A 288,358-nucleotide genomic window follows, 5' to 3' on the forward strand; every position below is an offset into this window, starting at 1 on the left:
CAAATATGAAGTTGTTTAGTGTTGTATAAGTAGGAAACAATTCATCAACATTTATTTGTTATGATGATGTACACAATGAATAGGCAGAGGCTATTTTCACTAAGTGTAGAAAGCAACAAAAAGCATCTTCTTTGTACTAAGTGCAAATAGCATTAGATGCTATTTGCACTCTAGTGCAAATAGTGGCAGATACTCTTACACCCCTGTTTAAATACTAACATACAGTATAGTGACACTGCAGCATTTTTATTGTGTTTATTTGGAGTCCCACAGACACCCTACACCAAACCTTACCCCTAACCCTACCTTACAAAAATTATCCATGGTTTTACTACAGTAACCGTAGTATCACCATGGTATTTTTCTAATAAAATCATAATAACCACAAAATAAAACATGGTTAATATTAACTACTATTAACAACATGTTACTGTAGTAACACCATGGTTAGTACATCAAAACTATATAGTTATCCAGATCAAATCCTTCTCTCAACCCCCCGACCTTCACTGTGATCAAATCACTGCGAGGAATCTCTTTTATTTATTACTATAAGTGGCATTATGGGAAATATTAAGAGTAGAGACATGGGAAAAAGTATGTCAAGGGGTGGGATTCTAACCCAGATCTCCAGCGTGACAACACATACACATACCGTCCTAACGATGGTATGTAACTACTACAGCTGCACATGGGGGAGCAGTTTGTTGTAAAATTCTGTTTCCACCAGACTATTAGAGCACAAATTTTCACTTCGTTATACAATCTCTTAATCCACTAAATGTCTAACCCGTTAACCAGTTTAATTTCTTTGCCCCATCACGAAAAATTCAAATATGCCCGCCTTCATTTGATCAGCAGTTAACCCCAAATAAATCTGTCGTGTGTCTTGAGTTTGGTCTGAGCAGTAGTGGGCGGAGTTAGTGTAAATAGCCTCTGCCAACAAGATGGGCTATTTGCACTTAGTGTAAATAGACACTCCGTAATGAATATTTTTTTTCACATAGTTTCACAACAAGGTATTTTTTTGGTTCGTTTTTTTTTTTTTTTTTTTTTACATTTGAAGCAATATATTTTAAATTAGTAACCATTTTAGCAGAATGTCCTCCATTGTTGGCCAAAAAGGATGATGTAATTTATTTAAAAATATTAAAATAAAATACTTTAAAAAGGAACAATTAAGTGATAGTTAAGATATTTGCACATCCCCGCATCAACATACTTAAACCAAAAGGACAACATTCTTCTTCAAAAAAAAAATGTAAAAAAAAAAATGTAATCATCTGTGGCATTTATAACAATTTATCCAACACATTATGTTATGGTTTTGCGATTTTCATAATCCAATTATGTCATTATGACATTTAATATATTCCATGGCAGCGTGATTGCAATGCACTGTCATTCTGCGAATGCACCTTAACAAAAAATGGTTGTACATTGACTAGATAGCATCTTTTTAATGGGATACTTCAGCTGTGTATGTCTCTGAATTGCGTGTTTTTTGTTTTGTTTTTTGAGTAGAACTCCTTTCTATAACTGCCCAAAGAAAATATGGGTCTTGCTTCACATACAAAACCCTTTTTATTCTTATGTCCAGACTACATGCATTAGAATCATTCTCTTAAGAACACATGCCAAATTTTTTATATGTAACACTGTACTTTTTTAAGAATTATGCTGCAGTTTTAATTGTATTCAATTTAATAAATATGTTTTTCTAAATCTGATTTCAAGTCAATTTTGGCATATGCTGTAAATTTCAACAGATACTGTATTTTGTCTAAATTTCGCTATCTGATACCGGTAGTGTGTATATATATGTGTATATATATATATATATATATATATATATATATATATATATATACACTGTATATTTATATTTTGGTACCTTTTATGAATAAGGCAATAAAATAGAATATTATTTTATTTTATATACAGTATCTCACAGAAGTGAGTACACCCCTCACATTTTAGTAAATATTTTATTATATCTTTCATGTGACAACACTGAAGAAATGACACTTTGCTACAATGTAAAGTAGTGAGTGTACAGCTTGTATAACAGTGTAAATTTGCTGTCCCCTCAAAATAACTCAATACACAGCCATTAATGTCTAAACCGCTGGCAACAAATGTGAGTACACCCCTAAGTGAAAATGTCCAAATTGGGCCCAAAGTGTCAATATTTTGTGTGGCCACCATTATTTTCCAGCACTACCTTAACCCTCTTGGGCATGGAGTTCACCAGAGCTTCACAGGTTGCCACTGGAGTCCTCTTCCACTCCTCCATGACGACATCACGGAGCTGGTGGATGTTAGAGACCTTGCGCTCCTCCACCTTCCATTTGAGGATGCCCCACATATGCTCAATAGGGTTTAGGTCTGGAGACATGCTTGGCCAGTCCATCACCTTTACCCTCAGCTTCTTTAGCAAGGCAGTTGTCGTCTTGGAGGTGCGTTTGAGGACGTTATCATGTTGGAATACTGCCCTGCGGCCCAGTCTCTGAAGGGAGGGGATCATGCTCTGCTTCAGTATGTCACAGTACATGTTGGCATTCATGGTTCCCTTAATGAACTGTAGCTCCCCAGTGCCAGCAGCACTCATGCAGCCTCAGACCATGACACTCCCACCACCATGCTTGACTGTAGGCAAGACACACTTGTCTTTGTGCTCCTTACCTGGTTGCCGCCACACACGCTTGACACCATCTGAACCAAATAAGTTTATCTTGGTCTCATCAGACCATAGGACATGGTTCCAGTAATCCATGTCCTTAGTCTGCTTGTCTTCAGCAAACTGTTTGCGGGCTTTCTTGTGCATCATCTTTAGAAGAGGCTTCCTTCTGGGACGACAGCCATGCAGACCAATTTGATGCAGTGTGTGGCGTATGGTCTGAGCACTGACAGGCTGATCCCCCACCCCTTCAACCTCTGCAGCAATGCTGGCAGCACTCATACATCTATTTCCCAAAGACAACCTTTGGATATGACGCTGAGCACGTGCACTCAACTTCTTTGGTCGACCATGGCGAGGCCTGTTCTGAGTGGAACCTGTCCTGTTAAACCGCTGTATGGTCTTGGCCACCGTGCTGCAGCTCAGTTTCAGGGTCTTGGCAATCTTCTTATAGCCTAGGCCATCTTTATGTAGAGCAACAATTCTTTTTTTCAGATCCTCAGAGAGTTCTTTGCCATGAGGTGCCATGTTGAACTTCCAGTGACCAGTATGAGAGAGTGAGAGCGATAACACCAAATTTAACACACCTGCTCCCCATTCACACCTGAGACTTTGTAACACTAACGAATCACATGACACCAGGGAGGGAAAATGGCTAATTGTGCCCAATTTGGACATTTTCACTTAGGGGTGTACTCACTTTTGTTGCCAGTGGTTTAGACATTAATGGCTGTGTGTTGAGTTATTTTGAGGGGACAGCAAATTTACACTGTTATACAAGCTGTACACTCACTAATTTACATTGTAGCAAAGTGTCATTTCTTCAGTGTTGTCACATGAAAAGATATAATAAAATATTTACTAAAATGTGAGGGGTGTACTCACTTCTGTGAGATACTGTATATTGTATTTTTAGTTACTCTTTAAGTACTTACAAAAAGCTAGTAAAAATATGAATCCTCTTAAAGTCTAGCCCTTGCTTTCTACTATAATTCTGGCATCTGGGTTTAACTACTTTTAAATCGCTTTGTCAACTAAACCTTTATGGCTATCTTCCCACACCATACCTAAACTCTCAAAAGATGATTCATGCCTTTTATGAACGGCTGTGCATTGTGAAACACTTTAATACAGCATAAGCTATGGCATTTCTGAGAGAAAGAAAAAGCGTCTACTATTTCTGCTTGAATGCGTTGTGACTACAGTAGATACAGTACAGGATGTCACATCTCTCCAAATTGTAAATTCCTTTTACGCCATTCATCGCCACCATTTTTACATAAGCCATACAGTGTGCACAAAAAGAGTCACCTGCAGTTATAACCTTTTCTTAAAAAATGCACGAATGAGAGCAAAAGACACAGATACGCATCAGTGAAGCTAAGATCGCCCAAGACGAAAAAAAAAAAAAAAACGTGTTTTAGTTTTCCATTATTAGTAACTTGGTGTTTAAAACACATAAAACCACCTGCATAAGATACAACACTTGTTTTGTAATTTGAAAAAGCTTTAAGAAAAACACAGTTTTGGCCAGTGAGACAACCCGCTGTTTGTTCAGCGTGGTTTTTACGTCAAGGACAGGTTGCGATTTACCCTCAGGTGCTGCATCTTGCTGAGGCTGGCAGGTGAGGTTGTGGATTATGGGTCTGGTTAGCCGTTCAGCCGAGCTCTGAGGTGTGTTAGGACTGCTGGATGAGTAATTTCAAAGTGGGCAACAATTATTTTTGGTGGTATGCACCCTGAAAGGGACATAATCATACAGCATCGAATTAACATATTGCTTTCATTATAAGGACAAGTTTTTGAGCTTGAATAATACAGTGGCCCCAAAAAGATTTTGGACACTTAAGTCACCTTGCCCTATTAATACTCTTAAAATGTAAACATAAAAATTAAATGAGCATTTCTCCGACAATTGATAAATCCAGTCTATGTGGCATGTGGAAACATGTAACAAAATAAAACTCTAAAATACCCTCGTAAATTTCTGTGTCTGCTCAACATCAGAAATTAATCCAGTTCAGCAAATGGTTTCTAGATGACACTGGTTCTGTAAGAAATTTTGAAAAGGAAAAGAAAATACACTTTAGGTAAGACAACAAAGACAATCCAAATTAATTAAGGCTTACTGTTCATACTTTGAGGACTGTAACCAGACGTGAAGGTAATATCCACAAGTCCCAATTTTATAGCAAATGTGTTAGGAGCAAAGTTTAGGCACATAGAAAACTATATAGAGAAACCGAGCTTGCCTTTACCGTGTCATTCCACTGACGTGGAAGGTCTTCTGGCTCTGGAGGGTATGACATCCAAGAGGGACTGCGGTAGGAGGATGGTGGAGACAGGACAAAGTAGTCAGAGTAGCCAGGGCGGTTGGCAGATATGGCATATACTGCTGTCATTGGGTTTCCTGCAAACCGTTGGAAAGTAAATAAAATGATTTTTCGATTTGTTCGCTTCACTTGATTTTTTTATTTATATAAGTGTGTATGTGTGTGTGTGTGTATATATATTTACACACACACACTTTTTACCATGGTTGGCTACCTTCACAGTACTTTTTTGAAAGTGTATAAATAAATCTTGTAAGAGTACAGTAAATTCTGTTATAACATGATGATGACCCATTTTGTTATTAGTTTTTGCCTTTTTGGTAACTACTATACATTTAATGTTTTGTACTTCAAAACTGATCTCCACATTCTGCACAAACTCTTTACTGAAAACATTGCAGACCCTAACCTGAGTAGCTTGTCATAGACTCGTCGACAGTAACAGCGGGGAAGGGAGCTCGATTGATTGGCAGATAGGGGGTGCCATTGTGCTGACTCATCTCAGAGGCATCAGAGACAGGAGGCTTCAGACTCATGTCTGGCGTCGACCTACAACAATAGATGAAGAATTTAATCACAAGTCTTGTTATACTTGATTTATGATCACACCACCAGAGGGCAACATTGGCCAACATCACTCCAGAACTGCATAACACACCTCAATGCAGTCAACAGGACTGACAGCCATGCAAAGCACCTTTTCATGCTAGCTACAGCTATTTCAGAGGACAAAGCATATATAAAAATAAGCATATATAAAAATATATGAGTATATCAGCTAATCTCAATACTGCTGGCACTGTAATGATTTAATGCTGGAAGATATGCATATAGGCAGATTTTGAAGGTAAAGAGATATCAATACAGTAACAGTAATACAATAAAAAGTACCACTAAACCACAACAAATAAAATATATAATTCCAAATGTGTACTGTTAAGGTTTCTCTCACCGTCTTAGTGAAGTTCCAGGTGGGGCTCCTCCTCTTGGAGGAATAAGGGGGGGTGGGGACCCCAAACCCATATCAGGCAGCTGGGTAAACCTGAATCCCTGCAGAGCCAATCACATCAACCCTTTCACCATAATGACCAATCAACTGTCTCCATAACTACAGCACGCTGATATATTTATATAATAATATGTTTGCATCAGGGCACTATGATTACTTTCTTTCGAGGACCAGATTATCCAAAATGAAACTTCGAGGGGGGCCAATATTTTTCAGAGTAACTTTCAGATCTTCGAACATTCATTTGCAGTCAAACATGTTAACATGGAAAACCAAACACCCATAATATTGTGTGCCTACTAACATTAATATAGTATTTTAAAATTTTAGGGCCACCATTTTCAAATGAGAAAACTAAGAAAGAATATTTAGCCTACAATATCTCCTAAAGCCCATGTGTTCGACAATATCAACCCACATAAGAAAATAAATGACCACGCTGTCATTTTATGATAATAATACATTAAAATCTGCACAAATCTCAAATCTCACAAAACCTCTTTCCCCTTTAGAACTCATAGTCAATGACTTTCTCAATAATTTTTTGAATGCTTGTTTAAGGTAAGCACGAAACTCACTGGTTTGGGGAGGCTACACTGGTGCATATCTGGCCCAAAGGAGGAGCCACGCTGAAGAGCTCCGTTGGGGTGGTTCATAGTGCCAGGTGCGCTGGTAACTCCATCCAAGTAGGGGCTACTATGGCTGGGGTTGTAAGGACTATGAGGGTGGTGGTGATGGTGGTGGTGGTTGGTTTGTGTAGGCTCAGCAGAGGCCAGGCCAAAGGCGTTGTCCAAGAGTAGGTGCATCTGCTGCCTCACTTCATCAATGGATGGTTGGGAACTTAAGGTGGATGAGTCAGAATGACCTTTGACCTGAGGGTCACCACCAAAACCAAGGGAACTCAGAAGGCGGTCCACATCGGTCTCTTCAAACGGCTCTGGCTCACCCTGGTGTGCATACATAAACATGCATAAGGCTTATGCTACATAATGCACAGTTTTAATATAAGTAAAGTTCCTTTAAATCAAGTCAGTTCACTCAGTGGCCATCTTGGTTATGCACACCAAGAAGCTATTTTCTATTTAGGCATTATGCGTACAAGTAAAGCTCCTATCAACTTTAATGGGAGAAGACCAAAATCTCCAAAACTGTTTGTCAAGATTATGTTTCAAGAACATATTGCACTGGTGTCTTAAATTGTCCTTCTTTAGCTCAAATTATGCTAAAACTGGTCCAGTTAATGGCATTGGACATTCTAGATTAAACACACACAAAAATGCGATTGGGTCTTAACTGAAAGATGGGATATTTTAATTTCTAAAGCTGCCAAATTGAACATTTTGATTTCTCCCAAGTGGTTAATCTCCTTATACTGTCTGTGATAATACACAATAATATTACATAACACTCAAACCAGAGCAGACATCGAAATATATTCACAGAGCTGCCATACTCCCATTCATTTGTCTGCAAGTTGTCTGCTTCCTCGTCCTCATGCGGCCACTGAATGTAAGTATCCAGAAAATAGCATATGTGATAATAAATTCAATATATGTCTAGCAACGTAAGTGTTATCAGAAGTATCTGCACTGAAACTCCTTGATCTGAAAGCTAAAAGCTCGACACCTTTAAAGCTCGGCACATTCACGGTTATTATCCGGTCTCGGATTTCCAATCTAAATCACTGAACAGGCCAAAATTATATTCTCATTCAATGAGATCCTTTTCTGCTCTGTGATGAGGTGAACAAAAAGTCAGTGTTAAAGAACCAGCTACCTCCAGCTCAATTTATCTAACCCATAAGCTGAACTTGAAGTTAAAGCTAAAGGTAATCATCTTCATTTAAGCCTCAGAGCAAACCTGAGCTGATAGTCTTTACAAAGCAAAGAGAGAAATCTGCCAGCACTTTGATCTGTGATTGACATGCACTGCACACCAAGTCTACAGCAGAAGACTTCATAAAAAGTAAGTATTTGGCATCTGGGATTTGGGGTCCCATGATGCAGGGTTGGCAGCACTCACATCGTAGCCGCTGTTGCGGATTCCCCTTCTAGATCTCTCCCTCATGACCAGCATGTCCATCTCTGTCTCCACTGGACTAGGGGTGTTCAGAGACTGCCTGCTCCAATATGTAGGTTCCCTATGGGAGTCACTAAGAAGAGAATGTTATACAATTGGTCAGTAAGTAAAATTTGTCAGTATCATGATCACTGCATCATTAAGAACCAACATAGTGCATTTAACATTGTGATTTGCAGATTGTCATTTTATTCATCAGTATTTTTGAAATTTTCTCTTTATATCCTTAAAACAAGATCAATTTACAAAATTGCTAAATTGTGTAAGAAAATATTACTTTTTTTAAGGAATCAATTTAGTTTTTTACCCAATTGCATTTTTTTTTTCTTGTTTTAAGCATAAACCTTGCTAAAATTTGTAATATTCTTGCATAAAGAAAAAGAAATCCTGTTATTATTATACATTAAAATTAATATATATTTTTTTATTTCTGGAAACCAATAAAAATTATTAAGAAATGTACTCGCAGCATTTTCATTAAAACAGGCTAAAATATTAATGTCCAAATATTACATGCCTGAAGCAGTTACATTTTAGCCTATGTAAAGAGATTTTAAATCATGGCAAAATTTAAGTGCATATTTAACAGTACAAAAATCTAGTTGCTATCCAGTCACCACTTTAACCCTCAATGGGCCCCATGCAATTTTTAAATGACATAAAAACAGGCAGTTTTCTAACCATTTGCTTTTCACTTTCATAAAGTCATAAGGGCTCTGTTTTATTCAATTCTAGCTTTTCTGCAACAGAATTATTTGGTTACCAAGGCAACAACAAGCAACCCTAGCATTTGTTGGAGATCAACATGGTAAGCATATTACTGAAATATTGATAACACTTAACAATAAAGTTCCATTTGTTAACATTATTTAACAACATTAGTAAACATGAACTAACAATGAACAATACTGTACCTTTTACAGCATTTACTAATCTTGGTTAATGTTAATTTCAGTATATACCAATACATTTTTAAAATAAATATGTTAACATTAGTTAATGCACTATGAACTAACATGAACTAACAATGAACAATTGTATTTTTATTAATTAACATAAACAAAGATTAATCAATGCTGTAAAAATATGTTGTTCATTGTTTGCTCATGATACCTAATGCATTAGCTAGGCATTAGATTCTTTAGGCTCCTTAAGGTAAATACAAATATTAAATATGTAATAATATTAGCTTACAGATGTTTTAAAAATGGGCCATCACGGAATACATGCTGTATGTAGTACACAGCATAGTCAAGGATACATTCAACAGTGTTGATATCATTGTTTATTGATATATTGATATCTGTTTTTTCTCAGGTAGAAATGGTTAAAAAGTAGAGTTTGGTCCAAAGACGTTTTTTCTTTTATTCTTTTTTTCTTTTTCTTTTTTATGAATGATGAACTTTTTATTGCAGACTGACCTTATGAATTAATACAATGTGATGAAGGACTGAAAACATACTAAATGAAAAAAGTGAAAAAAGGTTTACGGTCTATTTTGTACACTTGCACAGAAATATTCCTTTAAAAAAAATCATGTTGTCATGAAATATGTTATCAATAATAGTCTGTTGTGATGTATAAATGAAGATTTCCTAGAGGTCAAATGTCAGATCTCCAAAAAACGAATTTGGGTATATAGTTAAACTTAAGGACTAAACATACAGTATCAGTTATTTTATTTTTTTTCTTCATAATGTGGTCCATGGAGGGTTAAAAACATTCCAGTATGTTGGAAATTGCAATTGATTTTCTTTTTGCTGAATATTTTGTGATGACTAATAGCTGTCAGGGTTTTAATCTCCGCCTACCTCCTGCGGTACTTTACGTAAGTGGAGGGTTTTCTGTCCTCCTTTGGTCCCCGCAAATCTTCTAAGTCCAGGGATGCATTCTCTCGCCTTAGCCTGTCTCGATGGCTGTACATGTGGCCGCTGCCACTTCCACTACTGCTAGATACAGGACCATCACTGTAACCTTTCCTTTTAGCCTTTAACCTCAACTTGTTCCGATAATGCTCAATGTCTGACTTCTGCTTCAGCCCCATGTTTACCTGTGGGAGAGAATAGTGTTATTTAATAATCCAAACAAAGCAGTGTAATGGGCCTCAAATTTCAACCTAATCCAATTGCCCATATGTCCTAACCAGACAACAGTAGCTAAATTTCCATCCAAGTAGGAATTTCATTTATGCAAAAAAAAACATAATATCGCGAAAACAATGTGCGAATAAAGGCGCGTTTCCATCCAGTGTGTTCAAAAGAACAAAATCGTCACTTCCGGATAAACTGTAGCCACTGTGCCTCTTTTTTTAATCAAATACTCGTAGTTTAGAGCACAAAGACAAAACACTGTAAAGAACTTTGTCTCATTTTGGGGAGCGACAGTGCATCACACAGTTCTGGGTGTGCGTTCATCCATCCTTATGACTTTACCGTGCTGTTCTATAAAATATTTTTCAAAAATGTCAGCAAACCTGCTCTTCGGCACATTAAGTTTTTTTTCAACTTATTTGCTCTGCAAACTCTGTGCAGGCTTTGGATTTTAAGAACACCATTATTTCAGGATGATCAGAGCAACATTTCAGATGCAGTGATTGGTCCGCTGGTTAGTCCAGTTATGAACAAATTATTCAGTCATATGACTTTAATGCACATCTTGTATTCCTGAGTTTATTTTGTAAATGTGTTTCCATCATAGTTTATGTGCATTTCTTCTTTTCGAATAAAAAAATTATCCACCTCGTGCGAGCATATGCATTTTTTATGGAGATTTTATTCGCATCTTGGTGTTTCCATCAAGCAGTTTTCATACGATAACCAAAAATGTGCATAAAAATACATGGATGGAATCCCAGTAATTGAGACTAAATGGTGAGCTGATGTAGACTTTTGCTTAAGTCTCCTGCTTCTCAGATGGTTCTCTTTTTTTTTTTTATCCCCTTTTTTCTCCCCAATTTGGAATGCCCAATTCCCAATGCGCTCTAGGTCCTCGTGGTGGCATAGTGGCTCGCCTCAATCCGGGTGGCGGAGGACGAATCTCAGCTACCGCCGCGTCCGAGACCGTCAATCCGCGCATCTTATCAGGTGGCTTGTTGAGCGCGTTACCTCGGAGACCTAGCACGCGTGGAGGCTTCACGCTATTCTCCGCGGCATCCACGCACAACTCACCACATGCCCCACAGAGAGCAAGAACCACATTATGGCGACCATGAGGAGGTTAACCCAATGTGACTCTACCCACCCTAGCAACCGGGCCAATTGGTTGCTTAGGAAGCCTGACTGGAGTCACTCAGATGGTTCTTTTGAAAAGTAATCTCCCTATATTTTCAAATGTGTCTCCTTAAGAGTTTCAGAAGAGATCTCAATGTCTCAAACTGTGGTCATATGTTCTCAGACACCAATCCAAAGTCAGAGATTTCAATATGAACTCAAACATTTCTCATCAAATTCTTCCAAGACAAAATTATCTGAACTATTCTATCAACATTAAGTTTATAGTTTTATAATCTAATTTTATGTCAACAATTCTGTGTCTATTTTATTGCTCCTAAGAAATTTTAGGAGAAACGTCTTAGATAAAGTTGATTCTTAAATAAAACTCAACTGAGAAATCAACAACTGTAAGTAAACTGAGAACCTCTAAAGAGCAACCTCTTAGCAATAGAATGTATCAGCTTTCACCAAAAAATCTTGGTTTCAAATCCTGCTTCAAGTAACTGTATATTAAAAATCAAATATGTTCGGATTGGCTGTTTTTGTGCCTCATCACGCAGCATTTACACTTTCACAGTGGACAGGCAAATTGCTTGTTGCTGGAAACGTATAGCCTCACACCTAGTTACCAATGCAAGACAAGGCCCAAAACTCGGTTTGTTTCTGTTGACAAGCAATCAACACAGGTATAAATAAATCAGCAATTAAAGCCTCCCTAATGAGGTGGTCCCATCTCCATGGTGATAGTAAACTTACCTCTCCATTCAGGATAACAGAGTCTTGGCTGTGATTGGACGAGTCAGGATAGGAATAATTGAGTGGAGCAGCCATAGGCTTGATGGTGATGAGGCGTAGAGAGCCAGTTAGAGAGTCATAATGGTCTGCAATAAGACACAGGAGACCAATGCAATCATATAAAACTACAGTACAAGCGTAAAAAGGGGTTGTATATGTTCAGAAAGCATCAGGCTCCTACCCAAAAACAGAGTCTGATAATAGCTACTGCTGCAAAATGTACTGAATAAATCCTGGAATAATCACTTATTTATAGGTTTCAGGGTTTAACAGTATAAACAAATATCTTGGATATTCCTGGATGCTTATCTTGGCAATTCTCCTTATTGGACTGCACTGTATCTTGCTGTTAGTAAAGTTGTATATGAGAATATTGTTTTTGTATTAAAAAGTCTGAGACCACTAAAGCAAATGCTTCTAATTCCAGTTGTTCTAATTTAATAAAAAAAAATTCATTACTAATTATATTATTAGCATAACAACTTGAGTGAAAATTTGAGTACAAATTTTAATTTACATGCATTTTAGCATTTTTTAGTATTTGGTGTATCCATTTTTTGCTACAATGAAAGCAAATACTTGAGCTGGCATGGATCAACAGGTTTTGCAAAACCTAAACCATTTTTAACACAATATGATTTGAGAATGTTCCAAAAATCATCTTGTGTGATTTAATGGAGGCAATGGAATCTAACAATTTGTATAAATGTGTTAAAGGTGCTGTAAGCAATTTTTTTCATGGAAAAGTATGCAAAAAATGTTCCTACTCCCTTAAAGATATTAATTAAATAAGTGTCCTGAGATATCTCACCGATCACTGTGACAACTGTAGACTTTGTAAACAGCAAACAAAAAATGAGTCATTGACACTTTTCACATGTCAATCATTTTGCTCTTTCTCATAAGTGTTGTATTTGAGGCAGATCACTGAGGCTATGATTAATAATTTTATAATAATGTTTGTCAACTGAAGGCACTATTGTGCCACTGTTAAATTTGACAGCCACGGGAACAAATATTGCTGCTCTTTTGCTCGGTTTTGGTCTCAAAATTATCTTTGGAGGGCGGGGTTTTGGAATGAGTGGGCTTGGCTAATTCAACAGCTCAGTCACGTGAAAGCTTCAGAATGCTAAAATCGCTTACAGCACCTTTAATGTCATTTATGTTTGCTTTTGCTTATTTGAATTGTGACCAAGAAATAGTGCAGAATCTCCAATATTTCTTCAATACTTATTAACTTTAAATATTTATTCATTTAATGCCATAAAATTTCTTGTTTTAAACTTAAAAATCCTAAAATCTGTTTATTTACAGGCTTAAATATGATTTTGAATCCCAGATTTTCAATGTGCATTCAGACTTTTGCACCCCACTGTATATTTTACAGACCTGCAAAACCATAATAAAACATGTATATTTATACAGTTAACACTTGTTTCAGCCAGTTACAGAAATTACATTTATTGGCATTTTGTTATGCTATTGTTTTCTATTACCTTCAACTCCTGATAATTATAACGAGATAATTATTATGGGTGTCATAAACAGGTTACAATCCTTATAGTAAAGTAATGGGAATCTCCTGTTCCCACTTTTATTTCTTTCTCACCATTTCTTGTGTGTTGCTCTTCTTTGGGCACTTTCTGTGCCGTACTTCTTCGAGCTGTGGTGCTCCTGCCTGTGTTCAGCTTCCCAGAATCGTTGCTCGAAACAGAGCCTTCCTCACTTGGCAAACTGCTGCGGGTAGCCATGGCAACAGAGGCAATGATAAGTTTGCTGCATGCAGTGTTATACAGGGTTCACAGTTGCCTTGCAAGGCCCTCTGGCCTCTGTTAACCTGTGTTAAACTGCGCTGGTGTCATTAAACAGACAGCACTGTTGGGTGGGCATACAGTCATTATGTTTTGACAAATTGTGCTTTGGAATAACAAGACAATGGATTTTGAACCACATTTTAGAATGTACATCATGTGCCAATGAGAGTTGTAATAGTTACATCATTACTACTGAGGATGCTGTTCTTGGCTACTTTCATGCCACAGTTTGATGTGGCCCAAATTTCATAATTTTTCCGCATCTGTTTTTTTGGATCTGGTCAATATGAACAGCTTTTGACATAACAATAAAATGAATTCCAACCTGCCTGTTTACACCGAAGCCACACTTACATTTAGAATTTCAATCTGAGCCACTTTCATATGTGGATATGTAAGGTTTCTTTTTTTTTTTTGTTTTTTTGTTTTTTTTTTGGCAATGTAACTTTAGTGTGAACAAAACAAATTAATTTGCATATTTACATCAATCTAACTCAACATTCATTATAAATGTGTGTTTGATTTAGCATAGGCATGAATCATAAAATAAGCAGTAAATTGCATTATATGAAGGGTTACACAGAAAGATGCAAAAAATATATTGTTTAAAAACATATATTGATGTACACTGGGCCTCAAATGTTGTGATACTTGCTTTTTTTTTATACAATGACAATATAAGCTAAAATGCACATATTTAAGACTAGCACAAGGTTAACAGCCTCAGTCCCAAGAGCAGGGCCGTAGCAAGATAATCTGGGCCCCCTGACTGTATATTGCTCTGGGCCTCTTTCCTATAAATAAAATACAGTTTAGAATTTGTTGTGGGGCCCCCTGGACCTTTGGGCCCCTAGACTCGTTACCACCTTTCACCCCACTAGCTACGACCCTGCCCAAGAGATCCACATTGGTTGTCTAAAATCTCTTTACCACACCCATAACATGAATGACTTAAAAAGTAGTGTGGAGGATGTTTCCTTGCTTTTTATATTTCTTTGCAAGGTGTTTTATTTTTAGGACACATTTAACATTCAAAAAATAATTTTCAGGTGAAAACAGGACAAAGCTGCTGGTGCTCCATATTCTAATCAACATTTTCCTGAGATATTTACAAGAAAACAAAGTACTTGACGTCTAAAAAAATGTATAAAAAATAAGTGGATGATGAAATAATACGTCATGGCAGCTTATGCAACAAATAATATTCAAAACCACTACAAAGCAACCTCCTAGAATACATTATGCCAACATACAGTAATAAAATCAGAAAAAGACTGTATAGTTTCAAATAAATCAGTATTGGTAACACTACAACAATAAGGTTCTATTTGTTAACATTAGTTAATGCATACAGTATTTTTAACTAACAATGAATAATGATTTTCCCCCCAGCATTTTTTAATCTTGGTTAATGTTAATTTATCAAAATACAATTGTTCATTGTTCATGTTAGTTTGTAGTATATTAACTAATGTTAATTTATACCACTTTTAAAAACAAACAGAAAGTGTTAGCATATGTTGAAATTAGCATTAAGATTCATAAATGTTGCAAAAGACTTGTTCATTGTTTGTTCATGTTGACTATTGTGTCAACCAATGTTAATTAATACACCCCTAAAATATCACCAAATACACAAGACAGAAGCACTATACAAAAAGGTTGGTTAATATTAGTTGACACAATAGTTAACATGAACTAACAATGAACAATAAATTATATTTGTTAACATTAGTTAATGCATTAGGTATCATTAATTAACAATGATTTTTTCCACAATTAATTTTGATTAATGTTAATTTATCAATACAATTGTTCATTGTTGTTTATATTAGTGCATAAAGCATTAACTAATGTTAATGTATACTGTATATATTTTAATGTAAAATGTATTAGCATATGCAGAAGTTAACATGAACCAATATTTAATAAATGCTGCAAAAGAATTGTTCATTGTTAAATAAATGCAGCAAAAGTATTGTTCTTTGTTAGTTCATGTTATCTTTTGTTAATCATTGTTAATAAATACAATGTTATTGTAAAGTGTTACCAAATAAATAAAGGGTAACACTTTACAATAAGTTTGTTTACGTTAATTGTGGGGGCGAGGGTGTGGCCGAGTATTCGTCTGGGGAGAGAGGAAGCGGTAAGTGTTTTCACCTGAGATGAATTGCTTCTAATTGTGATTTCTATGTTCACAGTGAGAGGCGGGGAGATAAAAGGCTGCCCAAAACCCCAGAGAGGGAGAGAGAGCTTCACACACCCCAAGAGAGTGCTGTTTGAATGAACATTGTGTTAGAGTGTGCCACTGGAAAGCGTACTTAAGTGTTTACCGCTGGAAAGCATAGTTTGAGTTTTTTTAAAATAAAATACCTTTTTGAATTGGATCCGTCGCCTCCCGCTTCCTCCTTTCCCTCCTCCACGAACGAAACATATTACATTAATATTAGTTGACTAAATAGTTAACATGAACTGACAATGAACAATAGTATACAGTTGAAGTCAGAAGTTTACATACATTTAGGTTTAAGTCATTAAAACTCATTTTTTAACCACTCTATAGATTTAATATTAGCTAACTATAGTTTTGGCAAGTCGTTTAGGACATCTACTTTGCGCATGACACAAGTACATTTTCCAACAATTGTTTACAGATGGATTGTTTCACTTTTAATTGACTATAATCACAATTCCAGTGGGTCAGAAGTTTACATACACTAAGTTAACTGTGCCTTTAAACAGCTTAGAAAATTCCAGAAAATGATGTCAAGCCTTTAAACAATTAACCAATTAGCTTCTGATTGGAGGTGTGCCTGTGGATGTATTTTAAGGCCTACCTTCAAACTCTGTGCCTCTTTGCTTGACATCATGGGAAAATCAAAAGAAATTAGCAAAGACCTCAGAAAAATAATTGTGGACCTCCACAAGTCTGGTTCATCCTTGGGAGCAATTTCCAAATGCCTGAAGGTACCATGTTCATCTGTACAAATAATAGTACGCAAGTATAAACACCATGCGACCACGCAGCCATCACACCGCTCAGGAAGGGGATGCATTCTGTCACCTAGAGATGAACGTAGTTTGGTGAGAAAAGTGCAAATCTGTCCCAGAACAACAGCAAAGGACCTTGTGAAGATGCTGAAGGAAACAGGTAGACAAGTATCTATATCCACAGTAAAACAAGTCCTATATCGACATAACCTGAAAGGCAGCTCAGCAAGGAAGAAGCCAATGCTCCAAAACCGCCATAAAAAAAGCCAGACTACAATTTACAAGTGCATATGGGGACAAAGATCTTACTTTTTGGATAAATTTCCTCTGGTCTGATGAAACAAAAATGGAATTTTTTGGCCATAATGACCATCGTTATGTTTGGAGGAAAAACGGTGAGGCTTGCAAGCCGAAGAACACCATCCCAACCGTGAAGCATGGGGGTGACAGCATCATGTTGTGGGGGTGCTTTGCTGCAGGAGGGACTGGTGCACTTCACAAAAAAGATGATATCAGGAGGAAGGAAAATTATGTGGATATATTGAAGCAGCATCTCAAGACATCAGCCATGAAGTTAAAGCTCGGTTGCAAATAAGTCTTCCAAATGGACAACGACCCCAAGCATACCTCCAAAGTTGTGGCAAAATGGTGCAAGGACAACAAAGTCAAGGTATTGGAGTGGCCATCACAAAGCCCTGACCTCATTCTGATGGGCAGAACTGAAAAGCATGTGCAAGCAAGGAGGCCTACAAACCTGACTCAGTTACACCAGTTCTGTCTGGAGGAATGGGCCAAAATTCCAGCAACTTATTGTAAGAAGCTTGTGGAAGACTACTCAAAACGTTTGACCCAAGTTAAATATTTAAAGGCAATGCTATCAAATGCTAACAAATTGTATGTAAACTTCTGATCCACTGGGAATGTGATGAAAGAATAAAAGCTGAAATAAATAATTCTCTCTACTATTATTCTGACATTTCACATTCTTAAAATAAAGTAGTGATCCTAACTGACCTAAAACAGGGAATGTTTTCTACGATTAAATGTCAGGAATTGTGTAAAAACTAAGTTTAAATGTATTTGGCTAAGGTGTATGTAAACTTCTGACTTCAACTGTATTTATATATTAACATAAATCAGGATTAATGTTACATGCTGTAAAAATTTAGTTTGTTGTTTGGTCATGATACCTAATTCATATATGTAAAATAATCTAATTACAAGCCATTATCCTTAATCTTTGAAATAAGGAAGCTTCATTTTCATATCAAAATAATCAGAAATAAATGCAAAATCAATCCAAAGTCTTTGTCTCCGAGAAGAGGGTAATAAAGCGCAGTCAAAAAAATATGCATATAACAGTAAATCTGCTAATCTACCAGACATCAGTGCCAACAATCTGCCATGCACATCACACCCAGCCATGCAGGACTCGCAACCACACAAAAACAAGCACACACACACACTTTCTAAGTCTAACGCAGGCAGGCAGGGGAGAGAGTGGAAGCATCACCCAAGAAGCCTACAGGCACACTGAATCATACATGATTCTGTAGCTGTGAGCATATTTTGCTTCCCAGCACGCATCTCTTCCAAGCAGTATCTGTCGCTCACTCTATCTGCCAGGTTTTCTGTCAGTAAATGCACGAAACCCTGTTCACATATTTGCTGCATTTGGTTTTCCAAATAATTATTCTTCCCAGCCTTGTTCTCTGCAGGCTCATTTGCCGTTAATCGAGCCACTCAGGGGAGGTAACAAAAGGTAGAATACATTTGTATTCTGGGTAATAAGCACGGAGGGCAACAGGGAAAGAGTGAGAGATGGATAAAGAGAGAGAGAGAAAAGAGGAGATAGACTAAGCCACACTGCAACGATTTCAAGGATCAGTGCTTTTTGCTGGAGAGCAACTCGCTGTCGCATTGTCCCACGTGCGACGTAAAGACATATTTACGATTGCATAGCCCAGCGAGAGTGGTTAAGTAACCCAGAGATGTTGGAGATGCGGGTTGGTGGGTTTTAATGACCTTGAAAGGCTGCATTTGCGACAAGACTATCGTGCAAGCTTAACACTGATACATTTCCTACCACCTTTCATTTGCATTTTTATTCAGGATGAGAAAAGGACCTTGGGAGGATTCTTCCTTTGTGTAATAAGGAAGAAAATATTCTGTAGCATCGGACAAAGAATAACATAGGCCAACTAAAAATTTTATCTGAAGAATTAAATGATTTGGGCCAGGTGCACACTGTGATCCTTTACAATTGTTCCTTGTGAGTTTGTACAATATGACCCTGGTGAGAATTTTTTATTTTTTATGTTAGACTGTACAATAAACATCTAAGAACTTTGGTTTTGATTGACAGTATTGATTGGGTGATCCTTCAAGTTACCCTCTGACATTCTCACGAACACACAAAATTCAAATGGTAGTGCACAAATCCAAGCCAGCCCTTGCGCTAACATCAGCCATATTTTTCTGGAAGATAACACAAATACAAGTCCTATTGTTGTCTGAAGTCTATCGTGGCTGGATAAAAGATGGAAATTTATGTGCTGCTCATTCTTCAGAGCAAACTCGAAGTAATTTTGATACAATCATAATGTGTGTGGAATTCTGAAAAACAAAATTTCAGAATTTCTGGCGGAACTTCGTCTTTGGCTAATATTCATCGCTAGCTAAGGCAATTAATCGGCAAGATAGTATGGAGAGTATGTCACACTAAGCAATCAATCACAGCCGATTTTGCCCAGTGAAAATATAAATCATTTAAGTTTCCCAAAAAATGCCTCAGCAAAATCGTGGCTAAAAGTGTATCGTGTGCACCAAGCTTTATGCTTAAATTTAACGCAAAAGTAATTAATCAGCTGTAGGTGAACAACACACTAAGCCATCAAAGACTGACAATTTTTGCCCTACGATGAAATAAATCTTTTATGATTCCCAAAATGTTTTTCAGCAAAATCCTACCGGGTGCACTGGGCTTTAGCATAAGATTCAAATTCAAATTCTGCTTACGACAAAATACTTTTTTAGGATTTCCAAAATAAGCAGCAACGTGCTATGTCTCCGTGGCAACTCGCTCAACAAGCCACATGATAAGATGCGCGGGTTGACGATCTCAGATGCGGAGGCAACTGGGATTTGTTCTCCGCCACCCAGACGGAGGCAAATCACTACACAACCACGAGGACTTAAAAGCAAATTGGAAAAAAAAAAAATTAATCAACCATCGGTGAAGTAACATTTAGCGATCAAAGATGATTTTTGCGCTACAACAGAAGAAATCTTATACTATTCCTGAAAATTGTCTCAGCAAAAACATGGCCAAAATTGCACAGTGTGCACTAGGCTTTAGGCTAGGCTTTAGGCTAGGCAATTAAATGGCCATCGGTGAACGACACATTAAGCGATAAAAGACTTTTGCCTCACTACAAAATACATCTTTTGTGATTCTCGGAATTTGTGTCAAGCAACAAAATCGTGGCCAAAATCGTAGAGTGTGCACCAGGCAAGAGGTCTGCACGGAACTGTTTTTTTCCATCCCGCTCCTGCCCGCTCCCGCAGGTTTCTGTCCTGCACCCAATTGCTCCCGCTGAATTTTACTCCATGTTCACCCGCTCTCTGCCTGCAGTGATTATCTTCCCGATCCCTCCCATTCCCACAAACCCGCATTTGTTTTCCACATAGAGCAAAAGCCATACAAACAGACAACATGTGTATACAAAGAATGTTTTATTTTTCTGTTATTGCTATTTTCAGATGACGTGTGAAAAAGACGCCAATTTGACTTGCCTGAAATAGTTTTCTTAACACTAAATTTACCATATTCTAGTCTGAGTTCCACATCCCCCATTGAATACCTGCCTGCTCTAAATATTGGATAATTTAATGCACAAGCTGTGTGCACATTTATTTTACGTTATAAAAAAATAACAATTATCGTTTTTTTTTTCTTGCATTCATTAATTAATAAAATAAAAAAGAGATCCACATAGGATTTTTCAGGCTATTCTCTGACCACCTGCTCCAGTCCACATCTCATGGAAGTACCATCCGCTCCCTCCTTCAACTCAGGAATTTAATTTAATCCCATGCCGCAAGAAATCTAATCGGGTCCCGCGGGTATTTTGGAAGTTCTGCAGGAATGCAGACCTCTACACCAGGCTTTAGGCTTAGATTCAATGCAAAGGCAATTAACTAACCACTAAGCAATCAAATACTGACAATTTTTGCCCTATGATGAAAAAAATATTTTACGATTCCCAAAATTTGTCTCAGACAGCGAAATCATGACCAAAAGTCATCCAGTGTGCACCAGACATTACCTCTTATAACTTTACTTAAATAATTAAATGCTTTAGATGTTGCAGGCACTGTATTTGTGTGCCATGACTACCTTTCTTGATTTGGATTCTATAAAAATGTACAGGGAACAATTTTTTGTTCCTAAGCACACAGTGTACACTTTGTTCTTTCCTCCACATGTGTTAACTCTTTGCAGCGTCTTAATGTCAAGAGCTCAATCCACTCAATGGTAAATATACATCATACTTGAGGTGTCGTTGACTTTTCAGAGAAAAGAGATAAGAAATACAACTGAAATAGAACTCGCTGGTCATATCGGGTAGGTTTTAAAACATTTATGACATACAGGCTTTGAAGGCTCTATTGTTCTATAGAGACATGAGCGATATACCATGATATTAGATTATTCCATTTGGTATGTCTAAAAATATAACACACATAGTTCTTGGGCGCTATTTGTTCCATAATAAAAGTACTCACGTGAGATGCATCTCTGTCAACTGAGGTCTTTTTGAGGCCGTCCCATCTTGTAATGCCGCCGCCACCCTGTCCTGTGTGAGTGGGGCATCCCGTACGGGGAGGGACAGGACAAGTGTTTCCTTGGTGACAGTGAGAGCCTCCTCACCTGGCTGGCCCATGTGCTGCTTGGCATAGTCGAAACCCTGCACAGGCTAGATACATTATAAAGGCAAATGATGTGCCGTGATTGAACAATACAGAAGAAAGCAGAGGGCTAGTTATACACAGGATCCAAAATTAACATTTTGATGCACCTACCAATGCTGTTTTTCCCTTATAAGGAAAATTAGGAATAGAAGGAAAAATTGTTGGCAAACAGGGTAGGACAATTTTGTCACTTAAAAGTCATTTTTGCGTCCGTCTGCTTTGTTTTTAAATAGTTTTTCAAAGCAATTATACGCTAGATGGACTTTTTCACCATTGCGCTGCGTCTCAACTTTTTTTAGCATCTCGCGCAGGTCAGCCTTATTTTTAAGATGCTGTGTCAAATTAAAAAAAACGCCAGCCGTTAAAAAACTTGTCTCGAGACACCTGCGTTCTGTTCCATTCTTTGTGCGATACCTTATTTTCAAGTTCAGTGTGAACGACCCCTAAGAATGTAAATTTCCTCTAAGGAATTGTTAGAAGACATGCGAGTCATGAAAGATGTTTTCTTTAGACGGTTTGTATGTCTTTGATTTGACTCACTCATGTCAGATAGGGTCAGATTGAATTTTTACTTGCATTTGGTTTTTTGCAAGTGTTTATTTTGGACCCTGGTTACACAATGCCCTGTGAAAGGTATATTCGGTGCATAGCACCTGGCATTTTATTTCAATCAGGAATGGAATGCTGTGCACCCTAATTTATTGATTCACTGAAGGTTCTTCCAGTTGAACTATATTTCAAGAAGCCTGCATTTGATGCTTCAAGTTGCCATGGGATATTTAATATGGAAGAGCTATAAAGTCCCTCATTTAATGAATTATGGATCAATCTCTTGCAGAGAGGTAGAGTGCCTCTTGGATCTTGGAAAAAGGTGTACAAATATGCCACAGGGCATCACTAATGTGAAGTAAATGTGAAAAATATCAATACTCAGATGTGATTAATAATTCAAGGGGTTAGCACTTTGCACGTGCTGTTGTCACATTTACAAGTGTCGCGGTTGGCATTGGAAATCAGCACACATCAGCACATTGACTGTGTGTGTGATACCTGTGGTTAAGATCAAGATGAGATGATGTGTTTGGACAGCTTTCTTTATTAAAAACCCCATGAAATAGCTTGATGAGTGCAGGATTTTTTCATGCTGATGTATTTCCTATTGAAGCAGGAAGTTTGGATGAGGCATATTGAAGGCACCCCCCTCCCCCCACACACATTTTTTGCCAATTGTCTTCAGTTACATCACAGCCATGAACCATGATTTGAAGTTTGTATTCTATTTGTCTTTTTGCTAAACAAATTCGCATGTCAGAGTTCTCAAAACTTGAACTTTCCAGGAGACAACACTTCTTCGCCTCATAAATGTACTTTTCCACTCTACCGTGTAAATATATAAATGAAAGTATATAAATGAAAGTGAATGGAGCACAGTTTAGTATGACCACACTGTTAGAGAAGAGCACCACATTTTTTAGATGCCGTATCAAGTTAAAGTACTTGTGTCAAGGGACACCTCTATTCTGTTCCATTTGATTTGCTTTTTTGACGCAAGAATGCATTCAGTCTTAACTGCCCCTAAGAATGTTCTTCCAGTTGCAGCATGGGTTCTATATTGGACGTTGACCTTGAATTATGTCAAGCCCCATCCAAATATAATTCACATGTGCTCAGCTGAACTATTATTCATTTGTGCTCCCTCCAATTGTATTTCATGAGAGAATCCGGAGCCTTTCATTGCCTGATTGGGTCGTGACAGTCCATGAACCCTTTATATAAATCTTAATTTAATCCAAGCTCAATATGATTTAAGCGTAGAGTCCCGTTTGTAAATCTTGCACAGGATGTGAACTGATCTTCCTTATACATACATGTTTCATTGTGCAAACAAGCTGGGAAAAACACATAAGGACTGTACAAATACGTCGACAGGTCGAAGAAAAATACACACAAGCAGACATACATGCAATTGATCCTAGATGTCAGGCTGTCTGAGGATGACCAATCATCAGGGAAGTGCTGGTATCTGCAGTTTCTTTTTCCTTTTCCGACTGATATCTTACTCTCATTCAGTTCTCATTCTCATTGGTTGTACAAACATAAAGTCCTGCCCAAAACTCACACCATTGGTTGAGCCAGTCTTGCTGTCGGGCTGGATAGGCAGTTCAAAAAATGGAATGTGTAATGCGAGAACCAAACCACATCGCCTGTTTCACCACATAGGTTTGCAATGGAATCCAGGTCCCACCATGGGACTAGGGAAATGAAAAAGGTAATTCTGACTTTGTATTTTATAATTTACTTTAACAATTCAGCAACTGTATTTCTTGTAATGGCGAGAAATAAAATTGCAAATACGACATATAAAGTCGCAATTGCAAGTAAAATGAAGTTGCAATAGATAGCAACAGTGCCCGCCCCCCTTTTCTACAATCCCATGATGCTCTTCGAGTGACACAATCTAATTAAAAACGATGGAAATACATAAAACTATTGATTGTTGATTATAAGTGTAGAATCAATATATTTAAAGTTTATTGCAAAATGTTCAGATATACTGTATTTAAAAAGATTTCGTCATGGGAGTGGGCGGTCGCTACTTGGCTTGTTTGGCGGGCTTTGTTGGAAGCAATTCCCTGATTGGTGAATTTTTCTCTGGTAGATCATGGGTTTTTCACCAGGAATTATGCTATTAATTACTATAAAGTTATGAAAAAGCACTGACTGATGGCTTCAACAGAAGCATTAACCAAGCTGTCTTTAAAGGATTAAAAAAATGATTGGTAAAAATGTATTCACCAATGGGAAAAAAAATTATTTTTACTTCCAGAACCTGACTGTTGCACTCGATTGTGAAAATAAAGTCACTATTGCAAGTTTATACTGTATTTCGCAATTACTACTTTATATCTCGCAACTTTATATAAACTTGAAATTGAGAAAAAAAGTTGTATCTGCAAAAATTAAAGTAAAGTTTGTGAGTTTTAAAGTCAGAATTGTTTTTTTCATTGCGGGATCGAGGCACCATAGTTTGCATCCTAGATAAACTTGTATTAGTAAGTTTTCCTTTGAGGTACAAGATGTTTTATTTAGTAGACATTTTGCACTGTATGTCTCAGATAATCGCACATGTCACCTACATCCGTGAGGGTCAGACTATAGCTCTTATTATTCGAAAATTAAACTACAGTATGTAATGTTGATGTTCCAAATTAAATTACCATCCAGCCAGCAAGTAACGTTTTGTTTACTTACAATAGTCTCTTTCTTTTATCTTTGCATTTGATGCTTGTCAAGTGTTAATTTTGGACTCTGCATACACTTCCTCTAATTCCCTAACAAGGGTAGCCCTTCCGTGAAACCGGAACGCTTAACACACTGGTCTGCAAATTAACGTTCAGAAGCAGAATCATGTTCCTGAAAGGACATCTTAATAGGGAATGTTTTCAGATCAGAGAACACGGCAAAGAGGGAGTACGATCAAAGAGAAGATTATCATAATTACAATTGATTTGCATATTCTATTATTCCATTAGCTTTAACAACACAGTTACATTAAAGGTCAGTCTGAGATCGGGAAGTAATATACGAAATGCTTAAGCTTTGCTATAAATACATCCACCTACATAAGCACATGAACGCACACAGTAAATCCTGTACCACCATCCTGCAGGGTAGTTTAATGTATCCCATTTAGATTAAAGGCCTTGGTAATCTATTTCAACTTCACCTAATTATGCATATATGTAACCTTGGCATATCACTCAGCTTGGGGTGACCTAATTTCTTAACCTGCATTTGGGCTGTATCCACTGTATGTGAAAGCCTCGTAATCCAATCACAACAAAGAAATCATAATTACAGTAATACACCAGTAATACTTAAAATCCTCCCGATTTTGATTTCTCACAAGCACAATCAACAAGAAGGATGTCCACACTACAGACATGCAGTCAAGCACCATACACAAGCTATAGCCAGAAATACCTGGTGGTGGTAACTTCCATCTCTTCGATATGAAGCCTGGATAGGAAAAGTAGTGGACACAATTGGAGGGATTTTTTGGGGACATGATAGTGAAATGTGTCATTCAATGGTTTTAACATATAGTGACGTTCTTGTGTGGTGACATCACAAAGTGATTAAGGAGCAGTGCACCATTTCAAAAGTTTATGACCAGCATCAGATTCAGATATAAATGAAATAATATAAGATTCCACATACTGTATATACAGTATATAGCCAATAAAGTTATGTTTTTAAAGGAATAGTTCACACAATAATGAAAATTCTCTCATCATTTACCCACACTCACATGTCTTTCAAAGCCTGTATGAATTTCTGTCTTCCGTGGAACAAAAAAATAGTTATTTTTAGCAGAATGTCCAAACTGCTCTTTCCCATTCAATGAAAGTGAAAGATGACCATGACTGTGAAGCAAGATTTTCAAGGCAAGATTTTCAGTGAATAACAAGGTAAATTTCAGTTTGTTAATCACACAAAGAAATCATATGGCTTTAGAAGACTTGGAATACAGTGCATAAATCATATTAACTACATTTATTACGCTTTTATAATGCTTATTTGTCCTTTTTGGAGTTTGACATTCCCTGGTCAACATCCACTTTGATCGTTTGGAAGAGAGCAGCATGAACATTCTTCAAAACTTCTTTCACGATAAAAGAGGTCATATGGGATTGGAACGACGCAAAGGACGTTTAAATGATGACAGAATTTTCCTTTGTGGGTGAAGTTTTTAATGCATTTATTGATATGACGCTGACATAAATGGTTTTGTTGTGACAAGACAGTGATGTATTGCTTTGAAGAGTCATACCTTGGTGCGAGGATGGAAATTGCGAAATGCACTGGTCTTGAAGACAGTTCGGTTTCTTCTGCATATGATAGCTACCGCTATGATTACCACAGCCATCACTAGCGATACGGGTATCAGGACTGCCAGTATCCAGAGGTTACTAGGCAGGCTCTTTACCACCGCTGTACACACACACACACACACACACACACACAAACAAACATCTGAAATCAATAAACCCATTCACAATGTTTGCACATGATTTCCGCCACTTGCATCTCCACACAGTTACAGTAATCCAAGCTCCCTCTGTCTCTTACTGTCTGTGGTGAGCTCCTAATGAGCTGAATCTGTCTTTCAGCTCTAACTCTTGTCTGGGAGATTAAACCCCTATTGCTGCCTCTGACTGTGTTTTATTCATACAAAACTGGGGCTTTGCTCTTCACCACCAGACAAACTGGGCTCAGCGCCCTAGTCGAGAGCTCAGTAAACTTGTGAAAACTCTCTACACTCAAACCCTTTGAGGTTTTTATTAGATTGGTATGGGATAGACTTCATTTTGAAAAATTAATCAGCATTATCATGTTGTATCAGCCACTCGTTTTTTCCCTAACAAGTCATAGTAGAATTTTCGTTCATTACAGAGTAAGAGGGAGGGAGAGTTTCAAAGATAATGTATAACATTTCTGATGGTTTTTCTTGCACAATGTAAGTGTTAATTAAAAAGTGTTTTCCTATCTATCTATCTCTTAATTAACATTTAATCAACAACTAAGCTTAACTTGTATTGAACTCAGGATATTCCTTTAAAGGGATAGTTCACCTAAAAATTAAAATTCTCTTATATTTTACTCACCCTCATGCCATCCCAGATGTGTATGACTTTCTTTCTTCTGCAGAACACAAACGAAGATTTTTAGAAGAATATCTCAGCTCTGTAGGTCCATACAATGCAAGTGAATTGTGGCAAAGTCTTTGAAGCTCCATAAAGGAGATAAAGTCAGTGGACTCCAGTGGTTAAATCAATGTCTCTTGAAGTCTAGTTGGTTTTGGGTGGGCACAAACCAAAACAGAACTCCTTTTTCACTGTACATCTTGCCATTGCAGTCTCTAGGCACAGCCATGATTTCAAGCTCGACTGCACTTCCTAGTGCTTGACAAACATTCAGAGCGCTAGAGGGCGCTATAGGAAGTGTAATCAAGCTTGAAATCATGATCGCCAAGTAGAATGCTGTCAAGATGTACAGTGAAAAAGGAGTTACATTTTGGTCTGTTCTCACATAAAACCAACTGGATCACTTCAGAAGACATTGATTTAACCACTGGAGTATGATGGATTATGTTTATGCTGACTGGATCTGCATATTGGACCTTCTGAGTTCTGGCCACCATTCACTTGCATTGTCTGGACCTACAGAGCTGAAATATTCTTCTAAAAAACTTAGTTTGTGTTCTGCAGAAGAAAGAAAGTCAAGCACATCTGGAATGGCATGAGGGTGAGTAAATGATGAGAGAATGATCATTTTGGAGTGAACTATCTCTTTAAGGTGTTGTGGGTGGTTGTCAGAGTGTTGCTATATGGTTGTTAGGGTGTTCTGAGTGGTTACTACGTGCATTTCTATTATGTGTTGGGTGGTTGCTAGGTGATTGCTTACTGTCCCAAGTCTATAAGATATTCTTGTCCCTAGATATGGCTTGGGTCACTCTTTAGGCCTATTTTATTATCTGCTATGAGTAAATTGTAAGACAGAATAATTGTAAAAGTAATAACACACCTCTCCTCAATAAACCATATGATTTGAGGTATAATTTATGTCCATTGAACAATGGTACAGGACAAAGTGTATCCTAAAAGAAACTGGGTTCAACATTTATCAAATTAAATTAAATGTATACATACCTTCTGCCTGAATTTGGACAAAGTAGCCCAGAGTGAGAGCCATGGTTTGAGAGTCCACCATATTGAGGGTTTTAGCCGCAGAGGTGCCAGTAATAGGAGAACCATCTATCTGTACATAGTAGGTCATTTCAGCTGGGTTCTTGGGCCCAGGCAGTCGCCGTATACTGACCATCTGTATGAAGAAGTCAGTGAATAAAATTTTCCATCAAGAATGTCTCTACAATTCCATTTTCCATGTCTACTCCCAAAAGACTATGTTTGATGTTTTTCCAAGATTCCAGCACTAATTATAGAGACACAGTGTTTCTTCCACTGTGCATTTAAGACTAAATATAAATGACTTCTGTTATGATTGACTAGCATCTTTATGGAGAAATGTGTAGCAACATCCTTGCCAAGTTGTTGAATACTAAATAGGCTTTGATAGGCAAACATATATGTGGATAAACGGGTGAATAGATGGATAGATCTAGCAAATTTTAGAACTAATTGTTAAAGAATTATTTTGGAGATGAGAGTTCCCAAATCACATACCTGGACAGTGTATTCGTTTACAGTTGTGGCTCTCCTGAAGCGAAGACCGTGACGACTGGCGACCAGAAAGAGCTCAACCAGCCGCTGCTCCATTAGACTAGCAAAGCTCTGATAACTCCCCTCAAGAGAAGAGCTGTCAACGTCCTGAATTACTGGAGACAGAGAGAGCAAGAGAGAAAGATGAGCAAGGTGACAAAGATAACTTACCTTTCTCATGCTTAAAATCTAAAACTGCAATTACTGCAGAATTGACTTTGCTGTAGAGGATTCTTACTCCTGACAGTGATAAAATGGGGAGAATGGAAAAAAGTAAGGAAAGGGAGGGGGGTGCACTAGCTAAGGCAATGGAGAGAACATTAAGTGCAAGAACTCTAGAATATAAGCTAGAAATAGCTTTTTTTTCCTCAATGTTCTAATCTAATGTGATCTTTCCAAATAAGTTAATGGGGGCAGCTAAAAAATACATCAATATTTCTCCTCAAGGAAAAAGGCTCTTTGTGTTTAAAAGAAGGGAAAACAAATCACATTGCACATGCTGGTAAATATCTGTCTAGGTGCTGTTTAGCAGCTGAACTGTTAAAGTAATTACCTGTGATTACCCAGTAATCTCTGGTTGCTACTGAAGTGTTGAGATTGTGGTACTCTAGAGCTGTGAAAAAAGAATGGTGAAGATAGAGAGGATGTTTACTAGAAGACAGAAATGATGGACTTTTTTGGCTATTTTTTATAAAATAAATAAAATAAGTCAACAAGAGCTGAATGATTGACACATAACATTTTTTAATCAACATCAAGACCTAAGGTAAAAGGTGAAAGTAGTGAAGTTGAATGTATAAGTAGGCATATTTAATGATTCTGGTTCTGAGTACATAAACGATTCTTTCAGTACTTTTGTGAAAAAATACATCAGATGCTATTTGCTCCCTAGTGCAAATAATGGTATATGCTATTTACACCACAGTACAAATAGTGTCAGATACTAATTGCACCCTAGTGCAAATAGTGTCAGTTACTATTTGCACCCATATTTAAATACTAACATACAGTATGGGCATCACTGCAGTGTGTTATTGTGTTTATTTAGAGTCCCACAGACACACTACATTAACCCCTACCCCTAAACCTAACCATAACCTTAACTAAAAAAAAATAACCTTGGTTTTACTACAGTAACCAGGGTTTTACCATGGTATTTTGTTGTAAATTTACTGTAACCACAAAAGTAACCATGGTTACGATATTACCATCATATTACTGTACTAACACCATGGTTAAATGCATTAAAACTATGGTTTCTTCCAAAAAACAAGGTTAGTACAATATTAGTAATACAGTGATGCAACCTACACACAAGCGATTCTGAGCCACAGGAACGAGTGCGATCGACAGACCCCGCCTCCAGATCAAATCCTTCTCTGCACTCCCTGACATTCACCGTGACCAAATCACTTTTTATATTTTAAATTCTACAACTGTATATAAATGAAACTACTTTATAAATGTGAAAAACCCAAGTAATGTACTTCTAAGTAATTAAGTTTGACTCAAAAGTAATTAGATTCAATAACAGTGACCACATTAACATGCACTTAAGAAAATGGTTTATTCCAGGGTTTTTGCAGAATGTGGCATTCTGAAACATCATGTAAACTAGTTTCCTTGTAACATGTAACATGTTTCCTTATGCCATGTATTTTTATTCTGTAGCTTTTGAATAGGTCCTTGAATAGGCTGAAATAGGTAAATACATGATGCTGTTTTTAAAGGTATTTTTTGTTTTTTTATTATGTTTTATATATATACACATCGCTGTTTACACCTGGTCACTTAAATGCGTCTCCAGTGACCACTTGTGATTGGATTTCGAGGTGAGGGTCTCTAAATTTCATGACGAAATACATCAGTCACTATGTCAGTTACCTCAGTACCTCAATTAATATGATCTGAATACTGTATGCATAATAATTACAAAAGAATTTGCAAAGTGCTGTTTAAAATAGCTTTAGATGGAGAATAGCTTGACACATTGCTAGACATTTTGACTTTCCAAAGGCCTGAAGGTCTAAGCCTCAAGGCAAACATAAACTCAAGGATTCAAACAGAATTAAACATGAACTAACATGAGCTAGCAAGTAAATTCAACATCAAGCAGTAAACACAAGCTGGAACTTACGCTCTGCAATGATCAGAGGGGGGAAGAATAGAAAGTAGCCCACCAGCTCGGCAGTTAACTGGTTAAGCAGACCACTGGACACTGTACCGTTCAAAGGAGTGCTACCATTCCACACTATATACACCAGAGTCACTGCCAAAGAATTTCCTGTTTGATATGTGTTCAGGATCTGTCCAAAAACACAAACAAATGATAAATCCAAATAAAAAAATAAAAAAAACAAGTTCTCAAAGGGATGTGTTTTCAGTCCTCTGAAGGTAAGTAATTTATCAAACTTTGACAAAACAATTGAAAAAACTACCTCAACTGAAAGAGCCCCATAAGAGTCCTCAATTTTTTCCAGTGCCTCAGTAAACACATTTTCCAACCGTTGCTCCATCATTTGGATGAAACCACAAGACTTGATGTCATCTGTTGGCCCGACAAACCTAAGAACTATGTAGGAACAAAGACAACTGTTAATCAAAAACAGATTTCACACATCATGTTCTAGCAGAGTAAGATGCAATTAAACAAACAAAGTGTTTTAGTACTTAATTGATTAAGACTGGCTAAGTTGACATGTTAACGTTATGTGAAAAATGGTAATCAGATTTAACTTGCTGTCTGTTATACAAAGGCAATAGCATAAAAGTAGATACAAGCTCAACTTGAGAGAATTAATCTGTTTAGAATTTTACTAATTCAATACCGTTTTTACAATACAAATTATATTCCCATTTGAGCGAAAAGTTGAGAATGAAAAATTTTACATTAACTTTATTATTTGGAATGGCCCAAATATGGTATGCTTTAATGATATCATGCATGCACTCGAGCTGGCAATGGACTCCACAGGTTTGTGCACAACCTGATGATCCATGTTATCCTGCACGATTTGAGAAAGTTACAAAGAGCATCTTGTGTGATTAGGTGGAAAGACGAAAACTTGACCTTTGTTACAAAGGAGTTAACATGGTCAATGGCACAAATTAGCTTCTTTGATTAGTGACAGTGCAGAATCTTCAATATTTCTTATTCTTTTTACATCATTATGCTTCATTGTTTTACGTTTTAAAAAAACATTCCGTTTAAAAAAGTCTAAAACTTTCTGGGTTCTTTTGCAGGTTTAAATTCAATTTTGAAACGCAGACTTTCAATATGGACTTTTGAGCCCCAATGTATCAATGTAAATATGAAAAGAAAATAGGGAGATTGTAAGAAGTGAGGTAATATACTCAATATATAGAATGCAACATTTATATACTCTAAGGTTTGTGACTGGCAGGATTATATAAACACACTTTCCTAAGGATCCCCATTTTGCATATTAAAAATGATCAAATGAGTAACATTTCCAGACAGATATTAGACCAACTTCCCAATCTATACCAACAATTAGATGGAAAAATTCACCTGTTTTGAGTTGCAGGTGGATGCCGAGGCTGGGTAGCCAATGGGCCACTGGACAGGGGACGGCCAATATGGCAGGCACATACACTCTGATGTCATCCAATAGCTTTTCAAACCCATAGGACGTTATGGTGTCCATCACAACAGAAGCTACAATAATGGTCTTCCCTCTCATGACATAATACCCCAGGGTCACATTTGAAGGGGCGCAGATATCTCTTTCCAACTAGAGAGATCACAGTTGTAGGACATGTAAAGTGAAATGAATGTAATGAATTTTAAAAACACAAACAAACTATAAATCCTAATCAAAATATGAGTTCTCAGAGGAACAGTGTTATCAGTCCTCTGAAGGAAAGCCATTTATCAAACGTGAGGTTAAGTTCAGTTGGGGGTGAAACAAATAGTTGACGTAAAAATAGGAACCATACCAACCTGGTCTCATAGAATGAACGTTACTCTATATACATTTTTGCAAACTGACTTGTACGTGCCGCTTTCTATGTTTCGCTGCAGTTTCCTGGTAATATGAACATTAGAGGCGCTATGACAACTGTGTGGTTTAATCATTGTCACACAAATCACTAGTACAATTGCTGATTTTGATTTTATAAAAAAATATATATATATATTTTTTGCTCCATTACTGATATCAAAACACTTTAACACATGATTTGAAAAACGAAATGTTTTAACACTTGTATACCGACCCACCTACATATACACATTTATTCCTATATCATTAGCTTACTTAGTAGCTCACCTGAAAGAGCATTGGACTTTAGGCTTGACAGCCATGGTTCAAATCCAGCCAAAGATGCACAAATGTGAAAGTTGCATAGAAGTGACACAAAATGATGTGGTTGCTTCAGTTAATGTGTGTTTTCTATTTCCTTCCGAATTTGCATTTTAAAAATACTATCGTTTAGGGTTCAGTGTTGGTTAAAGGTAAGGATGTCTATTTTGTTAAACTCTCATTTATCTTTTCGGACACTATTAGTTAGATTTAGGGTAAAGTTTTAGGTTAGGGATGTACAAAACCTCCATCTAAAATTCACCTTAAAAAACCTTGTCTGATTACAACCTCATTTCGCTCGGCAATTATAGGGACAAGCTAGCCCAGCCGAGGCCTCTTTCCCTCACTTTTCTCCCCAAAAGAGTGGAATTTGTTAACTGAGTGGGAGCCATAAGTGTCTGTGTCGGGGGGTGTCCCTCCCAAGGAAAAGACACTGCGGAGACCACACCCAAAAAGAGGGGGGGTAAGACCGGTCTTACCGGTCTTGTTGGAAGTATGTCATGTGGAGAGGTCCCAAGGTAGGTCCTACCCGAAGGGGGAGGAGTTTCTACAGAGCATGGCGAACGGGAAGATGCAGTTTGCCAACAGGGAAACGATTTTGTGGAAGATATCACATGGGGTTGCCTTCGGGGAACCAGCACATGTGGAGCACCAGGCCAGCTGTCCCAATACACGGGACGAGACCGGCTCAACCCGGAGATTGTAGAACCTTGCAAAGGTGTTGGGTGTTGCCCAGCCCACTGCTCTGCAGATGTCTGCCAAAGAGGCGCCACTGGCCAGGGTCCCTGGGACACACTCCTGGTAGAGTGGGCTCGTAACCCCACAGGGGGTGGCACGTCCTGAGCCTGATATGCCATCGCGATGGTGTCAATGACCCAGTGGGCGATCCTCTGTTTGGAGACAGCGCTTCCTTTCCGCTGTCCACCAAAGCAGACAAAGAGCTGCTCTGAGCTTCTAAGGCTCTGCGTGCAATCCAAATAGATGCGTAAAGCATGCACTGGACACAGCAATGCCAAGGCTGGGTCTGCCTCCTCCTGGGGCAGCGCTTGCAGGTTCACCACCTGATCCCTAAAAGGAGTCGTGGGAACCTTGGGCACATAGCCCGGTCGGGGTCTCAGGATCACATGAGAGTAACCCAGACTGAAATCCAGGCACGATTCGCTGACAGAGAACGCCTGTAGGTCCCCTACCCTTTTGATGGAAGTGAGCGCAGTCAGGAGGGCAGTCTTCAAAGAGAGTGCCTTAAGCTCAGCTGACTCCAAGGGCTCAAAGGGAGCTCCCTGTAGACCCCAAAGGACTACAGAGAAGTCCCACGAGGGGACGAGGCATGGTCTGGAAGAATTTAACCTCCTAGCACCTCTCAGGAACCTGATGATCAAGTTGTGCTTCCCCAAGTACTCACCATCTACTGCATCGTGATGAGTCGATATAGTGGCTACATACACTTTCAAGGTGGAGGGGGACAGCCGCCCCTCCAGCCTCTCCTGCAGGAAGGAAAGCACCAATCTGACTGCGCATCTCTGGGGGTCTTCGCGTCGGGAAGAACACCACTTAGCGAACAGACGTCACTTCAAGGCATAGAGGCGCCTCGTAGAGGGAGCCCTAGCCTGAGTGATCATGTCTACCACCGCGGGTGGTAGGCCACTTAGGTTTTCCACGTCCCGTCCAGGGGCCAGACGTGGAGATTCCAGAGGTCTGGTCGTGGGTGCCAGATGGTGCCCTGTCCCTGAGAAAGAAGGTCCTTCCTCAGGGGAATTCTTCACGAGGAGCGTGAGATCCGAGAACCACATCTGGGTGGGCCAGTAGGTTGCTACTAGGACGACCTGCTCCTCGTCCTCCCTGACCTTGCACAGTGTCTGTGCAAGTAGGTTCACAGGTGGAAACACATATTTGCATAGTCCAGGGGACCAGCTGTGGGCCAGTGCATCTATACCGAGGAGTGCCTCGGTCAGGGCGTACCAAAGCGGGCAGTGGGAGGATTCCCGGGAAGCAAACAGGTCTACCTGTGCTCGACCGAACTGACTCCAAATCAGCTGGACCACCTGAGGGTGGAGTCTCCACTCTCCCCTGAGGGTACCTGACGTGACAGCGCATCCGCTACAATGGGTGCAGAGGGGGAGAAGCCGCTGAAATGTGCCATAAATCCAGCAGTTTTGAGGTGCGTCATTGGAGAATTGAATTCAATGCACTGAATACAACCGCTCGGCTCCGAAGAGAAAATCTGAATGAGTGGTTGCATACCAGCTCCTTTTATACCCATATGTCCGGGGGAGTGGCATGCAAATTCTACTCACCAATTCTCATTGGCCTTTTTTCAAAAAGGCGAAGGTGTCTGGGGCTCCCAGGAGTGGCCCCTTGTGTCACTACATCGACACAACGTCGAGTGAGTGACAGATAGGGAACTATTTTTAGCTGTAAATGATGTAATACAGTCAACAGAAATGCACATTTTATTAACTCTACCACCTAACCCAAACCCTAAACCTAATTGTCAGTGGAGTAAAATTGTAATTTTAGAGCAAAAATCAATCTTTGAATTGTGCTCACCATTGAATATGTGAACGTGATTACTTCCTGGTTCCCATGGGGCCAGAACCCGAATTTTGGAGGTTCATAGTGGTACAGGGAAATGTGAACATGTTTGAAATTATGTAAAAATGTCTGATGGGGGATGCTGCTTGTAAGTAATTCGACAGAAATGTATCTGTTTTTCATACGAATAATTGTTATAATAAATGTGGACATTTCACAAAGTGTGGTGCATTTTGCATTTAGAATATAGCTTAATGGTTTTAAAAGTGCGGCGAAAGGGTCCCACTGAAAAATTATTATTGGCAATCAGATTGATATAGCCCAGTCACAGTGTTAAAATATTGTTTATCATCTCAAATTTCCAGTGGAGTAAAAAGTTAAATTTTAGAGCGAAAATGCAACCTCCGAGTTACACTCACCATCAATAGCGATGTACTAAGTATTTACATAAGCAAACAGAAACCGTGACTGTTACACACTTTCTTCTAAGCAAAATGTTGGGTTTAACTAAAGTACACTCAGTAATGGTGTAAACAGGTCTATATACTTTGTGGGCTTTTTTATATGCCTCTCTGAATTCGAATGAAGTGTTCGTTTTATTACTGATTCCTGTGCTGATTTCAAATTGCTATATTTGCACAAATACTCTTACAGACTTTGATTTTTGTTAAGCGCTTGAGGTGCACTTTAATACAAATCCCACACTAATAAATTTCATCATATTGAGACAAGCTGGTTGTCAATCTCTCTCTCTCTCTCTATGTATCTTTCTCTACTCCCTCCCTTTGCTTCCACATAACCACACTGTAAAAAAAAAAGTCCAGTTGTTTTATAAAAAATAAAATATTTAAAAATACAGTAAAAATGTAAACAACTTTACAAAAAAATCTGCTTTTCACTTTATAATGTATTGTTAATCACCGTAGTAAATACAGAAGGGCACATGATGACATGAAGTTCCTCAATAGTGGCCCTTCCAGGAGCAATGACCAATAAACATGTAGAGACAGTGCTCAGTGTCACTCACACAAACACTAAACACCATCAAGGTAACACATGTGAAATTAAAATTATGCAATAAATATTAACTAAATTACATCAAATATAACACAGAACACCCCAAAGTACATAACTGATATTAAAAATAAGAAGAAACATAACTATTCCCATAAAATATAATTAAATGTAATGGGTCATGCAGGGAATTCTGGGAATGCCCTATTACTATTTTTTACCATCATTTTAACAAACATTTTCCATTAAAACACGTTCACATCAACCGTCAGAATGGGGAAAAAAATTGATCTCAGTGATTTAGAGCGTGGCATGATTGTTGGTGGGCTGGTTTGAGTATTTCTGTAACTGCTGAACTCCTGGGATTTTCACACACAACAGTCTCTAGAATTTACTCCGAATAGTGCCAAATACAAAAACATCCAGTGAACGGCAGTTCTGCTGATGGAAACGCCTTGTTGATGAGAGAGGTCAACAGAGAATTACCAGACTGCTTCGAACTGACAAAGTCTACAGTAACTCAGATAACCGCTCTGTATAATTGTGGTGGAAGAATATCATCTCAGAATGCTGTTCTGTGATGCAGGTTGGCTCTGTTTTGGTGGCACGAGGGGGACCTACACAATATTAGGCAGGTGGTTTTAATGTTGTGGTAAGTCTAAAGGCTGACTAATAACTCGGACAAGTGACAAAATGTAGCATATACCATATTTTTTATGTAGATTCATCCCCAGAATTTATTTTATTTTATTTTAACCTTATCCCATTCTTTTATTCCCCATTTAATTTCTTATATTTCTTTAATTACCTCACCCTATTTATTTTCTGTACAAGGATTCCCAAATTCTTTGGCCAGTGAATTTTCATGCCTTTTCCATGATATGTCCAGTGTTTTGTGATTGTAAAATTAATTTTATTTTTTTTAAATAGTACACTATTTTAAGCTCTTTAGGCTTTTTTTTTTTTTTACACTTACAAAGAGCAATTTCTGTGCAATACGCACAATTCATTAGATACAACTAAAAATATTAATATTCACCACATACATTTATAATGTCATTATTTATAAATTATTTCATAATTTCCATGACTTTTCCAGTGCTGGAAATCAAAATTTTAAAATGTTACATTTTAATTCCCTGATATTTCCATGACCGTGAGAACCGCATGGACAATTTCGATACTGTAAGTACTGCATATGCTTTGGCAATGTGGCAATCAATGCCAATCATGCCAATAAAGCTTTGTTTATGACCTTCAGTATAATATATAATTGACACAGATGATTCTCTTCAAATGATAATAATAACCTTTTACCAGTGTAAATCACAATTAAATAGCCCTTTTATCATTCTTTTATCTTCACAGTCGAGAGAGCTCCCCTCCATGCATTGGCTCTGCTGTTGTTACCCTGAAATTGATTCCTTATTTGCAGTATATGAGACTCCGGGCACCAGTGCAGTGCTATTTATGGACAAGCTTTTCTGATGGACTGGCCAGCAAATGCTCCCTGGGCTTCAAACCGAGTGTTTCATAACACAAACCATTCTTAAATGCTTAATAGAGGAAAATATTCTGCACAATCTTACCAATAAGCTGCATACTAAACATATACAGGAAACTCTTCCCACTCAACCACCCACTATATTGTCCTTTGTAAAACTACAATTCCCCTGATGCATTTATGATGAGATCTCTATTCCCTGAGGACAGTGTTCAAAGCATCTCTTTGCTACAAAAGAGGTTACAGTATTTAAGTAGACAGGCTAAACAAGCAAAAACTGTGTTCTCTGTGATTGAAGACATATTTTACTGTGTTTCCAATGGCAACAAACTAGTCTTATTTCTTCTGATTATTTTCCACTCTTCATTTTAGTGGTTGTACTTAAAGTGGAAGAGAAAGACAAGGGCTATGTTCCAAATACCATACTGCCATTACTATTGATGCAGCATATTGTATGTATACTGTGTGCAAAGTATACACATTTTTTGGTATGCATATGGATTACCTACTGCCAAAATGAGCAGAATACTCTATCCCACAAAATAATGTGTTTGGTTTGACCTGCCAAACATTTTTACACAAAATTAGATTGAAAATACAAAATAAACGTTTTTAGTGCCAAGATTAAACGGTTAATTTGATGCCACGCACTCATCAAATTAAACATGCAATGTGATGATGTCATGTGATAAACATAGTGAAGACATGTGATGAGAATGTAGCATACCACTGTTTGAAATATTTATTGTGGAACAATGCATACATCTTCACTTACTATTTTTAATTTTTTTTAATCATAGGCAGAATACAGTGTATACTGCACTGAATGCTGTAAGCAATAAGGTAGTATGCTATTCCAAATAGAGCCGAGGTGTTGTCATTAACATGCATGTGAAAAAATTTTGGTTCATTACACAAAGAAACAAACCTGAACACGGATGCTGCTGTCATTGAACGCTCTCTGCAGGGCCTGGGTGAAACCTTTTGACAGGTTCTGTCTCATTCCAGCCTCTAGTCGATTCCGTCGCATCTGCATGGACAATACTGTTGAAAGAACGATAAAACACATTTGTGAAAATCATGATTTTCAAGCTTCTCAAAGCAGTCCAGATCCAATGGGAGAAGGCTGTGCCTGCAAACATGCCTGTTTATAGTGCGCATACTGTATGTTGGTTTCACTGCAGAGCATATGATGTCATTGCAGGATTCCAGAGAGCAAGAGGAAATGACTGCAATTTGCTTAGTAAAGCCTTCTGCAACTTCAAGCCCAAGATATATGCATTAGTACCTTGGTTTTGTCATTCTGCTCTATTCAGATCAGCTAAGCATACATTAAATGTTCAAAAATGGCTTTATTGTACATGCAAATAAAAGAGACTGTAGGAAAGGTTTTCTCCACTCTTTGATGTCAAAACACACAAGACATGTGCTCGCCGAATAAGCTGCCAGAAAGACAATAACTGTGTTTACTTGCAATGCAAAATCTGGGAAACGGGCAAAAATGTAGGCTTAAACCATTTGTGACCTTTCTTCAAAAAAGGAACACCATTTTACATGACCTTAAAGCCTTAAGCCCCAAGTATACTTCGGTCAGATGCGGACGTTAGGCGTAGACGTACAGGACGCGGTTTTTCTAACCGCGTGTACTCTGAATGCGCAGAATGAGCATGCGCCTGGAATTATTTGCATTAATTAGTGGGTCGACAAGGTGGCAACACTCACCGTTAAGATGTTGCTGTCATTAAGATGCAATCGTAATCGCCGCTAATCAACATGAGACAAAGGTTGAAACAACAACAGTGGATGTGCACGTCAAGAGCCAATATGTGAGGAGGTCAGGAGATACCTGCAATAGTATAACTCGAGTCTGAGGGAACATAAAGACATCTTTATGGGTCTAAATTCCTGAAAAGAAATCGTAGTGTGTATGTGCCAACTTTCTGTGTATGTATGCACAGTCAAGTGAAGTTTACTTTGAAAGGCTAGCATTCAACTGTATGCACATGCTAAGCGTTCATGTAAAAACCGAAGTACACTTTGGGCTTTACATAACCTGTGTAAAACTGTGAATGTGATTCAATGCTGTCCAGCTATCAGAGAATATTTTGCAAACTACAGCCTGTAAACCAACCCACTGAATAAACAGAGGCCTTACCTGTTTTCAGCCATAACCGTTCGGTCACATTGCAGGACAAAGTACTATCAGTGGGTGGGGTGCTCAGTTCAGTCGTGGTGCTTCCAGAGGTAGATACAGCGGTGGTTTGAAGAGGGGCTGATGTTGTGGTGGTCGCTAAAGTGGTTGTTGGTGTTATTGTGGTTGTTGATGCTACTTTTGTGGTGGTGGTAGTTGTTGTCATTGTGGTTGTGGTGGTCATAGTCATTGTCGTTGGCAGTTCTGTCTTGGTTGTGGTGGTTTCGGCAACTGTTGTGGGCACCAGCGTGGTCTCTACCTCTTTTGCCACAGCGGCTATAGTAGGCAGAGTCACAGTCATGGATGTCAGAGTTAAGGGCGTGACAGTTGTGGTGGTCACTGTGGTAAGTTGGAGACTGTCGCTGGTCATGTTGTGGGAGTTGTTGTGTGTCGAAGTGACGGATGAAGCGTTTTCAGGCCTTTCAGGGGAGGTGGCAATAAACGGGAAAGTGGAAATGGAGACTGGACTTGTCAAATTGTCAGTGATGGAGGCGTCCGTGTCTACCAGAGTCATGAAAGAGGAACCTGGGGCCGTGGGCAGATCAGGGTTCCTGGGGAATTCACTGATTGTTTCGTCTGAAAGTAGAGAAGATTTGAGTAAGGCCACCACATAAGCAGGGAGTGAGATAATGCAAAGAGATCACAGTGAGATTGTAGCCACACATGAATGCTTGCTGATGGTGAAGAATGAGATATAGGACATGTGGGAAAGGGAGATAGTGGCCCTCTGGGATTATTCGGAGGCATGGCTTAAAGTCAACATGAAATCAAAACTGACCCTATTTACATTCTTAATGCTTAATGTTCCTAGTCATATCAAACACAATTCATAAGTGCACATCATTCCAAGAAAATAAAATGTTTGTCTTCATAATATTTCATCAAAATGTAATTATTTGCTCCACCTCTGAAACAATATTCCTTTTCGGCTGACATCACTAATGCTACATTCCATTCAACTCGGAAATTCTACTTGGAAAAGATGTATGTATGTAATAACTCAAAATGTAATTGTAACAATTCAAGGTCAGGCAAGGAGGCGGCGGGAACCGGCTGAACAGTAAACACAGTCTTGTCAAACTTAACTTAAAACAAACATAAACAAACACAGACACACATGCAATGCAGCCGCGTGTGTCTCTCTCCCTCAACTGGCGCCTCCGGCTCCCCTTTATCTCGCTCTCCCGCTGATCAGCTGATTCAGTGCCGGCCATGCACCATCACGGCCCGGCCACACCCTCCTCCTCGTCACAGTAATAACATGTTCCACCTCTGAAACAACTTTCCTTTTTGGCTGACATCAATAATGCTGTGTTCCATTCAGTTTGGAAAGTCAGAATTTCAAACTTCCTACTTGAAAAAGTGAAGTATACCATAGGTCTCTGCAGAACAATAATGGGTGTTTCTCAATCTGTGGCTCTTATCAAACCTAGAGGGGCATTTTTCAACTATCCATTGAAAGTAGGGAATCTCAATGTAGTAGGCAAATCGTGTAAAACGGTTGAAAAACGCCCAGCCCGGTTTGAAAACGCCCACTGATTGGAAAATGCCCATTTTTGTTCTGTAGAGACACAAGCCTCAAAGAAGTAGTACTTTCTACATTGTGCTCCATCTCTGACATAACTTTCCTTTTCGGCTGATGTCACTAATGCTTCATTCCATTCAAGTGTGTAAAATAAGGTGCATTATACTCTTTTTTTGATAATCGGAAACTGCTAAAACTTCATAGAATCATTTAGCTTCTGCAATTTGGTCGTTGCAGTTATGTTTCCTTATATGTCATCTTTAAAGCTTTAGGCAATGGAATGCCTTTATGTTTGGAGATCGGAGACAGCATAAGGCCACGTAGGTAGGATAAATAATGCTAAATAATATCACATTCTAACATTTAGTGATTTAATCAATCCTGATGATTTCCTGTTTCACATAGAAATACATCACATAACATAAGTAAAAATGATTGTGAATGCTGTTTCATGTTGACTTTAAAAGAATAATTTAATAAAGACCAACACAATTAAGATGGTAGCAACATACATGAAAATGACCTTGAAAATGACGATGACGATGATGATGAAGAAATGGTGAGGAAGGGATCACGACAAAATCAAGCCAGCAAAGTCCCTAAAAAGAAAAAGCCATCCCTTCAAATATATCACTTCTTGTTTTTTTTCAAGGCATGTGTACACAACATTTATTCCACACAATATAGCCTAGTGGTACCTGAGCTAGTGGTCAAGACACCACTTTTATGTGCCGGGGACACTGGCTTTGGCACTCTGACAGCCAGCTCCCCAGGAGACTTTTGATTGGTGCGATTGTCACTGTTGCTGGGTGGGGAGGACAGAGAATGCACCAACTCCTCAGGCAGTTTCTCTGCAACCTTCAGGGTTTGTACTGAGGCAAACACAGGCTCTTCCCTTGTGCTCTCTGCCCCTGCTGGTAAGGAGTGTAACTGCGAATCAAAATATTCCTCTTCCAGCAGTGAAGAAGAGACTGTGGTGTTTGGGGCTCCAGTTGGATCCTGGGAAGGATTGGGGGTTTGTACTGATGCCTCAAGTCTTCCTTCATCTGAAGGCGAAAAAGAGAAGTGTCATAGTGCATTTTTTTTTTTCATTGTGTCATTTTTTTAATGTTAAAATTCTTGCTCATATCCCAGCTTAATATGCAGAGTAAACTAAGTTAGCCATGGGTAAATTATTCCCCCAAAAATTCCCCCGAAAATTCCCCCGTAAACAAGGTGGTGATATTAAAACATTGCTATGTGTGTTCGAAAATCGCAACCAGCCTACATAGCAACACTAGCTCAACCAACGGAGTGGGGCGGGACTATCTGTTTATCCAACCAATGGCAGAGGGGTAGAGAGGGTTCGGAAAACCTGTTTGGAAACAATAATTATTGTTTGTTTGAGCACTGCGAACAGTCCGACACAGCAACACTGCCTCAACCAGTGCCGTGAGTCTGTGGCACTTCATGTTTACGCAGGGACTAATAACGATTAAAGGAACAAAAACCAAAAACGAACTAAACTTTTTACAGAACTTAACCGAAAACGAGAACAAAGATATTTTCAATTGTTCTGGAGTGAAAATGTTATTTTAAATGCTGGTAACTGGTTATAACCGGTTAATTTCATTCTGATAATTTTTTCATGAAGCTAAAGACCACAGTACATTACTGGAAACTACACCACTTCATGTTGCCTGAAAAAATGAAACATGTGCTTTGATCCTGAAGGAAACTGCTGCATCAAACATTTCTTTGCCCAACTGCCCATCATGATGAGGCATTCTGTGAATGAAAACCTTTTAAAAAAATAAGAATAATTACTACATATACAGCACATGCACGGCTAATCCAGATACAAGGAAAAAAAATTTTTCAGTTGTTTCCAAGTCTTTACTGAATTATAGTTAGATATGATGCATTTATACATATTTGATGCTGCCGGGTTTGGCCAGAGAAGATCTGTAATTAAAATTATACTTAACTGTTAATTAACTGTATGCTTGTTATGATTTCTATGCTGATAAATACACCACACAGAAAAAAAAAAAAAAAAAATAATATTTCCACTTATTTTGGTGAGGCAAGTGGCTTTTTTTGGAATGGTTTTTCCAGACCAGGTTGCTTGTTTCTTTTGTGAGATCTGGCAACACTGCAATTGGTATTTCACCCACCCCTTAGCGCAGAGTACTGTCATTTTTAAAAGAAAGTTATTAACCTTTTTTTATTTTGTTCTAACTGGTTACCATTTGGAAAGAAGGCTGTGGAACTTCTGAACCGGAATGAAAAAATACTGTTTTTGCTCAGAACAAACCGAAATGAAAAACATTTAGTTTTTAGTCCCTGTGTTTAAATATGTTTTAGATTCTAAACACCTGACACACTAGAGACAGCTATATTTTTATGCATGAAACTTGGAAACTAATGTCACACACTGTTATTTACATCAGTTTTAATGATATTACATTGTTCTAAATTGCTCTCAAGGTATTTGAGAGAAAAAGGGAGGGATAATAATGGGAAAGGGAATAGAGAAAGGGAAAAAGGCAGAGTGAAATATGAACGAGAGTGCTAGCACCACCCTTGCACATTTCTAATTTGGTCCTCTGGCTAAAGGATTTATGATTAATGTCCACAAGTCACTATATTGTATGACTCCGTCCATGTTATGTTCCCCAAGATAAAAATAAAGTAAAGGGCTGTAAATGTCAATTAATCATAATATTAATCATCTCAGAATGGCTCGCTAACAGTCATGGATGGCAATCGAGAGAACGGTGACTGTGATTTTCTTAACGAAACGTTAAGCAAGCTAACTAATTCAAAGTCATCGATAAAATTAATTTTATTATAGTGTGACTAAGCTAAATTCTTTACTTAGCATTAAAGGGATAGAGAACTATAAAAATTAAAATTGTAATAATTTACTCATTCTCATATTGATCCAAACCCGTTTGACTTTCTTTCTTCTGTGGAACACAAAGAGAAATGTTGGCAGAATGTTAGCCTCAGCCACCATTCACTTTCATTATTTCATTTTATGAATTAAATGGTGACTGAGGATGTAATTTTTTCTGGAACACATCTTCTTTTGTCTTTCATGGAAGAAAGAAAGTCATACGTGTTTGGAACAACATAAGGGTGACAGAATTTTCATTATTTTTTTGGTGAACTATCCCTTTACCATACTTGTTAGTGTGTGCACAGATTCTGTAACCGGTCACGTTGAATTCCTATCCTCCAACAGATAGCCACCTGCTCAGACAGTTAGAACATATGGGATTGTCCTGATTAACAGTCAGCAAGAGAGAAGATGAGATTTCGTGTGAAAGGGCTCTGGATGAAGATCCAACCCAGCATCCTAATGATTGCACTTCCTCTGTACAAGATGGCAATGAGCTTTGAAATATCTAGACACTTAAGTATGCTCACTGCCAGGCCGAGAATATTTATGTACCACATAATGCTTTCAGATACAGTCATGTGACTTGAGTCAGTGAGCTGAGCCAATCAAACTACTGCTAGGCAGAGCAGAGAGAATTGATTGGAAGACATATCCTAGATGCCAAGACAGCTTCATCAATCATGGTCCCAAAGTACATGGCCTGGTCTCAAATGGGTCCCATTGCCACTGAATATTGTTCTATTTATGGGAGCTTTCTAATAAGTGATGTACAGTACTTAACATCAAGGACATTTTCTGTGGCCAAGGCCTTGCCCTCCGTTAATATAACAAGATCAGTGGGCTAGAAAGACATGGACTTTCTCCATTATGACGACAGGTGGTGAGGGGGGCTGATGGGTAACAGGCCAAAGCCATTGAAGCCCATGAGGGAGTATGGGTAACTGAAGCATGGAGTCACACCATTCCAGCAGGACAGATCTGCGTATGTGGTCTATTCATAGGTTCCATCTGCTTTTGTTGCATCTTGTTGTTGCATTGGAAAATGAAAGCATTACATCTGTTTGTCATGAAGTAAAGAAGCTTTAAAAAGTGAGGCACAGTGTTTATCATTATGGAAAATTAAAACGGTAACTAAGATAATAATAATAATAATAAAAATCTATACAAAAAATGTTTTCATAACTCCAATACTAACTAAAATAACAATGGCCACAAATTATTGTAGTTTTTGATACACAGTATAATATACAGTATTATATTGTAAAGGAGGAGGCGAGAAGCAGCTTTCCTTGTTTAGGTAAGGATTTATTTTCGCTGTTTGTAGCACAATTTACAGTCTCACGTTATGCACTAAGTTAATCCACTATCACACACCGCTTCAGAAAATAAACTCTCATTATTTGTAATAAAAAACCACCACCTGCGAGAGTACGGCCCCCAGCCCCCTGTCTGAAGCATCTGTCTGTAAAACAAAAGGGAGAGAGAAGTCAGGTGAATGTAAAAGTGGCCCCCCGCAAAGTGCAGCTTTAACTTGTGTGAATGCCCGCTGACACTGCTCCGTCCACTGGACCGGATCTGGAGCTCCCTTTTTAGTGAGATCAGTCAGCGGGCTGGTGACGTCCGAATAATTAGGCACGAACCTTCTATAATAGCCAGCCAGCCCCAGGAACTGTCTCACCCCCTTTTTGGTCTTGGGTCTCAGGCAGGTCACAATCGCCGCTGTCTTATCAATTTGGGGACGCACCTGCCCGTGGCCCAAGTGGAACCCCAGATACCGTACCTCCACCCGCCCAATCGCGCACTTCTTCGGGTTCGCTGTGAGTTCCGCTCGGCGCAGCGATCTCAGAACTGCCCTCAGATGTTGCATGTGCCGCTGCCAATCATTGCTGTAAATGATGATATCATCTAAATAGGCAGCGGCGTAGGCTGAATGCGGTCTGAGGATTCGGTCCATGAGACGCTGAAACGTAGCCGGGGCCCCAAACAAACCCAACGGAAGTGTCACAAATTGGTGTAATCCAAACGGTGTGGAGAAGGCGGTTTTCTCACGGGAAATTGGTGTCAAGGGGATCTGCCAATAACCCTTCGTCAAATCCAAATGTCGAGTAAAATCGAGCAGTGCCCAACCAATCGAGCAACTCATCAATGCGAGGCATTGGATACGCATTAAATTTAGACACCGCGTTGACTTTCCTATAATCCACACAGAATCGTACAGACCGCTGTGGGATTCTTCTATTACCCCCATATTGAGCATCGCATCCAATTCTTCCCAAACGATTTTCTTCTTGTGTTCGGGTAATCGATAGGGGCGGCTACGTACCATGACCCCCGGCTCGGTCTCGATGTGGTGATAGATGAGGTTTGTATGCCCCGGTAGAGGGGAGAACACATCCGCAAACTCCTGTTGCAACTTAGCAACCTCCGTGAGTTGACTCGGTGAGAGGTGGTCTCCGCAAATGACCGGGGTGAACGGTGTATGTTTTGAACTCACCTCCGGTCCGAGCTCCGCCTTCTCGGGAACTACCGTAGCCAGCGTCACGGGAACCGCCTCCCTCCACAATTTCAGGAGATTGAGGTGGTATATTTGATGTGTGCCCCCTCTATCGGTTCATTTAACCTCATAATCGAGATCTCCCACTCGTCGTGTGACCTCAAAGGGTCCTTGCCACTTGGCGAGTAATTTAGAGCTCAATGTGGGAAGCAATACAAGCACTTTATCTCCCGGAGCAAATTCCCTTAGCTGAGTTCCCCTGTCATACAGTCGGCGCTGTCGTTCTTGAGCTTGGAGCAAATTCTCCTGTGTTAGCTGCCCCAAAGTGTGGAGTTTTGCTCGAAGATCAAGAACGTACTGAATTTCATTTTTACTGTTTGAAGGTCCCTCCTCCCAGGCCTCTCGCAATACATCAAGCACACCGCGTGGGCATCGCCCATACAGCAGCTCGAATGGGGAGAAGCCAGTGGAGGCTTGCGGGACCTCTCGTACTGCAAATAACAGGGGGTCGAGCCATTTATCCCAATTTCTAGCATCATCGCGCACGAACTTACGAATCATGTTTCTGAGGATTTTATTAAATAGTTCCACCAGGCCATCCGTTTGAGGATGGTACACGCTGGTGCGAATCGATTTAATATTTAACAACTCGTACAGTTTGCGTAGTGTCCGTGACATAAACGTTGTGCCCTGATCAGTGAGGATTTCTTTCGGAATCCCCACCCGGGAGATTATTTTGAAGAGTGCCTCCGCAACACTGCGTGCTGAGATGTTGCGAAGAGGCACTGCTTCCGGATATCGCGTTGCATAGTCCACTAGGACCAATACAAAGCGATGTCCGCGTGCTGACCGTTCTAATGGTCCGACGAGGTCCATTCCAATTCTCTCAAAGGGGACCTTGATCAGAGGGAGAGGGCGCAATGGCGCTTTTGGGGTGGCCGGTGGGTTAACCAGCTGGCATTCGCGGCATGCCGCACACCACCTGCGGACATCGCCGCCAATGCCCGGCCAATAGAAATGGGCTATTAGACGGTTCAGTGTCTTCCTTTCTCCTAAGTGACCCGCCATGGGATTATAATGAGCCGCCTGGAATACCATTTCTCGACGGCTCCTTGGAATCAAAAGTTGGGTTGTATCCTCTTTGGTCCGAGTGTCCTGTGTCACTCTATACAACCGCTCATTTATTATTGCAAAATAGGGGTATGAAAGGGCGATGTCAGGCTGGAATCGTTGACCATCGATGACTCTCACTTGGTCAAAGGCGTGTTTGAGGGTTTTGTCTCGCGACTGCTCCAAAGGGAAATCTCCGTTAGGGAATTCCCTGAGAAGGGGAGGGGCTGCAGCCTCTCCCCCTCTCTCGTCATTATGACGTGGAGCTGTCGAGGACGGCCCCGGCTCCGCCTCCCCTGCCAGAGCATCGCACATCACACATCTCCCTATTTTCGTACAGGACCCATCCGCACAAATTCCCTTTAATAAAACTCTAAAATCAGGCCAATCAGTCCCCCAAAATCAGGCGGGAACTAACCGCGGCCTCCACTCTATGCTTTTTCCCCCGGAATTTAATCGTCAGGGTCACCACCGGATACTTGTGAATATCCCCATGTACACATTTCACCTTCACCGTTTTAGTTGTGACCAATGCCTCGGGTTGATCCACCATTGGTGGATAGTGGTTTAATTACAACCGGTGTCCACCAACGCTTGGTGAGTACCCCCCTTGACACTTACCAGTATCCGGTACGCTCCGGCCCAGTCGGGGGCAGTCTGTGGGAGGTCAGAGACCCGCACCACCGTCCCCAGCTCCATCAGAGGGCACTGATCTCAGAAGTGGCTCGGGTCTCCGCACCTCCTGCAGGCTGGCCCAGGCGCTATGCCCGCACTTGCATCGGCGGGCGCCCCCCCCCCCTGAGGGGGAGAGTGGCGGGGCATTGGAGTAGGAAAAGGTGTCTCCTCCCACACCCGGGGAACTGGTCTCAGGGGCTGAAGTCCTCCTCGTCTGCGTGGGGCAGGAACGGGACCTGGAGAGAGAGCAGAACGAGAGGAGAGAGGGGAGGGGGAAGAAACAGAGGGAGGAGAGAAGATGTAGGAGGGCTCTTCTGCCCTCGGGATCGCCGCCATGTGGTCCTCCTCAAGTCGGACAGCTTCCTCCAACGACGCCGGGCGGTGGCACTGGACCCATTCCGCCGTCCCTTTTGGCAGTCGATCTGTGAATTGTTCCAGTACCACCTGGTCGATAACTCCATCGATGTCGCGGTCCCCCGCTAGCAGCCATCTTCGGCAGGCGTCACGGAGCCGCTGGGCGAAGGCAAACGGGCAGCCGGAGCTCTCCAACTTCAAGCTCCGGAAAAGTTGACGACTTTCCTCCGGAGTGCGACCAACCCGTTGCAAGATGGCTCTTTTTAAATCTCCGTAGGCCAGGAGGCTCGTCGCTGGCAGTTGTTGAGCCGCGAGCTGGGCTTCCCCGGACAATAGTGGGATCAGTCGGGCCGCCCATTGGCCGAGCAGCCAGCCCCAGATCTCGGTGGTCCGCTCAAACAAATCCAGGAAGGCCTCAGGGTCGTCCGCCACCCCCATTTTCTGTAATGCTGGCGGGGTAACGGCGTGGGAGTGTCCGGGGTCGCGGCTGAGGACGCCTCCTGGCTGAGGAGGCTCCGGATCGCCTGCCGGTCCTCGGCTTGAGCATGCAGGAGCTCGACAAACCGGTGGTCTTGATCTTGTCGGAGCTCAAGCAGTGTCTGTTGGTGGCTCTGATGTAGGCTGGCGAGGGCTTGGAGGATCTCCGCCAACTGGGAGGACTCTATGGGACGACTTCCATCCATCTTCGACCCAAACTTCAATCCCGGGTTTCGGCACCAGTGTAAAGGAGGAGGTGAGAAGCAGCTTTCCTTGTTTAGGTAAGGATTTATTTTCTCTGTTTGTAGCACAATTTACAGTCTCACGTTATGCACTAAGTTAATCCACTATCACACACCGCTTCACAAAATAAACTCTCATTATTTGCAATAAAAAATCTTTGCTTCTGGTTCGGGTCTGTCGTGCCCAGGCTCTCTCTCCCTCTTCTATTTGCGGTGTGTCTATTTATGCCGCTCTCCCCGTGCTCACTGAAATTAGAGACAGGTGTTAGACATAATTTAGCTCAGGTGTATGCACCCTTACTGCTTTCTCTCTCTCCGGAGAGATGCTTGACCACGCCCCCGCTGCCACATATATAATTTGAAATATCAAAACGGCATTACAACATGTTGACTGCTTTCACATGTACATCAATACCCTGATAACTACCAAAAATCTATTTATTGAAAAAACCAGACAATGCAAGAAAACTGTTTACATGACATTTTAAATCATCAGATTATTCTCTGCTTCTAACTAGGGCTAGGCATTGATACAGATTTCCTGATTTGATTCAATTTCGATTCGATTTATGTGGGCATATTTTATTTATAATTTTCATATTGCTTACATGTGAAAGAAATTCTCCCCCAGGTAATGCTGTTAATTATACAGGGGACCTTCCAACTTGGCACATTTAAAAAAATATAAATTTTACACATTTTATTTTATCATTAGTTTTTCATCATTTTTGTCACATTTCAGCTTTTTAAAAATGTACAAATCCATGTATTCCATCAATAAATTTGTTCCCTTGAAAATGCATAGGCATATTGCATAGACCTACATTACATTACTTGTAAATATTTACAAATAATTTAATATATGCAATTTCAATTAAACATACAAGTATTTATATTGACCTGTAGAACACGTGCTAAAATGGTACTGTCTCTTTAAGAATACTGGCAGTTCAGCGAGCGTCAAAGAAGTGTTTCAGTTAAGCGCACATTCATGAGAGCTTTCTTACTACATCCGTGCTCTGTGAATGATTTACTCGCATTGTAGAGGGTTAATCATTTATTACCTTAACTCAATAAAGGAAAGCTGTTTAAGCCATTTACATGCCCACACACATTGTCGGCTTAAGCATAATCAGTGAAAGATAAACAAGTGCAAGTAAACCCTGAGAAATGTAACACAGTTAAGTATATTTTAATGATGTCACTTAACAACTCATTTAAAATGTAGCAGCCTTAAAATACTAAAAATACATTTAAGAAGCCTTTATTTTGTCACACATTATACATTTTTGCATATATACAGTGAAATTCTTTTTTTATTTTATTTTATTTTTTTTTTTTGCATATTCCAACTAAGCTGGGGTCCGAGCGCAGGGTCAACCATGATATGGGGCCCCTGGAGCAGATAGGGTCAAGGGCCTTGCTCAAGGGCACAACAGTGGCTTGAACCCCTGACCTTCTGGTCAGTAACCCAAAGCCTTAACTGCTGAGCCACTACAGTCATAAAGTAAACACTAATGATAACAAAACTAAATTGAAAGAGCAAATTAAAAAAAAAAATAATAAAGAATTAAAAACTAAATTAAAAATCAAAACTACTGTATAATAACCCTGGTGCACTCAAATATGAATATTGTCTTGATAGAATTAAAAAAATAGTTGAACCTGTGCCATATTTCATATTCCAAACATCATAAAATTATACAGCAAAGCAGATTAGGGCCTCTATGTGCTATAAAGCAGATTAAATGCTTTGGCGTAGCATGGGATGTCATCCAAACAAACACCCATCAACCCTCAGGAGAGAGCACTTTGACCCATTGTGTATAAAAATTATCACACATGGATCTCACACAAGTCACTAATCTTTTCATTGTGTAAAAAATTCTATTAGTGTAATGTATGTATATGAATTCACAATATGATGCTATGGCTCAAAAAAGCTTGACAATTTTTGCTTTACAATTAAAACAATTAAGTGTAGGAAAATAGACCAAATTAGCTGACGACGGCTTGTATCAGGCTTCAAAACCACTGGCTGCTGATTTTCAGCGACATAACTCGTAAAATGTGGACATTATTTTCAAAGCAGACCCTAACAATAATACTGTGGAGGTACCATGGTACAATAATGGGAATAAACTGTTATACCTTGGTACTTTCATATATACTATGGTACACAATGATTACCATATTTATGTACCATTATATTTACATACTGTAGTATACCACAGTACTTCAAAGAATACAATGGTACTCCAAAGTACATGTCCAAAAACAAAAACAAACAAAAAAAAAAAAACATTATATTAACATGGTTCCATGGTACTCTCTGGTACTTTATTTTTTTTGTAAGTGGAGATGAACGGCTGTTTGTATCAAGAGGCTTTTTTCTCAGACATCGTACCACCATGGCAATTAATCATTTGATTTCCAAAACACCAAAATTACAGACTTTCCACATGCTCTATTAAGGGTCAATCTGTATAATTGATTATATACAAGACATGGTTCACGCTGTACCTTTTTTTAAGATACAAAAAAATTAAGAATAATGATAGTGGCTCAAGGATACTATAGCTCAGGGGTGGATTTAGGCATGGGCAACATGGGCAGCTGCCCGGGGCAGCATCTTGCCGGGGGCGGAACGAGGCTCCCACAGAAACAAGTGGGCACCCTGAAGTCCACCATCCATCTCATCTCCAACCAGGGGGGGTTGTGTGTGTTGAAGTGAGTTTTGCCCAGGGCAGCATACAAGCTAGAATTGGATTGCTTATTCTTGTTTAGATTCAAATTCTATACCAGGAAATTCTTGTTCAGAGACTTGAACGTGTCTCAGTTCAGACTTAGATATTTGTGTATATCACAAAAATAAAAATGTATTTATTCACAATATTCCAAACGCATATTAAAAAAAAAAATTCTTCTGTGGAAAAACAAAAGTAGATGTTACGCACAATGTTAAGGAGGGACTGAGTCACCATTCATTTTCATTGGATCTTTTTTCCATAAAATGAAAGTGAATGGTGACTAAGACTGTGATTCTGCCAAACATCTCCTTTTATTGTTCCATGTAAGAAAGTTATTATGGTTTCGCAAAACAACACGAGGGTGCATAAATGAACACAGAATTTTCATTTTTGGGTGAACTAACCCTTTAGAGCAAAGTAGATCCATTCTATCCTACTTCTTTCTTATGGCAAAGGAAGTGGATGCAACATAATATATGAACAGCTGGTTATAAAACAACACCTTAGGGCCTTCCTTAGACTAATCAACAACCCACATCCTTGAGTGTATTTAAAACGCTGTGAGCAAGAAAATTAGGGGCATGGCGGACACACACATCCCACACACACCATGACTGTTTTTAGATGAGGCAGGGGATAAATCTGAGAGACAGGGAACAGTGTGCTCTTGGCGGGGTGCTGTGGTAACAGCAGTGGCAAGCAGATTTGAGATTTGAGCTGTATTAAAGTTTATCCTTCAGCTGATGCCTATCTGTGTTTTTAGAGTTGGCATACCGAGGCACACCTGCTGAGAACATTGGGATGGATAAGCACAGCAGAGCAGAGCACACACCATCTTTCTATATGAATAATTGAATTGCTGGTTAAGCAACTGAGCCCACTAAAAGCAACATGACAAGGCTGAAGTGTACACTGACATGTCACTCACTGTTAATATTCATTACCTTAAATATTCAAGTAGCTTTGCATAATATTAAATTAAACTCATTCATCTTAAGATTTCTCCTAAGGTAGTATCACAGTCGTGGCCGTGGCCTTGCACTTAGTACATGTGTTCCAACAGATTTGGACATTTTCCCTGTGCCCCACCCTGAAACTTTTGGCACCCCCTGGACCAACGACAAAATCATCGAGGAGCACCCCCCCCAGGCCGACAAAGAGCTGCCCAGCCTAAAGATCAAATATTAATTTCTTTAAGCAAAATATAATACTTTCTTTTGATTTTTGCTTGAGATATGTCCAGCACATGTTCTTGACAGGTTCCGTGAGAATCACCCATTTAAAGATAACAATCCTGTAAAGTGAGTCACTGCTGTAATCATAAAAGCCGTGGCTCAGTTTAACTGAAAGGATGATAACATGAATTACTGACAAAGATACAAACACAGATCTGATTAAAATAACAGCCTGTACTCTTCCAGCCTCACTAACTGATGAGGCAAACACCATTACACATCTGTGTAAGCATCACTGAGCAACCCCTGATTGTATAAAAGGGGTCATGTGACTTTCTTGCATGGCTCTGGGTAGGTCATGAAGTCCCATTCGAGTCTGGTAAAAAAAAAAAAAAAAAAACCTGTGTGTGAGATTGACTTGCACTAATTATACTTTCTAGTAAATCACCAATGGTTAATAGAAGCAGCAATTTGCCAATGGAGCAAGAAAAACAATCTTAAACACAGGTCTTTTTATCGTACACATTGTTTTAAAAATGCTTGGATATGTTTGCTGGAAAACAAGACAAAATCAAACAATAAAAATGCAATGATTTATTTGTTTATTTTGTTTCGAGATTAAATAAACAATCAAATGCGGAGCTCTCAACATGCCAACACAGCAAAAGTTAAACACTGCAACCACTCACGCTACCTTCACATCAATCCTCTTAACTGCATGCGTCTCTCCTGCGTTCTGCGCAAAACCTACAGGCTGCAGTGAACGACTGAACTGATGCCTTGCCGTGTTTGTTTTATTTTCCCAGCCTCTTACTGCATTAGACAACTGTCAGATCTGGTTAGTTTCTGCTCTGGAATTGACTTAAGAGACTAGAAGTGATATAAATTTTTCCACCAAGTGGAAAACATTCCCTATTCCCATATTCCCTTCCAGGATGTGTTGGAATATTCAGGAGCTCGTATGGGACAGATGCGCTTGACTCGGGCCTCAAGGGCAACACAGGTTATTGCAAATCCCATTAAAAGTGAATGAGAGTCTCACGTTGCTTTCCAAGCTATCCTCTTTCCATCTCTCTCTCTTTATCTGTCTCACTCTTGCAAGGGGGAATTCACAAAGGGTTCACACCGTACACATTTTTGCGTCCAGACGTCTTTGACTGTTGCGCTGCATCTCGTTGAGTCTTAAAGAACTACAACTTTTAAAAAGTTTTTTCAAGACACCTGCTTTCGATCTGAACGACCCCTAAGACTGAATTGCGGCCACTGATAGCACTGCTTGTTTGCACGTGCATTCAACTCTTTAAAATGCTGAAAGTGTGCTAGCCTACACTGCGCGTCTGCATAAATGCACGCATTCATCATTTCATGAATTACTGTAGCCTTGATTGATAGAAATTTTAAACAAACATCTCTTTAAAATGAAATTCTATGCATCATATATTTACCTTGGACGGTATTAGCACAACATTAATAGCAGCAAGCAAATATTGTTGAGTTTTGGGAATAAGTCACAATCAATAATAAGTCTAATTTACATAGAAAGGAGGTGCATTTCTGAAAAGAATTACAATGACAATTTAAATACTTAAAGTGCAGCACTATTTTAGTGCATTTAGTGCCTGGTTAATCTGGGTTGCTGGTAGTAAATAAGATGTAGGTTTTGTATTAAATACAGCACAAAAATGTTTGCCTTCGGTCTCTTTCTCAGTTTTCTAGACTATCTCTTATCTTTTATCGAGGGGTAAAAAATGATGGAGAGCCTTTGAAATATGCATTTTGCACACAAATTACACTGCACAATATTACGAGGCTTTAGCGATCAAGCATAGTAAACATGACATGGCCACATATCATCAGCCTTCTCTGAATAATCCTATTCCTTTTACATGGCATCACTTCCCGTAGGGGATTTTTTTTTTTTAGGGTAAATCTGGATGGTGGTGACGGTCTTGGTTTGAAAATGACAAAGCTCATTATGCAAATCCCTATATATATATATATATATATATATATATATATATATATATATATATATATATATATATGTATACACCGATCAGCAACAACATTAAAACCACCTGCCAGACAGGCTGGTTTGAGTATTTCTGTAACTGCTGATCTCCTGGGATTTTCATGCACAAAAGTCTTTAGAATTTACTCCAAATGGTGCAAAAAACAAAAAAAAAAACATTCAGTGAGTGGCAGTTCTGTGGACGGCAATGCCTTGTTGATGGGAGAGGTCAACAGAGAATGGCCGGACTGCTTCGAACTGACAAAGTCTACAGTAACTCAGATAACCGCTCTGTACAACTGTGGTGAGAAGAATATCATCTCAGAATGCTGAGATGCGTGTTAGCGCTGTTTTGGCGGCACGAGGGGGACCTACACAATATTAGGCAGGTGATTTTAATGTTGTGGCAGATTGGGGGTCTGGGTAGCTCAGCGAGTAAAGATGATGAATACCACCCCTGGAGTCACGAGTTTGAATCCAGGGCGTGCTGAGTGACTCCAGCCAGGTCTCCTAAGCAATCAAATTGGCCCGGTTGCTAGGGAGGGTAGAGTCACATGGGGTAACCTCCTCCTGCTATAATGTGGTTCGCTCTTGGTGGGGCGCGTGGTGAGTTGTGTGTGATGCCGCGGAGAATAGTGTGAAGCCTCCACACGCGCTATGTCTCCGCGGTAACGCGCTCAACAAGCCACGTGATAAGATGCAAGGATTGATGGTCTCGGATGCGGAGGCAACTGAGATTCGTCCTCCGCCACCCGGATTGAGGCGAGTCACTATACCACCACGAGGACTTAGAGCGCATTGGGAATTGGGCATACCAAATTGGGGAGAATTTAATTTGAAAAACTTAAATATTATTTTTAAAAAAACGAATAATAATAATTTTGTGGTTGATCGGTGTGTGTGTGTATATATATATATATATACACACACATATATACCCTGCACTCTGACCCCAGCTTAGCTGGGATATGTGGAAAAAAAAAAGAATTTCACTGTATATGTGCAAATGTATAATGTGTGATAAATATAAATAAATAAAAATAAAATAAATAAATAAATATATATATATATATATATATATATATATATATATATATATATATATATATATATATATATAAAATCACTTATCAAGTCCAGCAACAAAAGCTCTTTTTTTCTTTTTCTTGTCTAATGAACACTGTCATGTGTGAAATTCTAGGTGTTTCTAGGAAACCCTTTACAAAAATGTTCTGTATGTTAACATTAGTTAATAAAATAATAATAATGTGTAAAAGTGGTAACTTGTTATAGTTACCTTAAGGAGCTATTTCTACCTGAGCTAACTCTTAAAATTAGTTTTGTTGGTGTAACGTAATGTAGTCGTGTTGAATCAGACATGATAAACTAAATTTTTTTACTTGAAACAAAGCAGTTAATTTAGAAGATACCACATAAAGAAAATTTTTTCAGTGTGCTAGGAATATAAATATAAATACTATTGTTCAATGTTAGCTCATATTGCATTAAGTAATTTTAACGTACACAACTTTACATGTACAAATTTATAAGCAAATGTAGAAATTAACATCAACTAAGATCAACGCTATATTGTTCATTGTTAGTTCATTTTAAAGGAAAAGTTCATCCAAAAATTTAAATGTTGTCATCATTTACTCATTCTCATGTCATTCCAAACCTATATTACTTTCTTATGGATTCTGGATTAAATTATTATTAAATTATCCCCTTTTGTGATCTGCAGAAGAAAGAAGGACATGTGAGTTTGGAACAACATGAGGGTGTGTAAATGATGACAATTTAAATTTTAGGGTGAACAATTCTTTTAACTACTGCTTTAAATGTTAAAACATAGAACCTTATTTTAAAGTTTTATCACTGTAATTAAATAAAACAAAGAAAGGAATTTAATGTGGCAATTAAATCAACAAGAACAAAAACAACAAGCTCAGAAAGAGAAAATTATGCGAATGCACATGCCTAATTAGCTGGGAATATTTGCACTCCAGTTTTCCCGAATGTTTTCCGGAACAACGTTTTGACAAGATTTCAAACACCACTAGAGTCAAACGAGGCCACAGTTATGAGTTCCGTGCATGAACAGGGACACAGCTTTTCATCAGACCCAAAAGACAGACAGACATCAGGCACAGAAACGGCACAGCTGAGCCTGTCTGAAGCTTTGAAGTAGGATGAATACATCTACATGAAATGGGCACACTTAATAAAACTACAAAACAACAGGAATTGCGTCATACCTTAGATGTCATAATACAAGAGATGCCCACTTCAGTTCCGTCTTTACGCATCTATTGACCTTTTAATGCCCCTTCCTTTTGCCCACAAACTAGATTAGCCCCTCCCCATGATAAACCTTATTTCATAAGTCTGGGAAGATTTTCAGGTGTGAGCTGCCACACAATTTCATTACCTTTTCCCTGAATTGTGTATTAACCTAACAGAGTTCATCACCAATCCCTTGTTCTCAACAAAAATAGATAAAAGTAAGTTGGTTTATGGCATGGATAATGGATACCATAATCTGGCCATCCATTAACAACAACAACAACAACAACAAAAGATTAAATAAAACATATTTGTTTGTCGTCACTCCTGGCAAAAGGAGACGTCAACCTTTTAGTGAGCCGGTTGGCATCAGATGGTTAGATCTAACAGTATTAGCTTGGTACACGTGACCGGAAAATGACTGGCTTTTGTTATAGCAGATGTCCTAATAGAATGCAAGTGGCAAATAAGAGAGCTGTTATGTACCAATAAATTATCCAGTATCTGTATAAAAAAAATACAGAACATTACGATGTTATGCAATAAATACTGTCAGATCCTATTTTTCATGCCCAGTTTAAGCTGTTCAATGAGAATTTTAAAACAAAGCACAATTTAAAGGAATAGCTCACGCGTTGTGTTGCGCGCCTGGGTTGCAAAGCTGTCTTCATGTTGTGCTGAGGTTCAGTCACTTCGGTCTAAGGTGTCGGGTTTGTATGTGGCCAAACTCTCGCACAAGTGTCCTGTCTTTTTTTTTGTTGCCTGTTGCATGCATCGCGTGGCGTTTGCATCGCTATGTACGCTCAGGTTTCGTTTAGTGTGAGAATGCGTGGCATCGCTTTGTTTGGCATTGCTACGCATTCTCTCGTCTTGTTTATTGGTTGGCATTGGTGTATATTGCCTTATTGTCTTGGCGATGTGCACTCATGCCATTCGGATGTTCTGTTGTCTTGTGAGAGCACGTGTCTTTGTTTTGTTTCTGTATCGCCGCGTGTCTCTCGGTCTTACATCATACCCCGCCTCTTTGTTTGCTTATTATTAGTTAATTTGCCTCACCTGTCCCGTTAACCCGTTTGATTTCTCTCCCTATTTTAGTATCCTCGTGTTTGCTGTCCAGTGACAGTTCGACTTGTTTCCAGTCTTATGTGTATTCCAGTCGGTCAAGTCAGTTAGTCCTGTTTTTGTAAATTCATCCCTGTTCATCCTTACCCGGTCTGGTCGGTCCTGTTCCCCGCTGCATTCTGCCCAAGCCCTGTATTACCTTTTCCCCCTACGGGGTTATGTTTGTTTTCCCCCTTGTGGGAGTTTTGGTTTAGTTTATTCCCTATATTATGTATTTAATATATTCTCTTTTATTTCTTCAACTCTGTGCCTGGGTCCTGTCTCTACATTCTCTGACACTCACCCTCATGTTTTTCCAAACCCGTTTGACTTCCATGCATTTAGATTTAAGAGCTTCAGTAAAAGAGAAGATTTTCAGAGAATAGCAACATACATTTTGGTCACTTCCTCACACAAAGCTATTACATGGTTTTAGCAGACTTGGAATAAAGCACATGGACTACTTTTATGGTGATTTTGCATCCCTTTCAAAGCTTGAAAACCTTTGTTTCCATTAATTGTAATTTCATGGAAAAGAATTAAATGGCCAGTGCAATTCTTCAAAATCCTCCTTTTGCAAAGAATACAATTTCACATTCTAAATCCACAGGCCAAATCATAAGATGAAAGACATGTGAGAGATGTGATTGAAGCCATCCATCTCTAGAGATGGGTTGTTTGCTAAAAGCTTGTCAAAGCACTGTACTGAATATCCATCATAAAGACACAGTCACAGCTACTGAACTCATAACTGCTATGCGGGATTTATTTCCGAAAATGGCGTAAAATAATTATGTACAAAAAAATAAATATATAGCATTAAATACACTGGGGTTAAAGAGTCTGATCACAAATATGGTATGTTAGTTCCATTTCAAATAAACAAAAGGTGAGACTTTGCTTCCTCTGAAGACACAAAATGATCTTTGTACCATTCTCAAATCATGCTGGGATAACAATATGATCATCAGGTTTTGTACACTTTTATGGAATCCATGCCAACTCGATGGCATGCTGTCATTAAAGCAAAAGGGGGACATACAATACTAAACACTAAAAAACATTGAAACTTTTCACTTAAAGGGATAGTTCACCCAAAAATGAAAATTCTCTCATCATTTACTCACCCACATGCCATCCCATATGTGTATGATTTTCTTTCTTCAGCAGAACACAAATTAAGATTTTTAGAAGAATATCTCAGCTCTGTATGTCCTAACAATGCAAGTGAATGGTGGCCAGAACTTTAAAGCTCCAAACATCACATAAAGGCAGCTGTGACAGATCTCTGCTCTCTTCGTGGAGGAAGCGAGGACCAGGTAAATGTCCAACTTAAATTAAAATTTTATCGTAACATCAAAAGGTTTGCTTTTCAGAACAACATAAATGCACACACATAAACAACGATGCATGCATCTCTCTCTCAGTTTGGACTGCTCTTTTAAACCCCTCTAGCTCTCACTGCAACACAAAACAGCTGTTAGAGGTGATTTCCCACAGTTGTCAATCCTTACTGCTCTTCCTCTCTTGGCCTCGCTCTACACAGACATCGCTCAGCCACGCCCACATCACCACATACCCCCATCATCTGACTCAGACTGGATGGCTCCCCAGCCTGAGTCGGGTGATGGGGGTATGTGGTGATGTCACTTACCCCCCATCCCCCCCATTTCTGGAGGGCAAATCCGCAACTGCCATCTGCACCATCGGCCTGTAGACCACCTCAAACTTAAAAGGCTGGAGAGCTAGATACCAACGGGTGATCTGCACGTTGGCATCCTTCATGCGATGGAGCCACTGAGTGGGCCGTGGTCCGAACAGAGGGTGAAAAGCACGCCCCAACAGATAGTACCGGAGGGTGAGGACCACCCACTTGATGGCCAAACATTCCTTCTCCACTGTGTTGTATTTAATCTCCCTCAGCGAGAGTTTACGAATAATGTACAGCACGGAGCGCTCCTCTCCCTCCACCATCTGGGACAGTACTGCTCCCAACCCCTGTCTGATGCATCTGTCTGCATGATAAAGTGGAGAGTGAAGTCAGGAGAGTGCAATAATGGCCCGCCACAAAGTGCAGCCTTCACCCGCGTGAACGCCTGGTGACACAGCTCCATCCACTGGACCGGATCTGGTGCCCCCTTTTTAGTAAGATCAGTCAGCGGGCTGGTGACGGTTGAATAATTAGGAACAAACCTGCAATAATAGCCAGCCAGCCCCAGGAAAAGTCTCACCTCCTTTTTGGTTTTAGGTCTCGGGCAGGCTGCAATCGCTGTGGTCTTATCAATTTGGGGCCGCACCTGCCCATGACCCAAGTGGAAGCCCAGATCCGTACTTCCACCTGCCCAATTGTGCACTTCTTTGAGTTTGCCATGAGTCCCACCCATCTCAAGGGCCTCAGGACAGCCCTCAGATGCCGCAGGTGCCGCTTCCAATAGTTACTGAAAATGATGATGTCATCTAGATAGGCAGCGGCATAAGCAGTATGCGGTCTGAGGATTCCGTCCATGAGCCGCTGAAATGTAGCCGGGGCCCCGAACAAACCAAACGGAAGCGTCACATTGGTGCAATCCGAAAGGTATGGAAAATGTTGTCTTTTCACGGGACATGGGAGATAAGGGGATCTGCCAATATCCCTTTGTTAAATCCAGTGTCGAATAAAAGCGAGCCGTGCCTAACCGACCGAGCAGCTCATTAATCCAAGGCATCGGGTACACATCAAATTTAGACACCACATTTACTTTTATATAATCCACACAGAACCGGACCGAGCCGTCGTTCTTAGGAACGAAAACCATCGGGCTAGCCCAGTCACTGTGGGATTCTTCTATTACCCCATATCCAGCATGGCCTTTAATTTTCCCGAATCACTTTTTGTTTGTGCTTGGGTAATCGGTAAGGACGACTATGTACCACTACACCTGGGGTCGTTTCGGTATAGTGCTCTATGAAATTCGTACGACCGGGAAGGGGTGAGAACATGTCAGAGAATTCTCCTTTCAACCTGGAAATCTCAGTGACTTGGGATGGTGATAGTTGGTCTCCACAAGTGACTGGGGTGACTTGATCGGTGGCTTTTAAATTCACATCTGGTCCGAGCTCCTCCCTCTCCGGAACCACCATCACCAAAGTCACGGGGACCGCCTCTCTCCACAGTTTTAGGAGGTTGAGGTGGTAAATCTGACGTGCTCCACCTCTATCCGTTTGTCTCACCTCATAATCGATTTCCCCAACTTGCCGTGTGAACTCATAGGGTCCTTGCCACGAGGCGAGTAATTTAGAGCTCGATGTGGGGAGCAATACAAGGACTTTATCTCCCGGTGTAAATTCCCGTAGCCGAGTACCCCATTATACAGCCGGCTTTGACGTTCTTGAGCAAATTCTCCTGTGTTAATTGCCCCAGTGTGTGGAGTTTTGCTCTCAGGTCAAGAAAGTATTGAATTTCGTTTTTGCTGTTTTAAGGTTCCTCCTCCCAATTTTCCTGTAGAACATTGAGCATGCCGTGTGGTCGACACCCGTACAATAATTCAAATGGGGAGAACCCCATGGAGGCTTGCGGGACCTCTAGTACTGCAAATAATAGGGGCTCGAGCCACTTGTCCCAATTTCAAGTGTCTTCATCCACAAACTTACGAATTATACTGCAGAGCCGAGGAGGGCGGGGCCGGGCTGGAATGAGACACACCCGGTCCCCAATCAGCCTGATGGGGCGCGCGAGGGATAAAGGCGGCCGGGGACAACAGTTCGAGATAGAGAGAATTGCAGGCAGCTGTACTGTGTGTTTTTGGTTGTGTGTTTGTTTAAGTTGTTTATTAAATTATTATTTAAGTTGTCAAGCCGGTTCTCGCCTCCTCCTTTCCACTGAACCCCCTTACACATACTCTTTAGGGTCTGATTAAATTGTTCGACCAAGCCATCTGTTTGGGGGTGGTAAATGCTGGTCCGAATCGATTTAATCCCCAATAATTCGTACAGTTTGCATCATGTACATGACATGAACACAGTGCCCTGATCAGTGAGGATTTTTTTCGGAATCCTCAATCGGGAGATTATTCTGAAGAGCGCCTCCGCAACACTCACGTGGCATAGTCCACCAGAATAGTGCGGCCCCAAATTGATAAGACCGCAGCGATTGCAGCCTGCCCGAGGCCTAAAACCAAAAAGGAGGTCAAATCAAATCAAATCACTTTTATTGTCACACAACCATATACACAAGTGCAATAGTGTGTGAAATTTTTGGGTGCAGTTCCGAGCAACATAGTAGTCGTGACAGTGATGAGACATATACCAATTTACAATAAACATCAGATTTACACAACACAATTTAAAATCTAATATACACATAATTACACACAACACAATATACAAATAATAACATACAATGTACAGTATACAATACACACAATATAGAATACACATTATACAATAAAAATAGTATATATAGTATATATAAAATATACAGTAGCTTGTATTGTACTGTATTGACAATCAGGCTGTCGGTTGATAGTAAGTTGCCAGTGCATTGTTCAGAGAGAATATAATTTATGACAGTCCGGTGTGAGATAATAAGAGTAATAAAGTGCAGTGCTGATGTATTTGATCGTGAGAGATCAAGAGTTCAAAAGTCTGATTGCTTGGGGGAAGAAGCTGTCATGGAGTTGGCTGGTGCGGGTCCTTATGCTGCGATACTGCATGCCTGATGGTAGCAGTGAGAGCAGCCCATGGCTCGGGTGGCTGGAGCCTCTGATGATCCTCCGAGCTTTTTTCACACACTGCCTGGTATATACAGGTGCATCTCAATAAATTAGAATGTCGTGGAAAAGTTCATTTATTTCAGTAATTCAACTCAAATTGTGAAACTCGTGTATTAAATAAATTCAATGCACACAGACTGAAGTAGTTTAAGTCTTTGGTTCTTTTAATTGTGATGATTTTGGCTCACATTTAACAAAAACCCACCAATTCACTATCTCAAAAAATTAGAATACATCATAAGACCAATAAAAAAAACATTTTTAGAGAATTGTTGGCCTTCTGGAAAGTATGTTCATTTACTGTATATGTACTCAATACTTGGTAGGGGCTCCTTTTGCTTTAATTACTGCCTCAATTCGGCATGGCATGGAGGTGATCAGTTTGTGGCACTGCTGAGGTGGTATGGAAGCCCAGGTTTCTTTGACAGTGGCCTTCAGCTCATCTGCATTTTTGGTCTCTTGTTTCTCATTTTCCTCTTGACAATACCCCATAGATTCTCTATGGGGTTCAGGTCTGGTGAGTTTGCTGGCCAGTCAAGCACACCAACACCATGGTCATTTAACCAACTTTTGGTGCTTTTGGCAGTGTGGGCAGGTGCCAATTCCTGCTGGAAAATGAAATCAGCATCTTTAAAAAGCTGGTCAGCAGAAGGAAGCATGAAGTGCTCCAAAATTTCTTGGTAAACGGGTGCAGTGACTTTGGTTTTCAAAAAACACAATGGACCAACACCAGCAGATGACATTGCACCCCAAATCATCACAGACTGTGGAAACTTAACACTGGACTTCAAGCAACTTGGGCTATGAGCTTCTCCACCCTTCCTCCAGACTCTAGGACCTTGGTTTCCAAATGAAATACAAAACTTGCTCTCATCTGAAAAGAGGACTTTGGACCACTGGGCAACAGTCCAGTTCTTCTTCTCCTTAGCCCAGGTAAGACGCCTCTGACGTTGTCTGTGGTTCAGGAGTGGCTTAACAAGAGGAATACGACAACTGTTGCCAAATTCCTTGACACGTCTGTGTGTGGTGGCTCTTGATGCCTTGACCCCAGCCTCAGTCCATTTCTTGTGAAGTTCACCCAGATTCTTGAATCGATTTTGCTTGACAGTCATAAGGCTGCGGTTCTCTCGGTTGGTTGTGCATCTTTTTCTTCCACACTTTTTCCTTCCACTCAACTTTCTGTTAACATGCTTGGATACAGCACTCTGTGAACAGCCAGCTTCTTTGGCAATGAATGTTTGTGGCTTACCCTCCTTGTGCAGGGTGTCAATGATTTAGTCTTCTGGACAACTGTCAGATCAGCAGTCTTCCCCATGATTGTGTAGCCTAGTGAACCAAACTGAGAGACCATTTTGAAGGCTCAGGAAACCTTTGCAGGTGTTTTGAGTTGATTAGCTGATTGGCATGTCACCATATTCAAATTTTTTGAGATAGTGAATTGGTGGGTTTTTGTTAAATGTGAGCCAAAATCATCACAATTAAAAGAACCAAAGACTTAAACTACTTCAGTCTGTGTGCATTGAATTTATTTAATACACGAGTTTCACAATTTGAGTTGAATTACTGAAATGAACTTTTCCACGACATTCTAATTTATTGAGATGCACCTGTATGTCCTGCAGGGAGGGAAGCTCACCTCCGATGATGTGTCTGGCAGTTCGCACCACCCTTTGCAGGGCTTTGCGGTTGTGGGCGGTGCTATTGCCGTACCAGGCGGAGATGCAGCCAGTCAGGATGCTCTCTACAGTGCAGGTGTGGAACCGTGTGTGAATGTGACGGTTCATTCCAAACTTCCTCAGCCGTCTCAGGAAGAAGAGGCGCTGATGAGCCTTCTTCACAACGGCCTCAGTGTGGATGGACCATGTGAGTTCCTCAGTGATGTGGACACCCAGGAACTTGAAGCTGCTGACTTTCTCCACTGGTGCTCCATTGATGGTGATGGGGCTGTGTTCTCTTTCTCTTCTCCTGAAGTCCACCATAAGCTCCTTTGTCTTACTGACATTGAGGGAGAGGTTGTGCTCCTGACACCAGTGTGTCAGAGTGTGCACCTCCTCTCTGTAGGCTGTTTCATTATTGTCAGTGATCAGACCTACCACCGTCGTATCATCAGCAAACTTAATGATGGCATTGGAGCTGTGTGTTGCCACACAGTCATGTGTGTACAGAGAATACAGGAGTGGGCTGAGAACACAGCCCTGAGAGCTCCAGTGTTGAGGGTCAGTGATGAGGAGATGTTGCTGCCCATTCTAACCACCTGGCGTCTGCTTGACAGGAAGTCCAGGATCCAGGTGCACAGCGAGCTGTTTAAGCCCAGAGCCCGGAGTTTCTCATCAAGCTTGGAGGGCACTATGGTGTTGAATGATGAGCTGTAGTCTACAAACAACATTCTCACATAAGTGTTCTTTTTTTTCAGGTGGGAGAGAGCAGTGTGTATTGTGGATTCAATGGCATCATCAGTGGAGCGGTTGTTGCAGTAAGCAAACTGCAATGGGTCCAATGATGGAGGCAGCACAGAGCAGATGTAATCTCTGTTTAGTCTCTCAAAGCATTTGCTGATGATGGGGGTCAAAGCAACAGGACGCCAGTCATTTAAGCAAGTGATTATGGATTGCTTTGGAACAGGCACAATGGTGGACGTTTTAAAGCATGTGGGGACCACAGACAAGGAGAGGGAAAGGTTGAAAATGTCCGTAAAAACACCAGCCAGTTGGTTCGCATACGCTCTGATGACATGGCCCGGAATGCCGTCTGGACCCACGGCTTTGCGGATATTCACCCGTCGGAAGGATCGGGTTACATCCGCTACAGAGACGGAGAGTGAACTAACCTCTGTAGCTTCGGCCGCGAGAGTTCTCTCCGTGAGGGTGGTGTTATTTCCCTCGAAACTAGCATAAAAAGTATTTGGCTCATCCGGGAGAGAGGCATCGGTGTTCATGGCGGAGTTTTTATTCCTATTTGCGTGACGGGTCGATTTGTGCGACGTCTTACTCTGATGAGAACGCCAGCTCTGTTTCCCCTTTTCCTTTTGTGTTTCCGCGGCCGGGCAGCCCAGACAAAGGGCTCCGGCGTGTTTGTAAACAGCGGGTCGCCATTGAGGAATTTAAAGTCCGGTTTACGGTGTGTAATTGCAGAACCACTGTCCAAAAGTGTTTATCTGTCATAGACAATAAGGCAGACAATATCCAAGACAAAAAAAACATAAGAATTGTAAACAAAACAAACAAAAAACTACAATGTTGTGTCAGAGATCGCAACAGAGCAGCCATACTCGGTGCCATCTTGAGTCCAATCCAAGGTGAGACATTTCCTGGGGCTGGCTGGCTATTATCACAGGTTTGTGCCTAATTATTCAACCTTCACCAGCCCGCTGACTGATCTTACTAAAAAGGGGGCACCAGATCCGGTCCAGTGGATGGAATCATGTCACCAGGCGTTCACGTGGGTGAAGGCTGCACTTTGCACTCTCCCCTTTATCATGCAGACAAACACATCGGACCGGGGTTGGGAGCGGTACTGTCCCAGATGGTGGAGGGAGAGGAGCGCTCTGTACTGTACATTATTCATAAGCTCTCGCTGAGGGAGATTAAGTACAGCACAGTGGAGAAGAGTGTTTGGCCATCAAGTGGGCGGTCCTCACATCACGATGCCCGCGTGCTGTCCACTCTAATGGCCCGATGAGGTCCATACAATTCTTTCGAAGGAGACCTCGATTAACGGAAGGGGGGCAATGCCGCTCTTAGTGTGGCTGGCGAACTCACCAGCTGACATTCACGGCATGCCACACACCACCTGCAAACATCCCCATGAATGGCCGGCCAATAGAAATGGGCCATTAGATGGTTCAGTGTCTTTTCCTGCCCTAAGTGACCCGCCATCAGATTATAATGAGATGCTGTAATAACCCAATTGTTGGTACTGAAGAGCCGTCAGGAAATGTTATTCTGCTTTGTCTGAGTGTCCTGCGTCACTCGACACAACTGATCCTTGATAATTGAATAATACGGATATGCGAGTGCAACGTCTGGCTGGAGGTGCTGACCATCAGTCAGTTTCACTTGGTCAAAGGTGTGCCTAAGGGTCTGGACTCACGTCTGCTCCAGAGGGAAATCCCCTGCAGGGAATCCTCTAAGTGCTGGGGAAGCAGAGACTTCCCCCTCCCTTATGTCCTCCTGACATGGAGCTGACGTAGACGGCCCTGGCACCGCCTCCTCAGCCAGTGAATCACATACCACACACCGATACGCTTTGTTGCAGGACCCATCCACACATATTCCCCTTAATAAAGTAGTAAATGCTGGCCAATTTGTACCCAAAATTAGTGGATGGGAGAGGCAGGGACTAACCGCAACCTTGACACTATGCTTTTGTCCCCAAAATTGAATAATGACCGTCACTAACTCCGCTGTCCCTTTCAGTAGCCGGGCGATGAATTGTTCCAGTACCACCAGATCGAGCACTTCCTCAGCATTGTGTTGTTCAGCCAGCAGCCACCTTCAGCAGGTGTCACAGAGCTGTTGGGCGAATGCGAACGGGCGGCCGTGCTCGCTAAGTGTCAGCGAGCTGAAGCATTGCCAATGTTGTTCTGGGCTGTGGCTGACCCTTCGCAGGATGGCTTTCTTCAAGTCCTCGTACACCAGGAGGTTGGATGCAGGGAGTTGTTGGGCCATAAGCTGGGCTTCCCCAGACAACAGCAGCAGTAGGCAGGCCGCTACTGTGTACTCGGCCAGTTCCACGCTCCAGCTCTCTGCTCAAAGAGCTTGATGAAAGCCTCTGGGTCATCCTGAGGTCTCATCTTCCCGAGCGTGACGTGAGGCATGGCCATAGGTGGGTCTGGGGTCACGGCTGACAAGTGACTTGGGTGACACTCCTGGTGTACCAAGCTCCATAGAACCTTCCGATCCTCTGCTTGAGCCTGGAGGAGCACCTGGAACTGCTGCTCCTGTTCCATCCGCAGCTCAAGCAGAGAATGATGTTGGGCTTGATGGATGCTGGCAAGGGTCTTGAATAATTCGGCCAGTGGCGAGGACTCCATGACGGCGTTTTCATTTTCCTAATTCCCGGGTTTCTGCACCACTGTGACATATCTCTGCTCTCTTCCTGAAGAAGAAAGCGTAAATGTCAAACGTAAATTCTTTATTTTACACACTTTTCAGCGTAACATCAAAAGGTTTGCTTTTCAGCACAACGTAAATGCACACACGTAAACAATGCTGCTTCCATCTCTCTCTCTCCCCTCTGGAGGTTTGGACTGCCCTTTTAACCCCCTTCAGTTCTCAATGCAACACAAAACAGCTGTTAGAGGTGATTTCCCACAGGTATCAATCCTTACCACTCGTCCTCTCCCGGCCTCGCTCTCCACAGATGTCGCTCGGCCATGCCCACATCACCACAGCAGCATAAAAGTAATCCATAAGACTTCAGTGGTTAAATCCATGTCTTCAGAAGTGATATAATAGGTGTGGGTGAGAAACATCAATATTTAAGTTCTTTTTTACTATAAATTCTCCTCCCTGCCCAGTAGGTGATGATATGCACGAAGAATATGAATCACCAAAAACAAAAGAAGAAGAATGTGAAAGTGAAAGTGGAGATTTATAGTAAAAAAGGACTTAAATATTGATCTGGTTCTCACCCACACCTATCATATCACTTATAAGGATATGGATTAAACCACTGGAGTCGTATGGAGTCGATGTGCTTTTTGGAGCTTCAAAAGGTTGGTACCCATTAACATGCATTGTGAGGACCTACAGAGCTGAAACATTCTTCTAAAAATCTTTGTTTAAAGAAAGTTTTACACATCGGGGTGGCATGAAGGTGAGTAAATGATGAGGAATTTTCATTTTTGGGTGAACTATTCCTTTAAAATGGTAGACTGATTAAAATTTTTCTTTGTATTATCAAATCAAGTCATTTTTATTTGTATAGTGCTTTTCACAACAGACATTGTTTCAAAGCAGCGTTAGGTATTGTATTATATTATATTATATTATAATATTTTATATTATATTATATTGTAAAAAGAAAGGAAAAGCAACATAGAACCAACATTTTCACTAGTGATCTCCGTTTTTTAATCCCACTGTATGTAAATGTGTTCTAGGTAAGGGCTAAAAGCAACCCCTGGGTATAATGACATTAAATAATGACATAATAACTATACTGTAGATTTCTAATAACAATCAAAAATGACCAAAGCATTCTTTTTTAAAACATTTACTTTGGATAAGTAAGTTTGTTTAAGGGCTGAAAGCCATCTTAGAGTATTCAGGGTTACTGAAGAACATTATTACAATGCATTTGTTTAAACAACAGTAGAAATGTCAATATGAATTGTGGTTATGGCTTTTAGCATCTTCACAAACATGCTCAAGCCGTGTGGTGTGATAAACCTATACATGCATAATGTGTCCAACACAAAGGAAGAACAAAAAAACCCTCTTGTGTTTCCAGAAACAGCGCAAGTGTCTCAGAACAGACATAATTAACTTTCACACTAACAGTTTCTCTAATGAAGCATGGAATCGTCGGAAATGAGAACATGTCAGCTGTGAAAATGGTCAGTCTGGGAAGCAAATCAGCTGCTTTAGTCATAGCTGACATCAGCAGATAATTAAAAGGTGCAGGGCTCCACTGGCAGTAATTACACTGAGAGAAATAGGTATTGCAAAGTAAAGATCAAGTTGGCTGGTGAAATCCTGCAGACTACAAATGTGCATCTCTTTGAGTCAAAAGTTATATAAACATTACTACAAAGCTTGAAATGTGAAGCATCTTTGTCCTGGCACTGACCATTTGGAAGGAATCCTGGTGCCATGTGATTTTGGGTCTTTAAGGTAAAGGCACGGAGTTGTGTGTGAAGATAAACAAAATGGATGGTTAAAAAAGCAAACTAATTTGGCTTAAAAAGGCTTTGAGAAATTAAATAAATCTCTGTAGGTCTATCATGCTTAAAAGACAGAAGCAGTTCCACATATAGTATTTGCACAAACATCTGGTTGTCCAGGTTGGGAATTTTAACAAGCAGCTAGGATAAGTAATTACAGTGCTTGCAAGGCAGCATGTTAATATTCCTCCAACAGTCTGGTAATGGCTTGTTCTAAACTCCTAACCTTAAAGGTGCACTCAGTAATTTTTTCCTCATTAAAAAAGTTGAACTCCTAAAGATATAAATTATATTTTTGCAATATATGTACAAAATCATGACCTCTCACATTAAAATGAAGACTCCAATCATATCAGTAACCGTATGAAAGCTGTTTTATTCTACATTGAGAGGGTCCGCACATGGGGGCTGCCATGTTAGAATCACATGACCAGCCGAATACTGCTTGCTTAATCTCAGTAACCGTCCTCTTATTTGACACTTTCACTCATTATTAAAGTAATCATGGCTGACTGTGAACACTACAATTCTACAATGGCATCTGAAACTGAAAACTATTGATTTTAAATGATGCTGCATCCAAGCCGCTAGGTGTCACTGTAAGCCAAAGATGACACAAAAACAAAGGTTACTGAGAGCACCTTTAACTATACAACATCTGCAATTAATTCTGCCTTAATTAATCAACCATTAAATGTACAGGTTCCATTAAAACTTTTGAGGCTGATCTCATGAATATAACATGACTGTGGCAAAAAAACAAACAAAAAACATAACAAAAAAACAACTGATATTACGTGGCTCCTTACACATATGTCTTTGCTGTTCCGAAATGTACACTGTGTTGTGCTAAAAGCAAGTTGAATTCTCTCCCAAACAGATTAAGTTAAGATTAATGCTGTTTTATGTTTTAAATGAACAAAATCTACCACCCTACCCTAAACCTAAGCGATAGTGTCATAAAAATCAACTTGTGTGCACCTCAGCACTCGTACCCCAGTCGTTTCCATCTCAAGCGCAACATTTAGTGTCCAAAGTTTAGTGATTATGAACTGATTATCTGCAGTTTTACTTGTGATTTAAGTGAAAGGAACAGAAGTCGTTGTTTTAGCGCCTCTAGTGTTCATTTAACCAGGACACTGCCGCGTACATATGTACAAAAGGCCACGTAAAAATCGTATTGCGAAAATGAAGTTTAACGTGATTCTATGAGACCAGATTGCTTTGTTTTGTAGATACTTTCAGACTTAGGTATGCTTTCTATTTTCGAGTTTTGTAAATGTTTGCAGATCTGCTTTTGACTTACATTGATAGAATGTTCCGCATGAAAATGTAACAGACCGCGATGACATCATTGTAATATTTGCATACAGAATTGCAGTTGGTCTTCTTTCCAACATCTATTTGCTCTTATATCTCTTTTCTTTGCATATTTTTAAAGCAACCTTTACACTGCGCAGTGACGGTATTGATTCTTCCATGCAGCTAACTGAAAACAAGACATGTGCTGAGTGTCATGACAACGGCAAAGCAGCCCTCATAAGGCATTTCATTTAAATGCAAATCTAGTCTAAATATTCAAACAGAATGATATGTTACAGGAATATTCATAGAAGCTCCCTTTAACAATTATATATTTTAACTGCAATGTTTGAGTTCTCAAAAACTGTTAAAATGCATGAAATTTTAGTTAAATTCTGTGGCAGGCAAACAAAGGAATGTCAGACTGGAGTGTTAATATGTAAATGTTGTATGCTGACCTCATCATTAACCATATGAATATTTCACAGCAACGTCATCATCATTATTTAAACCTAAAGTCTTTGATGTAAATTCAAATTATATTAATAGCAGCGTTAACAATGTATTAAAGCTCTCCTTTTGTTGTCAGTCATTTAAAGAGTACATGGCTGTGAATCAAAGACTCATGGTAATGTCATTTGTTTTTTTTGTTTTGTTTTTTTTAATGCAGCTCTCCTCTTGAGGGTGAACAGATGGGCTTTGCAATGATGCTTCAAATGTTTTGAGAGGATGAGATGGACTTGTTTTCCATGTTATCAAATCTGAATTATGAGTTACTGAACAAAAAACAGATTTATTAAAGGTGATGTGTGTAATTTTTCGATGTTAAAATACTTCTGTAGAGAACACTAAGCAAGCCATTGGTACTGGAGGTTGATTCCCCTGATTATTTTAAACACTGTGGCTCTGTGGTCTGTCTGTCTGTCTGTCTATCTATCTCCCTCTCTCTCTGTAGCCTTTAATAATAACTACAGGACTGCGAGTCTCCAACCAACCAAGCATTTATGCTCAAAAGAGTATGTGTCATTAAAATACATTAAAGAGTGCATAATAACAGTTCAAATTAATTCACATATAAATAAATAATAATTTAAAAAAAACTTTCATAGTAAACTCTTAAATATTTGTATATTGTGTGTAATTTCAAACATTCTTTCCTATCAGAAAATGTAAATTCTTACCTGCTCATCTGAAATGCCTGCCTGGCTGCTGTCCTCACCCTGTCTCTCACTGTGATATCCAAAATAAGCGAGAAAAAAAAAAAAACAACTATCATTTCTTTAATATCCCCATTAAACACATGACCTGTTTTACACATTCTATACTCTACACTGTATACTCTATACACACACTGGTGACCAAATGTTTGTAATAATGTACAGATTTTGCTCTTATGGAAAGAAATTGGTACTTTTATTCACCAAAGAGGCATTCAACTGATCACAATGTATAGTCAGGACATTAATAACATGAAAAATTAAAATTACAATTTGAAAAAAAAAAAATTCAGAACTTCTTAAACTACTTCAAAGAGTTCTCATCAAAAAATCCTCCACGTGCAGCAATGACAGCTTTGCAGATCCTTGGCATTCTAGCTGTCAGTTTGTCCAGATACTCAGGTGACATTTCACCCCACACTTCCTGTAGCACTTGCCATAGATGTGGCTGTCTTGTCGGGCACTTCTCACACACCTTACAGTCTAGCTGATCCCACAAAAGCTCAATGGGGTTAAGATCCATAACACTCTTTTCCAATTATCTGTTGTCCAATGTCTGTGTTTCTTTGTCCACTCTAAACTTTTCTTTTGTTTTCTGTTTCAAAAGTGGATTTTTCTTGCAATTCTTCCCATACGGCCTGCACCCCTGAGTCTTCTCTTTACTGTTGTACATGAAACTGGTGTTGAGTGGGTAGAATTCAATGAAGCTGTCAGCTGAGGACATGTGAGGCATCTATTTCTCAAACTAGAGACTCTGATGTACTTATCTTCTTGTTTAGTTGTACATCTGTCCTTCCACATCTCTTTCTGTCCTTGTTAGAGCCAGTTGTCCTTTGTCTTTGAAGACTGTAGTGTACACATTTGTATGAAATCTTCAAGTATTGTATTGCCTTCATTCTTCAAAACAATGATTGACTGATGAGTTTCTGGAGAAAGCAGTTTCTTTTTTGCCATTATTGACCTAATATTGACCTTAAGACATGCCAGTCTATTGCATACTGTGGTAACTCAAAAACAAACACAAAGACAATGTTAAGCTTCATTTAACAAACCAAACAGCATTCAACTGTGTTTGATATAATGGCAAGTGATTTTCTAGTACCAAATTAGCAATTTAGCATGATTACTCATGGATAAGGTGATGGAGTGATGGCTGCTGGAAATGGGGCCTGTCTAGATTTTATCAAAAATGACTTTTTTCAAATAGTGATGGTGCTGTATTTTACATCAGTAATGTCCTGACTATACTTTGTGATCAGTTGAATGCCACTTTGGTGAATTAAAGTACCAATTTCCTTCCAAAACAGCAAAATCTGTACATTATTCCAAACTTTTGGCCAGTAGTGTACTATATAGCTAAATTATATTGGCATATCTACTGTACATTTATTTTAAAGCCAGAGGACACCCCCAGCTGAGTCTGGTTCCTCTTAATAAGGATTTGATTCCTTTTAAAGAATCCACTAACCACCTCTTTTTGATTTTTTTTTTTTTTTTTTTTTTTGCTTGCCACACTAGACTTTGAATTGCTCACCAGGGGCATCTAGGCATGATTTTGTGTAAAACTGTTCACTGGGGGACTTTAAAATGCTGGGGAATTAAACACTGGCCGCTACAGTGTTCCTATAAGAGAACTCAGAGGCATGCAGGTATTATTGAGGTTTTTATTGATTGCTTAAGTAGTGGACATATGCAAGGTTTCTGAAATCATAAAATTAAAATAACCAGTAACTATATATCACAGCATGCTCAGATTCACAAACAGATATCAACATAAGCTTAATTAACAAGAATTATTACAAACATTTAAAGCATTAATATTATCAAACAATATTATGGATCTTGTTGTTTAACACTGTACATAAAAACTCGAGCAAAATTCAATAGCGTTAATCAAGTGCAAATGTGCCCCTGCATGTGAAACGAGAGCCAGCTGGTACGTGATAGCTGTATGGTATACGTAAACCTCACTCCCCTGGCTTCAAGAGGTGCACTAGCAACTGACACTAGAGCCTGTAGCGTTCAGCCTTCTCGTTAGTGTGTCTACCTCCCATGCCAGAGACCCCAGTTCAAATCCCGCTTGGCGCAGGCTGAGCAGGATCGTTTATACATGGCACTACACCTATTCACCAACTACTCAATGTACACAGCAATGCATGTTGTGTACTGCACCAAACACTCACAGTCATTTCAGAATACTAATAATGCTACCAAATGAATTTGAATTATTTCTACAAATGTTTCCATTTATCACCTTTAAGGAAAATTGAGAGACCCATTTCTGCAATAATTGCACATCAGACTATAGAGGGAAAACACTATGCTTACTCTATTAAAACTTGGCTTTGGTCCTCTGTTGAACACAACCTTTGTATTGACAAGTGGCAAAACAAAGCATGAACTAGCCCACTTTTGTTTAGCAAATTACTGAATACAGGCACAGAGGGTCCAAGGCCACAGAAAGGCCTTTGAAAAACCAACCGGAGCGGTTTATCACTGTCATTCTGGTAATACACTCACTCTTTCCAATCTGGTAAAAAAAAAAAAAAAAAATTGATCAGTTCCCATGGCAACATAGCACAGCAGGCTCCTATTGACTAGCAGGAGCATCACTGTAGGGGAATTGAGGAGAGATGCCTCATACTCAGCAAGTCACAAGTGTGTCTGGCAAGTCGCCATAGCCCCAGCTCAAAGCCAACAAGGACAATAGTGGTTTTATGAATGAGAAGGCAGAGGCTCCTTACCTCTGTGTATTAAGCCTGTGTTCCAGACCACATTTATCTATATGTCAACATGTATCTAATCTGACGTAATTCTAGCTTTAGAAGATGCGTTTATGTAATCTGCCTTTTTGATATCAGCATTTGAAATGCTTTGACAGGGACACTATGCCTGGGGTTGGTTTACGGTTGACAAAATCAACGCTGGACTTGTTTGTACAAATTAAACCATCAGTTAGTTTAAATGCTCTTCTGGTCCTCGGGCAAGAGCCATTGTTCTATTACTGGACTTTTCATGGCTGAAGAACCCAAAGGTTCTGTGGCATACTTATGCACCTCTAGAACAGCCTACAGATCAATATCATTCTGAGGAATGAAGCTGCAATTGTCTATAAGAACCTGCAGCCTAGTTTTACACATGGACTTACCCAACCAACTGAGCTACTGTCATTGAAATGTTGTGAAAATCATATAAAATCTGAATAATAAAAGGGTCATTGCCAAATAAGTTTCTCTGGGTGATCAAAATGAGAAATCTTCTTTAAAATCTAGTTTAAAACACACCTCATGTTTGTAGAAAGGCATTTTTGTGTCAAATTTGGTTTCATACATTTCTGAAAAACATTTATAGCATTTTCTAAAATACTAATAATAATAATAGTAATTTAAATATTAACTTAAAAAAATTCATGTTGTGTAACCTTTAAGTAAAAGGTATTTGTAACAAGGTTGAAATGGGAAAGGAGACAGGGGGAACTGGCTGAACAAAGTAATATTTTAATAGGAACTTAAAAAGACACAAAAACAGAAACACACACATGGCAGCTGCATGTGGCTCTCTCTCTCTCGAACTGGTGTGTTCCTCTGCACTTATCCCTCTCCTCGGCTGATTAGCCCAATTGGGGGCTGGGCGTGCCTCAGGCCGGGGAACCCCCGGCATGACGTACATCTCCCCCCCTCCACTCCGGGTTGTCGCTGCCCTTCTGGCCCCGCCTGCTGGCAGGCTTTTCCCCGCCTCTCTAGGGCTGGGGAGGGGGATGAGGGGAGGGAAAAAACAAAACAAAAGCAAAAAAAAGAGTAGAGGGAAAGGGCAAGGTAGAGCGATAGTGAGTGAGAGAGAGGAGAGAGAGAGAAAAAAAACTTGCTCGCTGGTTCCCAGACATGCCGTCGCCTGGTCCTCAATCACTCCTCCACCCTCTGGCGAACGACAGCCGCTCCTCCCAGCGTTTTGGTGGTCGGTAGGGAACTCCTCCGCCCCTGGCAGCGGCTCCACCGCTCCAGGCGGCCAGCAGCGAGCCCCTCCTCCCCTCGCAAATGGCAGCCGTTCCTCCACGTCCAGGCGGCCGGCAGCAAGTCCTTCGTCTCCCAGCAGATGGCCGAGGCTGCTCCTTTGGGTGAATGGCAGTGGCGAGGACTCCACGACAGCGCATCCCTCCTCCTTCCCGAGCTTCGGCACCAATGTAACAAGGTTGAAATGGGAAAGGAGGAGGCAGGAACCGGTTGAACAATCACAGTAATATTTTAACAGGAACTTAAACAAAACGACAAAAAAACATAAAGGCACACATGGCAGCTGCACGTGTCTCTCTCTCTCTCTCTCTCAAACTGCCGTGTTCCACTGCACTTATCCCTCTCCTCGGATGATTAGCCCAATTGGAGGCCCAGCGTGCATAGTCACGGCCCTGCCCTCCTCTTCGTCACAGTATTAAAATATGTTCCTTTAAATACAAAACTTTTTCTTACATACTTTAAGGTAAAAAAGTCAGTTTTTTTTACAACTGTAATGAATTGTTTCAAGAATGTCAATACTTTTTCTTAGGGTTATTCCAAATGACCTGAACAAAATGTGACTTTTCATAAATTCACACACAATTTTGAGGTCTACATGGGACCTCTCTGTTTAATGTTTTATTTTCCCTTCACAAAATGGCAACCAACATGTTGATTTTGATTTGGTAGACTACTTCTCCCCCAAATATTAAAAATTATTTCAGTATTTTTTATTATTTTTTAATAAAAAATATTTCACTTTTTTTTTTTTTTTACTGTCTCCAGATGGTTAAATCACATGACTTTTTTTCTTTTCTTTTTTTTTACTTCAAATTTAATTCCCAGAAAAATATCAAAATGACTTTGAACTCAGTAATTGAGAAAATGTTCATCATAGTAGATGTGTATTCAAGTAATAGTTTTGTGTGAATTACACTGATATTTTTTTATTTTTTTTATTCTGGTTTCTGCTATAGCTCAGCAAACAATGGTTAGTTCTTGTACCTTCTGGGAATAGTTCCAGTAATGTTAAATAATGGTTCCCCGAAATAACCAAAAAGGATATTTACATTGAGGGAACATTCTGTGTTGGCTGGGGGTTTAGCATTTTTTTTAAGAGGCTTGTGTTTAAGCCTCTACATTACCTGCACCTTATTTAACACATCTGAGTTTTTAATCTCTACAATTCACAGCAGGAAGAAGGAATTTGGTTCTCTATCCAGTTGACACTTCCTGTAGCTTGTCTTTGCTTTCAACACCAACAACAATACGAGCAACACACTATAATCACAGGTTCCACCAAAGCCTAAACGAATATTCGTGGACATATCTCGGTTATGATGACTAAATCTCCATACTTGTGCAATCATGCGCTTGGTTCGCGAGGGCGCAAAATCGCCAAGAACTGAAAATGGATAAAAATGGCTGAGGACCGAACACAGAGCGCCCAGCACTGCAGCACTTCATGCCCTCAGACGTCACATGCTGTTTATACACAAGTGCTTTACAGTGATGTAGGGCTACCTGCATTGTTGTTTTGGTCTGAATAGGTTTTGTTGCGTCTGTGTATGTGCGTCTTAAGCGCAAATATGGTGTCGCTTAGCCACAAAAGACATAGCAAATCTCACGGTAACAAACACGCATGAAAGAGTAAAATAGCTCATTTTGTTTGTATTTTTCTCTATGTCATTGTTTTCAAAGAATGTATTCATGAGAGAGGCTGTATATATATATATATATATATATATATATATATATATATATATATATATATATTCAGCATTGCGTTTAAATACCCGCCAAATTAAAGTTAATGGAATCTTCAAAGCCAATTGCAGTTCATTTAAAATTATTCAAATTTTAAAATGAAAAGAACGTTTTTGAAAGGACAAAGTGGGTTCCATAATGGAACCTGAGCACTCAAACAGGTTGTCAACAAAATATGCCCAAAATATCTCACCATCTATGGCCAGTATGGACGGTACCAGGAGCAACGTAATTCCAACAGATATCAGACATTTGGTCCACACTCTGACTCCGTCCAGGTCAACACATTTTCGGCCAGCGTTATGCGACCACGATAAGCCTATCCATTCCGACATGGCTTGGGTTCCAGCTTTGCAATTCCCGTTACTGGAGCCCAAAATGTAGAAACCGTTACGCGCATTTCTTGGGGCCATCTGGCTAGATATAAATTCAGCAATAGGCCGAAAGGTCCCGAAAAAGACATTTGATCTATCCTTTCCAGTTCCTTAGACTGAGGTCTTCTCTCCACTGTTTTGCTCTAGGTCAGCCGACGCGGCAGCATCGAAACTTTACAGGCGATGCGTCTGCAAACCATCAAACAGCAGCGACCACCACATCAATCACGCGAGCGTTATTGTAACAGGTTATCGCATTTTACCAGCAGCAGATTCTGTATTGAAATACCAAACGCCGCAATCTTATAATCGTGCAATTATATCAATAATGTTGCGACAGAAAATCGTCTCCTTTTGATTGGGAAAATATCACGTATCCGGTGCGCGAGCGCGGGTATGCAGGCAAACTGGTGATGAGGCGCGTTATAATGAGGACTGATGAGAACGAGGAAGACGACCTCTACTGGGATTAGATGATGATGACGACCAGTGTCGGTGTATAAACGAATGAAAATGTGCTTCTGTGCCGAGACATCTTGCACTATTCTGCAATACTGATATTGACTCTTTTAACAGCTTAAAATGCTGATTTAAATTCCTCACGCAGCTTTCAGCAAATATATTTCCTATACAAGCACATTCATAAAATTAGGCTATTAAATAAGAGAGAAAAATCACTGAATTCACTGGATTCAGTGACCTGGATTTCTGGAGGGTCGCATCCCAATCAAAACTAGGAGATTTTGATAAGGGTTCAACAGTAATCAAGTATAAGTTTATGCCTAGGAAGTTCAATATTGTGATTAACCCTTCGGGACATTTTTGTCTTTTTCGATCACTTTGGCTGTGCTAACGCCAACGGCATAAATTTTGCGAAAGGTGTGTATTTTTGGGGGAATTTCGCTATTTCAACCTCAGTTCCTAAAATACATCTATAATACACTGTGTACACAAAATAGTTACACTCAGGACCTTCAGGACAAAAAATGTCCCCATTGCAACCCATTAAAACTGCAGTATTTGATCCCAGTGCCATTAAAGCATAAAATCATGAATTCTAAGATATTATTATACCTTTCATTCCAGAGCCCTGGCTTCAAAATATGTTAATTTTTTATATTTTCCACCAGATGGCGTCATTTTTCTCATATTTACATGCTTTTATCCTATTTTCCGTTTGCTGTATTATAGAGCACTGCAGGCCAGTTGAATAAATGATGCAGCTAAAATTTTGTGGGTGTGTTGGTATGGATGTCAGAGTGTGTTTTGTATGTGTGTATTAAGAAATGTTTGCGTGTGTATGTGTGAAAAACAACAGTGGCATTATATAAACAAACCGGCATTTAAAGGGTTAAAATCCTAAAAATTATGATCAGGACTGATGTTGGTTAAAAAAATTAACTCATTGAAAGTGGAAAATAATATTAATATATATATATATATATATATATATATATATATATATATATATATATTATTATGGCAGTTATTTGACGTGCACATTTTTGTCCTCGAAGGACCTCAGAGTAACACTTTTTTAATTAATGCACAAGGGTTAAAATGCTACTTACAAATGTTCAAACCAAACCTGTTTTTTCTTTCTTTTTTTACTTCTTTTTTTCTATTTATTCTTGAGGCATAAAGTAATGAAGAATTAACCCTAAGGATAGTGCACTTCAAAATAATTGATTTGCAGAGCAATAAACTGATTCATATAGAATTTTTTATTTATTTATTTTTGCAGAATAAATATCATTGTATGCTTAGAATGTAGTAAGTGATGATTACATAAGACCCAGAAACACGTGTCATTTTGATTCCATCCGCCAGATGGCGCCATTTCTTCGATTTTGTGGGGGGGGGAGGATAAAATAAAAATAAATTAAATGAATAATAAATAAAAATAAATGAATAACCAGTCAAGCTGGAAAACTCCATATCCTTTATGTATAAATAAATAAAATCAATATCCAGTCAAGATGGAAAATGCCATGCCTTTATGTGGTCAAATACATTGAAAAGATTTCCTTAATATATCAAAATAAAGCACCGAGACCAAATGTGTGCCCGCAGCAATATATATTTTAATTCAAAGTGAATTTTGACAATACACAATCATTTCTTTAATTTGACACTCACCAATAGTCACCAGGAAAACCCGCTTTTTGTGACAAAGTACATAAGGCTTGGTCACATATAAATCGCTGAGAACTAGAGAGAAATACGACTGCAAACTGTAAGAGACATTACATATAAAAAAAAAAAAAAAAAAAAGTTTCCCAGTCCTCATATAGTGAATATTGCACAGTGCAGTGGCTACATAGCAAACTAATGTAGCAGAGAAATCAAAAGCAAACAGAAATCAAAAAGCCACAAAAATCTACAAGTATGAAAACGGTAACAGTTCAGATTTAGTAAATCAAGTCTGCTTGCTCTTAAGTCTAAATATTATTCGATAACTTGCAGTGAGATTTAACTTTTAATCAAATATAATCTGCAGAAGAGTTAAAAATAGAGCAATCCAACCCAAATCTTACGGCAAGTGTTACACAGTAGCACATATGACTAATACAAGGACCCTGAATGAACTGTACAAGAACGTCTAAAAGAAAAACATTGTGTGAAATCAAAGAAAACAAAATCAAAGCACAACCTAAAAATGTTTGGTTTGGGGAGAAATTTCATCTTTAGCTTCGTGTGCAGATCCCTCATGCAGCCGGCTGTCCTTAGCACTTTGGCTAAATTTCAGTCTTATTTAGGTTGGGTTTGGTAGACCTTACTAGAATGCAGGTCACATTTCTGAAATGTCTACTTGCAACAAATTAATGCAATAAATTCCTACAATTGTCTATGTGCATGAGTAGCAATTTTAGTACTCCTCTCTAGTGCTACATGCTAAATATTAAAGATTCACTGTTCTGATAGAGTAAAAACAATAAAGCAAGACAACTTGAGGAACCAAAACACATTTTGGACAGCATCTCCAAATAAATGGAGTAAAGCAATGCACTTGGATAATGTTAAGTCCTGTTAAACAAAGGGCATGGTTCATTTATTCTATTTAACAAATGTTTCAACATGGTGGTGAAACATGAGTTGATGTTTACATTCACAGTGTATTTATGTCAAGCTTCCCAAATACAAGAAAACTGTGTCTTAGATGTTTAGTCAGCATAATAAGAATAATCCCTGATATCACTTCATAATAGTATTTGTTGTTGTTGTTGGTCATAAAAATTTACGAATTCAGATGTGTTCCAAGAACAAACACACAAGTCAGACCCAACAAGTGACTAGATTTTTCATCACAATTTAGAGAAACAAACACAGGCAGTGTTTGTAAAATGGATATAAAGGTCTTAAGCACATTTCAAAGGCACTAATGCAGTGTTGCTCACTTTGAAGAGCAGGGAATAAATCACCCACAGCAAGATGTTTAAGCAAAAACAGGTGGTCTGATAACTCCTAGTTTTCTGAGCAAACTAACAGTCCTCCTTACATGGGAGTTCATTGGTAAACAAAAGAACAAAAACGTGCATGTTTTTTTTTTTTTTTTTTCATTTCTAAACACATTAATATACCTGATAAAACTTTGATGAAATGAACAACTGATCATTAGGTGGAAGAAAAAAAAAAAAAAAAAAAAACTTGACTACAAATTCTGAGCACTGTAGTTAACGATATGAGACCGGAAAGATTTTTGCCCAAACCTAAAATGTTGGCTAGCTTATCAACAGTATCAACAAGTGCTAAAAGCATTATTGAAATTAATATTCTGAACTGATGAGATAAGAGGGTCATAGAATACAAAATGTATATTGATACTTAAAAAAAGGAAGTTAAATCTATCCTGCAAGCTATGCTTTAACAAAATGCAAATATACGTAATAAGATAGATATATACCAATATGCATCTAATACGTAAAGATTAGCCCCAAGAGAACAACAGATACAACACTGATGCAAACAAAACGTAAAATAACACAAACCCCCCCCCCACGCACAAAACTAAATCTCCATTACTTGCAATACAGTAGTTACAATGACACTTCAAAGAAAGAAAGCAAAACAGAGAGAGGCATTCAAATGCTTCTGATGCCAGTCAGTACGGTAAAACCAAAAACAAATCCTCACTTCTATTTCAAGGTAATTAGACATATATAAAAATAAGAAGGCTAAGAACATAGTTAATAGTCTAATTTCACAGCTATTATGAAGTGGCAATCAGTATATAGCAGCTTATCTATGATACATTCAAGAATAAATGAAACAAAGTCATAACTTGCCCAAAAAAAGCTAAACATCAACCTCAAAGTTTTTACAGATTTTTCTGTTAAATATGGCCTCAACTACACTATGTTTGAGGTCTACGCTAAAACAGTAGTTACTCTGCTTAAGAAATGAATTACTGTCTTTGGTGTAGCAAAAGCATAATTATGTGACAGTAAAGGAAAACACACCTAATGAAAAACTCATATCTAATGAAAATTGATAAAAAATAAAGTAAAAACTAATCACACAGAAAAAAAAGCTATTTCTCCCTGACGGAATGTATGAAATAAAAACAGCCAGCGTCCAAAAAAAAAAAAAAAAAAAAAAAAGAAGCCTTAATTAAATGGTGAGAAAAGAGAGCATACGAAACAAAAATTGTATCTTGTCACATGCATCTATGAAGAAAATTGCACACGATCAACTCTCATCTTATAAAGCACTGAATACTCCAGCAATGACAGACTTACAGTTGGATACTCAATACTAAAATTTCTGCACAAAGCAAACATGAAACCATAAAATACCATCAGAGCTATCTGCAGGATACAATTCCAACACCAAGAACACTTCTAACTCTAAAATAAATGTAGAATTGATGAAAATAAAATAAAAACAGAGTACACCCCAAATCTATGGATTGTATTGCAGTTTCATTAAACAGTGTAAATACTATTAGAGTAGAAACAGAATATCAAATATGAAAGTACTCAAACTTTTTCTGTACATAGTTCATTTGAATACGCCTCTGCTACAGCGAAGCGCATTATCCGTAAAGATTCTAAATCTGCTACCTCTCAAACACATGCTCAGGGCATCCCAAAAACATCCACCTGTAAATAACACATGTAAAGGACTTTTTTGATTCAGAATATCATAATGACCAAATCATCTAAGGCATTGAACGAAAACCGACTGGCTATCCATTGCAATATTTCGCTCCGTTATCTGTACAAAAGTTCAAACCTGTAGAAAAAACATTTCATGAGCCATATCTTACGTGGAAACATGCACTCAACGGACGTAAAATCACAAAGACTGAGAACTGAAGACAAAGAAAAGGTTAATAGCCAATCAGGTGTCAATTTATTTTAATTGAGATTTTAAAACATGAAAAACCTTTGCGGCCAAGTCCTCGTTTAGACCGAGCAGGTTTGGTTCAACATCTTTGAATCGTCTTACGCCTAAGCCACTCTCCAAAAAAATTCCTATGTCACAACCCCAAGAGATGAATAAAATTACGGTGATGTGATCGTTCTTTTACAACACCAATGTAGAGACTATGCAAGCCAACTAATGCGCTAATGCACCAAGCACAAATCAATCTATGAAACAGCCCTAATATAAAAATCACAAAGAACGATTTAAAGTTTCAAGTGCTGCAGTCCAGTACACACATGACTGCAAGTGGGACTTGGGGTAACCTTGCAACAACATGGATTTTAAGGCACTGTTTGTTGAATCCAGGATTCAATGCAGCAATTTGTACAACACACAGAGGGAGAACAGCAACAGTTTTCAGCCCTTCCCCTGTTGAAGTTTGCCCATGCAGAAACATGCAGCGTGACTTTTTCAACACCGGTTTAACAGATGTAACACTGAGGAGCACGGGTTACAATGAAAATATGGACAGGTATGACTGGGTCGCCACAAAGGGGACTCTCTATCTCTCTCTCTCACGCATGTGTGGCTTTACCACTGGAGACAGCGATGGCTTAACAAGAGAGTCACTGTCTAATACGCACTTCAAAAGGCAATATAAAAAAATAGCATAGGGGAAGGGGGGGTGGGGTCTGCCGAGTTTCTCTCCGTACAGGAGAGGATCTAATGACTAGGGTTTTATTTTGTATCAAATGTGCAAAAACACATTAAAAATGAGCTTTTTTTTTTTTTTAATCCACTCATTCACTCACTCATTCATCCTTTTGTTTTAATCATCATGATATCTATAAAGCTCGATTTCAATTGCATTATCATCACTGCTGTCAAACTTCATAAGAAAAAGAAAAGGAAACCCTATGGGGGCTAGAAAGTTTGCGGCTTGCGTTTCAGTGCTGGCTGCGTGCACGTGGTTGCCGCGGGCTCCAGCTCAGATGTAGGGGTACTGGCTGAGTTTGCTGGGGCTGAGGGGGAAGCCTGCGTAGGCGGGCGATGCCACATAGGAGTGCGGGGGAAAAAGGGCTTTGAACTGGCCCTGCGGGAGCATGGTGGGGGAGGGGAGCAGCCTGTGGTTGATACCCACACTGATGCCCTGGTGGTGCACCAGACTGTAGGCGGGCTGCAAGACGGGCCGTGGGGCCGGCGGTGGGCACGGCGAAGGCAAGAGGTGGGCCACGGGCGCGGAAGGTGGATAGGAGAGGAGGGCGGGAGGTGGCGGGTGGGCGGCCGAGTGTGTGGGGCTGCCGTGGGGAAGCGGGAAGGCGGGGCCGTGCACCGTGGGTGGGATGAAGGCCTGCGGCCGGCGCTGCTGCCGGTAGTTGCCGTTCCATTCCTTGTGGCAGGAGCCGTAATGCTGGACCTGAGTGGGATGAAAACGTACACACACACACACACACACACACACACACACACACACAAAAAGGTAAAATCAATGTCAGTTTCATTGACTGAGCTTTAATCCTACATTTTTTCTGAAACACTAACAAAAATTACAATTCTGCAATAAATTCAGCTCAAAATTCTTGACATATAGGCTGCATTCAAACTTTGCTTTGTATATAAATTCAGCCTCAAGGGTGCTCTTTTTATTATGAACTTAAGTAATTTAAGATTTGAATATCTCCTATTCACTTAGATTGAATGTTTTGCACTCAAAATATAACTAACAGCAATGACGCCATTGTAATATTTGCATACTGAACTGTGACTGGTTTTCTCTCTTAAATCAATTAGCGTAGTGAACTGTCTCTTTTTTGGTGATTTTTCTCCCCATTTCTCCCCAATTTGGAATGCCCACTTCCCAAAGCGCTCTAAGTCCTTGTGGTGGCGTAGTGACTCAATCCTGGTGGCGGAGGACGAATCTCAGTTGCCTCCGCGTCTAAGACATCAATCTGCGCATCTTATCACGTGGCTTGAGCGCGTTACCGCGTAGACATAGCGCGTGTGGAGGCGTCATGCTATTCTCTGCGGCATCCACGCACAACTCACCACGCGCCCCACCGAGAGCGAGAACCACTTTGTGACCACGAGGAGGTTACCCCATGTGACTCTACCCTCCCTAGCAACTGGGCCAATTTGTTTGCTTAGGAGACCTGGCTAGAGTCACTCAGAACACCCTGGATTCGAACTCATGACTCCAGGGGTGGTAGTCAGCGTCAGTACTCGCTGAGCTACCCAGGCCCCCGACTCTGCATACATTTAAACAATAATAGCCACAGCATTTTATGCAGCATTTAATTTACGCAGAACTAGGGCTGCACCGTTAATCTAAATAAAATCGAAATCGCCTAAATGGTCAAATACATTTTAAAATTCTGCCAAAATGGCCATCTTGGTGAGGTATTAAGGAAAAAAACAGTCAGTTATGTCAAGTGAATATAAACAGTGATGAAAAAAAATTGTTCAAATGTGACATAATAGACCTGCCGCTGTCTAGTATGTTATTATAACACTAATCAAACAATATAGGGCACGACGAAACGATACAATCATTCACTGCTCTTGACTGAGTAACTTTAGTAGCTTTATAAAGTATTACTGTATTATAATCATACAGAACAGACCAGTAGTCGTTTTATGCCACATTTCATTCTGAACGTATATTTGTCTACTTGATACTGCTGTTAAAATCTTTTAAAGCTGTTAAAAGATTTCTTGATTTCTATTGATTGCTTTTATTTTGTTTCTTTGTTCTTATTTTATTAAAGAATGTTTACTTGTCTTGAATAATTAGTTGAGAACATGAAACATAATTAACAAGTTAGTATTCGTTTTATTATTTCTTGTAGTATCAAAAATAGTATCGAGTGTAGTCAAATTTCAATGCTAACTACAAACATTTTGGTATCATGACAACACTGCTTACTTATAGAATGTGCATGGTAGATCTTGCTATAATACATGAAAAGAAATAGATCTCATTCACTAAGTGTGAAACCCCTGTTTTAAGCGCTCCAGATTTACTTACATTTCACTTCTGCATAATACCAAATATGTTTGGTCGCTACATGTTAATATACAAATAAAAATAATACACCCCATGGGTGAAGGGAAGAGATGATAAAATGAAGAGCAGGTTGCACAGCTGTTGTGAATTCAGCTACACACGAACTTCATGCAGATGTCGCCAAAATAAATTGGTTTAACTGGAACGCGTAGCAATGCACCGTGCATTACATAAATACATTATTTTAGAACAATAAATAATAAAAATCAATAAAATATTATATTACAATAACATAATATTCAAGTTACAAAAAATAATGACGATGAATAGCGGGCTGTGACAGTACCACAAAGTCGACAAAAATAGGCACATATTGGACAGGTACAATGTGAAAACAAAGACAGTGTTTTTTCTCTCACTCTCTCTTTGTTTCACTGTTTAATGTATTTATTTATTTGTGGCTGAAGTGAAATTTGAGGGTTTTTAAAAAAATTTTTTAAGAGGACTCAAGTGTGAACCCTCAATGTGCAGTCTAAGTCTTTTACTGGCAGTAGAACATGGGCAAAACATTAAAACATCTTGGTAAAAAGGAATCACTTACTAGTTTTTTGTTAATCATATCGCAGCTCAAATTGCAATCGCAATATTTTCAAAATAATCGCAATATTTTTGTCCAAATCGTGCAGCCCTATGTAGAACAAAAGCTTAAAATCTAAGCTCACCAAAAACTAACACCATTCTTTAGCTGCCTTGCAAGCACCGGTGTTTCCTTCATGAAATGCGAATCTACTTAAAATATGTGCGGTTATGGGACATTATTTTGGAAACAGAATAGAATCAGCCTAGTGTTTCATTAAATGTCAGCAATCAGATTCAGTGAATACAGGCAAATTATAATATTACATATCAGAAATAGACTATTTTATTTGGAAGGTACCTTGTAGCTAGACAGCATTTTTATAATAGTTTTCATTTCACATAGTATTATTGAAAATGAGTTCAATAAAGACAGACCTGGCCAAAGCCTGGCTGCTGTGGCTGGAATAAAGAGCTCATTTTCTGCTGGCGGGGCAGCGTGGGCGTGGAAAGATGGCTCAGTCGTCCTGGGCCGCAGCGACCTCTGGACTGGCAGAAGGATTCGAAGACTGTATATGTGTAAGAAAGAGAGAAAGTGGGGAAACAGAAAACGTAAAAAATAAGTGATCAAAATACAAAAGAAAAATGGTCTGGAGAAAGTAAGATCAAAATATTGAAATATTTGCAGTTTGGCACAAGAACTGCAGCTTGTAAGAAAAGTGTGATAGATCGGATTTGTTCACTGACATTCCGCTAAAAACTAAATAATTTGAACATCAAAACTAACAAGTATGAATTGCAAGGTTGAATAACAAAAAAAAGTTCTACCTACCAACTTATTCCTGGCAAAGTAAATATAAATAAAAAACTTTAGCAGCAATGTATCGAAAAACATAAACTCTCAAACTTCCCATGGACACCCCAAAACAAACAAAGTTGCCTGGGTAATGTGCCATGATGAGTCAATGAAAGAGTTTACACATCCAGCAATATTTCGTTGATAGCATGCGTCGAAGACAAAGCATTGGTTCCATGTAGGAAACAGGACAGTTATGCTTTGGTACCAAGGGGGAGGCTGGGAAAATATGTTCCAGAAAAGAAAAAAAAATAATTGGGCACTTAACACGCAAAGTAAAATGAAGACTGGAATGAGGAGATCAGGTATGGGAAAGGAGGACGAAAGGAAAAGTGGGGGTCTCACTCAACACTGGGATGTCGCACACAAGACACAGGGTCGCAGTGCACGTTATACCCATAATCACCTGCGACAGCCTCTGTGACAACTTCCTGTTTCTCTCCTATGACCTGTAAAGTAGACACTGGCTGAGACCACACACTAAAGTTGTGTATTAATGTCCCAATTTGAGATGTAAAAAAAGAAATGCCACTAATTTGTAACTTTGAACCATTTGAGAGTACACTATGTCCTTTTAGAGAAACTAGTCGGTACACCACACGAACAAGCATTTCACAAAACTACATTTGAATGTGCAAATGTGTCAAAAAAGCTGTGAGAAAAAAGCATGTTAGTTTGATGCATTAACTAAAAAAAAAATCCAGTTAAGTAAAATCTAAGCATTTAAATGAGATAAAATAGTGCTACATTTATTGGCAAAAGACAAAGCAATGTTTTGAGTTGACAGATAGTTATTAAGGTCCTTATGTTATGATTATCACAGGATTTTTTTTTTTTTTACTTGTTACACAGTTTTTACACAAAAATGACACAGTAATGCACTTTCAATGGAAATCTACAGGGCAAGGGACTGCACTGGAATGATCGTTATAGGCACAAGATGTTTAAACATGAGAAGAGTGTGAAAAAAACACTAACCATGTCTGTGCAAAGTTTTATATCTTTTAACTCATGTCATGACCATGTAAAGCTGGTAAACATGGTTACTTTCATGACATCTCATTAGGGCTGTAACTAACAATTATTTTGATAATCGATGAATTTCCGATTATTTCTTAAATGATTCATCTGTTAAACATTTAAAAATTTTATTTCCTATATTTATTAAAATATAATTTTGTAAAAAACAGAAATAATAAAAGGCTGTAAGGATTTGGTTGAATTCAAGATTCTATTCTCTCATAAAACTTGTAGGTTTTAAAAAAGTATTGTCATTGATTACGTTTCTAAACTTTTGTGTATGCTTATCCAGTAAAATAATGTTTGCCATAGTATAAATTTACTGGTGAAATCAGACATTACATTGAAACGCAAGCCGCATTATCAGGACTATCAAATGTCAGGACCCTTAGCACTATTACACATTATATTCAGCATTTTATAATATAGTACCCTGCTCTGTAAATGCAATGCAAATTCAATCTCGCAATGAAAAGTCTCATCCTGGTGCACATTGTATAACATGCACTTACATGAGGAGAAATTATGTACTACACTTTAAAACCGGCACACCTTGGCCATGGAGGCATCAGTGTGATATCAATGAAGGCTGCAAAATTGATTACATTGAAACTGAAATCAAGGTATGATGTTGCATGAGTTTAATCAAAATGATTGCACTTTGATTGACACGGATGCACGCGCTTGCTAGCTCAGTGAAGTCAGAGACTCGCATGTGGTAAAAACGAACAGTTTTGCGAAATATGCGGAAATACACGCCTGATTTAGAATTTATAACATCTATACATTATAAAACATAGAACATATCAGTTAAATGTAAGTTATGCACTGGAGAGAAACAATACTTAAGTGCATCAAACAGCATACGCCCTCTGTCAACGTACCTAAACCAGTAACCGGTTCACATGAAACAGTTTGCATATTATGATCTTCTTTGAAGCCTCATAATGTGCTCTTGTGCGCTGGACAACTTGGGTCGTGTTTTTAATGCTTCAACTTGACAGAGCTTATCCATGCTCGTCGTACATATCCAACTCGATAGTGAAATTAGTTGTCAATGATTTCCAATATCAAAAATAATGATTTTATAGATTAGTTGTTGCATCCTTACATCTCATTAACATGAAGCTAACTTCACCCATAGAAATTGTCATAACCAAAAAATAATTTGCCTAGGAAAGTAGTTCCACCACTAAAATGATGATTTAGACAATTTACAGCTCAAGTAAGACAATTTAGCATGGCAGAAAGCTAGTGCCTGTAAGTAAAAAAAATGAGCTGCACATTTCTCTTTCTAAACCCTCTGAAATGTCTTTTCTCACCACTGTAAGTGCATTACTGTACATGTGATTTTTGTTTTTACAATCTGAGGAACAAGATGAAATTATTTTCTGTGGCAAATACCCAACATGTCACAGATGCTTTCAATACAGCTCAAATTTAATTGAACAAGGAACGTTCCTAATTTGTATTATTTTTTTAAATGCACCAAGAACTGCTTTATTTTCAGCAAGAACCTTTTTGCCATTTCTGAAGGCCTACAACTAGACTTATTCTTCAGTCTGTGGTGAGCTCATACCTGTGCCGACTGTGTGCTGCTCATTGTTGGGATGGTGATTATTGTTCATCACTCTCATGGGTGGCACCACAACAGTCCTCACTGTGGGTTTGTTCAGCCCTGTGTTGGGGTGTCCGCGCCTGGCCTGGGGTTTCTGGTTCTGATTGGTCAGGAAGCGTCTTTCGGGGAAGGGGCTATCGTGCAGCCCTAGGGAGGAGTCTGAAGGGGGGGACCCATCTACCGTTTCACACCCACTTTCATGGCCGTCATCTTCTGATATACTGTTGTTACATTAGGAATAAAAGCAATTATAATCAGCTCCTACATCAAAATACTGTATGATGACTCAACCTCACAGTGGAAACAAACAGACCCACTAGTTTTTAATATGAAATAGGTGTTGTCAAAAGTACCGGTACTTCGGTACCAAGTCGATAATAAAATAAAAAAAGATACAAAGATACCAGTGTTTCTGCAGTACTGGTAGTACCGAGCATCGACTCTATCTGGTACCAGCGCGCAATATGACTGACACAGGCTCACAGGCTTATTTTGAACGCGTGCTCCGTTACTCCTTGTACACTGAAATGGACAATCAATCAAATTAAAATCGTGATGTGTCCAAGTGTGATTTATTAAACTGCTAAAGGCTGCAATTTTCCTGTGGACAAGCTGCGTATTTTAAATAAATCTGACCGCTCATCCACTAAAAACTCCACAGACATTGAGAATCAGTCACATTGTATGAGATGACAGAGGAGAACACTTATCCATTGTGAACCACGCAGTACATGTAAAATATATATTTATATAATTAAAATCACATCATTTGCGCTTTAATCTCAGCTCAGCTTTATTTATTTCGCATTTAAAAAAACTGAGTTGACCAAAGTGCTTCACAGTAATAAAATTTAATACATAACATTTCAAAATTACCACAAACACAAACGCCAGTAGTCTAAATACAAACACTCCAAAACTGTGTCCTACATTTCATTTGTCAGACTCAAAGGACAGTGTAAACAGATGAGATTTCAGACGTGACTTAAGTCTTCAACACTGGGCCGTGACACGAACCGTTTATAAGGAAAAGTGAAGCTTCCGGCAAAAAACACGTCATAATAAAAGCACAATTCAAAATGCCTGAAATCGAAGAAATTGAACAAAAATATATTACAACTGTATAGTAAAATGTAATATTCACTGTAATAATAATAATAAATCAAAATATCAAAATCAAGACAGCTGTTGAATAAAAGTTTGGCAGCTTGTAAGAAAAGTTAAATAGCACATAATAATATTAGCATATTTTTGGTGTGGTATCGAAATTGGAATTGAGAACCGTGGAATTTCACTGGTATTGGTTCCGACTACTGAAATTTTGGTACCATGACAACACTATATGAAATATTGTACCTGCTGGGTCTTTTGCATGGTGACGGGCTGGATTGTGCCGAGGCAGAGGAGCTGGTGCTCAGACTGCTGTCAGGACTGCTGAGAGAACACACTCGCTCCATGTTCAGAGAGCCTGTGCATGTCTCACACTCAGGACTGCCCTTACACCTGTCAAACACACAACACATGAAGCTCAACTTTAGTTTACAGAGCAATACGTATGCAAGCAAAACAGAAACTTGTTTGGAAATTCCAGCCTTTGAAAGAATTTAAAGGGACCTAGTTTAAAATTGTTGCATTTTATTTTTACCCTGATTTCAACATATTGTTTAAATATAATGATATATATGTTAAGGTTTCTTGCACCCAAAGCAGTCACAATTTAGTTTTGCATGAACATTTTAAATGATTTCTGACCCTTAAGGTCAAAGTGTACTTGACGCATCGCTCTGCGCACAGTATGCGTAACGTAAATTGTAACAATCCAGTCCACGTGGCCTGACCCAAAGCCGGCCAGCGGCCGGTCACTGTCTGTGCGCATTGTCGGTGCATGTGCCGGCCATTGACTCTCCTAAAAGAGTATCACAAAGTAGTTGTAGTGGGCAAGCGTCAAACGCATTCGCTCGTGGTCAGAAGAATATACTCACAAAGGCAACGCAGTCTACCAGGCGTGAGGCAATCCAGAACATGCAAAAACGAAGTATACCTGGGACTTTAGAACTAAAAAGTCTGTTTTTATTATTATTACTGCACCTTTAAGACATCTACATGTAAATGACCTCTGTTATGATAGACTAATCTTTTAGTATGTGGAAAGAACAACACAGCCCTTGCCAGCTTGCTTAACAAGGAAAAGGCAATGTAACATGGGAAATGTTAATATGCTCATGGTTGTTGACGTCAATTCCATGATAATTTCTGACTGACCCATTTTTACAGCTGTTTCCGTATAAGATCTGTGTATCTGAGTAGGTTTACATAGCACATCAAACTCTTTATAAAATAAATTCCTCTTTTCCACGACATGTCCCCTTGTATCTCTCAGTTTATAATCCTCCAGATAAGAAAAACTCAGCTTGAACATAATAAATGTTCAAAAGGTATGTGCATACAGCATATTCAACTCACTTGTTAAGGGAGCATCTCTGTACTTGTTCCTCCTCATCTGTGCCACTGCTAATGCTAATGACACTGACCGCTGGACTGGGCGACTCTCTGATAATGATGGACTCTCGCTGTTGATTGGCCACCCCTGCCTTACAGCAACCCTCCTCCACCTGCTCCGGTTCCTGCTTTGCCTGGGACTGCAGCTCTCTGTCAGGAGAGATCCGCTCTGGCTCTATACTCACCAACCTGTCCGTAATCTTTAATGATGGACACACTGAGGGCTGTGTGTCCGTAAAGTGCGAGACATTCATACTCCTAAGCAGCAAAACACACAACCACAATCAACTTCACTTGCTTAAGATATTTTTACACTGTTATTAATAGTGATGGCAGAAATGAAGCTTTCCAAAACTTCAAGTAAGTTGAACCAATTGCTTCGGAAAATGATTCACTGTTTCGAAGAGCTCGAAACACCGCACGCTGAGGACATCTGCTGGTAACAAGCGTGTAAATGCAATAAGACGACTCGAGTCAAAAGCAGCTACAATGACAATACATTTAAATTAATTTACTGCCCTGCTGTATTTGTCATATACTTTTCATGGTTGACTACAATATCCTGGAATAAACAGATCTCAATATACACTACCGGTCAAAAGTTTAGGGTCACTTACTCATTCTTTATTATTATTACTTTTCACATCTAAGTATAATAGTAAAGTCATCAAAACTATGGAAGAACAGAAATGTAACTATAGGAATTGTGTTGTGACTAAAAAAATCTCAAATAAATTAAAACTGTCTTATATTTTAGCATCTTCAAAGTAACCACCTTTGCATAAAATTAGCAGAAATGCCCTCCTGACATTTTCTCAACCAGCTTCTTGAGGTATCACCCTGGGATGCTTTTTAAACAGTATTGAAGAAGTTCCCATCAATACTGGGCATTTAGAAGCTGCTTTACTTTATTATTCGGTCCAAGTCATCAATTTCAAAAACTTTTTTTTTTAAATAACATTTTTGTTTTGTAATGAAATAAATTAATATGTTGGTACATTATATTTTTGTCTATAAAACTAATTTCAAACATTTAAGCACACGCCTTCAAAAGGTTTTTAAGATCATGAGAAACATTTCAGCCAAGTGACCCCAAATTATGAACAGCAGTGTATGCAGAATATGTAGACCTTCTTATACAAGTTGGCCTTTTTATGATCACTTTTTTTAAATTATTTTAAATACCAAACAATATATATTTTTTATTCTAAATCAACACTTTGTTTTGTACAAACATTTTTTTTCCCCAAAATATTTATGCTTTATGACAGATTGAGCAATAAACATTTGAAAAAGGTACGTTATTGTAATAAGTTTCACTTGGTCAGTATATCACTTAAAATGATATGACGAGTATGTTAACCACTACCCTACGCAGCAATTCTAGTGTTCAAAAATTGGGTGTACTAAATAAAATAAAAAGTGAAGGCACATTATCATGTACAGTAGTTGAAATTCCAGATTCACCTTTTGTAAAACAAACAAATTTCTTTAAATGTCACAAAATCTATGTCTCTCTTAAATTTCTCACAAACACAACATTTTGATTTTCTTTCCTTTGAAAACACAAATCGAAGTAATCGACAGGGAAATTAAAAGGAATGTATTAAAATCAGCAACTCCTCTTTGAATCCATCTGATTTTATCCACCTAAGTTATTGCTGAACTGACTCGAGATCAGTTACAGCCTACATTTAACACTGATTAAGTTTTTCACTGTAGGATCAACGTCCCCTAGCGTAACCGTGAAACATTTTGAAATGTTTTAAAACTGTTTTGAAACAGTATGACGTAACGAAGCCTCGTTTGCTTAAATTACGTGACTTGGCCTGTTTGATACATGCTCCGAAGCATTGGTTCGAAACAAATGATTCCTAAAGGTTTCAAAGCTTTATGAAGCAGTGTTTCAAAAATGACCATCACTAGCTATTACCTAGATTTTGAAACTACATAAGAAAAATACGACTTAGTCAATGTTTGCAACCTATTTTACTTCTGTAATCTGACCAATATTTGCAAGTGTAACAGCATATTCAGTATATTCGCAGGATATCAAAAAATACAATAAAAATAAATAAACGTAGGATGGGACTTAATTTTGTCCAACTGGAAATTATTGGATAATATAAAAAAGGCATATCAGAAACAATGTCTAAATAGCTTTTTGGCTACTGGTTAACATTAGCATAAGTGACATAAGTGGAAAAGGAAAGTGGTTTCAGTCAGAGGAAGAGCAAGATATACAATTTTGAATAAATATAACATTTATATTTATAATATAATATATATTATATTATAACATAAGATATATAAAGATTTAGAAAAACATGCAAAAGAAAAAAAGTTAACAATGAGACCAGAAACAAGCATTAAGAAAGTAAATAGGGTCAATTTGACTTTAAATTTGGATGGCCAAACTGCCTAACAAGACCGCATTTTTTGGCCATCACAGGCACATTTTAAATATTTAAATCAAGGTCTAGTTAGGCACCTTTCAAGGTTTTGAGAAACAACCAATGATCTGGCCAGTTGCCCACCTGTTCTGAGCCTTGTTCCTCTTGTTAGTTGCAGGCTGAGGCCAGACCACATGAGCGATGCCAATGTTTATTGGCTGATGAGCTGACACAGCCATTTGGTTGGGAACAATAGGTTGGGGCATCACCGAACTGTAATGGCTGCTGTGTGGCTGCACCCTCCTTCATCAGAAACAAATGACATTAGGTTTTGAACATGTTCCAGGGGTTGTATCAGCATAATGCTGTAGTACATGATATTCAGACATGGGTCCTTTTTGATCTTCTTACCCCCAGTCTCCTCGCCTCTGTGGTCCAACGACTGTGTCGGATGCCAAGCTCGTAGCAGGTGGTGGGACCTGCTGCCAAGCTGGCATCAAGATCTGTGGAGTTCTGTTGGACCATGGCTGCTGAAAGGTCAAAAATGGACAATGTTAAAGCTTGATAAGAAACTGGCTTCACTGAATTCAATATTACAACACTGATATGTCAACACGGATAACACATGGGCAGTGTCAGGCTAACGTGTTGGCAGGTTAATGTGTTTTTTTTTTTTTTTGTACGAGGAGCATATGGGTTTGATTTACAATGTACAAAGCAAGTTTACCCTCATCTCATGAAACGAGCTCTTACTTGTGCTATAATTCCTGGTCTCATGGTTAAGGGCTGGATTGCTGGGGCTTGGGTCACCAGAGGAAGAGAATTCTCCATTCTAACTGAATAGCCTGCTGGCTGACTTGGGTTTGAGGGAATTCCTGTAAAGTCAAGCAACTAAATCAGTCCCATGCAATATTTATGAAATGCAACATCTGTGTTCACGCTCAGTTCAAATTGTTGGCATTGGCTTTTATTATTATCTCTGTCTTGTTGCTGTATTGTTTATGCACTGGAAGCTTCTGTCACCAAGACAAATTCCTTGTATATGTAAGCATACTTGGCAGTAAAGCTAACTCTGATTCTGGTTATCTGCCTACACAGTAAACATTTACACAGAATTGCTCCCTTATGTGCAAAAATGCAAAAAAACAGATTATTATGCACATCCCATTCCATTGTACCTTGAAGGGCAGGAGGACAGAGAATGAGTGCCTGCTGAAACGAGTCGTTACACCCAAACTGGGCACTTCCTGTTTGGATGGGTATGCCAGGATGCACCACAGGTGGAGCCGACGGAGGCAGGGTCTTAAAAAGGGGGATAAGCAGATCAGTCTGTGTTCATCGTACTTGCACTTAACATTAACTCAAGAGTCATACTGTTTTACCTGAGAGTGGACAGAGTGGATTTTGTTGAAGGCGACAGTGATATTTGGAGCATTGGAAAGTGTCACAGGCTTCATGAGAGGGGGTGCTTTGTTGCGGTTGAGAGTATCGTAAATGCTGGTTCTTGAATGACAAACATCCATGATGTGGAAACAAGACTGGACGCTACAAGAGATATACAAGTTCCTTAAAAATGGCCCCAAATATGCAGAGGGCAAACAACATACTACTACTGTTTAGGAAGGTTAGCTTACATTCAAGTTCATATAAACTATAATGGAGGAAGGAAGGAGTCCATGCAGAACACAAAGGCAGAATCGCAATTTCCCTACTATTTATCTTATATAGTATGCAAGTTTAAGATTAGAATCCAGTATCATAATATGTTGCAAATAGCATGTGCCTGAATGGCATAGTCCTATTGATGGATTTTTTAATACTGACCATAATATCGTAATACTGATCACAACCCCTTACCCTTAATGATAGTTCTCTGAATCCATTTTATGACGTTGACTATTACAACCCCAATTCCAAAAAAGTTGGGACAATATGAAAAATGCTGACAATATTCAAAATTAATGATATGTAAATTATATTCATCCTTTGCTATATTGAAAACATTACAACTACACATTATATTATGTTTTACCCTGTGAATTTCATTGTTTTTTTGTTTTATTGAATGTACAGTAATTTCAAATCTGATGATTGCAACACACTCCAAAAAGGTTGCAATTTAAGACTAATAACAATTTGACGAGTTAAAATAACAAGGCAATGGGAAACAGAAGATGTTAAACAGGCGAGGCAACTGTGTCATTGTATATGATGAACCTCAAAGAACAGCCTAGTCCTTCAAGAGCAAGGATCATTCGAGACCTGTCAATTTGCCAACAGATGCCTCAGCAAATAATCCAGCACTTTGAGAACAATGTTCACCAAAGACAAATTGGAAGGATTTGGGGCATTTCACCCTCTACAGTGCACAATATAGTTAAAAGATTCAAAGAATCTGGTCAAATCTCTGCACGTAAAGGGCAAGACGAAAACCACGTCTGAATGCACGTGATCTCTGATCCTTCAGACATCACTGTCTTAAAAAAAACATCATTCATCTGTAATGGATATCATGAACATGGTCTTGGGATTACTTTAGTAAATCTTTGTTAGTCAACACCATTCGCCGCTGCATCCACAGATGCAAGTTAAGACTTTACTATGCAAAGCAGAAGCCCTACACAAATCTGTCCAGAAGCGCTGCTGACTTCTCTGGGCTCATTCTCATCTTAGATGGAAAGTAGAACAGTGGAACCGTGTTTTTTGTTCTGATGAGTCCACATTTCAAATATTTTTTGAAAAACACAGCCATTGTGTTCTCTGTGCCAAAGAGGAAAAGGACCATCCAAGCTGTTATCAGCATCAGGTCCAAAAGCCAGTGTCTGTATGGGCCAGGGGTGTGTCAGTGCCCATGGCATGGGTAACTCGCACATCTGTGAGGGCACCATAAATGCAGACAGATATGTAAAAATTTTGGAGCAGCAAATACTGCCATCCTGCACCGTCTTTTCCAAGGACGTCCTAGCATTTTCAGCAGGACAACTTCAAACCACATACTGGCCGAATAAGCAGAGAGTGCGGGTGCTAGACTGGCCTACCTGCAGTCCTAATCATCTCTAATTAAGAATGTGTGGTGCATTATGAAGCGCACAATACAGCAACAAAGACCCCGTACAATTGTGCAGCTGAAGACCTGCATAGTGGATGAATGGGGGAACATTCCACTTTTTAAACTTGACAAACTTGTGTCTTCAGTACCTAAATGCTTAAGTGTTACTAGAAGAAATGGTGATGCTTCACAGTGGTAAACACTCGACTGTCCCAACTTTTTTGGAGTGTGTTGCAATCATCCGATTTGAAATTACTGTACATTAAAAAAATAAAAATAAAACAAATGCACAAGTTAAAATATCATAATGTGTAGTTGTAGTGCTTTCAATATAGCAAAGGGTGAATATAACTTACAAATCACTCCTTTTTGTTTTTATTAGCATTTTTCATACTGTCCCAACTTCTCCGGAATTGAGGTTGTACAACATTTTATTTCATATACTGGCTTCATACATGGTATAAATAAGCTTGATTGGGAATCAGCGCAGACGTCATTGCAATTCCCCTTGTGAAAATGTTTTACGGACTCTATAGTTGTCAGAATTCCCCTTTTGAACCATCATTTAAAAAAATGGACATACTGGTTGCAATGGGGAAAATCCATCAGGTGCTGCATAGTGACAAAAGGGTGAGTAAGTGCATCTGAAGGGGCAATTCTCTGTTCGGCATCGATCATCAACATCATCTTCAGCAGGTCTACAAATTCTCTCCTGTCTGCTTTCTCCGCCAACTGGTCACATCCCTCCATGATGAGCATTAGGTTTACCTGATAAAGGAGCACAAAACATCTCAATCTTTGACTTTCACTTTCTTTACTTATTCAATGATGTCTGACAAGAATATGCACGTAAATATGTAAAAGCCAAGTAGAGTTAGTGAGGTCTTACATGTCCTATGTCATCCAAACAGCTGAAAATGTACTTCCTTGCCTCCTTGGACTTCAGCCCTGTCTCGGTCTCATGTTCTTCAGTGGTCTGCGGAAACAGGAAGCGTGTTTAATGTCATTACATAAGAACTTCACATCAAAACCCAGTGGTTGAAAAGAGCAGACAGTAACTCGATACGGGAGTACTGCCATACAGACAGCAAGTGCTGTAAGTTCATGACAGTGATCTCTGGTTAAGTGGATAAGAATTGCTACATGCCTTCAGTCTCCAAGCGGCGTATGGCGAATCGGACTCCTTGCAGAAGAAGCGTGACGTCTTTGTTCCCACATTCAGAAGCTGCTCTCCTGGCAACCCTTGAGTTTGTGAGATGTAACGAATCTGTAAAGATGTTTTGATTATTAGGGGATCTCAAGGATACAAGACAATAAAACTATTACAGTCATTTGCATTTAATTTTTTACCATTCTTCTTGACAAGAAACAGTGCATAAAGTAATAACCCTAACCCAAAACACTTACTTAGTTTACTAATTTCAATGACTAATAGTGCAAAACAAATAATATTGGCATTATATTTATTGATTTTCTGTTATAGCATAATTTCATGTTCAGCTGCTTTGAAACAACGCCTGTTGTGAAAAGCGCAATACAAATAAATTTGACTTGACATCTCAAGAATCACTTTGATCCATAGCATGACAAGTTATCAGCAATGGCAACGATGAGTAGTTGGTATTTCCACTTTCAAGTGGAAGTAATGCGAGATCAGACTGGTCTAAAATAGGCAAAATACCAATGAGGCATTCAGAAAGGTATTTTACCTTGACAGATATGTAGGCGGTGTAGTAACACGGTGTTTTGAAATGCTCACAATTACAATATTGCACATATTACTTATCACGGTATACTTTATTACTGAATATCAGCAAATGTCTATTTAGTTGTTATTTCAAGCTCTGACTTCAACTTCTGAGCTAGTTTTATGAATGCTAAGCTTGAAGGGCTCAAGAGTTCAACTTTGCAATTTATCCAGAGGGGTCTGCTGCTCCTAAAGGCTATGTTAAGCTGCCAAGTCAAGATGCTGGCCACTCTCTGTGCCTAAAACAGCTGTCAAACCTCTCATACCGAACAGCAGGCTTAATGCAAGTTAAAATTTACAAGGCAGGGCAAAATGTGTTCTTTACTTTTAATGTTTTTATCTAGAGCGCCATCAAGTTCACGGGCACATCATTAATAGTTCATGGATAATTTCATGTGGGATTCGAACCTGAAACCTTCAGGTTATCAGTTCAGATGCTTGCCCAACAGTCTACACCACTCTGCTGTAACTAGCTACAGTTGTGCTCAAAAGATTGCATACCCTGGCAGAAATTGTGAAATTTTGGCATTGATTTTGAAGATATGACTGATCATGCAAAAAAACTGTCTTTTAAGGATAGTGATCATACGAAGCCATTTATTATCACATAGTTGTTTGGCTCCTTTTTAAATCATAATGATAACAGAAATCACCCAAATGGCCCTGATCAAAAAGTTTACATACCCTTGAATGTTTGGCCTTGTTACAGACACAAGGTGACACACACAGGTTTAAATGGCAATTAAAGGTTAATTTCCCACACCTGTGGCTTTTTAAATTGCAATTAGTGTCTGTGTATAAATAGTCAATAAGTTTGTTAGCTCTCACGTGGATGCACTAAGCAGGCTAGATACTGAGCCATGGGGAGCAGAAAAGAACTGTCAAAAGACCTGCGTAACAAGGTAATGGAACTTTATAAAGATGGAAAAGGATATAAAAAGATATCCAAAGCCTTGAAAATGCCAGTCAGTACTGTTCAATCACTTATTAAGTGGAAAATTATGGGATCTCTTGATACCAAGCTAAGGTCAGGTAGACCAAGAAAGATTTCAGCCACAACTGCCAGAAGAATTGCTTGGGATACAAAGAAAAACCCACAGGTAACCTCAGGAGAAATACTCTGGAACAAGATGGTGTGGTTGTTTCAAGGAGCACAACACAACGATACTTGAACAAAAATGAGCTGCATGGTTGAGTTGCCAATGCCACAAAAAAGCCCGGTTAGAATATGCCCGACAACACCCTGACACGCCTCAAAGCTTCTGGCACACTGTTATTTGGAATGACAAGACCAAAATAAAACTTTATGGTCACAACCATAAGTGCTATGTTTGGAGAGGGGTCAACAAGGCCTATAGTGAAAAGAATACCATCCCCACTGTGAAGCATGGTGGTGGCTCACTGATGTTTTGGGGGTGTGTGAGCTCTAAAGGCATGGGGAATCTTGTGAACATTGATGGCAAGATGAATGCAGCACGTTATCAGAGAATACTGGCAGACAATTTGCATTCTTCTGCACGAAAGCTGCGCATGGGACGCTCTTGGACTTTCCAGTACGACAATGTCCCTAAGCACAAGGCCAAGTTGACCCTCCGGTGGTTACAGCAGAAAAAGGTGAAGGTTCTGGAGTGGCCATCACAGTCTCCTGACCTTAATATCATCGAGCCACTCTGGGGAGATCTCAAACGTGCAGTTCATGCAAGATGACCAAAGACTTTGAATGACCTGGAGGCATTTTGCCAAGATGAAAGTGGCAGCTATACCACCTGCAAGAATTTGGGGCCTCATAGACAACTATTACAAAAGACTGCACACTGTCATTGATGCTAAATGAGGCAATACACAGTATTAAGAACTAAGGGTATGCAGACTTTTGAACAGGGGTCATTTTTTTCATTGTTGCCATGTTTTGTTTTATGATTGTGCCATTCTGTTATAACCTACAGTTGAATATGAATCCCATAAGAGAGATAAATGTGTTTTGCCTGCTCACTCATGTTTTCTTTAAAAATGGTACATATATTACCAATTCTCCAAGGGTATGCAAACTTTTGAGCACAACTGTAAGTCTATGTGCTTAAGTTTGTTTTCTGTGTTATGCTTTTAGACTGAAGGAGTGAGTTGACAATGTTCATGACATCATAACGCAAATAACATCACAATGGCTTTAACGGTGTTTGGTTAACCACACCGCTGTCTTTTTTAGGAAAGGCGGGACCAGTTCAACCCCATCAATACACAAGCCGCTGCATAAAAAACACCATTGTTCTTGTTGCCTTGGGAAACCAAGTATTAGTGATCAGTGAACTATGCTGATATTTGCCTCCAAGCATGGATCTGCTGCTTCTCAGAAAGACTGTGTCATAGTGGGCTTCAAAGAGAGAAAACACAAACCACTACAAAGCCCTCTTTGGCTGCTTGCTTCATTTCTTTCTCTCTTCCTCTATCGGCTATGACGCCACCTCTCCTTTTACAAGCGCAGAGGCTCAACACTGTTGTGTTAAACAAGCAGTGTTTATGCTGTCTTAGGGGTGTTATAGTGACCTGATCGGGTTGCAAAGCATTGCACAAACACAGAGCGCACTGAAGTGAGAACCTGCTGATAGTGCAGGCTGGATTGAGAGAGAGGGTGTGTGTGTGAGAGAGGCTTTCAGTTATAAATACATTCTGCTGTGTGAAGTGGAACTGGACCCATTGCTGGCACGGAAAGGCGGCCCAGGGGTTTGTGGTCAGCAAACCCAGACCAACCTATTCTGGTAAAGTGGCTAGTTTTGCTACTCTCAGATGTGCCATTTCACACCAAAGAGGTAACACCACCTCCGACAACTGGTAGTCAACAGTGCTGGCCACAGGGATGATAAAATCATGTTTTTAATTTATGTGCTGTCTTTTTTCATTTAATGTGCAACAGCATTAGAATATGAATATGAAATTGAATAACCAAAACTGATTAGACTGAAAGCAAAATCAACTAAGCCTAATAATTTAGCCCAGAAGGAATTTGTAGATGTTTATTTTTTTTTTGCATTTTCGACACTGAATTTGGAAAATCCATGTAATGAAATCCATGTAATAGTTCTCTCAGTTTTTTGGCAAAATAAAGATTTAGAGGGAAAGTGCATTAAATACGACAGAAATATACTATTGTATAAAACAAATCTAATAGCTAAAAATACAATTCAGAATTCAGTATTCTAATAATATTCAACGACTGACTCCCACAATAATAATTCAGGATTACAATATTCAACTTGACTGGAGTTTCAGTAAAATATAAGTAGGTAAATATTGCTTTTTATTATCATGTATTGTTGAACTGGTGCATATAAATAAAAATGATTAAATATCATTCTTTCTTGGGTTAATTAAGTGAAAAAGATTGTTGTAAAAATCACTAAATTACTTTTAACAGACTTTTTACTTGTTGCATGAACATTTTTATCTATTTGGCTAAAATCTACTTGGCTTCATTCCTCAATTTGGCTACAATGGCTTGGTTGAAATGATGGTTCCTCTGATTGGAAAAAAAAAAATCACTTTAAGCCATTTCAGAGCAAACACATAAATATCAGGACTGAATATACAGTTTACTGTATATTGAATATCGTCAATGGGCTGAACAATATCGAGAGCCATATCGAGCCATGTCGCTCAACCTTAATACAAGTTTTAAACAACATGAGGGTGTGCAAATGACTTGCATTTCAACTTGCAATTTGGAAATCTGTAGCGTTCTCCGAACACAGATTCTGTGTGGGCTTGCTAATAATAACAAAAGCTATTTGATTTCAAAGACTTGAAAGCAAAGCTCTGAATACTGCACTGGAAAAAAGCAAATGATGTTATCTTCACAAATACAGCAGATTGGAGTTGCTGAAACGCAACAAAGTGAGTCATTATCTGAGATCACTGCCTGCTCTTACCTGGTCATACTCCAGCGCTCCTGGATAAAGCGGCCAGCCCAGAAACAGCTCAGCGATGACGCAGCCCAGTGACCACATGTCTATGGCCTCACAGAAGGGTAAGCCCAGGATGATCTCTGGAGCCCTGGAACACACATTAACAGACAAGGATGAGAATTAATGGAGTGGTTACCATGACAACTGGCTGTTGACTGAAAAGCAGTGGGACACTTGTTTCATTACGACAGCTCTGGAGAAGGCCAGATCAGAATGAACAAACATTTGTAGAGAATGAGCAAAGGCTACAACATGCTTCATACAACTTAAAATGATAACTTGAAGATAAAAAATTTGTCTAATGTCATCATCTAAAATCGCAGGTCATGATTTAGCCTATAATACATGGACAGACTCAAAAGCACCTGTGTATCGCATCTCATGAAGCATCTCACATTAATTTAAGCTCAGATGTCATGTTTTACGTCCATATTGATATGATCCGGAGCATAATGATGCTGCGTTCCTGTTCTGATGCAGCATGAGTCTGCCGTTGGATCTGGGCTTTGACGTCAGCAGGCTCATACACATCTGCTACCGTGACAACCAGAGGGAAAATGCCGGCTGCCTAGTGAGAGATGAGGATGAATCTAAAACACCAAAACTGGGTGATGACAGAGGTGGAGTCTGATGGCACATAATTAACGCTGGTCATCATTAATAATCAACTATAGAGTCAACTCTTTGCACACTGACAGATAAAATCGTAAAAGGTTGTTTGTCATAGCATGTTGCTTCCTAAATTAATAAAGTGCAAGTAGCAAAGGTGGCAGATACAGCAGAAAACTTAAAGGGATAGTTCACTTAAAATTCTGTTTGTTTTTTTGTTTGTTTTTTTCACACTTGTGCAATTCCAAACTAATATGACTTCTGTGGAACACAATAGGAGATGTAAGGCAGAAGGTTTGAGACTGACAGCCTCAGTCACCATTAACTTTCATTCATTATTTTGTCAATACAATCAATGTAAATGGTGACTGAGGCTATTTTTATGTCTTAGCAAGAAAGAAAGATCAAACTGGTTTGGAACAACACGAAGAGTAAATGAGTAAATGACAATTTTCCTTTTTGAGTTAACTATACCTTTATTACTGAAATTGTCGCTACAGCAATTGACGCAGGTAACTATCATGTTAGGTCACTTGTAAGCGGCTGTAACTACCAACAACACTAGGGGTGTAACAGTTTATCGTGGAAAGATACATCGCAATTCAGAAATTATTTTTCTTCATTGCACAAAAGCAGACAGGTGTTGTACAATGAGTTCATCTGAAACTGATGATTTGGTGTCACCATTGCCCTGTTCTGGGCTGATTTTTAGTTCCAGTTAACCTCTAATGGATCTTTTAATACTTTAATGAACAGTACTTTTAGTCAAGTTTTACTACTTAAGGAGAGTAACGTTTTGCAAATGTCTTAAAAAAAAAAAAATCTTAACTTTTCTTGATTGATATCGTGTACCCAACTGATTTGTGAATTCAGTATCGTGAACTGAACCACGAGATGAGCGAATCGTTACACCCCTAAAGAATACCTTACTTGTGTGGTAACAAATGCCAATGTGAATAATTCACCAGCACCTTGACAAAGTGAGACTGTTAAATTTCAAGCTTAGAAATTAAATTACAGATTTTCTTTTATTATTTAGTTTGTAATGTCCACACTTAAGGCCTCGATATACCTCTGGAGAAGTTCCTTTTCATTCTTCATTCAGGGCTAAAAAGAAGTTCTAAACAGCCAAGCAAAGGTATACAATTTCCGAACACTCAGACACTCGCCACACCGCTGTGAGATGTATTTAGAAGTACATTTAAATATGAGGATGCTACATGTAAAACCTTAACCAATGTGTTAAACTAAAATGTGTTAATGACTTTATTCCTCATTCTATGAATAGACTTCACATAAGGTCAGTAAAAGAAGCTGTTTTAATCATTCGACGATTTGAAGTAATATGCATGCACTAGAAAATGTTCATTTGTCTTGTTTATATTCTGAATTGACACTAATGTGCTAACACGTAAAACTGATAATGTTCAGAATAAAAACGAAATAATGATCATGGCCATATCTTACTTTAGACAAATGTGTGAATGGCTTTTGCTGAAGATGGCACAAGTGAATGGGCACTTGAGAATTTGAGAAGATTTGATTCCATTAGTAGACTAATTAACCAAAAATAAACTGCATGACATGGTCTTGGAGGAATTCTAAGCGAACAAACAAATACATATACTAGGCCACTGATAACTGTACACGCTGATGTGTTCATGTTTACTGATGCTAACTCACTAAACAACATAAACAGAACTTGCTGTCGGCATCAAGGTAGGTGGAGTTCGACATGGCAGCCTCCATGAAGCAGCCCAGCTCCTTGTAGAATAAAACGGCTTTAATTAGGCTACTAATATGACTCGAGTCTCCATCTCATGTGAGTGTACATGATGTTAAACATTTTAATTTCTTCAGAGGTACAACTTTTTAATTGAGGAAGAAGTTACTAAATGCACCTTTAAGATTCTGTTTATGTATATCACTGTGTTTCAACATAACTTAATTTCTCAGCAGCCCATAGTCAGCAGGAAGTTGCATTTCACGTGAAAGAATCAGGGGAAGTTACAGAAATCAGGTCCAGAATGAGTGATGACGTAACAGCAGGCATGGACTTCCCAACACTGTGCCTCAAACAAAGAGAGTTACTGTTAGACTATTAAGAGGCTGCTTTTGCACCCATGTTTTGTTTTCTGGGGTTTAAGTTAGTCTTAAAATGCTAAAGCTTTTCACCTTGAACCTGATTAGATTTCATAGTGCTTATTTCAAAGCACTGCTAGATTTAAGAACAGCCAACAGCTTCTACATCTACAGAAGGACTAAATGCAATGAAATAGCATGAGACTGTTCTTAGGAAGTACGGAGTCATGTGACAAAACAACAATGCAATTCCAGTTTGTTTTTGGAAAAACGGCAACAAAACTACATCTAGTAGAAGAACAAATTAAGTTTGTACACTGAAATCTGTTTGAGTCAAAAGATTAAACTCTAGTTTAATTCGATATGCCATTTAAAAAATATTTTTTCACGAAACACCACACTGCTAAATAGGGCTGGGCAATATGGCCAAAAATATTATCACAGTATTTTTTTGAAATCGTTCGATATCAATATTTATCATGATATACATTTAATACCATTAATGGGGGAGGAAATACATCCACATGTTTGTTAGACCTCAAGAATGAATGTAAACATAACTTGTTTGTTCATTAGTAAACCCCAGACGGTCCTACATAAGGTGTTCCCTCTTTTCGATGAAATTTCGCCTATTTCATCATCTTCAGCAAGCATTTGACTCCACTGAGTGGAAAGTAGAATGTAGAAAAATAACACTGTAAGTCAAATCAAGTCAAATAATTTTTATTTATAAAGCTTTTTTATTTGTGCTTTTCTTAATGCACATTGTTCCAAAACAGCTTTACAAAAGATCAGTTGTAATGTCTGTAACATCTCAAAAACATGAATAACCAACAATACTGAAAACATAATTTGATAAAAAAATAAGAATTTCTATAGCTTGGTATTTAAAATTGCACAACTTAGTCCCGCTGTCATTTGTACAGTTTTTTTTTTCATGTGCTTTTCCCAATACACATGGTTCCAAAACAGCTTTACAAAAGATTCGCTGTAATGTTTGTAACATCTCAAAAACATGAATAACCAATACTCCTGAAAACATAATTTGATAAAAAAATAAAAATGACTTTCAATAGCTTGGTATTATTTAAAATACTTAGTCCCGCTGTGTACATATGTTGACATCAATTTATGGGAAAACACTTTTTTTGCATGTTAATTAGGTGCTACTAGATACAAATCAAAAAGGGAAATGGAAAATCCACAACAGTCACACTCTACTTTCCCCCCTCTCTCAAATTGTACTGATTTGTAGCCTAAAATATTCTTCCACCAAACCAGATTCTGAGCTTAAATGGATCAGATTTAGACAGATGCTTCATACCAACCAACACTCAAATTAATGTTACAGGTAAACAATCAACAGGTAAACCAGCTATTATTAATGAATGATAAGAATGATAAATGAAAATGAATGAAACATTTGCATAGTTACATTTTCATGACAATTAAGCGAATTTGCTCCCAAAAATTCAAATTACTGTAATGATATCCATCCACCCATCCCATCCATATACAGTGAGATGCTATACAATACTATACAATATCATGTTGTGCAAATACTTCACAATTAAAAAATAGGCCTAGATCATTTTTTCCTCATTACAGTAAAGTACAGAACAGGTATGGAAAAACTTTTTTTTTTCCTTTTGATTTTGAGGTGAAATATGATGTTCTTGATAGATTTTGTGAAATTCACCCAAATATCATATATAAGGGCATCCCAAGAAGAAATCTATTGCACAATGTGACTTTTCAACATCACTGTACCAACTTCACCAAAATTGTGTTTTCAAAGGGAGGTGTTACATATCAGTTGCCTCACTGTTCTTTTTATGTGCAACCTGATTACACAGAGATCATGTTTTTAAGACCAAAAGAAAGGCGAACAGGTGAAAATTACCATTACTACTGTTAACGGTAGAAACGTGTTCATTTAAAGTCTATTTTATGAATCCTAAGGGTGGGTAAAAATATTGTCTTTCCAATGCAACGCATTCTTCATTTGAACGATCTCGATATCGATTCTTAAATCCCAAGATCGATCTTTTACTTTTAACCTCCACTACAATGAGAGGAAATCACTCGCATTTGCAACCAAATTTTGCGCTATGCGACTAAAGTTTCACTCACCAGTAATTGTGTAGTTTAGTCGTGAAGTGTTCAACAGCAGGATCCTTTCACAACGTGTTGAGGGTAAAAGATGTTCCATGTAATGTGTCTCCAAGACGAGATCCAGGCAACCCATTTGTCATTGAATACGGTCTCTTTTAAAACCCTTTCTGTTCTTTACAGTCAGTTGTTGAGTCCTCTCTAGTTAACATGCGCTCGTTTAAAGAAATGCCGTTTTTGGTTAAAGAGACATTACCGGTTTTAGCACATGTTCAACAAATCAATGTAAATACTTGTAAAGAGTATAAATTATGCAATGAAACAATATGTAACAAAATAATATGAAATCTTATTTATTGAATACATTTATTTGTTCATTTTTAAAAAGCAAATGTGTGACCAAAATGATGAAAAAGTACAATTTATATTTTCCTAATGAACCTAGTTAAAAGGTCCCCTGTATAATTAGCAGCATTAGCTTGGAGATAATTTATTTTATATGTAAGCAAAAGGGGCATTATAACTTAAACCCATATGAATCAATATTGAATCGAATATATAATCTATACATAATATCGTAATCGAAAGCTTGTGAATCTGACTTGAATTGAATCGGGAAATCTGTATCAATACCCAGCCCTAGTGAATACTGTTATGTGTCAGTGCAAACCAATAAATCATTGTTTTTCAAACTAAGCCAGGCTAAGTTTGAACCACTGTCTGGCATCAGTTATTTCCTGTGAAGTCAGTGGTGTAGTAGAGGGGAGTCCAAGTCATCTGGTTCACTACGAGCTACAGCCGGAAAGCCTTGAGCCCCCACAGTCTATGTGGCTACTTGGACAGAGAACCCTGACCACACAATAACCTCTCTGAAGGCCAGAAGAGCTCTGCAGCTGTTCAGAAAACAAGCTTACTGCATGTTGTCTAGAGAGCGCTGCACCGGATGGGATTTCAGCTCCGCTCGGAAGAGGCCGGGATATAAAAAGAAATACAGACACTGAAATGTGTCAGGGGATGTAAGATTAGGGAGATCAGCTGTGTCAAAACCACTGTCAGCATTCTTTCGTCACAAACAGACAGTGTGTGGGAGTTTCAGAAACCTGCCGCCAGCAGATCATGGCAGCCTAACACGCCGTTTTAAGTTCTTGTGTTGCACATGAAACTAGAGAGGACATACAGTTCTAGAGATCAGACTCTCTTTGGCACACACTCAAAAGAGGGCAGAATATAAACACGTAGCTACAGCAGATGATCTGCACGTGCATGCCAGGAGTGCAAGAGTATTAAAGCCTTTCATTTACAGGGGACTCTGTGAAGACCAAGAACGAGAGAGAGAGAAGACTCGGGTCACTGGGTTTTTTTCCTCCTCCCTGCTCAACATCCAGTCAGAGCGCTCTCTGTAAACAAATCCCACCCAAACACAGCTTATCTAATCTCCCACTGCATAGAGCAGCTATTCGAACTTCCCCCAATAAGCCATCCAAACTTTTCCATGAGAGCCATAGGTCCCTTTGCATAGAGTAATAACTCTTGTCTTTGAAGAGCACTCACAATATGAAATCTGAAAGAAAATTTGGGTTGAGTAACACAATGCCACTTCTGACATCCTGTATCGTTGGAATCAAAATGGAATTTTAGGGGTTTGGTTTTGTCGGTCAAAGGTTTTTAATATCTGATCGAGACACTCGCTCTCATGCACACAAATGCAAAATGGGATTATTGGCTGCAAATCTGTCAAACAACACCTTTAAGTGCACTTTACCACCCGTGTTTCAAGTCTGTAAGACAACACATGTATTTTGCTTAGCAATTCCTGCAGAACACTTCCTCAAAAAAAAAAAAAAAAAAAAAAGATTGTAATCTACTATCTGTCGACATTGCTTTATTGATACTTGTCTCTGCTAAGTTTTAACTTGTTTTAAGACAACACAGTTAAGCGTTCAATCTAATGTTATTCTTCAGTGTCCCAGCTTCGCACAGCTAACGCCCAAAGGGTAGAGCATACCAGTCATAGCTGAATCCTGGCTTATGCACCGCCCCGCAGTTCTAGAAGCAGAGAATACAATGTGAACACATGGGCTAGAACATTGCACTCGGTGGGACCTGGTGGCCAGGGCTGTTTCCAGAATGGAGTTCAGGATTAATAGGACTAACCAAACATTTTTTATGCAAGCCAGGCATTCCTGAGGTCATGGCAAAAAAGATCACCACCAGTGGCTTTAAGTTGGACGAGAATATGTGAAAGTGAAGTTCCACAAAAACTGTAACTAAGCAAAATAATTATATTTTGCAGTGTCACCAAGTGTTTTACCACTACCATTTGGCTCAGATTTAAGCTTTTTTAGACACAGGAGTGCTGTTTGCATGGAGTGTTATGAGACAGAGACACCATAGGAATAAACAAAGCTTTGTCAATATAGCATCATTTCAGCTCTTGTGAAAATGCTGAGAAATGCAGACAGTCTGGCCAACCTCAATGGAATCAACGTACATTAGACAGAGCAGAAAAATAATATTCTATAAAATGCCTGATGATCCCAGGAAGAAACAGCATAAACAGCTATACTTTGATGTATTGATTTGGTTTAGATGTTCTTGAGAAGACCAGTTTGAAGAATGGGACTACCAAGGCTTTTAGCTGTGCTACATGAAATTATATGATCCAAATATCACATAACTTGACTAGGGCTGCAACTAACGATTATTTTGATAAACGACTAATCTAACGATTATTAGAACGATTATTTGACTATTCGGGTGATTATTGCAACGATTAATCATTAGTTCTTAACCAACTATTCAGCTTGTGCCTCGACATAAAAGGTTGTATTAAACATGCTTACTAACAATAGAGAGGACAAAATAATCGTTTAAAAATCTCTAAATTACATTCACTGAATTACAAGGAAAAAAATACTTGGATTATTGTTGTTTAATTCATGAAAAACAAAAAAAAATCCACTGCAAAAAATCCTATTATCATCAAGTGTTTTTGTCTTGTTTTCCATTTAAAATGATCTAAAAATCCTTAAAACAAAATACATTTACTTGAGAAGCAACATATAAGATATTTAGAGAATGTATCTTAAATATAAGTGTATGTTGTATACAAGTGTATTATTTCACTTGTTTATACTTCTGCCAGTGCAGTAAAGACAAAATATACTCATATTCAAGATACATTCTCTGAAGGCAAGTCTAAATATCTTATATGTTGCTTCTCAGGTAAATGTATCTTGATTTAAGTATTTTTAGATATTTTAAGATATTTAAATATTAAATATTATATTCAACATTCTCAGGAAAAAAAAAAATCTTCTGCAGTACAGCTCCTGAGGTAAATGTACGCAAGGAGTTTTAGATATTTATATTGGGGGAAAAAAGAAAAGAAAAAAAAAAAGACAAATCTAAAACCATTTAGTTTTTTGCATTATATAATGGGCAAAGAACACACTCTCTCCCACCTTTTTGGTCACTTCAATTAAAAACAATCTCCCTCTTCTTAACAGCTTGAATCGACGATTTTCTTCATGATAAGACACACACCGTGACACATACAGCTGAAGTCAGAAGTCTACATAAACCTTAGCAAATACATTTAAACTCAGTTTTTCACAAGTCCTGACATTTAATCGTAGAAAACATTCCCTGTCTTAGGTGAGTTAGGATCACTATTTTAAGAATGTGAAATGTCAGAATAATAGTAGAGAGAATGATTTATTTCAGCATTTCTTTCATCACATTCCCAGTTGGTCAGAAGTTTGCATACACTTTGTTAGTATTTGGTAGCATTGCCTTTAAATTGTTTAACTTGGGTCAAACATTTTGGGTAGCCTTTCACAAGCTTCACACAATAAGTTGCTGGAATTTTGGCCCATTCCTCCAGACAGAACTGGTATAGCTGAGATTGAGGTCAAGGATTTGTGATGGCCATTCCAATACCTTGACTTTGTTGTCCTTCAGCCATTTTTCCACAACTTTTGAGGTATGCTTGGGGTCATTGTCCATTTGGAAGACCCATTTGCGACCGAGCTTTAACTTCCTGACTGATGTCTTGAGATGTTGCTTCAATATATCCACATCATTTTCCTTCCTCATGATGCCATCTATTTTGTGAAGTGCACCAGTCCCTCCTGCAGCAAAGCACCCCAACAACATGATGCTGCCACCCCCATGCTTCACGGTTGGGATGATCTTCTTCGGCTTGCAAGCCTCGCCATTTTTCCTCCAAACATAACAATGGTCATTATGGCCAAACAGTTAAATTTTTGTTTCATCAGACCAGAGGACATTTCTCCAAAAAGTAAGATATTTGTCCCCATGTGCACTTGCAAACTGTATTCTGGCTTTTTTATAGCAGTTTTGGAGCAGTGGCTTCTTCCTTGCTGAGCTGCCTTTCAGGTTATTTCGATATAGGACTTGTTTCACTGTGGATATAGATACTTGACTACCCGTTTCCTCCAGCATCTTCACAAGGTCCTTTGCTGTTGTTCTGGGATTGTTTTGCACTTTTCGCACCAAACTACGTTCATCTCTAGGAGACAGAATGCGTCTCATTCCTGAGTGGTATGATGGCTGTGTGGTCCCATGGTGTTTATACTTGTGTACTATTGTTTCTACAGATGAACATGGTACCTTCAGGCATTTGGAAATTGCTCCCAAGGATGAACCAGACTTGTGGAGGTCCACAATTTTTTTTTTCTGAGGTCTTGGCTGATTTCTTTTGATTTTCACATGATGTCAACCAAAGAGGCACTGAGTTCATGCCACACAACTTCTTGTTCAGTCACTTGTCATAACTAGACTGGACTACTGTAATGCTCTCATTTCAGGCCTCCCTGCATGTGCAATTAGACCCCTGCAAATGATCCAGAATGCAGCAGCATGTCTGGTCTTTAATGAACCAAAGAGAACGTATGTTACACCACTCCTTGTCTCTATTCACTGGCTGCTGGTTGGTGCACGTATCAAATTCAAGGCTCTGATGCTGGCATACAGAACAGTCACTGGGTCTGCTCCAGCATACCTAAAGTCATTTCTGCAGAGCTACACACCCACTAGAATCCTGCGGTTAGTTAAGGAACGTCGCCTTGTTGTACCAACACAGAGAGGCAACAAATCACTTTCCCGGACTTTTGGCTTCAAACCACATTGGTGGAATGACCTTCCCAACTCCATCCGTGAAGCTGACTCACTCTCTGTCTTCAAAAAACGACTAAAAACACATCTTTTCCATGAGCACTTAACCAGTCACTAAATTTTTTGTTGCACTTTAATCTGTTTTGAATACTATTCTGATGCTAGTGAAACATTGTAATTAATATGGCACTTTTCGTACCACTGTCTCCTTAAGATGATTCGATTATGTTTTCCTCTTTTGTAAGTTGCTTTGGATAAAAGCATCTGCCAAATTAATAAATGTAAAAGTAATGAGTTTGAAGGTATGCCTTAAATTACATCCACAAGCACACCTGCAATTCAGTACACCTCCTATCAAAAGCTAATTGGCTAACTGTATAAAGGCTTGACATAATTATCTGGAATTTTCCAAGCTGCTTAAAGGCACAGATAATTTAGTGTATGTAAACTTCTGACCCACTGGAATTGCAATATAGTCAATTAAAAGTGAAACAATCTGTCTGAAAACAATTGTTGGAAAAATTACTCATGTCACACACAAAATAGATGTCCTAAATGACTTGCCAAAACTATAGTTTGCTAATATTAAATGTGGAGAGTGGAGTGGTTAATAAAATGACTTCAACTGTATATTATGATATTATATCACTACGTCGCAAGCCATAACGTTATAATCTAACTGCAGAAAATGCGCGCGAGGGATGAGCGTCTCCGCGCGAGACAGTTTATCAGCCGGGAGAAGTTTGAAATTCTCTCGCACTGTTTTTCACGCAACTCACATAATCAGCTCTGACCGCACAGAAAAATTCCTGTTTTGGAGTTTGTGCTTATTTATACAACCTGCTTCCTTATTATTTGAACTACAATAAAGGATGCATTAAAGATATAATGCTGGGGTTTCCTTTTTAGGCAAGTTTTTCTCAAGCGGAATGCCAGGTATGGCTCCCCTTTATTTCACATCAAGATGACACTGCTTCTATATTTACTTATTTTGTATTTTTGTATTATAATTGCCTCATTCTTTGCAATCTGTATCACCTTAATCTGTTTGTAAAATCTGGAGTGCGTCTGGACTGTGAGCTGTTCTCTTCTCAATCAAGCACGTGCTGAAGTGCTGCTATCCTGCGTCATCATTAGAGTTTCAAATTATCTCATGTTGCATTAAATGAGATAAAACGACTATTCGACAACGGAAATTTTTGCAGACAATTTTTTATTGTCGACATTGTCGATAACGCAGACTAATCGTTTCAGCCCTAAACCTGACATTATAACTTTAAAGAAAGCTTAGGATGTCTCCTACCTTAGTCAAAAGCAAAAACTAAAGAAATAATATTAATGGGAAGAAACTTAAGACCCTCTTCATTTTTTCAGGCAGTTTTGTTAAAGTGGGACAGATGAAAAGTGATTGTATAGAAAATATCTACAAATTATTTGTATTAAAAAAAAAAAAAAAATGTATTCTTTTACATTGAGAGTTGTGATGAAGCCCTGGTGCAAGTCATGTGAAAAAGACTTAACCTCAAGACTCTGCAATGATGGTCTCCTAAAGTGACTACACAATCTGAATGAAGACAGAGCCTGAAAACACTCAGCCTGTATGGTGCCTCTATTCAAAACAGTTATGTCAGGGTTCAGGAACTATCATCTGGTCAGAGGTCAAATTGCATTCTAAACCTTGTGAGGGTTCAACTAATGCTGCAAGGAGTTTGCAATGGACGGTGGCTGCATCACAAGGCCTGTACAAACAGAAAGATGTGCACTCTTACTAAGTGAATCATATCACCAGCCCTTCAGGCTGCTCATTAGTCCAGGAATCTGGCCAATTAGGTCTTCTTCATTTTAAGAGAAAAAGAGTCTGCTCCAAATGGAGGCCAGGCACTCACATGATCTAAAACCAACTGACAGGGAGCAGATGCTGACATTCCTCAGGCCGCTGCTGAATTAGGGTCTTGCTCAAGATTCATTATACATATGAATACATGTGGAATTTAGACTTATGGAAAATAAGATCACAACCACAGCTGTTAGTGATGGTACACTGGCTCACTGAGACATGCTTTTATATGTTGTGCAGGAGGTTGCATTTAGCTAAATAGTTTGTGCATTATTTGCTAACCATTAGTCTTGTTTACCGTGTATGCAGCATGCTGGAGGCTTCAAGCAGGCTGAGTGTAATAACATCCAAAAAGAATAATATAATAAATGGTTGACATTAGGCAAAGTCAAGGCCTCAAAATTCTGAATGGGCTTCATTGACATGGCTGTCACTTAAATACAAATGTGAATTACTTCACGGCATCATTCAGTAGGGCTGGGAATTGCCACAGACCTCCCGATTCGAAATTACAACAATATTTCCTAGCCAATTCGATATGTATTGTGATTTGATGTTTTGATATAAAAACTTCATAAGTTCACATGTGTGTCTGAAATGACAATTGTTTCACTCTGTAATACATAATTTGCAGGTAAAAGGTAGTGATGTGCAAAACTACCAATCAACCAGTCAGTGCTTTGACTGAGCTAGGAGACTAGTTAACGCAAAAGGAACCCATGTCTAAGGCTGCATTATGTCCATTTGTAGTCAAAAAATAAATATATACAATATTGAATTTTAACTTAAACTAACTGTTATTTACGAATATAAAATATAACATACATTACCATGATAGGCTATTACTATTATCATAATGACAATTTTGCAACATACAAATGGAGGCTAAAGAGTACATTTGTTCAAGAACCATTTCTGGGGCTGTACTGAATTATGACACACATGACAATACACCTGAAGTCCCAGGGCTCTATTTTCATGAGTGAGCAAAGCACAGCGCTACGTGCTACGATAATGTGCAACGTCTTATCCAATTTTTGTGAGCACTAATTCTAAATGCAATTTTTCTTGGCAGCGCAAACCGCAAATGGCCATGGGTGGGAGTGTTCGTGCTATTGTGGGTGTAGACACGCAAACTGTGGGTGTATTGTATGGTAATGAAGCAGCATAAAGCGCAATTTGCTATTTACCTAAGAAATATGTCATTGAGCTAAGACGTTTCAATACGACGTCTTAACTCAGGGCAAAGTTCAAATTCTGTTCCTGCATTTGCAGTTTGGAGATTTCACCAGCAGGTGGTAAAGTCCATGTTCAAATTCTGAAAGTACAGAACATCAAATAATGTCCTTGACAATCGTAATTTTTCAGGGGTAATCGTTTGATATTTGTAATAAACTTTCTAGAAGTCATGGTTTATTTTATCAATTATTTTTATTGTTATGTTTATATATTATTATTGTATATTTCCAATTGTATTTATGATTTAATTTGTAGCCTACTAGTAATTTTCCACCTGTTGTTGAGATTGATTTTTAAGTCACTGTAAAACGTGGCGGTGGAAAAAGGAGAGACTAAAATGTTTGGATTTGGTATGATTTTTTTTTTTTTTTTCCCCACTTTGTTATTTTGATTATATTTACATTTTGTTTAGAGTGTAATTTGAATGTAGAAATATTTTTTTTCTTTTTTTTTTTTTTAATACATGAATTGAATTTTTTTTAAATCAAAATCGACCGGTAGAAGTGAAGTGTGCGCCGATACAATCACTGTTAATACTAGCCATGATTTTTGTGTCAGTAGATGAAAATGATTAATAATACTTACATTCCCTAAAATTTAACTGAGCGTACATCCAAATTCAGAAGAGAATCACATTTTCCATGCATATTAAAGGAGCATGTCACGGTCACAGAAACATGCCCAACAATCATCAAGGATGCAGTTAATGTGCATTTTCCAATCTTCTAATTCACTGCATACAGTCCATTTACACTACCAACTTCTTATGAATGTGCTGTCTTTGTTTATATCACTGGTGCTTGACAGGGTATGGACAATAATAGGACGCAGACGGTGGAAATCCACGAGAAGAACCTCAGAATTCAATTGCTCTTAATCCAGCCCATTTGCGCGTTGCGCGGGTGATTTCACCAAACCTTCTTGCGCCTAGACTTAGCACATGCTTGCACGAAAGTACAAAAATTTCATGGCCATGCACTCTGACTTCGCGCTTATGACATAATGCTGCCCTTAAACCTAGAGCTCTTAAAATAGGGCCCCCAATGTCATTGAATGTTATTTGCATATGCATCCTGAGATAGTCTGAGATCATATGCAGTGTTCTCATAGACAACACTATTCTTACAAACTACTCCCAGGTGACCGACAGAGAAAAAAATGTGAGAACTCACCATTTGCGCGTTCCGCGAGACATGGTTGAGCTGCTCGTGTTGGCGCCAAAGCGCAAATTAACTACTGAACAAAAAAAGCAAATCAGACATGCGCGTCGCAGCATTTCTTTCATCTGTTATTCAAAATATAATCAGTTGTGTTTCCTCAAGGACGCGTCTTTGTGTCTAGTGGCATTTCTTGTCGACAGTGGCAGGTAAATGTGCAAAATTACCCGCCAATGTGCATGAATACACTGGCTGTTAGATTATAAATATTGCGGGGGCATGACATGTTGTTAACGACATTCAAGAGTTTGATAAGCCTTTTTACAACTAAACTACTTATTAAAGCAGTGTCAGACAGAATCTGCAGAATTACTTCTGACAAATACTCTCCACAAACGCCTCTCAAATAAACTTTTAGATTATGCATAATAAAAGAAACATTGATCACAGCAGAGGATTTTGACATCCGACAGTCAACAAATGGCGCTTTGATGGCTGTAACTGCGGTGTATTAAAGGACTAAATGTAAAGAATTAAAGAGACAAAACTTTTCAGAGAGAAAGAAAACTTAACGTTCAATGAAGTCTTTGGCAGTAAGAGAGTGCAGCCACACTTGGCTCACCTGAAGAATGACACTGAATTCTGGAACAGACCTCACTTTGGAGTACCAGACTACCAATCACAGATGGGGGGGCTTTCATTACTCAACCCACAAAGGAGGCTTGCTTGGGGGCTGTCATCGCCAAAAACACTTTGTTTTGTATGGAGGACGCTGGGACAAGACAGACCTCACCTACAAGTAAGGCTTACTGTATTTGTAGTGTTAAAAATAAAATGGAATTTCAAGCAATTTCTCCAGTATCCACCGGTCTGACATGAATTATATCATATTCCATCTATAGCGATTTCAAAAGGTTTTGAAAATATATTATACATTTAGTTTGAAGACTACAACTTTTAAACTAACGACTGTTAGTGCACAAATATAGCTTCCTATATCTATTAATCATTGTAGCATTAAGATAAACAATATGTTTTTTTATGAAATAAAAAAATAGATTTTTCATCAGGTAGACAATTTTAAAATTGTTTGGCACAAGAATCACAATTTGTAACAGAATCGATTTTTTTTCCCAGCCCTATCATTCAGAACCCAAAACAGACTTTGAAAGGAAATACTAAAGCAATGTCAGAAAGGGCAACATGTTAGGACTTCGAACTTTATGTCCCACAAGGGAAAAGGAAAATATAAGAAAAACAGTATTGCATAATGCTTATTATGGGCTGGTGCAGAACCTATCATTTGATTTATATAGGGTGTGCCTGCACAGATATGATAGTGTAGCCTAACGTAAACATTTTAAAATAAGGCTCACTTTTCTATGCCTGATATAGACTACAGAGAAGCACACCTCAGGATATGAAGTTACTGTTTAATTTAATCCAGACAGATTTCAATTACAACCATTACATTTAATAAAAAAAAGCTATACTGTTAAGCAGCAGTTCTGACTGCTCTTTTTCACAGTTCACAAATAGAACTTTAGGCAGCAGATCCAGGAAAAACATGAAGTTGACATTTACAGGCTGAAAAAAAAAAAAAAAAAAAAAATTCCTTTGCATATGAAAACTGGTACCAAAAACACTGCATATTTACGCTAATTCAGCAAAACCAAGGACCTTTAAATATCACAGTGGGAGAGGCCTTATGGACTTTCTCACCTGCCCAACTTTATGGCAAAAGAAGAGGCGAGTACAGACCACTGGTTATTTAAACAGCACACACAATCCATTCAGGCCAGCCAGACTTGGGCCCCGTAACTCAGTCTTGCAAGCAGCTTGTTATGCAACAGGCCTGTGTACATCAGTTTTCCAGAAGTTTTAACACTGTTTCCAATGTTCTAATGCCATTATCCTTTGGGTGGATAAGTAGCCCGTTTCAAAACCAAGAACTAAATAGGGTAGTCAGGAAGATAGCCTTTGCTCACTCATTAAGCACAATAAAAATAAAAAAATCCTGAAGTCCACTATTATCTCCATTGTTTCGCGCATGTTCAGCTCAAGCTTGTTGTAACCGCACAGACAGCCAGCTGATCAACTTTGCGTCTGTATGCAGACTCGCCACCATCGCGGATGAGGCCGATAACTGTGGTGTCGTCTGCAAACTTCAGGAGCTTGACAGTGGGGTCTTTTGCTGTGCAGTCATTTGTGTACAGGAAAAGAGCAGTGGAGAGAGAACGCATCCCTGGGGAGCACCAGTGCTAATAGTGAGGGTCCCGGATGTGAGTTTCCCCAGTCTCACTAGCTGCTACCTATCTGTCAGAAAGCTGGTGATCCATTGACAGACTGGGGTGGGCATGGAGAGCGGGGTCATTTTGGTTGAGAGAAGATCAGGCATGATGGTATTGAAGGCTGAACTGAAGTCCACAAATAGGATCCTTGCATAAGTCCCAGGTCTGTCGAGGTGTTGCAGGATATAATGCAGTCCCATGCTGACAGCATCATCCATAGACCTGTTTGCTCGGTAAGCAAACTGAAGGGGGTCCAGCTGGGGTCCAGTGATGTCCTTCAGGTAGGCCAAAACAAGTCTCTCAAATGACTTCATGACCACAGACTTGAGAGCGACAGGTCTGTAGTCATTTAGTCCTGTGATTTTGTTTTTGTTTTTTGGGGGGACCAGAATGAATGTGGAGCATTTGAAGCAGCAGGGAACTTCACACTGCTCCAGTGAACTACTGAAGATCTGTGTGAAGATGGGGGACAGCTGGTCAGAGCAGACATTCAGACAGGCAGGTGAAACACAGTCTGGGACTGAAGCTCTGCTAGTCTTTTGTTTCCAAAAGACCTGGCACACATCCTTCTTACAGCTCATAAGAGCAGATTGAATAGCAAGAGGGGAGGAGGGGGGTTCCAGGAGGTTTTGGTGTGTGTGTGAAGTGAAGATCAGAGCGGGGGAGGGGTGTGAGACTGGGCTTTTCAAACCTGCAGTAAAACACATTCAGTTCATCAGCCATTAGTTGACTCTCTACAGAGCAAGGGGGAGGTGTCATATACTTGGTAATGCTTTTCAGGCCTTTCCACACAGATGCAGGATTGTTGGCTGAAAACAGTTTTTTCAGCTTTTCAGAGTAGCTTCTTTTAGCCACTCTGATTTTCTTAGTCAATGTGTTCCTGGCCTGGTTGTACAATATTTTATCCTCACTTCTGTAAGCATCCTCTTTGGCATGAAGATGCTGTCTGAGTTTTCCTGTAAACCATGGTTTATCGTTGCTTAATGATAAAAATGTCCTAGTAGGGATGCACATATCCTCACAGAAACTGATATATGATGTCACAGTATCTGTGAGCTCGCCCAGGTCTGTGGCTGCAGCCCCAAAAACACTCCAATCAGTGTAGTCAAAGCAGGCATGTAGTTCCATCTCTGCTTCATTGGTTCATCTCTTTACAGTCCTTACTACAGGCTTAGCTGATTTTAGTTTCTGCTTGTAGGTCAGAAGATGATGAACCAGACAGTGATCAGAGAGTCCTAAAGCTGCACGTGGGACAGAGCGATATGCATCCTTTATAGTAGTGTAGCAGTGGTCCAATATATTTCTGTCTCTGGTGGGACATGTGATGTGTTGTTTGTATTTCGGCAGTTCACGGGTGAGGTTAGCTTTATTAAAATCTCCCAGAATAATAATAAGTGAGTCCAGGTGTTGTTGCTTTGTCTGTGATGTGATCAGTTAGCTGCTGCAACGCTGCATTCACGCACGCTTTTGGCGGGATATAAACACTCACCAGAATGAATGAAGAAAACTCCCACGGTGAGTAGAAAGACTTACATTTGATGAAGAGCGCTTCTAAATTAGGACAGCACATCTTCAACGCTGTTACATCTGTACACCAACTTTCATTGATGTAAAATCATGTTCCACCATCTCTCATTTTCCCCAGACGATTCTGCAACGCGATCCGCTCTGAACAGCTGAACAGCCCAACAGATGAAACGCGCTGTCAGGGATGGCTTCATTCAGCCAGGTTTCCATGAAACAAAGAGCAGTGGAGTTAGAAAAGTCCTTATTTGTTTGAGTGAGAAGCAGTTCGTCTGTTTTGTTGGCGAGGGAGCGGGCATTCGCCAGATGAATATTAGGCAGCGGAGTCTTAAAGCCGCGTTTACGAAGCTTCACAAGCCGCCGGCTCTGTTCCCTCGTGTATGTCTTTTGGATCGCTTGTAGAGCACCGCAGCGCCTCCAACTAAGATGTCTAATAAAATGTCAAAATAATCAAACACCGGCAAAAAATTATTAGGTATGCTCTGCCGAATATTCAGCAGTTAATCCCTGGTGAAACTGATCAGGAAAGAGTGACAAAAAAACATGACAAACAAAAAGTAACAAAAACGCTAGAGATCTCCACACCTAAGCAGTCATCTGTGGCGCCATCTTCCCAGGATTCTACTTATACAAATGTAACAAAGAATACCTGTAGAATACTCTAAAATTATGGAAATATTAGGCCAACAGTGGTCAATCATTTGGGGGCTGTTTTAAAAATGTAAAGGAATAGTTCACCCAAAAATGAAAATTCTCTCATCATTTACTCACTCACATGCCATCTCAGATGTGTATGACTTTCTTTCTTCTGCAGAACACAAACAAAGATGTTTTGAAGTATGTCTCAGCTCTGTAGGTCCATAAAATGCAAGTCAATTGTGACCAGAACTTCACAGCTCAAAAACGCTAATAAAGGCAGCATAAAAGTAATCCATATGACTCCAGAGGTTATACCAATGTCTTCAGAAGCGATATAATGGGTGTGGGTGAGAATCAGATAAATATTTAAGTCCTTTTTTACTACTATTCTTCTAAAAATCTTAATTTGTTTTGCAGAAGAAAAATTAATACTCATCTGGGATGTGGATGAGTAAATGACAGAATATTCATTTTTGCGTAAACTATTCCTTCAAGTGTGTCAAGAAATTAAGTTAGATTGTACAGTAGAATTGTTCTTGCAAACTGGATGTTTCTCCATGGCTAAAGACATTTCGCCACTAATTCGACTGGTTTCATCAACTGTCGTTATATGGGTATAATGGTTTATTGTGGCGCGATACATAGTGTGACGATTCGCATCATGGAGATGGGACTTTTTTTATCATTATTTTAGCATCTGTTCGATTCAATACGTGAGGCATCCTAAGCCTACTTAACGCAGGTGTACAAATGGAAATTGCTTTGCACATAAGGAGCTCTAAAATACGATTGCACACTAGCAGCCACAAGTGTTGTATTATGAGTTCGGCTGAAACTGTGAAAACTGAAACTGAAACCATGTATACAGAGAGAACCAGGAGTGCGCCTTTTCAGTGCGAGGGATTGAATGTTCGTTTAAAGCGTGAGAATGATCTGCTCTGACTGCATGAGAGATAGTGTCATGTTAATTTACTATATGGGTCATTCTACAGGAGTGGTGCAAAATGCTGTCACCCGCATAAATATTAGGAGTGTAACGGTTCTCTGTAAAATAAACTAACTGTACGGTTCGCCACCCACGGTTCGGTAAGCATTGGCACCGCGGTTCACCTCAAGTTTATTGACGCATCTGGAGCACAAGGTTTTGCGAAGAAAATAAAGCGTCAAATAGGCACGCACAGTTACAACCTCCGCTAATGCACCTGAATGGATACGCTCCGCCTGTGTTTCACTTGGGTCAACTTGATGACATCACTGTTCTGCAAGCGTTGTGTGTATTTGAAAATGGCAAGTGGGGAAAATGAGCCGCTGATAGAGAAGTCCCCTGTGTTATTCAGGTCTCCTGTCTGGAAACATTTATTTTTGCAGTCAATTGCAACAGTGATGGTCAAAAAAAACTTTCATAAAACAGGCACTGTTTGCAGACATCGCTCGACGCGATTGCTGTATACTGGAAATCACCGGGGAAAGATAGAGTGCTGCACTATGAGCCAGAACTGCACACACGCTTTTGTTTTTAAGCAGGCACTCAATGCTAATTTGGACAAGCATAAAACATTAACTAAAGCGATTGTGTTTTTCATTGCCGGTGATATGTTTCCCTACTATCAGAGGCAATAGAAATAATTTATGTAGTAACTTTTTAATCTTTAAAAATAGTGGTTTACATGTTCTTTTCTATTGGGTGGCACATGTCCCCCAATCTAACCCCGAAAAATACACGTAATAATTAAACACCTAAATGTTTGTTTTTTTTTTTTCATTTTTTTTTTTAAACACTTAATCCTAATGTACCTTGTCAAGTCCTACTGAAATTTAGTTGACATGAGTTTTTCTGCCTTTTTTTAAAAAAAGAAATAATAATGTATTGAGTGAAAAATTGCCATCACCCATTTTTTTTTTTTTTTTGGTCAATACCGAAACAAACACAAAAAGTCTCTCTGGACTGAAGCAAAACTTGGCCACACCCCAAACTAAGTGACAAAGAAGAAAAATTAAGACATTACCTCTCCCTGGACTATGTGGTGAGTAGATGTATTTTAACATTTTGAAATAATAGTGTTGTAAAGTCAGAAAACCTGGATGTGTTTTTAAAAAGTGTCATTACTGAACTTACTGTTAGTGTGCCATAAATAGTTCTCATTTATCTATTAATGTCATACAAAGTCCAGCACATAAAAATGCTAAATCAATATTTAGTGTGACCACCTTTGCCTTCAAAACAGCGCCAATACTCCTAGGGACACCTGGACACAGTTTTTCTTGGTTGTTGGCAGATAGGATGTTCCAAGATTCTTGGAGAATTCACCACAGTTCTATTTAGACTGTTTTAACTGCTTCTGTCACTTCATGTAATCCCAGACTGTCTCAATGTTCAGTGGCAGACTCTGTGGGGGCTGTGTCTTCTGTTGCAGGGCTCCCTGTTCTTCTATTCTATTGTATTTGCAAAAGGAATGTTTGGGAGTCTAAAATGTTTATATCCTATGGACACACTAAAGCTCAAGACATAAATAACCATCTTAAGACAAATGTTTTTGTGAAACATCGTATGTGCCTAAGACTTTTGCACTGTAATGTATAATGCAGAAAACAATACTTGGAGTGATTTAGAATTGGTGTCACAACGTAGTTTGTCCAGCAGAGCACGCTCCGACTCAATTGTTTACAGAGCTGAGCAAATGGTGATTCTCCAGACAGTGCGGAGTTAAGCGGTGTCGTCACGGTAAGTTGCTAACTAGTTTGTGAAATACATACTGGAAAGTTAATAAACAATGTCCCCATCATATTCCCTTTTCAATATAACTAATATAACGTTTACCCAGTCCCTGACAACCATATCACTCGTGTTTATCACATCTGTTTGCTATGTTAGCCAGCTATAGTTTGTCAGTGCAGTCAGTAACGTAGCAGATTAAAAGCAAGCATCAGAGCATCTTTTTGCAGCTCAGCAGACAATGGTGCGGTGGTCTATTGTGTCTGTTGAATGTTGATTTCACGTTATGTTGTTACCTAGTTGATGAGATGCAATGCTGGAAAGTAAATAAACAATGTCCATCTTTTACTCTACGTTACAACAAGCTTATAGCTAACTAGCTAACCTCGTAGCTACTTTCATGCCTTGTTAGTTGAGTGGAAGCTAATGTGTAAACATGTATTCACCAAACTGTTTTGTTCAGGATTCGCAGTTTGGTACCCCTTCAACCGAACAATTCCAGTCGTTGCATTTACAAAATGTAATATTTAAAAGTCTGGTTTTCCACCGTTGAACCTTTCCCTTGAACTTGTATAGCAGAATATGGTGTAACACCACTGCCGCTGTTTATCTCTGGACTCGGCAGGTGTAAACGCTGAGAAGCTGTGCTTCTTGTTTTACAACCTGTCCCTAATTGACTGGCAGTATTAAAATAGTCAGCATTTGACTGATATTAAACAGTACTTCTGATGTTTATTTAGCTATTTATTTTATTTGAATTTATTCTTTATTTAAATGGTCAGCCACTGGCTGATTCTATTCATACAGTACTGATGTTTATTTAGCTATTGTATTTTTATTTATTCTTTATTTACTCTGTTCATTTCTAGAATTGGTTGACAATGTTTAATAATAATAATGTCAAATATTCTTTGATAAAAATATTTGTTTAAGAAAGCAGCCTTCTGAGTACCTTTGCATCGGTGCACAATCCACATAGAAAAGGTTTGTTTTCATTCCAGCTCAAAAATTTACTATATCGGCCACCATATCAGTAATTGGTGAATTTTCCCTCTCTAAAAATCAGTATCGGTCTCAAAAATCCCCTGTCGGTCGGGCTCTAATGTCTAGAATTCTACTGTGCTGACATTTTAAAATAAGGGCAAAATTAGCTTGAATTGTCAAACCCAAAATAGTCAATAGCTAAACATTTTTTGTCATTACTGAATAAGCTACTGTATGTTGTTTTGGTATTGACATAATAGTTTTGGTAGAGATTGTTGTTCTTTCAGATTTTATTTATAAAAATACACATTATTTAGACATATAATACATACACTCACCGAGCACTTTATTAGGAACACCTATACACCTACAATGTGATTATCTATCCATCGTGTGGCAGCAGTGTAACGCATAAAATCATGCAGATACAAGTCAGGAGCTTCAGTTAATGTTCACATCAACCATCAGAATGGGCATATTTTATATTTTTTCATAATGAGATAATTTTTTTAATTATCGCCATCGGGCATGTGAAGCGACTGCGACATGTAAACGACCAGACACAGTTCTACGTGCCATCGTGTTACTAGAATAATTGACCAGTGTGCAACAGTGTCATTAAACGGTCGGCATATCTGAGCCACGGCAGACGCCTTTGAGCTCATAATGTTAAAGTGCTCGCCTGTTTCATTCTCCCTCTCTCTCTCTCCTCAACAGTTCCATGTAACTTTTAACTGTCTTGTCTAATGATAAAAAGGCAAATATCAATAAAAATATCATATACCGTCTGCAAATATGTGCATTTCTCGTTTTAATATAAACCAACCTCACACAACTTTAGCAGATCCAGCATCCTGTGGAGCACTCAATTATTTACCTCTAAAGCACATACTCTAACAGTCTCTCCTTAACAGTTCCCTGTAACTTTTCTAATAATAAAAGGTAAATATCAATAAAACTTGTATGTGTTATATGTATAATACTTGTATTATACCATTTGCAAATATGCAGATATCTCGTTTAAACAGATGTCATTCATGAACCTCACGAAAATCCAGCGTTTTATTCCCGTCGAGCGCTCATCTAATATCTTCCTCTGAAGCGCATATAGTATCAGCCAGAATCAAAAACTTCAGGATCAAAAGTTCACAAATCATGACGGTCACTCTGTAACAATCTAAGCAGTCGATCCAGGCAGTTTAAACTGTCAGGACTGAGGCTCACACTGGATCCGCACGAGTGCGTGAGTGCAACTTCAAGGCTACGTCCGATAACAGGAAAATGCTGCCTCCGGAGGTTGTATACGGAGGTACGAGGAAAATAAGGTGCTTTTCAAACTGTTCAGAGACCAGTTTCCATAAGAGTTCCATTCATTCAAAACAGCTGTCAGTTAAGCCATTAACTGATCAGGCAGCAATAAACGTGCTTCACCTGTGACCAAAGGTCTTATTCACTATGCACTGTATGTACAATTGGTTTGATTTGTTTTTTTGTTTTTTTTGTTTTTTAGAAAATGCGATTGCTAACGTGGATATGCCATCCATGTTTGCTGGACTACTGTGTGTACTGTTATTTCCTTCTTCCTAATATATTAACTATTTCTTCATGTGCAAATAAATGACTAAAATTTGACGACTAAACAGAAATCTGAAGAAACTGCTATCTACCATTTAAATTCCAATATTATTTTTTAGTTTTGTGTGAAAGTGAGTAAATATCAATGAGTTTCTTTTTTTTGTTGTTGTTGCAATTTTATGTTTGTTATTTACTATATTAAACTGTGTGATATATTGGCATTGTATGAGCCTATCGGCCACCCCGCTCTCTGGATATCGGCATCGGACATTAAAAACCCCATATCGGTCGACTACTAGAATAAAATGTGATCTCATTGATTTAAACCGTGGCATGATTGTTGGTGCCAGACGGGATGGTTTGAGTATTTCTGTAACTGCTGATCTCCTGGGATTTTCACACACAACAGTCTCTATGTATTTTTTTAATTGTAGACTGATACAGGCAGATAGACACAAGAGATGCAAATATGCCCAAAAGTACAGCTGAGCACATGTGACAGGGATGACCTTATTAGATATCAACAATACCTACAAAAAGAAAAAGAATAAAAATTTAAGACGAAAGAGGGAAAATTTTAAAATGTAAAAGACTTGACTGACAGGGAGAAGAGAACAGCATAGGGCATGGAAGAAAGCACAGAAAGAGCTAGAGACTTTTTGCAGGGAAACAACTCCACCTTGAACGTCAAATGAAGGTGAATGTACACCAGACCGCAACATACCTGAAACCTGAAAATACTTGCTATAAGTGTAATTAAGTGACTTGATGTGTAAAACTAATAAGTAAAGGGTGTTCCATAAAAATAAGGTCACTACCAAAACATCAACGTCACAACTGAAACGCACCGGTTTTTTGTTTTACAAAAAATTTATGTTAGACCATGACCAAATGGGACATTTCACATTATTATTCTATGAATAGCAACATGATATCTTCAATATTTTACATTTAGCAAAGAAAAAGGTGATTGATTTTTACATTAGTTACATAAGTATAATAGGGAATAGAAAATAGTTCTGAAATTAAGTTAATATCAGCACAAAAAAAAAATATTTATAAAATGTATTTTATGTTGAATCAACAAAAATGAAGAATGCTAAGTTGTTTCCTATATATTACAGATTTTTTTTTTTTTTTTTTTTATGTTTCGGTATTGACAAAAATAGGGATGCTGACTAAAATAAGGAATAATTGTCAAAATTAAATAAAAGATTTCAGTGTGCCCATAGTGAATTTATAAATTTCAGATACAGTGCAATACAAATGTAAAATTAATTTGGGAAGAAATTATATATATATTAAAAAAAAAAAAAAAAAAAAAAAAAGTAAAACTCATCCAACCCTGAATTTGCACCACATCTGTAGAATGACCCATATAATGCTGGATATTAAGTATAATGCTATGGGGGGGGGGGAATATGATCCTAATGTCAAAAGTCATGTATGATTTGATTTAATCAGTAAAGCAATATTATTTAACTGGATAAGCATGCACTTCCATTAAATATGTATTTTTGAAGAAAAAAAAAAGAAAGAAAAACACTGGCTGCCAAAAGTTTGGAATAATGTACAGATTTTGCTGTTGCGGAAGGAAACTGGTAATTTAATTCACCAAAGTGGCATTAAACTGATCACAAAGTATAGTCAGGATATTACTGATGTAAAAAACAGCACCATCACTGTTTGAAAAAAGTCATTTTTGATCAAATCTAGACAGGCCCCATTTCCAGCAGCCATCACTCCAACACCTAATCCGTGAGTAATCATGCTAAATTGCTAATTTGGTACTAGAAAATCACTTGCCATTATATCAAACACAGCTGAAAGCTATTTGGTTCATTAAATATAGCTTAACATTGCCTTTGTGTTTGTTTTTGAGTTGCCACAGTATGCAATAGTCTGACATGTCTTAAGGTCAATATTAGGTCAAAAATGGCAAAAAAGAAACAGCTTTCTCTAGAAACTCGTCAGTCAATTGTTGTTTTGTGGAATGAAGGCTATACAATGCTTGAAATTGCCAAAAAACTGAAGATTTCATACAAAAGTGTACACTACAGTCTTCAAAGACAAAGGACAACTGGCTCTAACAAGCACAGAAAGAAATATGAAAGGCCAGATGCACAACTAAACAAGAGGATAAGTACATCAGAGTCTCTAGTTTGAGAAATAGATGCCACACATGTCCTCAGCTGACAGCTTCATTGAATTCTACACGCTCAACACCAGTTTCATGTAAAACGGTAAAGTGAAGACTCAGGGGTGCAGGCCTTATGGGAAGAATTGCAAAGAAAAAGCCACTTTTGAAACAGAAAACAAAAGAAAAGGTTAGAGTGGGCAAAGAAACACAGACATTGGACAACAGATAATTGGAAAAGAGTGTTATGGATCTTAACCCCATTGAGCTTTCATGGGATCAGCTAGACTGTAAGGTGTGTGAGAAGTGCCCGACAAGACAGCCACATCTATGGCAAGTGCTACAGAAAGCGTGGGGTGAAATGTCACCTGAGTATCTGGACAAACTGACAGCTAGAATGCCAAGGATCTGCAAAGCTGTCATTGCTGCACGTGGAGGATTTTTTTATGAGAACACTTTGAAGTAATTTAAGAAGTTCAGAAAAAATAAAAAATAAAAAAAAAATAAAAAAAAAGTCATTTTTCATGTTATTAATGTCCTGACTGTACATTGTAATCAGTTGAATGCCACTTTGGCGAATAAAAGTAACAATTTCTTTCCATAAGAGCAAAATCTGTACATTATTACAAACATTTGGCCGCCAGTGTATTTAGATGCAATCAGAGACAATATTATTTTAGAAAAATACTATTCTAATTTAAAACATGTTAAATGTATGTAATCAGTTACAGTGTATAAGCAGCATATGTATCTAACATAATTCTGTATTTTCAGTGAGCAGAATTATTAGCTAATATTTCCATTTGGTGTACCATTACCCTGTTCTTGGCTGATTTTTAGTCCCAGTACATCTCTCATGGATCTTTTAGCAATTTTAAGAACAGTACTTTTAGCTGAATTTTAAAGGAAAGGAACTGTTCCAAACCGAACCGCGAGTTTAGTATAGTATAGTGAACCGAACTGAATCGTGAGATGAGTGAATTGTTACACCCCCTAATGTTAACTCTAAAACTAAAGTTTTCTTATAGTGTTTATACACTATATTGCCAAAAGTATTCGCTCACCCATCCAAATAATTGAATTCAGGTGTTCCAATCACTTCCATGGCCACAGGTGTATAAAATGAAGCACCTAGGCATGCAGACTGCTTCTACAAACATTTGTGAAAGAATGGGCCGCTCTCAGGAGCTCAGTGAATTCCAGCGAGGTACTGTGATAGGATGCCACCTGTGCAACAAGTCCAGTCGTGAAATTTCCTCGCTACTAAATATTCCACAGTCAACTGTCAGTGGTATTATAACAAAGTGGAAGCGATTGGGAATGACAGCAACTCAGCCACGAAGTGGCAGGCCACGTAAAATGACAGAGCGGGGTCAGCGGATGCTGAGGCGCATAGTGCGCAGAGGTCGCCAACTATCTGCAGAGTCAATCGCTACAGACCTCCAAAGTTCATGTGGCCTTCAGATTAGCTCAAGAACAGTGCGTAGAGAGCTTCATGGAATGGGTTTCCATGGCTGAGCAGCTGCATCCAAGCCATACATCAAGTGCAATGCAAAGCGTCGGATGCAGTGGTGTAAAGCACGCCGCCACTGGACTCTAGAGCAGTGGAGACGCGTTCTCTGGAGTGACGAATCACGCTTCTCCATCTGGCAATCTGATGGACGAGTCTGGGTTTGGCGGTTGCCAGGAGAACAGTACTTGTCTAACTGCATTGTGCCAACTGTTGTTCTCAACCCGATAGAGCACCTTTGGGATGAATTAGAGCGAAGACTGTGAGCCAGGTCTTCTCGTCCAACATCAGTGTCTGACCTCACAAATGCGCTTCTGGAAGAATGGTCAAAAATTCCCATAAACACACTCCTAAACCTTGTGGAAAGCCTTCCCAGAAGAGTTGAAGCTGTTATAGCTGCAAAGGGTGGGCCGACGTCATATTAAACCCTATGGATTAAGAATGGGATGTCACTTAAGTTCATATGCGTCTAAAGGCAGATGAGCGAATACTTTTGGCAACATAGTGTATATCCTGGGTTCAATACACTTAAGTTCAATCGACAGCATTTGTGGCATAATGTTGAAAACCACAAAAATGTATTTCAACTTAAAAAAAAAAAAAGTTGATGTTGATGACAAATAAGATGTAAGTAATTGGGGTCAATCTGTAAACGTTAAAATACTCACTGTTACAAAAGCATAGTCACAAGAACTAAACAATATGCATGTTAACATGCCTTTAGTGTGATAAAATTACTTACTAACTTTTATTGTGTAGTTATTTCCAATTTTACAACTTGGTTGCCATGTAAATGTAAGGCCATAAGCCCTAAAACATCCGTTTAACAACAAATTAAACTTTACATCTCAAATAACACACGAGTTTAAACAGAATAAAGCATGTAAGTGCTTTTGTAAAATTATAGGATTGACATTTCTGAAAAATTGGCCCCATTCACTTCCACTGTAAGTAACCTCTATTTATTTATTTATGTTTTTGGTTATTAACATTACGCCACAAATGCTGTCGATTAAAGCTGAAGTATGCGACATTAGCGCCACCAAACAGAATTGCAAAGAAAAACTTTGTTTTCAAAACAGCTTTCTGAAATTGCCCCCCATCTGCCATTGGTCAAACAAAGAGACAGTCCCGCCCCCAACTCACACCATTGGCTGAGTAACATTGTTGGGGCAGGTCTAAGCGGGTCTCTCTAAATAAACAGAGAAACATTCTAAGTGCCACAGAAAGACAATGCTTACATTTTGAGAAAACCAGACCTTAAAACTAACAGAAAACTTACCTATGAATGGCTTACTAATATGCACATTAAGCTTGGATAGGAGAAAGTATTTTAACACAAATAAAAAGTTACATACATCAGCTTTAAGCTTAACTTGTGTTGAACCTGAAATATTCCTTTAAGGGTTTCTTATTAGGAACAGAAGGATATGGGTTATTTGATTACACATGGCAGACTTCAACCACAAGAGGATAGAAGTATCAAGGCGAAATATTTAAATGTCTGCTACTGCACTTTACAAAAACAAATCCAACACAGCATAGGTGTCAAAAAAATAACAGGATGAGTAACCTCAGGAGAAAAAAAAAAACAAAAAAAAAAACTCATGGCACCTAATGATGACCAACTACTGTAGTAAACTGACACTCAAGCAGGTACTTCACTTTACGAGGAACCCAACACACAATGACTTAAGAAACACAATGAATTATTAATGGGTCACAGCAGTTATTCTGAAAAAGGGCCACTACAGTACTAGACTTACAGCTAGGGACAACTTCTACTACAGCTTTTAAAGCATGACATCATTTTCTGCAATATCACAGAGTGACAAACTCAGACATCACTATCATCATGTGATATCTGAAAGTCGTAACATAAGCAAAGTTTCTATAATGTTTTTAGTATTTGTTAGACTTAAAATATTAAGTAGCATGGAAATTAAACATTATAAACTAAAGTTGCTTAAATCATTTAGTACATTTAGCCTACACGAGCAATTAAATTCGAGCTACAGTCTCTCCAAGTATACAGTACCTGACACACAATGTGTAATGCAATAATATACCTTTTTGTGATGCATTCGACATCTGGATTAAATACACATGTGCATCAACTCTATCTTCCAGATAATGCACACAATGCTGAGGCAAATTGAAAAATGGTTTCAGACTACAGTTAGAGCTTCTTAAAAATAAATACCGTCACACAGTTATAAAACTGTGGAGATGGGAGTTTTTAAATACTACAATGCTCCATTAGGCATCACATCGCCATAGGCCTATTGACCAAAAATGAGGAACAATCACCCTTAAAGGGATAGTTCACCCAAAAATTTGAATTCTCTCATCATTTACTCACCCTCATGCCACTCCAGATGTGTGCAGAACACAAACGTATATTTTTAGAATATCTCAGCTCTGTAGGTTCATATAATGCAAGTGAATATTGATATATTAAGAATAAGGCCTTTGAAGCTCTAGGCACAATCATGATTTTAAGCTCTATTACATTTCCTAGATCATGACGCAGAGCACTAGATGAATTTCAGGCCCTGGAATATAGGAAGTGTAATCAAGCTTGAAATCATGATTGCCAAGGAGACTGCTGTCAAGATGTACAGTGAAAAAGGAGTTACATATTGGTCTGTTCTCACCCAAAACCAACTGTATCCAGGGCCTGAAATTCATTTCTGAAAATGAGGGGGAATTTCCCCCTTACATGTGGTTATTGAATTAACAGCTTACAAAACTAATGCACTGACATAGAGGAGATGATAGCATTTCTCCAGATTTGGAATGAGGAGCTTAAAAAAAAAAAATGTGTAACTCCATGCCAATTGAATAAAACAATGCAAAAAATTAAAATTTCACAATGAACATTTGTAAGAGATATGATTTATACACTAAAAGTAGTTAATGTAAAATTATTATTGTATCATTAATACTGTTTTTATTTCACATTGAGGCTATATATCCAGACATAATTTTTTATAATATTATTATTAACGACATTGTGGCATTTGGTTACATTACATTTTGTGTTCTCTCAGACCTGATTAACTTAATAAAAAACCTCCATTCCTCCCACACTTTTGGCTTCTAGCTGTTGAGGAGGCTTTTCAGACAGACAGATGCATAAGTGAGATGAACCGAAGGTCAAGTAGGCTATAGCACAGGGAGTGACAGTGTTACTTACTAGGACAGTATATTTTGGACAAAAGGACCGAACGGTCACGTAATTTAGCGCGTGAGCACGACACTGAACTGCTGCAGAGCATGAGAAGAGAGTGCCCGTTTGTGCGCGTTTATGGCACGAGCATCCACCACTGACTCAAAACGGATGGCATGAAACAAATTATGTTCAGCAAAAATTCCAACGAACATCGCGATGTACAGTTGAAGTCAGAAGTTTACATACACTTAGGTTGAAGTCATTAAAACTAATTTTTTAACTATTACACAGATATCATATTAGCAAACTAGAGTTTTGGACGTTTAGGACATCTACTTTGTGCATGACACGAGTAATTTTTCCAACAATTGTTTACAGACAGATTGTTTCACTTTTAATTGACTATATCACAATTCCAGTGGGTCAGAAGTTTACATACACTGTGTTAACTGTGCCTTTAAGCAGCTTGGAAAATTCCAGAAAATTATGTCAAGCCTTTAGACAATTAGCTTCTGATAGACTAATTGGCTAATTGGACTCAATTGGTGGTGTACCTGTGAATTTATTTTTAGGTCTACCTTCAAACTCAGTGCCTCTTTGCTTGATATCATGGGAAAATCAAAAGAAATCAGCCAAGACCTCAGAAAAACAATTGTGGACCTCCACAAGTCTGGTTCATCCCTGAGAGCAATTTCCAAACGCCTGAAGGTACAACGTTCATCTGTACAAACAATAGTACGCAAGTATAAACAGCATGGGACCACACAGCCATCATACCACTCAGGAAGGAGATGCATTCAGTCTCCTAGAGATGAATGTAGTTTGGTGCGAAAAGTGCAAACCAATCCCAGAACAACAGCAAAAAACCTTGTGAAGATGCTGGAGGAAACAGGTAGACAAGTATCTATATCCACAGTAAAAACAAGTCCTATATCTACATAACCTGAAAGGCTGTTCAGCAAGGAAGCTGCCACTGCTACAAAACTGCCATAAAAAAGCCAGACTACAGTTTGCAAGTGCACATGGGGACAAAGATCTTACTTTTTGGAGAAACGTCCTCTGGTCTGATGAAACAAAAATGTAACTGTTTGGCCATAATGACCATTATGTTTGGAGGAAAAAGGGTGAGGCTTGCAAGCCAAAGAACACCATCCCAACCGTGAAGCATGGGGGTGGCAGCATCATGCTGTGGGGGTGCTGTGCTGCAGGAGGGACTGGTGCACTTCACAAAATAGACGGCATCATGACGATGGAAAATTATGTGCATATACTGAAGCAACATCTCAAGAAATCAGCCAGTAAGTTAAAGCTCTGTCGCAAATGGGTCTTCCAAATGGACAATGACCCCAAGCATACCTCCAAATTTGTGGAAAATGGCTTAAGGACAACAAAGTCAAGGTACTGAGTAACCATCACAAAGCCCTGACCTCAATCCGATATAAAATTTGTGGGCAGAACTGAAAAGGCATGTACGAGTAAGGAGACCTACAAACCTGACTCAGTTACACCAGTTCTGTCTGGAAGAATGGGCCAAAATTCCAGCAACTTATAGTGAAGCTTGTGGAAGGCTACCCAAAACGTTTGACCCAAGTTTAACAATTTAAAGGCAATGCTACCAAATACTAACAAAGTGTATGTAAACTTCTGACCCACTGGGAATGTGATGAAAGAAATAAAAGCTGAAATAAATTATTCTCTCTACTATTATTCTGACATTTCACATTCTTAAAATAAAGTAGTGATCCTAACTGACCTAAGACAGGGAATGTTTTCTACAATTAAATGTCAGGAATTGTGAAAAACTGAGTTTAAATGTATTTGGCTAAGGTGTATGTAAACTTCAGACATCAACTGTATTTGGAAGTAGGCCTATAGGCTATCAAATGTTATTAATAAAACAACAGGAACTCTTTGCGGGGGCATTTTTTTGCCCCCATATTTTGAATTTAGGGGGCATTTTTGCCCGGAGCTCCCTTTAATTTCCGACCCTAAATGAAGAGATTGAGATGAGAGATGTAAAAGGTGTTTAAGTGTCTCTCTTCACCATGAAGCTGGTACACAAAGCATTTTTGCTATTTCTGCCTCTCGTCAAATGTGCTGCATTATGACAAATGATGGAGCGCCAAGATATGAAAGGCATCAAAACTATAGATCGCTCCAACGTCACAGTTTGAATGTTAACAGCTTTGTTAATTATTAACATGAATGATCGCTCGCTAACGGAGACGCAGTATAACTCCATTTGCATGTCAAATTAACAGGTTTAGAAAAGTTTATACATACGTAACATCTTAAGTTTAGTAACTATCCGACAAAATGCTCCCTCATTTGCGAACGCACACTAAATTCAAGCGCTCAACGAGCTGCTAACAGTTGAACGTGAGAGAGAGGGAGAGATAGAGCGGATTTACTCACGCATCTTCTGGAATTACAGTTTGATACAAATAAAAGTCTATTGATTTGATTTGTTCATCTGTATCTATTGGTTTAATAATAATAATAATAATAATAATAATAATAATTTCACAGCTGCACTCTAAAGTGAATAAAAGTGTGCGGAAATTTCCCGCGCTATGAACGTAGAGATTTCGGGAATGATTAAAATTTTGCGCTATACCCGGAATCCCGCACCATAATTCAGGCCTGTGTATCGCTTCAGAAGACATAGATTAAACAAACCACTGGAGTTTGATAGATTAAGTTTATGCTGACTTGATCTGCTTTTTGGAGCAAAGGCCTCATCACCATTCACTTGTATTATATGAACCTACAGAGCTGAGATATTCTTCTTAAAACCTTGATTTGTGTTCTGCTGAATAAAGAAAGACTTACACATCTGGGATGGCATGTGGGTGAGTAAATAAAATAATTTTAATTTTTGGGAAAACTAACCCTTTAAGCGCAACAAATACACAGATGCCATTTTTAAATAGGTGTGAAATAAAACAAAAAAAAACCTCAGCCCTGTCACTTGACAATGACTGCAACAGAACTGTCGAATTACCTTCCTGAATGCATGTGAATGTGTGCAATTGCAGTCTACTCCAAGTACGAAAAATAAATACTTGTCATGACAAACTCACATACCACAGTGACTTTAAACACAAGGAGATCCACCCTAAATTAATCTGAGCCAGATCTGTGCTGCAGTGCAAACAAGCTATGGATTCTTACAACATTGATAATGGCACCAGAAAAGGGGACCGTTGGAAAACCGAAGTGCACACACTGCCTTTTCCCCCACTTTTGGATCCACACACACTCAATACTCTACAGATGTAGGTAGTGTTGTCACGGTACCAAAATTTCAGTAGTTGATACCGATACCAGTGAAATTTCAAGGTTCTTGATACCAGTTGAGATACCACAGCAAAAATATGCTAATATGATAATGTGCTATTGAACACATAAGTTGTTATTTTTAATAATTATTTTAATTATAGTTGAATAATTATTATTATTTTCCAGAACATGTTTTAAAGTTCAATTTAATTTAATCATCAAAATGGTGTCTAATCAATTAATTATATTTTTAAGTGAAAATAGATTTAACATGTCATTGCCAAACTTGTATTCAACAGCTGTCTTGCTTGTGCTATACTGATTAATTATTGTTATTATTACTATTAGAGTGAATATTACATTTTACTATACAGTTGTAATATATTTGTATTAGATTCTTTAATTTCAAACATCAAGCTTTTATTTTGAATCATGCTTTTATTATGACATGTGTTCTTTGCCGGAAGCTTCACTTTTCCGTATAAACGGTTCGTAGCCCAGTGTTATCATTGAAGACTTAAGTCACATCTGAAATCTCATCTGTTTACACTGTCCTTTGTGTCTGACAAATTAAATGTAGGACACAGTTTGAGTGTTTGTATTTAGACTACTGGCGTTTGTGTTTGTGGTAATTTTTTAATGTTATGTATTAAATTTTATTACTGTAAAGCACTTTGGTCAACTCTGTTGTTTTAAATGCTATATAAATAAAGTTGAGATTAAAGCACAAATGCTGTTATTTAATTATATAAACTTATAGTTTACATGTGCTGCGTTCACAGTGGATTAGTGCTCTGCTCTGTCATCTGATACAACTCAAATGATTCTCAATGTCTGTGAAGTTTCCAGAGTATGAGCGGTCGGATTTATACATTCATTTAAAGTACGTAGCTTATCCACACTAAGACTGTAGCCTTCAGCGGTTTAATAAATCACACTAGGTCATGCCACTTGGATTCATTTTCCATTTCAGTGTAAAAGGATTAACAGAGCACATGTTCAAAATAAGCCTGTGAACATTTTAAAGCTGTCGCGTGTCAGTCATACTGTGCGATGGTACCGGATAGAGTCGGTGCTCGGTACTACAGAAACACTGGTATCGTTACATCTTTTTTTACTTTAGTACCGACTTGGTACCGAAGTACCAGTACTTTTGATTGCACTAGATGTAGGTGTACTGACAATATGGGGCCTTTTATCAAGAATGGAGCAAAATCTGAAAAGCCAAGTTATTTTTGATAGAAACATTTTGTTAATGATTAATATGACTTAGATCCAACAATAAAACCCTTTCATTGTGGAGAGCGACAAGCATACTTAACCACTTAAGGCTTCTTTGCACAGTCAATTTAAAGGGACAGTTCACCCAAAAAATAAAAATTCTCTCATGATTTACTCACCCTCCTGGTAGTGCAGATGTGTATAACTTTCTTCTGCAGAACACAAATAAAGATTTTTAGATAAATATCTCAGCTCTGTAGGTCCATACAATGCAAGTGAATGGGTGGCAAAATACGCCAAAAAACCACATAAAGTGATGCATAAAAGTAATCCATATGACTCTAGTGGTTAAATCCATGTGTTCAGACACAATACGATAGGTGTGGGTGAGAAACAGATCAATACTGAAGTCATTTATCATAAATTCTCCTTCCTGCCCACAGTGCCCAGCAGGGGGCGATATGCACGAAGAATGTGAATTACCAAAAACAGAAGGAGAAAGTTAAAGTGAAGAAAAAAGTGCTTAAATATTGATCTGTTTCTCGCCCACACCCATCCTATAGCTTCAAAAGGTATGAATTTAAACACCAGAGTCGTCCAGAGTACTTTTATGTTGCCCTTATTTGGATTTTGAGGCTTCAAAATTTTGGCACCCATTCACTTGCATCGCATGGACCTAAAGAGCTGAGATATTCTTCAAAAAATCTTGTTGAACATTTATGTTCAACAGATGAAATTCATACACATGAGGGTGAGTAAATGATGAGAGAATTTTCATTTTTGGGTGAACTAACCCTATAAGCCTGCTCTTTGTCTGTTCAAAATTCTGTGTTAAGATGCAATGCCGCATGAATGCCCCTATAGTAACAAAGGTAGTATCAGTTCTGATGCTGCTTTGGTTCTGTGTAAATTAAATGCAGCATCAGAGCTGTCTTGAACTTGTTGTCATGATAGAGCATATATTTCACAATTTAGTTTCATATTTAAAAGTGTAACTTCAAATTTTCATTCATTTCATATTTCTATATTCATTCATTTTATTGTAACATTATTTATGCAATCGTAATTGCTGTGAAAATGCATTTATGAGCAGCATTAAATAGTCTGTGTAAATACATAGAAAATGCCTGATGAAGAATACTTTGTTAAAGTGAGCACGAGTACTCAAAAACATTTGTTTATGGAACAAAATGTTTAGTTTATAAAACAAAACTACAACTAAGATACTGGGAGTAACAAAATGTTAATTTATATTACAATCAAGTGCCACCTGCATGGTAAGTGTGCATACAGTTGCACTTGCAGGCATCAAACTGTGGTGATGCAAGGCAAAGTACAAAGTCCCAAAGAGTTCAAATGCCTTATTTAAACTAGCACCTAGTTCCTCTTTATCTTGTTCACAGATAGCTTCACCACAAACAGAGCATGATTACAAAGACACACTGTACTCCCCATTGCAATATCACAATGTTCTAAACCCATTCATATACCTAGTAGAGAAAGGGAGGGTGCAAGGAGTTTTTTTTTTCTTTCTTTTCACATCTGTGTTGAAGGCAGGCACAATAAAGATAATAATTATATTCTGGGGTGGGCGATATGACCAAAATCTTATATCAAGATATGAATAATTTTATATCATGATAACAATACATTTCAAGATCCAGTATTTTTCTTTTCTTTTTTCTGGAAAATCAAGAAAAATAGGTTTTAATATTAAATAATCATATTTTAATGTCTATTTTTGGATAATCCAGTCAGTGAATTAAAGCAGATGTAACTTTTTCTGTGTTAAAATACCTTTTCCTATCCCAGTTTAATATGCAGAGACAACTATAAGTAAGCCATTCATTGGTTAATTTTCTCAGAAACTGAAAGAATTGTCTTTCTGTGAAAGACCAATAATTTGGTTTAATTTCAATTAATCATGTCCCTGGACGTGATAACGAATATTCCTTATATCTGAGTGATTCAAGCTTGGAGTACCACCTGATTTCTCCAGGGGGCAGTAAGCAAAACTCGCTGTAAGCTACATGCAGCTTATACAGATGGCAGACAACACAAGATCAGAACACATTCTTGCATTCAAACAGAGCTTGATGGAGCTCAAATCTGAAAGCAGGGATCTTAAGACCTGTTTTTCTATTTTTCAAGCTTCATTTAACTTGAAATATATTTTTTTAAGACATGACATAACCAAGAAGCTCCAAAAGCGCCCATCTGCCCCAGGTGTACACTGACGCATCAAGCCCTTATAATAAATCGGACTGGACTGACGAATTCAAATGCAAAATGGATTGCAATAAACTGTAGGCCGAGGATAGGCTTGTGTTCAATAATATGGAAATAAACAATATATTGCTTTCTAAAGCCACTCTTTGTATTGTCTTTTTTAATGCTTTACTTATGTGCCAAAATAATGTAATGCATTTTAATTATCTGTATTATTATTTTTTAGAATACTGTATATAATTTATTTATAACTATTTATAATTATTTAACCATTTATATTGAAATATTATGAGGGGCTCTCCGAAAATATTTACATATGCGATTAACTGCAATTAATTCTATTAATTAATAGGCATACCATGTAATTAATTCGAATAAAAATTAACCGATTGACAGCCGTAAAAAAAAAATATATGAAACACTATAATGATTATAAAACAAAATAAAAAATGATTTGCTCTGCGGTCTCTGGAGTACAAATGTCGGGAAGCCTGCTGGATTCCAGAGATAACGCGGCGCGACACTCACGTCAAACAAAGATGCATGTGTCAGATAACAAGCAAATTTAGTGCTTATGAAGCGCTGAACGCATGATAAATGCCATGAAAATTGATATTTACATCTCCAGATGTACTTGATACAGCAAAATCTCTATTAATTGACACTTTATATCCTCGCCGCAATTTATATCGTCATATCGGCCAGCCGTATCTGTGGTAAAAATAAAATGTTAAGCTTGACAGGAAAGGAAATTTTTTTTTATTTTCTAGGGATATTTCCTGAGGTCTTGGCTGATTTCTTTTGATTTTCCCATGATGTCAAGCAAAGAGGCACCGAGTTTGAAGGTAGGCCTTAAAATACATCCACAGGTACACCTCCAATTGACTCCAATTAGCCCATGAGAAGCTAATTGGCTAATTGCCTAAAGGCTTGACATAATTTTCTGGAATTTTCTTAGCTGTTTAAAGCCACAGTTAACTTAGTGTATGTAAACTTCTGACCCACTGGAATTGTGATAGTCAATTAAAAGTGAAACAATCTGTCTGTAAACAATTGTTGGAAAAATTACTTGTGTCATGCACAAAGTAGATGTCCTAAACAACTTGCCAAAACTATAGTTCGCTAATATAAAATCTGTGTAGTTAAAAAATTAGTTTTAATGACTTCAACCTAAGTGTATGTATGCAGGTATTTATCACTTTGTGGGGACCAAATGTCCCTATAAGGATAGTAAAACCCGAAATTTTTGATGTTGTGGGGACATTTTGTCAGTCCCCATGAGGAAAACAGCTTATAAATCACACTAAAAAATTATTTTTGGGAAAATGTAAAAATGCAGAAAGTTTTCTGTGAGGGTTAGGTTTAGGGGTAGGGTTAGAGGATAGAATCTATAGTTTGTACAGTATAAAAACCATTATGTCTATGGAAAGTCCCCATAAAACATGAAAACCAGTGTGTGTAAACTTCTGACTTCAACTGTATATACCGGTCTCTGCAGGCGTTTGTTAAACGTTAAACGTTTGTTATATCATGTAATGTTGGGACTTTTACTTGTTCTGTATTTAAAAAAATGTGGAATGGAATGTGGCATAAGTCCACTTTTCATTCACAGAATTATTTTTGTGAATGAAAAATATTTAAAATATTATTTCTTATAGAATTATAAGTCAACTGAGGTATTGTTGTAATTTGTATTTAAACTAATAATAATAATAATATTTTAGAAATGTATTATACAATAGTAATATATATTCAGTTGTGCCTTCTTAACTTTAAAACAATCAGGCATTTATTTTGATGGCCGGAACACTCCAGGAAGTCCTTTGTGTTTGTGTGTGTGTGTGTGTGTGTGTGTGTGTGTGTAGCCTAGTTCATAGTATTTTCATACACTTCAAATTCTGGTGAAATGCTCCTCCAGTGCCATTCTCAATGCATGTTATAGGCGAACTAAACTATTGAGCATCTACATAGGAGATGTTGGTCGCGTGTAGCGCTCCCATACTGATAGCGGCTCTGAGAGCTGAAAACAGCAACGCGTGCTATGTGTGTGTCAACAGAGCAGTGCGCATCCACTAAAATGCGCTGCACATGCAGGCTATATATTTACTTAAACTCAGCCTTTTGCACTTCACAAAGCTATCGTTTGTCTTCAAGAGACTTTGAATAAATAGCACGAGTCAAATGGGCTACTTTAATTGTGCTTTTATGGTTCTTATGTCATTTTTGGAGCTTAATTTCTTCATTTCATTTGGCTCGTCGGACCAATATCCGATCCAGTTAAAAACATCAATATAAGAGCCAATACCGATCCAGCTATCTGATCGGTGCGTCCCTAGAATTTCTAGGTATCTGATTGGTGCGTCCCTAGAACTTTCCATGTTTTTCCATGAATCATGTCGTTATCAAGCTGCAATCTTCCAAAACAACTGCCAACCACAAAGGTATGGGAGTACAGCCATCACAGTTAGAACTGACCCCATTTGAGAGAGAATGCACATGAGAGGCAATGAAACCAGTCAACGGACAGAAATTGTGCACGTCATATGTTTTCTGCTACAGAAAAGACTTCTCAATGGAGTTACATACAGTTGGTGTATGGGTGTAGCTCTGTGCAGTTAGCGCAGATACACTCTGGAACAAAGAAAGCATGCTTGCCGCTAAACTTTCTAAAAGGAAAAAAAGGGTCAAAGACAGCATTACATAATTGTCCAGGTAGGCAATATGGCCGAAGTAAACCCTCCTCTGTTCCACTTCCTCAAATGAAACACCACAAGTTATACCTTCATACTTGCCATATAACAAACAAGTATTTAATTGTTTTTAAAACATTTACATTGCCAATATCTATATCATACCCGACAGTCTATTTATTATTAAACACAGACATGGCAACCAGTAGTCAGCCTTTACATAAACAAAACACACAGAAAAAGACTCCTTACCTGTAGTAGCGCGACTGCAGATACGTTGAACACACAGCTTTGGAGACGTGGCTAGCAGAGCCAAAGTCAATCACTTTTACACGGAACGGTTGTCTCACGGGATCTACCAGCATAATGTTCTCTGGTTTAAGATCGGCGTGGATCAGGCCCAAGCTCTTGAGCTTCTTCAGCGCCGTGGCCACCTGTTGCAGCACGGGTCTAATCACTTTCAACGGCAATGGACTGAACTTGTTCTGCTTGAGGAAGTCATATAGGTTCTGCTCGAGCATTTCGAACACCAGACAGGTGTGGTTCCTGTGCTGGAAGCACTCAAAAGCCCGCACCAGGTTATGCTCCTCTGCGTTCTCCCCGCTCAGTCGGGCCAGGATGCTCACCTCGATCTGGCCCTGCCGCGCATATGACGGATGGTTCTTCAGTATTTTCACTGCCATGATCTCGTTGGTGCCCCTTTTCCAACACTTTACCACTTGACCAAATGTACCACGTCCCAAGAATTCCAGCACTTCATAGGTGTGTTTCATGGAGCATAACACTTCATGTTGCACCAACTGATATTCGCCATCAACTGCACCACTCACAGCTCCCGTTCCTGTTCCATTCTGCTCGGGTGGAGCCACACCCACTGCGGCTGTGCTGCCAACATTTGTTTGCAACATAGCAGGTAGAGTCAAATGCTCCTCTACTATCTGCATGATGCTCTTGCCCTTCTCAAGCTCCTCACTTTCACATTTAAACCCACATTTTTGGGTTTTGACGACCAAATTCAAACCACCGTTTCTTTCGTCTCTCTCCTCGTCGTCCCCTGCTCCTCCTCGAGCACTACTACTCCTACAACTACTATGGCAGTTTTGGCCACTGTCTCCACTTTCTTCTGCAACAGTTGTGGCCGCTCTGGAGAAATACTGAAGGTCACCCTCTAATGCCACACGTGTGTATAGCGAGGAAGCCCTTCCAACGAGCTCCTGAGGAGCTGGGAAGGATTCAGTCTGTATTGAAAAGGCCTGTGTACCACAGGGTTTCTCGCTAGTCAACACTTCAATTTGCGATATGGGTATAATATCTGTGGGGTGTGCGATGCCTAGATTCACACCGACCACGTAAGTGCGAGGGATCTTTTGGTAAACACAGCTGCTGGGATCGATTTTCTTCGCTCTGCAAAAGGCACTTGTCTGAGGTTGATAAACATGTGGTGGACAGACCGTAACCTGTGAGGCCATACCTAGAAGGATGAGAAATTGAGAAAGAGAAAAAAAAAAAAAAAAAAACAACTGTTAGCCATTTAACAGATCAGAATCAGCTTTACTGCCAAGTATGCTTACACATACAAGGAATTGTCTTGGTGACAGGAGCTTCCAGTGTACAACAATACAAAAATACAAAAACAGCAGAAAGACATAGATAATAATAAAAAATAAAACTAATTATACACATACGTACAGACACACACATACTGTACATACACACATACACATGGGTAGTGCAAATCTAATACAATCTGTTATGTACAGTGCAAATGTTTTTTTGTTTTTTTTTCTCAGAGGAATGAAATGGCAGAAGAGGTTGGATGTGTTGGATAAATATAAGAAAGACTAAACTGTGTATTGCACATAGTTATTGCTCAATGGGACAATTTAACTGTTCATGAGATGGATAGCCTGAGGGAAAAAAAAACTGTTCCTGTGCCTGACGGTTCTGCTGCTCAGAGCTCTGAAGCGTCGGCCAGAAGGCAACAGTTCAAAAAGGTAGTGGACAGGGTGAGTGGGATCCAGAGTGATTTTTCCAGCCTTTTTCCTCATTCTGGAAGTGTATAGTTCTTGAAGGGGGGGCAGGGGGCAACCAATAATCCTCTCAGCAGTCCGAACTGTCCTATGTAGTCTTCTGTTGTCTGATTTCGTAGCTGAACCAAACCAGACAGTTACTGAAGTGCAGAGGACAGACTCAATGACTGCTGAGTAAAACTGTATCAGCAGCGCCTGTGGCAGGTTGAATTTCCTCAGCTGGCGAAGGAAGTACAACCTCTGATGGGCCTTTTTCACAAAGAGGCTGTTTATATTTTCATGAAGTCAAAACAAAAACTTCTGAATTCATTATTATTTTAGAGGTTCAAATATGCAATCCTCTTTTCAATTAGAAAGGCCCCACTTAGACCTGGTATTAAGATGCGTTTTGGGTGATCCATTTGAAACAGAGATGATGCTAAAGCAGGTGTAAACCGGGTCTAAAATGTTTTGAGATTTGTCCAGTTCAACCACATTAAGCCGTGGTCACACATACCTTTGCATGGTGAAATCCCAAGGTTGAAAAACAGTCATCTCAATGGGAATCCGCGCAACCCTGAATTTCACACAATGGACTTCTAGTGGCGATACATTTCCTTGCGCTTATTTCGCCTCAAGTTCAAGTTTGGTTAACTCTGACAAGCCAAATCGCCGCACTGACCAATAGGATGTTGCATGGTTTGGTGGTGACTGCTGTGTGGGTGGTGTTTTGTACATAGCTATTAGGGGTGGGTAAAAATATTGTTTGTCCGATGCATCGTGATCTTCATTTGAACGATCTCGATATCGATCCTTAAATCCCAAGATAGATCTTTCACTCAATGCTTAACCCTCTACTACAATGAGAGGAAATCACTTGCATTTGCAACCATATTTCAAGCTATGCGACTAAAGTGAATATATTTAGCAACTGGCTGGTAAATCTTTACATTTCACTCACCAGTAATTGTGTAGTTTAGTCGTGAAGTGTTTAGCAGCGAGATCGTTTCACAGCGTGTTGAGAGTAAAAGTTGTTCCGTGTAATGTGTCTCCAAGACGAGATCCACGCAACCCATTTGCCATTGAATACTGTCTCTTTTAATACCCTTTCTGTTCTTTAAACTCTGTTGTTGATCAAAAACAACTACCAAAAAAAAAATAAAAAATTTACTTCTAATCATGCATCGCACAGATGAGGTAAAGCCATTCGAGTCCTCTCTACTTAGCATGCGCTCATTTAAAAGCGCTGTTTACAGAAATTCAGTGGCAGTACCAGTTTTAGCACGTGTTCAACATATCAATGTAAATACCTGTAAATAGTACAAATTATGCAACTTAACAATAATATGCAATAAAAATAATATATTTATTGATTTAATACATTTACTTGTTCATTTTTATAAAGCCAACATGTGACCAAAATGATGAACAAGTAATAAAATATAATTAGTACAATTTATATTTTCCTAATGTACCTAGTTAAAAGCTCCCCTGTATAATTAACAGAATTAGCTAAGAGATCATTTATTTTATATGCAAGCAAAAAAGACATTATAACTAAAATAAACCCATATGAATTGCTATTGAATTGAATCAAAATCTGAATCTAATCGAGAGCTTGTGAATCGAGATCGAATTGAATCGGGAAATCTGTATCAATACCCTGCCCTAACAGCTAAACTGAATATTCACAATGGACAACTGTGACAATGTTTAACTTAAGTTTCACTGAGTATAAAGTGCAGCATTAAAAAAGGCTGCTTGACAATTATATTTTTGCTGGTTTTACACACGCTCAACATCCGCCCACACTATGTTCGCCGGTAGAATTTTGCAGTGACCGCGCCTTTAGAAGGTGGCCGAAAACGCATGTGACCGCACTGGGCCCATAGTGTAAACGCTCATCTGTTTAAATGTGTTCAAACAGGAGCAAAGCAATGCCTCACCGATCAATCAACCACTGTGCAGGAATGAGAGTTTTAAACTTAGCCACTTACATATGGTTTTGAAAGGAAATAACCATCCGATCAGAAAATTCAAACAGCACGTATACATAAACATGCATAAAATTATACAGAACACAGATGAGAAAAATTAACTAGCCTATGTATAACAACAACAATAACATAATATAAAATAACAGAACTCTGCTTAAAATATAATATTTGTGCTTAGATTAAATGAATATATAACTGTGACAAACAGTGTATCTCTTTTTCTTTTTTTACTTTACATTTTATTTTAATGCAGTAACACACTGGCGTATTGATTGGTGTATTTTGCAATGAAATTAACCCCTCCCCCCAAAGAAATTCAAACACAAGTGGTCAAAAGAGACACATATTACAACCACGTGTAAAAGGTGATGTGTCTCGCCTGTCCACTTGTGATCGGACAGCCCAAAACACATCTTAACACCAGGTGTAAACAGGACCTGCAACTCTTGAGGGAAAGTGTATAAACTACATAAGGCATCATGAATAAAAGCCAGGGATATGTTTGCAGATACAGACAGACAGTTGACCACTGGGGATTAGCTGTGTTAATTTCATGGGAGGCAGGCTACTTATGCTGGCACAACATATGGCACAAGTTCAGACATGAGGACAGGTGTGGCTGTAACACACCCACACACTATCTCATAAACCAGCTATATTTCAGCTAACAAATTATAATGCAACAGAAGCATGTTACTTTTTTATATGAAGAAATTCATCCTTGGGAAATGCATATGATGGATTTAGTTTTCAGTGCCATGATATAAAGGGCATCTGTATTCATTCCACTGACAAAATCAGAAGAAGAAAAAAAAAAAACTTTTAGATATAAAAGGACTATGCAAACAAAGCCGAAGGCCATGTCTGAAACTACAGATTCCCTCAAGCTTTAAAAGGACAGTCCCATCTGGAGGTCTGTTTTTACAAGGCCTGTCCTAAAGTAGTGTAATCCTCCAGTAGCAAGAGGCACCAGCCACAGTGTTGGGTTACTGGTCTCGCTCCTGTGTTTTCAAACACTTCTGCCTTCTGTAATAAGTAGGTGGAAATTGACCTTTCCCTATGTCAAGACATAATAGGGGTTAGGCAAGAGATGGCACAGGTAAAACACCTGTTGATACCACAACTGATTGGGCTATAAAAGTTTAATGGCAGGAAATAATAGGGAACTGAAGTCTCTTCAAACTTACAGGCACAATGTCCCTGTGATAGAAAGTAAAAAGTAATAAAGATGAATGCTTGGGCTATTATATAGCCTAAAGAATTACTTTTTTAAATACATACTCTGTGTGTGTGTGTGTGTGTGTGTGTATATATATATATATGTATATATGGATGTGTGCGAGTGTGTGTGTAGGCCTGTGCCTTTCAGGAGAACTGAGCAACATGCATCTCGCTTGTTTTATCGATAAGATCAAAGGGTGTTAGTTTACACGCAAGTAATTAATAATTTAATAATTTTCTTTATTCATCACACATTATACATTTGCACATATACAGTGAAATTCTTCTTTTTCACATATCCCAGCTAGGCTGGGGTCAGAGTGCAGGGTCAGCCATGATACGGCGCCCCTGGAGCAGATAGGGTCAAGGGCCTTGCTCAAGGGCCCAACAGTGGCATCTTGGCAGTGCTGGGGCTTGAACCCCTGACCTTCTGATCAGTAACCCAGAGCCTTAACCGCTAAGCTACCACTGCCCCCAGTGCATACGGAACAACCCTTTTAAATCATACAAAGCAGATTCAACAGCACCAGCTTAAATAAATAAAATGTTTTCAACGTAAATGTATCAAATATACTTCTGTAAATCAGTTAAGCACCACTTCAAGAGGGTTTAGGCAGCAATGATTTAGGTAAACATTACGAGTTTTCCTGGTGAGTTGCTAACCTTCACGAACATTTAAACATTAACAGCTTTAATTTTTTTCATTTGTGAACCCCTTCACGGAACTTATTAAAACCAGTGAAAACAGCTCCCAACACACAAAACCAAACGCTGCGAAACATTGCATTCAATATAAATTTTTGGTGTGGCGTGGCAACTTTTTTTCGCAACAACTGTGAGCTCGCGATCACTCGTCCAAAGTCGAGTCTCGTTTAATATGTTTACTTTTAACTATAAGGCACGTACTTTACAAATGATTAAAAAATCCCCTTACCTTCACAGACAGCAGCTGTGGTGGGACTGCAGGTCTTTAATGAACATGTTCGGGTTTAATTCGCACCCACTGCATGCTCTACTAGCGCTGCCATCTTGTCCTCTCGCTGGACGAGGGAGAAAAAAAACACAAGCTCCCTTCATTTTCAAGTGCGCATAACTCGCCTACTAAGCCGTCCACGGGAACAGAACCGGGTCCAGCGTAGAGTTAAGGATATGCACTTCGATCAGGGGAGGTTTTTTTCTTCATTTCGAGGAGGTTTTAAGTCTCCTTGGTTTGTTTCCTCCAGACGACGGATAAACTCTGTCAGCTTTAACTCGCCCGAGCTCGCTCAGCTGAGCGATCGAGAATGCTCTCGCGCTTCTTCTTTCTGTGAGTTTCAGTGGGATGTGTCAGATGTGAGGTGGACGTTACTGCCACCAGCAGGGCTGGAGAGTCATAGCGCTGAAGGATGATAACGGAAGAAGCAAAGAGTCTCTGAACTAGGGCAGTTTTGCTGTTTAGTGGCCCCGTCTGGTGGGGACATGCATTTTTAGTGGAGCCCCTGAAAGAAGCTGATTTGAAGAAAAAAATAATGATTATTCACTTGTTATATAAAATAAAAATAATAATTATAAAAAAAATATATATATATATATATATATATATATATATATATATATATATATATATATATATATATATATATATATATATATATATATATATATATATATATATATATATATATATATATATATATATATATATATACATATACTACTGGTCAAAAGTTTTGAAACACTTGACTGAAATGTTTCATGATCTTAAAAATCTTTTGATCTGAAGGCGTATGATTAAATGTTTGAAATTAGTTTTGTAGACAAAAATATAATTGTGCCACCATATTCATTTATTTCATTATAAAACTACAATTTAATAAAAAAAAAATAAAATAAAAGTTTTTGTAATTGATGACCTGGACCAAATAATAAAGAAAAGCAGCCAATAAGTGCCCAACATAGACGGGAACTCCTTCAATACTGTTTAAAATGCATCCCAGGGTGATATCCATTTATTTTGGATTTTGTTTAGTCACAACATAATTCCCATAGTTCCATTTATGATATTCCATAGTTTTGATGACTTAACTATTATTCTAAAATGTGAAAAAAAAAAAAAAAAAAAAATTATAATAAAGAATGAAGTGTTTCAAAACTTTTGACCGGTAGTATATATATATATATATATATATATATATACTGTATATATAAGAAAAATGTCAATATTTTATTTTTAACACAATTTTCTACTTTTATTATAAATGCATTTAGAAATTGTAATACATTTAATATTAATATATTTAATTTGAATATTTATTTATAAATATTAACGTTATATAATTATAATAATATAAAATACGTGTACATACATTTGTTAAAAGTTGTGTTAAGGATACAACTTTATAATACACATATGTATATATACATATATATATGTGTGTGTGTGTGTGTGTGTGTGTGTGCGTGCATGTGCTTGTTATGTAAGTTAAATTATATATAATTTATAAAAAACAATGTTAATATAATACAATATAATATAATTGTACACAATAATTTGACAAAAGTTTAATGATCAAGACAAAAAGTGCAGTTAAAGACCTGTTTATTTGGGAGAAGCTTATCATTTAAAAGCTGTCAGTAAGTAACAACACACAACACCTGCTGTCTGCATTAAGTAGGTGGGAATAAAACATGACTAATGATTACACATTGTAGTTTACGACAAATGCCCATAAATAATCTCATAAAAGTGTGGGATCTTCTTATTATATGTAGATATTTAACATTATAATTTCAAGGATGTGCCAACTGTGTTTAAAATAACCATTAAAAATAAGAGTTTAATAAAGGTAAAAAAAGAGAGAAGTTCATTTGGGGTTGTCTAGGGAAATACATCTGTTGTTGAGTTTGAGGTGTCTTTTGTAATACATGCACAGCTTTGATAGAAACATTTTTCTGAAAATAAATAAATAATAAGACTTGTAAAAAGACGTCAATATGGTAAAAGTTAAAAGGAACTTAACTTTTACAGTAAAGAGAAAAAGGTGCACTTGAATATGAATGGCACTTCACAAACTAAGGCACCAGTCAAACGCTGTACATCCGTTACCACAGATCCAACCACAATCCAGCCAAATGAGCCAGAAACCTTACAACAGTTTGGGCCTTGGCAGCAAATTTGAAACTAATCAAAAATGTTGTTGGAAGTGAATCTTTTGTAAAAATTCAAATAGTTGTTTAAATATGTAGTTACACACAATAACAGTATTTGAAAGAACTTAATTATCCTCTTTTACAATTTAGTAACCATTAGCAATTGTTCCCTGAAGTACTCCAAGCTTTAGGCAAATCTCACATCTGACACATTCATAAATATTCCCTGATATAGGATGCTATGAGAGGAGGTCAAGAATGCTCATTGATGACAACAGTCCCTATGTAAAGTGCTAGCATGTGAGCTTTCAAGGGTTAATTGGGTACTGTTTTTCATAGACACCAACATTTGTGTATTATTATTATTATTATTATTATTATTATTTTGTAGCTACAATAGATATAATGTGAAAGCCAGGACCACTAGTGCTTAGTATCTGTTTTCTTTACACATCTACACTTTCCCCTTGTTTCAGAATGTCTTGGAAGATCTTTTGGTAGAAAGGAGAGTACACTAGTTTGTTGAAAGTCACCAAATGTCCCAGCTTAAAAGCAATCTCCTCCAACTCTTTGATGATGGGTGCCAGACCCCCAGGGAGGGCTGGGGCACTCTTGTGAATGCTTGACTCCAGGAATCCCAGTAGGTAACTCTGGATTCGGGAGTCTGATATGGAGATTAGAAATCCAGAATTAATTTTAGGGTTCACAAAGCACATTCTTTGGTTCCATAAAATTCAGAGGGGTGAGCTTACCAATGACTTTACGGATGGGATTGTCTGCAGACTTGACAGCTACAATCTGGCCTTTCAAAGTGCTCTCTCTGTCTGGGGAAAATGGGGAAAATCCATGCTGAGACAGGCACCCTGTAAGCTCCAAACAAAACTTCTCTCCAATGGCAGCAAAGGTTTCATCCACTTTAAAAGACCTATGAAGCACAGCAAAATCAAAGCATTAATATTGTCTGCAGAAATGGAGAATTGTGTGAGACATTAAAAATACACCATTAAATGAATAATCTTAAACGTACGGTGTGTACATTTCCACTAACAAAATCTTAATGGTTTTCTTGAGTCTTTCCATGAGGCGCGGAAGTCCAGAAATGGCTTCTCCAGCATTGTTATACACTATGAGCAAGACTGATGCCACCAGTGCCAGCTGTTCCAGTTCCTGTTGCATCTCCTGAAACCTGGACTGGTCCATGAGAAGAGTCTGTGGGATCGTAGAAGGCATATAAATGAGGAAATGAGAAAAAGGTAACAGAAAAATGACAGAAAAAAAGGAATTAGATGTGTTCACATTGAAAAACAATTTAAAGAAATAGAAAAATTAAGGGTACAAAATTTTTTTTTTTTTCGTGCATTGGTAGAAATGTGACTATTAGTGGGCAGGATAATAACGTTTTACATTAATTCCACATGTGAGTGATGGAGAACAAAGACATACGTGAAATGCAGAACGGGATGTATCCCAAATAAGCTAAAGAAGAACTTGATATTTTGGTATTGTTAGGCACAACACGAAGCAGAGTTTAGTTGTTTACGGTTGACAAGCAATGTCTCAACTTGCCACATTAATTTAGAACTCAACAAACATGAAAAGTTCACATGTGGGTGTATGTTGGTTATTATGACAATGGCTGAGATATCAGAGTCAGAACTATCAGTTTTATTATGTCAGGTTTAGTGTTGTGTAAGTTACTCAAAAAAGTAATCCATTACAGATTGCTAATTAATTCTATGAAACTGTAATCAGAATACTTAACCAATTACTTCATCGAAAAAGTAATCACATGACTAATTACTTTACTTTCAAGTTACTTTCTAAAACACATTTTAAAGAAAAGTTTGTCTATACATGAAAGAAAGAAGAAGAAAGAAATCGCTGAACCACTGAAATCCACATCCAGTTTGTTTGTCAGAGTTCTGTTGGTGTTTATTTTGTTATTATTTACTGTCCTCATTATGCATCTTATTGCAAGACTACTTGCCAAATAAATAAATAAATGCACATGAAACTTTAAGTTGAAATAATTTTATTAGCTTACTACTAGAGATTGCACAGTGATCTGAGAAGCAGGAAAGATGGCTCGCAATACCCGATTGAGCAGTACGTGGATATGCGGTTGATACTCAGCAATATCAGACCGCTAGATGGTGCCATTGACCAATCAGAATCGAGTATTCAGCCTTTTAATAAATTACAGTAACTAATTACTTTGTAATCAGATTACATCCAACACTGGTTAGTTTTCCTGTTTTGATTTATATGCATAGTATGAAGCTGTTTTTGCACTGATGCTAGACTTATTAGTTTTGGGTAATATTATCTTTTGGTTTGTGTCAATCAAGTTCCAAAAAAAAGAAGAAAAAAAAAATTATAATACTTTACTTATGACATCATTTTTAAAATCAAAAGTAACCCTAACCAGATGGGTAATCTAATAGTCCTTTTAGTTGTTTACTTAAGAGAAAAGTATTACATAGTTCATAACATAAACTTAAGACATCTTTTGTCAATTGACATGTATTGTTGTAGCTTTTAATGCGTTATTCTATATACAAAAATATAATTACACTACCTCAGGAAAGGACTCTGCATCATGGTCCCATTTCAACATATGTAAATAGGCGTGATTGTGCACATTACAAAGGAGTTGGGGAGAATTTGGTGTACACACTGCTCCATCCTCTCCCACTACACTGGTTACATTATCTGCTGTGTCCTGGAGCCATTTCTTTGTGAAATCCAAAGCATCTGCACACATTAATACATTATTGCATTAAAAAGATTAGGACCATAAAGCTTCTCCGAGTGTTTTAATCCAATGTTATGCTTACTTCCATAACATTCATTGATTTTGTGTAATAGCTGTTTAATTAATAGATTTTCCTTACTGGGCTGTTTCTTCAGGAACTCTTGAAATTTCTTTCGTTCGTATTCCACTGACTGCTGTAAGAGGTGAGGTCGGAGGCTGCTAACAGCAAAGTTGGCCATGTCGATCTTCATCTTGTCCAAAACTGCAAATATACCCCTGCAAATGTGTAAAAATAAACAGCGCTTATGAAGCAAATTCTAACATCAGACAGTCATGTGACCTTCACCTGTGACTTTGAAATATTTTAAGCAGGGTGAGAAATTAACATTTTTACGCACAAGGCACAGTGGCTAGTGAATGCCCAATTATACCAGCCACTCATTTTGATTTTTCCAATTTAAGTATATAAAATAAGTCACTATCTATCTATCTATCTATCTATCTATCTATCTATCTATCTATCTATCTATCTATCTATCTATCTATATATCATTCTCTTGGCATTAATATCTTCCCTGGCCTTGAGGGTGGATTTGGAAAGCATTTTACTCCATTTCAGACCACTCTCCATTTACAATGTTGTTTTTCCAAATCAAATTCAGGCTGCTCCAAAAGATGTTCTGCTAGGTTTCATTTTTTTTGAAAATACTAGAAAGAATTAAAAATACTAACAAATCAAACGTGTTCCTTCAAGGGTGCATTGGTGCCTCTAAGCAAAAGTGTTAGGGGCTGTTCACATCCAAGCATTTCTGCATCCATCTGCACTGACATTCCATTGTTTTTCTATGTAAGCATGCACTAAACTGATGTCTTTAATGGTTGAACTGCATCTAACTGTTTTGTAGCATGTAATTTTTAAGGCCCTATGTCAGGTAAAAAGTTTTAAAAACTTTGCACTGTGTCTAGATTTTTTTTTTTTTTTTTTTGCAAAAAAACGCATTTGATATGAATGTCCCCTTACTTGTCAAATGTCAATCCAGTATGTCTTACAGGACACATTGCCCACCACATTGGCTTGGTACTTCAGCAATAATACCTGCTATTGAGCAAAAAGTTAATTTTACACCCTGACTGTAAATGACTTGCTTAGAAAGAGGTACGATGTCAATGATTTCACGAAGCTGCTTGATGTCCTCGTCCCGTAAGGGTGCGCAAAAAGTGCCCATCATGTCAATGATGAACTGAGCCACTTTACTGATGTCCAAGGCCCCGTTTTCAGCCTCCTGATGGATCAATGAGAGGTCCAGGGCCTCTTGGATTTGCCCTCTCAGTCGACTCTGTCCTGGCAACAGAAAAGACAGCAGGGTCTAGTGTAGAGGGGAGAGGTTTGGGACAAAGCCATTAACATAAGTTAAAGGGGGAAAATGAAATAATAAATCACTAAACATCTTCAAAATGTATCTTTTGCTCACTATGTGAAAAAAAACTGCGGTAATGACTCTTGTTACACATTTGTTAAGAGATTACTAAGGGAACATAGGACAGTCTATAAAATGATGCACAAAAATGACCATAATAAATAATTACAGTGGCTCTTTTCTTTTCTTACCTCTTTAATATCCCCAACCAGTATGACAGCATGGCTGTACGATGGTGGGTCCTCATTCAGCTGTGCCTCAAGGCAATCTCAGAATGCTTTATGCATTATTTCCTTAACCTGTTTCTCAAAACTATAATATATATAAAACAAAAATATATATATATAGATAGATAGATAGATAGATAGATAGATAGATAGATAGATAGATAGCACTTTACAATAAGGCTCCATTTGTTAACATTAGTAAATGCAGTAGGTATCATGAACAAACAATTAACAATATATATGTTACATCATTTATTAATCGTTGTTAATGTTTTTTTAATAAAAATACAGTTGTTCATTGTTAGTTCATGTTAGTTCATAGTGAATTAACTAATGTTAACTAACAACTTTTGATTTGAAAAATGTATTAGTATATGTTGCAATTAACATTAACTAAGATTAATAAATGCTTAATAAGTATTGTTCATTGTTAGTTCATGTTAACTAATGTTTTTAACTAATGTTAACAAATGGAACCTTATTGTAAGTGTTACCATATACAGAATATTCTCAAATTTAATCAAAACACTGTGAAAGCATTGCTAAATTCAATCAATATCAGCAAATTGTCAAATACAAAAAGCTCATATGCAGTGCCTATTGCTGCCACTATCATTGTCATCATCATCATAATACTTTATTTAATAAATAGTTATAATGTTGATATTTGTTACCTTCCCTCTTCTGGCTCATAAGCTTTCACTTGAAAAGCACTGTTTATCAGTATCTCATGGGCCAGTGCCATATTAGTTACTCCTTTGGCGGTCTCCATGAGTTCATCTACTGAGACAAATCTGGGTGGACTGGCTGTGAGTATTTGAAAGCAATATTAACATCTGTAAACACATTTACAATGTCTAATAATTTGCCAAATGTTATTTTAAAAGTGAATGGACTTTCTCTCATTCTTACACTGTGGGGTGAGTCTGTGAGGACTGGGATTATTTCTCCTGATTCTCTTCCAGATCATCTCTTCTGATTGTTCTGTCATGTCTCCAGCTACCTCCATCCCATCTTTATCAGTCTTGCTCTGCTCCGCTTTAGAGGACTCACTTGATTCCTTGGGCATCCTCTGCAAAAAAAAAAAAAAAAAAAAAAAAAAAAGAAAGTATCTTAAGCTGACAAAACAAACTGACCTTTACCCAGACTACAGCTGGGTAAACTGATCTGTCTAAATTTACAATGGGTTCTCCACTTAAATGACTCTTTCTGGCAACAGAGTGGCAACCTGCTGTGTACAGTTATTTTGTCTTTATTACAAAACAGGAGGAAAAGACTAGAGTGGCTTTTCAAGGCAATAAACAATTGCATTCCAGTAGCCACATCTATTTAGTGGTCACATTCCAAGATTTGCTTTCCCCAAATCTTGCTAGCATATCTGTTTTGATTTAGTTTACTTTGCTATCATGTAAAGGAACAGTCTGATGTCAATACTAAAATCTCAGCACCCATAAGAAAGTCATAAGGTCATTCATTCGCCAAGAACAGTAACAAAGAAATATTTTATTAACATTTTACCTGTTTATTTAATGCACTGGATGTTCTCCTAAACTTTATTTTCAAGCAGTTACAAATAGCCACATATGATCAAAAAATCAGCTTGAACGTTTGCTTATGTTCTGGATGAATCTATACAACCTGATGCGTGTATTTACGGAAGTACTGCACAGAACGTTTTATTGTAGTCTTTTGAGGTGGCATCTTAAATGGGACCAAAGAAGTGTAGGCCACAAATACAACTACAATTCCCAGACGATACAAAGCACAGTGATTCTTCGGCCGCCCTCTAGCGGACATGCTAAAGGGAAGATAAATAGGCTTTATGCTTTAAATTCTAACATATATTAATGTATAAAGCTATATATAAAATACAAACAAATGAAATTAGTTATTGAAAACCGCAATTGTAATAGAGTATATTTTACTTTCATATTAGACCGTCTAATTTCACAAAAATGTGTGTATTGAATTTATCTGCAACCAAGTCTAATTAGGATGCTTATGCATTACAAAAAGCACAGAAAAATCCTGCTCGCCTAAGTCCAACCTACATATTAAACACGTATTTTAATTTATTATATAGTCACGTGTATAAACTTTTTAAAACTTATGTTACCACTTCTAATTTTCACTTCTATATGGACATTTATTTATTTAAAACTGAACAGCTGAACTGATTCACGTGTCTTACTTGCGGTGCACACTAGGTGGCAGTAAAGCTAATGTTTATTTCTTACTCCAGTCACGTGTGAGTAGAGTAGCCAGGAGGGGTTTACTGAGTGAATTAAATTAAGTGAATTAAAACAGTAGAAAAGAGTAATAGATTGACATTTGATGCTTAAACGTGTTTGATAATTACGTCTGAGAGGAAAGTTCACAGAAGTACTTGACATTTCTTATCTGTGGTAAGAGAGAAGCACTGCTATCCTTGACTGAACCTCAACCGTCAAATCCTGTCAGAGCAGCTAAAACTGAGGTACCGAGCTCCGCTTAAACTATTGATTTATTAAACTAATCCTAATATATATATATATATATATATATATATATATATATATATATATATATATATATATATATATATAAACTAACCATCAACTTGTTTACATTGTATTTTTTATCACTTTTGAAATCAAGTGTTCAGTTACTTGAACCAGCTATGTTTACATTAGATTGTTCTTGGCCAACCAACAGATATTAAAAAGAGCTGAAACATAGAAAATAAAAAGTATATTATTAATTAATTACACATGGTATTGTTTATGACAGTCCTAAAATGACCAAAACCTTGCCAAAATACCTTAGTTATTGCAGTTCTTGTTACTACTGTAAAACCAAAATAAAATGTATATTTATTTATTTATTTAATCAGGTAAAATACGCATTAATTAACCATCGTGTCCATGTTACTGTGCCAGATTTAGCCAAAATGTATACGCTGGCGGACAAAAGTTTGGAATAATGTACAGATTTTGCTCATATGGAAAGAAATTGGTACTTTTATTCACCAAAGTGGCATTCAACTGATCACAATGTATAGTCAGGACATTAATAACATGAAAAATTAATATTACAATTTGAAAAAAAAAAATAATAATTTCAGAACTTCTTAAACTACTTCAAAGAGTTCTCATCAAATAATCCTCCACGTGCAGCAATGACAGCTTTGCAGATCCTTGGCATTCTAGCTGTCAGTTTGTCCAGATACTCAGGTGACATTTCACCCCACGCTTTCTGTAGCACTTGCCATAGATGTGGCTGTCTTGTCGGGCACTTCTCACGCACCTTACAGTCTAGCTGATCCCACAAAATCGTAATGGGCTTAAGATCCATAACACTCTTTTCCAATTATCTGTTGTCCAATGTCTGTGATTCTTTGCACATTCTAACCTTTTCTTTTGTTTTTCTGTTTCAAAAGTGGCTTTTTCTTTGCAATTCTTCCCATAAGGCCTGCACCCCTGAGTCTTCTCTTTACTGTTGTACATGAAACTGGTATTGAGTGGGTAGAATTCAACGAAGCTGTCAGCTGAGGACATGTGAGGCATCTATTTCTCAAACTAGAGACTCTGATGTACTTATCTTCTTGTTTAGTTGTACATCTGTCCTTCCACATCTCTTTCTGTCCTTGTTAGAGCCAGTTGTCCTTTGTCTTTGAAGACTGTAGTGGACACAATTGTATGAAATCTTAAGCTTTTTTGGCAGTTTCAAGCATTGTATAGCCTTCATTCCTTAAAACAATGTTTTGGCTTTTTTGCCATTTTTGACATAATATTGAACTTAAGTGGCAACTCAAAAACAAACACAAAGGCAATGTTAAGCTTAATTTAATGAACCAAATAGTTTTCAGCTGTGTTTGATATAATGGCAAGTGATTTTCTAGTACCAAATTAGCAATTTAATGATTACTCAAGGATAAGGTGATGGAGTGATGGCTGCTGGAAATGGGGCTTGTCCAGATTTGATCAAAAATGACTTTTTTCAAATAGTGATGGTGCTGTTTTTTACATCAGTAATGTCATGACTATACTTTGTGATCAGTTGAATGCCACTTTGGTGAATTAAAGAACCAATTTCCTTCCGAAACAGCTAAATCTGTACATTATTCCAAACTTTTGGCCGCCAGTGTATATTACATAAAGAGACAGAAGCAATTAAGACAGCCTAAATAGATAGAAGAACTGTGGCAAATACTCCAAGAAGCTTGGAACATCCTGTCTGCCAACAACTAAGAAAAACTGTGTCCAGGTGTACCTAGGAGAATTGGTGCTGTTTTGAAGGTAAAGGTTGTTACACCAAATATTGATTTAGCTTTTTCTATGTTTACTGGACATTGCATGACATTAGTTGATAAATGAAAACAATGAAAACTAACTAAACTGGCATTATTTTTGAAAACATCTTCACTATGCAACATTTTTCACAAGTGCCGAGGATTAATCTCAAGGATTAATAATGATGTTTTCCTTATTACATCATGCGTTGTTCTGAAAGCAAAAAGAAACAAATGAAACACGGAATGCAGGCTGTCATCCGCGCCGTAGGTTGCCGACCCCTGGCCTAAAACATATATATAGTATATATAATACTTAGTGTTAGTTAGGGAGTGAAGTTTATTCTAGGGTTAAAGGTCCACATTTCTCTCCTATAGGCATAAATTCATCAGCACATCATGTCAAAGGTTAAATCTGCTCTCTGCAGTAACTTACTGTAGGTAACACATGTTTTACCAAAAGTCCTGACCACTGCCATTCTCATTTACAGATCAGCAGCTTTGTGAGTAAATTTACAGAAAGTAATACAGACATCACACTGCAGACAGGGAATTATCCAATTTTATGGATGATGTCCTTTTAATTTTGCCTTTCATGGCTTATAAATTTGTTTAATATCTGCTGAGGTGAATCAGTGGAGGAAGCGAATAAAGACATTGGCCCCCAGGTCATTTGTGATAGTAGCAAATTCTAACAGGATCATTTAATTCCTGCACGTGATTGATATATCAGTACAGACTAAATGGACGAAAGCCTTTCTTATATTAAAACACCAGGCAGTGTGAAGACCTCCCACTTTCCAAGTCGATCATGATAGGGATACAGGGGACCAAGCACAGGTCAAATTAAATAACTTATATTATTCCATCTGAATGACAGTACCATCTATCCATTCAGTGTTATGGCCCTGACCCCTATTAGCCTAGACTCTTAGCATGGCCGCATTTACACCTTGGCAGATTTGAGATGGGATTTTAAATGATTCAGATGCAATGACCTGAACTTTGTCAACAGTCAGTGTGTTAATGTCAACAGCAGTTGTTTATATAATGTATTCTTATGAGGTGAAATTTATGTAGCAGCAGTCGTGTGGGTTACATGCGGTAGTATAAAACGGTTAGTTCCTATTCTCATCTAATCTGTTTGGATGATCCATATTCGATGCCATTGTAAAATAAATGCACACCTCTGGCTGTGCATCAAATGAATTCTATATTAAAATGTCTTTTCATATTCTGTATTAATATACAACCAACAGCTTGCATTTGGGATATAGAACTATATTACGTGCCAGAATAATTATTTATTATATATATATATATATATATATATATATATATATATATATATATATATATATATATATATAAATATATAAAATAAATAATTTTGAAGGTTCTGTAACATCTGTACATAATTTGATCTAACATTTTTTTAAAAGCTGGGCAAGGACGCTGGAACAGACCTTTTCTCTTTGGTTGGTAGAAATATTCCACAGCAGAATGATTGTGTTTTAAATTATGCATGAATAAAACTCAACAAAGATTTTCACACTCCTGCTTTTTTGTCTGTAGATGGAAGATAAAGAGGCTCTTGGTCAACCGAAGACCCCAAACATTGCTTTTGAGAATGATGGCCGTACCATCTCAGTGCAAGTCCTGGAATTTAAAACAAGTCTTCTGGAGGCAATTGAGGAGTTACATATTCACAGGGTATGGCGTCTACTTTTGCCACTGTTTGTAAAGGTATTAGCCTGTAAAAACCAGAAAAGTGGCACTTTAGCCAGAGAAAACAAAGTTGGAGTCATAAAGGCTGAGTCAGCACTGGTGTTTATTACAGTGTTGTTTTGTTTAAAGTGTTTGTTGTTGTGTTATCATTAGAACCCTCCCAGGCTCAGCAATTAAAGACTGTTCTTTTAATTGATTACCTGACTGAATGAGATAAAGACAATAATAACAAAACCTTGGTGACACAAAAATATTTTGTCAGGTAACCTAAAAAAAGGTGCACCGATATTAAAATCCTGGCCAGTAATAATTTTCATTATGGCTAATAATGGATAAAAGGCTGATTTTATAAATATGCTCTATTTTGGAAGAAATAATAATAATAATTAAACTTTCAGAAAACTTTCATATATAGTTTTATTTGCTACAACTGAATTTAGGCATCACATAAAGAATTAAATATCTCATATGGTCTGAAAACTGAGATGGTAAAGACATACAGTGTCATGCATCCCTGTTAAAAATGTACTTTATGTGGAAACATCTATTTTTTTCCAAGTAAAAAATATTAAATATGACTCATAATTTACTCACCGTCACGCCATCCCAGATGTGTATGCCTTTCTTTCTTCTGCAGAGCACAAATTAAGATTTTTAGAAGAATATCTCAGCTCTAGTTCCATACAATGCAAGTGAATGGGTACCAAAAATGTGAAGCTCAAAAAAGTGCATAAAGGCAGCATAAAAGTAATCTATATGACTCTGGTGGTTAAATCTATATATTCAGAAGTGATATGATAGGTGTGGGTGAGAAACAGGTCAGTATTTAAGTCCTTTTTTACTATAAATTTTCCTTCCTACCCAGTGGGTGGCGATATGCATGAAGAATGTGAATCGCCCAAAACAAAAGAAGAATGTGAATGCGACAATGGAGATTGATAGTAAAAAGGACTTAAATATTGATCTGTTTCTCACCCACACCCGTTATATCTCTTCTGAAGACATTGATTCAACCACTGGAGTCATATGGATTACTTTTATGCTACCTTTTTGTGCTTTTGGAACTTCAAAATTTTGTTCACCATTTACTTGCATTGTACGGACCAACTGAGCTGAAATATTCTTCTAAAAATCTTTGTTTGTGTTCAGCAAAATAAGAAAGTCATACACATCTGGGATGGCATGAGAGTGAGTAAATGATGAGATCATTTTCATTTTTGGGTGAACTAACCCTATCAAGGTAACAACTGCATGTTTTCACTTTTTACAGTATGATTAACATATAATTTTTTCTCTTGGCTGAGAGTCTTTAAGGGATAGTTCACCCAACAAGGCAGAATGTTTTACATATTCATTTTTCTCTTGGCTTAGAGTTTTTAAGGTATAGTCCACCCGAAAATGCAGAATGTAAGCCTCAGTCGCCATTTACTTACATTCTATGGAAGAAAAAAAAAGATGCAATGAAAGTGAATGGTGACTGAGGCTAACATTCTGCCTAATATTTCCTTTTGTGTCCCACAGAAGAAAGTAATATCATACAGGTTTGGAACAACATTAGGGTGAGTAAATTATGACAGAGTGTAAAGTTTTGGGAGAAATATCCCTTTAACTGAAGACTGTTGCATGCCTTTATTGAGCTTGAACAATCTCAGACAAATATCAGCCCCCTAAAAAGCAGCTCAAAGACATTTCAATATATTAGGAATGTGAGTCTATTAGTGTCTGAATGTCATCACAGCTCTATTTGGCCCACTCATGAGGAACTGAGGAATGTACTTTTGTGGGAGGAGTGCTATGAGTGTTCAGAAGAAGAAAAAGCAAGCAGCACTTTGAGGCCATCTGGACATATGCAAGCAGAAGTTACACTTACATTAGAATGGGGTCATGCAAGCAGGACCTGACAAATTCACATATTTGCTTGCACGACTGGTACCCTCGAGCAAAGCACTTAAAACCCAACACTGGTCATGTTTAAAGGTTGTAAGAGCAAAAATAAACTATTGTATCTCTCATGTTTTATTGTTATTATCATGTTGGTGAGGAACAAAGACATTAAATCAATTTGATCCTCGGGCATGCCATTAAATGAACACTTTGTAGTTCTCTGGTTTATAGGGCTGGGGTTAAGATGGAGGATTTCCTGACAGCCAAGCACGCTCAGCTGAATGCCGTCACTTCTTATATTCTTTTAAGAGAGTGCAAAGTATGTTCCATTAAAATGACTGTATTTGCTTGGGATGTTGTCAGTCGTTTTGCCAGATACCGGAAATTTGAACATCCAGCTGCTCGAAGTGCATTGTCCTGATGCATGACACCACTCTGGAATCATACTTTATACAGTATAATGTGTATAGTTTTTGTGTGTCAACACATATTTAATTTCCCCTTTGTCTTATTGGATTTAATGCATCTTATAGAAAACATGAACAGATTTACACGGGCCACCAATTTTAGTGCTCTTTTTTTACTGTGCAAAACCCGTTAATTCAATTTATTGTCCCTCTACGAAACGTTAGCAGTTTTATCTAGTGTGCTCTTTCAAGGATGCTTTGCAAGTAGCACACTTTATTAGGAAAGTGTAAATAAACTCCTATATGCACATAAAAAGCCACTTTGAAGAAAACCTTTGACTTAAACCTGCTGTTCTACATGAATGGAGGACAATAATGACTTTATGCTAAAATCTCCTCTCCTATAATACATTCACAAAGATAAAAGAAATCAAAATGTAAATACGTTCCTTTGAATGTATTAATTATTAGGTGAAACATGTTTTGTTGTGAGAATTAATTGCCTCTGTTACTTTATATCATTGTAAGGTTGTTAATGTAGTATATTTGTTTTTGGACATTTTGGATACAGGATGCTGAAACTCGATATGAGGAGCAGATTTTTAAACTTGTGCTAGAGAAACAAGAGTTGGAATGGCAAAAGGTATGTACTGACAAGAATACTCTTGTCTTTTCATTAATTTTCAAAATGCAGTCTAAAATTAATTAGTGGCTGATCATTTACAAAAACTAAACCATGTCAGATACAAATGCATGCCAATATGTTTATAATTTTATATTTCAGGAGTCCTTACAAAGTCAGATTTCTAGAATGTCGAACGAGAGTTCAGAGTCACTTACTGCTGTAAAGAAACAGGTATGACATTACACTCGACCTGTGTATGTATGGACCCTTTTCACACTTCTGTGTTTTGGAACACAAAAGAAAACGATTGCAGGGTAAACTTCGAAGCAGTGAATGGGAAACCACTACAAGTCTGATTTTTGCACCCTGGTCTCATGAAATTTACGTAAGCATGAAACGTTTTTGCAAAACTGAAATTACGTGCTTCATTACACGTTTGGCTGCAATGCTCATGTGAAATGTCCAGTGGGGGGCGCCAAAACCGAGCTAAATGAGGCTGTAATCAGACAAGGTTTTAAAGGTGAATTTTTGATGGAGGTTTTGTAAAACATACCTCCCTAACCTAAAACTTTACCCTAAACCTTACCAATAGTGTCCGAAAAGATAAATGAGAGTTTAACAAAACAGACATCCTTACCCTTAACCAACACCTAACCTAACCGATAGTGTTTTAAAAGGCAAATAAAAAAATTAAAAACACACATGAACTGAAGCAACCACGTCATTTTGTGTCACTTCTACGCCACTTTCAATTTGGTGCGTCTTTGGCTGGACTTGAAACACAGCCATCGAACACTCAGTCTAACGGTCTACTAGGTGAGCTACCAAGCAAGCCAATGATATATGAATAAGTGTGTATATGTATGTGGGTCTGTAATATAAGTGTTAAAATGTTTCATTTTTCAAATCGTGTTAAAGTAAAAGTTTTTTGATATCATAAAATAGCGGGGCTGAGTAATAGAGTGAAAAATACGCTTTTATAAAATCAAATTGAGGAATTGTACTCATGATTTTTGTGACAATGATTAAACCACACAGTTGTTGTAGCTCCTCTAGTGTTCATTTCACCAGGAAACTGCAGCGAAACATAGAAAGCGGCACGTACAAGTCAATTTGCAAAAATGTATGTAGAGTAACGTTCATTCTATGAGACCAGGTTGAATTTTTTCTTACCCATTTGCTCCAACATCAAAAGAAAAATGCCACTATTATGTTTTTACAACTTTCCAAAGAAGAAAAAAAAATATAGCGAGAGGTGAATTACACCATTCAGAAGAAGATGGCAAATTTACTGTCACTGTCTCAGCAGCTGTATTAACTGTTTTTTTTTTTTTTTTTTTACTTTTTGTTTTTAAACGAATTCCAGGGTAATATAACACTAAGTGTAGTGGTATAAATTTACACTAATAAATATAAATATTGCAAATATAAAAAAGTTTGCTAGATTTACACTGCTAAATAAGGTGGAAACGCATCATCACAGTCTGTGAAAAGGGTCCATTTGTAAATAGACACCAGCTGTTAAGTTTTATAGTTTTTCTTTATTTTTTTAATAAAGATAATAATTATTATTCCTAATTTGAAGTTTCAGGCTCAAATCAGAAGAATTGAGGGAGAAAAGGTTGCCACTTTATATTTATCTATTAATCTATTATTTACCATTTGCATGTATCATTTGTTTGTCTTAATAAAATAAAAAATTTCTAAGAGTTTTCTACTCTTAATTGTTAGTTTATTGAAAAATATTTTTATTTTAATAGTACATTTAAGCATCAGTGGATTCATTAAATAGAATAAAATGACCCTTTTTAAAGGGGAAATACCAGCTGGCTGCTGAACTGAAAGACAAAGAGATCACCAGCCTCAAGGAAGAACTAAAACTACTGCAGGTACATGTAAACATCAATGCAATAAGAAAGTATATCTCCTCTCTTGCTTTTTATGTCCCTTTTGGGACGTGTATATAAAACAGTGGGAAAATCCATCTGATAGGTGTCCTGTTGAGTGGGGGTCTGTGTTGGTCTATTTGGTGTTGTCAGATAAATGATGTTGTATGAGTGATGCTTTCTCTTACGGTTCTTACGGCTAATAAAGTTACCATTTTATTTGGTAATTGTAATCTGAGTGATTTGATTCATATATTAAAAAGCATAGAATTTATTGTGATGTTTTCTTGAACACTGCACCGCTTGTCATAGTATTTGAATTACATCTCAGAATTACAGAAAATATTAAATGAATAAAAACAGTTGGAAGTGAAGAGCCAAAAATTTATATTATAATAATAGTAGTAATTTTAATAGCATAGTAGGAGGATATGTACCTTTTGCTTTCATTCTTATTAAAATGTAGTACCATACACATTAAATGTTTCACATATTACTACCCACACTTTTTAAGGAATGCTTAAGGATATTCAATTTAAAGATTTATAGCTAGCATCCTGAATGTATATTAGGACGAACACAGGTAAAGTGGGACACTACTTTTTTCTTTTTTTTTCTTTCTTTTTCCTCTGTCGTGTAGTGGAGATTTGTAGCTATGTTAAAATAGTATTGTGTGGTAGACTAAACCATTTGGCATTATATTTTAAAACAACAGCAATGACAACTTATCAAAAAGTGTCCCACTTTACCTGTATTCACCCTTTTTCTACTTTGTAACACTTGGAGAGGTCATTCAGTGCTCTCGCAGAGCGGAAAGAAAACCACTAAAACCACTTTAATTTCTTTTACTACTGTCTTACAGTTGCTCAGGTACAGTTTGGAGAAGAAATTAAGCGAGCTGGTAAGGATTTCCAATTATATAAATTGTTGACAGAGGCAAGTGGGAGTGGGAAGAATTAAAGAGGAGGAACTGAGAGGAAGAGCGGATCATCAGGAGTAACGGATAGGGAGGGCGTGACACGTGAACCGCCAACGCCGCTGTGAAAATACCACTATTAAAATATTTTATATCAGAGCCTCGCTCTGTTTAACCTTTCAATGGTGGAGAGGAGAATCAGTTTGATACAGACAATCAAACAGTAACAGGGCTGCGGTTCACATAAAAGCCTCTCAGGCATGTTTGGAAGATGACTCCTTATCTAGCAGAAAAGAGCACTCAGCCGAGATGTTAAACAAAGGTCTTCAAACTCTCCGAGTATATATATATTTATAGTCTGCCCTTGCGGAGTAGAAGAACTGTTATTACAGTTGTTGCACTTGAATGGGGATATTTCTCTTAGAAGGGAGGACAGTGTGCGTTTTTAAACTTTTCAGGAGCAAAAGTTGCAGCTGCAGACACAGACAAAAGACAGCCACCTGAATCAGCTGGCAGAGGCAGAAAGACGTTTCGGCGCCATCTCCCGACAATGTGCCATGGTAAAGCAGGCCCATGAGAAACTCGAGCAAAATGGTATGGCCGCCAAGCTTTCTATACAACTCACAAACACTGCCACAGTAAATAAAGCTTCTCTGGCATTCACTTACACCTGATATTATGTTCCTAACAAATTAGGTCTGCATCTTATGGATCTGGATGAGAATGACAGGCTGTGAATTAAAGGCAGACACTAGTATTTAACCACTGATTGCTAATTTCAAGTTTATGCTGAGTCAGTGGTATAAACATGATTCTCTCTTGCCTTCAAACTCTAGTATCACTATTTATGTAAGGCATTGATAGAGAAAGTTGCTGCTAATTTAAAGGACCTGGAATGCACTGGGCTCATAGTTAGTCTGGTATGCATAATCTTTCTCCATTCACTCTGGACAAATTTGATGTTAAAAACTCCCCCTTTCTTTCCATCTGACAGAGCTGTATAAATTGATTTGCTATTATGTGAACATGAATTATTTGTCCTTTGTTAGTTATTGTTATATGAAAGCCTATGTAGCAATGCCAAGATTTTTTATTCTCAGTCTATCTCTCCTTTCTTTTTTTTTTTTTTTTTGAAGTTGAAGAGTCCATGCAGATTAATAAAAAACTCACATCCATCAATAAAAAACAAGAATCTACGATTAACGCCTTAAAAGAGGTAAAACCCTGAATATTTTTTTTCTTACTGCTTACGATTTGTAGTCATAGTGCATTGATTCAGATTAGATAGGCTGGATTTGTTTGAAGTCAGAATTGCTACAGTATGTTACTCAATTATTGTACATATTGTTGCTTTTGTGTTTTGTGTTTAGGATGTGGAGAGATTAAATAAAGAGTTGGTCACGTCCAAAGTGTCATCAGTCTGCAAACCTGGAGAGGAGCATTTACAAAACATTCTAAAAGAACAACAGCTTCAGCAACTTCAGCAGAAACTCCTTGTGGTAGAATTTCTTTACATTCTTCAAAAATAAAAGGTGATACTAGGATGTCTGTAAAGGTAATAGAGTATCTGTGTTTAGGAAACAGAGCTTAACAAGAAACTGAGAAATGAAACTGCCAAAGAGAGGGCTGAGAAGCAGGTAAACCCCTTTGATGTTGTCTGCCTATATTGAAATTTGTTGAAAGTTGTAGAATTTATACAAAAAAACAAAACACAAAAATCTGCTTTTACTTTTTTGTACAGTATGTATGACGTAATAGAGTTAACATTGCATGGGATTCCTTTGCTTAACACAGTGTGTGTGTGTGTGTGGGCGGGTTTAGGTGGTTTACGAGGACATTTGTTTAGGTTACAAATGGTAATTACAAGGGTATTATGCTATAAATGTGGTTTATGTGGACATTTCTAGTGTCCCCATAATTCAAATCGCTTAAAAAACATACTAAACGAGGTTTTATTGAAAATGTAAAAATGCAGAAAGTTTATGTGAGGGTTAGGTTTAGGGGTAGGGTTAGGGGATAGAATCTATAGTTTGTACAGTATAAAAATCATTATGTCTATGGAGAGTCCTCATAATGATAGCTGCACCAACATGTGTGTGTGTGTGTGTGTGTGTTTCAGGGGGTATTGAGATCCCTCCACCACACACAGCATTTGCTGCAGACACAGACAGAAGCTCTGAGCCGAGCAGAGCAGGAGCTCCGTACACTCCAAGAGGGATATCTGGTCAGGCTTCCCATAATACTACTCCTCCTGCAATATCACATGCAGCATAATTATATAGTAAATTCAGCAATTTGCAAAGGATGCTTTCAAATCATTGCATTTCTCTACAGACATCAAATTAATTTCATTTTATTTGTATCATTTTCGTGTGCTATACTACAGCTAGACACATAGACCTCAGTTACCGTTAACATATTAATTAAAATACAATTAGTTGCGGACAAACACATTTTAGACCATTGGTGTCAATAATATATTTAAATGATAAAGTTAAAATGTTAAAATGATAAAATGATAATCTGTTTACTATTTCCAAATATTTATTTTGTTGAACTTCCTTAAAGTGATAATATTAGTAAGGTATACATATTCAGCACTAAACAATAGTCATCCGCTGCTCTTAAAAGTTGACTGAATGAACTGTTTATCACTTTTGCTCATTTAAAACACAAGATGTGCAACTCAACAATAGTTAGTGTGTTTAAAATCCATTTAAAGCCTCCCTGGCTTTTATTTCCCCCATACCTCTATTTAATTCACTTAGTCATTCACTGATTAAAACCATTATTAACATGACAAAAGCCAACTGATTTGTACTGGCCTCTCAGTCTGTTTAGAATCCTCCATCTAGGTTAAATAAACACATAAAAATGTATTATTGCATTAAAAATTTTCTGGGTAATTAATTTAATTGCAGGTCCTTAAAACAGAACATGTATTGAACCAAGAAAGGACTAAAGAAAAAGAGGACAGCTTTGCTCATCTAAGAGACGTGTACCAAAATTCTAAACTCGCTTGGGAAAAAGAGGTGATGCTGAGCTCCAGAAATTCATCACTGTTCTGCTGTATGAGGCGGAATTGTTTCACTTTTGAGATCAGATGATTACCAGCTTTTTGTTTCTTGCCTAGAAATTTTATTTGCATTATTTTTCAAATAAGAATGGATTTTTGTTTGACCAGAATGGAATATATTTGGTCTTACACAGATGCTGCTACAGAAAAATACGATGGAGGCAGATCAGTTTGAGCTGAAAACTGTAAAAGAGGCTTATAATCAGCTCCAGGAAGAGAACAAACAGCTGTCTATTTCTGCAGCTCATATAGCCAAAGAAGTTCATAACTGTGAGGTGGGATGATTACATATACTGTAAATCCAGAACAAGTAATTGTAGTTAAATAAGCTTGGGAATTATACATGGCTATGGATAAAAAGGTCTAGACTTGGACATTTGTCACCTGTTTTTCTTGCACATCACCATTTTTGAGAGGTTTGATAATATTTGTGTTAAGTGGAATGGTGTCATTGACTTATAATCGAACTGTAACATTTTATCACAGGTTGACTTAAAAGATCAAGAAAGCCAGAACCAAGAAAATTCAGTAAGCACACCAGAAAGTGAAATTAACCTTGTTACGGTAGGGAGTCTCCATAAAGATGTGTCTACAGAACTTGAGGAACGTCTGATTAGTCCTCATGATAACTGTGAACCATCAAGTCATCCCATTAAAGCCATTCCAGGTAAGAAGGAATGCAAAGTTCTTTTCTCCAGCCCAGCTTGGCGCTACTATAACTAATATTTTTTCACACAGAATGATGTGAAGTTTAGGGAGGTGGTTACCAGTTTGACAGAGTAACTTTATCAAGACAGCTTACCTGTACTTCTCATTTTTCTCTCGTAATGATGCATGAATCTTATTTCCTCACAGATGAAAGCACTGCTGAGTGTCAGAAGGCCATAAAAGCCATCTGCTCTCATGATAACAACAAGGAACTCAACGTTCCAATGCAGGTAGATGGAGCAGTACCTGAACAGTCACCAACAGAAGGATCAGATATTTTGGATTCAAATGTGTCTGATATTAAGATTTCGAGACCTGAGGAAGTCAGTTCCATGACAGATCAGCTGTCAAATTTGTGTGCTGAAACAAAAGCTGGTGTCAATGAAAGTGAGCCAGTCTGCAACACAGTTGATAAAGGATGCCCCTTAAACCCAGTCCGAAGTGACACAGATAACTGTCTCACTGAGCTATCAGGGCCCGAAACCAGGTCTGTTTATGGGGTAGACAGTGACCCTTTGGCTTTGGAACCAAAAGATAGAGCGCTCGAGCAAAGTCTGTGTATCCCTAAAGTGACTGAATCCCAGACATCAGATAAACACACTGACAGCCAGGGATGTGCTACATCTCAGGATACAGAGTCCAAAGAAATCAAGGACCAGACAGCCGCACCTGAAATTTTCCACAGTCTTTCACAAAATGAAAGTCAGACAAAAACAGAAATACTTTTAAAGGACAGAAATGTAAATTCAGATCAACAAAACACAACAGTGTTTTGTGTCAAAACACCTTCAACAGAGGGGCTGATTACAACCCAACCAAGCCCATACCACGAAACCGTACACCAGGAGCTTGAAAACACTCTTGATAGAGCTTTTACAAGTGCTACAATACCTTTAGATTCACACTTAAATGAGTACAAAGATCAGCTCTCACTACATGAAATGGCCTGTGCACCTTCACAAAGCCGAATTTCCCAAGCAGAGGCCTCAACTGAAACGTGCCTTCCCGATGGGGTGAATGAGATGGAACCTAAATCGTTGCTTCTTGTTACTGGCACTCAGGAATCATATTCTCAGACCACTGTAATTGCTGCAGTTGACACAGTAGAGGCCATATCAGAAAATAATGATCAAAAGGATGATGATTGTTCTTTTTATTCATCTACACAAACATTAAAAGCTCAACAGAGTGAAGTGGCCCTGCCCTCTAAAGCAGTATCTCTACATCCCCAGATCACAATCCAAGAACAAGATCCTTCCTCTATTGATCGGCTTCCAAAAGCAAATGACCAATCAGATGTTGACCAGAAGTGCATTTCAATGGCAGATGCGTCAAACCATGCTGGTAATAAGGGATATCGGTCATCCTTTACTTGGGGCACATTTATGAAAAGGAAAAGGGACCCTCAACCAGAAAGTACAGACAATGAAGATCCTTCAGTGGTCAGCAGAAATAGCCAGCCATACATGACTCTAATATCAACACCCTCAAATTCTGAACAAATGTCCTCTGGATTTCATGAGCTTGCTTCTACGTTCTGTGTCCCTCTCTTTATGAATGATAAACTAACAAAAAGAGGCAGGTCTTGCAATGTATTTATCATTTAATAATAAGAATCAGCATCTCACAAAAACACAACAACAACAATAAAAAGAATAAAGTCTTCATTCATTGGGCCATGGCAATCATTTTCATTTTTCCTTTCAACTTTCACAGTCCTGACAAAGACTACTGACAGGCGGGACACTCCGAGCAAGCATCCCCACCAAAAGAGCAATTGTCGAGGAGAGTGGAATGCAATCAAGCAGTCGATTTCTGAAATTTTAGCAGAAAAAGTAAGTTTCAAAACGCAGGCCAGCAAATGATCTAGTGAGTTAACATAAGAGGCATGCGCTGCAGCACATGCTGAGTGCCTAAATACAACTTGCATTCCCAGAAGTATTTCAGCAGGGTGAAATGGTAGCACTGTTCAATTAAATGGTGATAGAAAAAGCAGGGAAATTCTCAGAATATTTATCACAGAGATGTAGCTCAACTCAGAAGGGAGCAAAGAGGTTAATATGGAATAAACCAGAGGTTGTTTCGGATTCCATTGTTTTCTGTAATATGGTAGTTAATTTATCAGTATTTTGTTCTCTGCTCTGATGAAAGGTTTTTGCTAGATTACTTGAAATTAAATTAATCAAAATCAAAAGTTGTGTTTTTGTCTCCAAGGATTATAATTTTATCCTAAAGCAAAACTAAATCGTACTAAATGAAAACTCTTGTAAAAATGTAAGGCATTTCAGATTTTACCTAAAATAATTACTTAAGAGAAAAAGCTTCTTGTTCGGTTATATTATTTTCATATTTGTCTTGTTCATTTTTTTTTTGCTGTTTTATGTGCATTAAAAGAACAGTCTACCCCAAAATTAAAATTCAGTCATCATTTACTCATACTCATGTTGTTCCAAACCTGTATGACTTTCTTCCGTAGATCACAAAAGGAGTTATTGTTACAGCCTCAGTCACCTTTTATTCATATATCTCCTTTTTGTTTCCATGGAAAAAAGAAAGTCATACATGTTTTGAACAACTTGATGTTGAGTAAATGTTGATACGATTTTCTTTTTTGGAAGGGGCAAACTATCCCTTTAATAGCTTATCTGTTGAGTTAAAATGATGGCAGTAGACCAGATCTGGTGACCAAATTTCACTTCCATCAGAATTAAATCAATGTAGTGTCATGACATTTTTATGACCCATTTTTTTACCCCGCAGGAGAATCAAGTTCTTATCGCCTACAGCTCAACTCTGAGTGGCAGCCCAGCCTCTTCTAATGTGGGTAATAGGTTGCGACAAGACTGCACTCCTACCATTTCTCTTCCCAAACTCCACAGCCAGGAGAGAGAGATCCGGAATGTGACTAAAGGGGGTACACTTAATTCTGAAGGAAAAGAGGAACGGAAGCCATCTGACATAATGGCCCAAATTGCAAAAATTGAGGAATTTATGTCGTCAGAAGGTTTAACACCTCAAAAGAGACCCAAAATAGATTGATATGCATTAAAATTAGTAATTTCCAATGGCATACGTTCTGTGCCATAGTAATGTTGGTACTCAGTTTGAAATGTGATGTGTTTGTTGAGGTATATTTAATTTTAGACTCTGTGCATGTAGATATGCTAAATACACTAGATGTGTTTTAAGTGTTAATATATTTTCAGATTAGTTACATTGAGTACATTTTGTTTATTTCAAGCAATTTAAATGTTTTCATACTTTCTTAAAAAAAAAAGCATTACTTTTTTGCATCTGTTGACACATGTATCGTGTTAACCTACTGCTAAACAGGGAACGTGCTACACATAAAATCTGTTAATTACATTGTACAAGCTAATTAACAGTCATTACTCCCAGGCTTGCCTGCCCGTTCCTCAGGGGGCATTTAATGGCCAAACATTTCTAATTTACATTTGATACACAAACTGTGGCCAGCTACAACTTGAGATAATTACAATACACAAGTAAGATGAATCAATTAGCACATATTAAGCCAAATTAACAAATGCAAATGGATCTCACATTAAGTTTATGTCCTCAGTAAATAGGCTATAGGGACCATGTGGACACATGTTAGGGCGATACAGATGTAAAATTAAATGTGTTGCATTTGGTTACACTAGTACCAGTGAACTAGTGAATACTTGGGCCACAACTGGGAATCACAATAACAGTTATTTAAACAGTTAATTCATAATAAATCATAATATTTGATTCATAAAGAAATAAGATTGAACTTGAACTTAGCATTTGTTCCTGCATCTTAAAAACATTGCATTAAACTTCTATACGCTATAATGCTGCCTAAAGGCAGAGTTCACCCGAAAATGAAAATTCTGTCATCATTCACTTACCTTTATGTTGTTCCAAACCTGTGTTTCTTCTGTGGGACACAAAAAGAGATGATAGGCAGAATGTTAGCCTCAGTCACCATTTACTTTCATTGCATTTTTTGACCATACAATGAAAGTGAATGATGACTGAGGCTAACATTCTGCCTAACATCTCCTTTGGAACAATAGAATGCAAAAGAAGTAATTGAATGCAAAAAAAATTATATTTGAGTGGAATTTCCCTTTAACTGAATATAGCCCATGTAGTAATGATATTAAGCTATATTTTGGGGAAATAAGCAAAGAGTGTTTATCTCAAATTAAGCACTTTAAAGAGCCTCACAAAAACACTTTGCCTCAAGAGTACTAAAATCACCCAGCAGAAAGGAAATGCACACCTCTTGATTATAGCACAAGGTCCCTCAGAGGTTCACCTTAATACACTGAATCATTATTAATATGTCAAAATGTTAATGTCCTCATAAAGAAATCTTACGTGTTCCAGCCACTGTACCAGCAGTACTGACCCTTATCCTTTAAGGGAGTGGGCAATATGGAGAGCGTAATTTTAATACACACTTTGGATTATGAAGTGGCAGTCCTTTGAAACAGTCAATTACACTTGAGTGCGGGAGGGCCCAAGTGTTAATTACTAGTTGGTTTTATATAGTCTGTAAATATAGAGCCTGCTGACATTCACATTCCATTACTGTGTCCTGACTGCCACAGCAAATTGTCCCGACCTGTCTGGGTGTATACTGCTAGGCCCCTATGTGTTCATTTAACTTTAGAATAACATTCACCGCAAACAAGGATGAGGGTGCAGGATATGGGAGCCCAGCTCTATATGTGGGGGTTGCAGTTGCTACAAATTTAGGTCTTTGCTTAATTTCTCTGCTTTTTATAAATAGGATTTTGAAGACAGGGAAATACATTGCTGTGCTAAGGCAAATGCAGTAACTACACATTTAGTTAAAATTGATTTATGTATAGGGCTATGAATTGATTACATTTTAAATCTAATTAATCACAGTTTTCTGTGATTAATCACGATTAATCATGGTACATGCATGGTACATTAAAACAATCTTTTACTTTTTACTTTGTGTCAGAACTTATTTTCATAATTTATTTTAATTATTTAAATAAGTACATGTTAAAATGTTTTTGCGACTAGAGTTAATTAGACATATTTTTACTGGTATAAATCTTTGATAAACGTATACGTTTACATCCTATAAAATCAGTGGACATGCTGTAATTAAAAGTTGGGCAAAATCTTCTGCCATTTTCCAGTGAACTTTTTTAATAATAGGATCAAATGGGCAGATTCAATTTATATCAAAATTATGTGTACATTACAAATGCATTATAAGACACTATGCATACAGATATTAAACAAATTGGATGCTGAAATTGAATTTGTTGAATTTTAAAATCTCAAAACTGTTATTTTTTCTGGCTGCCGTTCAGTCTCTATCGCGCGGTTTTGCTTTTGACATTGGTTCAAATGACAGTGAATGAGTGTTTTTGGGCGATGTGAAGAGATACGGCAGCTTGCTCGCCACTTGCGGGTGAAGTCTCCATTCTCCATACAGTAAATCTGCTCCCGTGTTTATTATGCCCAGGACATGCGCTGTACGTAACAAATAAGTGTGCTGAGTACCCGATTTAAAGACCGCTACGTCTTGAAAAAAATATTCAGGGTTCAATACAAGTTAAGCTCAATCGACAGCATTTGTGGCATGATGTTGAGTACCACAAAAATTCAGTTCAACTTCAATTCCTTTTCTTTAAAACAAGCAAAAAATCTGGGTTACAGTGAGGCACTTGACATAGGTCCTGCACCTAACCTGGGTACAGAAATAGGGTCGTAAGTGTGAAAATCGAGCACCCACAAAAATTAAACACAATAAACCAAAAAACTTCGAAGCAGTTTTTCTCCATTTTAGTGGTGGCGTAGTTACTGTGTTTTGCTGGTTTTGTACTATAGGTTTGTACAGCCATTAAAGCATTGGGTGACTGAAGTGTGCACCAAACTTAGCACGTGTAGGAATAACTATGTTTACCTCCTTTTTATAAGCCCCCGCCCAATCCCCTTTTTTAAAAAAAAGCAGTGCACTCCTGCTCTCCCTCAGTAGTCGTGAATAACCTCAGCTTTGGCCTTCTCATCTTACCTCTCATTGAGGGAAGAAAAGATAATCACTGCCTGCCCACTACTGTCAAAGGTCACCACAGTTTAAAGTTCACCATCCACATCATTTATATGGCCTTAAATTAGCCCAAACACAAAGTTCTGACTGTTCCTCTCTTTTTCAGCCAGTTGTTAATCTTATTGTTGTACAACATTCCCTGTACAAATCCATTGGGAAATAGGAAAGTTAAGGTAATGCTCAGTGGACAGCTGTTTTGATTGAATTATACCCCTCAAGGCCACCATGGCAGCCCCATGCGTTTTTAGTTCTGAAGAGGCTAGAAGCGATCACATGGGTACACGGTACTCCCCATACGTGGAGTATGTCATCCCCACCTATATATCTGTTCAGCCGGCAATGTGTGCATCTTAAAGGATGAGCCATTTCAGGTGGGTGGGGGCGATTCTATCTTAACCAACATGCCGTCCTGCATTAGCCATGTCCCTATCGAGGTGTCAGCCCATAAGTCTTACTCAGTGGGATGTCACAGGCAGATGATGGAGAGCACATCTTCACTCCAGGGGATCTTGTAAAACTTGCATGCCCCTAGTCTCTACTCCCAGTCTGGCCTCCTCTTCGACATGGTCTCCCTTCGTGCTAAATCAGAACTAGTGAATGAAGTGCTGAGATCCATTAAGCAACAAATGTATTTGGTTACTGACTTTTAAAGGGTCAGGATATAGCAGGGTCTTCCCAGTTGAAGTACTACACTCAAACTCATAAAAGTTATGTGGTTTGTCAATGTAAACTTCACAATCAAGTTAGGTGTAGTTGGTGACAATACTAAAAATAAAGATTTCATCACATAATTGCATCTTTATAGTAACAATTGATGAGAGGTTATAAATTAGTCATAGTCTGTCCCATCATTGCTGATCAATTTCCTATTCATTATGAACTTTATATTTAAATTCTACATTATGTGTAGAAATGGCATAATTTATTGTTTTAATTTATAAGAATTGTAGATTTTTTGTTATGAGCATTTATATTCATTAGATTAATTCATAATTCCTGAAATCCATTGAGCAAAAAAATTAAAATAAATTTTATATATATATATATATATATATATATATATATATATATATATATATATATATATATACCATACACTACTAATTCTCTCAAAAAAATAAATAAATAAGACAGGCTCTATGTCATGCTGCAGTACAGTTTTAAAATGAACTTAAATTCCTTCAATTTCTTACATTAAATAAAAAAAAATCGTAATATTCTTTCTTAGTATTCCTAATTGAATATCTATGGTATCATCACAATGAAAAGATCAGTGGTCATCATTTCATATTGTTAAATTGACAATTATATTTTATACTCCTCAAACTTCTGTCCTCTTCAACAAAAAAGTATATGATTCCAAAAGTGAGCAGAGAGATTTCTTTTTCTTTAATTACTATTATAGATTTCGTAGTCCATGTTTAATACAGTGTATGTCAGGTATTCCTCTAGGAATACTGGCAGTTTTTTCCTTTGTCAACATTTACGCTTCAGGCCTCTTGTCTCACTTATATTGCTTTTGATATTTAAGTGGCAGAGTGTTTCTGTAACCCAGAGAGAAAATAGATATGGAGACCTCCCCCTCAGTAAGGGTTCAATGATGTGCACCATTACTTTCAGTCAGCAACCCTTAACTGCTCTTCAGCGATGAGCTAAGCTCCTCAATTGTTCTCTCTCTCTCTCTCTCTCTCTCTCTCAATTTTAATTTTAAAATACTTTATTAGCATGATTGTGTTTACATAAACTATTGCCAAAGCATTAATACACAAAACAGAAAATGACAAGACAAAAAAATAATAAAACAGTAACAAATAACAATAAAAATAGAATTAAAATAAGGTGCCAGGTAATTAATAAAATAAAATAAAACCTATAATAACATATACACTATACAATATAAAATAGAATAAGCATTTAACAAGACATTATGAACATTAAAAATAAATACTGTGAATGAAGTACATTAAGGCAGTAATTGGTTTCTGAGGGTGCGCACTTCAAAAATGAATTTAGCTGCGACTGATTTAGCTGCATGATTGTCCTGCATTTGATCTGTTTCTGCTGACCTGGAAACTGGCATGAGGTTTGAGAGTTTGCCAAGGTATTTCTCACCTCTGTACATTTCTCACAGTGAAGGAAAAAGTGTGTCACTGTCTCGACCACACCAGTGTCACAGTGAGCACTCTCTCTCTCTCTCTCTCTCTGTCTCTCACACACATGCACACATACACACACACATACTGTATATGGCATAAATAGCATCTATTTCTGTAATATATAATGCTTTTTTCATTTTGCTCTAAAAGCAAACATTTTATTAACTAAATTATACTAAAAATATAGCTTGCTTGAATAATTGAAGACATTGGTGTAATTAAATCATGTAACCCTAATTACAGTATGTGAAGGTGTAAAATTTATGTTTAATTAGCACTCCAATGATAAACAGTGTTTTGGTTGCCTATAGTAATCCAGGAAATGACAATCCGAAGCTTATCTTAAATCCCAACATGCAGAATCACCTAACATCAACTCATGAGAACTCGTAATAATTCTTACAAGATAGTGAAATCGTAAGATATCGCATGACTTGGCTCATACGAAAAGATATTACTTTTATTCCCATAGAGACCAACCAATCAACAAACAGAATTTCAAACTGATACAACATAGGCAAACAATTTTAGCTAGCCTCCTATCCAACACTTTATTTTAGGAAAGGAAATGTCAGTGAACAAATTTAGTTACTCATTCCATTTTTATTTATGCAATACAAATGACTGATGTATGTCAGTGACTTTTAACACGCTTCCCTCGTCTCGTTCTAAACCCTGATATTTTATTTCTTCCAAGGTATTTCTTCCATAAATCATGGTTTGTGTTTAGGGTTTGGGTTAAGGGTTAAACTTAAGACAAATAGTAATAACATTGATCGTTGTTTCATTTATTTTTCTCTAGAGTAAAATTTGAATGAGCCAACTTGCACTATTTCTTACAATTTCGCCATCTCGTACTATATTGTTACGACTTGTCATTAGACCATAGATAATGACCAGATAATGTACTGTTCGGCTCAGAAAATGTACTGGCATGATGAAGGCATCACCTATTATGCACTATCTATTAGGCATCATGCCAACAATATATTCACATTCTACTCAGCTAATTTTAGTGGGTTTACAAAACTCTTCACTGTTTAAGCTTGTCTAGCATATTCTTCATCAAACAGTGCAAATAAATTTGTTCCCAAAGAAGACTTGTTTGGCATTTGGCATTCAACTGTTAAAAATCTTGTTAACTTTTCTAATAACCAAGCTCCCCCTCAATTACAAAAAACGAAGGAGTGATTTTTGCATCTGTTTTCTTTGTCTATTTTTACCATACAGCTCTATTCAATGCTTTTAGCACAATGCATTTTAATTAATCTGTAAATCAGTCTCTTAGATTTTCAGCGGGAAGTAAAGATGTGTATTTATCCCCTACTGGTAGATTATTGACCACTGGTGCAACCTTATGACCTGTCAGATTACAGAAAAAAATTAGCTCAAAGGCCATCAGATTCAAGTCAGTTCCATTCTGCCTGATTGGTTCCACTGCCTCCAATTTTAGATCATTCCTAAACAAAAACGGAAGCAGACAAACTGACTTTCTTATTTGGTTAACGCCCGAATAACATTTGGAATGATGTTTTACGACTTCCTCCAACTTAGACTGTGTCTCTAGACTGCAGTTGGGACATTCAACCTTCCCATGCTCTTTAAAGAGATTGTTTCTCAACTAAAAAATTAAAATTATTTTATCATTTACTCACCCACCCTCATAGTGTCCCAAACCCGTATGACTTTCTTTCTTTCATGATTACTTTCCTAACATCTTGTGTTCCAAGATGAAAAAAGTCATACAGGGTTGGAACAACATGACAGTGAGTAAATCATGACAGTTTTAATTTTTGGGTGAATGTATCTTTGGTGAAAAGGTAAACAGTAATGAAAACGATGCTTTGTTTGCAGACGTTTAACGATTTATGTGTTTAAACAAAACGCGTTGTGTTAAAGGTAAATCGCTAATGAGCTCTTACACAAGCATCAGAAACACGTTGTGGTTGCATCATTAATTATCAAATGAGGAATGTGCAGGCCTTTTCATCTTAATCTCGAAAGCAAGGGCCACGGCACAGCTGGAATTCAGATGATTTTAGCTGGCTTTGACTTAATCAGTCTTAGATGCATTACAATGGCAGTGCACAATGATGGATCACTTTGTAGTCAGTGAGGAGTGTTTATATAGTGTGCTTTCACTGACTTGCTCACCCTGTTGACCGGCTTAGAGAAAACAATTCTGATGGTTACATTTTAGGGGTTTATTGGTGTATCAGAACACATTTTATTGGTCCTGGTCATGTGACGATAGATAAAAATTATATGTATTAAAAGACAAATAGTTTCTTATGATCACCAAAATAACCATGCCACGGTGAGAAACAATACAAAACCAAACAATATAGCTGTTCACAATACAGTGAGTATTTAAGCTACACATGTAAACGAATGAATCATTGCATTAGATAACAAAATACCAAAGCAAGTTTTTATAGCTTTTATAGCAAAGTCATTTAGTTCATCAATAGCAGATGCCACAATATATTTGAGGAAACAATAAACATGATCTAACACAAAATAGATGTTGTTATAAAGTTTGATGTTTTTATTGCCAATTAGTGTGAAATTCTTCTGCAAAATGATAACATTGGAAACAGTCTTCCCTGTGGAAAGCCCCTTATCCTGACCAGCCCATGAACCCGAACACAGTCAGAGACATTGCTCAGTAGTAACTGTACTCTTGTAAGTTTGTTGCCAAATGATCTGGCATGAAAGGATCTGTGAGTTTCTCAATGCCAAACGCTGCTGTTAGCTTTTTTAATTGCTGACCCATAAAAATGGTCTTACGTGTTGTGGACTCATGGATGTGGAACAGTATGTGTCTTCAAATAACGCTTAGTTAACAACAGTAGCACATACTCCATGGTGTGCCCTACCACCAAATAACATCCTGTACACAAACAAACTTTACGAAATGATATCGCTATGAGTCACAGGCTCAAAAACATCACAGCAGTGACCACAATCAACACAAGTGCCTGACACCCACAACAAACTCATCCTTGGCTATATTCAGTTTAAACACTTTTCTAAAGCGCTTTTGACTTTTTTTTTTTTTTTTTTTTATCAAAGCAATCCGTCTTCAGCATTTATTATTTCCAGATTTTGATCCCTTCTCTGTAACAAGGCTGACATGTTGCTCAGTTCAGTGCTCATGATTTGGCAGCAGATAAGCACTTTGCAGTGATTTGTAGACCTGGTATTCAAGTCCTACTAAACTGATGCAGTGGCGCTCCAACATAGAGATACTATCTTTGAAGAAATGTCCCGACATAATTTGTACTTTCTCCTGGAGTTCAGCCAGCCTCTGTAAAGTTTTCTTTCCCCATAAACTTAAGTGGAGACTGAAAATTTTCATCTCCAAAGATTGATAGTGTGAGCTTAGGATATAGAACTCTCTGCTTTTATTAAACAAGGAGCCCTTTCTCTCTAAGTGTTCCATTGTGTGCTATTTGTTGAGCAAAAGACTTCACAATGTCTCCCATCCAAAACTATCACCCTACGTTTAGAACAATAGTATATATAGCATGAAATGTATAAGAGCAATATATTACAGTGCTTTGACTGGAGGTTCTGCAAGTCAAAGGGGTTTGCGCATTTGTTAAAGCCCCACTGAATTCTAATTAAATCAAATGTTTGATGTTTTGCTTTTCTTTGTCCACACATGTTCAAGGTTGTTCCAATGCATTAATAAATAGCCTTGCAGCTGGTGGTACCACTTTGGCTGATACCCTCGCTTGCTGCTCTCTCCAAGAGTCTCTGTGTTTAGGTAACGTTGGACAGTTTCCCGCATTTGTTTAAATGCTGAATTTCTCTGCGTTTAGTTTTTTGAAGGGAAGCCAGTGTTTTAAATACCTCAGTGGATCTAGGACGATTCTCTGCCTTTGCTTTATCTGCAGTTAACTGCAAATCCACAACCACCTGCACATGTTATTTTAATAGCATCTCCTAATGGCTCAGGCTTTGAGTAGCACAGCAAGGCCAAAACCCAGTAAACATTGCTCTCATGACTTGACACTTAAAGTTAAGAGTTCTCAAGAGTTTTTGATTATAAAATTATTAATAATATGCTGATTCCAACTAAAGATTGCTTGAAAAGGTTGAAAGGTACATTGATCACAAAAAAAAGGTAAAATGGCTCTGTGGTTCTGTCTCAAACAATGTCTCACTTAGGTTCAAGGCCACTTGTCTGTGTTTGTATAGGGAACTTTTAATTTAATTTCACTAAATGAATGTTCCGTGTTCAAAAGAACTACGTTCTATTGCAGCCTGATCTCATGAAATGTACATAAACATGACAACATTTTTGAAATTCAAAATTTACGTGCTGTATAACACGTTTGGCTGCAGTTTTCCAGTGAAATGTCCAGCTGGGGGCGCCAAAAGCGATTCAAATGGTGTCATATTCAGACGAGGTTTTAAGGTCTGAATAGTGTTTTAAAAAGCGAAATGAAAAGCACATATTTTGACGCAACCACGTCATTTTATGTTATTTCTGTTACTCTGTCGTGTCACGTTCAGTTTGCGTTCATGCATGATTGGCCTTGAACCAACATTCTCCAATCTCAGAGTCCAACGCTGTATGAGGTGAGCTACCGCGCAAGCTAATCATGTTGGAAAAAGTGTATATATGTAGGTGGGTCTGAAATACAAGCATTAAAATGTATGGTTTTTCAAAAGATGCATTAGAGTAAAAGTGTGTCGATATCATAAAATTGCAGGGTCTGAGTAATAGAGAGAAAAATAAGTAAATATAAAGTCATAATCAGCCATTAAAGTCATATAATATATATCTTGGTTATATACCAAGTTAGAAGGTTCCTTGTATAATTTACAGCATTAGTAGAGAGAGAATTCCTGTCATACAGTATGTACGCTAAGCAAAATAGACATTATAACTGAAATATACCCAAATCAATGACAACTGAATCAAATCGTATCGGAATCGTATAAAAACGGGAATCTGTATAGAGACCCATGCCTAATGTAGTACAATGGAAGTAAAATGGAAGTAAAATGGGCCAGCTTTCCAGAGGGTTGAAAAGCAGAAATGTGAAGCTTGTTGTTAAAGCACTAACATAAATTATTTAGTAAATAACCTGCATTATTCTAGGTGGATGAAGTTCTGGTTATACTTTACTAACCTATGGAATACTGTGAGTGGAATTTGCTCCATGTAAACAGTCCCTTTCTGGTATCCTTGCACATATTAAATGAAAGTTACCAGGTTTACTACCGTTTGCTATGCTATTTTGTCATGAAATTGAGGTTAAAAGACCCATACATTGCCAATAAGCTATTCTATTACCCTAGTTTTATGTGAATAAATATAATGCTAAAGTCTTGTGGCTAAACTTTTGAAACAGTGTGTAATGTATTGCTTCGCCCTATGCACTTCCATTGTAGGTGCCTTACTGTAACCGTGATTTTTGCTTTTGTTTAAAAAATGAGGGATGAGTCTCGGATACCGGAACATTCTTTTAATAATTCTGTCAGTTCATTGACTCCCTTAGGACAGATACGGATGCTCCCTCAGCGACCTGTGCAGTGTTCTTGGTACTATGCACGTGGCGTTTGGGTCAGCTGACTGCACTGCTGTGACTGGCCCCCAATATCAGCAGATAAATGCCATGGGAGTGACGGGGGCCTCTTTTTCAGCCGCCAAACAAAACGCTTTTCATTTTTTCCCTCAATATCAGTCACTTTACTCTCCTCCCTGTCTGTTTAGCACACATTTTCTGCTTTTTGATTCTGTATGAATCTCAGTGTATGTGGGTGTGTTTGCTAGAAAGAATAGTTGGAAAGCGTGGTAAAAAGCCTGAGTATGTATGTAAAAACAAAATAGGAGTAACGGTGGATGTACACAGATGCTACGAACATTGGGGCATTGTTTTGAAGCAGACAAGGAAAATGTAATGTCTAGCAATGTAACATTGTGTTTCGCTGAAGCCCCCTGCTGATAAGGTCCACGGTGATTCATTTCACTACACATCTGTGGCTAACAGAGCTTTTATTTATTTGACAAAGATAGTGTGTTCTCTGTCAGCGGTGACATCCGTTACATTTGTTGTCCATTGTCTTCAGGTCTGTCTACTTCATTACTTATGACTTTAATCACAAGTCTTCTCATGTTTACAATAAATCGCAGCTTCAAGTGGAATCTGTTAGCTCAAGACTCCACAAACATATTCAAACTTTGGTGTCCTTTGTCATGGGTGAGCAGTAACATTTCTCATTTCCTTTAAATGCTCTCCGAGGAATCCAAGAGAGATTCATCAAATGAGTGGAAATCATCTGGGGCCATCAATTAGTCTGCTGTATAAATGAAGTCGGCTGAGGTTCTACCTTGAAGTTCGAGCTCTTTGATGCAATAGCGAGGTTTGGAAAAACAAAATATTTTCAGGGTCACTTGGACCGGTGTGTTTTTCTTAAGCCTGTGGAGCACTTGGGTAAAAGTCAGCTAGGTTTTATTTTGAGATAATTTGTTGTTTGTTAAATGGGGAAAAAAGCATTTGAATGGCCAGGGGAGCAATTCTTTTTCTTTGCTGTTGTTTCAGAAATGCGGCATTAGACATCTACAGAATTTCTCCGACCCCTCGGGAAAGATTAAAAAAAACCTATGGTCCTTTTTCAGAGCAGAAATAGCAAGGAGTGGGTGTTGTGTGTGTGTGTGTGTGTGTGTGTGTGTGTGTGTGTGTGTGTGTGTGTTTTAGTGTGTACAAGGGAGTTCAGCAGAGAAGATGAGGTGAGACCTAGTGCTAACTACAACTCATTATTTACTCAGTAAATTTGCATATAACTTAACTGAAGCCAAACATTTTTACATATTTCACCTTGCTTGTCTCATTCAGGTATTCCCTCACCATATCAGCTTCAACAAGATGCTAGTGCCTATATCAACAAGATACAAGCCTACAGTCATTTAACCAGCAACAAATTATTACTAGTAATTAACATTTGGAGAACTAGATTGGTAACTTCCATCTACCCTTTACTTTGGATCTCTGCCTCTTTGTGCTGTCAAGCACTGAGTTTAATCTAAGCCTTTATTCCAAAGCTCTGGTTTGATGACAAGATAAAGGACTTTGACACAGTGACTTCTGCTGACATGACAGACTTTTTATTTCCTCACGCTCCTCTTCCCCAAGTTGAAGAGTTGAATCCTGGGTCAGCAGCTTTCAGCAGAACCCCAGACTACAATTCCAGATGGTGAAGTATAAGCGACCAGATCTCAGCTCATCAGTTTAATGAGAACTGCCTCTGTTTAGCCACATCCTGCTCCTTGGTCAACGCTTCCGGCTACACTGAGCCCTAAACGTCTGACAAATAGAGACAGATCTCTGCTAATTGGTTAAGGGATGGACTTGATGTAAAAACTTGCAGCGTAATGCAGCGCAGGTCCAGTAGTCTTCTTGACCTCTTGATAGTATGGCTCCCAAGATCAGAGTGTCTGAATGTCGTCTTTTCTGACGCTTTTTAAAAACACTTGCGATGAATGAATCTGGGGAAGACAAGTGAAGACGTGATCAATTATATTTGTAATTCAGCAATTAGGTGATTGTACAAATTATTTTGTCGAGAAAAGAGTAGGGTTTTTTTCTCACAGTGTAAAGTTCATTGCAACAGTGACCTCTCAGATTTGCATTATGCTGTTGTCTGGCTTCCACCACTAATGTTTGTGTATGACTGTTGCTATGAAAGCAAAATGGCTGGCAAGACTAGAAGCAGAGTAGATAACCTTTAAAGTCTTCATACATCAAAACAGAAGAACTTTCAAGGACACTAGCAACTGCCACTTTTGATAAAACACAAGACACAGCCAACATTTTCACCAGTGGATCAAGTGTAACATATTCTGTATACAGAACAAAAATATTTCATTATTTGTTGATCTAACAGCACTTCCACATGACAAAGAACTTAGCAATACCAACCTATAGGCTTCAAAAAGATGTTTAGTTTTTTGTATTAAACTGTTTATCAAGTAAATTTCCACTTGACAATATTTCCAGCAGCCCATAAGCCAGTTAAAGCAATAGTCCAGGTTTAAATAATTTAAGGTCAATCAACAGCATTTGTGGCATAATTTTGATTATCACGCACACACACAAAATAATAGTAATAATAATTTTGACTTGTCCTTGAATTGTCGTTTTTACAGTTTTATGGTTTATGGCATTACATTGTTATGGCAACAAAGGTATAAAATTGTATATAACTTTACACAGAAAAGGTTAGTTATCTATTTTAGCACACTATTTTATGTTGAGGTTACATGGCAATTCAAAGTTCAGCCAAAGATATACATTTAAAGTTAGCACCATCAAAATATATGAGTTAGCTTACTCAGTATTTCAAGTTAAAAGCCGTTAACATGCATGTGCAGTCCAAATTACAATTTGAAAGTTCTATTAACTTCAATTTGGGAGCTTATTAACTAAAAAAAATAAAATAAAAAAAACATGATGAAACTGATTGCCTGTTGAGTTCTGCTTACTTGTTAGGGTTTACCGTGAGTGACGAGTCAAAATTAATTTTTGTGGTAGTCATCATTATGCCACAAATGCTGTCGATTGAGCTTAACTTGTATTGAACCCATGAATATTCCTTTGGTTTCTATTTTCCTGCTTCTCTGCTACAAATAAATATGTGCTAGTATTGTTTAGCAACACTGTCAACCCTAATAAGTTAGCAGAAATCAACAAAAAAAATTGGGGGTTACTATTATGGTGAATATGGAGCTTGAGTTTAGGTTGAGGACAGGTACAAGTTAAGTAAGCAGATATTGCTTTACTCATTGAGCAATTGCTATGCTAATCAAAGCACAGGGTCATACCAATTAGCATGCATCCAGTATGTTAGCGTGCACTGTACTTTGCTAGTACTAGCAAGTACTTGACAGCTAGTTGCTGTAGGCTACTTGAAGTATTTAAGCTGAGATGACATGGTGATTTTAAATTCCGCCAAAGAGTTACATTTCAAGTTAAATGCCATCAAAATGCTTTAGTTAGCTCACTCAATATTTCAAGTTAAGAGCGATTAACATGCAAAATTAAAATCAGAACGTTCTATTAACTTGAACTTTGGAGTTTATTAACTGAAAATTTGATGTAACTGATTGTCTCAATTTGTTTTAGTTCTGCTAACTTATTATGGTTGACAGTGTTGAAATACTCCAAGCGCATATTTATTTAGGAGCAGGTAAATAGAAATCAAAGAAATATACCTGATTCAATACAAATTAAGCTCAGTCAACAGCATTTGGCATAAGGTTGCTCAGCACAGAAGTCGACTTGTCCCTTATCCATAATTCGGGACGCTCATATTAATAGACTTCGCTATTAGTTTGTTTTATCTCGTTCCATAAACTGTCTGGATGTCAGTCGCACCATATTTTTCAGAGACCAAAACCAAACCACGATGGAGCTAAATTGTTTGTCACTGTCCATTACTGATTATGAATGGCCATGCGCCCTGGTTTAAAAGTAAGAGCTAAAATTGACTAAGTGCTAACAATAGTCCTATAATACAGGATTCGTTTGTTTTCACATCTCCAACCTGAACCTGAGAACTTCCAGATGAGGTCCATCGCCATCTCAGGTTAGAGTTTTTGGACTCCAGAAATATTACTCTCTCTTTCAGACAGTGAGCCAGAGGTTAAGCAGGACTTCAGCCCTTGCAGAGGGGAGTGTGTGGAGGGGTGTGTAAGTCCTCTCTCCTCACGGCAGTTTGTGCAGTGTAATAATTGTCATCGCTCCTCATGTCCTCATCGCTACATTTATTTTTCATCAGCCTTTCATCGTGCTATATTTGATGGTCGACAAATGTAAGGCACAAATAGTTCCATCGCGACATATTTTGGCCTACGTTTACATTCATTCTTAAAAAGCTCTGAGCTCGCAATCTGCATGTGGACTAATTTTTTTTTTTTTTTATGTTTATTTATTTATTTATTTATTTATTTATTTTATCCGATAAATCAAACTTGCTCCACTTCTGTTTTTCATAACTGCTGACATTTTAAAATGTGAAAAATCAAACTTTTTCTTTCTTTCTTTCGTTCTTTCTGTAAAAGGAATCATTACTCATTTCGTTCGTATTTGACTGTGAAATTATTACAGGGTTCAAGTGTTCAGCAAACATTCAGCACATGAACATATATTTTTCATTCGTTAATGAGAAGATAAGGAGCACGATTTAACTAAACAAAATTCGTTCTGAACTTAAAGACAACAGTTTTCTTAACTCTTTTCATTTTTGGTAAGCAATGGATATGAGGAGCCAAAATGGCTTTAATAATGCATAGGCTAAGAACGAGAGAAAAAAAAAAAAAAATATATATATATATATATATATATATATATATATATATATATATATTATTATTTTTTAATAATTCAACAAAATCTTCGGCAGCGCGAATATTTTAATATGTTGTTTATTGCTGATATTAGGCTTTAGTTCATTTCAAAGTTTCTTTTTTAAGACAAGAAAATGTAACATAAACCGTTTAAAAACATCTGGTTTTAAATATGTAATTTGGGGGGATTTTTGCCTCATATTATATAGGACATAATAGTGGCCATTATTGAATTAGAATAGAATATTATAGAAAAAGAATAAGAAAAGAGGTTTGTCATTTTGTCATTGTCATTATGGATTTTTTATTTATTTTTTTAACAGAGAAAATTGTTTTATATTATTATTATTATTATTATTATTATTATTATTATTATTATTATTAGGTTTTGGATTTAATTAAGTATTGCAAGTTTTATTTCCCGCTATGTCATAAATTAAATCACGCACAAACAATAAAATAGGCCCTACAGTTTAATAATTAATCATTCCTGTACGCTTAAAAAATTGTAGAATACAACAAACAACATTGGCTATTTGTAGGCCTTTATGTTCAATTTCTAAAGCCCATAATGTTCTAAAATAATTTAATACAATGTCCTAATTACATAAGGGCAATTGCATTTGTTTCATGCATATAAAGTCATCTGAGCGAAAAAAACAAAACAAAACAAAAAAAAAACAACAACAACAAAAAAAAGTTTGATGGATGCAGTAGGCTAATGATAAAGCGCGAGCTTGCGCGCAGTCATTGTGACGCTGTAAGGTCACGCGCTTTATACTGGTTATAAAGTTGGGCACTAATACCTGAACTATGCATTTAAAACTTGACTTAGCACCGATTCCTCATTTGCACTTTGAAACAGAGAACGAGAGGTCCGCATGCTTTATGGCTTCAAGGAAAGTCATTCTATTCCGAATCAAATTTTCAATTCAAATTCACATTTATTTCCACCTTTACGAGAAATCTCCATGAGATAAAGTTCTTGGAAAGGCGGCAGTCCGTTATTCAGATGTGCATATCACTTCTCTCCAAGATATTACATAGCCAACGTTTTATTTTGAAGTGCATTTATAAATAGTTTTACAGTGCCTACTAAAATGTGGCTTATGTTTCTAAGATCTTAAAAACACAATCTCTGAATCATTGTTATCCATCTCTGACTCCCACAAATACACACAAGGTTTACTGAGGCTCCCTGCATGTTGTGTGAGTATTGTACAGGGAGAAGAAAATGAATGAAGTGTTACACTCATCTTTCCTCACTAGCTCTGACTCCTCCTCCCATCTCCTCTGTGTGGGTCTGAATGTGAGCTCCCAGGCCTCCAAAGAAAACAGACACACACAAAAAAGGAGGTACACCTCTTCTCCGATCTCTCCCTCTGCTTTTTCCTGCTCTCCTCACTCTATTCACCGAGCCTACACGAGAACCTTGTTGGGACCTCCCTACTGAGCCCCCATTTTGTTCCATTTTCTTTTCTCACCCTAATTCTCCACTGCAACATGGACCATTCAGACTGAAAGTGACAGAGCTGCTTTGGCATCATCTTCTCAACTCATGTTGCCTTTGACCAAACTTGACTCAGCGATGACACCTTGCTGGACTTGACTTTGCTGTGTGTAGGATTGTGGTACCGAATTGAACTTTGGACCTTGTTTCTTTGCCCAGCCTGTTTGTGCTAGTGCTCAGGTGTATTGTAAGAACACAAGAATGGGATCTGATGTGCGTGATCTCAACACCTTACTTCCGCCTGTGCCCCCACTGCCAGGGGGGAACGGTAACTGCACTTTGCCCGTAAGCAGCACTCCTCAATGGGCTCCAGTGCTGGACTTCCACACCGGTGCACCCTACAGCTCGCTGGCCCAACACTCCTTCATCAAGCAGGAGCCCAGCTGGGGCACGGCCGACCCCCATGAGGACCCTCACTGTGGTCTGAGTGCCTTCACTTTGCATTTCTCCGGACAGTTCACCGGCACTGGGGCCTGCAGGTACGGAGCCTTTGGGGCCCCAACACCCAGTCAACCTCCACCTAGCCAGCCCAGAATGTTCAGCAATAGCCCTTACCTGTCCAGCTGCATGGACAGCCAGCCAAGCTCCAGAAATCAGGGTGAGAAACTCCTTATGATTTTGGGTTACTTTCATTTTGCATTTGTGACACTGTACTGAGCTGTTTTTATGAGACAAGGCATCACTTACCAACAGGTATGAAACATTACTTGGTAATTTAAGGGCAAAAATCATGAAATATAGAAGCTGGAAAGGTTTGTCTATTTACTGCCATGGATTACATAACTTTTAACCTTTCATTATTCAGTCCATCATTTGAAATGTTGTTCTACTTTTACACTTATTTCAAAAACACATAGCTGATACAGTATTTGATGATTTTCCTAAATCACTTTTTTTTTTATGGCTCACTACTTAAAAACCTACAGTGCAATTAAAGAAAATATGCTCCTAATATTTAGTTGGGATGTTTTGTGACATATTATCACTCTCAGCATCATTGTTTGCTTGTGCAATTTAGAAGTCAGACAATCTAAATTGTCCAATTACTGCATTTACCTTAAAGTCACTGTTACATGTTAAAAAGTTGCATGCAATATTAATGTCAACAGTGTTATGAAAGGTTGAGCTTTTTATTATTTTGTTTTTGTCAAAAATGTATCTCAAATTATATATATATATATATTTTTTACATTAATTTATATTAGCAAATACATCATTATTTTAATGGTGACAACATTTTTAAGTCTTTATCTTCACAATTCATGTGTATAATTTGCAATGAAATAGATATTGACAGTAAAACAATACAGTTTAACATGTTTTACAAAATCTTCTATATAATATTCTAGCTGAATAATCTTCAATGTGGGCAGGGGAATTTGTATGTACATTTGTATTGTATTAAGCAGCTATGCAGAGCGTTAATAGTGTAGTTTGTCAGGACTTGCTTATGTGAACTTGCTTTAACATTCAATTTACATACAGTGTGTAAATGCATTCTGTGATTTATCCGTCACCAGGGCCATCACTTCACACATATGAGTAATTATGTATCTCAGTGCTCCTGTATTTGGCAAAACAGTTCACATTCATTTTACAGATATGCTTCAAACACCTCATCACATTCATTCAGTCACTTAATACATGTGAGTCATTGCTGTGTCAGTGTATAATAGACTTTGGGGTTCTGGCTTGGGGTTTTCAACTTATGGGATAATAAAGATTTTGCAGTCAGGCAAGAAAAATATTTTTTCTCCTTTTTCATTTTGATAAAGTGATCTTTTTAAACAAAGAAGAAAAAACTGCACCTGCTTATAATATTTCAACAACCAAAAGATTAAAACAGCACTCACCAAAAAGAACAAATAAACAATTAGATTGGTTCTAAATCATCTATGTAAATAATTTGTTAAATATACCTTATATTCCTACATTAAAAACATGCAATTAGATAAGTCTAATTTACCCATTTATCAAAACAGCAGCCTATATGAGTACAATGAAGTACATAATTCAAGATATTTTCTGTTGGCTTTATTTGCATATAATTGATACCCCAGAGTTTTTTTTTTTTTTTTAAATAGATAGAATTTAATTAACTTTTTTAAACAATTTAAACAATTTAATAAACACTGTAGTGCAAACTTGTATGTATAAATACAATGAAGTACATAATTAAATAGGCTAATCATATTTATGCAGGATTTATTTGAATATAATTGATACCAAATGCTCTAATAAGTTTTTGCATTTTCCAAAACACATTTTGAAATTTTTCAAACTACGTAAATCCATGTTGCCACTCATACGTGTCAAAATTTGATGGGCAGATTTTTGTAACATTTAGAACTCTCTTGCAGCAAAGTGTGATTTATTTTCAGTCAATAATAATAAAATAAGACAATCAATAACAATAGATAACAGCAGATGACCCCAAAAGTATAAATCTTGTGAGATCCGGTTTTCAGTGCTTTGAGTTAATGTATAGGAGACATTTTTAAAAACACCATCACTCCCTAAAATTCATCTGATACTCAAAGTACTAAATTGCATTTTAGAAATCTAAAGCTACAGTTAATTGTAGGTTCTGCCACTTTAAGCAATATCATGGGCCACACTTATAGCCAGCGACTATAGCTCTTCACTGACTCCCAGGTTTCAACCCTTGCTGAGACCTGTTAGGGTGGAAGAGAAATTATCATCTTTAATGAGTTTTTCTCTCTCCAAGGTGAAAGTGGTTGGCTTGTAATTAATGAAGAAGGTGGTGGGAGACCGTGGTTTACGATGGTACGTCTGACCTGGAGTTAGACGAAGCCATGATTCACCCCCTAAACCTGGTGTCGGCTCTCGGCTTCACCATCCTACACCAAAGCTGTGTGTTTGTAGATAGCAGCTCTGTGTTTGTGTTTCAGTTTAATAGCAGCTAATGCAGATTTGTAAAAGTTGTTTTTAATTTCTGGCTCACACAGCTGGGTCATTTCAGTCACAGTCTCTTTTCATAAAGGGGCAATATTTGATTTTCAGGGCATTTTTTACTTTTAGGAGGGCATATTCTTTTTTCCGATCATTTAATATATAAGTTGTGTCTCACCTGATTGTGTAAAAATACATATTTAATCAATTCATTGAGAATTTACTACCTCATGCTCCTAGAATTAAATCAACATCAACTTATATTTTATGTCATAATATGTAGAACTAAGACTATTATAGAATATTAAGAACTATAGCAGATGTTACAAATAGAAGAATAGAAGAATTTATTATTTATATTTATACAAGGGCATTTTTTTGCCAACACATTTTGGATTCCGGGGCATTTTTGGTGACATTTTTGCCATGAGCCCCCCTTAATTTCTGATCTTGCTGCATAATATTCAAGCATTTCTAAAAAATACAAAAAAAGATCCAGATTTCTAAATATTTGGGTAGCTGACACATAATTTGTCAATATTTTTTTTTTTTTTTTTTTTAAAGTAACATCAAGATTTTAGATTAAAATTTATATGAACGTATAAGGGAAAGTGTACACATATTTTAGGTTCTGCAATTTATTTTCAAAAGTTCAAACATGCATGATAATTCTAAAATAATTAGCAAAACCCTGTTTATAACAGTTTTAGATGAAGAATAGCATGTTGTACAGCAGGACATGTCAACAACCCATTTCTGAATGTTTAATCTAATTTCTGACTCCATATACTAATTTATGTTTATCTGTCCCAGGTTATGGCACAGTCGCTTTTGATGGAACCACAAACTACGGACACACTCCCTCCCACCACACCTCACAGTTTCCCAACCACACCTTCAAACATGAGGACCCCATCGTGCAGCAAAGCAACATGGGTAAACACAACCACACCTTGCACTGAATTATGTTTTACTGTGTTTGTATAAATTTATGTATCGGTGAAGACTCTTCGAAGACTGTTCGAGAGCTTGCCCTTGCTCTTTGAATTTCCAGAGCAGTCTCTGTAATGTCATTATGGGGGCAAGTTGCACAACATTTCTCATCGCTGAACAGTAAATCAGCACAATGCTTTTTCTACTTCATAGTCCTCTGTGCTTTTACGCATGTCACAGTGTTAAACATCAGCAAACAGCTAACCGGGCAATTTGGTGTTCGTTGTACTGCAGTAAATTCTCCCCGAGGTCTCTGAGCTAGTGACCAGAAGACACAGCAATGTGACAGTCCTTTCGCAATGTTTAGAGCTACCATGGGGCACATTCACAATATGGGGGCTGGATGAGCCAAGGCACCGATTCCTCATTTGCATTTTGAAACAGAGAAGGAGAGGTCCGCATGCTTTATGGCTTCAAAGAAAGTCAGCCTGTTGTTTTCATAACTGTTAAGTGTACTCGGCTATGTCTCCGCCACCCTCCCTTGCTCTCATATTCCCTTTGTAAGATGGACTACACCACACTTGCTCATTCATGCGTTTGGTTGGAACAGCAAAGTTATGAAACGCTGAGCATCCAGGCATGGGCATTTTCCATGTGGGACTCAAGACAAACAAAGTGCACAAATGTTCATTCTCATTATTTAAACTAGACAGAGAAATATTAAAAATGATAACTTCCTAAATGATGGTGTGAGAGTCTTGAAGTGTGATAGATCGAGAGAAAGGATCAGAAAATGTGATGTCATTACAAAAGATAACACTTTACATTAAGTTAAGCTTAGTTAACTACATAGTTAACATGAACTAACAATGAACAATATTTTTACAGGACTAGTAAATCTTTAATTTTCAACATATACTAAAACATTTTCATAAAATGAAAAGTTGTTAACATTATGCATTAATTAATGCATATTAACTAACTTGGACTAACAGTAAGTATTTTGATAAATTAAAACCTGAAAACCTGGAAATATCAGAGAATTTTACATTTTGATTTCAAGACCTGGAAAAGTCATTGATTAATCTATTCTCATGAAGAAGTCATGGAATTATTTAATGGGCTAGAAATACAGTAGCTTTTAATAAGTGTAATCTCTTTAAAATCCATCAAAGAAAAAAACTTTATCCAGCAATCACAAACTACTGCACTAGAAAGTTATGATGAGTTGAAGTTTTGAAATTATGAAGTTTTTACACACAGTTTTTCTAAGTAAATTTAAAATAAAATAAAAAAAATAAAAATCTACATTTCATGACAATATTGAAGTGAGAGAGTAAGTTAAACTTCAACATTTCAGGAACTTTTACTTACAAATCTGATGTACATGGTATTAAAATAAGCTTAGTAAAATTGAAATGAACATTTTACTAGAAAATTCCACATTTTGATCTTTCATTATTAACATGTTAAATAATGCACCACATGACATATGGAAACTTTCCACATTAATGCTCCCTGCATTCTATGTAGTATATTAGACAACGTCAGCTCGCATTACATGGCAATGGAATCACAGTATAAAGCTGCACAAGCAGACCTCAATTTTGAGTCGAAACTTCAGACTTCACCAAAAAAAAAAAAAAAAAATTAAAATAAATAATAAGTTACCAAACTTAACAACAAAACCAACAATAAAAATGGTGCCAAAAAACTTGCAAATAGTGAAACCATGCAAGTTCAATCATTATTTAAGCCTGGTGCATGCGGGGAACAACAGCTTCGAAAAGTTAAGTAAAAACTACTTTACAAATTAGTGAATAAATATTATAAGGTTTTCTACTTTGGGATTTATACATGATGACACATTGTAAAAATAACTCTAATAATTCTAATAACATGTGAATTTGATTTAAAAACAAATATAGAATTTACTTAATCTTTTCTGCTATATTTAGTTCACTCAGAATATTTCTTTTTTCAGTGTGGAAAAGTCATGGAAAATTCATAGAAATTAATTGTTCAAAAGGTGTGAGAACTCTGTATGTTGAAAAGCAGACATTTTGATATACAGTCAGATGTAAGAAAGCAAAAGCCAGAGATACAAACACTATCAAGGCATCTCACACATATTTGTGTTATATTTTAGGTGACCAGCAGTATCCTGTCCCTCCTCCGGTATACGGCTGCCACACTCCCTCTGACAACTGCACAGGAAGTCAAGCTCTGCTCCTGAGGAACCCTTACAACAGGTAGGGCTCCATCCAATCCATCACACAGATTACATCTCAAGGTCTTCTGCAACATGTTCCAAAACACATTGCATGGACTGTAGGAAACTTTCACTCACAATGCAAAAAGTAAATACAATTCATTCCTATCCAAAAAGCTTGTACTTCTAGCTCTCCTTTCTTTAAATGAGATGCAGAAAATTGAACTCCAGCTGCCTCTGTTTATTAGTCTTTAAAGGGACAGTTCAATCAAATATGAAAATTCTGTCATCGTTTACTCACCCCCTTGTCATTCCAAACCCGTATGACTTTCCTTCTTATTCTGAACATAAAAGGAGATATTTTAGTGAATGTTGTGGTCCGTCTTTTTACAATGCCAGTGAATAGTGCCTTAATATCTTAAGCTTTTAACCAAGCTTAAAAAAGGACCCATCATATTCCAAGTCCGCTGAAAGCTGTAAATTATGATTGAATTTTCACATTTGGGTAAAATATTCCATTAATGCTTATTTGACAGCAAGGCTCTAACTACCATAGAAATACATGCAATCTACACACCAAATATTACTGTTTATTATTGCTTGATCAACAGGGGTTTTTCAATGGCAAATTCTCTTTTACAATTGGTCCTCTCAATATTTTTTGCATTTTTATCCCCTTTTTCTCCCAATTTGGAATGCCCAATTTCCACTACTTAGTAGGTCCTCTTGGTGGCGCGGTTACTCACCTCAATCCGGGTGGTGGAGGACAAGTCTCCGTTGCCTCTTCTAAGACTGTCAATCCGTGCATCTTATCACATGGCTCGTTGTGCATGACACCGCAGAGACTCCCAGCATGTGGAGGCTCATGCTACTCTCCGTGATCCACACACAACTTACCACGCGCCCCATTGAGAGCGAGAACCACTAATCGCGACCACGAGGAGGTTTCCCCATGTGAATCTACCCTCTCTAGCAACCGGGCCAATTTGGTTGCTTAGGAGACTTGGCTGGAGTCACTCAGCACACCCTGGATTCGAACTCGCGACTCCAGGGTTGGTAGTCAGCGTCAATACTCGCTGAGCTACCCAAGCCCCCAGTCCCCTCAATACTGAACATTTGGTTACATGTTTTATTGACAGTAAAACAAAAAAGAAAGACTGATGGAGATATGGAGGAAACCTGGCAAAAAAAAAAAAAAAAAAGGGTCAAAATTTCATGCACATGGCCAACAAGTAAAATAAAACAATTGTCCAGACAGGCTACAGACAGTCATAATGATAGTTGTCAGGATACACGGGGGCAGGAAGTTCAGTCCAGCTCTGATCAATAGCGAGTCCTGTACAACAATCAGAGACACGTCAAAATCTGTTATGGCAGCTCCAAAAAGTCAAGCTGCCTCTGAGAACATAGAGGAAGGGGGAAGTTAAGCAACAAGAGAAGGAAAAGGAGAACTGGAGGCCTTGTTCTTACAGGATGTTCAAATTAATCCAGCACGTCTCTGCCGCACCTTTTTGTAGTAATTTCCACCTGGATAAAATAATTACTTTGTTTCTCCTGTGCGTTAAAAATATACACTCTGTTAGAGAACTGATACATTCATTAAGTGTATTATATTATTCTAGTAACAAAATATCGAGCATTTATTTTAATGTAAATATCATCAGGATGAAACTTGAGTGGCAGGGGTCCTAGCAGTAACACATTTAAATGAACTTTTTACCCAAAAAATGACATTTCTTTTATCATTTACTCACCCTCATGTTGTTCTAAACCAATATGACTTATTTTCTTCTGGGGAACACAAAAGGAGATGTTATGTATATACAGAATGCTAGCCTTGGTCACAATCACTTTCATTTATTTATTTTTTTACATACATTGAAAGTGATTGGTGACTGAGGCTAACATTCTACCTAACATCTCCTTTTGTGTTTCACTGAAAAAAGAAAGTCATATAGGTTTAAAACAACATGAGGGTGAGTAAATGATGACAGAATTAAAAAAATTTTAGTGACCTAACCTTTTAAAAAGCAACATTTAATGCAAATTGGTGTAATATAATTTGACAGTGTATTCCCGAATCAAAGCTGGGTTCTGTCGAACATGCTTAATAAAGGTCAAGTGCTGAACAGCAGTGTGTACTAAGCCAAGATAAACGTTCTAATCCACCACCCGTTTGCACTCTAAAACCAGCTCTGAATTTGTTCATTCTGATAAGTGGTTAACTGTTCTCAGAGGAATTCTGTTTGCAACTTCGGCTAACATTACTTGTTCTACAGCCTTAAAATGATCTCACATTCCAAGGATGCTTTCACCATGTTGTTTTTCCAGCCCAGAGGGAACATAAAAATTCAAAATAACAGACTTGGGATGATAAGAGGACTTTGACTCAGGTCGAACTGCATTTTCCAGTTCCTGCTTTGCGGCGTTGTAATAAACAGTCTACTATCGGCCGCACTGAGGCGGCTGGGAATCCTCAAATCAAAATTGCTGTGCTGCTTTTCAAATCAAATGCCTGGTACCTAGAGCTCTGTATTTACACAAGACTCAAGTCAGAGCCATTGTTTTTAGGCAGCACAAGGTGGTTGGAATAAAAACATGTTGAAAAATTCAGAACTAAAATTAGATTGTTGATTAGACGTAAATCTCAAAAGATTGCTGTGTTGCTGCATTTACCTTCTTCACTAGTACTTTGCTATTTCCATTGTCCTTGTCAGTTAGTGATGATGAAAATAATTTAAACTAGCACTAGTTAGTTGGCTAGTTAAACTAACGCTTGTGAGCTCCTTGATACTGTCCATAAAGAGTGAGTTATTGAAATTGTCTCTGAACATTGCTTGAATTATAATTACTGCTAAACTGGGAGGAAAATATAAAACGAATGGCTCCTTCAGCCAGTATTTCTCGAAGCAAACTCACTTGATGCTGAAATACTGGGACGTTCCCACCAAAGTGAAGCAAGCACAGTACCAGGTACCAGTTCATACCGCCGTACGCTGTTCCCTGTCTATGAAACACTATGATGTCAGAGTTGCTGGAGATAAATCCAAACTATGTCTTTGGGTGAGCACCTGGCAGGGTAACTAATGGTCCTACAGACATGCTTTTAATAACTTATGGCAGGTTTTTAGTCAGAGGGATGGCTTGATTTGATTAACTGATCACCCCGCATGGGTAACTCCCTTTTTGGTGCGTATGTGACACATTCATTCACTGTTACCCAGGGTGCCTTTGTCAAAAGCTGGGCCATTTTTCATCCACCACATTCTTTACATCCAACGGTGATTACTGGTTCTTAAAATTCAGAGCTTTCCCCTGTACTTGTAGTCATAGCTGAAGTAATTTCTGCACCATTTGCATCATCCTACTGAATTTCTTTAACTAATTGTGGTTTTCAAACTGGCTTTTAGAACACTTCCCCCTCTATTGGTCAGAAATCAAATAATTATTCCAGCCCCAAAATTACACTACTGGTTGAGCTAATGTTGCCGCGTTGAGCTGGCTAAGATGCTAAAACAAACAGAGCAGTGTTATAATCAGCATAGTCTCATGACACTTCGTACCAGATAATAATTTGTACGAGATGGCGAAGTCGTGAGATATCATACGACTTACCTCATACAAAAAGTTACAACGCTTATTCCCTTTGAGATCAACCAATCAACAAACAAAATTTCAAACTGATACAATACATGCATCAAAATTTAGCTGGCCTCCAATCCAAGACTTTATTTTAACAAAGAAAACGTCTGTGAACAAATTTGTCTACTCATAATATATTTATTAATTTATGCACTACAAGTGACTGATGTATGTCAATAACCTGGCATACTCTTCCCTTGTCTCATTCCAAACCTTGATGTTTTATTTCTTCCATGGTACACTAAAGTTGTTTTCCTTTTAAAATCAGGTTAGTTTAGGGCTTGGGTAAGGGTCAGACTTAAAGGGTTAAGGGTGAAACTTAGGAAAAATCATAATAACGTTCCTTGGTTCATTAATTTTTCTCTATGGGAGTAAACTCATACGATTTTGCCATCTCATACTATTATAACAACTTGTCATGAGACCGGGTTCGTTTCGATATTGCCAGAGCCACAATCTTTACAATTTTAATCTGCAAATGGCTTACTTATACTTAACTCTAAACTCGGATTGGAGAAAGTATATTACGTAAAAAAAATTACACACTTCAGATTTAAATGCTCATATTTTTTAAATAGTGTTTCTGTTGTTTTGAATCCCAGCAGTGATAATTTATACCAAATGGCATCACAGTTGGAGTGCATGGCGTGGAACCCTGTCAACTCTTTGGCATCAACGATTAAGAGGTAGGTCGACATGACTGACTCTTGTCACGTAGAAAATTCCTCTGTGATTAAGATTAGTACACATCTGTCTCAACTATGAACTACTGTATGATTAGAAGAAGACTACTAATCTTCTTTATTAAAAACACATTTGGGCTGGTGCTTATACTGGGGGATTTAAACTAGTGAGTGTGTCTGAGAACAAGTCTGTGAGTTCACAGTGTGCAAACTTAAAGGTTTGGGATTCTATTCCTTTCTTAGTGCACTGCCAACATTGATGTCAGAGAAGCAAAATCAATTTCAATGCAAGTCCTAGAATTCTAGCAAGATAAAGAAACAAACTGCTATAAATTGGATGAAAAAGATAATTGTGTTCTTTTGTTTATCATTATATTTTTAGTGTCTTTGGTACTAGCCAGCGTGATCTCATGAATTTGTAGGTATTCTTACAAAAAATGTGGATCTAGCACACGTACATTTGTATTGATGCTGAAACTTACAATATTGACAGCATTTAAAACATAAATAATTTTACATACAAACAACTTTAGAGACATAAAATGTTGATGCGTTGAACTAATTTGACAGTATAACGATTTTGTTATGTTATGTGTGATTTCTGGTGATGTAATAAACTTGTTTAAAATGTTTCTATCACTTTAACCAAGACTTAACATAATTTATTTTTAAGAATATGCTGTGGCTCAAAAACACGACCGTAAAACGCACCATAAAAGCAGCATAAAACAATTATAAAAGTAATCTATTCTATTTGAGCACTATAATACAAGTCTTCAGAAGTGCTGTAATAGCTTTGTGTGAAGAATAAACCCAAATTTAAGTCTTGAATCAATGATCTTTGACACATTTTAACATATAAAATTTGCCTGTTTAGCTTTAACATCAGGTTTAACTTTAGTGATGTTAAGGCTCATTGACTCTCGCATGTCTTGTGTTCGATTGCAACATGCCATATTTCGGGTGATGTGTTATTTGTTTGAATGAGATGACTGCCTCCATAGAGTGGAATAGGAGAAGATTTTCAGCGATTAACTTAAATTCTTCTCTCAACCTCACTTAAAGCTATTGTATGGCATCAGGGAGCACTTTGAATGCAGCACATCGTCATTTGGACTACTTTTGTGATGCTTTCTGCCATTATTATTATTATTATTTTTTTTAATATAATAGGTTAGGGTTAGGTTTAGGGCTCTAAATAAATGGATCTAAAATATCTTTAAAATAAGAAAAATGTAACTATACAAATATATATTTACAATATAAATATGTTGTCAATACATCCATATTGTACGTTTCAGTGTCTATTGCAAAAATGTACATTAAAATGTTAAGTATACCTAAGAATAATAATGAGATCAGACTGTACTAGTGTCATAAAAAGGAACTGCAAAAATAATGACTGTTTTCAAGCAGGTTTCCCCAAATACTCCCCCCATCTTCCAGACAAATATATAGTCCAGCCCCCAAACTCACGTCATTGGTTGAGCCAAATGAGCCAAACACAGCAATGTTTTAAAAGCACCACAGTGTTTACACATTTTGGGAAAATTAACCTACGAATGCATTCCTTATAATAGTCTCTAAAAATATAGCTAGGATAGAAATGTAAAAATGACACACTTCACCTTTAATTTTTGTGTTTAGTAATAATCTCAATTGGACCAGGTTCACAAGAACATATCATGTCCCAAAAATCTTTTCCCCACAACTTTCCCCAATCTCAACTTTCTGTTTGTGCCATAGAGTAAAGCGTAGACATGCAGAATTAGCCTCTGTTATGTCTGGCTAGAGAACGATATCCTGCCATATATTTCTGCCAGTGGCACCTCAGCCTTGACCATGCCGAGCGTTGGCCCGCCGGGAGGAAGGGAGCTGTGCAGGGGGGAGGTGGAAATGTATCAGTGCACAATGGGACAGCCTCTACTCCCCTTTAGGACCCAAGCAAGAATCTGTAGTCATGTTCGGCCAGGCATAGAGGAGGCTGTGACCTCTCCCCAGCCTCCTCGAAAGAGTCAGTGGAGCCCTGGGTGACGGAATGATTCATGTGCTGATAAATGAGAGGGACGGGGCTGGTTTTGGTTGAGAAAAAAATCAGACAGCTGATTGATCTCAAGGGGGGCTGCACTGGAAGCATTGCTGTGGCTCCTCAAGACAAACTTAATCATTCCTATATACATCCAACTGTCTATAGCTCTTTGCATACCTCAAAATCCCTAGTCTGTTACAAGGGTAGAGCTTTTTGTTTGGGCTTGGGTGAATGAATGAACTGTGAGAAGATTTACTCCAGGATGCTTTTTGGGACTGTCTTTTTGCCTGGCTGGTCTTACTGCAGACACAAAGAGAACATTATACCTCATAAACTGTTATACTGAGTACACAAAATTTAGCTTCAAATGAGAAATCTTTGGGGTTGGGAATCGAGAACCTGTTCTTATTCAGAACTGGTCCCATTTAAAAAATAATTAAAAAAATGGATAAAATACCTTAACCGTTTGGTTTGTTAATGGTTCTAGAACACCTACATTCTTCTGCCAATATGGACAGAACACAGTACTAAAATGCTCTGACTATGTTTCCTCATACTGGTATCTCTGTAAATTCAGCCACAGTAGGTCAAAAGTTCTTCAGCTGAAATTGGTCAAATCAGCCAAAATTTGAAATACTTCCCCCAGTGGCCGAAGCTGGAAGTGTTTTTGAATGTATGGGCACGTGTGAGCCCCAAAAAATGTCCACAGAGGGGCGTCAAAAGCGAGTTGTGTTTAGTTGTAAATGATGAAATGCAGTCAACAGGAATGAATATTTTAGAAGCAATATGTCCTAACCCAAACCCCAACCCTAAACCTTATCATCAGTGGAGTAAATATGTCATCTTAGAGGGGAAATGCAACCTCCGAATCATGCTTATCACTGATTATATGTTCAAACTTAATTAGTGTTTGCACTGATTACTTCCTGGTTTCCATGGGACTAGACCCCGTGTCTCTGAGGTTGCTCGGGCTATGCGCTATCAGTAACACAACAGGAAAAGGTAAACACATATAAATTGATGCAAAATCATCTGATGGCAGATGGCCCTTGTCAGTAACTGTCAAGATGTCAGGGTACTGGAATTTTCGGTTGCAACAAGTCGACTTTCTGTGTGATCATATTGCGGCAAAAAAAATATTTTCTCAAAAGTTATGAGCTTACTGTCTATATTAAAATTATTTGGTGCTTCCTTAAATGTTCTAAGAATCAAGGATTGTTCAGTGGAATCAGAATGGTTTAATTCCTTTTGATTCCTGTCCATAAACCTCACAGTGACAGTAACAAACAAAACAAAAACGGTATTATCTACACCACAGTAAAGTTTGACATTCAAAAGTATGGTCTACAGTTGTCCTGGAAGACACTGAAAATATGTATATTTACAGCGTCATGTAAAGAGTTATACCTCTGAGGTTCAGGCAGAAGTTCAGCAGAGAGCAAGACCATACATTCCCCATTCATCTCTCTGACTAGCCCAACCTCAGATTTTTGGGGCTAAAATATAGCACTTTGGAACAGAGAGCAATTTGCCCTAACGTCAGGATGAGTTACAAAGAGATGACTCTTTGTATTGTATAGCTAACTTTGCCCTCCATACAGAATGTCAACTAAACCTTGTGAATTAATGCATGCAGAGATTTAGGAAGGACTGCATCTGCATGGCATTTAATGAATGTTTGCTTTATCATGGAGCAGTTGTTGATGTTTTCATCACATAACATAGGTGTCTCGGCCATATTTCAGTTACAGCACCATAGCAATCCAATTAAGCATAAAGTTTAAGACAAACAGGATTTAAACAGGAACATTTGTATAAATCAAATGTTCAATCACTGTAGAACAATGTTATTAGAACATTTAAAATTGTATAAAAGACCTAAACAACACTCTGCAAAAATCATTTTCTTAATCAAAATATTTGTTTTGTTTTCCAGTATAAATATCCAAACATCCGTAAAATGAGATTTATACATTTATTCTAGAAGCGTTATTATGTGAGATATTAAGCCATGTGAATATATCTTGAAGTTTAGTTTTCGGACCCCATTGGCGATGTTTTTCTTATTTCAAGCGTAACCCTTACTTAACTTTGTTGGATTTATGATTGAGACAATAAATAAATAAACTGATCTTGTTTTAAGGAAAACAAGACAAAAATACAGATTAAGAAAATAATTGATGATTGAATATCGAAAAGCTCATGCTATTGTAAATTTGACATGGTCTACCTTATTTCAACTAATCAAAATAACAAAACTATTCACCCTTTTAAATCACAGCCATGCAACAGGTTATGAGAGCGACCCCAGCACACCCATGGTCTACAGTTGCAGCACACAGTACCGCATCCACACCCACGGCGTCTTCAGAGGCCTTCAGGTCAGTACCTTCCTGCTCACAGCACACTGATGTTCACTCTCAGGACACATAAAGTTTCATTGTGCTCTTGAGATGAGCTCGACACTGGGCCAAGGTCAGGCCATGGCACACACAGACAGACACACACCTCATAAACAACCGTCAATCAAAAGGTTGATTATATAACTAGCTAGAATGATGTATCGCTAAAAAAGAAAAACTAGATTTTGAAGTGTGATACAAAGCCCTAAATAACTATAAAAAAGACAATTTAAAAAGAAGAAGCCAAATAAAAGAGTGTGATGCAATGAGAAGGCTATGTGAGAGGAAGCAGGCCCCTGCCAAAATAGCTAAGACATTTGAAAGGCATTTGAGGATGAAAAGGGAAGAAGAATCACTTAAAAAAGTCCATTAGCCAAAAAGCTGCAGTTTCCAGTTGCCTGCTGCTCATGCATATAAATCATTAAGTCTTAATTAATGTCTGTCAGCGGTCTTAAAGCAGTAAAAGAAGAGATACTCCAGAGCTGTTCTCGTTCAGAATGGGGTGCCTTTCTTCACGTCTCTGTTTACCCACACTCTCGTCGCTGTATAAGAGAGTGATGGGCAACTTAGAATTATTTTTCAATTTGAGGTGCTTTACAGACAGACAGACAGAGAGAGAGAGAGAGAGAGAGAGAGAGAGAGAGAGAGAGATAGATAAAGCATCTTGTGCTTTAATGGAAGCAAGGAAATCTGACCTTTTGTACAAAGGAGAAAACAAATAAATCATAAATATTTATTTTCCATTTTACACTTTCCAAAACCCTAAAACTTTGTTTATTTTCAGGTTTAACAGAGAGAGAAAGAGAGAGAGAGGGAGAGAGAGAGAGAGAGAGAGAGAGAGAGAGAGAGAGAGAGAGAGAGAGAGAGAGAGAGAGAGAGAAACTTTCAGTGTGGTCTCAGACTTTTTTGACCCCAACTATACATTATGCTATATAGCTAATCTGTACTTGACCGTCACTAACAAATCAAACGTAGCATGTTAGCCCGCTGGGGTGTATTGCTTTGCCTGCTGTGTTATCATCCCCATGGGGTCAATATATAAGTCTGGCACTACAGTCGTAGAACAGTTTAGTAATTTACTTATCAATAACACCTAACACATATTCATTATCATGCCAGTGTACGGAAACGCCATTATGCTAAACGCTAGTTAATTAAGAGCAGATGGGCTTTAGTGGTGTGCAAATGAGAGGAATGGGAGGACGGGGGGAGTGAAGCAGTGAAATAGGGTCTGCCTAACATCCGTGACTAACAGTTCACAGTTAGAGCCCATATCAGTGGCATGGGTAAATCTGAATGATTATTTCACAGCTAATACTGCAGTAATGAACCGATTGGGCATGCTAATCATTAGCGATTTTCCCCTTGCTAGGAGTTGCCATGCTATTGCACAGGCTTTGAACATGGATTCCATGTTGCCCACTGTTTCTAGCAGCATGAATTGAATTTTGTCTGTTTTCTACAGGATGTGCGACGAGTACCAGGCATTACCCCTGCCATAGTGCGTTCATCTGAGACCAACGAGAAAAGACCATTCATGTGCGCCTACCCGGGCTGCAACAAAAGATATTTTAAACTGTCTCACTTACAGATGCATAGTCGTAAACACACAGGTGAGTGTTAGCTATTAGTGCAATCCACTCAAGCTGTGTCAAGGGTAGTTGGTGCAACATGCCAATGATTTTTTTTCTTTTCCTCTCAATATGGAATGCCCAATTCCCAGTGTGCTTTTTTTTTTTTTTAAGTCCTCGTGGTCACGAAGTGATTCGCCTCAGGACGAATCCCAGTTGCCTCCGCATCTGAGACTGTCAACCCCGTGGCATGCTGAGCGCATTGCATTGATAGGCTTCACGCTAACCACCTTGGCAACCATGCTCAACTCACCATGCACCCCACCGAGAACGAACCACATTATAGCGACCACGAGGAGGTTACCCCATGTGACTCTACCCTCCCTAGCAACTGGGCCAATTTGGTTGCTTAGGAGACCTGGCTGGAGTCACTCAACACACCCTGGGATTCAAACTAGCGAACTGGCGAACTCCAGGGGTGATAGCCAGCGTCTTTACCATTGAGCTACCCAGGCCCCCCCAATGATTGTTTTTTTAATTTACCATCAAAGATTTTAGATTACAGTTTATATATATGTCCAAAGGAAAGTGTACTGTACAGTATATCATGATTTTAAGTTTTTCAACATTTTTAATTACCTTTTGCTTTATCTAGGTCATTTCAAATGGTCCTGCAGTGTGATATTGCTAATACATTTTAAAAGTATAAATATTCCATGTGGTCTCTTAATTAGTGTAAGGTCATTAAAAATGCATTTATTTATGATTAAACTTAAAATAATATAATAAAAATATTATACCAAATATAATAAAAAATAATTATATATATATATATATATATATATATATATATATATATATATATATATATATATATATATATTTTTTATCAAGTATTCATTTTATAAATTTATTATTTAGTATATTATTTACAATATTAATTATGAAATATTTAGAAAGTTTTGTTTAAACTGGTTTTAGATTCATTATTCCATGTCACATTGCAGAACACTGCTGAAACCACTTGAAATTTCATGTCAACTACCCATAATTCTAATATAATCATTAAAATGTGTTTGGTTGTATCAAATTGTAGGGGAGAAACCTTATCAGTGTGACTTCACAGACTGTGGTCGCAGATTCTCCAGATCAGACCAGCTAAAACGGCACCAGAGAAGACACACAGGTTTGCCCTTCTGTGCCTTCATATACTCTTTATCTTCCTGTTTTCCTCTACTTTCTCCATAGCATATGAAACTATTCTGTAGGGGATAAAAAGGCTTATTTCAGATCTTCCTCAAACCCTCAACCCTTTCAAAGTCCCCTACAATTTCCCAAAACACAATGACAGCCACAAAAAGCAGAATTATGCTAATGCTGTCATTCATCCCCCATATCACCCACAAAAAAGTGTGATAACATAGTCTGCATCGCCTTAGGCTTGGGTAAATGTTTTCATATTCACTTGTGTTCCAAGTGTGTGAAATTCTTACATGCACTTTAACAAGTTTTATGAGTTCCTGAATCAGACACATATAGCGAAAGTGTTTGCCGATGTATTGCTTTACTAGCAGCACTCTTTTCGACATTGACACTTGGTTGCACATGCTCAATATTAGACAATTCTTTCAGTTTGACAACTTTTGGCATGGCCTCTCTTTTGGCTTCTACTGTACTTTCTCCTTGTGTGTGTGTGTGTGTGTGTGTGTATGTGACCACACTTGTATGTTCCTGTGTGTGTGTAGGCGTTAAGCCATTCCAGTGCGAAACCTGTCAAAGAAAATTCTCACGGTCAGACCACCTTAAGACCCACACCCGGACACATACAGGTAAAACAAGTGCGTAAACCTTTTCATTTTTTCACGATTCGCTTCTCTCTTAATACTATTTGATGGATATTTGAATTTTTCTGAGGTCACTGTTTTCTTAAAACGATAGTACATCCAAAAATGAAAATTCTGTCATAATTTACTCACCCTCATGTCGGATGAGCTTCTCTCTGAGAATTACATAAGGAGATGTTAGACTGAATGTTGTGGTCTGAAAGCTTCAGTCACCATTCACTTTCATTGTATGCAATAAAGGTAATGGGTGACAGAAGCTGTCATTTTGCCTAAAATCTCCTTTTGTGTTCCACGGGAGAACAAAAGTCATGGAACAACATCAGGATGAGTAAATTATCACATACTTTTAATTTTTGAGTGAACTGTCCATTTTGGCACTATTTTTTCAGTTTGTACTCACAGGTACACTCTGGAAAATTAGTTGCCCTATTGGTTGATTTACTCTAAAGTGACCTAACTATTATTTTATCATTTTAGTCTCTACTTTTAGTCTCAGATTACATTATAATGTCTTTATCTCTCTCGTCCCAGGTGAGAAACCCTTCAACTGCAGATGGCCAAACTGTCAGAAGAAGTTTGCCAGGTCTGATGAGCTTGTACGGCATCACAACATGCACCAGAGGAATTTGACGAAGTTGCAGCTGGCCATCTGATCCAACTGGTTTTTGCTTTGTAATGTTACTAGCTCTAAAGCAGCACTTTGAAACAATGATTTCATGGAGTGCAAGATGCTGAAATTGCTGTTTATCTGCATGTGCAGCACCCCCAAGTGGCAACTTGCAACTGGCCCTAATACACCATCACAGTGTAGATACTAAAACGTCTGTTTCCAATGAGGAAACCTTATCATGTTTTTTATGAGATTTTTGAGATGTGAAATATTATTTACCTAACAGTTAATTTAGGTGTGTTTATCAGTTTCCAGACTAATTTATTATGTTTGTTGTAAATTAAAATGTTTAAAACTTTTTTTCTCCTTCCCATCCAGTCCAAACCCATCCAAACTTTATCCAGCAGCCTTTGAACGTTGTATCTCAAATTGTGAAACTCTCTCTGGACAAGTGCTTGTCCATGCTGTTTGTACAAATCCACTCTCTTTGACCTTACCAGTAAATGTATGAGTAGGTCACACTGGCTATGTGGCTGAGCGGTTGTGGGCAAGTTGTAAATATTAGTTTCAATCCTCAGCCAACACAAAAAAATGAAAATCTAACAGGCAAAATTCTGTTCATGGGAAATGTGACTCACATAAGTTCAGGAAAGATATGTGAAAAGTATTCAGATGAAAATGTTTTTGTTTTTCTTGTTTTTTAATGAGCTCTATTTGTATGTATGTATATGTCTTATACGGTATATTGACAGTCATTTTTTTTTTTAATAAAACTCTCTGCATTAACTTGATTGAATGTGAAGCTTCAGTTCTGTACTGAATTTATTTTAAATCAAAATGTTGGTTACAGTTGTGAAGAGAAAATCTAAAAATTATTCTTTGATAGTTTTTATTTTTTTTTTATTTTTTTTTTTTTCTTCATTTAGTGACATTTTTGACTGTGGAACTTTATGATTTAAATCTGCTGAGGTGAGGTAATTTTGTAATGTAGATAAATTTGAGTCTATATTATTTATCTATTAATATTTGTTTTGAGCTACCTATTAGGCTGTAAAGATGGACAGTCGACTATTAAAATAAGTTCAACTTTCCATGCTGTAAAATTCACTCATATTCTTAAAGGGATAGTTTCCCCAAAAATGAAAGTTCTGTTAAAACAAAAAATTGTTGTTTTAAACCCATTTAAATTCTTTCTTCTGTGTGTGTGTGTGTGTGTGTGTGTGTGTGTGTGTGGGGGGGGGGGGGGGGATTGTTACAGTATTTTTGACTCGGTAAACATTCACATTCACTTTTTATTTTTTTTTATTATTTATTTTTTTTTATTTCTGTCCCCTTTTCTCCCCAATTTGGAATGCCCAGTTCCCAGTGCACTCTAAGTCCTCGTGGTGGTGTGGTGACACGCCTCAATCCAGGTGGCAGAGGATGAATCTCAGTTGCCTCCGCGTCTGAGACCGTCAATCCGTGCATCTTATCACGTGGCTTGTTGAGCGCAGCATCCACGCACAACTCACCACGCACCCCACCGAGAGCGAACCACATTATAGCGACCACAAGGAGGTTACCCCATGTGACTCTACCCACCCTAGCAACCGGGCCAATTTGGTTGCTTAGGAGACCTGGCTGGAGTCACTCAGCACACCCTGGATTCGAACTCACGACTCCTGGGGTGGTAGTCATAGTCTTTACTCGCTAAACTACCCTGGCCCCAACATTCACTTTCACTGCATTTTCTTTCCATACATTGAAAATGAATCTGAGGTTTTCATTCAGCCTAACATCTCTCTTTTTGTTCCACGGAAGAAAGTCGTATGGGTATGAAATAACATGAGGGGTGGCAAATGATGACAGAATTTTCATTTTTGGGCAAGTGTTCCTTCAAAATGCTGTTTTTTTTTATTTATTTTTATTTTTTATCTAATGACGAGTGACAAACTTTTTCTTTGTGAAACTCTTCAATTCATTTAAAACTGAGATTTAGCCTTTTCCATCTCAAACAATTTGCTTAGCCCCCAGTGCTGTGTAAATCATCTCGCTTCTCCACCCAATTACTCATGACGAAAAGTCCCGCTATATCTCACAGAGACAGCGCTTAATCTCTGTCCTAGATTTGGTTGGAGTGCCCTTTGAAGGCGAGGTGGCTGCTTTGTGTAATTCCAGCACAGTCCATTTCCAATGGACTCGGGGTGCGTTTATATTTGCCACTTAAATAGAAAGAATCATTGGTCTTGTGTCAGTGAAAATGCAGAGGTCTTCAAAGGAGGAAGGCAGATGAAAGTTTAGCACCACAACAGCTTGGAATGACAAATGACTAGCAGTCTTGTGTTTGATAGTTCTTGGCCAGGGGACATAATGGGTCTGGGTACAAAAAATGACTGACAAGGTCTTGCAATTCCTGATTTTAAAGTAATAGTTCAGACCAAAAAATTTAAATTCTATCTCATGTCACTCGTATGACTTTCTTTTAGTGAAATATTTTGAAGAATGTACTGGTCGCTCTTTTCCATGCAAATACAGTGTATTACATAAATTATTTTCTCGTCGATAGCTACCGTGTGACTTCAAGACTTGGAATATAGAACACAAGTTGAATGGATTATTTTATGATGTTTTAAGGTGCTTTTGCATCCTTTTTGAAGCTTGAAAGCTCCAGTCCCTATTAATTGTAATTTCATCATAAAACGTGTCTAGTGTATTCTTTAAAAATGTCTTCTGTAGTGTTACATGAAAGAAAGAAAGTTGTGCAGGTTGGGAACAACATCAGGGTAAGTGACAGAATTTTCTTTGTTGGGTGCAATATTACTTCAACTCAGTTTCTCATTCACTCTGTATATGTTCTTCATTTGTCCCTCTGATCACTGTAAAACATTTTTTAATTAAAATAAAAAATAGGCTAATCAGCAACCTGTTTTTTGAAAGAAACTCACAATGTCACTGAACTCTCTTGTCTGAGATCCTTCCAAAGGCTGATAAAAACTTCACTTCAGTCTTTAGCCTTGAAGTTTTAGAGGCATTTCAGGCCCATCACATCTACAAAAGAAACCTTAATTTGATAAAACCGTCGAACCGTTGGATAATATCTCAGAAATAAAGCTTATGTTGAAGCAAAGCAGTCTTTTCATTCTTCCAGTACATTTAGACAACACATGTTCCAAAATAATGTTAACACAGAGCTGCTTCATAAACATTCTGTTTATGCTATATTTTAGATTCATCCTGCCAAATATTAGACCTGACTTCTCTCTCGCACTTGCAATACTCTTTTCAGTGAGAAATTCGTACCAAAAGTGTAACAAAGAAAAGACGGAACAGTGTATATCGGATTTTTTCTGGAAAATATTTATGCCACAAACACAAGTCATTTATACATTTGCAGTAGTTTATTTTACACATACAGATGGATTCTATGCTGTCAATCTGTTTTGCTGTTCATGACACCCTTTCTTTGCTTGCATGTTTGCAATGTTTTTGACAAAAACTGTGCCAAAAGTGTAAACACGAAAAAAGTCAGAAGAATACACACCAAATTTACATTGTGTTAATATATTCACAACACATGAATTACACTTATGCAAAGCATTAAAGTATTGCTAATATTTGTTTCTCACACTTGCAACTTGATTTACACCTTTACAAAACGTTCTGTGTGCATGCAATATATTTTTTTGCTTTCAATTGGATTTACGCTTTCACAAATCTTACTCTGTGCATCCACATCATTTAGGCAATATTTTTCCTTCATAGTTAACCAAGTTATTCCTTGGAGTGCCTTAAAAATATATCTTTATAGTATATTACAGTTAAAAAATTAAATTCAAAAGTGAAACTGTGCCTCGGCAGAATTAGAACTTAAAATTCCAGTTTTGACCGCAGTTGTATCCTCCATGAAAACATAAGCTTAGACAAGCATAAAGTGCACCTGTGTACGTTTATAAAACTATAGTTTTATTAAAGTAATGATTTGGACCGAATAGTGAAGGAAAAGCAGCCAACAAGCGTGCAGAGTACATGGGAACTCCTTCAATATGGTTTAAAAAGCATCCCTACATAAAATATTTCATAGTTTTTATTACCATTACTAAAATTTGAAAAATGAGCAGGTGTGTCCAAATGCTTATCAGGCATTGTAAAGAATAAACACCTTGCTGTATATAAAGGTGAAGAACTTGGGATGAAAAAGCTTCTCTCACAAGGGAAGAGCTTGTAAACTCTACAGGCTGATTCTACTGATAACACCCTGAGCTGCTAGACTGCTCCCTTGACCAGAGCAGCTGTCCGTGCCCACGACACCTTTATGACCCTAGTGGTGGTCGATCAGTGAGCCTGTTCATTCACGGGATAAGATAAGGGAGAGAGAGGGAGTGATAAATTATCGGTAGGAACAGAGGATACACTGAGAGGCAAGATGAGCGAGGTGGATCCCTGACCCTCTGCCTCACATATGCTTGTTTATCAGGAGGTTTGGTTGAGGAGGTTGGCAGCCATTATGTGATTAGACGTGGCTTGCCAGTGAGTAAACTGGCAAGTTTAAGGGCTTATTTTGATTAACTCTACCGTTTATTATTTAAGATGACCTCTTTTTTGTTTGTCTTAATTGTTTGCTTTAGTCTGTCTGTATGTGTTTGCTATGATAATCTTTCTTGAGCTATTACATTAACATCTACAGCTCTGGAAAAAATTAAGAGACCACTGCAAAATTATCAGTTTCTCTGGATTTACTATTTATAGGTATGTGTTTGAGTAAAATTTACTTTTTTGTTTTATTCTATAAAGTACTGACAACATTTCTACCAAATTCCAAATAAAAATATTGTCATTTAGAGCATTTATTTGCAGAAAATGACAACTGGTCAAAATAACAAAAAAGATGCTGTGTTTTCAGACCTCGAACAATGCAAAGAAAACCAGTTCATGTTCATTTTTAAACAACACAATACTAATGTTTTAACTTAGGAAGAGTTCAGAAATCAATATTTGGTGGAATAACCCTGATTTTCAATCACAGCTGTGAATGGTGAGCCTGCCCGTGCAACACACTATCAGTAGTGCTAGACAGAAATGTGTTCATGCTTGAATTGATGCAAAAATATCTAATGGGAGATGTTGTTTGTCAGTAATTCGGCTGAAAGGGGTTGATTTCTGGGTTCATGATCTATCGGAAGCAACTTTCGGAAGTGGAATTCCTGTGGATTTCTATTCCCCAACAACTGGTGCGAGCTCCATCAAACTTGCTCCAGCAAACAAAAAATCGAAGATAATCAAAAGTTAGGAAAGTCTGATATAATACTCAGAGTTCACAAAAGCAGTAGGTAAAAGTGTGTGTGGAAAAGCCCCCCAACTAAACCAGGCGCCTGGGATAATGTTGTAATGGCAGTGGATGATCCTATGGATGTTAAGTCCCTGGTACGGCTCTCCTCACTGTTACCGTTCAGGCTGCATTTCATCAGTCACAGTTCAGATTTTCTCCTTCACCTTTCTCTTGCTCTCTCTCTATATCTCTCTCACACGCAGACACACACTCTTTCTTCATTGCGCAATAGTTCTCCACCATCCTGGAACTGTCATCAGTCTTACCTCTGCACTTCCTCAAGGCCTATACAGTAATGAGGGTGAGATATGCTCATTCCTGGATTTTCTGTGTGTGTGTGTGTGTTTTCAAGATTGGCATTTCTAAAGTTTGTTGTTGGTAATCCATTATCTTGTCCATATCCCATTACAATAGTCATTCAAAATAGCACTTTAAATATCCACTGCACCATCAAGAAATTCACATGATGCAACCAATAGCTGAAATGTTTGGTTCACATCTTGCAATGCTAAGCTCAGGCTCAGGCTCTCTAAAACCCAAAAGCAGATATCACTTGACCACAATTGATCACCTCTTAAAAAAGGTTCAAGTTAGAGGCAGAAAAGTTTTTGTGCCTGATGACATTTTTAAGTTCCACAAAGAACTTCATATTCTCTAATTCTTTAGAAAACCACCATCAACTCTGGTAAAAAACCTAAAAACCAAAACACTGATGTAAAGAACCTTTGCCTAAACTAAGGTCTTGCAAAAAAGAACCTTTATCCTTAAAGACCACATGAAATCAGAATGGTAGTTTTTATAGTACTGTAGATTTCTGTTAGGGGCTATTCACATTGAACATGCTTTTGCTGTGTTCTTTCCCCCTATGTAAACATGCGCTAGATGTACTGTATGTTTTTGACCGTTGAGCCACGTCTCACCTTTTTTTTTTAGCAACTCATTGCAGGAGCGCAGGTTCAATACAAGTTAAGCTCAATCCACAGCATTTGTGGCATAATGTTGATCGACCCCCCCCCCCCCCCACCCCCCTCCATCCTTTCCTTCTCATTGACCTTTTTGCCTATGTATTTTCAATCACTTTCTACTCCTAATTCATCTACAGACGAATAGCAAAAAACAAAACATTTATCCAATCAGAATTTATTCCTCAATGCTTACAAGTGTTTCACAAATCGCATGCCCGAAGCAGCACGTGAGACTGAGCTCCACCACATCAGGCCTTCAGAGTTTCCACAGAATCCCTCAACACTGCAGGGAATAGGCATCTAAAGTCAGATTGTCAGATTCATCATCCAATCAGACTGATTTATTTGTTCTTGGTGGGTGTGGTCTTTCGGATATGTCCCAGTCCAGGCCTTCTAGCTGGCCTTGAGTGATGCAATCAAGCTTTAAGTGATTTACGTAATTTGAAAGCGAAGAGCGCGAGATCTTTCTGACGAGTCGGCTGTCATTGCTGTTATTGCCGTTGAGAAAGAGATCCTTATGGATTTAAAAACCTGAGATGTTCTGTATGATCGTGCAATTGATTAATTAAACAGGAAATGAGGGCTGATTTTCACTTCAAGCAAATTTGTAAGTGCTGTTTGCATTGTTATAGCAACATCAGGAGTTTTCTAAGTGTAAATTAGGCTGCTTTCAGTGTCAGATCAAGTTTTGAAAAGTAACCGTGTACCCTGATAAAACAAAATTTATTGCAAGCAAAATTTAAATTGCAAATATTATTAGAGAGCTTTTTCTTGGAATTAGACCACCTTGGTTCTGGCTTTTGTGCGTGGACGTGTTTTTAAAATGTCAGTTGGTATTATTAGTTGACTGCCACGTAATGTATGATAGGCATACGGTGTCTTATTCATTGTGAAACTGTGTTTTCTTAATGGCTTGAATCGCACTGAAGGCCTAGACTTAAAATGCACGGGCCGCCACTGATGGATTGGCTCTTATTAACCATTTGTAGGTGCCTCATTGTAACCCAGATTTTCAGCCTGGTCTCATGAACATTACGTGACCATGGCAACATTTTTGCAAAGTGAAATTAGATGCCTTATTACACTTTTGGCTGCAGTTTCCCAGTGAAATGTCCAGCAGGGGTTGCCAAAAGTGAGTGAAATGGTGTCATAATCAGACAAGGTTTTTAAGGTGAATATTAGATGGAGGTTTTAATGAGTAAAATGTACCTCCCTAACATAAAACTTTAACCTAAACCTAACCAGTAGTGATCTAAAATCACAAATCAGACATCCTTACCCCACCTAAACCTAACAGTTAGTGTCCAAAAACAAAATGAGTAATGAAAAGCACATTTTCTGAAGCAACCATGTCATCTTGTGTCGCTTATGACACTTTCCTCTCAAGTGTCAGCTTGCGTGCTTGACTGGTCTCAAACTGCATATTTCAGAGACCAAAGTCCAACACTTTATCAGGTGAGCTACTACGGAAGCCAATCACATTGGAATAAGTAGTCTGTAATACAAGTGTTTAAATGTGTCATTTTTCAAATGATGTGTTACAGTAAAAGTGTTTCGATATCATAACATAACAGTGTGTGAGTAACAGTGTGAAAAGTAAGTGTTTATAAAGCCATAATCAACCATGGTAATCGTGATTTGTGTGAAAGTGAATAAAACGTACAGTTGTTGTAGTGCCTCTAATGTTAATTTCACCAGGAAACTGTGACAAAACGTAGAATTTGGCATGTATAAGTCAGTTTGCAAAAATGTAGTTATAGTAACGTTCATTCTATGAGACTAGGTTGCAGATTTTTGCTTTTTTTTTAAAGAAGGGATAAGAAAAAATAATATTTTTGTGGTAATCAACAAGCTGTTGATTGAGCTTATCTTGTATTGAACCTGGAATATTTATTTAAAAACACATCCTGATACACCTGCATTCTGTTTTATTCACAGGGCTTCATCAAGCTTTTTTTTTAACACAAGGATACATACAGTGTAAATGGCTCCTTAGTTTTGAGGCAATCTAAATTCTAGTGTACTCAAAGCTGACAAAATTAACTTTAAGTAGATACACACAAGTATCTCTCATGAAAAAAATAATAAAAAATACTTATTTTTTTTTGTCCAATAAAATGCTTTCTAGAATGAGAAAGACCCTCCCCCTAATACCACCTGCTTCTCAGCAGCAATAGCAAGCAGTGTTTCATGGCTATGATGCAACTAAAGCCTATTTCAGTGGGAAGTACGTCAACACAGCAAATAAAACTGCGCTCACCAAGCAATTTCATGGGTCGTTAAGACAGTACCAATGTGACCAAAGGGGAATCACGCAGACAAACGCAAAGTCAAAACAATGTAGCTATTGTCAAATTGTTTTGTCTCAGTTACTTTTATATGTTTAAATGGCACATTGTGAATGAATGACACATTCAAGAAGAGATGTTCACCTCAGAACCAACTTTGACCTCTTCTGTTGAATTTAACATTTACATTTATGCATTTGGCAGATGCTTTTATCCAAAGCGACTTACAGTGCACTTATTACAGGGACAATCCACCTGGAGCAACCTGGATTTAAGTGCCTTGCTCAAGGACAAAATGGTGATGGCTGTGGGGTTGAACCAGCAACCGTCTGATTACCAGTTATGTGCTTTACCCACTACGCCACCACCACTAAGTATGTTTAAACTTAATTTATAAACTTTGTGATGTGCTCTCCAAACTGATGTGCTCTCCAAACTTTTACTGATACTAAAACTGACTGACATAAGAAAGCAAACACAATCTGGATGACGAACAGTCTTGCAGAAGGGTTGTTCTTCCAGCTGCAGCCTTAGAGGCCAGGGGGTTATGCCGGGCAGACGCTCCTCACCCCTGGCCTCTCTGGCACTTATCTCTAAAGAAAACAAAGGACAGGTTGTTCAGAGAATCCTTCTCCTGTCCACACATGTAACTACTCTAAAACACCACCACCACAGCACTATAATTCACTGCTGGGTGTGAAAGTGGTCAATGAAGGGACCGGGTTGGATTTAAACCCCTCTTAAAATTCCCTCTTTAGGAAGATGGGAAAGAGGGGATGTTTCGGCACTGGTAGCTGGTCTTTCTCAATGCCAGATCAGCATGTATGAAAGGAACTAGTGACCAAAGAGGAATCTTCAAATTAGCTGTTTTATCTTGGCGATTCATCACTTACCGATTTACTCATGAGCTTTCAGAGAACCTTCTGATGAGACTTGAAAACTGCTTGATGTCTTTTTCTATGTGGAAGATCCCTTTTAGATGGCCTTTGAGAAAGGAATCATACACAATTTGATAAAGTGCATAACAGAAAGGCTCCTCAGAAAAAGGCTCTAATGCAGTTTCTTTCTTATTGTCATATTTTATTGGTAATTAATGCCCCATATTGCAAAGAAATACTTAAAGAATCACCCACATTCATCTAATGAATTTACTAGTTACTTATAAACAGCAAGAACATCATAAGAAAAGAGGAAAATGTAATAAGTCAAACAAGTTTCTTTTTTTTTTTTACTGAGCAGAGTTAATGAGTAAGCGGTCTGCATGCTTGAAAATTCTCTAAGAATTCCTCTGGGAGCTCAGTGCCCAAAGTAAATAAAGGATATTCAGTTCCTCAAGTACTCCCAGTAGCAGCTAAAGTTCATTACAATCTCCCCTCATTTGTCACGACTAATTCGGGGAAAAGAACAATACTTAATTTAACAGGGTAAACAATCATCTTATCGAGATGTTGAAACTGATGTGTTTTGGAATATCCATTTCCACAAATGATAGCATCTTACACAAATATAATGATTTGCACTAAAAAAGAAACAGAAAAACTTAGTTCAGAAGGCCATAGGATAAATAGCACTGAGCAGCCGTTATTGATAGGCTGTTTGTTTGTGTTGCATGGAGCCATTTCTGCCCACACTGTGCTTAACGGCCATGAATCATATGGAGTGGATTGAGAAACATTTAGTTTGTTTAAAGGTTAGATTGTTTAAAGTTTCATGTAGATTTTGGCTCGTTATACAAATGCTTCTGTGGTTACATTTTGCGATTTATTGTATTAGCAGTTCTGCTGGCTCATTTAACTGGGAACTGGTGTCTAATTTTACGAAAAGTCGAAAATAATAAAAGTGACACAGATTCTGAGATAAAAAAGAAGAGCAAATGGAAAGTTTTGTTGCAGTGTACCTCATGTTATAAATGCTTAATAACACCTATTCAACATTTCATTTTCACAATTAAAATGTACTTTAATGTAAATTGGCCACCTGTGAAGCATTTATTAAGGAAAATGCTGTAACAATTAGAAACCTGTACATAAAAGTTCATGATATATAATGTGATTAAGCATAAGGACATAACAAATGTTTTTGCAGATGACTTTAGGTGACTAGGACTAGGTAAAACAATTATTTCGACATCAACATGACAAAGGAAATTAACAACACAGGTCATTATCTGAGTCATTACAGTAATTAATGTAAATACAAAGTGGACTGTGGCAAAATGACATGATCTTTCCTTTTAATCGCACTATAATAGTCTATTTTGCTATAGTTACATAAATCATGAATAAGAGCAGCATTTTATGTCTTGATTAATGTAAGTATGAATTCAAAAAGTACATTAAGTAAGCATTCAAAAAAGTTAAAGTAATCACTATTTGCAAGTATTAAATATAAGTTGCCCTTTTATATCCAAGTTGTTATAATTGATTGAATCAATGAGTTTAACATTTTTATTAAGATTAAAATGAATGTCCTTTGGCGTAAGTCCCAGTCCGACGTTCCAATGATAAGTAGTTGCTCACCTGACAGATCCTGCCAATGGAGGTGGTAAAAGGTGAGGAACCTACCCCTGAGAGCCTACCCTGCAGACAGGGGCCTAGCTGGTAGCGGTGGGCAACGGAGGTTGCACAGAATCACTATGGTGGAGGTCGCTTCACGTCATCACACAGGTAAGGCCGAGAAGATGGCTAATGTAGGATCTGTGAAATGAAAGCAGCAAAGTGATACAATGATGTAAATGAATGAATGAGTGATGCAATCGTTTACTACCGTGAGTCTTCCTGGTACAATAATCGCTCAGGCTTCCATTTATACATATTCTTTATCCATTAAACAATTGCTGTGCTAACCATTGCGTAGTGACCAAATTGCACTCAGTAGTGTTTCCCACCAGCATGTGTTTAGCATGCTAGCATTTTCTGTCAAAAGCTAGCATATCCCTAAAAGGGTTACATTTAAATTATTTTGACATGTTAATTTTGTTGGGTTTACTTGATTCAGTTAGATTACGTCTACTTTAAGTATTAAGTTAATTAACAATGATAATTTTAATCTAAGAAAACTGCTTTCAAACATGTGGAACCACTGTCAGTGATTGAATAAGGTTCAGCCAAAGAGTTGTTTTTTTGAGTGCCTTTGGTGTGTGAAATGTTCCTAAGATTAGCATTAGCCTCAGATTAGTGGTCGTCTCAGTTCCAGAAAAGTTAAAAATATTTGTACCGCACTTGTGCCTTGCGGGACAACCAAGATTCACCATGACCTCCCAAAATCGTCCTAAAAGCTCTTAGCTTTTGAGGAAATGCTTGGCAGTTCTTTAAAAAAAAAAAAAAAAAAGAAAAGTAGACTGTCTTTCTGTCTAGTGGTGAAAACATATATTTGGGTTGGCAAAACGTGGTAAAAAAACATATTTTGCTTGGCACAAAAACTAACAGGAAATAAAAACCCCTTCCACAGGACAATAAGTTATCTAAACTAACATAGGGAAAATATAACCTTTGGCCTTTTCACATGAGACATGCAAATGATCTATTACTTATAGCAGGAAAATAAAATGATATCTTTGCATCATTTTTTATAAGCTCCATGCCAGTCATAATATTGCAGTGTGTTGATCGAAAGGGCGAAGAGCGCCTTCTAGTGTTCATTTACAGTAAGACAAGGAGATGGGAAAGGTGCATTTTATCTTTTTGTGGCAGGTCATTATGAGCTGTCTCTATGGAATGTGAGCATAGTTCAGTCTTTCTGGTGCAGATTGATGATGTAAGCTGCCAGACCTGGGCATGGTTTAAATGCATCACAGTCTTGTAAGAACACCTGGATTTAAACAACAGTCTATTGTGTGGTGGGGCACAGCATGTGACCTAACAGATCCAAACATTTTGCCATGATTCCCTGCTGAAATAAACTTTTACCAGCCTAAGATTTTTTGGTGGCCTTAGATGGTTTTATAGGGATTTTGGCCACTTTTCAGTTGGTCAGGCTGGAAGACCAGCTTAAACCAGCTAAGACCAGGAAATCAGCTTAGGCTGGTGAATATATTTATTTATTTTTCTGTCAGGGATAACAAACTATTTTTGAATACAGATTTTAAGAATTTGAGAAAACATATTTGCCAAAACTTAGATTTGACCCTTCAAATCTAATGAAGCTTATTTATTTTGACATTTAAAAGTGGTTAATCAAACAGACAAACCAAGCTTAGTGTCTAAGCAAAAGGTATGTTTATTCAGCCTAGTGAAAGTCATTGAGGATTCAAATGTCATTCATCAACCCCCTGAACACAAACACTCACATGTATACACGCATAGTCATGCCCCGACCTAACACATGTCTAGAACCGAGTGACCAAAGAGCTAACCTGAATGGTCAAAGGTCAAATGTTGAACTATTTATCTGATTTATAGGCTGTTTGAGGAAGCCTTATGGTGAAAGATGAACTCAAAACAGGAACGAGTGTTACAACAAACTGAAGTGTTAATGGCCAGATTTAGTGATGGTGAAGGGAGGGGTGTGGTAGTTGCTTCTTGATAAATGGAGGGTTTTTTAAAGACCTTATATTTGCAAATATATAAATACAGAAACAAATAAACATCTGGTTTAACATTAGAAAGTTTCTGATTTGAGTTTCTCATAAGAAATTTGGATTAACTCTTATCAGCAACTATTGAGACTGAAATGCATTTCCTGTCCCAGACAGCCGTGGCTGCTCCCCTGGCAGATGGCAGCGGCGAGGACTCCACGACAGAGCATCCCTCCTTCCTCCCAGGTTTCAGCACCACTGTAACAGTATAAGGACGGGCGAGGAGGAGGCGGGAACCGGCTGAACAGTAAAAATAAAGTTTAACAAGAAACTCAACATAACACAAACATAAACAGACACACATGCAACGCGGCCGCGAGCATCTCTCTCTGTCTCTCTGGCGTCTCCGGCTGCCCCTTATCTCCCTCTCCCACTGATCAGCTGATTCAGCGTCTGCCGTGCTCCATCACAGCCCGGACACACCCTCCTCCTTGTCACAGTTTTGTTTCTGTATCGCCGTGTGTCTCTCTGTCTTACGTCATACCCCGCCTCTTTGTTTGCTTTTTATTAGTTAATTTACATCACCTGTCCCCTGTTAACCCATTTGATTTCTCTTCCTATTTTAGTACAGGTCCGGTCGGTCCTGGTATCCAGTCCCCCATTCATCTGCCCCAGCCTGGATTATATTTACTTTGTATGTGTTTATTGTTTTTCCCCCTTATGGGAGTTTTAGTTTGTTTTCCTATTTATTTTTGTATATAAATAAATTCCCTTAGTTTTTTGTCCTCGGGTCTGGGATATGATCAGACCTGCCTTATTGATCTCTTTTGGGCAGGTCTGAATGAACCTTTTAGATCTTGGGTCCCAGATTGGGATGAGGATGGAGGTTTTTTCAAGGCAGTCAGGCAGGTTATGAAATGGGAGGAGATTGTTTCAGCCTGCGCCTTGTAGGACATCCATTCCTCATCCCAACCCCAGGATGAGGGCACCCCCCCACACGGAGGTGGAAGCCTCGGCCGAGCCCACTGCTGCTGACCACCAGGAGGCGGAGGCTGTCACTGCAGCAGTACTTCCCTCCACCTGGAAGAGGAGGAGTAGGGCACCCACTCCTCAGTCAATGGCCACGGAGGCCGTTCCACTGCCAAGGCCAACGAGCCAGCGCCCACGCCTGCCACGGTCAACGAGCCGGTGTCTGAAGCCTCGTCCATCCCAGAGCCGGTGTCTGAAGCCTCGTCCGTCCCAGAGCCGGCGTCTGAAGCCTCGTCCTTCCCAGAGCTGGCACCTTAAGCCGCAGCCATCCCAGAGCCGGCGTCTGAAGCTTCGGTCGTCTCAGTGCCAGTGCCTCGGTCATGACGGCCGCTCCCACAGCAGTGCTCCCGAACTCCCGGAAGAGGAGGAGGAGAAGGGCTCCTGCTCCCCAGTCGCTGCCAGCGCCCCAAGAAGCAGTTCCTCAGTTGCTGCCAGTGCTCTTGGCCATGGAGGCCATTCCCCAGTCACTGCCAGCGTGTGTGTGTGGCTGAACCCTCGCACAGGTGTCCTGTCTTTTTTTTGTCGCCTGTTGCGTGCATCGCGTGATGTTTGCCTCATGATGTACGCTCCGGTTTAGTTTATTCTCTCATCTTGTTTTTCAGTTGGCATGGGCATATATTGCCTCATTGTCTTGGCGATGTGCGCTCATGCCATTCGGGTGTTTTGTTGTCTTGTGAGAGCACGTGGCTTTGTTTTGTTTCTATATCTCCGTGTGTCTCTCTGTCTTACGTCATACCCCGCCTCCTTGTTTGCTTATTATTAGTTAATTTACCTCACCTGTTCCCTGTTAACCCATTTGATTGAACCCGTTTGAACCCAGTTCGTCTTGTGTCCAGTCTTGTGTGCTTGTTCTCCGGTCAGTCCTGTATGTGTATGGTCACATTCATTGTTGGTCCTGTTCCCCTCCTTGTTTCTGTCCGGTCGGTCCTGGTATCCGGTCCTCCATTCATCTGCGTAACCTGGATTATACTTACTTTGTATTTTTCCCCCTTCGGGGTTGCTTGCATTTATTGTTCCCCCTGGAAGTTTTAGTTTGTTTTTTTATTTTATTTTATTTTTGTATATAAATAAATTCCCTTATTTTCAACTCTGCGTATGGGTCCTGCCTTTGCATTCTATGACAATAACACAATTTACCTTTTTGTGTGTGTGTGTGTGTGTAATAGGATTTTTTTTTTTTTAATTCATACTCCAATTTAACAATGTTTACAGAACATCTTTCCTTATGATCCAATATTAAATGAAAGCTCAGTTTGGGTGGAATGGCTTAATAGTAAAAGATCTAGGCCGGTAGATTCAAACCCTCCAATGAACGAACCATGCATTATCATCACTGTGTCTTTGGGCAAGACACTAAGCCCATTTCTGTGGTGTATGCATTTCAAAATGTGAGCTAAGCCAATAAGTGTTTAAAACAATGCAGCCATGTGTAGACACACAAACACTTTTGTGCTACAAAGGTTAGTATATGCTTTAAACACATGAGGGCAGTATTAGTCTTTATGTGAGTGCCAGAACACATCTGTTCCTCTATCTAGGGGTGGCATCTTGGATTTCATGAGCCTGAAATTGTGCTGCAGTCCTCAGTCATAAAATAAGCACTAAGTGAGTGAATGTAGATCAAATATGCATGATGTGTATGGGGTTGTGTGTCATTTAGTGTGCAGTTTAATAAATTATGAATTATTCAGGTGAAAAAAGTGTTAAATTAAACATGTCCGTGTTTGGCTTGGAAAGGAACTGCATAGCTTGTTCTGTAAAAAAATTGTAGATTATGACCTAAAATAAGACAACGACACATGGTCACTCTCTTTAACGGACACACACACACACACACACACACACACCCAAACGTTTGTTTTCTGTCATGGTAGGAACCATTACTTTTCTTGTTTTTATACTGAGCTGATATTTTCTATCTCTTATCCCTAACCCCAAAACCTAAGCCTCACAGAAACATTTTTAATGTTCATTAAGACATTATTTTGTATGTTTTAAGCTATTTTCCTTGTGGGGGTCGTCAGATGTCCTCCCTCAATGTAGCCACTTTCAGGTTTTACTCTCCTTGTGGGGAGTGGGGACTTTTGGTCGCCACAGTGTAAGTAAAACCTGAACCACACACATGCACGCACGCACACACTTGTTTAAAACATACAGTTTTTTAAATATTTTCTTTTGAAGACATTAGAGAGTATAGATGAACTTGCATGCTAAACATATGCCCTGTCTCATTCTTTTGGCAACACCAAGTGACAGATCAAATCAATTAAAATATTACTGCATGCAAATATGCAAATGTATGAATAATCCTTGACAAACTGGCTACAATGTAGCCAAGACAGATCCTTGTTTAAATAAAGCAGGCCCCAAGGAGTCTCCAAATTGGATTACATGTCAGATAACCTTTGTCTTTGTGAAAAGAAGGAAACGCATCCATAGTGGCAAAACTCATGCCCAACACGTTAGCAAGTCAAATGAGCCCATGGTGCATATGCTAATGACAATTCTGATTTGCTCATGTCCTGCTCTGCGTATGTAAATGCTCTTGTTTGATAAGAGTCACAGGAAAAAATGTGCCATGCACATCTGGGTGAATCTGGGGGGAACTAGATGTGTCGTGTTAGCCCTGCCCTAAGGCTCTGGACAGTCTCCAAGTTCAGTGCTTGTAAACAGATTACAGTCAGTCTGTTTTTGACTAACATCTTCATTATTACACAAAGACAATTTGGATGATTTAAAGGAAACAGATGTAGTTTATTTAACTGCTGTTCCTTTGTTGTTTGCAATTAATGTAATTAACACTGTCATCATTATCATCATCACCATCTTCATTTTTTATGATTATTTTAGAATTAGTACCACAATTTAGTCATGATAGCAACTTAACCAAAACATATGCCCTTCCCTAAATTAGTATGGCAAATTACGTCCATTTCAAGGTTAAATTTGACTAACTTTACTAAAAAAGTCATCAATTGCCCTGTGTATTATATCCATTGCCCCAAGATATCAAAGGGCTCCATATACAGTAGACTCACATAAAGATCTCATAAAATTCCCAAGTGTCTCTGTTAAAGCGAATGATCCAATACAATTCAATACAAGTTGAGCTCTATTGACAGAATTTGTGGCATAATGTTGATTACCACAAAAAATCATTTCAACGTGTCCCTCTTAGGTTTAGGGTTAGTACTTAGTAATTACTGTAGTTTTTGTAATTATATAGTACGTAAATTTAGAACAGTACTGTCAAATAAAGTGCTACCAACATTACAATACACACTGTTACAAAAGTTATAGCAACAATACATGATAACTACTTGTTAACTTGATTTTAATGTGATAAAATCAGGGATTTACTAGTATTACAACATTTAACAAGTTGCAGGGTTTACAGGCATTTGTACTTATGACGATGAAGTTGTAATTTTCTATATAACTTTACACACTTAGTAAGCAATTTTATGACAGTAAAATCATGTTATTACATACAGTATGACATTTATGTCTTGAGGCTATATGCTTTTGAAACTGTGTGTATTTTAATGTTTATGGACTGGCCCCATTCACTTCCATTGTAAGTGTCTTACTGTAACCGCAATTTTTGCTTCTTAAAAAACCAAAACAAAAAAACAAGGGATGAGTAGAAAAAAAATCTTGTGGTTATTAAGAATATGTCACAAATGCTGACGATTGAGTTAAACTTGAATTAAACCCAGAACATACCTTCATATAAGCTAAGATACAATGTGCTAAAACAAACTAAAAAGCTCATAACATTTTTGCCACTTTTTCTGTCAAGAGATGACAGAAAAAAGGATCTGGGAAATGTCATGAGCCATACTTGAATCACTTGTATGAGCACCATAACTCAATGTGTCAGAGTATGTGCGCTAACCACTAGGCCATGGCTCAAACATAAGTGGTCATATTTAAAATAAAACTGTGGTACGGACAACTACAGTAAAAGTCAAGCTGGCAAGCCAACAAACAGATAGTACATTTAGAACTGTTTTATTAAGATAATAAAATGCTTCTGGATATAATGGAAATAACTAATATGAAATAGAAAACTGCTCAATTGTCTTATCAATATGTTAGGTGTGGCTTACTAGTATTATTACTCATTTGCATAATTTACATATAAGAATCTTGGGTTGTTATAAGTTGACAGTTATTAGTTGTCTGCAGTGTGGTGCACACAGCTGGAGTTTGATAGTTCAGGGATGACAACTGTTTATCAATGTAAGACATACCAGTGTGTTTTTCACTAACTCTAAGCACTGAAAGCAATTAGAAACCCATTATGTCTCACATTCTTGACTTTTTATCAATTACTTGTAATGACTACCACTTTGGTTACTTAAAATGTCAACTTGTTCACATTGAATCACATTACTATTCCTACATTAGTTTCCTACAGTAGTTTCCTGGCGAAATAAATAGAAGTGCTACAACAACAATGATTTTATTAACTTTCACACAAATTACAAAATGGCAGATTATCAGTTCATAAACAATTGTGTTTCACCTGGTTCCTCACACAATGCTATCTTATTACATCTAAAAACTTTTACTATACATGGCTTGAGAGATGACAAATTTTAACGGTTGCATTATATAACCAACTACATTTACAAGCTTGTTGTAAAGCTTGGTTGCTTTACCAATTGCATTTTTCATCTCACATTTGCTTTTTTGACACTATCGGTTAGGTTAAGGTTTAAGGTTAGAAGGTCAGCCAAACTCGATTCAGCATTAAAGGGTGAGTCTCATGATTTACTCACCCCCATGCCATCCCAGATGTGTAGGACTTTCTTTCTTCTGCAGAACACAAAACAAAGATTTTTAGAAGAATATCTCAGCTCGTCCATTCAATGCAAGTGAATGGTGGCCAGAACTTTGAATACTCCAGTGGTTAAATCCATCTCTTTTGAAACGATATGATAGGTGTGGGGAGAAACAGATCAATATTTAAGTCCTTTTTTACTATAAATTCTCCTCCCTGCCCAGTAGGTGGCTATATGCAGGAAGAATGCAAATTGGCAAAAACAAAAGAAGAATGTGAAGGTGAAAGTGGAGATTTATAGTAAAAAAGGACTTAAATATTGATCTGTTTCTTCTAAAAATCTTTGTTTGTGTTCTGCACGTTGTAGCGCCACACAGTGAGCATTTCACCTAGGAACTGCTAAGATACATGCAATGAACCACATAATATCATTTTGCAAAAATGTTACCAAAGTCATGTAATTTACATGAGATCAGGCTCTATGTCATATGGAGAGGCACTTGTCAGAGTTTGAAAATGACGTGTACTCCCTATGGCCCCAATCAAGAAATAACAAGCCGGCACTGACAAACGTCTTCATCTGTCTTTTATGGAAACTGGCCTTTAGTCAAAATTAGATCTGGGAAATTCAAGCCTTAAAACTACTTTTTAAATACAGCCTCATTTATTGTGTGGCCACTGACACCCAAGGGCCTTTGAAGCTTGTCAGATCAAACAAACAATTAGAAATTCCTGAAAACTATGTTGGTTAACCAGTGCATTTAAAAGCTTTAGCATTGATGAAACAGGCTCTCAGGTGATCTAGTATGTGTCCTTAGGGCAACATGTGATTAATACATCTGATATTACAAGAAAACACATAGAGCTTTTCATTTAGAGCCAAGTCTAGGACATTGTTAGCCTCTTGTGTGTATAGTCGTCCAATGCAACTGAGTCAATCACAAAAATGTTGTGGAGAGTCGAGAAGGAGGTAGAGAGAGAGAAGAGATAGGCGATGGATGACACAACAAGGAGGCTGGAGGGAGGGTCTGTGGTGGGTCTCTATTGAGGTAGAAAATTAATTAAATGTATTAAACAAACATGGCAAAGGAACGAGGAGGCTGCGAGCCATCTGCTGTCTGTGGTAGAACTTGGGGGCGGGGGGGTCCTCCGAGGAGGAGTTGTGCCCAGCGCTAGTTTAGCTTCAGTGGCACTCACAGACAGATGGGCTCACATGTCTCCAGGGAAAGGCCTACAGACCCCCTTCGCCTCAAGCTCTTTTCCATCTCTGTGCCGAAAGACACAAGGAAAGATGTGCACATGGGTTGCGGAGACTGCAAAGACTTATTCTATTTATGCAACACTTATACCTCATCCAGCTGTGGAAACAGTAATGTGTGTTAAACCCATTAACTTCACCTCCTTAAAGAGTTCTCATAACACAGCATAGATGAGCTGGTCCAAAACCCAGGAGTTTCAATTGCTCTGTTCAAAAATCTGGTGAGCTGTCTACATAGCATTATAAGCACTGAAGCATTATCAGACAACATACTGAACATGTTCCCGATGAGAAGGTTACTTTAAAAGGTACATTTGTGTACATTCAAAGATGTAAATTTTCCATGTCCACACCAATTTGTCTTAAAACACCTTAATTTTGGGGGGCCTGGGTAGCTCAGCAAGTAAAGACTCTGACTACCACACCTGGAGTCACAAGTTCGAATCCAGGGCGTGCTGAGTGACTCTAGTCAGGCTTCCTATGCAACCAATTGGCCTGGTTGCTAGGGTGGATAGAGTCACATTGGGTTAACCTCCTCATGGTCGCTATAATGTGGTTCTTGCTCTCGGTGGGGCGCGTGGTGAGTTGTGCGTGGATGCCGCGGAGAATAGCGTGAGCCTCCACATGTGCTGAGTCTCCACGGTAACGCACTCAACAAGCCACGTGATAAGATGCGCAGACTGACGGTCTCAGATGCGGAGGGGGAATACCATTTAAAAATAAAATAAAAATAAAATTAAAAAAAATCTGTTTTTTACTTTATTTTTATGTGTAACATTTGATTTCGTTCTTACAATTCTTTTAAGTCATAAGTCATTAAAGCATAACATATTAATTAATATTCATTAATTCTTAGGCTAAGAGATAAAAAAAAGCCCTCATGAAGGTTAAAAATGCCCCTGAAAATCAAATCCAGGTGACAAATATTGCCTCTTAATGATAAAGTTAATCTCTGACACTGGTTTAAATAGGAGAACAATTGAAAAACAGAGCGGATGGATGTAAAATGTGTTTGATGTGAACAACCCCTTATGAGGTTCCTTTACAGTTAGAATGCTCCCTATATACAGTGCATCCGGAAAGTATTCACAGCGCTTCACTTTTTCCACATTTTGTTATGTTACAGCCTTATTCCAAAATGGATTAAATTCATTATTTTTCTCAAAATTCTACCAACAATACCCCGTAATGACAATGTGAAAGAAGTTTGTTTGAAATCTTTGCAAATTTATTAAAAATAAAAAACGAAAAAAATCACATGTACATAAGTATTCACAGCCTTTGCCATGACACTCAAACTTGAGCTCAGGTGCATCCTGTTTACACTGATCATCCTTGAGATGTTTCTACAACTTTATTGGAGTCCACCTGTGGTAAATTCAGTTGATTGGGCATGATTTGGAAAGGCACACACCTGTCTATATAAGGTCCCACAGTTAACAGTGCATGTCAGAGCACAAACCAAGCAATGAAGTCCAAGGAATTGTCTGTAGAGCTCCGAGACAAGATTGTATCGAGGCACAGATCTGGGGAAGGGTACAGAAAAACGTCTGCAGCATTGAATGTCCCAATGAGCACAGTGGCCTCCATCATCCGTAAATGGAAGAAGTTTGGAACCACCAGGACTCTTCCTAGAGTTGGCCGCCTGGCCAAACTGAGTGATCGGGAGAGAATGGCCTTAGTCAGGGAGGTGACCAAGAAACCGATGGTCACTCTGACAGAGCGCCAGCATTTCTCTGTGGAGAGAGGAGAACCTTCCAGAAGAACAACCATCTCTGCAGCACTCCACCAATCAGGCCTATATGGTAGAGTGGCCTAACGGAAGCCACTCCTCAGTAAAAGGCACATGACAGCCCGCCTGAAGTTTGCCAAAAGGCACCTGAAGGACTCTCAGACCATGAGAAACAAAGATTGAACTCTTTGGCCTGAATGGCAAGCGTCATGTCAGAAGGAAACCAGGCACTGCTCATCACCTGGCCAATACCATCCCTACAGTGAAGCATGGTGGCGGCAGCATCATGCTGTGGGGATCTTTTTCAGCGGCAGGAACTGGGAGACTAATCAGGATCGAGGGAAAGATGAATGCAGCAATGTACAGAGACATCCTTGATGAAAACCTGCTCCAGAGCGCTCTGGACCTCAGACTGGGGTGAAGGTTCATCTTCCAACAGGACAACGACCCTAAGCACACAGCCAAGATAACAAAGGAGTGGCTCTGGGACAACTCTGTGAATGTTCTTGAGTGGCCCAGCCAGAGCCCAGACTTGAACCCGATTGAACATCTCTGGAGAGATCTGAAAATGGCTGTGCACTGATGCTCCCCATCCAACCTGATGGAACTTGAGAGGTCCTGCAAAGAAGAATGGGAGAAACTGCCCAAAAATAGGTGTGCCAAGCTTGTAGCATCATACTCAAAGACTTGAGGCTGTAATTGGTGCCAAAGGTGCTTCAACAAAGTATTGAGCAAAGGCTGTGAATACTTATGTACATGTGATTTTTAAAAAATTTTTTTATTTTTAATACATTTGCAAAGATTTCAAACAAACTTCTTTCACGTTGTCATTATGGGGTATTGTTTGTAGAATTTTGAGGAAAATAATGTATTTAATCCATTTTGGAATAAGGCTGTAACATAACAAAATGTGGAAAAAGTGAAGCGCTGTGAATACTTTCCGGATGCACTGTAGACAGTAGATCAGAGCTATTATGTACATAATATTTATTAAACACATGTTTGCTTTTGTGTGCACACCATTTCTTGGCATTTTATGAAATTGTCTAAAATTATGCTAACCATATTCAGGAACACGTATGTTACTAAGAGTCTAGCAATAAAATTGCACCAAAAAGAGCAATTTCCAATTCAGGAAACACTTGAATTGAACTACTCTGCAAAGCTCCAAAGATAGTTTAACCTCTGGCCTCTGCCAGTCATCTAAGACGCTTATTACACACTTATTCGTTAGCAGTGACACTTCATGCCAGTCTTTTGTTGAGTCTTTAAAAAAATAGGTGACTGTAAGATTAATCGTGAGTCCTCAACAGAAAACCTGTGATCTATATTCACTTTCACTGAAAGGTAATTATGCTCCATGTCAGATATAATTTCCCAGGCCTAATTTTCGACCCACAGATGGATCTAATGAGTCCTCATTTGATGTCCTTGTACATCTTCCTGCAGTTTGAATTAGTGTTGTTAAGGGAGAGAGGTTGAGGTTTCTTCTTTCTGAATTGAAGAAGGTTAAAACAGGTATCTTTTGTGCAGCCTTATTTTCAACAAGATGTGTGCATTTTAGAGTTTTTCATTCAAGACTGACTTTTTGATGGGCTCCATCCACTTTTTGCCTGTAAAATGACAATGATTAAAAGCCTAGTGTACATAAGTTAAGCCTTAAACCTTAGACCTAATAACAAGATCTAAATTGAAAAGTTGCAACTGGCAGAAGGGAGTACATCAAAAGAGAGTATGTAAGAGAAAACTGAATTAAAAACTGTAACAACTGGCATGTAATTACATATCAGACACAGGAATTAAGCAAATTCAGTTTTCACGCTAACTCCCTCAGCTAACCTTTCTTATGTGTTATAATGTACTGTCTTGTTGCTTTTCATGTCACTGAAAGCAGTGGAAGCCAGAACCACATCAAAATGACACTGAGATGTTGTTAGTTTCATTTAAAATTGCACCAAACAAAGCGAGCATTTAGCTGGGTTATCACCTTCCTGTGTCACTTCATATAATTCCAGGCGTCATTCAAATCACAGCGCACACATGGCACAGCACAGCTAGCGTTAGCATTGTGTAGCCATACACACATTTTCAAACAAATGTACACAAGACCAAGCCAACAGCTAGCGTTAGCGCTGTCTCCTATTATTGCAATCCACATTCTGGCACTAATGGCAAGCGAGGAAAATAAGCATGACACACAGCAGCATGTAATGATACATAGATGAGATGAAGACAACATCTTGATAGACAGGACATGGAATGGAGGGGAAAATGAAGTCCCCCTCATTAAAGTCAACACGCTTTTTGTTCCCTGATTACCATAGTCCATCTCACAACCAAAGAGTAGGAGCCTGGAGAACAAATTGGCAGATGTGAGAAAACATTAAATGTCTCGGCTTATTGAATGCTTTGACCTAAAAAACAAACAAAAAAAACAAAAAAACAAAAAAAGCACAGGATCCCCAGCTGTGGAGGATCTGCGCTCAATTCTATGCCTCCTCATTATCACAAGAAGTCCATGTTTGCATCTTGCAATGGAGCATGTAAATGCACGTAAATGATGTATTGGACTTCTGAGCTAACAAGCTGTACAATTTTCACTCACCATTTCTGCCTTTAAATGTGCATTGTTTTCCATTGCAGAAATGTATGAAGAAAGCAAACTTTTTGGTTGAATTGCCATTTAGTGCACTCAAAAATGAAAATTCTGTCATCATTTACTCACTCATCATGTTGTCCCAAACCCATATGACTTTCTTTTTTCCATGAACACAAATGGAGGTGTTAGCCAGAATGTTGGTCTCAGTCACATTACATTTTCATTTAATCTTTTTTTTTCTTCCATTCAATGAAAGTGAATGGTGACTGAGGGTGTCATGTTACTATCTGTTACTTACTCTCATGTTGTTTCAAACCCACATGACTTTATTTCTTCTGTAAAAAAAACAAAAAACAAACAAACAGGAGATGCTAAACTGAATGACCGCCACATCATTTGCTTTCATTATATATTAAAAAAAAAATACAAAGAAAGTGAATGGTGACTGAGACTAACACACTGCCAAACATCTCTCTAAGTATTTGACAGAGGACAGAAAGTCATACCGGTTTAAAAAAAAAAAAAAAAAAATGAAGGGTGAGTAAATGATGATGGAATTTTCATTTTGGGTACACTATCCCTTTAACAGGGAGTTACAATATTTATTTTTACATAATTACATGTTAAAACACATGAACAAATCTTTGTTGCCTCGGTGAGAAGAACAGATTAAGCAGTTACTCATATGAAAATGTCCCAATTTACATGGCCAGATGAATGAATTCAATCATCGCATCAGTAAACATCCAAAACATATTGTTGCATTCTCTTTTACTATAATGCCACAACCCCCTCTGTCTGTTTTTCTCAAGCAGGTGAACTGGTTTTTACAAACTACTGAGGCAGAAAGGTAATCCCATACAGTCAGTAATTTACAATAATTCAAGACGAATGCACGTTTGCTTTTCATTATGCTCATGGATAACAAACACTTCTTTCCAGCTAAATAATTCATGATTCTTGTTGGTTATTTGTTGGCTGCATTGAAGCCGTAACAATGTCAGGGCTACAGGGGACATGATGGTCCTATCAGCTCCCAACTGCACCGTGTAAATCAGCACCACAGAGGAAAAGTAAAATGAGGGCCATTTCTTTCTCCAAATAGGAGCAAAGGACTTATTAGTTCTAATTTGCAAGGACGTACGGAAAACACGGCAGGGTGTCACTCTGGTGAGTTGAGATCTCAGGTTCAGTGGGGAGCTGTCTGTTTGCTTGGGGTGGAGAGGGCCACTTGAGACATGATATTAGCTGGATAAGTAAAACGGTTTAATGAAGGGCAGAGGTCAATGAAATCTGCCAACCTCCTTCATTACCCCAATTACTGACACATCCTCTGTGGCCACTCTTGGTCGAGGATGCTTATTAAGCCACTATTTGTCAGAGATTAGATAAAGTAGCTGTCAGTCATTTGCGTGGACGTCCACTTGGCTTCAGAGAGAACCCTTTGAAGATGAAAGACAAAGCACTGACAGGCCCATTGATTTGACTACAGATGATCGTATAATTGGTGCGCCACAGAGATATTTGAGGACTGAGTGACGGCAAATACTAAAGCTCAGAGTGTATAGATGGATTTTGTGCTGCATAAGGAGTTATTCATCCCAAATGTGTTATAGCATCCGTCTGCTCTGTTTTTCTGTTACTTTTCTATGTAAACATGTACTAGATGGACAATTTTGACCATAGCGCCTAATCTTTTCAGTGTTTTTTAAAAGGTGTGTCAAGTTTTTACTGTTATATTCCTTGCACTCCTACCATTTTTTAATGCAAGTACTCGTTCGGTCTGAACGGCACCTAAGGCTGTTTTGAATGGAAAAAAGTAGCTATAAGGAAATAAATTAAGGTGTAGTAAACATCTGTCCATCCTTTATCAATAACCTCCTTATTAGTAATGTGATTACTTTTTCAATAAAGTAATAAATTAGTAATAAATGACTTTTTTGATGAAGTAATAAGTAAAGTCAGTAATCGGATTTGAACTACACCTTTTAAAAATGCACCTCGACACACCTGTGTTCTGTTTTATTAATTGCGCTGCATCTAGCTTTTTTAGCGCAAGAACACGTTTGGTCTGAACGGCACCTAAGGTTGTTGTGAATAGAAAAAATTAGCTAGAAGAAAATAAGTACTAAAGGTGTAGTAAACATCAGTCCCTCTTTTATCTGTGGTAAATAACCACCTTATTAGTAATGTCATTACTTTTCGATGACATAAGGTCAGTAATTTGATTACAATTTTAGAGAAGTAAATAGTAATTTGAATTGCATGAATACATTTTTGGGAACCTTACCCAATACTGGTTACACGAAAAAAAAATTAAGATACACGAATTTCAGTTTCATAACAAATTTCCATCAAACTGAATTCATTAATCTTTAACAAAATTAATGATAAAAAAGTGTATTTTAAGAAATAAAGTTGCGGTTTGTGTGAATGAATCGCATCTGCACCTAATCAGCAGACAAAGCTGCGTGCATGGGAAGATCAGGCTTAGATGTGATGGCTGTGAACTGTTATCGTGATACTTTGCTAATAATTTGGCTGTTTGTTACATAAAATAAACATATTATGAGCTTGAAAAGACTCTTTGAGTAGCTGTTTGTTTGACGAATGACAACCGCTACTAATGTAAACAAATTAGAGGAAGATCGCGTTTGATGTATTGACTGTGCATATAAGAGCTGTAAACCTTTTATCGTGGTACTTTGGTGATGAGTTGGATGTATGTACTGTATCTAAAATACATGTATTCTGTGGTTTAAAAGACTGTATGAGTAAGTTTTTGAGTGTTTATAAATAACAGACGCTTGACCAGCGCAGCCTGTGTCGGAACAAAAGCCGATTTGAATCTGGCAGCTTGTAATGTAACTGGCTGTTGCTGAAACACATATGTGTGACGCTACTCTGCAGGGCCCAGTTATTACCGTCACATATGTGTGACAGTACGTATGAAATGGTTAAACTGCAGGCTAAAGCAAGCCACTTTTAACCCTAAGGTAAAGCAATTTTTTACACTTGTAATTTTAAAAGAGATTTAGCTTTATTAAAGCTCATTAATTTGCAAGATTTTTGATTAGTTTGACCATCTGAGAGAAGAATGGAAATTTTAAATAGTGATGGCAATTATTTGTTTTTGCTTCTGTACATTTCAGATTGCTCAAAACAGCCAGAATGCACTTATCTAGTAACACTTTACAGATGAATAAGCAGTTATTAAATATGGTTGCATGCCCGTCATGAGCTGTTTTTGTCCAATATATGTTATTGATGACATAAATATGCAAATAAGAATAATAACCTAGGTTTTACAAATGTACAGTGTGAAATCTTGAAAGTATGGATGCGTGTTTAATTACTAATTAATTACTAATTACTCAAGATGATTAAAAATGGTGAAAAACCTAAGATACATACTTTACGCTTAACATTCATATACATTTTAAACCTATAATCTTGATTAAAGAAAGTCTATGGACACATTATCCATACCCAAATATACCGGTCATGTTGTGTTCCTCTTTCTACACTTCCTTATTGTCCTTTCATCAGCTCTGCACAAGACAAATAACATCAACCCCAGCCTGTCCTCCTTATTCTGCACCTGGAACCAGATGCCCCTTTGGCAGTTCTCTCATGCCCCCTGTGCCCGGCGAGTGCCAGCGTGTGAAATCTCAGGTGACAGTCACCTGGAAGCCTCTCAGCCTCGCACCAGCTGTAGGGCCTTGATTGCATGCCTTGCCCATGTCGGCCCTTGAGCCGGCCCACTGGCTCTCTCACATCAATCGGCTGTCAATTCCTCTCAGCCTTAACCAGAAGGCACTCAAGCATGTTGGAGAGAGAGCGAGGAAGAGGCAGAAAGAGAAAAGGGAAGGGGTACACAAGGGAAAATGCAAGGGGAGGGGCAGAACAGAAGAGACTGTAGGGGCCACACTGGCATGAAGGAGAAATGGCAGAGGAGATGCGCAGGGAGGGGCGGTGGTCGCTTGCCAATGGTTCAAATTAATTGCTACATAAGGAAAAATGGGGAGATAATTATTTGTGCTTTCCTGTCAGAGCTGGAGGGGAGATGACCTCATTAACTTGCAGCTTGTACACAATTCAATTACCGAGATATGGAAAATGCATTTTTGATTACTTTGGTGGCTGGGGCTCCATTCATCTCCATTTCTGTCCTCTGTAGGTGCCATGAGAGTGTATGTGTGTGTGTGTGACTTAGACAGAGGGGTTGCTCTCTTACTGACACTCACGTCTAAATCAGTTTGCATGGGTATATGTTGGTATGCCTTAAGTGGCCCTGCTAGTTTATGGAGCTTCCCCTAATTACATTCATCACTCATTGTAAAGGAGGGAAATAAATGTAGTTCCATGTCTGAACCTGCTAGCCCTGTTTGTTTTTGTGGGGGCTGTAGATGACAGTAGACCTCTGAACATAATCTTCCACCAAAATTCTTCTGATACAGATTTCTAATCTTCTTACACTTGTGAATGGCTTTTGAGTTTCTTTACTTTGCACTACCAATAGGTGTGATTCTGATCAAAGAAAACTTTTTATTTTATAAATAGAAGTGATGCTGATGGATATGGTATACATTAATGCCTGTACATTAATTTGGGGTGATCATACACACACACACACAAAAAAAACAATTCGAGCATCATTTTGGTTGGAAAAAAGTTTCGATTTTTTAAAGCAACTGATTGTGATAGATTATGTTTACCAGCATTCCAGGAGTATCAAAAGTATTATATATGCTAGACAAAATGACAAGTGTTCAAAAAATTTGAAAAGAGATGTTTTGGAGGAAATTTGTTTTTTATATTTATTGTTATAGACTTTTTTAAGCTGAGCTTGATTATTTTAACCCCTGCTTTTAACGGTAAAGCGATGTTTCACACTTAATGAAACTTTTTTCATTAAGACTAAAAAAACTAATTTTAAAAGGGGATTAGCACCACTTTTTACCCGGTTTTTGTTCCGGACCAGGGTTAGGTTAGGGGTTAACCCTGTGTTGCGGTGCCAAACGTATATACAGTGTGAAATGATGTGATGATAGAATGTTTCATAAAGTTGTTTAGCAACAGACAACCAATCATATAAAGCCTCAGTGCTTACCTCATTAAGTATTCATGCGCTTTGTACCGTTGCTCTTTACGTTCTCCTTCTGAGGAAAACCAGTAAAACATTAAAAAGTGATGGCAAACGTGATACTGTAACTACCGTGATGAAGAGACAGTATTCCCTATTTTTGTGGCATATTTAAGAAGACGAAAGACAAACAGAGCTGAACTGCTTGGCGACATTTCACAGAAGAGCAGAGCAGCTACATTGAAAGGTTGTGTGTCTGTTGCAAGCTGTATTCATCCAATCGACACCACAAATATGCAAATACGAACATTAACCTGGGGTTTACGAATGTACAGTGTGAAACATTGAAACATGAATACCCGGATAAATTATTAATCCAGGGTAAAGTATGAACAGTGTGAAACATGAAACAGGATAACCCAGGATTCTGTTTACCAGGGGTTTAGAATAACCCGGGGTTAACGATTTCAAGTGTGAAAAGACCTAAGGAGTTCCAGGAGTTCAGAACTGTCTAATTTTACAGTAGATTTTCCATTTTACAACTAATTTTATAAAACCGATTAGAATTGAACCATTGCCATTACTAACGTTACCGTTGAGATGAAACAAAGAAGACTAACTGGCAAATACTTATAAGATGCTAACTTAGTGAGATGTTAGGCAGAATATTTGGGACCGGCAGCTTTAAGGCCAATAATTCGGTTGTCTGCATTTCTAATTGGAACGTGCGCTGTATACTTGATGCAAATTTCGTCATCAGCACAGTCCATGAGTACTGTCCGCGTGTGGCCCGGATTTTCTCGACACAGTCCTCATCTGTGTGCATCTTCGTCGCACCAACTTGCCGTTGACGATACTTAAAGAGTATCACAAAGCAGTTGAATTGGGAATGTGTTGAACGCGTTCGTATTTGAGTCAGAAGAGTATACTTTGAAAGGCAATGCGGTCAACCGGGCACATTCCGATGCGAAACATACAAAAACGAAGCCTGTAATCACCATTCACTTAGAGAGTATGGGGTAAAAGGTACCATGAAAGTGAATGGTGACTGAGGGTAACATTCTGCCTAACATCTCCTTTAGTGATCCATAGAAGAACGGCATAAAGGATTTCATCAACATGAGAGTGAATAAATAATGACAACATTTTCATTTTTGGGTGAACTATCCCTTTAAATTTCATTGTGTTCTTTACATAAAGCTACCTCATAAACATCAAATGGCTTCAGAAGACTTGAAGTATAGTGTATGAGTCAAATGGACTACTTTTATAATGCTTGTATTATGATTTCCTGTTCTTTATGGAGCTTGACAGCCCCTGGTCCCCATCTACTTTCATTGTATGGAAGAAAGCAGAGTCAAGATTTGTCAAAACTTCTTTGGTGATCCATGGAAGAAAGTTATAAACCTTTGGAACAACATGAGGGTGAGTGAATAATTTAATTATAAATGTTTTAACTATCCCTTTAACAGTATGCACTATGCAGTAATCTCGAGCGACGCTCACAGGTGCTGATCTTTCTGGACTCAGTGTAAATTGGTATCTGACAGAAATCCCATTTAATCTCCTCATCAAGTAAACATCATCCTGTCTGCAGTAGACAATGTGTCTTGGGTGTTATTAATGTGGGATTGGAGTTAAAAATAACAGCAGCTGTGGTGTTTATAAAAGGTCACGGTAATCTGCTTCTGCTGGGGTATGCAGATTTTTGTGTTCGAGTAAAACAATGTTAGCTCCCTCTTGTTTGCCATCAGGCAAATCTAAATAAGTATTGTAACTGAAATATGACTGTCCACATCGTTTCACAGACCACTGAACTCTGTTATTATCCATTTCTATACATACATTTGTAACACTGGCTAACACGTGGTATTACAAGGGTAATCTGATCACATGTCTTTGGATTATTTAAGAATAGCCTATATTCTTGCCAATTCAGGGCTGCAGATTTTTTATTGAAAGGTAAGCAGTGCATTTTTTTCTATGTAAAAATACTTCCTCATATCCCATCTTAATATGCAGACACAACTATAAGTTAGCAAATTGAAGGTGTAATAAGAATTCTCGTCATGTTTACTAACTGGAACCTCACGCTTCGGCTATTAACTTAAGTTTAGCTACCTCAGCAATTTACAAAGGTTGACAATTACTTTAACTTAGTTTTTCTTACTACAATGATCATATAACATATCCAGTTCCATACAACATGAGGAGAACTGGATTTTAGCCTATAGGCAAACACATGAGCGATGCAGTCAAGCAAACTGTAGGCACAAATGTGTCTCTCCACCGTAAAATGCTATTCAGCATTATAATTCACTAGACTGTGTCATCACACTACTCTTTTGCTTACACAAACCAAAAGTGCTGCATTGTTAAATTGGCTGGATGTATGGAGTGAGCAGAGAGGAACTGAGGATGAGCTTAGGGAGAGGAGTCAACAATTACAGGATTCCAAAGGGTCTTTTCTTTCCCCCAGACAAAAAAAATAAATAAATAAATAAATAAATAAAACAGACTCATCTCACTGTGATTTCAGCGACAGTAAGTTGAAAGTTCTTCAGCTGAAATTGGTCTGTGCTCACTGATATTCAAACCACTGCCCCCAGTGGGCGAAGCTGGAAGTGTTGCTGAACGTATGGGCTTGTTTGAGCTCGTTTCTGCATGAAATGTCCAAAGAGTGGCACTAAAGTGAGTTGTTTTATTTGAAAATCATGCAATACAGTCAATAGGAATGCAAATTTTATTAACCATATTACCATTTATCTAAACAAATAGATAAAAAATGTTAAAAAAAAAAATTGGGAAGCTTTTGAAATGGGTACATCCCAATGACTTCCATTGTCCTTGAATATTTACATTTATTTATTTGGCAGACACTTATGTCCAAAGAAATTTTCAATGCATTCAAGAAACATTTAACCAGAATTTGTTTTCTCTGGAAACTGAACCCATGATTTTTGCATTGATTGCTCTATGCTTGACAAGTTTGAGCTACAGGAAGACTTAAATTAAACTACATTTGATTCCTACAGACCAGAGAAAATGTTTACCTCTTTGAGGGCATATTTTTCTATTTGTCTATGTCTATTTATGTCAAGCACTTTAATTGGTCACTACAGTGTCTAAACTATATAAACCTAAAATAAAAATTACGAAATAAATCAAGCTCAAACAACAGAACAGAGGAACTCATGCTTTGCCCCACATTTTAAATAAATATAGGCTCTGAGCCCTGGTTAATATCTGCCCCTTTCATTGACTCACTCTAAAATAAAACTTTTGCACTTTGAGAAGTGAATGAAGATATTTAGTGTCTTTTTTATGATGTTTTATGATATAGACTTCAAAATAATGGTTATTTTATACAGTAAGTATGTATATATATATATATATATATATTTATATATATATGTATATTATAGACTAACCCTAATCCACACTCAAATCTTAATCCTTAAAGGCAACATTTTTTTTCTTTTTTTTTGCATTTTTTTGATATTTTTTTTTTTTGCATTTTTAGAATAATAATAAACATAATTTAATATGGATCAACATTTAGTATGGATCATTTTGCCAAATGAGGGCAGAGGGAGGTTTTGTCAGATTTAGCTCAACACTAAAACTTTATTTAACATCACTGTGGTTTTTTTTTGTTTTGTTTTTTATGTTATTAAATTTTAATAACAACGGAAGTCTGAAAAGTTCTAAGGGCAAGGATAAGCCTAAATTCAGCATAAACTGCACAACAGTTCATAACTACATTGCATGCATTTAAGGAAGCCTTAAGCAGCCAGAGACAGAAACTGCAGGTCATGCAGGAGCTCAGAGGATGCTGGTAACAATGACTTTTGCCCTGGTAGTGCAACGTATCACACAGAGGGCACACATGTACTTTAGGCCAACCATTGCTGGGCATCTGCCACCCCTGCTAGGCCTAGCCAGGAGAATTTCAGCCTTGATCAGAGAGAGAGCAAGAAAGAGAGAGAGAGAATAAAAGACTATAATAGGATTACATCTGTTAACATCGCGCAGATAAGAGTTGGAGCGGGGGCTCAGCTTAAGGGGACCCCCTCCCCCAGACTCATCTCTACTGCCTGCTTCCTCCATCCTTGCCGATGGGAGCCACACACAGAGAGAGAGGGGCAGGGTGAGGGAGAAATGGACAAAGCCTTGAGGCAGTGCCTCATGTGTGCTTTGCTGCGACAGAAAGTCTATCTTGGAACAGAGAGAGAGAGCGAGAGAGCGAGAGAGAGAAAAAGCTAGTCTCCTGAGACTAGTCATGAGATCCCAGGGCTCATTGTCATGCGGACTTAATGAAAATGTTTGGCTTGCTCTCTTAATTAAAGATCATTTCCATTTCCATTTGGAAATCATGTGATCCATACTGTACATGCAAAGAGCTCTCAGAAATCATCCTTTAATGGCATCAATATCTGATCACTTAATGTGCTGTGTAATTATTCATTGCAGGCTTTTCAGTCTAGGTAGTGTACAAACAAATGGTTACAGTAAGCCTTTTTTTTTTTTTTTAGTATTTTTGTTGATTTTTAACTGGTGTGCAATTAAAAGAAATAGTTTACCCCAAGATTACATTTTTGTCATAATATTTTTACCCTCATGTTGTTTCCAACCCATATGATTTTCTTTCTTTCGTGTAACACAAAACAAGACGTATGGCAGAATGACAGTCTTGGTCAATGGAAAAAAAGATGCAATGACATTGAATGGTTACTCAGGCTAAGATTCTGCCTGACATCTCCTTTTGTGTTCCACAGAAGAAAGAAAGTCCTGAAGTTGGAAATGATGACAGAATAAAATTTTTGGTGGTCTTCAGTTTAGAATGCTTTTTTTTTTTTTTATACAGAAATCAGACTCATTTTTAAATGTTTGTGCAGATCTTTCAAAAACGTCTTTGTGACATCACAAAGCTAATATGCTGATATGCTGAATAGTCTCGTTTTTGTCTGCTCAAAGCTCATTAAATAATATTGTTAAAGAAAAACAATAGCTGAGCTAATCGTGCTCACTGCATGAGAGATGAGATTTCCCAAGGGGAATGGGTATAAATTTTACCAACACAGTAATAGCTTAATCAGCTTCTGAAAAGGTCTGGCAAATGGACGGGTGATGTAAAACCATTTGATATGAAATCAAACCCTCACTAGCGACTCTAAATTGGCTTTCTTCCCCTAAAGATGGTAAAAGTTAATTAGGCACTCAACGGGTTTATGGTGTTTAAATTAAAATATATCGCTCTCATTGTGAAGCTATCAAAGCCTGGTCGGCTAATGGCGAGATGAAAATGCATAATGTAAGACAAAAAGCGACTGAAAGGTTTGCTCCGCGTGTTAGTGAGTTCGTGTCACTCAAACAAGCACCTGCCATAACTATTTCTGGCCTACAGGAAGAGTGCAGAACCAATGAGTGGCGAGTTGTTCTGTATCAGCACTGTTTTGACCTTTATATAGATGATTGGAGAGAAATTAAAAATTAATGCAAGACTGCAGGCTTCTCCTGTGAGATATGCATGCATGGAGAAAGAGTAGATGCACACAGACTATAAAAGGCAATATTTATCAGCATATGGTAGTTGACAAGAAGTACTTGAAGAAAATTGAAATTTCTGGTGGTATGACATGCTATATTCCATGAAAAAAATAGCTTCTTTTTTTTCACCGCAGGATCATTGAAAATTAACTAGTGTAAAAAGTGATTATAAATGTAGAAAAACTTAAAGGAAATGGTGACCAGTTACAGGACCTAAGATTTCCATATATACATTTGAATAAAAAGGTCAATGGACACATTATGCATCAGCTACCCATATACTGTACAATGGTTGTAGTTTAGAGTCTAAACTGAGTCATTATGTGCCTTTGCAAAGTTTACTTTTAACCTTCCCCAGAACAAAACAAGTCCAGAGAACTTGGACAGCAAAAGTGAAGGAAAACAAGCTCTTATATAAAAGCGTTCCATAAACAGGGCACTTGGGAGCCAGATGATTCCCAGGTGATCAGAAACAGAACACAGACAAAAAAGGTATTTTAAAATCTCTCCAGTGTCTCTCCTGGCATCTTTTAAATTGAGCGCTAAACCTGTAAAAACAGAGCCAGCAGAGCCCCGATTACAGACAAAAGAGAAAGCATGGCTCTAGATCTGATAAAACTTTTCTAAATATAGAGCAAAATAACTGACTATGATGAAAGTGAAAACAGTGTCATTACTAAATTTACAGAATCAGTTTGCTCCTTAAAGGTGCACTCAGTATTTCTTTGTTTATGTTGTGCTGGTTGATATGACAGTCGTCTTTTCTACTGACATCTAGTGGTGTTGATATAGCATCACAAAAACAAAAGCCACAAAAGCAGTATTTTATTTTTATTATTATTATTATAATTTTGGTTGTAGAAATGCACTTTTTACAGTTCGCTATGATTAATGTATTGCAAGTGCAAAAATGTCCAATAACAGGAGTTACCGAGATAAAGCAAGTAGTATTTGGTTGGTCATGTGATCTCAACATGTCGGCCCCCATGAGGCAACCATTTATGCAAAATAAAAACTATTTTTATAAGACTACTAATATGACTTCATCTCATGTGAATTTGCGTGATTTTTTAAAATATTTTCAAAATTATTACATTTTACTCATAAAGAACTACTTAATTTCTTATGTTTAAAACTTTTTAATAAGGGTAAAATTTCTGACTGCATTTTTAATAATACATTGGTAATATAAGAAATGCATAAAAATGTTTCCTGCATGGGTTTCACCAAAAGTGAGTTTAAGGTGAAAATAAGGTGGCTGATGTGATATGCAAATGCTGCCTAAAAAAAGGCATTAATATAATTCAGTGGTGTGGATGTATTAATATTTTACTCAGCAGGGCCACGAGGGGTGAGAACCATTCTGCCTCACTGCTGTCCGTCATTCACTCAGGGGCAGAGAAATGCAAATCAATTAAGATTAAGGTTAATATATGATCAGCTCTAACACATGAAATTTCTGTCTTAATAACCTCAACGCCTCTATTAATATTATGGATTCCTAACATACAGTCTAAAATGATGCCATATCTCAGGAATCACTTATTGGAAATCCCTGGGCAGTAAAGATATGGAATAGCTAACACCATGTGTACAATTCAAGCTAGTGAGGCAATCTTTCTTTCTTTCTTTCTTTCTTTCTTTCTTTCTGTCGGCTGGCTGGTCGGTCGGTTTCATAAAAAGCTTGGAATGGTCTAGCTCCTCAGCAAAGCCTTGAAAAAAGACTGAGTGTAATTTGATGTTATCGAAAAAATTTGCTGTTTATTTAAAATATTTGAAAATATTTTGTGCGGTGGATTTCAGGTCATGAAATTCAGGTCTCAATATTCAGGTTGTTGAATACGGGTTGAGAAATTCAGGTGGCAAAATTTGAGGATGATATCCGGGAATACAAGGAAGTGCAAATGAGCGTAATGTATATATTGTCGCTGTCTGATGAAAAACACGTATCTCCACAAAACAGATTTTTCAAGAGCATAGAAAAACTCTTTTTCTCATAAACAATCTTGATACTTGTTAAACAGACAGCCTGATTAAACATCTTTTCATTGGTCATTTTAATGCACAATTCAAACAGTAGGAAGCAAGGGCGTACATTTGGCTTGAACATTGGGGGGGTTGCAGCATGTAGCATTTACATATTTCCATTGATTATGGTATAAATATTGGGGGGGTTGTACTTGATTGTTTTGATTATTGGAGGGTTACCCCCCCCCCCCCCCCCCCCCCAGAATCTACGCCCCTGGTAGGAAAAGTTCATTCGGCGCATTCAGCCTATGGTAAAAAATCAAAATGGGCAAAAGTGGAGATTTGAGTTTATCATCGGACAGTGATGATACATATATATATACATATATATGTAGCCTACATTTTTAATAATGTGCAAAACATCTTTTCTTTGCTCCTTGGCAATTCATATTGAACGAATCTGCTGAAATGGCAAGTAAAATTATTCACGTGCACGCATACATGACCAGGTAACATGATCCCCAGATCCCCAGAATGGTCATACAGTGATATCACATGAAACAGGTCAATATGCTCATACAATTCCCATGAATTCTTTTTATTTTATTTTGGTATATGTACGAACTGAGTGCCTAATAAAGGAAATTAATATAATAATACCTGATTAATAATAGCTACAGGAAATGACAACAACTAATTTATAGGCCTCTGTATTATTATTATTTGTGTGTGTGTGGTTGTTAATACTTAAAATGTGAGGAACAAAAAGACTGATATTTAAGGTTAAATGACCCATGTAATGATTTCTTTTCTATTTTGATCTTTCACGCATGCATTACATGCAAGACAAAAGAAACTATAATGGAATACTGCTGTCTGATTTTAGTAAGGGGTACAATGCAAATGCACATATTACAGAACACTTCTGTAAAGTATATAGATGGAGCCCAAATTTGTATTATCATGAAGGTAATGTGGTCTGCCTGAAATACAAAAACATAATAAATAAGACACTGACAAATCATCAGTAGTCTACATTTGTAATACATATGAGGTTAGACTATCCAGAATTTTGATAAAAATATTAAAAAGAAAGATGGCATGCAACTCAAGCAATCCATACTGGTAATGTAAACAATTAGGTACAGAATGTGTGTTGTACATTCGAAATTCACTATATTTTTATTCAGCACTATTACAAATGTGCTAGAGAAAGTGAAATATAATTTTATCAAACAGCCAGTCAAGACTTGAAACACACACTTACAAAATATTGTTTCAGTCAGCCATAGGTCTATATTATTTCACTTATTTACAGTAACAACAAGAGGTAGCTATCGACCCGATTCATATTACCTTGGATGTAATGATTAAACACACTCTGTTGTTCTCTGAAGGCGGAGAAATGTATTTTATATATAAATAACTATTTTTGCTCTCACAACTGTCTAACAGACGTATAGAAATATATAGTTTATTTTTAGATTTATTATTTAATACTTATCGACTACTAAAATGTTTTTTTTTTTTTGTTGTTGTTTTTTTTGCAGACTTGCAGTTAAAATTAGGTAGTTTGATTATTCGTTTCCACTGGTAAATGTCCTTTGCCCAAACCATCATAAAATATGTTTCTTGATGAAACTTGCTGTTAGGTGAAGGATCCAATTTACTGATTAAGTTGATCTTTTCTTAAAAACACATTAATGAAACATTATAATAAGTATCCCTTAAGTATACCTTTTTGTGTTTTCACAATGTTGTTGTCACAGTTGTGTAAAATTACTTTTGAGCTGTTTCCATCGCTTTGCGATTGTCCAAGAGAGAGATGGATTACATCAGCGCTCATTTGCTCTTCCTTGCATTCCTGGATATCATCCTCAAATTTTGCCACCTGAATTTCTCAATCTGTATACAACAACCTGAATTTCATGACCTGAAATCCACAACTTGAATAATTAAAACTTGAATTTCACAACCTGAATTTTTTTTAGGTGAATTCACACAAAATGTTTTGAAATATTTAAAATTAACAGCAACATTTTTCAATAACATCAAATTACACTCTTTTTTCAAGATCATGAATTCGGATGCTGTTTAAAATGCAAGTTCTGGTGATATAAAAATGATGCCATACCTCTGTACTTAAGCAACCTTCTATCGTGCTATAATCCATCATGTTCACTACGATCACAAAATTCTGGCCTGTTGATAGTACCCAGAATATCAAAATCCACAAAAGGAGGTAGAATCTTTTCTGGATCTATCTGGCTCCTAAACCATGGAATAACCTTCCTAGCAATTATCAGGACTCAGACACACTCAGTTTAAGTGTAGACTAAAGACTCATCTCTTCAGCCAACTCATCTCTTCTTACATTACCATGTTATAGTTAAAACTAGTCACCACTGCTGCGATGGTGTTTTAAATACAGCTTCTGAGTATCTTTCTCTTTTATGACTGCTGTAATCCACCATTCTCTATTTTTACCTCTTTTGGAAAGCCATGGAAACAAAAACATTTATTTAGCTTTTGGAGAAAATGGGAATGCAAAAATAACATTTGCTGTGGTCTCACATTATACCTCTAAAGAGGTAGGGTACAATGGGCTAAAGGTACACCTAAAGGAAATTATTTTTTTTTTCTAGTCGAAAAGTATATCAAGATTCAAGAAATACATTTATTTTATTGAACACTGATGGAGCAACATAATTAGAGTGACAAGAAATAACAACAGAAGAATTTATTTATTTTTTTATTGATGGCGAGGTGGTAAAAGGATCCCTCAATTGGGGTAAAAGACCCCCAGGGGGGTTATATTGATATACTTTAGATACCGGTTATAATAATAGTTATAGGGCACAATTTGTCTACTAAGACAGCAAGATGATTCTTTTTTTTTTTTTTTTTAGTATCAAATTAAGATAACACTTATTCAAAATAACCACTTCAGAAAAGGGTGCATCATTTCCTGTTCATTTTAGTCACATCTGATGCTTTTATTTTTACACATTTAATCAATTGACCTTGACTGTGCCAGCACATTTCTGGCAATATTATACCCTCCACCCCTCTACCTCTCTTTCTCTATCAGTTGTTCTCTGCTCATCCTCTCTCTCTGAGCTTTAAAGTCCCATCAACAAAATTATCCCCATATCCTGATTATACCAGAAACTGCCCGATATGGAAGCTGCCACATTCAAATATTAATATTCAAATTAAAATATAATTTATTACATTATCTCGCTTCTCAGACCGACTCAGTAATTTTTATTGGAGGCACGTAATTTACATAGACGTTCGCTTAAGACCTGTCCGCAGCCATTAAATTAGCTTCGCCTGAATAATTAGATACTCATCTTAAACTGAGAGGGCCTGTGTAAAAGATAACCGTATGGTGAACTGCAGAAGACCTCTGAGATTCACACATACACAAATAAGCTCACAGAAATATACACATTCTTAATGACATATGACAAAGTGCATATGCTTGCAATGAAGATGTGGGAGGAAGTCCTTTAAACCTAATTAACAGAGCTGGCCTCTTAACTAACACAAATGGATTACAGAGCAAAAACAGGCCTTAGGCATCATTAAATGGATTGACTCATATACAGTCTATCTAGGCCTAAAGTGCCAATGGGCTGTGCTTTACTATAATTGTAAACAAAATCAAGTGAAGTAACTACCAGCATTCTGTGTTAAAATCAATCCTTGTGACCTAAATAACATGATATTGTTCAAATGACTCTTACAGTGTGAATATCAATGGAAATGTTTTTTGCCTTTTAATAAATTTCACACTGTGAATTTGTACTTTAAAAGTTGCAATATGTGTCTATAAGTAATGGATAACGTACAGTCAGCAGGTCATTATCGTAAAATAAAACCAGACAGAGTGAGATCCCCCTTATTAGACAGTTATATAGCAAATAAATAAATAACTGGACATTAAATATTGATTTTAGTTTAAATTAAGTAGTAAGTTTCCTACATGCGCAGTCAGTTTTACAGTGTTGCCAAGGACAACGGTCATTATTCCGAAACATTCTGCCACTGAATGTTGTGATCGACAACAGAATCTAATATTTCAAAGAGCCATGTATTAAGTAATTTTATCATGTAATTTTTCTATAAAAATAAAGAAAAAATTTCAAATACTTTATATTTGAAATAACATCCTTAACAGAATATGACACAGTTTGCCAGGATTAATAATTACTGCAAAAAATTGTTATGGGGAGGATGTGGATCAAATGAAAGTAACATCTGTAATGTGTTTAATGTAAAATAATATGAATATTTGGGTTTAATTATTGGGTTAAGTTAGACTGTTGGCACATTACTGAACTCATCAACAATGGTCCCAAAAACAATGTTTTCCAATGTGTTATTCACCGACACACAATAATAATATAGTTTAACATATGCAATTGCCACCTTAGTGCCTCTATGCGTATGAACATGAGATGTGCGATCAGAGGGCTCCTCGCAATTTGGTTTCTCGTGCACATGCCTTCTGTCCTGCTGGCGACCAAATTTAGTGCCACTATGGCTTGGTTTAATTAAGCGTGAGTTTTTAACTTTTCCTTCTCTGAATTTTCCTGCCTAAAAGGTTGGTTCTCTTTGGGCTACCACAAACAGATCTAAAAAGCACTTTGTCTATACATTATTCAAAGGATAGGAATTTCTGCTGTGTATACATGTACACTTCATGAAAACATCATATTGGTCATTTGGATTGGTGGCACTCATGTCATATAGGCGAATTTGAGGTCAATTATGGTGTGTATGAACAGGATTCCTAACATGATGGAAAGCATACATTTTATGGTTTATTTAATGCTGGGATTCATTTGGCCAGCTACTCATCTGGCCAACCTGATTTCATGAAAATGAAGTGACTGTGGTGACATTTTTGAAAGTTTTTTTACAAAATGATATTACATGGTATTGCAGCAGATCCGAGGTGAAAAGTCCACTGTGTGGCACTAAAAGCAAGTTAAACGTTTTCCCAAACAGATGGGGTTTTTAAGGTTAATGCTCTATCAAGTTTTAAAAGAACAAAATCTATTTTCCTGTCCTAAATTTTAAACAACTGATATGTGTCGTGAAATGCAATTGTGGAAGTATCCCAGTCATTTTGTGGTGCTTCTATGACACTTTTGGCCAGCCTGGTCTCATGAACATTACGTGACCGGGGCAAAATCTTTGCAGAACAAAATTACATGCCTTAATACTTGTTCAGCTCTTTCCCGCAATTCGATCACATCTAAACAAGCTTGTAAATGCAATTGGTTATGTAATGCAAGCGTTAAATGGTATTGCCTTCCAAGTCATGCACTATAGTAACAGTGTTTTGATGTCATAAGATAGCATTGTGTGAATAACAGCGTGAAAAGTGTTTACGAATGGATAATCTGTCATTTTACTTGTGATTTGTGTTAAAGTGAATACAGTTTTTGTTGTAGCACCTCTAGTGTTTATTTCAGCAGAAAACTGATGCTATACAAACAACGAGCAATGTAAAAATAATTTAGCAAAAATGTAGGATTCTATAAGAGCAGGTTGCATTTGGCGTGTACATGTCTCTGGAGCAACTGCGTAAAAACTAGACAAATGCTCTACTTTCATATCAACTCAAACTAAGTTTTCTCTGGAGCATGCACTCCATGTCAAGGTCAGATTACCACCATTCCAGACTAGTGCTGTTAATTCCATCATAAACGTTGCCATGTTATATTTCACTATTCTCCTCATCATCCCAAAAAGAGCATGTTTTAGACACTTACAGTCCCTCCCCTCAATAAAGCACCAACATGAGGTGAAGGCTACCAGGCCCAACCCGGTCCAGCCTCCAGAAGAGGAAGACAGAGCCTCACCAAGCTATAACAAATGCTGACAACTACCCGGTAATTATCGAAGGTAATTTCACTCAATGGACCTTAATTACAGAGCAGGAAAGTGTACTCCTCCATTGTGTTGCCGGCTCATGGGGAGTGTTGCAAATCGGCCATCTTAAATTGCGGCCTGGTGCGCTGAGCTTGAGGAGCTGTCATCATTTTCCACCCTTCTGTAGTTAGCCTCCTGGGGTCATTACCAGGTAACTCTTAATCATTTACCTGCAGTAAGCTATTAATTGTAATTCTGCAAATTAAAGATAATCCAAATTAGGCGGCACGGAGGAAATAACTCGGGGAGACATATGATGGTGGATGCATGCATAAAGCGATGAAGGCACTTTGACACACTGTCCTCAGTCTGTCTTCTGGAGATTCAAAACAGACTTCATTAATGGTATAGACAGGAGGTTAAAACAGGACTGTTTGCATTTTAGTCTGTATTTGCTTCCTACTGTAAGTTAAACAGGGGAGTTGTGTTTCAGTTGGTGAAAATAATGTACATTGTAAGTATGTACAACAAAACAGTGGAGATTCATTCGACGATAAGTGACTGTATAGACTAGAGCACCCGTATTTAAGCTCAGTACTTACAATTAAACATTGGAGACTAATTTAAATGTGTGTAAATGTATAAAATACCTGTGGTTAAGTTCAGGACTTACATCTGAACAATGGGGTCTAAGTTAACACCACTAGCTTAGTGGCATGGTGGACTTTTGAAATGAGGAGGCAGAGTGCCATCTTAGTGTTGTTGTTGTTGTTGTTGTTGTTTTGTTTTTTTTTACAAGTCCAATGTAAATTCCTATTTTAATTCCATTTGACATTTACATAGCTGTCAGGTTAAACCCATCCAATCTGAAATCTGATTTAACACAACCTATGATATAAAAAAAGTATGTCTACATAACAATATATAATGTAAAATAGTCACATACTTGCACATACATGTAATAACATTTATTTAAAAATACTAAAAATGGCTGTTCTCCTATATGTAACATATATTGTCCTTAAATCATAGTTCATCTCAGTTGAATAGGATATGTACTGTACATATATTCCCAAACAAAATGAACTATAGTTTTGTATACTGTATGTTAACCGCCATATCAGATTTCTGTAAGGAAAGACATATGAAATACCTTTTAACTTTAACTGTAAGCTTGAAATACTTATATTTTTGTATGTTCATATTAACATTTATTTATTAAATCAAGTTAAATCAGAGACTCATCAAGCTATGCATTATAAGTATTATGACTAAGAATCTTAGTAATCCACTAAGAATTACTAATTGCCTAATTACTTTTACTATTTACTTTTTTGAAAACATAATCACTTTACTAATGAACTTTTATTGATAACTTTATTGGAAAAGTAATCACATTACTAATTACTTTTAAGTTAATTTCTAAAACACCTTTTTCATCAACAAATTCAAAATGGCTTTATTTTCTCCTTCATTGCTAACAGCGAACATAATAATATATGAATTAATATTTTCATATATTATACATAAATAATATTATTTGAGAAATAAAGCAGTAATTACCTCAACTAAAAGTCAATAAATTTATTCTGAATGCAAGACTTAAAAATGTTATGTATTAAACTATTTTTTGACTAAAAAGTAATTTGATTATAGAACATAATTAAATGATCAGATTACACTCAATACTGGTACTTACAACGGAACAAGGAAAACTAATCTAACTGTACGTAATAGAACACCTGTATTCAAGCTAAGTGCTTATAACTAAACAGTGAAGACAAATTTAACAGTATATGTAAATGTATAGAACACCTGTATTAAAGCACAAGCGATGCTACTATACTTTTGAATGGTTAAAATTCTCCAATACTGTCTTTGTCCAATATTGTTTATTTTCCCTCCGAAACTCATGCAAACATTACACAACCTGGGCTAAACTCTTCATTTACAATTTAAGTGTAGTGCTCGCCTTTATGACAATTTTTCTCACTAGTACACAAACTGGAAGTTACAGACTTGTCAAAATAGCCTCAATATTTTATAGAGAGCACACTTTCACAGGCTTGAATCTGTGAGATGTTTCAAAACAGTGACACCAGCCTACTCTGGCCTCTCTTTTAACATGTTAGCGCAATCGAGGTGAGCTGTTTTATCACGGAATAAATGCTCTAATCTTGGTTTCCCATGTAACATGTTTTCACCCACATGAATAATTAAGATGCTAAAGAGGGTTTTGCAATTTTTATTAACTCTGAAGCCATAGTGCATTAGTCCAGTGCATGACACGCAACCTTGAATGCTGACCAGGTTAAGTTTGACATATGAGGACCCACAGAATGTAACCCCATTGCATGCAGTTCAATAGAAAAACAGCAAAAATTATTGCACTCTGAGCACCTTCTCAATGTTCAAAATAGATTAATAATAATTGGGGCGGGACTTTAAAACATCTAAAACTAGCCACTAACCACATAAAATACATACAGTCTGACCAATAAATATACAGAAAAAGCCCTAATAGACATTTAGCATTAGCTAACCCTACATGTTTAAGTAAAAACTGCTATGTGTTTCACCTCTGAGCTTTAAATAAGTGCACTAACCAGATAAAATACACATAAAACTGACCAAAAATAATACAGAAAAAAGCCCTAATAGACATTTAGCATTAGCTAACCCTACATATTTAAGTAAAGACCGCTATGTGTTTCACCTTTGGGCTTTATATAAGTGCAAGAAAAGTCATTTGAGACATATAGTAAATATTAACTAAACCTACCAACCTAGGGTCATCTCCTCTGCTCTTGGAGTACTTGTCTCACACATGCCCTCAGAAAACAGTCCTCTATTTTGGCTTCAGCCATTGGTAATGGTGTCTAAAAGGGGTAGGTACATGGACCTAAGTATCTTCACTATGTCCCATCTCCTCTGGGTGCAACAGGATTCTTCATGGATGACTGCCACAGTATCATCAAGGTCACAGTGTCGCTAAGATATCCCCTTTACACTCAGTGTTTAGGGTTGCAAGGTTGTACCACTGGAAGGTCATGGAGGATATCTTAAGAGGCTGTTGCTACTTCACACAGAATGTCAATACAGTGGTGGCCAAAAATATTGGCATCCTTGGTAAATAAGAGCAATGAAGGCTGTGAAAAATATGTCTTTATTGTTAATCCTTTTGTTCTTTCATTCAAAATATTCACAAAAACATCTATCCTTTAATTGAAGTAAAACAATTGAAAGAGGGGAAATATCTAATTATTAAATAAATATTTTTCTCCAAAATATGTTGGCCACAATTATTGACACCCCAAGAAATTCTTACGAGTAAAATATATCTGAAGTATATTTACATCCATTTTTTACATTTTTTAGTGCACCTGGGTGACTAGGAACATGAAATTGTTCAGCCATGACTTACTGTTTCACAGGGGTATAAATATGAGGTAACACACAGGCCAAATTCCCTTAATCATCAATCACAGTCGGTTAGACTAAAGAATATTGTTCTGATGTGTGGAAAAATGTTGTTGAGCTTCACAAAATGGGAAGTGGCTATAAGAAAATAGCCAAAGCATTGAAAATGCCCATTTCCACCATCAGGGCAATAATTAACGATTTCCAATCAACTGGAGATCTTAAGAATCGGCCTGGAAAAGGACAGGTGTCTATATTGTCTCCACGCACAGTGAGGAGGATGGTTCATATGGCCAAAGAAACTCCAAGGATCACAGCTAGAGAATTGCAGAAATTAGTTGGGTCTTGGGGTCAGAAAGTCTCAAAAAATATATATCAGACATCACCTACATCACCACAAGTTGTTTGGGAGGGTTTCAAGAAAAAAGCCTCTGCTCTCATCCAACAACAAACTCAAGCGTCTTCAGTTTGCCAGACACTACTGGAACTTCAAATGCGACCGGGTTCTATGGTCAGATGTAACAAAAAAAAGCTTTTGGCAGCAAACACCAGAGATGGGTTTGGCACACACATAGATGAAGTACCATCCAATGCTCACGGTTAAATGTGGTGCTGGATCTTTAATGTTGTGGGGCTGTTTTTCTGCTAGAGGTCCTGGATATCTTGTTCAAATACATGACGTCACGGACTCTATCAAATACCAACAGATAAAAAAAATCTAAACCTGGCTGCCTCTGCCAGAAAGCTTACAATGGGCCGTGGTTGGATCTTCCAGCAGGACAATGATCCAAAACAAACATCAGAATCAACACAAACATGGTTCACTAACCACAAAATCAAGGTTTTGCCATGGCCATCCCAGTCCCCTGACCTTAACCCCATAGAAGTTGTGGGGTGAACTGAAGAGGAGAGTCCACCAACATGGTCCTCTGAATTTTAAGGATCTGTAGAGATTCCGTATGGAGGAATGGTCTAAGATCCCTTGCCAGGTGTTCTCCATCCTCATTAGGCATTATAAGAGAAGACTCAGAGCTGTTATCTTAGCAAAGGGAGGACTTTTGAAGCTCCAAAAATCACAATCAGTCAGCATAAATGTCATATATATGACTCCAGCAGTTAAATGAATGTCTTCTACAGCGATATGATTGCTTTTGGTGTGAAAAAGATCAGTATTTATGTACTTTCTGACTATCATTTCCGGTAAGCTTCACGAGAGCGCTGAGTTCACGTGGTTTTTCGTGTGACGTATTCATGTTGCTATGTTACGGACATAATCTCACGTTCTGAGAATAATCTCACTAATGAAAATTCTTTAATTATTTACACTAATTCTGTTCTAAACCCATCTGACTTTCTTTCTTCTGTGGAAAATAAAAGGAACTTTTTTTTTTTTCACACATCTTTTTGCCATATAATTAAAGTGAATAGTGACTTCAGGCTGTAATGACTAAAATCTCAGTTGGTTAATAATACAAAGTGATTGTATAGCTTCAGAGGTCTTGAAATACAGTGCATGAGTCATATCAATTACTTTTCTTGTGTTTTTAAGTTTGTTTGTTTTTTGTTTCGTTTTTTGGACCTTTATATACGAATAGTCACTATTCGTTCCCCTTCTGTCACTCACTCGACGTTGTGTCAATGTAGTGACACTAGAGGTCACCCTTGGGAGCCCCAAACACCTCAGATCTTTGAGAAAAGGCCAATGACAATTGGCGAGTGGAGTTTGCATGCAATTCCCCGGACATACGTGTATAAAAGGAGCTGGCTCGCAACCACTCATTCAGATTTTTTCTTCGGAGCAGAGTGGTTGTGTGTCAGCAAGTGTTCTTCCACTACCGGTCCATTCACCTCCCAAGAAGCGTTTGCTGTTGGATATACGGCACATTCCAGCGGCTTTTCTCTCCTTCTGCACAGATCTGTGCCCCTGGGTGCTTCGACAGTGCTAAAAGAGTTTATATTCCATAGAGTATATTTTCTCTATTAGAGCAAACACACTGACGTGAACGTCTTTTTAAAGACGCGTCTTTTTCAAGATGCCTTTCTGTCTGTGTGATTCCTGGATGTGGTCGCTATCTCTCTGCTTCCGAAGGCCACGAGCGCTGACTCACGTGTCTGGGTCGTAATCACACTGAGGCAGCATTCGTGGATGGTTCATGTTCTCATTGCGAGAATATGACCATGGCAACGTTGCCTCCGGGTACGAGGCCGACCCGGCTGGCACTGGAGGCGATTTGGGGGCTTCAATGGGTGCGGCTCTGCCAGGTAAATCCCCGCAGACCTCCCATTCCCCAGCATGCTCGTTTGCCCCCGACGAGTTCCGAGAGGAGACCAGCTCTCCCCAGGGCCAGCTTAGTGTCCCTTTCGGAGCTCCGGAGTGGGATGAGTGCTCGATCGCTGCATCGGAGAGCATACTTGCGATGTCAGACGCCGAGGACTCGACTGGGCTGCCACCTTCGGGTTGGCCCGCCCAGTCTGAGGCTGACGGCGAGATGACTGCCATGCGTTCCCAGGCCGCTGTTTATGTCAGGTTAAAGTGGAACCTTCCACCCTCCCCTGAGCCCTCGTGGCTAGATGATTGGTTCCTGGGTTCGGGGCGCCGCTCACAGCCAAGCCCCCCCTTGGTTCTCAGACCCTTTTTTCCCGGAAGTGCACGATGAGCTGACGAGGTCATGGAGGGCACCTTTTTCGGTTCAGCGGCGTCCGCTTCACTTCAGTGAAGGGTGAGAATGCCGCCACCTTGCGTGCAGTGATCGCGACCCTTCTGCGCAAGGGCGTGATAGAGCCTGTCCCTCCAGCCGAGATGAAGAAAGGGTTTTACAGCCCTTACTTCATCGTACCGAAGAAAGGTGGTGGGTTGCGGCCAATCTTGGACCTGCGAGTTCTGAACCGGGCCTTGCACAGACTCCTGTTCAAGATGCTGACACCAAAGCACATTTTGGCATGTGTCCGGCATCAAGATTGGTTCGCAGCGGTAGACCTGAAGGACACATACTTTCACATCTCGGTTCTACCTCGACACAGACCCTTCCTACGGTTTGCTTTCGACTGCCGGGATTGTCAGTACAAGGTCCTTCCCTTCGGCCTGTCCCCTCGCATCTTCACGAAAGTCGCAGAGGCAGCTCTTGCCCCGTTAAGGGAAGTGGGCATCTGCATAATCAACTACCTCGATGACTGGCTGATTCTAGCTCACTCTCGAGAGTTGCTGGGCGCACACAGGGACCTCATGCTCAGGCACCTCAGCCGGCTAGGGCTTTGGGTCAACTGGGAAAAGAACAAGCTCTCCCCAGTTCAGAGCATCTCTTTTCTCGGCATGGAGTTAGACTCAGTCTCGATGATAGCGCGCCTCTCGAGCGAGCACACGCAGTCGGTGCTGAACTGCCTGAAGTCGTTCAAGCAGAGAACAGCGGTTCCATTGAAACACTTTCAGAGGCTCCTGGGGCATATGGCATCCTCAGCACCGGTCATGCCACTAGGGTTGATGCATATGTGAGCACTTCAGCACTGGCTTCAGACTCGAGTCCCGAGATGATCTGCTGCTGATCTGCCACCACTTGCGGGCAAGCATGTGTTGGTCCGGATGGACAACACAGCGACAGTAGTGTATATAAATCACCATGGCGGCTTACGCTCACATCGCATGTCGCAACTCACCCGCCGTCTCCTCCTATGGAGTCAGCGGTGACTGAGGTCTCTGCGGGCCACTCACATCCCCAGCAACCTCAACGCCACAGCGGACACGCTGTTGTGGCAGGTGACGCTCAGGGGAGAGTGGAGACTCCACCCCCAGGTGGTCCAGCTGATTTGAAGTCGGTTCGGCAAAGCACAAGTAGACCTATTTGCCTCCTGAGAAACCTCCCACTGCCTGCTCTGGTATTCTCCGACGGGGGCCCCCCTCAGCCCAGATGCACTGGCACACAGCTGGCCCTGGGGGCTGCACAAGTATGCATTCCCCCCAGTGAGCCTACTTGCACAGACCCTGTGCAAGGTCAGGGAGGACGAGGAGCAGGTCACCCTCATGGCCCCGTATTGGCCCACCCAGACTTGGTTCTCAGACCTCATGCTCCTCGCAACAGCCCCTCCCTGGTGAATCCCCCTGAGGAAGGACCTTCTTTCTCGGAGACGGGGCACCATCTGGCGCCTGCACCCAGACCTCTGGAACCTCCACATCTGGCCCTTGGACGGGATGCGGTAGACCTGAGTGGCCTACCACTAGCAGTGGTAGACAAGATCACTCAGGCCAGAGCTCCCTCCACGAGGCAGCTTTATACCCTGAAGTGGCGTCGGTTCGCGAATTGGTGTTCTACCCGAGCTGAAGACCCTCAGAAATGTGCAGTCGGGTCAGTGCTTTCCTTCCTGCAGGAGAGGCTGGAGGAACGGCTGTCCCCCTCCACCTTGAAGGTGTATGTGGCCGCCATAGCGGCACACCATGATACAGTGGACGGTAAGTCCTTAGGGAAGCACGACATGATCATCAGGTTCCTGAGAGGTGCCCAAAGGCTGAATCCTCCTTGGCCACGCCTGTTCCCCTCATGGGATCTCTCCATGGTCCTCCTGGGCCTTCGCGGAGCCCCCTTTGAGCCGCTAGAGTCAGTCGAGTTGAAAGCCCTCTCCTTGAAGATGGCCCTCCTGATTGCGCTGACCTTCATCAAGAGGGTCAGGGACCTGCAAGCATTCTCTGTCAGCGATACCTGCCTGGAGTTCGGTCCGGGTGACTCTCACGTAATCCTGAGACCTCGGCCGGGCTTTGTGCCCAAGGTTCCCACAACCCCCTTCAGGGATCAAGTGGTGAACCTGCAAGCACTGCCCCAGGAGGAGGCAGACCCAGCCCTGTCGTTGCTGTGTCCGGTGCGTACTTTGCGCATCCACTTGGATCGCACACAGAGCTTTAGACGCTCTGAGCAGGTCTTTGTCTGCTTTTGCAGACAGTGGAAAGGGAATGCTGTCTCCAAACAGAGGCTTGCCCACTGGATCGTGGATGCCATCGCTACCAGGCCGCATACCAGGCCCAGGCCGTGCCCGTCCCTTCGGGAATACGAGCACATTCCACAAGGAGTCTGGCATCCTCGTGGGCACTGGCCCATGGCACCTCTCTAGCAGACATCTCTGTTCCGGTCGCCGTGTTTGTAGAGCTCCTCAGGCAGGACCTACCACCGCGCCTCTTCCATGTGCTGCTCTGAGCCCACATGACGTGCTTGCCACATGTTACCTCCCCTCCAGGCAGGATGTGGTCTCCGTGGGGTCTTTTCCCCCTGAAAAAAATAGGATAGGAAAAGAACACCTTCCCCGGAGCACATATTGTGCGTTAAAATGGCCCAAGCCGAATAACTGAATACTCTGGCATGGCCTGCTCCCATACTAGATACATCTCTTCCCCCCACTATGGATGTGGGGAACTATACAACGTTTTTTGGGGCGTTGGGGAAGGCTACGTGCAGACTGGTGCACCTTCTACTACGCACGCAGCAGCTTGCTTGCACCTGCACCGGCAGTCCACGTAACACGGTTCAGCTAGTTGTGGCATTTCGTATAGGGACCCCTAGTGTCACTACATCGACACAACGTCGAGTGAGTGACAGAAGAGGAACTTCTCGGTTACTGTCGTAACCTCCGTTCCCTGATGGAGGGAACAAGACATTGTGTCCCTCTTGCCACAACACTGAACTACCCGCTGAAATGGCTGGGACCTTGTCTCAGCTCCTCAGCACAAAACCTGAATGAGTGGTTGTGAGCCAGCTCCTTTTATAACTGATGTCTGGGAGAGTGGCATGCAAATTCCACTCGCCAATTCTCATTGGCCTTTTCTCAAAGATCTGAGGTGTTTGGGGCTCCCAAGGGCGACCCCTAGTGTCACTACATCAACACAACATCAGGGAACGGAGGTTACGATAGTAACTGAGACGTTTTTTACTACATGCCAAAAATTCCTTTTGTGTTCCACACAAAAAATAAACTCATTTGTGTTTGTAGTGACATTAGGACGAGTAAATAATGACAGAATTTTTGGGTGAACTATTCCTGTTAAGGGCATCCTGAGATAAGAGCAAATGTCTAACTTTCACTGTATATTTTGAGACTTCTTGTAACACTTTCCCATAATATTGAAATGTGGATCACAGTTTTAGTGAGAAATATAATTTTATGCTATCAGACTTTTTATATTAAAGTTTATTTCTTTTAGTCTTAGCTCTTTCACAAAATATATGCCTAATATTGTGTAGGTCCCCATCGTGCTGCCAAAACAGTGCCAACCCACATCTCAGAATAGCATTCTGAGATGCTATTCTTCTCTCCACAATTGTACAGAACAGTTATCTGAGTTACCATAGACTTTGCCAGTTCTAACCAGTCTGGCCATTCTCTGTTAAACTCTCTCATTAACAAGGCATGTCCGTCCACAGAACTGCTGCTAACTTGATGTTTTTTGTTTTTGGCACCATTCTGAGTAAATTCTAGGACTGTTCTGCGTGAAAATCCCAGGAGATCAGCAGTTACAGAAATACTCAAACCAGCCCATCTGACACCAACAATCATGCCATGGTCCAAATCACTGAGATAAAAAAACAAAATTCCCTATTCTGATGGTTGATGTGAACATTAACTGAAGCTTCTGACCCATATATACATGATTGCACTGCACTGCTGCCACACAATGATTGTCCGTTTGAGTATTTTTATAACTGCTGATCTCCTGGGATTTTCACACACAACAGTCTCTAGAATTTACTCCCAATGGTGCCAAAAACAAAAAACATCCAGTGTGAGGCATATCTGTGGATGGAAATGCCTTGTTGATGAGAGAGGTCAACAGAGAATGGCCACACTGGTTTGAACTGACAAAGTCCTATGGTAACTCAGATAACCTCTCTGTTCAATTGTGGTGAGAAGAATATCATCTCAGAATGCTATTCTGGGATGCGGGTTGGCACTGTTTTGGCGGCACGAGGGGAACCTACACAATATTAGGCAGGTGCTTTTAATGTTGTGGCTGATCAGTGTATATGTTCACTTCTGACATTTTGTGACAATATATTCCTCAAGCCACAGAAATGTTACTTTGGAAATGAACAAAGTCTTTTAAATGGTCAATTAACATCAGGTCCCTGTGTAAGAAGCGGAAGACACAGAAGTAATATTCCTTGTCTGACCGCAGCCTGCGTAATTAAAAGATTGTATAATCTTTGCTATTTTAATTTGATTCAGGCCTATCTCATTTGGCCGTCCTATCTAATCCAGTTCACTTGCGCTGGCTGTCAAACAGACGAACGATATGACATAAAATGTCGCTAATCACCTTTAGTGGGTGGACAGCAGAGGTTGAGCGATGAACAGAATGGGAGGAAATACTGTATCACTATCAGAAGCTATAATTAAGAGGTTGACATCAGACAATAACAGAAATGACACAATGTTAGCAGCCTGGATAAATGTATTCTATTCAACATGAATATTTCAGGATGAGAGCAGGGAGGGGGTTGGGCGGAAGGAGTGTGTGATTCTGCTAGAGGAGAACACTGTAAATCAGTTATTTAATTAAGAGAAAAGCTGTGTTTAGAGAGCAGAGTGGGTTCTATTTGGAGCAGCGTGGTGTTTCCATGTCACTTTAGGATCAGGTTCATGCTGGCAATCGTTTGGACACAACATGTGTCCAGTTTTTTTGGGGAATGTGCAGATGTACAGCAATTGCTATAGGGGACACAAGAGTTTTACTTCTTAATTTAAATGTTTGCTTTGACCTGGTAGAAACAACTTAACATTATTGTAAACAGTTAATCAGTCCACAATTAGTCAAAGCTAACATCAACAACAGAAAACAGTGACTAATAGGAGTGCAAAAATGCATTACACAGATGTAACTGTCCCAGTTACATTTGTGTCTCCAGCATATTTTAAAAAAAATAATTACAACTATTCCAAAGTATTCAAACCAGTTAAACCGAACTGTGATTACATTTCAAATTTCATGAAACATTGTATCATTTAGTAAAGAATTGCAAACACATAATTGTCAGTGCCAATATTAACACTTCACTTAATAATTCAAAATTTAATGATGAAATAATTAAAAATAGTTTTATTTGAATAATTATAAATATAATATACAGTATATATAATAAATATAATGATTTAGATCATTAAAAAGCATTACATTGTATTGTGTATATTGTGGCAGACAAGTAAGGCATTGATAAGACAATAAAAAAAATGGCTTTAAGAGGCATATATATTGTTTATTTCTAGAGTATTGAACAGCCTATCATTGGCCTACAGTCCACAGCAATCTATTGTGCTTAAATTAGTCAATGTTTTCGAGATAGATGTATTATATGGGTTTTTCTAAGGAAGTGTCAATGTACATATCTGTCAGACAGACGCTTTTGGAGCGTCTCACATTGCGTCAAGTCATGAACACAGCGTTTTTTGGTCACTGTGTCAAGTTAAACATAGTTTGAAACTTAGAAAAACACATCTCGAGATCCCTGCATTTGGAACTGCACTCCATCCAGCTGTGTTTGAACACAAGTACGCATCCTCATGCTGTGCTGTTGCTAGCCAAGCAAGCCATAGTGTGGTTTGTAGTATGTACAGCTGAGCGTAGCCTATACAGCTGGAGTTGCGCTTACTACCCCTTGCTAAAACATGTGGTACTTCAAGCTTGAATTGCTTTGATGGAAGAAATATTCTTTATTACGCCGGGAACATAATTAATTGTGCTATTTTTTAAATAATTAAATCGACAGCCCTATACTTTAAACTTTTGTCCCTCTCAAACGTCTAAAATTACTGACTCAGACTCTCTATATCTGTTCACTTATCATGATCCTCTATTACTCTCTATTTCCTGTTTATCTTTCAAGTCTCTAACCAATGCCCTGTCGTGCTCATTTGAGAAATGTTAATGAACTTCTCTTCAAAACTCCACATCTTGTTTTAATCGCTATAGTAAAAACTGCTGTAATCTAGCCTGTCGTCCTTGTGACATTTTCGAGCTTCGCCCCCACCTATTGGCTCCACTTGTGGGAAACAAATGGCTGCCGTGCATGTGCTATCGAGATTGAGTTTTCCCCCCTTCGACTCATTACTTCTGTCAGTAGCGACCATTTCCAAACTGAAAAATCTGAAACAATAAATGATAGTGACGCCATTAATAACTGTTAAGAAATCACAGTTGGAAAATTGCATTTAAGCAATAACCTTTTCTCCCTGTAATTAAATGACAGAAAGGTCCCAGCTTTTAATTAAGTCAGCAATTTACATTTATGAAGCTATACTTCACTATGCAGATTAGTGGATGATAGGTCACCGAACACCCTGCCTGCATTTTTAGCTGAGCTGATCTGATAATTACTCCCCTGTTTCAGCAGTGACCATGCTGAAACGAGCCCCCGCACACTCACTCATTTAACTTTGCAAGAAAGAGAGAGAGAGAGAGAGACAGACAGAGAGAGAGAGAGAGAGAGAGAGAGAGAGAGAGAGAGAGAGAGACTGACTGACTGAGAAATTAAGGACAGGGATGAGAGTGAGCACTCTATGCTTTGATGTATAACCAAGATTAGTCACTCTTCCGCTGTTGGCATGTCAAGCATTTTTAAATTGAAATAGATTTGAAATAAGGGGCATCAGTGGAGGGAATAATGTTTGAGGAAGTGTGTGTGTGTGTGTGTGTGTGTGTGGGCGGGTTTAAGTGGTTTACGAGGACATTTTCTTTAGGTTACAAACTGGTAATTACAAGGGTATTATGCTATAAATGTGGTTTATGAGGACATTTCTAGTGTCCCCATAATTCAGATCACTTAAAAAACATACTAAACGATGTTTTATTGAAAATGTAAAAATGCAGAAAGTTTTTTGTGAGGGTTAGGTTTAGGGGTAGGGTTAGGGTTAAGGTTAGGGGATAAAATCATTATGTCTATGGAGAGTCCTCATAATTATAGCTGTACCAACATATGTGTGTGTGTGTGTGTGTGTGTGTGTGTGTGTGTGTGCGCATGTGTGTGTGTGTGTGTGTGTGTGTGAATGGGCAGCAGGAGACTATATCATTGTTCTACTAGGGCTTTATTCTGTGGTTTGCTGCAGATTTATGGGGAAGTAAAATCCTAATGCTGGAGTATTTATAAACATATGATAGCGTATCATCAATGAGTTATGTAGCACATGAAAAAGAGATTAAACAGTTTTGTGCAGTGTCAGGGGCTTCATTTGTACTGCCCCTCTGATTTATTTGACTAACCTCTCTCAACTCCTACAAAACATTGATTATCCAGTTGTAGCTTCATACTTTAAGAACGATTAGTCTCAAGGCTGCGCAATTGTCTGGTTAGAAGTGTGTTAATTCAATATTGTGATACCCTCTGGGAACATGAGACTCATGAGTTTCCAACACAAACTGGTCTAATACAGACTGGCAGAAGTCAGATACTTCGTTTGATTAATTAAATTACTTTTTTGATGGACAAGTTGCAGTCAGATGAAAGATTAAGGAAGTGTTAGATGCAGTTCATACTGTAGCTGTCATGTTTGATGATAGACTGTGCAATCCTATATCACCCCCTTTTGACTTGTCAAGATGGCTAAATTACATTTAAGGGGCAATAAAATCAAGGGGTCTTATTCTAATACACATAAGTGCAGAGAAAATGACAGAAAAAGAAGTATTATAGAACTTGTTAAGGGTGTGACTTCATTAAGATTACATACACTCATATGGACACAAAAATAAGGCTCATCCACAAAGATAGTTGTAACAAACATAGGTAATTACTTGACAATATTACGCAGAGAACCTATGAGCACTTGATTACATTAGCACTTTTAAAAAGTATCTCAAAGCAGACTTTTCTGGCTTTTCCTTTCTCTGCTTAGTTTTGAATCATATTCTTTTACTTCTGTTTCTTTATTATTTAATATTTTATTTCTGTATTATTTTTTATTTCTATTCCTTCTCTTACTTTATTCTTACAATGTCAGTTTTATTTTCTTGTATCTCTTATACCATACTGTATGTATGCAGTATGTGAACTAAGGCTGTCAATCAATTAAAAATTTTTATCAAATTAATAACATGACATGCTGATTAATTAATCGAATCGATCACATTTAATCGCAGATACCAATATTTGCTAAAAAGGCCCCAAATCAAGATAATTCAATACAAATAATACATCCTAATTCAACTTAATATATAAATAATAATTAGTAGAATTTAAAATGAAAAGTATTGCCTTATTGTGGCAGACAAGTAAAGCTTTGATTGGACAATAAAAAAAGCAGCTTAAGAGGTCAATGTCTTGTTAGTTTTACTCCCATATCATTGAACAAGCCTACAGTCGAGAGCAATCCATTTTTGCAAATGAATTAGTAAATCTGACCTGTTCTCACAAGATGCATTCTTGCATTCTGTCTGTACTATTTTTAATTGTCGGCCTTTGTACATATGTGTCAAATGGATGCTTTTAGACAGCCTCACTAGTATTCAGCATCACCAATGGCATGTTTTTAGTACGCTTTATCAAGTAAAAATTCTGTTGTGCTTCGTCCAGCTGTCATGAACGTGTCCTGTTTGACCAGCTCTCATTCTGTGGCTCTGCTGCTTGCAACGTTTGTTGAGGTGCTGACTACCACCTGCTGACATGGCTTATAAAAACATGAAGTTACATTTAATTCAAGCTTGAATTATTCCAATGGCAGGAAAATATGTGCTATTATTACAGAATTTACGTATGGTAAGGGAGCATGATGACATTTTTTTTTAACACATTATTTTTATATAATTAATCTCACTAAATTAAAGCACTATATTGATAGCCCAAATGTGAAAGTTTATGTACACATACAGGGTGTTTGGGATAAGAAATGTTAATGCAATGAATTCAAGGTGAACATATAAAATGGATTATTAATTCAGACTGCACAGACTTGTATACTAGAGATTGAAAGCATAGCTATGTTTGAACATTTGCATGCAACCTTCAACACCTACTTGCATCAACATCAAAGGCTTACAATACGCTCAGCATAATCTTGTGCTTACGAGAGCATGTGTGTGTAGGTGTGCATGTTCTCCTGTCTGTTTACCACCTATAATGAATCTGGCTCCGCAATAAAGGCTTTCAGAAACAAATTTCATGAATTCCTTTGAAAAAGAGAAATCATTAGACTTAGTGTGCTTAAAAGCATCTAGATCAACAAATGAAATCATCTCCTTGTTGGAGATATCAAAGGGTAATCTATCTTGCTGCACAGCCGGTTGTAGGCAGAGTCAGAGGCTGGCGGTTATTACCTGACAGAGGAACCTGTGCAGAGTTGTCTAGCTTGCAGTGAAACAAAGGGCTACAGCTGGCAGACAGGGTGCAGGCAACATATGCGCTATCCCAAAACCATCACGTCCTCTCTCAGCTGTTCACCTCCCATGATCACTGATCAATGGAGCGTTACAGTGCTAAGAGAACAGGCACATGTACACTGTGTGTGTTAATTAAACAATGATGGGAAAGTCCTCACAAAGATATGTATAGAACTTTTGTGAATGGGTGTGTATACATTTTTTTGAAAACTGTTAAAAGAAAAACTGCCATTCACTATATATATATATATATATATATATATATATATATATATATATATATATATATAAAATAAAAAAAATGGTAACCTGCAACTGATACCTTAACAAGCTGTTTGTACTTGATCTTACCCCTATTTTGTTGGTGAAACCTACTGCATTCTGGTTGATTCAGCTATGCTAAATTATATTTTTTGAATTGAATGAAACCAGTTAATTTATGTTACCACATGAAGCATGTTTTTTAGGTTAACATTTTTTTTCAGTGTACTGCTGTTTTTCAGTTGTTGTTTTATTTCAGTGTACCGCTGTTCAAAATTCTTAGCCTTTATTTATTTATTTTTTTTTTTTTTGGTCAAACAGATCAACTATATTAATCATTTCTATATAATTTTATGGGCAGTTTACTGACCAACCAAAGAATTTTGGCTTTGACACAAATTCCACCCTACACTGAAAAAATTTTAACCTACAAAATGTGCTTCAACTGATAACATCTTAATTATATTCAAGTCATAATTATTATTTAACATCACTGAATCAACCTGAATACATTAACTTACACCAACAAACTTACAGACCCTTTTCACAGGCTGTGTTGACACGTTTCCGGCATATTTAGCAGCATAAATCTAGAAAACTTTTATACATTTTCAGTTTAATTATTAAGTGTACATTTAGTGTACATTAGGCTTTGTGTTATATTACCCTGGAATAAAAATAAATAAATAAATAAACTCATAACAACTGCTGTGATGGTGTTTCTAACACAGCTGCTGAGGGAGTTACAGCAAATTTGGCATCTTTCTCTCTTCTGACTGCCGTAATCTGTCGCTCTCTATTATTTCCTTCTTGTGGATAGTCGTGGAAATTTAACAGTGGATTTTTCCTTTTTTTCTTTTGCTTTTTGAACAAATGTGTGAGAAAAAAATTATTTTTGCTGTCACCTCCCATTCACTGCTATTGAAGTTTACCCTGCAATAGTTTACTCGGATGTTCCAAAGCTGGAAATGTGAAAAGAGTCCATTTTGAGGGTTAGATCAAGTAGAAACAGCTCCCTGAGGTAACAGGTTGCCACTTTTTACAGTGTTAAAAGGGTGCTTACACTTTTCGACCAATTCATTTCCATGAGCTTTCCAGCCGTTTGTGATTTCTAGGTAAAGACTTTTAAAAATCCTTCAAACTCTGATAAACGACAGACAAATCAGACCAATTTGTGAACCGAATTGGACCGATTCATTGAAAGGAACTTATTCAAAAGAACGATTCCCTTACACACAACAAAATACAATTTTGCAGACCCAATTGGTTTCATGCAACCACTCTCTTCACACAACACCATGCATACTCTACCATAGTCCAATCCGCCTGCACTCTATACCCACTCTCGTAAGATGTGTGTGCTACTAAGCCCCGGCACATCTGGCTTTGCAGGGCTGAGCAGCGTGCTGGATATGCAGCATGGCGGGAACAGATGCACAGTTGGTGTTGGAGGTAAATGTGAGTGATAGGATCAGAAGTCCCATATGCTGATAATGCTCCAACCAGAAGGCCTTCTACAGCTCGTAAGCTTTCAGCATGAGTACACTCTGGCTTTACACACCTCCAACCCTAATTTATTTTTGCAATGGGTGAAGGGTCAGAATGATGCATTTTCAGTGCCAGTGCTTTAACAAAATACAAGATTTGTACAAGCATAAAGTATGTACTGTATGTAAGAACTATTGTATTAATAATTTGTGAAATTATGTCTGGATGTAATGTAATGTAGATGCAATATACTGTTTGAGATTCTTTAAAAAAGTTAATAGTAAAGCCCTGACTTTCTGTTGGTTTCCCAATGGATGGATTTATGGATTTCAGGCGCAGCTGAAAATACCCTGGTGGATGAGCAACTGAAACAAAAAGGTTAAGACTCCCCTTAAAATATCAGTTCAGTTGAGAGCTATTCTATCTGACAGATATATTCATTATACTCAATACATTGCATCAGTGATTACACAAGATAAGACATCTACCATGAATAATCACATTGCTATGTTATTAATAGGTGCTAGGGGCAGCATGGGACCCCCATTGTCCTTAAGGTCATTCCTCAGAGAGCCGTGGACAGAATATCTTTCAGGGAAACTCTGCGACTGGCAAGACTGACTTATATGTAAACTATGTATGTACCGTATATAGCACACAGTTAATTATTTCTGTATTCCCTATAATGCAAGTTAAGATGTAATAACTTGCAAACCTACAAACAAATTTCAAACCCCAAACATCAATCTTGGAAAGCGACAGATGATCACTAGATAGCTTTCTGTCCTTATCCCACACAATGAAGTGTATTCTCTTTATACTGAGAGGTCTACAGTATCTGATAAAAAGAGCAGAGAGCTATTTTTTGGGCACGAAGCTGCAGATCTGAATGGATGTCTGTTGTAGGCCTGTAGGGAATGGCAGTTTGGAGGCATATGCTGCCTAGCGGGTGAATTCGCTTTTGTTCCAAGTCCTTCTTTTGCTCCCTGCATACATGCCTGGCACTGAGTTCAATAACATAAGCATGACCTTATCCCATAACCTAGAGCAAACTTTCCCACTCATACATCAAACGAGACTCAGCCCGAGTGGAAAAATTATGATTCCTTAGACAGTGGAGGACATTCTTAAGGTAGTTGTTCCCAGAAAGACTCCTTATAATCAGAAATAGCAAAGTGTGTTTTTAACCAATAATCAATGTCCAAGAGTGGAACTGGCTGATGGACACTGGAGATAGTGGTATGATGAACATAACATGTGAAAGCCACTTCCACACCAGAATGTGGAAGTGAAAATGTAGATTTACAGTAAAAAAGTATTAAATATTTGTCTGTTTTTTACCCACACCTATCATATCGCTTCAGAAGATATGGATTTAACCACTAGAGTTGTATGGATTACTTTTATACTGCCTTTATGTCCTTTATAGACCTTCTGAGTTCTGGTCACTATTCACTTGCATTGTGATGACCAACAGAGCTGAGATTTTCTTCTAAAAATCTTTGATTGTGTTCTGCAGAAGAGCAAAAGTGAAACGCATCTGGGATGGCATGAGGGTGAGTAAATGATGAGAGAAATTTCATTTTTGGGTGAACAATCTCTTTAAAGAAATATGCCACCAATCATGCCATCTCTTAAAGGGATAGTTCACCTAAAAAAAAGGAATAAACAATAATATTCTGACATCATTTACTCACCCTCATGTTCCAAACAAAGCATATATGGAACAGTGTGAGAAGATGTCTAAGTTACTTTTACATTTGTTGTAGGGACTCTCTCTGTACTGCCCGTAATATGCATACCACAACTGACATGAATGATAATTACTTAATTTAGAGGGGAAAAAATATTGCAGGATGGACAGTTATTAATTTATAAGCCGTTTTAATATGTCCAGTGAAAGAACACTTGATTAATTTCTCCTTTTTTCCCGCTTTGTTTATTAGTGGTTGAATTAAAGATTAACCTTTTAAATATGTCTGGCATTTTCCTTGTCCTCTCAAATGCAAAATTAATGCACATTTTTTCATCATTAGTTTAATTTTCAGCATGATACTTTTGTTCTTTGGGCTGTTGAGTGGCTGAGTGTTACAACCCTTCAAATTGTTTGCCTCTTGCTGCCACGTCTTTAAATAATAATTTCGCTTTTCAGAATACTTCATTAAGCATCATTAGCCAAGCGTGGAGCACTCATTTAGAAGCAGAAAAGATCTCTGACTTGTGCTAGCTTAACACACCAAGTTATTTTCTTTTTCTTTTTAAATCAGTGCTGAAAATTTAAAATCTATGATCAAACCAACTGACTGCAATACTGTGGAATGAATTCAATTAAATGGACAACAGCTACCATGGTTTCATTGGAAACAAAGAACAGAGGAACTTGTAGGCTATACCTTTTTAGTAAATGATAGATAAAGATATGTATTTTGCCATGCATGTAGAGTAAGAAGTCAAAGTCAACAAGACAAGACAAATGTGTCAAATGATTTCATCTTGTACCTTTTATCTGACTAATTACTCTTAAAAGTACATCTTATAGTCATCAGATCTGGTATCATTTTGAGCGCTGTTCCTCATCTGTGTTGAGACAACAACATATTTCATGCATGTCATCCAGCTGAATTAATGTGACGCAATGAGTCATGAAATGATTCAAGAAATTAATTGCTCCATTCTTTGTCATTTACTGGGACTTGGACACTGAAACATGACTGAAACATTACAATTCTTTTGCTCAGTGTAGACCGGTGCATGGTTCCCATGTTGGAATGGAGAAGACAATCCTCTTACATGACAGCCGATGACTACTGAGCATCCTTGACAGTATGGTAGTTCACCCACAAGTTCGATATGAAAAGTTAAAGTGGGAAGTGGATAAAAAAAAGATGATACCACACGGTTGCAAAACTTACCTCTGTGTATTATGTGTATTAAGTGTCTATTGTGCAATGTTTGTCTGTGTCTATATGTGTAGGCTATATCATAATTGTGAGGCAGGTATTCCTGATACAGTAGCTAATTTGCAGATCACGTTCATTAAAATCAACACAAGAAATATTCCAGGCTCAATACAAGTTAAGTTCAATCGATTGCATATGTTGCATATTGTTGAATACAAAATAAATAAATAAATAAATAATAATAATAATAATAATAATAATTTGTTGACTTGTACCTCCTTAAAAAAATAAAATAAAAAAAGCAAAAATTGAGGTTACAATTAAGGTACTTACTAACTTCTCTCTCTTATTTATTTATTTATTCATTTTTTAAAGAAAAGGAGGTAAAAGTAAAAAAAAAAAAAAAATTCTGGTAATCAACATTATGCCACAAATGCTATCAATTGAGCTTAACTTGTAAAGAATCCAAAATATCCCTTTAATTTATGATGTAGCTTTACATTGAGAAGGGGCCTTTCACACCATGTCTTTGGGCTAAAATTTTTTTTATAAACGAACAGAGCAGAATGCAGGTGTCTTTTGAGACACGTTTTTACCAGTTGAAGGTCTTTTAAATTGACACAGCTTCCAAAAGTGGCACTCCTCTACAAGATACTGCAAAGACAGTCAGACATGGCGCATTATCCGTCTAGCGCAGGTTTACAAGACTGATCTCACAGTAAAATTGGAAACAGTAGGATGCTTTAGGTAAAATCGGTCTGTGCTTATGGAAATTCAAAAAACTGCCCCCAGACCACCAAAGAGGTAAGTGTTGTTGGGCATGAGCGTGTGAACTCCATTTTCCAGATGTAATGCCCACGGAGGGGTGCCAAAAGTGAGTTTTTAAGCAAGTTGTTTTCAGCTGTACATGCAGTGAAGGAATGCATATTTTATAAACTGTACACCCCCCACCCCCCCACCCCCAACACTAACCTAAGCATCAGTGTAGTAAACATGTAATGTTAGAAGGGAACATGCAACATCCAAATTGCACTAATCAATGTGATTACTTCCTGGTTAAAATGCAGGATCCGAACTTGAGTCTCCCACACTGCTGGCACAATGCACTTCTGGTTGCACCACAGGGAAAGGTAAAAACACTGGAGCTAATGCAAAAATGTCTGATAGGACATGGCCCTTGTTGATGAGTCGGCATAATGTGGCCTATCCTAGGGTACCGGAACTCTCGGTAACAACATGCAGACTTCCCAATCCTGTTGAGTTTATATAGGAAAACAAATAAAAAACAGCGCAGACGAATGTTAAAACATACACACAGAACAGTGTGTTCTGTGTGTATGGCCCCAACACCTGTTTTTCAAACTAGCACGTTGATCATTCTTTATGAAGTACAACTTAAGTGCATCTTCATGAGAGCTGTCAGATCCAAAGGTGCTGAACTAAGGCCACAACTTTCGCCACTAACTCCAGGAGTTTGTCTCCCCAGTATGAAAATTATGTAAAAATACTGCCAGTGCCAAATACAAAAACTACAAAATAAATGCTTTTAATTTCTTGCGATGTGGGTCATAATAAGGGCTCTATTGTTAACACCATGGTAGTCTTCTTATTTCAAAAACTTAATAGATGTCCAGGATTACAATGAAGGCCACAACCGCATCCCAATATAGCGATCTACACTCTAAAAAATGTCCGTAATTTTAACGGTAAAAGACTGTAACAATGCTACAGTAAAAAAACGTTAATTGGTAAAGGGGCAGTTACCTTAAAATACATTATAAAAAATTATAATATATTTAAAATGACAACACATGCAATTTTACAATACAGTGTTGTAAAAATGTAATTTTTTTAAATGTAAAAAGTATGATTTTACAGTATAATTAACGGTAAAAATTCATATTGTGTTTAACAAGTGAGTACATGTGTCACGAATACACCAGGCTCCCAGTCATCCAATCACAGTGCTCGAACTCACCAGAGTACTAATCACCTGCACCTGCAGTCAATTCAAGGTACCAATCAGCACCACTATAAGAAGCACACACAAACACTCACTTTTTGTCTGGTCACCAACATGTTCACAGACTCTAACCCCTGTTCTAGTGACCTTCCTTAGATTACCTACCTGTGCTCTAAGCGATCACCTGCAGAATACTAACCCTTTTTCCAACGATCTCCTGTGGATTATACACACATTCTCCAGTGATGTCCTGTGAAATACTCATCTGTGCCCCAGCTATCTCCTGTGAAATACTTATCCTCTCTCCAATGATCTCCTGTGGTATACTTACCCATTCTCTGACGTCTTCCTGTGGGTTACTTACCAAAGCTCCGGTGCTCACCTGTGATACACTCACCTGTGGATTCACCGTCACCAAGTGAACACCTCCCTTGACATCAGCACACCTCTGTGTATCTGGCTTAGTCTTAACATTCACCCTCCATCTCCACCAAGAACGGTACTTCACCAGTCGGCCTTCACTTGTGCACAATTTGTAAATAAATACCCCTGCTCGGGTTCAAAACTCCATCTTGTGTCTGTGGTTACATAACAGATGACCAGACCTAAAACATAGCCATGAACCCAGCAGGAAGCACGTCACCAGACCCCATTCAAGATCTTGCCCTCCGCAGTGCACTCTCCAACCCCGCTCCATTTACATCACCTCCGGTTCCCAATCCTCCAGCTGTGTTTACTGCCAGTCCTGTGGTCAATCCAGCCCATTACTCCGGATTGGCGGGTGACTGCCATGGATTCTTACTCCAGTGTTCTCTGGCATTGGAAATGCAGCCACACCGTTTTCCCACAGACAGATCCAAGGTCTCATTCATCATCTCCTTACTCACTGGAAGAGCTCTTCAATGGGCACAAACCCTCTGGCAGCAGGATAGCCCCATCTTACACACCCTTGAAGGCTTCATGGCTCACTTCCAAGAGGTGTTCGGTCTCCCAGGTGGTGACTTGACTGTAAGTGAACAATTATATAAATTACGTCAGGGCAAAAGCTCAATAACTGATTATTCCCTCAGATTCTGAACTATAGCTGCTGCCAGTGGGTGGAATGAACTGGCCTTAATCACCACTTATCAACAGGGACTAGATCCATCTATATGGCTACATCTCATGTCAGTGGATGTCTCCATTGGATTGGAGACATTTATTCAACATTACATTTGAGTCTCCCATCGTATGAAGTCTTGTCTCCATGAAATGTCCACATGGCAGCCTCCGTCACACAGCCGGCCTTTCACCCGCCTGAACTCTCAAGAATCTAGCCCAGAGCCCATGCAGGTTGACACATCCCATTTAACTCCGGCAGAGCGTCAATGGTGGCTGAACCAGAGGTTATGTCTATATTGTGGTGGCAGGGGACATGTCATAGCAGCTTGCCCCATTCAACCTTCTCGTCCAACAGTGAGTTTTGTCTCCAGTTCAAATATTTGTTACTCACCCTTGGTTACATCTGTAAAACTTACAGCTGGTACAACTTCTGTTACAGTTTCTGCCCTTCTTGACTCCGGTTCAGCTGGCAATTTCATCTCCGGGACACTCTGCTGGCAACTCAACTTAGTAAAGAGGGTCAACGACTCAACATACCTAATCCATTCCATAACTGGTAAACCTCTTCTCCGGGGACCAGTACAACACTGCGTAGGGACCTATCAGACTACAAGTGGGTTCTTTACATGTGGAAGACATCACGCTGCTGGTTCTTGAGAGTTCAACATCTGATATCATCTTGCGCCCATGGCTAATTTAACATTCACCAGTTTTCTTATGGTCTTCTGGAAACATCCTGAAATGGGTTTTCAAGTGTTTCTCAAACTGTTTTCCCTCTTTACCCATTGTAAAACGTGTCACTCACTCCAGGAAGCCCTACCCATTGCCTATAACCACAACCACTACTGAAAGCCTAGTAAACCTCACATCCACTGACATCCCCTCATGCTATTCCCAGTTTCAGGATGTCTTCTGCCCCCAACATGCCACTCAACTCCTGCCACATCGACCATGGGACTGTGCGATTGGCCTGTTTCCTATTGAACCAGTGCCTAAAGGAAAGATTTACCCACTGTCACTCCCCGAGCAGAAGGCCATGGAAGAATACGTGGAGGCACTTAAACAGGGCTATATCAGACCATCAACTTCCCATGCTGCTTCCAGCTTTTTCTTCATGGCTAAAAAGGATGGTGGTTTGAGACCTTGTATTGATTACTGCACCCTCAACAAGGTGACCATCAAGTTCTGGTACCCCCTTCCTCTCGTCCCAGCCGCCCTGGAGAAATTGCGTGGAGCCACTATTTTCACCAAGCTGGACCTACGCAGTGCCTATAACCTCATTCGTATCAGGAAGGGGGACGAATGGAAGACAACATTTATCACCCCAACAGGCCACTACGAGTACCGGGTGATGCCGTATGGCCTGGTAAACGCCCCCTCCATCTTCCAGGGGTTCATGAATGAGGTGTTCCGAGAGTAATGAATGAGGTGTTCCGAGAGTACCTCCATCAATTCGTCCTAGTTTACATCAATGATATCCTGGTTTACTCCCGGAGTGAAACAGAACATCGTAAGCATGTCACACTTGTATTGGAAAAGTTGAGGATGTTTCACCTGTATCTAAAAGCTAAAAAGTGCTCATTCCATTAGGTCTCCATACAATTCCTCAGATACAACATCAGCTCTGAAGGCATCCAGATGGACGAGGGGAAGGTGGAAGCTGTGAGATCCTGGCCCACTCCAACCACCATAAAAGAGCTCCAACGTTTTCTTGGCTTCGCCAATTTTTATCGTCGCTTCATCCAGAACTACAATTCCATCACCTCGCCACTAACATCCCTCATTAAGACCAAGCCAAAATCCCTCTCATGGTCATCCAAAACCAATCAAGATTTTAACGGGTTGAAACAAGCATTTACATCTGCTCTACTTGTAGTCCACCCAAACCAAAATAAACCTTTTATGGTGGAAGTAGATGCTTCAACCTCTGGAGTGGGCACTGTCCTTTCACAGCAGCAGGAGAAGCCATATCGTTACCACCCATGCACCTTCTTCTCCAAGAAACTTTCCCCGGCAGAGCAGAATTATGATATCGGGAATTGGGAACTTCTGGCCATCAAGCTTTCCCTGCAGTAATGGCGTCACTGGCTGGAAGGAGCCCATCATCCCTTCCTAGTTCTCGCCGATCACCATAACCTGGAGTACCTACGAGAGGCACGACGATTAAACCCCCGTCAAGCCTGATGGGCTCTATTCTTCACCAGGTTCGACTTAACCATTTCCTATCGTCCAGGGATGAAAAATGTCAAGGCTGATGCCCTCTCTCACGTACACTCTACCGAAGACTGTCAGGAGACTTCTGAACTCATTCTACCTCAAAAGATCTTCATAAATCCCATTCAATGGTCCCTGGATGACAGGATTGCAGAAGCCGCCACCACAGAAGCTGTTCCGCCGGGCTGCCCGGATAACCACCTCTATGTCCCATCTGCCCTACGTATTGAACTCATTGACCCCACTCTTTATGTCCACTCTTCCCTAGGCACTGGTCACCCAGGGACCAATCGGACCCTCTCGCTGTTCCAAAATCGATTCTGGTGGCCCCAGATGGCATGTGATGTGCAGAGGTTCGTCCAAGGATGTCCCGAATGTACCATGTCCAAGACCCCTCGTCATCTACCCTCAGGTAAACTCCTCCCGCTGCCCATTCCCCAGCGTCCCTGGTCACATCTAGGAGTAGACTTTATAACTGAATTACCTGCTTCTGAAGGTTTTACCTTCGTTATGGTAGCTGTAGACAGATTTTCCAAAGCATGCAAATTGATACCTCTCAAAGGTCTTCCCACAGCTATGGAAGCAGCTGAACTCCTGTTCACTCACGTCTTTCACAATTAAGGCATCCCTGAAGACATCGTCTCAGATCGCAGACCCCAGTTCATCTCGTGAGTTTGGAGGGCATTCTTCTCACTCTTAGGTGTGACCATCAGCCTGACCTCCAGCTACCATTCCCAGATCAACGGGCAGATGGAGAGGAAGATCCAAGAAATTGGACGATTCCTCACAACCTTTTGCCATCACCGCCAACACAGCTGGGCCGAGTATGCCCAGAACTCCCTCCGACAAGCCTCCACCAAACTCACCCCTTTCCAATGCATACTTGGCTTCCAACCCCCACTATTCCCATGGTCTGGAGAGCCTTCAGATGTTTCCGCAGTCGATCACTGGTTCAAAGAAAGACAGAGGGTCTGGGATTTACCTCTCCATCATCTCCAGAGAGCAGTGCACAACCAAAAAAGCCAAGCCGATTCCTGAAGGTCAGAGGCCCCCACATTCCAACCCAGGCAAAAGGTTTGGCTCTCCACTTGGGACATCAGGATGCGCCTGCCCTGTAAGAAGCTAAGTCCCCAGTACATTGGTCCCTTCACCATCACGAAACAGATCAACCCTGTCACTTACCAGCTTCAACTTCCTCCTCAGTACCAGATCCACCCCACATTTCACATCTCTCTATTAAAACCTCACCATCCCTCTCTCTCTCTCTTACCCACAGAGCCTGGTCCCACGTTAGAACCACCTCTCCCGCTTCTCCTCAAGGATTGACCCGTCTATGCTGTGAGAAAGATCCTGAGCTCCCGGCGCCGCAGGGGTCATCTCGAGTATCTAGTAGACTGGGAGGGCTACAGACCTGAAGAAAGATCCTGAGTACCTCGGGACGACATCCTGGATCTGACCCTACATACCGAGTTCCACACATCTCACCCACAGCTTCCAGCTCCTCGTGAATGGGGTCAGCCACGGTGTCTGGGGTCTCGGTCTGCAAGAGCGGCCCATGGAGTGGGGGTAATGTCACGAATACACCAGGCTCCCCAGTCATCCAATCACAGCGCTCGAACTCACCAGCATACTAATCACCCGCACCTGCAGCCAATTCAAGATACCAATCAGCACCACTATAAGAAGCACACACAAACACTCACTCTTTGTCTGGTCACCAACATGTTCACAGACTCTAACCACTGTTCCAGCGATCTTCCTTAGATTACTTACCTGCGCTATAAGCGATCTCCTGCGGAATACTAACCCTTTCTCCAACGATCTCCTGTGGATTACTCACCCATTCTCCAGTGATCTACTGTGAAATACTCATCTGTGTCCCAAAGATCTTCTGTGGATTACATACCCATTCTCCAACGATCTCCTGTGGATTATACACCCATTCTCCAACGATCTCCTGTGAAATACTCATCTGTGCCCCAGCGATCTCCTGTGAAATACTTATCCTCTCTCTCCAACGATCTCCTGTGGTATACTTACGCGTTCTCCGACGTCCTCCTGTGGGTTACTTACACTCACCTGTGGATTCACCTTCACCAAGTGAACACCTCCCTTGACATCAGCACACCTCTGTGTATCTGGCTTAGTCTTACCATTCACCCTCCATCTCCACCAAGAACGGTACTTCACCAGTCAGCTTCACTTGTGCACAATTTGTAAATAAACACCCCTGTTCGGGTTCAAAACTCCATCTTGTGTCTGTAGTTACATAACAACATGTACTTTTTATGGTAAATTATTGTTAAAATTACGGTAAGAAAAACAATAATCGGGCGTTCCCTGCGTTACCCATCACATTTCATTATATTTTATGGGAATAGTTGTTTCTTCTTATTTTTAATATCACTTGTCTACATTGGGGTGTTCTGTGTTATATTTGATGCAGTTTAGTTAATGTTTACTGCATTATTTTATTACACATGTGTTATCCTGATGGTGTTTAGTGTTTGTGTGAGTGACACTGAGCACTGTCTCTACATGTTCATTGGTCATTGCTCTTGGAAAAGCCTCTACTGATGAACTTCATGTCATCATGTGCCTTTCTGTAAGTACTATGGTGAATAACAATACATTATAAAGTGAAAAGCAGATTTTCACAGTTTCAGAAGGTTAAAGTATTAAGTTTATATAATTTAATAATATAAACGGTAATGCAACGTAAAATATACAGGCATCAAAATTACATCCCGTAAGGCCTGAAGCGTGTTTACCGTATTTTTTTTTTTATTTTTTTTTATTATTATTATTTTTACAGTGAATTCAACACGATCTCATGAAAATTCGTACATAATTTAGGAGTTGGCTATTTCGTATGGTCTCGATGTTGTTCGCATAAACTCGTAGGACTTTATCACGTGCAAATTCCCGGAAGTCTAATGCTGAACTGAGCGTGAGTTCTGCACAGGAGGCATTAAGGACATGCTTATTAATATTATGCCCTTATCCCAAACCCCTTATCTAAACTTATCCAATCAGTAGAGTGTGTAAGCATGATAGGAAGCTGTTGTGTGTGACAGAAGCAAGTAATTGTCGCGTATTAGATGGAAACGATGTCCAGCGACGTCATTGGCTGTAGTGAAAGTGCAGTCGGAGGATATCATACCAATTAGCCAAATTTAGAAAAGTCGCACGAATCCTGAAGATTTTGCTGTGAGAGTGTGTTGGTGAATTTCTGGCAACCACAGCATTTATTTATTTATTTTTTTACAGTGTAGTGAGACACTTGGTGCATTTGTAGATCAACTAGTTTGGATTCTAAGCACTGTGCAATGGCTTGCTACTGTCATTATGCAACAGCAATATGTGACTGCCATGCTACAGACTTCTGGAGTTTACCTGCCATTGGAGAAGGAAAGGAATGAGGAGGAGGTGAAGGAAAAGAGAGTGAAAGAAGCTCATTGAGCACATACTCGGATTTTATTTTAAAACAAAATCTAATAATCGAATTATTTATTTAGCAGATATTTCCTATGAAATGAATATCATTATTAAGTATATATCTCTCAATTGCAGTCAGTTAGGCCTATATTTATCAAAGCAGGCCAACATATAGTCTATGTAGCCAATTTTTTTTAAAGGCAATTCTTAAACAGTTTTTTAATTCTCGAATATAGTGAAGTAGGCTATGTAATAATCAAATTATATCTATATCTGTGTGAATGTCAATTTAGTGCCTCTTTGTCTCTAACTGTGAAAGCAAGGAGAAAGATCGGCTTAGTTGCGTATTGGACTTACGAGTGGTCCTGGGCTCTTCTTAATTTACGGACGTTTTTACGTGCAATTTAACGATGCTTTTGGGAAACTACCGTACAGATTAAGTACTGCTTACGTTCACCTAGCGTTCTATCTATAGTCCTTTGGGAAACCCGGGATTAATCAAGAAAGCATATCTATAAAGTAGCCATTATAAACAAATTTAGACGCATAAAATACGGTCAAGCTTTCCAGTGATGCTGCAGGGGAGAAAAGAAGAAGAAGAAGAAGAAGAAGAAGAAGAAACTCATCCATTAAAAGCAACTCTACCCTTCCCTGACCCTTATTAACACACGGGACTGCCTTGTAAAAAAAATAAAATAAAATAAAAAAATAAATAAAATAAAAAAAAGGCGGATTTGTATTTAATGATCTCAAAAGAAATGTAATTGACTGGGCATTACCTTCCAAAAAGGTCCCGAAGCTCTCCATGGGCGCGTTCACAAAATAAGCCTGCAAACCTCATGGAATAGTTGTGAAACTCTGGGATATAAAAGTGTTAACAGGTTTAAAAACACACTCAGTGACCACTGGAGGTCGATTTGTAGATTTTCAATGCTGCAGCGTGTTGATTTAGGCGCTGTCCTTTCAGCACCACAAGCGCCTCTACCATCAGAGACATCATACGAGTGTAGTCATGCTGTCATCAATTAACTGTAGATTTCTGAGATTTCTAAAACTGATCGTGCATTATGTCACAGACACATAAAACTGAAGGCTGTAACTATATAGGCTGTACACTATGTACTTTTTTTCCTTCTTGAAATACCAGGTGGTACTAGTGACATTTGACTTGAGTATGAGGTCAGCATTGGCAGAAGTAACATCATGATTTTTTTTTTCTTTTTTTTTTTTTACGTCACAGATTGATTCGATTGTGCAGGCTGTAAAATACAGGAATATCTTAAAACTCAAAAAGTAACTACCGCATTGCATTTCTTGAGAACATGTTATAGGAAACTGGAACATGCCTTTGACTGCCGTGCACGGTAACTTATGTTTCTATGTTAGACCTACACTTTACTTTTTGTGAATTTCGTTTTCATTAATAAAGAATGCAATGAAATGTTAGTTAGCAAGATCTTTTTTCTGGTCTTCTATTGAAGATGACCCGCTAGAGGGCGATCGAGCATTGTTGAAGACCAAAGCTGAAGCATCGAACGTCTGCATCCACAAGCTACAGGCATGGATCCACAAATACGCATGATCTCTATCTCGTTATTCACTGAGGACTTGGGAAGTGAAAAGTTGGATCTTTAAAAGGCCAGTCTAACGTAATCAGTTAAATACAGAACGACAGTACGTGAGCTAAAGTAAACTTTACAGGCCTACGTCTGCAAGTAAAGACTTTAGCAAACGGGAAAATAAATGTATAAGCGTGAGAAGTATTTAGCAGAGATAACTCACACATGCATAGTTATCATGCCCTGTATGGCAGGTATAGGCTAACATTACGGTACACTTAAGATGGAACCATACGTGGACATTTCTTTGTCCCCAGCAAACACGAAACGTTCCCTTAACGTTAATGTATGGTTCTTGGAACGTTCTTTTAAGGTTTTAATTTTTATAACTATAAACTAACCTCCCCAGAACGTTGCAGAAAGGACTCGGTCCATGTGTCGGCATTTATACCAAATTAAAACCTTTTACATGAAATTATTCTAACCATATTTGACGTTAAATTTCTAGACATTGACTGATTTATAACTACGTGAGTTGGTTTCAGTTACACTGAATTACACTGTCCAAAATGATAATGAAAATACATTTTAGTCCAAAACAGCTGTTGAGTAAAATTACAAGACTGCCTGTGCATTTTCTATTCGATTTTCCTCGGGTGGAATTGAAAATATAGCTAAACGATTTTCGTGGAACGTCAGCAAAACATGCAAGATCGTCTTTCTCTGCCACCGCAAAATATTAATAAGAGATGAGCGGTGCATTTCATGCAAACTCAACTTGTGAAAACAAACACAAGCTTTTGCACGAAAAAACAAACAAACAAACAAACAAACAAACATTAAATTAGTTTGTCTCAACCTTTGTAGGTCACTTCACCTGCCAAAATGTAAAGCTAAACTCTTTATAACTTTTTATATGATCTTAGTGAAACCAGAACACTAAAATAAATCACTCCTATGTATTTTTGTAAAAATGAAGCATATGATCTAAATCGTGTGATATTTTATGTTTTAATCAGATATGGTAAAGTGTCTTAGTTTCAATTGAATTTATAAAATGCTAGGTCTTGTAACTGACTAAAATGGACTAATTAGACCTTTTATCAGTTTAGGAGCCAAGCCATCACATGGTCTCTCAACATG

At 38.3% G+C, this 288,358-nt stretch overlaps 4 protein-coding genes and 1 pseudogene across 13 annotated transcripts; 2 read left to right on the forward strand and 3 right to left on the reverse strand.

Moving 5' to 3' along the window:
* Positions 1–3,549: 3,549 nt before the first annotated feature.
* On the reverse strand, positions 3,550–80,525 carry LOC127437584 (UPF0606 protein KIAA1549L-like). Of its 5 annotated transcripts, none has more exons than XM_051692603.1 (23): positions 79,929–80,525; positions 42,960–43,307; positions 40,701–41,312; positions 39,474–39,589; positions 32,703–32,925; positions 31,609–31,742; positions 31,308–31,476; positions 29,724–29,783; positions 29,135–29,286; positions 28,601–28,772; positions 26,722–26,882; positions 25,872–25,907; positions 21,702–21,892; positions 13,718–13,842; positions 12,070–12,194; positions 9,913–10,151; positions 8,045–8,174; positions 6,601–6,969; positions 5,966–6,063; positions 5,423–5,562; positions 4,933–5,090; positions 4,656–4,730; positions 3,550–4,419 (listed from the first exon to the last, which is right to left on the reverse strand). In XM_051692603.1, exons 1-22 carry the CDS (start codon positions 80,146–80,148, stop codon positions 4,701–4,703), a joined length of 4,008 nt encoding a protein of 1,335 aa, XP_051548563.1. In that variant the 5' UTR covers positions 80,149–80,525; the 3' UTR covers positions 3,550–4,419; positions 4,656–4,700. The 5 variants fall into 5 exon arrangements, with proteins under 5 accessions (XP_051548563.1, XP_051548565.1, XP_051548564.1 ...); XM_051692605.1 differs by having other exon boundaries at positions 3,550–4,368; positions 4,939–5,090; positions 13,718–13,845; XM_051692604.1 differs by having other exon boundaries at positions 4,939–5,090; positions 13,718–13,845.
* A 1,566-nt stretch (positions 80,526–82,091) lies between these two features.
* On the reverse strand, positions 82,092–152,867 carry LOC127437484 (homeodomain-interacting protein kinase 3-like). Its single transcript, XM_051692425.1, has 16 exons — positions 152,507–152,867; positions 146,598–147,816; positions 106,165–106,288; positions 101,642–101,761; positions 101,384–101,470; positions 101,078–101,262; positions 98,828–98,990; positions 98,624–98,747; positions 98,199–98,320; positions 97,857–97,975; positions 97,590–97,748; positions 95,017–95,310; positions 93,910–94,056; positions 92,515–92,774; positions 89,498–89,628; positions 82,092–86,896 (listed from the first exon to the last, which is right to left on the reverse strand). Exons 2-16 carry the CDS (start codon positions 147,812–147,814, stop codon positions 86,468–86,470), a joined length of 3,681 nt encoding a protein of 1,226 aa, XP_051548385.1. The 5' UTR covers positions 147,815–147,816; positions 152,507–152,867; the 3' UTR covers positions 82,092–86,467.
* A 2,280-nt stretch (positions 152,868–155,147) lies between these two features.
* On the reverse strand, positions 155,148–160,170 carry LOC127437359 (T-complex protein 11-like protein 1; annotated as a pseudogene).
* A 1,219-nt stretch (positions 160,171–161,389) lies between these two features.
* On the forward strand, positions 161,390–179,577 carry LOC127437625 (coiled-coil domain-containing protein 73-like). Its single transcript, XM_051692655.1, has 18 exons — positions 161,390–161,577; positions 164,947–165,084; positions 167,962–168,033; positions 168,175–168,246; positions 169,601–169,636; positions 169,830–169,904; positions 170,764–170,802; positions 171,276–171,411; positions 171,954–172,033; positions 172,188–172,316; positions 172,395–172,454; positions 172,937–173,041; positions 173,739–173,849; positions 174,028–174,168; positions 174,380–174,560; positions 174,749–176,179; positions 176,318–176,436; positions 177,362–179,577. Exons 2-18 carry the CDS (start codon positions 164,947–164,949, stop codon positions 177,638–177,640), a joined length of 3,204 nt encoding a protein of 1,067 aa, XP_051548615.1. The 5' UTR covers positions 161,390–161,577; the 3' UTR covers positions 177,641–179,577.
* A 14,951-nt stretch (positions 179,578–194,528) lies between these two features.
* Positions 194,529–214,348, forward strand: LOC127437574 (Wilms tumor protein homolog). 6 transcript variants are annotated; one of them, XM_051692581.1, is made up of 9 exons: positions 194,529–195,316; positions 198,445–198,567; positions 200,714–200,816; positions 205,024–205,104; positions 209,412–209,511; positions 210,998–211,145; positions 212,200–212,289; positions 212,849–212,932; positions 213,479–214,348. In XM_051692581.1, exons 1-9 carry the CDS (start codon positions 194,920–194,922, stop codon positions 213,598–213,600), a joined length of 1,248 nt encoding a protein of 415 aa, XP_051548541.1. In that variant the 5' UTR covers positions 194,529–194,919; the 3' UTR covers positions 213,601–214,348. The 6 variants fall into 6 exon arrangements, with proteins under 6 accessions (XP_051548541.1, XP_051548543.1, XP_051548540.1 ...); XM_051692580.1 differs by having other exon boundaries at positions 194,531–195,316; positions 205,021–205,104; XM_051692579.1 differs by having other exon boundaries at positions 194,533–195,316; positions 212,849–212,941.
* The last annotated feature ends 74,010 nt before the right edge of the window (positions 214,349–288,358 follow it).

This window comes from Myxocyprinus asiaticus, chromosome 48 (genome assembly GCF_019703515.2).
Source record: "Myxocyprinus asiaticus isolate MX2 ecotype Aquarium Trade chromosome 48, UBuf_Myxa_2, whole genome shotgun sequence".
Taxonomy (NCBI): domain Eukaryota; kingdom Metazoa; phylum Chordata; class Actinopteri; order Cypriniformes; family Catostomidae; genus Myxocyprinus; species Myxocyprinus asiaticus.

Bases quoted from the DNA above. Each gene is read 5' to 3' on its own strand.
- LOC127437584 (XM_051692602.1), bottom strand. From the start codon at position 80,148: ATGGCCCCAAGAAATGCGCGTAACGGTTTCTACATTTTGGGCTCCAGT. The intron at 31,477-31,608 runs GTAGTTTTTTCA...GTTTTTGGACAG, and splicing joins ATGGGGCTCTTTCAGTTGAG to ATCCTGAACACATATCAAAC. The intron at 21,893-25,871 runs GTATTTCTGGCT...TAATGTATCTAG, and splicing joins ATGGAAGTTACCACCACCAG to CCTGTGCAGGGTTTCGACTA.
- LOC127437484 (XM_051692425.1), bottom strand. From the start codon at position 147,814: ATGGCCTCACAGGTTACGGTCTGTCCACCACATGTTTATCAACCTCAG. The intron at 98,991-101,077 runs GTATGTCCATTT...TATCTCTTGTAG, and splicing joins GATTTTCCCCATTGCAACCA to CGTCCAGTCTTGTTTCCACA. The intron at 97,749-97,856 runs GTAAGAAGATCA...TTTCTGATGAAG, and splicing joins CAGAGGCGAGGAGACTGGGG to GAGGGTGCAGCCACACAGCA.
- LOC127437574 (XM_051692578.1), top strand. From the start codon at position 194,920: ATGGGATCTGATGTGCGTGATCTCAACACCTTACTTCCGCCTGTGCCC. The intron at 198,568-200,713 runs GTAAACACAACC...GTTATATTTTAG, and splicing joins CGTGCAGCAAAGCAACATGG to GTGACCAGCAGTATCCTGTC. The intron at 205,105-209,411 runs GTAGGTCGACAT...TTTAAATCACAG, and splicing joins TTGGCATCAACGATTAAGAG to CCATGCAACAGGTTATGAGA.
- LOC127437625 (XM_051692655.1), top strand. From the start codon at position 164,947: ATGGAAGATAAAGAGGCTCTTGGTCAACCGAAGACCCCAAACATTGCT. The intron at 165,085-167,961 runs GTATGGCGTCTA...TTTTGGATACAG, and splicing joins AGGAGTTACATATTCACAGG to GATGCTGAAACTCGATATGA. The intron at 173,850-174,027 runs GTGATGCTGAGC...GGTCTTACACAG, and splicing joins AACTCGCTTGGGAAAAAGAG to ATGCTGCTACAGAAAAATAC.